This window comes from Hyperoodon ampullatus (assembly GCF_949752795.1).
Source record: "Hyperoodon ampullatus genome assembly, chromosome: 12".
NCBI classification, from domain to species: Eukaryota; Metazoa; Chordata; class Mammalia; order Artiodactyla; family Ziphiidae; genus Hyperoodon; species Hyperoodon ampullatus.
Window position 1 is genome coordinate 61,584,647 of NC_136925.1, and position 288,358 is coordinate 61,873,004.

Consider the following 288,358-nt stretch of genomic DNA (forward strand, 5'->3'; position numbering starts at 1 on the left):
GGGGTGAAGGAAATACCCACGCAAGGGGGAGGTGTGTGTAGGGAGGGGCTTGTTTTGAAGTTTTGCATAAATCTTATAAATTTTTTCCTCCATAGTCCTGGGAATGAAGATTCTGCAGAGGTTTTCATCCTGGGTCTCTTGTTAAGCTGTGCCCCAAGGAAATGGACTTCCTTCTTACTTGATTTACCAATTTATAAAACTGAACTCTAAATAAAAGCATTTTGGTAGAATTAAGAAAACGGGAAATGTTATGTAAGGTGTTCTGAAGCTTTCTTCATTTCTTGGCAGAAAGGAACTCAAGCAAAAATCAAAAGAAGATATCTTTAGTTTTTAAGCCCACCTCACTTTACCCTCCTTTCTGATTCACATCCATTTGTCCACTTAGGAAAGTGTTAAAGCAGTGGGGTTCGAAACAGCTTTGCCACAGTCTATCTGGTTCTCCAGTAAGAAAATAATTAGCTACTACCTAAATACTCACACACATTACCTTCTTGTTAACCACGCCGTGTATCTTTTTCTTCTTGCCAGGATGAAGGCCAGATGATTATTTGGATTGATGCTATTAATCAGTGACAAAGAAAGCTTGTGATGGCAGTTTAGACATGCCTCGAGGTCCACTGGCACTGCAAGGAAATGGGAAGCAGTGACAGGGAGAACTGAGACCCACCAGGCACCCACACTTAGCCTGGAATGGCTGAGCACACTGGTCACCAGAAGGCAGGCTCCCTAGCTCGCCTGCTGCATGCTAGTTCAGGAGAAAAACCAGAGGAAGTTGGATTTTCCCCTTCAGTCCGGAGGAAAATGCTCTTTGGGAAATGGATGGGGACACGTGAGGTCCTCGGGCTGTGACCTCAGTGAAGCACAGGCTGAAGACGTTTTGGAGGATCAGCCTGCCTCTTGCCACTGCACATGCCAGAGGCTGACACCTGATAGGACTCGAGCCACCAGCTCTGCACACCCAGCTCTCGCCTGCCTGGAATCCTTGAGGAAAGGGGAATTACAGGTGGGCTGGGCTTGAAACACTGCTATGGGCCCACCTGAGTTTCAGGTGCCCCAGGGAGTCCTTTCAACCACCTGGAATTGAGGCTGTTTCAAGGTACAGATGCAGTGTGTGTTTGTCTTGCTTTTGTTTGTGCCTGAATACAAGTACCATCTGGAAGTCAGGTGTGGGGCACTGCAAACAATTTTGGCTGTAAATAGAGAGAAAGTAAGAGTTTAAAAGCCAGGATGGGTGTGGAGGGGAGGGTGTGAGAGGGGTAAGGAAATAGATTTACTAGAGGAAATAGAAAAATACACAGAAATTTGGATTGGTGTGATACCGCTGCATAATTTCCATGATCTGTTAATAACCCTACCTACATTTCACGCCCAACTTATCGATATACAGAAAAGCCTTTGGACCTGTGATCTGCCTTGTTGAGTACTGAATGTGCCTATTATGCACCAGGCACTAAAGGTAACATTGGGAATAAATGATGAAAAGATATTGTCTCTCTGCAAACGGCAAGTTAACACTTATGAGATGGTTGCCATGATGATGTACACGGGCCATGATGACATAAAGGCCAGCTATGGCTCCTGAGGGTGGTGAACGGAGACTAAAGAGGAAACACAAGAAGGAAGACCTTACACAACCCTCTTCTTCACCCCAAACGCAACCCTAATAGACACAATTCTTACAGGGATGTGAAATGCATTGGTGAAGGTATTTTATTATTCATTTCTTTTAGACCAGGGTAACGTCTCTGTAGCACATAAAAATTGGAAAGAAAACATTTTTCTTAAATGCTAAAGGTTGGTGTGACTATTTCAATATGAACCTTTGAGATTCATTTCCTTTTTTAATTTTATTTAAAAAAATTTTAGGGCTTCCCTGGTGGCGCAGTGGTTGAGAGTCCGCCTGCCGATGCAGGGGACATGGGTTCGTGCCCCGGTCCGGGAAGATCCCACATGCCATGGGGCGGCTGGGCCCGTGAGCCATGGCCACTGAGCCTGTGCATCTGAAGCCTGTGCTCCGCAGCAGGAGAGGCCACAACAGTGAGAGGCCCGCGTACCCCCCCCCAAAAAAAAATTTTAGTTTTATATTGGAGTACAGTTGATTTACAATGTTGTTAGTTTCCGGTGGACAGCAAACTGAATCAGTTATACATATACATATATCCATTCTTTTTTAGATTCTTTTCCCATAGGTTATTACAGAATATTGAGTAGAGTTCTGTGTGCTATACAGTAGGTCCTTGTTGATTATCTATTTTATATATAGTAGTCTGTGTATGTTAATCCCAAACTCCTTATTCCTCCTCCCACCTTTCCCGTTTGGTAACCATAAGTTTGTTTTCTATGTCTGTGAGTCTGTTTCTGTTTTGTAAATTCATTTGTATCATTTTTTAAGATTCTACAAATAAGTTATATCATATGATATTTGTCTTTGTCTGACTTACTTCACTTAGTATGATAATCTCTAGGTCCATTCATGTTGTTGCAAATGGCATTATTTCATTCTTTATTATGGCTGACTAATATTCCATTGTGTATATATACCACATCTTCTTTATCCATTCATCTGTCAATGGACATTTAGGTTGCTCCATGTCTTGGATATTGTAAATAGTGCTGCAATAAATATTGGGGTGCATGAGATTAATTTTCGATCAAACCATTTTGTTGAAGACTGTTCTGCAAAACACATTAGAAATCTGGAAAATATTAAATATTTAACTTTCTTATGCATTTCTAAAATAACAGAAAGTCACTTTTTGTCAACTGTGAGGGGAAGAAGCATTTTAAAAAGAAGCCATTTCATTTTAAAAGAACATACAGTCTGTAGTTTGGCAAACTCAAGGGCAGTAATTTAGTAATTAAGAGGGGAATTTTGGAGTCAGACAAACCAGAGATATAAATCCTGACATCCCGACTTACAAGCTGTGTGATCTCCGACACACAGCGTTACCTTTCTGAACTTCAGAGTTTTTGCTTTGTTTTTAAATGGGAGTAATGATAATGGTATCTACCTTGTAAGCTTATTTTGAAAAGTTAATGAGATAATTATGCATATAAAGCCCCTGACAAGGAGCCTAGTACCTACCCTGTGCTCAGCAAATGGTAGCTATTATTAAAATTAGTCTATAATCATGAATAATTATAATAATAAATACTTTCCCTTTCCCTGCTAAATTATGACTATGCATAGGACAAAATGAATTGGAATAATGATCATTTTTTGTGAGTGAATTTAATGGCTACAGCCTACTAAAAAGGTTAAATAAGTTTTTGAGGGAATGATCTGAGAGTGCTGAAGAATGATTTATTTAAGAGGATAAATGTCAAAATCACATTTCCCTGGCTGTGTAGATAGCATGAGTGTCACAGCAGGGTTACCCACAATGGCCTGCATTTCTCAAGAAGCTGACCAGACTAACGTTTATATTCAGGAGTAGTTGCACTAATCCTAAGGAGAAATAGAAGATCCAAAGTTGAAAGCACATGAGCAAAAGTTAAGGGTGTTCAATAACATCTGTAACATCAGTCCCATAGAAATCTGAGTTCAAAGTGTCATGACTCTCAGCAGAACCCAAGCCGAGAACTGTCGAGCCTCATCCCTCTACACCAGGCAGCCAGGTCTATGTGTGATTCGTACACCTCTGCCTCGGGGGCTCTGGGGGGCTCCTGAAACTTTCTATGTAAACACTGCTGGGCTGGATATTGGTCTTGCTTAAGACCAAATAAGGTCAAAGAATTGTTGGAAGCTTTTAGATATTCTTTAGGTGATAAAAATATAGGGGATGGGGGCTTCCCTGGTGGCACAGTGGTGGGGAGTCCACCTGCCGATGCAGGGGACGCGGGTTCGTGCCCCGGTCCTGGAGGATCCCACATGCCGCAGAGCGGCTGGGCCCGTGAGCCATGGCTGCTGAGCCTGCACGTCCGGAGCCTGTGCTCCGCAACGGGAGAGGCCACGGCAGTGAGAGGCCCGCGTACCGCAAAAAAAAAAAAAAAAAAAAAATATATATATATATATATATATGGGATGAAAATGACTAGATTCATTTACTGGCATAAACATATATAGCATGAGGTGGTGAATTCTTAAAATGAGATGCTTACACTCAGGCATTGTGATAGCATGGAATTTGTTTATGAATCTAGGAATCTTTTCTCCAGAAAATTATTGAAATTTTAAGAAAAAAGTGGTAAAGGTATCAGATTCACAGGCAATGGGGTTAGATATACAAATTTCAGAAGGCTTTTGGAGGATTTTTACCCTCAGATGAATGGGAATGCAAAATATTACGCAAATCAGACTTACTCTTCTGGATAGTTTGCCTCAATAAAAACAGTTAAAGACATGAAAGGAAGACTACATCCACATTTAAAGATTGTGCTTTTATGTAAATAAAGTGTTGCTCAGAGTGCACTGGGGGCTTGGATAGAGGTAGTCAAAGTCACTGTCAGGATGGATCCTCCATCTTGGATTCCCAGTTTCAGGAGCAGACTGAGATGTGTCAGTGATGGTTTAATGTTGAATTCAGTGAATGCCACTGCTGATGTCAAGCAGGAAAGAAGGAAAAAGGGAGCCAGAAAAGAAGAAGAAAAGGGGAGCATGTGAGAAAGAGAAGAGAATGAAAAAAGACAAAAGACAGTTGTGAAGGTGTGGTAGAATGACTAATGACATTTTCTTAGATTCCTTCCTAAATTCCCTAGTCTTACTGGGCATTTAAGATTTTTAAAAAGATTAAATTCCATTTGAGAACTTCCTTTGATACTGAGCACAAGCACAGCACAGTATATAAGAATATATATAAAACAACTATATATATATATATAACTATACTTCAATTTAAAAAAGCGTTATCTCAGGCACACAAGAAATGTTAAATAATACATTGATCAATGGACTGTCAGTTTCAACGTCATGTGCTAAGTAAGTGTCTTTATAGACATTAGGTATAGGACACTGTGAGAGTACCCACCGTTAGTAATTAGGAAAGGAATCTTAGTGCATGTGTTATTTGAGATGAAACTTGAATGGAAATATATTTGGCAGAGGCTTTGGGAAAAGGGTGTCTTCAAGTCAAGAGAACAAGTCAAGGGCTTGAAGCAGCAATGGTCCCTGGAGGGCAGTAGTATGGTCTCGCTGCAGTGTGAACAGAGGACCTCCACACGCAGTCATGACACGGATGAACAGAGGGGACGGATCAGGGAGGTCTTTGCTGTGCTCAGTGGTTTGCACTTTCAGATATCAACCAAGTTTCTTACTTTTGCTGTCACTTCCAAGGTGACTGAATTTCATTTGAGAGTTTCCTGTGATATCAGAGAGCACAGGACTGAATTTATAGGAATAATTGTTAAGCAAATAGGAAAAACTCACTGGATTTCATAAGAGTGGATGGGAGCACCAGTGAAGAGTTTTAAACGGGGTGTGACGTGGTCAGGTTTGCATTTAATGAAAGGTTCTGTGGTACCTCCAAGTTAGTTGATATAATGAAGTTTTACGTCAAATGGGAATTTATTGCCCTTTAATAGAAAATGTAATTTATTTGGTAACTTGAATAAAAACTATTTGGCTTCAATATACAATGCATGATATGATTTTGTTTTACTTGATTTGTGAAAAGGTTTTGAAAGGGACTCTGGCATTTTCTGCACATCTCCTTCCTCCTCTGTCTAAAAAATACAATAAAAAAATTTTTTTACATGTTTTTATTTGGCCTCTGTTACAACTTTACATTTTAAGTTCTTGTATTTAAAAATATATTTAAATATAGGATGGCAGCAAAAACAAACACTTTATAGCTGACTACAGGAAGAGATCATAAATTGATCCAAAAAGACCCACATCCAAATTAGTGTTATTACATAATGTTGCCTCTTGTACAGGGAACATATATTGGCTTTCCATATAACTTATTTCCACAGTTTTCAGATGTCAGTGATGAGTTTTCCTGGTTGGAAAGAACACAGCACTGGGAGGAGGACAGCTGGATGCTGATCAACAGTTACTGGGCAAGTCACTCAACCTCTTTGCGATTGGTTTGAAAAATGGGGGACTTCTCTGTTTAACAAAGATTGTCATGAGGCTCAAGTTTAGTAATGTGTGTGGAAGTCCTCTGAAAACCACTGTGGGGTGATGGTGGCAGTAAACATGTGACAATTTCAAGGTGAAACACAGAGTAGAAGAGTTGAGGCTCCTGGTTCAACTGTCCACCCAGCTCCTGCCCACTGCTTGACAAACAGGCTTTCAATAATCAGCTGTTGAATAAATTGAAAGCGATCGCACACGCTTTGAAGAAACATGAAAAGTGTTAAAGCTATTGATGATCTTTAACTATAAGGATATATTTAGGCAAGCTGTCAGTAACTCCAGCTATTGATACGTAAATAGAATCAGTCCTTATCTGTATCCAATTGTCAACATAGTAAAAAACCAAAAATCAAAGAAAACGACCTCTTGTGCATGCACTGAAATGTCTCTCTCTGGACTCTCTGCTATCACCTCATACTTTTCCTACTTTCAACTCTCACTCATTCAAATTCACCACTTATAACAACCTAGTGTTAAAGGGGAATTTACCTGAATGTAGACTACGCTCTATACGGGATGTTATTCTTAGTTGTGTAGGAGGTTGAAAAAGTTCAGGATTTTTCAAGGATTAGGATTTAATAATTCAGCTTTAAGGTAACTGAGAATGTTACCTAGTAAACAGCAGTAGGAATAGGAGGTGGGGTCCCGGCCCTGGATTCTGTGACCCTGGACAAGTATGTAAAAGAAGGGTCTTCCTTTTTATGTTTTGATCTCTCTCTTCCATTTCCAGAGTTTTACATAGATGAGCTCTGAAGGGAGCTTTTCCAGTGGAGAGGAGTGGAAGGATACAAAAGCATTCCTACATGGTCTCTTGCTCACTTTTCCCCTTGGGTTATTCAGTTTGGGGTTCTGTGGCTGCTTTTCTCTAAAACTTAAGCCCAGGCAAAAACGTTCTCTGGTCCTCTGAACAGAATACATTTTCAATAGCAAGGATAAAGGGAAAGACAATCACTGGAGAAAATACAAAGAACATCAGGTGTTTACAGTTAGCCTTTGGCAACTGGGCTGAAACCACTGCCCCTTGCCTGCCTGGCTTCTCACCTCTGTTTCTGCTGAGCAAGACCCGTCCTATTCTTTACCACCTGGAACCTTCCCCTTCTCATGAAAACTTCCAGATCCAAGGTTCCCACTCTCCCTTGTGTCCTCTTGTTTGTAGTCCGAGGAACTCCGACCTTCCAAAGGAAATGCATGAGGCTGTGGACATTGATATGCTGATTTTATTTTTAGGGGCAGAATCTCCACTCCCCCAGCAAGAAGGAGGCTTGCTTACTAAGGTCCATCCTTAACACCAACCACTTAACACCTGTACCAAATTACACACATCAGGTAAAGAGAGGATCATTCTTTCACATCGATATGAACTGACAACTCACTGTTATACAGGAAAATCTATTTTGGCAAAAAAAAAAAAATTACATTTCTTTTCTTTCTCTGTGTTGCAGCAGGGATCATTTCTGTATTTATCTGTGCTCTAAGTTTGCAAGATGGCAGGATTATGGGTTCCAGAAGAGAATGACACACAGATGGAGAAGGTGGTCTTGTGAGTCTTGCTTACAGGGAGAGGATGTGTTCGAGAGAGAACTGACCTCAAATCTCCCAGGAGAGAATCCCATCATAGCTACAACAGGCAAGCATGCCAACCTAACGATATCATCCCCTACCCAGGGCAGTCCCTCTTCAGGGAAAGACTGGGCAACACAGAGAATAGATTAAACACTCAGCTCAGGATCTTTTCTATATTCTAGACCTTCTTTATTTTGGAATTAAAAAGTGACAAGTTTGTCCTTGGCTACAGGACACTCTAAACAGAGCTATATTCATGTTTGAAAGAAAAAAACTACCTTCACTTCATGGGACTGTAGGATTTGCAGCAACTCTAGTTTGTCTGTCGCAAGTGTATTGGATGTTTCAGTTTGCCAGACCTGTCATGAGAAATTAATTACAGGATGTTGCAGAAATGGCAAAGCTCCAGCAGCATCTTGCATAGTTTAATATAGCCCCGTTTCCCCATTTCAATGTATTTGTGGTTAGATAAATCCTCAGAAATTTACAGCTGCTATAGACTAGCTTATTATGTACTCTGCCTGCACACATGATAAGTATAAGAATTTGATGTTCTTAAAGTGCATAGATTTCACTGACATTTCTTTACCACGATGGAAATATTTAGTTGCTAAAAGTAGCATGTGCAGATACTTCTGAACATTAACTTCTTCTGTATAACAGGCAGGGATGTTAAAAACATCACTGCGCTTAGCCATCTTCCACTTACTTTAAATCGAAGAACTGCAGCTCTGGAAAAAGTTGTGTGGAGTGTTTATATAAAATGGTCCCATGAACAAATTAAACAGAAAAAAAATTAACTACTGATCCTCAGTTGAAGTCACTGAAAAACTGAACCGTAGCGACCACGTTTTTCTCCAGGGAACCTTCTTCCTTTGGTCTAGCGACTGCTTTTTCACAAGCTTCAGTTGTTCATTTTTGCTCTAGCAACAAGCTAGTTTCCTCGCCTTCCTGCTTTCTCCTCCTTTTGTACTTTTTTTTTCTTAACTATAATTGTTCCCTCTCAACAGTAAATCAGCTCATTCCAAGCAACTTTAAGGATTGGCAATATATGTTGACTTATATAATTGTTGTATAAAAAAAAATCCTACATTTTCCTCTACCAAATTCTTTCACAATTCTTCACAAGGATCCAAGTGATGAGTTAAGAAAAAGTGAACTAGAATGAGTAAAAATCAGGTTGTTTAGTACTTTTAGAGATGAATGACATTGAAGTATATGTAGTTGGACCATTCTGACACAAGTAATAGAACGTGTGTTATGCATGGTTATATATGTACTTACTTATGACAGCCTCCCGCTCTTTAGATTGTGAGTAGATAGTAAAATTGTAGATTCTTAGCAGCTTTATCCTCCCTAACTTTCTGAGACAATCAAAATAACCCATCCATAATCAGAATGAATTTGAGGTGTTAGAACAGCAACTTTTGAAAACGGGGCTCACAACATATGCTTGATGTAGATGTGAAGAGATCATTAGAAAAAAAGCATTCTTTGTGTTTACAAAACAGATGTTTTTATGTTATCCAGTTCCCGCCTTAAGTTAAAGTATTCCCTATTCACTTTAATAATTAGAGCAGAAAGATATGATGAATGAAGTACCTCATTACCAAGTTTGCTTTCCGGGTCTCTGCAGAGAGTAGCTGTCTGCTTTTGCCTAGCTGGTCCATTGTTAACCCTAAATGATGCTGACATTCAATTCGCCTGCAGATAATTGGGTCCATCCACAGACTGAGTTTGCCACTCAACAGAGCCTTTTGATTGATGTGACTCTTGATGTTTTTATTTTCTCTTATGTGACTGGGATACTGTTTCTTGAATAAAATGTTACTGTCCATGTATTAGTTTGAGTCCACAGAATCGATTCCTTAAAAAAATGTAAGAATTAGAGTATGGAGTAAAGACTTTGCAAAACAAATATGGGGTAAAGACATTATCAGTTTTTTAAAAAAAAATTTCACTCAGATATGGTATTTCATTTTATGTAGGTCACGGCTGCATGGAAGACATATGAGATGTTTCTAGTCTCTGAGTGTGGCTGTACATTCATCAGGTTGCTTCCTTACTCCTGTGTGGGCTGGAGGCCAACCCTAGGTGCTACTGGCTCACTCCACCCAGCACCTGAGGCGGGTGGGGACCTTTGAGATGTCCCAGTGGAGTCTGACAAACCTCCATGGACAGCAAGCAACACACTGACTGACCATGTGCACTTGGACAAGTTCTTTAACTTTCAAAGCCCCAGTTTCCTTATTTGCAGGGCAGGGAAGATTTTATCTTCCTCCTGGGTTTGAAGTGAGGACTAAATGAGGTCATGTACATAAGGTGAAGATTTGGGGAATCTCTTCTGTAGTCAAGTCCAATGAGGTAGAAATCAACAAATATAGAGCTTCAAAAGTTGGACTAGTGAAAAATGTTCCCATAATCCACTTAACAGATATGGACCTCAGATGGAAATCACTGAAATATGTATAAAAGTATAAGGTCATGAGTTTTTTATATAGTTTCTAGAACTTTCTAACCCTCTGAAAAATAGTTGTGAGTTAAATATATGACTAAAATAACATGACATATAAAGTTATAAAATGGTAAGTTATTTCCCAGATGGTCCTGCTGAACTTCCTAAAGAGAAAATATCTTTCTTTAATAAAACTTTTCTGTAACTGAAAAATAAAATTAATGTCAAGTATACATTTTTTTTGGAAAGAAACCTTACGAAAAGTTTCAAAAGTATCAAGTGTTAACCATTTAAAACACTGATTTCATATTTAAAAGGTGCATTTTAAACATGAATTTGCATTCATGGTGTAAAATATTTCAAGTTTTAAATCTTTTTAAAACTTGCTTTTTATTCTAGCTTTGCAAATTCTATTCATTGTATAGTTTTGATACTGAAGAAACTCGAACCTTCAAGACAGAGTAGAATCAATAATTGGAAATTAATTTGTAAGAATGACATTATCTATTATCTAGAAAAGATAGTGTCAAATTGATACTTGTTTGGAGAAAAGAGACTATAAAATGGGATAGAATTCAATAATTTTAGAATAAAAATAAAACAAAGTTAATTTATTACTAAGTAAATAGTCTGATTTCTCTGCTTGATTATAATTTGGACTTATTACTTGGAGGGCACTCTTATGATCTCCCCCACGCGATCTCATCTTAGAAGGTGGTGAAGATTATTAATTAATAATAATTAATCTATTCACGAACATAACCCAAGTCTTGCTTTGTCAACAGGACAAAAAAGAAAAGAAATGGGCTTTGCATAGAAACAACTTTTCCTGGTGTTTGCCTCAATTGTTATTTTTGCCTTCAGTAGTTGCAATATAAAAATAACCCTTTACTTTATTTTTCATATGAACATTGGGATTTCAGCAAATGTTTAGCTCCTCTGACATTATTTTATTATTGTCTTGATTTAAAATCATGTTGCAACTTGTTGAAATTCTTTGTAATTAAAACCAAAATCAGAGAATCTACACATATCTCAAAACTATGAGCTGAAACTGCAGAGAGCCACATATTTTTATTTTTTTAATTATCAAGTGCATTCACAAGACAGAAAAAACAAGCTTGTACAAGGGTGACTCAAGCTGGCTGGGTCCAGCTGTACCTGAAGCACAGACGTGTGCATCCAGAACAGGGGAGCTTGGTACTATCAGAACACATTTCTGTGCTAATGGCTGAGGGCTTCAGCAGTCATCAATGCCACTCACCACTTTCAAAAATGCCCCCCTCCCCCCAAGTTCTACACAGCAGGGGCAAGTTTACCAATTTTCATGCCTCTACAACATGTGCAGGGGTAAGAGTAAAATATATTTCTACTAGAAGATTTTTCACATCGGGTATACATCTGGGCAAAATTTACACCTCAATGCCCAACACTGTTTTTCTCACTTCTTACTTTAATGGAATCAATTGTCTAATTTGGTAAATAAGTTTTCTAATTTTATATTAGTTTTGACCTTCTTGAAGTTAAATATTTTATTGACAGACTTAAAATCACAGAGTTTTAAGAAGAGTCAAGTGAAAAACAAAGAGATGAACTTTCCCATTTTATAACATCTCACTTCAAAATATATAGTCACATAGTAATGACACTGTTACTCTGGAACTAAAGAAATAAATAATTCAATGTAAAAATTTAAAAACAAGTATTAAGACTAAAATAAATATTAAACAATGTTAAGCCTACAAATCACTTATATGCTTCAACATGAAATGCTTTTTTTTAAAAGTAAAAAAATTTGGAACACTGTTGCCAGTCTAGCCAAAAACCACTTTCAGTTTATGTGTATCAATTTACACATATGATTCATTCAAAACAAACACATTTATTACCTTTTAATACCTTTCTTACTTGGACCATTTTGAATACACAAAATCCTGAAGCTGCTTATCTTTATTTTAAATAAAGTTAAATTTAAATAGCAGATATTTCATATTCTGAGTATATCATCACACATATAACCACATTACAGATATAATATTAAGTGATTACTTTACGGACATCCTAACAATGCAAACACTTTTTCCTCATATTTGCTGCATGGCAATTATGGTTTTTCTTTATTGATTTTTCCAAGAATGGTAATGTAATTTTGATGCAGTTACTAATAAATACAAGTACCAATACTTTGATCAACAGTAAACACAATGGTTTATAACAATTAAGCTCAAAAGGTCACATTTATTTTTCCACCCATACCTTGCTTCTGATTTTTCTAGATTCTTTCATAAGGATAAGAAATAGTAGAGCCTTCCTTTCTTCCTGGCCATCTGAAATTTCCGAACTCTGAAGAGAAATTCCATTTGGTTTAATTTGTCAGTTCATTTCTGTATATTTGGTTCCTTGCCTCTTCATTCTTCTTCAGCTCTTTTTACTAGGAGAAAATGACACAAAATGTACTAAAATGAACTTAAACAATGTCTTCTAGTTACAACAAATCTTGGCATGCCCAGGCAACAGCACAAGTAATAAAACACACTATGCGGGCTTCCCTGGTGGTGCAGTGGTTGAGAATCCGCCTGCCGATGCAGGGCACATGGGTTCGTGTCCCGGTCCGGGAAGATCCCACATGCCGTGGAGCGGCTGGGCCCGTGAGCCATGGCCGCTGAGCCTGCGCATTCGGAGCCTGTGCTCCGCAACGAGAGAGGCCACAACAGTGAGAGGCCCGCGTACCGCAAAAAAAAGAAACAAAAAACCCCCCAAAAAACACACTATGCAACACACACACACACACACACATACACACGACCAAAATACTAATTTGTCTTCTTGAACATACTTCTAGTTTAACTTCTAGAATTAAGTTCTAGCTTGCCTCTTGAACATACAGTTAAATTAACATCTTTTAGCGTCATCAGCAGTTGCTAAAGGCCTGATCCAGCACTGGCTAGTTAATTTAAGCAAAAAAGAAATACATTTCTCAAATACAGATAATAAGCACTGCAAACCCTCAGTAACTTCCAGAAATTAAGTGCAGGCAATCGGAGTTTATAACATTCTTCATTCACTGGAAAAAAAATTGTCATGGAAGATGCTTCCGGGTTAGTGACTGGAAAGCCTATAGGCCGTTTTATTAAACAGCACTCTTTCATTTAGTCTAGGGTTGTGTCTTCTTTTAGAAGTGAGTAAACTATTATAGCTTTTCAAATAAATCCAAAAAATGGTACGTGGCATTTTTGATTGACAAAGATAGTGATGGTTAACTATGTATCTAGATGCAGCTTTGAAATAAAACAAATTATACCATCAATAAAAATCAAGAACCAATAGGCAGATGAAACAAGATGTTGCTTCTTTAGAGACTATGCAGTTAGTACACCAAAACTAGAGGGTGATAAACTAGGGGTTGAGCCTGAAATTTTCTGATGCAATTATTTACATATCAGTGATGAGTATCTGGACTTACACAAAACTGTTGTTGTCTTTCTTCTGAACAGAAAGGGTTTAACATTTGGTTGCTCTTAGAAAACAAATTTCAACCTAAGGATAATGGCAATCTGATTAGGTGGTGGTCAATTCCATTGATCACTCCTGAGAAAAGTAGAGGCTAGAGCATCATGGCAAAAAAGGATGTGCTAATAACCATTCCCTAACCCTAAACCGGAAGGTTAGGGAACATCTGTGCCTTTAAGGACAGGCCCAATCTTTTACTTTTTAAATTTATTTTACTGAAGTATATTTGATTTACAGTGTTGTGTTAATTTCTGCTGTACAGCGAAGTGATTCAGTTATACATATATTGTGTATGGATATATATATATACACGCACACATTCTGTTTCATATTCTTTTCTGCTATGGTTTATGGCCCAATCTTAAATAAATGGTTGTACTACGTTTCCATACGAGGGAAAAAAAATCCTTTGTCAGTCCTTTTTTTTCTGATTTTAAATTTGTTAAACCAGTATTATATAATATATAGAAGCCCCAAAATGTTTCAAGTGAACACGCTCACAAACGCAACTGAGGTGGACTATAAAATGGTATAGCTATGGTGAGGCAAGGTACAATCTCACCAGGGGCAAAAAAGGGCATCATACTGTCCTGGTGTGTATACAGGTACAGCATATAAAACTTGCCTCAAATTAGGGTCTGATAAAAGTGGGGAAGAAAAGGCTCAAATGGATGCTGAGCACAAGTCACCCAGAGACCCTATAAACGTCTGCAAGGAACAGTGAGGAAGGTAAAGGACCTCAGAGGAGTAACGAGACAAACAGGGTGAGAGGAGGAGTTTATGAGAGTGGTAGGACAAAACCGAGGAAGAAAAACAGAAAAGGGAGGGGGAGGAGGAGAAGAACAGCTGGAAATGAGTGAGATGGATCCTGCACAAGACAGTAGGACAAGTTAAATCAATCAGACTGAGGCTGCATTGTGAGAAGTAAACACAGGAGCCAGGAGGACCCTCAAGAGAGGGAACCTCAAGAGAAACTTAACTGGAAAAAGCTAAAGTAGGCAGTAAAGATAACATATTTAAGGGAAATGACTCAGACTAAGAAGAGGAAGGAACACTGAGTACAGAATGACAAAGACTATCTATGAAAGGGAAAAAGGGGACACAATAAAAGGAAAAGGAGAAGAGACTGCCACGTGCGCACCTTGGACAAGGAACAGCCCCCTTCTGACAACAGGGAGCAAGCAAGAGGGACACAGCAGCACGATGATGGCTGCTGACAGCACAGAGACCGAACACCTAAGAGGCAGCAGAGACTTGCTGAAAAGGGAAGAGATGTCATCTAACCAAGACACCAGTATGAAAACAAATCCAGGCTTTCTCTGTAGTATCTCCTCATAAAGTATCCCTGTAACATAACAGAGGGAGAGAGTAACAGAGTGAGGGCCGATAAAGGCAGATCATATGAAAAGAGAAAGGAAAATCTCATAGCAGGATTTTGAAAATGAGTATGAAACCAGGTTAGTGTTTGTGTGTATGGTATGTGTGAAAAATAAGATTCCTAAAAATATTGGGTCCTACTCCACAAGAAATTCAATCCAATGAGTATTCCCTGAAGTTTTACTACGTGGCCAGACACCAGGCTAAGTACTGGGGAGAGAAAATGTGAGCATGCTATAGCCCCCGCCTGGCAAGTACTTACCATTTAATCAGAGTTAAAAGGCAAAGCATGAGGGACCTTCAAGATGGCGGAAGAGTAAGACGCGGAGATCACCTTCCTCCCCACAGATACATCAGAAATACATCTACACATGGAACAACTCCTACAGAACACCTACTGAACGCTGACAGAAGACCTCAGACCTCCCAAAAGGCAAGAAACTCCCCCACGTACCTGGGTAGGGCAAAAGAAAAAAGAATAAACAGAGACAAAAGGATAGGGACGGGACCCGCACCAGTGGGAGGGAGCCGTGAAGGAGGAAAGGTTTCCACACACTAGGAAGCCCCTTCGCGGGCGGAGACTACGGGTGGCGGAGGGGGAAGCTTCGGAGCCGCGGAGGAGAGCGCAGCAACAGGGGTGCGGAGGGCAAAGCAGAGAGGTTCCCGCACGGAGGATCGGTGCCGATGAGCACTCACCAGGCCGAGAGGCTTGTCGGCTCACCCGCCGGGGCGGGCGGGGCTGGGAGCTGAGGCTCGGGCTTTGGTCGGATCCCAGGGAGAGGACTGGGGTTGGCGGCGTGAACACAGCCTGAGGGGGTTAGTGCACCACGGCTAGCCGGGAGGGAGTCCGGGAAAAGGTCTGGACCTGCTTAAGGGGCAAGAGACCATTGTTTCCTGGTGCGCGAGGAGAGGGGATTCAGAGAACCACCTAAATGAGCTCCAGAGACGGGCACAAGCTGTGGCTATCAGCACAGACACCAGAAACCGGCATGAGATGCTAAGGCTGCTGCTGCCACCACCAAGAAGCCTGTGTGCGAGCGCAGGTCACTATCCACATCTCCCCTCCTGGGAGCCTGTGCAGCCCGCCACTGCCAGGGTCCCGTGATCCAGGGACAACTTTCCCAGGAGAACGCACGGCGTGCCTCAGGCTGGTGCAACGTCACACTGGCCTCTACCGCCGCAGGCTCACCCCGCATCCGTACCTCTCCCTCCCCCCGGCCTGAGTGAGCCAGAGCCCCTGAATCAGCTGCTCCTTTAACCCCGTCCTGTCTGAGCAAAGAACAGACGCCCTCAGGCGACCTACACGCAGAGGCGGAGCCAAACCCAAGGCTGAACCCCGGGAGCTGTGCGAACAAAGACGAGAAAGGGAAATCTCTCCCAGCAGCCTCAGGAGCAGCAGATTAGATCTCCACAATCAACTTGATGTACCCTGCATCTCTGGAATACCTGAATAGACAATGAATCATCCCAAAATTGAGGCAGTGGACCTTGGGAGCAACTGTAGACTTGTGGTTTGCTTTCTGCATCTAACTTGTTTCTGGTTTTATGTTTATATTAGTTTAGTTTTTAGAGCTTATTATCATTGGTAGATATGTTTATTGATTTGGTAGCTCTCTTCCTTTTTTTTATATATATAGACATATATTTTTTTTTCTTTTTCTCTTCTTGTGAGTGTGTATATGTATGCTTCTTTGTGTGATTTTGTCTGTACAGCTTTGCTTTTACCATTTGTCCTACGGTTCTGTCTGTCCGTTTTTTTTTTTTCTTTTTTTTTTTGTATAGTTTTTGGCGCTTGTTATCATTGCTGGATTTGTATTTAGGTTTGGTGGCTCTCTTCTTTCTTTCTTTTCTTTTCTTTTTTTTTTTTTGTGGTACGCGGGCCTCTCTCACTGTTGTGGCCTCTCCCGTTGCGGAGCACAGGCTCTGGACACGCAGGCTCAGCGGCCATAACTCACGGGCCCAGGACCGGGGCACGAACCCGTGTCCCCTGCATTGGCAGGTGGACTCTCAACCACTGCGCCACCAGGGAAGTCCCTCTTTCTTTCATTTTTTTAAATTACATTTTTATTTTTTTATTTTTTATTTTAGTAAATTTATTTTATTTTATTTTATTTTCTTCTTTCTTTCTTTCCCTTCCTTCCTTCCTTCCTCCCTTCCTCCCTCCCTTCCTTCCTTTCATTTTTGGGCTCCCTTTTCTTCTGAGCCGTGTGGCTGACCGAGTCTTGGTGCTCTGGCTGGGAGTCAGGCCTGAGGCTCTGAGGTAGCAGAGCCGAGTTCAGGACACTGGTCCACAACAGACCTCCCGGCTCCACGTAATATCAAACGGCAAAAGCTCTCCCAGAGATCTCCATCTCAATGCTAAGACCCAGCTCTGTTCAATGACCAGCAAGCTACAGTGCTGAACACCCTACGCCAAACAACTAGCAAGACAGGAACACAACCCCACCCATTAGCAGAGAGGCTGCCTAAAATCATAATAAGGCAAAAGACAACCCAAAACACACCACCAGACGTGGACCTGCCCACCAGAAAGACAAGATCCAGCCTCATTCACCAGAACACAGGTATTAGTACCCTCCACCAGGAATTCTACACAACCCACTGAACCAACCTTAGCCACTGGAGCAGACACCAGAAAAAATGGGAATTATGAACCTGCAGCATGCAGAAAGGAGACCCCAAACACAGTAAGTTAAGAAAAATGAGAAGACAGAGAAATACACAGCAGATGAAGGAGCAAGGTAAAAACCCACCAGACCAAACAAAGGAAGAGGAAATACGCAGTCTACCTGAAAAAGAATTCAGAGTAATGATAGTAAAGATGATCCAAAATCTTGAAAATAGAATGGAGAAAATACAAGAAACGTTTAACAAGGACCTAGAAGAACTAAAGAGCAAACAAACAATGATGAACAACATAATAAATGAAGTTAAAAATTCTCTAGAAGGAATCAATAGCAGAAGAACTGAGGCAGAAGAACGGATAAGTGACCTGGAAGATAAAATAGTGGAAATAACTACTGCAGAGCAGAATAGAGAAAAAAGAATGGAAAGAACTGAGGACAGTCTCAGAGACCTCTGGGACATTAAACGCACCAACATTGAAATTATAGGTGTCCCAGAAGAAGAAGAGAAAAAGAAAGGGACTGAGAAAATATTTGAAGAGATTAGAGTTGTAAACTTCCCTAATATGGGAAAGGAAATAGTCAATCAAGTCCAGGAAGTGCGGAGAGTCTCAAAAGGATAAACCCAAGGAGAAACATGCCAAGACACATATTAATCAAACTATGAAAAATTAAATACAAAGAACAACTACTAAAAGCAGCAAGGGAAAAGCAACAAATAACATAGAAGGAAACTCCCATAAGATTAACAGCTGATCTTTGACCAGAAACTCTGCAAGCCAGAAGGGAGTGGCAGGACATATTTAAAGTGATGAAAGGCAAAAACTTATAACCAAGATTACTCTCCCCCGCAAGGATCTCATTCAGATTCGACGGAGAAATTAAAACCTTTACAGGGCCTCCCTGGTGGCGCAGTGGTTGAGAGTCCGCCTGCCGATGCAGGGGATACGGGTTTGTGCCCGGGTCTGGGAGGATCCCATATGCCGCGGAGCGGCTGGGCCCGTGAGCCATGGCCACTGAGCCTGCGCATCCGGAGCCTGTGCTCCGCAACGGGAGAGGCCACAACAGTGAGAGGCCCGCATACCACCGAAAAAAAAAAAAAACAACCTTTACAGACAAGCAAAAGCTAAGAGAATTCAGCACCACCAAACCAGCTTTACAACAAATGCTAAAGGAACTTCTCTAGGCAGGAAACATAAGAGAAGGAAAAGATCTACAATAACAAAGCCAAAACAATTAAGAAAATGGTAATAGGAACATACATATCGATAATTACCTTAAATGTAAATGGTTTAAATGCTCCAACCAAAAGACACAGATTGGCTGATTGGATACAAAAACAAGACCCATATATATGTTGTCTACAAGAGACCCACTTAAGACCTAGGGACAAATACAGACTGAAAGTGAGGGCATGGACAAAGATATTCCTTGCAAATGGAAATCGAAAGAAAGGTGGAGTAGCAATTCTCATATCAGACAAGATAGACTTTAAAATAAAGACTATTAGAAGAGACAAAGAAGGACACTACATAACAATAAAGGGATCGATCCAAGAAGAAGATATAACAATTGTAAATATTTATGCACCCAACATAGGAGCACCTCAATACATAAGGCAAATACTAACAGCCATAAAAGGGGAAATCAACAGTAACACATTCATAGTAGGGGACTTTAACACCCCACTTTCACCAATGGACAGATCATCCAAAATGAAAATAAATAAGGAAACACAAGCTTTAAATGATACATTAAACAAGGTGGACTTAACTGACATTTATAGGACATTCCATGCAAAAACAACAGAATATACTTTCTTCTCAAGTGCTCATGGAACATTTTCCAGGATAGATCATATTTTGGGTCACAAATCAAACCTTGGTAAACTTAAGAAAACTGAAATCGTACCAAGTATCTTTTCTGACCACAACGCTGTGAGACTGGATATCAATTACAGGAAAAAATCTGTAAAAAATACAAACACATGGAGGCTAAACAATACCCTACTGAATAACCCAGAATCACTGAAGAAATCAAAGAGGAAATCAAAAAATACCTAGAAACAAATGACAATGAAAACATGACAACCCAAAACGCATGGGATGCAGCAAAAGCAGTTCTAAGAGGGACGTTAATAGCAATACAATCCTACCTCAAGAAACAAGAAACATCTCAAATAAACAACATAACCTTACACCTAAAGCAGTTAGAGAAAGAAGAAGAAAAAAACCCCAAAGTTAGCAGAAGGAAAGAAATGATAAAAATCAGATCAGAAATAAATGAAAAACAAATGAAGGAAACAATAGCAAAGATCAATAAAACTAAAAGCTGGTTCTTTGAGAAGATAAACAAAATTGATAAACCATTAGCCAGATTCATCAAGAAAAAAAGGGAGGGCCTCCCTGGTGGCGCAGTGGTTGAGAGTCCGCCTGCCGATGCAGGGGATACGGGTTCGTGCCCCGGTCTGGGAGGATCCCATATGCCGCGGAGCGGCTGGGCCCGTGAGCCATGGCTGCTGAGCCTGCGCATCCGGAGCCTGTGCTCCGCAACGGGAGAGGCCACAACAGTGAGAAGCCCGCATACCACAAAAAAAAAAAAAAAAAAAAAGAAAAAAAAAAGGAGAAGATTCAAATCAACAGACTTAGAATTGAAAACAGGAGAAGTAACAACTGACACTGCAGAAATACAAAGGATCATGAAAGATTACTACAAGCAACTATATGCCAATAAAATGGACAACCTGGAAGAAATGCAGAAATTCTTAGAAAAGCACAACCTCCCCAGACTGCACCAGGAAGAAATAGAAAATATAAACAGACCAATCACAAGCACTGAAATTGAGACTGTGATTAAAAAACTTCTAACAAACAAAAGCCCAGGACCAGATGGCTTCACAGGCGAATTCTATCAAACATTTAGAGAAGACCTAACACCCATCCTTCTCAAACTCATCCAAAATATAGCAGGGGAGGAACACTCCCAAACTCCTTCTATGAAGCCACCATCACCCTGATACAAAAACAGACAAAGATGTCACAAAAAATGAAAACTACAGGCCAATATCACTGATGAACATAGACACAAAAATCCTCCACATAGTACTAGCAAACAGAATCCAACAGCACATTAAAAGGATCATACACCATGATCAAGTGGGGTTTATCCCAGGAATGCAAGAATTCTTCAATATATGCAAATCAATCAATATGATGCACCATATTAAAATATTGAAGGAGAAAAACTATATGATCATCTCAATAGATGAAGAAAAAGCTTTGGACAAAATTCAACACCCACTTATGAGAAAAACCTTCCAGAAAGTAGGCACAGAGGGAACTTACCTCAACATAATAAAGGCCATATAAGACAAACCCACAGCCAACATTGTTCTCAATGGTGAAAAACTGAAACCATTTCCACTAAGATCAGGAACAAGACAAGGTTGCCCACTCCCACCACTATTATTCAACATAGTTTTGGAAGTTTTAGCCACAGCAATCAGAGAAGAAAAAGAAATAACAGGAGTCCAAGTCAGAAAAAGATGAAGTAAAACTGTCACTGTTTGCAGATGACATGGTACTATATATAGAGAATCCTAAAGATGCTACCAGAAAACTACTAGAGCTAATCAATGAATTTGGTAAAGTAACAGGATAAAACATTAAGGCACAGAAATCTCTTGCATTCCTATACACTAATAATGAAAAACCTGAAAGAGAAAATAAGGAAACAGTCCCATTTACCACTGCAGCAAAAAGAATAAAATAACTAGGAATAAACCTACCTAAGGAGACAAAACACCTGTATGCAGAAAACTATAAGACAATGATGAAATAAATTAAAGATGATACAAACAGATAGATATACCATGTTCTTGGATTGGAAGAATCAATGCTGTGAAAATGAGTATACTACCCAAAGCAATCTACATATTCATGCAATCTCTATCAAACTGCCAATGGCATTTTTCACAGAACTAGTACAAAAAATTTCACAATTTGTATGGAAACACAAAAGACCCTGAAGAGCAAAAGCCATCTTGAGAAAGAAAAATGGAGCTGGAGGAATCAGGCTCCCAGACTTCAGACTATACTGCAAAGTTACAGTAATCAAGACAGTATGGTACTGGCACGAAAACAGCAATATAGATCAGTGGAACAGAATAGAAAGCCCAGAGATAGTGCCACACACATATGGTCACCTTATCTTTGATAAAGGAGGCAAGAATATACAGTGGAGAAAAGATAGCCTCTTCAATAAGTGGTGCTGGGAAAACTGGACAGCTACATGTAGAAGAATGAAATTAGAACACTTCCTAACACCATACACAAAAGTAAACTCAAAATGGATTAAAGACCTAAATGTAAGGCCAGACACGATAAAACTGTTAGAGGAAAACATAGGCAGAACACTCTATGACATAAATCACAGCAAGATCCTTTTTAACCCACCTCCTAGCGAAATGGAAATAAAAACAAAAATAAACAAATGGGAATTAATAAAACATAAAAGCTTTTGCACAGCAAAGGAAACTATAAAAAAGACGAAAGGACACCCCTCAGAATAGTTGCAAATGAAGAAACTGACAAAGGATTAATCTCCAAAATATACAAGCATCTCACACAGCTCAATATCAAAAAAACAAACAACCCAATCCAAAAATGGGCAGAAGACCTAAACAGACATTTCTCCAAAGAAGATATACAGATCGCCAACAAACACATGAAAGGATGCTCAGTATCACTAATCATTAGAGAAATGCAAATCAAAACTACAGTGGGGTATCAGTTTACACCAGTCAGAATGGCCATCGTCAAAAAATCTACAAACAATAAATGCTGGAGAGGGTGTGGAGAAAAGGGAACTCTCTTGCACTGTTGGTGGGAATGTAAATTGATACAGCCACTATGGAGAACAGTATGGAGGCTCCTTACAAAACTCAAAATAGAACTACCATATGACTCAGCAATCCCACTAGTGGGCATGTACCCTGAGAAGATCATAATTCAAATAATACCAAAATGTTCATTGCAGCTCTATTTACAATAGCCAGGACATGGTAGCAACCTAAGTGTCCATTGACAGATGAATGGATAAAGATAATGTGGCACATATATACAGCGGAATATTACTCAGCCATAAAAAGAAATGAAATTCAGTTATTTATAGTGAGGTGGGTGGACCTAGAGTTTGTCATACAGAGTGAAGTAAGTCAGAAAGAGAAAAACAAATACTGTGTGCTAACACATATATATGGAATCTAAAAAAGAAAAAGAGCTTTGAAAAATCTAGGGGCAGGACAGGATAAAGACGCAGATGTAGAGAATGGACTTGAGGAGATGGGGAGGGGGAAGGGTAAGCTGGGATGAAGTGAGAGAGAGTGGCATGGACAAATATACACTACCAAATGTAAAACAGACAGCTGGTGGGAAGCAGCCACATAGCACAGGGAGATTAGCTTGGTGCTGTGTGACCACCTAGAGGGGTGGGATAGGGAGGCTGGGAGGGAGAAGCAAGAGGGAGGAGATATGGGGATATATGTGCATGTATAGCTGATTCACTTTGTTATAAAGCAGAGACTAACACACCATGGTAAAGCAATCATACTGCAATAAAGATGTTAAAAAAAAAAGGGAAAAAGGCAAAGCATTTGTAACAGAAATAACTCTGAACTTGGAGCCAGAAGATCAAGTCCTAGTTCAGGCATTTTTTACTCTGACTCTCAGACCTTGATTTCTTTAAATGTATAAAGAATGGGCTGTATTAAAAAATTTCTGAAATTACTTTTGTTTTAAAAGAAATGATCAAGTGTAAACAGAGAGATATACCATGTTCTTGGATTGGAAGAATCAATATTGTGAAAATGACTATACTACCCAAAGCAATCTACAGATTCAATGCAATCTGTATCAAATTACCAATAGCATTTTTTACAGAACTAGAACAAAAAATCTTAAAATTTGTAGGGAGACAAAAAAGACCCCTAATTGCCAAAGCAATCTTGAGGGAAAAAAACGGAGCTGGAGAAATCAGACTCCCTGACTTCAGATTATACTACAAAGGTACAGTAATCAAGATAGTATGGTACTGGCAAAAAAGTAGAAATATACATCAATGGAACAGGATAGAAAACCCAGAGATAAACCCACACACCTATGGTCAACTAATCTATGACAAAGGAGCCAAGGATATACAATGGAGAAAAGACAGTCTCTTCAATAAGTGGTGCTGGGAAAACTGGACAGCTACATGTAAAAGAATGAAGTTAGAACAATCCCTAACAGTATATACAAAAATAATCTGAAAATGGATTAAGGACCTAAATGTAAGACCAGACACTATAAAACTTTTAGAGGAAAATACAGGAATAACACTCTTTGACATAAGTCACAGCAAGATCTTTTTTGACCCACCTCCTAGAGTAATGGAAATAAAAACAAAAAGAAACAAATGGGGCCTAATGAAACTTAAAAGCTTTTACACAGCAAAGGAAAGTATAAATAAGACGAAAAGACAACCCTCAGAGTGGGAGAAAATATTTGCAAACGAATCAACAAATGATTAATCTCCAAAATATATAAACAGCTCACGCAGCTCAATATTAAAAAAACAAACAACTCAATCAAAAAACACAGAGAAGACCTAAGACATTTCTCCAAAGAAGACACACAGATGGCCAAGAGGCAAATGAAAAGCTGCTGAACATCGCTTATTATTAGAGAAATGCAAATCAAAACTACAATGAAGTATCACCTCACACCGGTTAGCATGGGCATCATCAGAAAATTTAAACAACAAATGCTGGAGAGGGTGTGGAGAAAAGGGAAGCTTCTTGCACTGTTGATGGGAATGTAAATTGATACAGCCACTATGGAGAACAGTATGCAGGTTCCTTGAAAAACTAAAAATAGAATTACCATAGGACCCAGCAATCCCACTACTGGGCATATACCCAGAGAAAACCATAATTCAAAAAGACACACACACCCCAATGTTCATTGCAGCACTATCTACGATAGCCAGGTCATGAAAGCAACCTAAATGCCCATCGACAGACGAACAGATAAAGAAGATGTGGTACATATATACAAAGGAATATTACTCAGCCATAAAAAGAAACAAAATTGGGTCATTTGTAGAGACGTGGATGGACCTAGAGACTGTCATACAGAGTGAAGTTAGAAAGAGAAAAACAAATACCGTATATTAACGCATATATGTGAAATCTAGAAAAATGGTACAATGAACTGGTTTGCAAGGCAGAAATAGAGACACATATGTAGAGAACAAACGTGTGGACACAAAGGGGGGAACGTGGGGGGCAGTGGTGGGATGAATTGGGAGATTGGGATTGCCATATATACACTAATATGTATAAAATAGATAAGTAATAAGAATGCTGTATTAAAAATAAATAAAATTCAAAAAAACAAAAAGCAAAGAAAAAAAAGAAATGATCAAGTGTGTATATATATCAATATATGCTGAGTAGAAAAATTAGAAAATACACACAGTAAAATGAAGGAAAAAAATCACTACAATTCCACCACTTAGCGATAACTACTGACATTTATTGATGTATATTGTTCCATATTTTATGCATATGTTATATAAAAACTATTTTATAATCATCCTTTTAACTTAGAAATTTTTCATCATTCCTTCCACATCTATGAACATACTCCTATAATATTTTCACTATTTGAAATAGTCACATGGTGTTCTATTATATAAATGTTTCATAATTTAATCAATTCTGAGCTTCCCTCGTGACACAGTGGTTAAGAATCCGCCTGCCAATGCCCGGGACATGGGTTTGAGCCCTGGCTCAGGAAGATCCCACATGCCGCGGAGCAACTAAGCTCGTGCGCCACAACTACTGAGCCTGCGCTCTAGAGCCCGTGAGCCACAACTACTGAGTCCTCATGCCACAACTAACGAAGCCCGGACGCCTAGAGCCCATGCTCCGCAACAAGAGAAGCCACCGCAATGAGAAGCCCACGCACCACAATGGACAGTAGCCCCTGCTCGCCACAACTAGAGAAAGTCTGCACGCAGCAACGAAGACCTAACGCAGCCAAAAAAAATGATAATAAATAAATTAAAAAAAATAATAAGTTAATCAATCCTTTATTCATAGAAATTGAATTTTTTTCCTTCTATTTTTAAAACACTGCTTGAAGGAGTAGCCTTTTAACTGAATCTCTGCATGTATACTTAAACATTTTCCTACAGTAAATTCCTGGAAGTAGAATATTCAGGTCAAAAGACATCAACAATTTGAAAACTTAAAATAAACAAGTATTACCAAGCTATACTCCACAAAGGATTGTTTTAATATATACTATTACTGGCAGCATATGAGGAAACCCACTTCCCCACACTCTCATCAACACAAGGTTGTATCAGTTTGAAGCTTGCTGCTATTTTCTGAGGGGAAAATACCATCTCATTTATTGTTTTAATTTCTATTAATTTGATCACTGTAATTGGACATTTTTCGTATGTTCACTGCCATATATATATATATATATATATATATATATATATATATATATATATATATATATATATATATATATCCCTTTAAGAATATCCTATGCACCCCGTTTGCCAGTTCTCCTACTGATATACTTCTTTTCCCTTTTGACTTTTTAGAGCTTTTTATAAGTTAAGGGTATTAACGCTTCGTCTGTCACATATTTTGTGAAATTCTTCCTGATCCCAGCTTATTGGTTGTTTTTAGATTCTGCTTATGGCATTTTTTTCTCTCTGACATAAATGATTTTAAAGTTTCTATTATTTAGAGCTAAAAACCTGTTTCAAAATATGTTTTCTGATTCTGGTATCAATGATAAAAAGTCATTCCTTAACACCCATGATTATAAAACTATTGATTTATAAACTTTCTGTATAATGAGATTTTATTTTTTGCCATCAAAATCTAAAAATACTTATGGAAAATTTGAATCTAATTCTCATTAAGTATCAATTTCATAAAAGTGTACGTGGTAGAGCTTAACATTTTCACTTTCATCAGACAAACTTCACTTCTAGTAATAGAGAAAACAGAGGCCGCCTTCTTTAGGAAGTCCTTTCCTGTCCTTCTTATACTTTATCTCTCACCAGAAAACATCATCATTCAAACTCATTTTGTCTCACTTGCCTGTCTCAGTGGAAAAAGTAGCCCCACCTTCTTGTTTCAAATACTACTCTTTTAATTATTCTCCTTATCCTGTACCTTGACTGGCTCTTCTCAAGGGGCTCTTTGCTATGGGGTTATAAATATTCTTGTCATTCCCTCCTGTATAAAGATCTTCCTTACATCCTGTGTTTTCCACTAGTTTCTGCAGAACTTTTTCTTTCCTTTGAAGTCCAACTTCTGGGAGAAGCAGCCTCTCCTGACGGGCCTTCTCCCTGCGGGCTGGAGACAATCTGACTCATGCTTCCAGGACCCTCCATTCAAAACCATCTTCTCCCAGGTCACAAACAGCCTCTTGGTTGCAAATCCCCAAGGCATTTTTCAGCCCTTATTTGACTTCTGCTGTCTTTGATATTTGTCCCTGTTGACCATGCCTTTCCTAAACCTTCCTGTTGACTCTGTGACATGACGGTCTCCTGGTTTCCTCTTACCTCTATGAGGGTGACTTTCCGGCCATTTGCTCGTTCTTCTTGCCCTGCATATCCATGATGTGTCTGCGGTCCTCAAGGCTCTGTTCTCTGCCCACCTCAGAACTGCAGGAGGGGAAGATTGGAGACAAGGAGCCAGTGAGAAAGCTGCTGCAACAGCTCAGATGGGGCTCAGATTTAGGGAAGTGGCAGTGGGAATAAAAAGGGGAGATAAATGGGAGGATCTGAGAGAAAAATATTCGACAGATGATATGAGCGATTATATATGTGGGTGGGCAGCGGGGAGTCAGAGATATTTCTCTGACGTAGAGAGAATAAACCTTAGCTGGTTTGGCTCCTTTTTACTGTATGAAGGGACAAGAATAAAATAAATTTTACTTCTTTCAGAAAAATATTAGCTGCCTAGGAAAAACCAGGAAGTTTTTATCAAATTAAATAGAAGTGTGTGTGTGTGTGTGTGTGTGTGTGTGTGTGTGTGTGTGTAAAAGAGCAGGAGATTCCTTACTGACAAAGAAGGAGTGAAGGGGTGAAAGAAGGGGTGAAGTTTATGCATAAGAAAACAGTGATATCCTGACCTGTGGGATGGGGAGTGCAGCTTTTCAAATGGTTCAACAGGAACAGTAACATAGAAAACAAATATTTTGTGGATGAGTGTTTAGTAATTCAAGTTATGTTAGAAAAAAGAAAATACAAAAACAATGAAAAAAGGGAAATTCAAAGAATGGAAGGCAGTGTCCCCTTTCTAGGATGTCTAGGAATAATGGGAGACATCACAACAGAGCTTGAAAAAGGTACAAGAATTTCAAAATCAGGCAGTAAGGAGGACTGAACAGTGACTGCTGTGGACTGAACTGTGTTCTTTCACAGGTTGAAGCCCTAACCCCTAAAGTGAATATATCTGGAGATCGGGCCTTTAAGGCGGTAATTAAAGTTAAAGGAGGTCATAAGGATGAGACCCTAAGCCACAGGACTGGTGGCCTTATAAGAAGAGGAAGAGACACCAGAGAGCTCTTTCTCTCCACACATGCACAGAGGAAAGGCCATGTGAGGACACAGCAAGAAGCTGGCCACCTGCAAGGCAGGAAGAGAGGCCTCACCAGAAACCAGCCCTGTTGGAACCTTGATCTTGAATTTCCAGGCTCCAGAACTATGAAAATAATACATTTACATTGTTAAGGCCACCCAGTCGGTGGTACTGTTACAGCAGCCCGAGAAGACTAATATGGAGATGTCTAAGTAAGTAAAATGAAGTCAGATGACTGAGAAGGAAAAGGGTCAGAAGCCACAAAGATGAAAGAACAAATAAAGTACGTCTAGAAAGGAGGAAAATGATGAGAGAGAAAAGAAAAGTTGAGTTCTGAAGCAAAAAGCATCGATAACTTACTGCCTATCTCCAGGGAACCTACACCTTAGCATTAAAGTAAAAATTCAAATGTCTGTGGATGCCGGGTGACAAGGAGAGCGAGGAAAGCAAGCCAGGAATAATACGGCAGGGACCCTGGTAAACTGGAGAGTGGATGACTCATCTTAGGGAGGCGACCACTAACTCAGCTCCAGTGGATGGAAGCCAGCAAAGAATGTGGAACTGTGGTCCAGAACTTCAAAAGAAATAAGAAATCTACATTTATGTGAAATCTTTGTATTTGGGCAACTGGTAAGATTACAGACACAGTGGACCTGGACTGTATCTTGCTGGGAGGCCCAATTTAAAAAAAAATATATATATATTTTTGGTCTGTGCATTCCCCCACCCTGTAGAGTACCCTGCTAGTCTCAGGGTATTCCAGGCACTTTCATGCAATTGTGCCTTAGCTCCTGCCATCCTTCTGACTTCAGGTCCTTTTCTTTTTGTTCACCCTGTCTCTACATGGTTTTTAAGACTTAAATGCTATCTTACATCTTTGGCTTTCCCTGATCACTGTGGGAAAATCAGACCGTGTGACCCTCTCCACCTTTTCTTTCTCATAATGTACATATGATCCAACAGAAAGCTACCCTGAAAAATACAACATCTGGACTTTTGCTTGCATCCAAGATGAAGTAACAGGGACCAGATTTACTGCTCACCTAAAACAACCAAAAAAATTGGGCAAAACATATGAAATAATTTTCAAGACACTGAATCCTAAGCAACAAAGGATAGTGATACCGAAGAAATGGAAAATAAATGAGATGAGCCCTATGACTCCCCAGCTTACTGCCTTGAGAGCTTCCAGGCCACAGCACAGGGGGATGGAGACTGTGTGGAGCCTGGTGGGCTCCCTGAGTGAGTGCTAGGAGTCTGAGGAGACCAGGTAGGCTATAGTTCACAGACTACCAGAGAGGAGACAGCTTCATAGTGAGAGAACTTGGAGACTTGCAAAGGTTCTCTTCAAGTATTCAGCAGAGTACAGGTGACAATATACAGCGGAGGAAATCTCCCGAGGCCAGGGACAGTACCTATTCCCATCAGCCAGGATGGAAAACCGCACAACTCAGAACGCATTGGGTAGAATACCCAAAAGGGATTTGTGTCAGTAGTGAGGAATAATTAGCCCTAGACTAAACACAGTTCCAGTCCCACCTAACAAATCTAGAAAAAGAAGCACAAATTAAACCCCAAAGAAGCAGAAATAAAGATCAGAGTGGAAATCAATGAAACAAAATAAATAAACAATAAAGAGAAATCAATGAAACAAAGCTGTTCTTTTCAATAAAATTGATAAACCATTTGCCAGGCTGACTGAGGAAAACAGAGTAAAGAAATAAATTATCAATAATAGGAATTAAAGAGGCAACATTATTACAGATTCTTTCAATATTAAAAAGATAATGAGGGAATATTATGAACAACCTTATGTCAATGAATTCAACCACTTGGATGAAATGGACAAGTTCCTTGAAAGATACAAATTATCAATGCCTATATAAGAAGAAATAGATAAACTTAATAGCTCTACTTCTATTAAACAAATTGAACTTGTAGTTAAAAATCTTCCATAAAAGAATACTTCAGGCCCAGAGAGCTTTACTGGTGAGTCTACACAACATCTGAAGAAGAAATAGAGTGACATCAGTGAAAACGGTGGTGTAAGGACTTCTGAAAATTTTCTCCTCCAAATAAGCTATGAGAAAACTGGCAAGCAGGGTTAGAATCAACTTTTTTAGATTCTAGAAATTAGCCAATAGCTTGTAGTAACCCGGAGAATGTTTATTCAAGAAGAATGGTTGACACTTGGTAAGAACAGTGAGCTTTGTGGCATTTTAACTTACCTTATCCCATCCCCACTGTCTGGCTCTGTGGGTACCTTGAAAAAGAAGAGCCTGCGTTTATGGTGAAAGCCAGCAACCTGGCAGCCACTGGAAGGAGCAGAACAGGGCTGGAGCTCTTTCAAGGCCTCATTCCCAAGGAATTGTCATTATCTGACCTGTTTGGTGGTTTCCTGGAAGATACCACTTGTAAGGCTGTCTGCATTTGACTTATCTTAGAGCTTGCCTTTTCCCTGGGAGGCAATTACAATTAACTTCAGGGCTGCCTGAGTGGTGGATAACAGTAGGCAAACAACAGACTAACTAAAAGCTTTAAAGGAAAAGCTGGGGGAATAAGCTGTCCATGAGGGTTTTGAAAAGCTCAGACTTAGTCCTGGGAGTCTAGAAGGTCTTACACATGTGTAGGGTTGTGTGCATGCACAGGAAAGACCTGAGAAGGCCTTAAGCCCTCACCACTGGCTGACCTTAAGACTCTATGCCAACAGGAAGTGAAGGCTAAGACAGAGGTGTCAACTGCCTGGCTGGGTGTTGAAGGTGTGCACAGCACACACAGAGCCCCTACCTGGCAAGACTGGGGGACCTACTGGTTCCAGGTGTTTAAGGAAATCGGTGTCCAATTATTAGCTGATCACTAATATAACTGAGCAAAGACTCCTGTGGACAAACACATTACAATGAAAGAATTAAAGAATTTGTTCAGAGAAGTTAACAAACAACAAACAACTAGAATAAGTAGCAACAATAACAAACCCTGGGGAGGGGGAAGAATCTAATTTCCAGAGTTGTCACATTATATCATTCAAAATATCTAGTTTTCAATAAAAGGTTACAAGGCATGCAAAGAAACAAGAAAGTATGCACCACACAAGGGAAAAAGCAATCAACTGAAATGGTCCCTTAGGAAGCCCAGACATCGGACTTTCTAGACAACGACTTGAAATCCACTATTATAAATACATTCAAAGAATGCAAGAAAACCATACTTAAAGAACTAACGGAAAGTATGGGAACAACATCTCATCAAATAGATAATATCAATAAATAAATAGAAATTACAAAAGGAAAAATTAATATCATATCCTCACAGACTCTTCCAGAAAACTGAAGAGGAGGGAATTCTTCTTAACGCATTCCATGAAGCCAGCTTACTCTGATAGCAAAACCAGACTAAGACAGTACACGAAAATAAAACTATAGACCCATATTTCTCTTGAACAAAATACAAACAACTCTAAATAAAATTTTAGCAAATCAAGTCCACCAATTTATAAAAAGGATAACACACCATGACTAAGTGGGGTTTATTCAAAGAATGAAAAGTTGGTTTAACATTTGAAAACCAATGTAACTTACCATATTAGCACATTTAAAAAGAAAAATCATATGATTATCTTAGTAGGTGCAGAAAAAGCATTTGACAAAAATCCAACATCCATTCCTGATACAAACTCTCAGCAAACTAGGAAATGAAGGAATAAAGGGCATTTATTTAAAAACCTATGATGATGTACTTAGCGGTGAAAGACTGAATGCTTTCTCACTCACTTCCCTTCAGGACAAAAGAAGATAAGAATATATACTCTCATCATTTCTATTCAACATTGTACTGGAGGTTCTAGCCAGTGCAATAAGGAGGGAGGGAGGAAAGGCATCCAGATTGGGAAAGAAGAAGCTAAACTGGCTTTTATATGTGTGACTGTCTATATAGAAAACCTGGTGAAGTCTACCAAAAAGTTATTAAAACTAACAAGATAGTTTAGTAAGGTAGCATGATACAAGATCAACATACAACAATTAGTAGTATTCCCATAAATTAGCAACAAACAATTGCAAATTGAAATTGAAAAATAATACCATTTACCAATGAGATATGCAGGAATAAATGAGCCAAATATGTGCAGGACTTATACGCTGAAAACTAACAATCAGTGTTGAGAGAAATTAAAGAAGGCCTAAATAAATGGAGAAACATTTCATGTTAATGAGTCAGATGACTGAATACTGTCGACATGTCAGTTCTCCCCAAACTTACCTTTGGATTCAAGGTAATACAAGTTGGGATTCCAGAAGCCTATGTTGTAGAAACTGAAAAACTTATTCTAAATTGATGAGGACATACAAAGGACCCTGAGTAGTTAAACCGACTTTAAAAAAGGACAAGGCTGGAGGACCAATAATACCTGATTCCAAGACATATTATAAAACTACAGTAATCAAGACCCTGTGTTACTGGTGTAAAGACAGAAGTAGATCAATGGATTAGAATACGTCCAGAAACAGACCTACCCTTATAATGACAATTGATTTTCAATGAAGGTGTAAAGACCATTCAGTTGAGGCATGGCTGTTTTTTCAAGAAACAATGCTAGAACAACTGGATATCCAAATGCCAACAAAACAAAACAGAATCCTCTGATCCAAACCTCACATCATATACAAAACTTAACACAAAACAGATCATAGACTTAAATATGAAACCAATTTGAATTACAAAACTTTTTCAAGAAAACATAGGAGAAAAGCTTTGTAACTTTGGCAAAGGTTTCTTAGATACTATACTAAAGCATGATATATAAAAGAAAAAAATTGACAAATTGGACTTCATCAAAATAAAAAAAAGTTTGCTTTTCAAAAGCTACTGTTAAAAGAATGAAAAGGCATAACAGAGACCGGGAGAAAATATCCGCATATCATGTATCTGATAAAGAACATATTTAGAATATATAAGGAACTCTGTGATGTCACACACCTGACAATGGATAATTTTGATTTCAGAAAGGGCGGGGAATGGGAGGAGGAGAAAAAGGCTGAAAAGTGAATAATCAAAAGAAGAAATTTAAAAAAAAGTTGCAAGTAGTAGGGTATTTTAGGGGAAAAAGGTAAACTAATTTCTTCTCATGAAAAGAAGAAGAAATTGAAGAAGTCTGGAATAGGATTATTATAAAGATGGAAAAATATATAGTGGAGGAGAGATCGGATACTTGAAGTTAACACTTATGGCTGCACTACATTAAGAATAGATTGCATTCATTCATTCATTCAGTTCACATATGCGTGTTCACAAATAAAGGCCTTTAATATTATTGACCATCTGAATTAACTTCTCTCTGACCAAACCTGCTAATGCAATAAAACATTCTATGTTTAAAAAAAACCCCAACAAACTCTAGATAAAATATATTAGTAACTAGGGAACACTAATACTAATTATGGATTATAACATATTTGTAGAAGCTTCATTACAAACTCTGACTTGGGCAGCAGATCATAACATCATAGGGGCATGAGATATAAAAGGTAAAAGTTTAAGACTTTCAAGAAAATGCCTTTAAATTAACCTATAAAAGTTTCTTCTTGGTATCTTTTTAAGATAAGAGAGTGTAGCTTTATTAAAATGTGTAAAAATTGTTTGCACAGAAGTGATTGACATTTCTGAAAAAAAATTAAAAAGTATAAATGAGACAAGAAATTCAAGTGGAAAGTGGTGAGAGGCAGTCCTATGTGGCTCATTTACAAAGTTTGGTCAACCAACTAATGAGCAGATGTTAGTAACTGAATGGCAAGGCTGCAAAGAAACAAAAAAATTAGCCTCTATCCATTTACTTGGGTACAATGGACTCATTTAAGTAAATTAGAGAAATAAAGAAATGACATACTGGGCTATAGTATTTCCACCTTCAACTTGCCTACAGTTCTTAAGTCATGAGAAATGTATCTTAATTCATCCTTACTTCTAAGAAATTATGAGTATAGGGAAAGCCCAAAGGCTTTAGATGAACTTGAGCATTTAGACATATCTGAACTTCTCATGAAAATTTATTTTCAGAAGCTTCTTAAGTGCTCTATGTTCAAAAAGAGAGGCCAAGCTACCCTGACAGCCTTAGAAACAAGCTGGGATGTTTTTTGAGGCTTTTTAAAATTTTAATCTGGAGAGCATTGTGTGGATCTCTCTGTCACCTGAAAATACGTATCCAAAGTAGTCAAAGTGACTACAGAACCTTTCATTCACATATTAGATAAAAGTTCTAAAAAATTTTATAAAAATGTTCAGAGAGAGGACTGTTCCCATAATGTATTAAAATATGGTCATTTTTGATTGTTGAAACAGAGTTTGTCCTCACTGATCCAGCATATTTTTTACGTGGGTGATCCGTCACTGAGTATACTCCTCAGAGCCAGTTATTATGTGATCAACTATTATGTAAAATTTCAATTGTTCAGAGATTGGAACTGAAAACATACCTGGCAGATATAACAAAAACAAAAAACTGAAAGACCTGGGATGTGTATTTGTGTCGTGTGAAAGGGAGAGAGAAAGCATGGAAAGAACAGCAGATTGGGAAACACAGGATCTGTGTTCTGGTACTGGGTCTGCCTCTTACTACCTCCCTCAGATCATGTTTCTCCACATGCAAGACAGTGGTCAGAGCAATGGTCTGTAGGGAAACGGGGAGACTCAAATGTGATAATGAGTGTGCTCTGATGTAATACAGGGCTATATATAATCATATAATCATCAATATAATTTTATCTCTAAAAAAGAAAGATTTTTTAAACTTACAACAAAATGGCATCTTACCAAGGAGCCTAATAACACTGAATATAGTATAAAAAACAAACACACACACACCCCAGTAGCCTGAGAATCAGGAGACTTAGGTCTTGCTTGGTTCAAGCGCTGACATAAATGTGCCTTGTGACATTTGCACAAGGTCTTTCCTCTTAGTTTTCCTGAATATAAAACAGAGGGAATGTAGAATTCTAAGGGATCTTCTAGGTCATGATTCTGTGACTCTTAAATACCATTAAAAAATTCTGTTTGTCTTTCATCTGTAGAATGAAATATTATAAAATAATGCACGGTTTTATCTGATAATTCCTGAATATTAGAGTGTCATTTAAATCAGAATTTCTGAACTGGAAGAGACATATTCTTCAAAATGTCAAAGTGCATAGCAGGGTTAACGAATAAATATTGGGTTGGCCCAAAAATTCATTTGGGTAAGACGTTATAGAAACCCCCGAACTTTTTGGCCAACCCAATATTTTCCTGAAGGACATTCAGCAGGGCTTCTCTGTATGCACATGTGTGTAGGCATGCACCCAATGTGGGGACAGTGGCGGTGGGATGGGAGGGCACAGCAGACATCTGAGCTGTTCAAGGTTGTTACACTCATGTGATAGTTTGCTAGTGACGTGTGAATATGAAGTCAGGGCTTCAGATTATGTACAAAATCATCTGCAATGATAAAAATTGAGAAGTGCTTTGCAAAGGTTTTCGGTATTTTTTTTTTTGAGGTAAGAGAGATTTTCTATTTATGTTATTAAGTAATATAGCAAGTATCAAAAAAATATAAAAACTTCCTAGAGATCTTTTAAAATAAATACTTGAAAAATTGCTCATCTACCTTAGGCATTTCTAAGACATATACAATGATAATGTTCTGGGTATTAGCTTTTTTTCTTTAATGCCTTGAAATAGGCATTTCATAGTTTTTTTAGTGTGGTATTATGAAGAGGGAAATGGAGAAACTGTCCTTAAAAAAAAGAAAAAAACAACTATTTATCACTGCAAATTATTTAGGAGGAAAAGCTGCTTACTGTGTCATAGACTCCGAGCCTGGTCTGAAATCCTGGGACTTGAATGACTGCTGTAAAAAAAAGAAGAACAAAGAGTAAATCACAAATCACAGAAGACAACACAGGCAATATTCACATGCTGAAAACCCACCAACTGGATGAATGAGGAAAGAGCATGCCTGTTCTGAACACAAGTGTCTATCAGCATGTCTATCACAAGTGTGTATTCACTCCCATGGAAAACCAAGGAAACAGCTCTCCAGATTGGTTAAGCACTCTTCGTAAATAAAGTGAGCTTTCAGGTGTGTGGCAAAAAGAGTCAGTTGTGAGTCAGCCTAAATTATATCAGTAATACTATATTATATTACTTAAGTTCTAAATTTACCTTTCAACACTGCATCTTTCCTTTGTAATCTTGTCAGTACACTGTATTTTCATGGTGTTACTCACTGAACTATGTGTAAAATTTTGAATCTGCAAGCTCTTTAAATCTTCTACAAAATTTGCTTAGTATATCTGTTTTATTAATGGCACCTCCATGAGAAAATCAAATAAGCACTTTCAGTGGTGCCAGATTATACTCTGAGTGTTAGACGGTTCCTCTAGAGTTTGAACATTAATCCCAAATGAAAGGATACTGTGGAAAATGGTGGTTGATATGAGACAGTAGTTTAGAAATCAACTTAATCTTGCTATAAGACAGACTTGCAAATTTTTTTTTACAGATAATTACATGTTATGGAAAGGATCTACTTAAAATTCACATAGAAAATATAAATCACTACTATGTTAAAGTTTTGAATTACATACAAATGAAAGAGATATACCATATCTACCTAATTAAAATTTTAAAACCCCAGAAAACAAAAAGCCAAAATGAAATGAAAGACAAGGAGTACAACTGTCTCTTTCAGTCTTAACTTCTTTGAGTAACTACTGCTTTCCCAGTCTTATCTCTACTGAAACTTGTTTTGCCTTTTTGGATTTCCTCCTTCACAATCAGATTTCAGCAAGATTTGGCACTGAGTCCCTTTAAACAAGTATTACTTTTCTTATCATAAAGATTTCAAGAGGATTTTGTACTTTTCTGGACCATAATTATGTAATATTATTGCTGGCTATATAGCTTTAAATCAAGCATGTAATGAAAACAAGAGTTAAAGGGCAAGGAGACTTAGTGGCAAAACCTGAATGTTGTAGTAAGTGAGCCTATTTCAAAGAACAAAAGAACCAATCTTGGATTTTTCTCAACTATTTGAAGATAATCTGACTCAGTTAAAATGTGTTTGGGGAAAAAAGTAAAAACACATAGAAAATTTAAATTCAAGGACTAATGCAGACTGCAGAATAGTCTACCTGCCCTCAAGCCCACAGAGCAGAAGAAAACCATCAAAACCTCTCAGAAAGCATCAACTGTAACTGAATTTCTTCAGTTTTTTTCCCCAGACTTATGAAATAAATTCCAAACACAGCCATCAGATTAAAGGTCAGACGCTTCTTTTACATGGTCTAAGTATTACTTCTCTCTCTTTGCCCAAGGCAAGAGCAACATCTTACCTTAAATACATGTATATACAGTCGGCCCTCAGTATCCAAGGGGGATTGGTTCCAGGACACTCCCACCTGCACAGATACCCAAATATGCAGATGCTACAGTGCCTCATATAATGGTGTAGTATTTGTATATAACCTAACAACCTCCTGTATACTTTAAATCATCTCTAGATTACGTATAATACCTAATACGATGTAAATGCTATGCTAATAGTTGTAAATACAATGTAAATGCTATGTAAATAGTTGCCAGCATGGCAAATTCAAGTTTTGCTTTTTGAAACTTTCTGGAATTTTTTTTCCAAATAATTTCGATCCATGTTTGGTTGACTCTTTAGATGTGTAGCCCGTGGATAAGGAAGGCCAACTGTATATGAAATGTTGTAAAACTACTAGATTAAAAAAAACCAACATAATGGCTCTAATCAGAACATAAGTCTACTCCAGAGGTTGAGGGAAGGGAAGTCAGACTGAATTATACATCACTGTTACGTCAGTGTTACTTTCCGTTGCTTGTTGTGACCCTGACAAATGAGTAACAACATATTACTACATGAAGGTCTTACCAAACCTGCTTCTAATAGTCTTTTCATATGAAATGGGTGCTGTGATGTCCTCAGAAAGTCTGTCTTAAGCAGGTTAAACATGGTTCCTGCCCTGTTTCCTACTGTATTACTGCATTACTGTAGCGGGCATATCCAAGTCCTTTTTCATGATGCAAAGGTTGGCTTAACCTATGTTCAAATGCTATGAATCACAAATTAGTAGGCGATCCACATTACAAAGTCTTGACACTGATTTATAAGAGGACACTTATTTCTTTAGGACCAATACTTCACTTCTCAACACCTTTACTCACTCATTCCTCGGTCTCAGCAGCAGCGCGCCATATGGGTATGGAGGCAGAAGGAGGGGGAAGAAGGAGGTGTCTCTGTGAGCTGTTTTGTTTCACTTTATCTTTAAACAAAAAAGGCCCAAGGCTGTGAGACAATCAGCCCATAAGCACCCTCACCCCCCATCAAGGCCAAGGAGCATGATTGCCCTTCTTTCCCTCTTGTCCACACACACCTCTCAGCTGTTTTGTGACTTCATTTCCTCTTCATGGATACCCTTGATTTGGAGAGGAGGGGATGAAGAGAGGAAGATGAGTAAAGCAAAGGAGATGAATGAAAGGATCAGGATCTGGAGACTCTTGCTTCCCAAACCCTCACAACTTCGTAGTGATGCTTTTAAGTTTAGATGCAGTGAGACAAACATGAAAGGAATGATTAATGGAATGATTTTCAGTGCCTCCAGTGATTACATGGAGATTTACCAAGAAGAAACAACTCATAAATAACTTTGTGAAAGAGAAATGGGCCATGCAAACAACTTCCCCAAATATTTCTATAAGCTTGAAGAATGAATGTAAAATTAAGTAAATGTTCAATCTATGTTTGTTGCAGTAGCACACCAGCTTTAAATAAGGCAAATTTATGATATAGTAGAGCTCTATTTTTAAAAGCTATTTATATACCTCCTGATATCTACCTTTTCCAAAGAATTAATAGCTGCAATTTTTTTATACCTACTTTGTAGGAATTTTTATTGAAAAGAAAAAAACCCCAACAACGAGGGCTGCTGGTTAAATTCTAATCTTGGTTCTGTCATTAACTCTCTATGTGGCCTCAGTAAGCCACTTAACTTCTCTTGATGTCTTTTTTTTCTTATTTGAAAATGTACAGGAGGTGCTCAGAATAAAAGCATGAACTATCATAGCACCATTCTTATATTTTACAGATGAGGAAATGGAGGCCCAGAGTCACCAAGATTACAGAAGTAGCCTGAAGGCTACAATCTTGTTTTTCAAACTGATTTAAAAGCAAAACTCATTTTCAATACAATTTTGTTTGAAAGCCTCACATACAAACCTGAAAAGTAGAATTTCTCTAGGTGAAGCTAGGTTTGGTGGTCTGGCAAACCTGGCCTCCCCAGACCTACCCCACAGAGCCCTGAGGAACAGGGCTCTACAGAGGAGAGAGTTTACAAACCACTCGACTAGATAAGCTCTTTCAGGTTTTCTCTGTTGTTAAAATTATGTTTCTGGGAGCATAATTTTATGACTTTAAATATTCATACAAGTTTGCTGTTGATTCTTTGATTTTAGAATTTATTGTTGATTATTTGAGTTGTATTTGACACTAAATCCTCCAATTATGCTTTTCCTTAAGGACAAAATATTCCTCTGCATTAAGATGCAGTTTCTATAAGTATATTAAAACAAAAAGTAAAGGCCTTCATCTTGATTCATGATTTGTAGTTTGGGATACTAATTATGCCAATTAAAAATGACAACAACAATAAATACTTATCGGAAAGCCACTCTAGGGGTAAGGCACCGTGCTACATGCCCTGGAGATACAAAGCTAAGTATGCTCCAAGAGCTTATACTCTAACAGGGGAAGGCATGGAGACAACCAACAAGGCAGAGGGAGATCCACATTATGATAAAGGGGAAAAAAATGTGCAGATATAAAGGAACAGAAGTCTTGTATTTCAACTGGAGGCTTTTGAGAAGGATTCTCAGAAGAGGGAGCATTTAGTTGTCTCCTAAGGGATAAACTGAATTTCTGATAGTTGGCGTAGCACAAAAATTATACAGCTGGAGAAAACGGGGTAAGCAGAGGTTTGAGGTTTCGCCTCTGCAGGGCAGCCTACTTGGGGGGGTGATTTGGGAGATGAGAAAAAGTAGGTCAGAACTTCTGTTCAATCTCTGAGGGATGAGAGCTAGATTAAAACCTAAGAGATTTGGACTTCAAAGACAAATACAGCATCAGCTAAGATGTCTGAGCTGGTAAATCACGACTTGATTTCTATTTTAGGAAGGTACCTCTGGTAGGCAGGTAAACGGTGCAGTAAAGCCTGGAGAATGGGAGTGTGGAGACCTCCACAGGTAGGGGCTGGGGGGCTGGTTCCAGCAATCTCCTTCCCAGGCTCCTCCCTCTCAGTGCACTCTTTAAAAAAACTGGCGCTCCTTAATGCCTTCTACCCTTTAGTTCTGTACTCTCCTCTGTTCCCATGGATTCGACAGGTATGTTTATGCTAAAGACTTCCAAATCAATACCCAGAACCTGGATCTCCAGTTTTCTTCAAAATGATTTGGCAATCGTTAGTTTTCAGCAAATCTTGTAAATACGGCAGTTTTTCTGAAAATACACTTGGAACCATCCATCTTCATCAGAACTATCTCGCAAGCCTGAGTTCTCAGCAAATCTCTCCCGAGCCCCCTGGCTGCCGCACAGGCACTACACACAGCGCATCTTACGCTGAAGTGCCCTTCTGCTTTTACACACTGATGGTCACATTAGAAACCTAGGTTGCTCCTTTTCCTTCACATGGATTTCCTCACCAAACCCTACTTTCTCATTATGGCTGGCTCGGATTGCTGCAACCACCTCTCCTGGTCTTATTTCACTGCTTCCCCCCACCCCCTTCTCAGAGCTTACAGAATGAGCTTTTGAAACAACTGATTTGATCATGCCATCCTCCATGTTTTAAATCCTCCAATGGCTCCTCAGTATCTTCAGGATCAAATCCAGCTCCTTAACATGCCACACAAGGATCTTCTTGATCCCATCTCCTCGTTCAGGTTCAGCTTTCTCCCTTTTTAACTTTGCAGCCCAGGCTCCAGCCATGATGAAATATTTGTGGTGGCCTGTGTGCCATGCCTTCATATTTGTTCAGTCTGCCTGGAATGCTCTTCCTCCCATAAAACTCAATTTAGAAATCAAACCCTCTGGAAAGCCTTTCCTGACCTCATTAAGCTTGGGTCAGGGGCCACTTCTATTTGCCCCCCTGCATTTCATATAGAACTCTACCAAAACAGACTTTTATGCTGTAAAACCCCCGATATTTGACTGTTCTTTCAAGAGAGAACTCCTTAAAGGTGAAAGTAGATGATGATTCCATAACACACTGGAGTAGAGAAAGAAAAAAATCGGGTTTTTAAAAATTGATTTGGTTTTGGGCACACTGGACCAGAGATTCCAGAATGACACCTTCGTGAACGTGGAAATTTCCAGTAGGCGGTTAGAAATACACTTGGGGAATTCAGAACAGGAGCCGAAGTTACGGATGTAGAATTTGATACATCTGAAATATCAAAGTAATATTTGAAATGATAGGGGTAGAGGATAATCCAGAAAAAAAGTGCTAGAGAAAAATAAAAGACATACAGCATGTAGCTTGTAGAAGGCTTGTATTACAGTGGCAGGCAAAGCCAGAGAATGAGAGAGAAACAGGAGAGGTAAGCACACTGTTACAAACATTAAGGAAACAGAAAAAAGCAGAGGTGTTAATGACCCAGAAAGCTGGCATATGGAGGATTTTTTAACATTGGTCTGTAAACTGCTGGAAACAGTCCCTCCCTCCATCGTGTGCTTTATCCCTTATCCCTTCCCCTGTGACCAGCTGGTTTTTCAGTTTCTCTGATGAGCACTTCTAGCTACTTGAGGGCTTCTGCACAAGCTGTTTCTAATGCCTCAAATGTATCCTCCTGCCCCCCCCACCCCCTTACAAAATCTAACCCATCCACTTCTCACCACAAGGACTCACAGCTTCCCTTCCCTGTCCTTTCACTGCTTATGTTTTAGTTTTAGGACTCATTAATTACAGTTACTTTCACTCATTAGGCTGTAAGTTCTGTAAGTAGAGAGACTATTTCTGTTTAATTCACCATTACACCATCCAGACAACATTCGACCACAGTGCCTGGAAAAACAGCAGGCATTCCATATATATGTGTTAAATGAATAAACTATAAAGACACCAAAGGGGTGGAGGAGTGAGGATGCAGATCATTGGTTGAGTGAGGCTAGAAGAATGTGGGAGGGGAAAATGACCAAAAATACAAGTGGGGAGGTTGGCCATAGAGAGGAGGGCACTTCTGTCTATGATCTGAAAGCAGCTGGAGAAGGAAGGGGAAATAACGGAAATGCAGAGGAAGCAGGGAGACAAAGTCAGCCTGGAGTAAGAGGTTAGGTGGACCTTACTGTGACCAGGCACTGTAAAGTATGGGGTAGGGAGTCAGTCAGGAAGAACAAAAAGATGATCAAGACCACGGGTCTCACTGAGGCTGGGAACCACAAGTATGACACAGAGACAACCACCACAATTCTGTGCTTTTCTTTAGCAATGATGAAATTCCAGAGTAGAAGTGAGAGAAATGGACAACTGGTTTACCCCCAGGCCTGGGGACTGGTCAGACCTGTATGCCAAGTCACACCAAGTGCCATATGTATATGACAGCAAATTGCTAAACAAGTGCTGCTTCCATGCATTTATTTCCTGGGGATCTAGGTGAGCTGGTTTGGGGAGAGTGAAAACTGATGGCAGGTAACCAAGAAGGCAGGAAACGTCAGAAGGCCACCCCTCCCTCTTTTTAAAAAAAATTTCTGCAAACTAAGAAACATTTGGGTCACCCACTGCCTCTTTTGGGACTGGACTATTCCCTAGTGATGGGCGATAAGGGAAGGAAACTGGAGAGACTGAAGGAGACGTGGCAATGTTACCAAGCCCACTGCAGCCCTCTGAGCACTGCTGACCATCTACCCGTGAGCAACACCATCACTGCTGACGCTCGACAGGGTCAGGACTGATCTGGAAGGTTAATACATCCTCAGTACAGCTGCTCCTATCTGTTTGCCTTATCCTTCCTTCATTCAATAAACATGTACTGAATACCTGCTTTATGCCAGATGCTGGGAATTCAATTTTAAATGAGACACAGTCTCTGCCTTAAAGAAGTTATGGCCCTTTTATTCCATCCAAAGACAAAGAAAAGAACTGAAGAAAAAAGTCGTATGCATGAGCCATGCTAGGAATAGTAGGTTACACTTTTGATCCAATTTCCTATGCCTGACCTTTTCCTTGTTCATCTTTACTATAAAGACTTACAGGTTTTATAAAATGACTGTGTACTTTTAATACAGTTTCAAAATACAGCTAATCCTCATTATTTGTGGATTTCCTATTTGCAAATTTGCCTACTCACTAAAATTTACTTGTAACCCCCAAATCAACGCGTGTGGTGCTGTCACAGTTGAATACGTGCACTGGCGCAGAGTGGTGACACATCTGAGCTGCCCAATGCACACGTTCCCAGCTGAGGGAGGAACGCTAGCACCTCCTGATGCCTTGCAATGTTTCTCATGCTCTGTCTTATTGTCTCAGCTCTCATACAGTAAACAAGTGTCCTTTTTATGATCTATTTAGTGCCATGTTTTTCACATTTTTGTGCTCTTTGTTGGTGATTTTACTGTTTAAAATGGTCTCTAAGCATAGTGTTGCAGTGTTGTCTAGTGTGACTAAGTACAAGAGGGCTGAGGTGCCCCACAGATAAAGTATGTGTACTAGTTAAGCTTTGTTTAGGTGCAAGTGACAGTGCATGAGTTCAATTTTAATGACTCAACTGTATTAAATTAAGTGTCTTTAGACAGACATACACATAAAACAAGGTTACATATTGATTGGTTGATGAAAATCTTGTGACCAGAGGCTCTCAAGAACCTAATCCTGCATTTCCTCTAGGAGCATTGGTTTAGAATTCACTAATTCAGTGTTCATGGTGAATTTATAGAACATAATTACTGTAAATGACTAAGATTGACTGTGTATTTTTAGGCATGGCTTCTGTGCATCCACCAAATTACTATTTTACTGTTCTTACTTGCTACCTTTCCTAATCTTATTCCTTGACAAATCTATGAAGTTTTGGGGGGCTCTGTCTCAATCAAATTGTTATCATTCATAGAGAATATCCTACACGTCCAGTACTAAGGTGGGAACTTTGGGGGGAATATGAATGTTGGAAAGTTGATTCTTGTTGGTTTCACATGGCTGTATGTAATGGCTTATAGACTCATATTTAGACAGGTCAATTGGAAGTTTATAGCCTGAGATCAAAGGGCCTGAAGTAGATACGTTATTCCTTTGATGAGGCTGGAAGAACATTCTCTAGCAAAATTCCATAACTCTGTGTCTACAAAAGAGCTTTCATAAGTATAAAGGAGTATCTCCCAAAGAGTAGCACGTTTAGGGTAGAGTCTGGGCACTGATATTTTCACACAAGTGCCCAAGGTGATTCTAAGGCCTAGTTGTTTGAGAACTCCTACACTGGCATATAACAAACCAATAAGCTGTGGGGGTTGGAGAGCTCAGGACTGATTCCTGATCTGTGTGTGTGAAGTTGACTTCGCTTAGTAGCCTAGCTGTTTGAGAACTCCTACTCTGGCATATAACAAGCCAATAAGCTGTGGGGGTTGGAGAGCTCAGGACTGATTCCTGATCTGTGTGTGTGAAGCTGACTTCGCTTAGTAGCCGGTAAGCATGGATTAGTGTGATCCCTGTCAACTCCTCCCATTCCTGCCTTCTCCCCTTCTTCTGGATTGAATCTCAATTCTTACCAGCACTATCCATCAAGGATTTCAAATTCCCTCCTAACAAACAACATCAAACAGACAGAGTAACTCTCAGGCTCATAATTTATTGAGGGCAAATATATGTATAGGAGAGGTTCAAGACGGCGGAGGAGTAAGGCGTGGAGATCACCTTCCTCTCTACAAATACATTAAAAATACATCTACATGTGGAACAGCTCCTACAGAACACCTACTGAACATTGTCAGAAGACCTCAGACTTCCCAAAAGGCAAGAAACTCCCAACGTGCCTGGCCATGTGGCTGACAGAGTCTTGGTGCTCCAGCCAGGTGTCAGGCCTGAACCTCTGAGGTAGGAGAGCCGAGCTCGGGACATTGGTCTACCAGAGACCACCCGGCCCCACATAATATCACATGGCGAAAGCTCTCTCAGAGATCTCCACCTCAATGCTAACACCCAGCTCCACTCAACGACCAGCAAGCTACAGTGCTGGACACATTATGCCAAACAACTAGCAAGACAGGAACACAATGCCATGCATTAGCAGAGAGGCTGCCTAAAATCATAATAAGGTCACAGCAACCCCCAAACACACCACCGGACACGGTCCTGCCCACCAGAAAGACAAGATCCAGCCTCACCCACCAGAACACAGGCACTAGTCCCCTCCACCAGGTAGCCTACACAACCTGCTGAACCAACCTTAGCCACTGGGAACAGACACCAAAAACAACGGGAACTACGAACATTCAGCCTGCAGAAAGGAGACCCCAAACACAGTAAGTTAAGCAAAATGAGAAGACAAAGAAATACACAGCAGGTGAAGGAGCAAGGTAAAAACCCATCAAACCAAACAAATGAAGAGGAAATAGGCAGTCCACCGGAAAAAGATTTCAGAGTAATGATAGTAAAGATGATCTAAAATCTTGCAAATAGAATGGAGAAAATACATGAAATGTTTAACAGGGACCTAGAAGAACTAAAGAGCAAATAAACAATGATGAACAACACAAAAAATGAAATTAAAAATTCTCTAGAAGGAATCCATAGCAGAATAACTGAGGCAGAAGAACGGATAAATGGCCAGGTAGATAAAATAGTGGAAATAACTACCGCAGAGCAGAAAAAAGAAAAAAGAATGAAAAGAATTCAGGACAGTCTCAGAGACCTCTGGGACAACATTAAACGTGCCAACATTTGAATTATAGGGGTCCCAGAAGAAGAAGAGAAAAAGAAAGGGACTGAGAAAATATTTGAAGAGACACAATGAAAACACAACAACCCAAAACTTATGGGATGCAGCAAAAGCAGTTCTAAGAAGGAAGTTTATAGCAATACAATCCTACCTTAAGAAACAAGAAAAATCTCAAATAAACAACCTAACCTTACACCTAAAGCAATTAGAGAAAGAAGAACAAAAACCCCACAAAGTTACCAGAAGGAAAGAAATCATAAAGATCAGATCAGAAATAAATGAAAAAGAAATGAAGGAAACGATAGCAAAGATCAATAAAACTAAAAGCTGGTTCTTTGAGAAGATAAACAAAATTGATAAGCCATTAGCCAGACTCATCAAGAAAAAAAGGGAGAGGAGTCAAATCAACAGAATTAGAAGTGAGAAAGGAGGAGTAACAACTGACACTGCAGAAATACAAAAGATCATGAGAGATTACTACAAGCAACTATATGCCAATAAAATGGACAACCTGGAAGAAATGGAAAAACTCTTAGAAATGCACAAAAAAAAAAGCTTCTGAGACTGAACCAGGAAGAAATAGAAAATATGAACAGACAAATCACAAGCACTGAAATTGAAACTGTGATTAAAAATCTTCCAACAAACAAAAGCCCAGGACCAGATGGCTTCACAGGCAAATTCTATCAAACATTTAGAAAAGACCTAACACCTATCCTTTTCAAACTCTTCCAAAATAAAGCAGAGAGAGGAACACTTCCAAACTCATTCTACGAGGCCACCATCACTCTGATACCAAAACCAAAGATGTCACAAAGAAAGAAAACTACAGACCAATATCACTGATGAACATAGATACAAAAATCCTCAACAAAATACTAGCAAACAGAATCCAGCAGCACATTAAAAGGATCATACATTATGATCAAGTGGGGTTTATCCCAGGAATGCAAGAATTCTTCAATATATGCAAATCAATCAACGTGATACACCATATTAACAAATTGGAGAAAAAACATATGATTATCTCAATAGATGCAGAGAAAGCTTTTAACAAAATTCAACACCCATTTCTGATAAAAACCCTCCAGAAAGTAGGCATAGAGGGAACTTTCCTCAACATAATAAAGGCCATATATGACAAACCCACAGCCAACATCATTCTCAATGGTGAAAAACTGAAACCATTTCCACTAAGACCAGGAAGAAGACAAGGTTGCCCACTCTCACCACTATAATTCAACATAGTTTTGGAAGTTTTAGCCACAGCAATCAGGGAAGAAAAGGAAATAAAAGGAATCCAAATTGGAAAAGAAGAAATAAAGCTGTCACTGTTTACAGATGGCATGATACTATATGTAGAGAATCCTAAAGATGCTACCAGAAAACTACTAGAGCTAATCAATGAATTTGGTAAAGTAGCAGGATACAGAAGTAATGCACAGAAATCTCTTGCATTCCTATACAATAATGATGAAAAATCTGAAAGTGAAATTAAGAAAACACTCCCATTTACCATTGCAACAATAAGAATAAAATATCTAGGAATAAACCTACCTAAGGAGACAAAAGACCTGTATGCAGAAAATTATAAGACACCGATGAAAGAAATTAAAGATGATATAAATAGATGGAGAGATATACCATGTTCTTGAATTGGAAGAATCAACATTGTGAAAATGACTATACTACCCAAAGCAATCTACAGATTCATGCAATCCCTATCAAACTACCACTGGCATTTTTCACAGAAATAGAACAAAAAATTTCACAATTTGTATGGAAACACAAAAGACCCCGAATAGCCAAAGAAATCTTGAGAAAGAAAAACGGAGCTGGAGGAATCAGGCTCCCTGACTTCAGACTATACTACAAAGCTACAGTAATCAAGACAGTATGGTACTGGAACAAAAACAGAAATATAGATCAATGGAACAGGATAGAAAGCACAGAGATAAACCCACGCACATATGGTCACCTTATCATTGATAAAGGAAGCAAGAATATATAGTGGAGAAAAAACAGCCTCTTCAATAAGTCATGCTGGGAAAACTAGACAGCTACATGTCAAAGAATGAAATTAGAACACTCCCTAACACCATACACAAAAATAAACTCGAAACAGAATGTAAGGCCAGACACCATCAAACTCTTAGAGGAAAACATACGCAGAACACTCTATGACATAAATCACAGCAATATCCTTTTTGACCCATCTCCTAGAGAAATGAAAATAAAAACAAAAATAAACAATGGAACCTAAGGAAACTTAAAAGCTTTTGCACAGCAAAGGAAATCATAAACAAGACCAAAAGACAACCCTCAGAATGGGAGAAAATATTTGCAAATGAAGCAACTGACAAAGGATTACTCTCCAAAATTTACAAGCACCTCAATATCAAAAAACCAAAGAACCCAGTCCAAAAATGGGCAGAAGACCTAAATAGACATTTCTCCAAAGAAGATATACAGACTGCCAGCAAACCCATGAAAGAATGCTCAACAGCATTAATCATTAGAGAAATGCAAATCAAAACTACAATGAGGTACCATCTCACACCAGTCAGAATGGCCATCATCAAAAAAATCTACAAACAGTAAATGCTGGAGAGGGTGTGAAGAAAAGGGAACCCTCTTGCACTGTTGGTGGGAATGTAAATTGATACAGCCACTGTGGAGAACAGTATGGAGGTTCCTTAAAAAATTCAAAATAGAACTACCATACGACCCAGCAATCCCACTCCTGGGCATATACCCTGAGAAAACCATAATTCAAAAAGAGTCATGTACCAAAATGTTCATTGCAGTTCTATCTACAATAGCTAGGACATGGAAGCAACCTAAGCGTCCATCAACAGATGAATGGATAAAGAAAATGTGGCACATATATACAATGGAATATTACTCAGCCATAAAAAGGAATGAAACTGAGTTATTTGTAGTGAGGTAGATGGACCTAGAGACTGTCATACAGAGTGAAGTAAGTCAGAATGAGAAAAACAAATACTGTATGCTAACACACATATATGGAATCTAAAAGAAAAAAAAAAAGGTCATGAAGAACCTAGGGGCAAGATGGGAATAAAGATGCAGACCTACTAGAGAATGGACTTGAGGATACGGGTAGGGGGAAGGGTACGCTGGGACAAAGTGAGAGAGTGGCATGGACATATATACACTACCAAACGTAAAATAGCTAGCTAGGGGGAAGCAGCTGCATAGCACCGGGAGATCAGCTTGGTGCTTTGTGACCACCTAGAGGGGTGGGATAGGGAGGGTGAGCAGGAGGGAGATGCAAGAGGGAAGAGATACTGGGACATATGTATATGTATAACTGATTCACTTTGTTATAAAGCAGAAACTAACACACCATTGTAAAGCAATTATACTCCAATAAAGATGTTAAAAAAAAAGAAAAGCAAACAAAATACAATAAAACATGAAATTTTATTTCATAACTTAGATATTTGGGCATATAATTACTTTCATGACCAGTTTAAGTCATATAGTCTTCCATGTTTTATGTCTCTACAGTAAAAAAACAAATCAAACTAAATCAACCAAAAAAAAATGTGACCCATATACTAAGATTGTTCATATGGAAAAATTCAATTTGAAATGTAATTTAGACCTATGCCTGCCAGTGAGTTTAAGGACAGGGCAGTATGCAGCCTTCATGGTCCTGGCCCAGGCATGTTTTCTCCTGTGATCTTGCGAACGATATTGCTTTTCCAGTCAGTGACTCTGCAAGCAGGCAGGCATGGTCAAAACATTGTCTCACAAGGGAGAGGCTAACCTTTGGAGGTTGATCAAACATTCTCTCTCCTTCATGTGAGATACAGCAGTGGGTAAGAGGCTGCTGCTTAAACACACACACAGTAACAGGGAAGCAGAAATAGGGGTAAAAGAAAGAAAAGACTCATCAAGTACAAAAAAGTTTAGTAAAAGAGTGATAAAAACAAACCTGTTCCAGTATGTTCAGAGATCTTGCATTGTGCACATGGTTTATGAGGATAAAAGAGACATTCAAATAAAAAAAGATTCTTCCTTTTTTATGTCAACTGATGGAGAACCATGTTAAAATCAGGACCATTATGACCACATTATTGGGATTGCTAAGTAATAATAATAATAACGTTAGCATACCATTAATTTTCCATGGTCTATGTGAAGATTAGCATACAGTTAAGTTTCTTAAGCAAAGGAAATAAATGGTAGTCAGGAGATATCTAAATCTGATTAAGAGACATTTTAATCATATTCACACTGAGCCTCGCATAGCTGGATACATCTTTATGTGAAGCTGTTGTTTTTAGGTAGGGTATTCTGTAGCTCCAACATCACTACTTATATATGTGCAAGTAATGGGAAAATGAAAGCAAAGTTTCCTTAACAAGATCTTAAAATAAGAAGAATTGTAATTTAAGGAAAAACATACATATTCATATGGGTATAAAATATTATATATTATATATATTTCTATTAAAATAGTGCAGTAGTTCTCAACTGTGGGGTGTGGGTGGGGTCCTTTTGACCCCCAGGGGAAATTTGGCAATGTCTGGAAGACATTTTTGATTGTCACAACTTGAGAGGGTTAGTGCTTCTGGCATCTAGTGGGTAGAGGCCTGGGAGGCTGCTAAACATCCTACAATACACAACATACTCCCCCTCAACAAAGAATTATCAAGCCCCAAATGTTAATAGTGCCAAGGCTGAGAAACCCTGGAGTGCCTGACAAAACAAGAGGACAGCAGAGTTAGGGTATCAGAGAACTTATGAAAAAAGGTCATGCTGATTGTCAAGTCAGAAGACAGGGGGACTGATAACAATCAATTCTGCCACTATCTAAAGGGCAATTTATGACTAGGAATGACTGGTGGGAAGCTTTCCCAATAACATGTTTCACATTTTAGATTTGTAATAGATTATAAGAGGGATGTTACTGATATTTAGGTTAACTTGCAAATATCATCATGGAGAGCAAACACTGCATTATTCTATCAAACAGCCCTTAAAGTCACTGTTGGAGAGAGTATGGGCCAAGGGGAACATTGGTTTGACCCAGTACAGCATCACTTATTTTATACTTTCACGTATCTCATCGTTCAAAGATTAGAATCCAAACTTGCCTTCTCAGAGTCATGAAGGAGTCCTACAAATACTTATCAATGGTTTATTGAAACAATTCTCAAGTCTCTACTGAGAATTTATATTATTCTCTAAACTGAGTTTTCATGGAAGATTTGTGTAAGAAAATGAGATGTGATGGAGGATGGGCTCAGAGACTCAAACCAGCTGAATAATCAGTGGGTTGCTAAACTGGAAAACAACTTTGCCCTTATGTTATTCTGTACAAATCTTAAGTAATGCGAGTTAGGAAGACATCAAGAAAATGAAACATACCCCAAACCTAGTTTTGGGGTAGAGACTATGGGGGGATTATCTCACAGTCCCTTTATTTCAGAACCACTGGCAATGATCTAGGTCCTGCTCCCAGGAGAGATAAAGTGAGAAGACAAGCAGTTTGTGGGGTCTCACTCTGTTGAGGGTGAGAGGGTCCTGGAAACATGGAGGGGCATTGCCCAAAGTAGCAAGAAACATAGCTGCAGGGGAAGAGACAAAGCACAGGCTGAGGTACACTTGGCATGGACAATGGCTGAGGCAATGGTGTAAGAGGAGAATGAATAGTAAAACTCGTTACCAGACCTTTGATAGAGTCAAAACCTTATGGGTTCCTTGCGGGGCAGGAGAGATTCTGGAGGCTTTTAGAGTTCCTCTGTGTAGAACGTTTAGGGACTTTATTGTTGGGAGTGGAATCTGTGCATGTGAGGTGACTCACACTGGCTTTGCTGTCGTATCATCGGGGTCCCACTCTCTCTCTAGACTAAAAGATAGTTTTCAAACGTAAATAACGTTTTTTTTTTTGAAATTAACATTTTCCCTCAAAATATTTATAAATTACTGAGCCAAATTATGAAGAACAAAGAAATATGTATCAGTGTCATCTGCACTGAAGGACACCAATAAGCACTTTAGCTTTAATTTCCTTGTAAGTTAAAATATTGCCTTAGTTCTCTTCAGAAAAAGAGAGAAAACTTCACATATTCCTGGAATTTTAAAGTGAATCCAAGCATATATTAATTTTTATCTATTTAATATAACAAACTAGAGATTAAATCAACTGTATTTTCTTTGATAAATGAATTACTAAAGTAAAAAATATATAAATTGATTTTATTCTTTAGCATTAGGAAGCAGGCAATAATAATTATGATTGTATTCAATGATTTAGTGCACATGAACTTTTAGGTAGTTGGAAAATCTGCTACCACTGTCTATTATAAATTTGCTGTTGGACTTTAACACAGTAATGAAATCATATAATTCCTATGGTTAGGAATACTTCAGATGCACTCCTGGTACATGGAGAAGTAAATGGGAAAAATTTTTTTCTATATGAAGCGATTTTTAAAAATAGTGATATATAGCACAATTAATCCAGGCTTCAATAAAGTGTCTACTTTTGGGATGAAGAGGGTAAATAAAAATTAGATGTTTTTTAGAATAAGGCAGACACATGCACACTGAAGGCAACTTATTCATTGCCTACTGTCTTCCTGATGGGTTGACAGAATTATCAATGTAAAATTTTGTGTGCATGTGTTTGGCTGGAAGAGGAACTACAATGGAGTTATCTGATGCTTTGGGGTTCTCTGTTCTTGTTTTGGACTAGACAAGAAAACAGCTGTTTCTGAATACAACTGGAGTACGCAGTTAGTTAGGAAGCCAGCTCTTTTGAATTAACCCAGCCTGTTCTTACTGACTTTATATGCTAAGCAAAATACTGAAAATAACTAAAACACTTTTCTCAAATGAAGAGATGAGCTATAATGGCTATTTTAATAATTATCTTGGAATAGAGAAACTAATAACTATTATTCATTTAATGAGTTTTTAGAGAAAGACAAATAAAACATCACAGGTAATTTCTTCACATTCACAGAAATAATCTAACATTCTTGTGTGTAATTATTACTATACACCTGGCATTTATACAAAAACATAATTGGTTGTGTTAACACTGAAAATTTTATTGAAGGTAGAAAGTACTCTTCTACCTTGGGTTTCATTTTTTAGAAATTAAAAAAAGAAGAAAACCAAGCATTATCAGAAATTTAAAAAAACCCTGGGCATTTTAGGTATTAAGAAACAGACAACAGGGCATCTCGGTACCTTGAAACTGTGAAAAGAATAGAATTGTCTGTGCTAATAAGAACAGATATCCAACATATACAAAAATAAACTCATAATGAATTAAAGACTTAAAGGTAAGCCTTGAAACCATAAAACGCCTGGAAGAGAACACAGGCAGTAAACACTTTGACATGGGTCTTAGCAATATTTTTTGGATCTGTCTTCTCAGGCAACAAAAACAATAATTAACAAATGGTACTACATCTCACTAAAAAGCTTTTGCACAGTGAAGGAAACCATTAACAAAATGAAAAGGCAACCTACTGAAAGGGAGTAGATAATTTGCAAGTGATATATCTGACAGGGGTTAATATTCAAAATAATGTATGCAACTTAATATCTAACAAACAATCCAACTGAAAAATGGGCAGAGGATCTGAACAGACATATTTCCAAAGAAAACATACAGATGGCCAACAGGTACATGAAAAGATACTCAACATCAGTAATCATCAGGAAAATGCAAATCAAAATCATAATGAGATATCACCTCACACCTGTCAGAATGGCTATTCTCAAAAAGACCAAAAATAACAAGCATTGGCAAGGATGTGGAAAAAAGGGAACCTTTATGCACTGTTGGTGGGAATGTAAATTTGTATAGCCACTGTGGAAAACCAGTATGGAGGTTCCTTAAAAAATTAAAAATAGAACTACCATATAATGCAGCAATTCCACTTTTGGGTATTTACCCGAAGAAAACACAAATTCGAAAAGACGTATGCACCCCTATGTTCACTGCAGCATTATTTACAATAGGTAAGATATGAAGCAAGCTAAGTGTCCATTGATAGATGAATGGTTAAAGATGATGTGGTATATATACAATGGACCATTACCCAGCCATAAAAAGAAAATGTTGTCATTTGTGAAAACATGGATGGATCTAGAGGGTATTATGCTAAGTGAAATAAGTCAGACAGAGAAAGAGAAATATCCTATGATTTCACTTACATGTGGAATCTAAAAAACAAATGAACAAACAAAACAAACCAAAAACAGACTCATAGATAGAGAACAAACTGGTGATTGCCAGTGGGGAGGGGAATGAGGCATTGGGCGAAATAGGTGAAGGGGATTAAGAGGTACAAACTTCCAGTTATGAAATAAATAAGTTACAGGGATGTAATATACAGCATAAGAAATACAGTCAATAACACTGTAATAATTTTGTATAGTGACAGATAGTTACTAGATTTACTATGGTGATCATAATGTATTTAAATGCTGAATCACTATGTTGCACACCTGAAACTAATATTGTATGTCAACTATACTTCAAAAGATTAAAAAAAGATGTCCAAGATATATTGGCAAAATAAAAATATTAAGTATGATCATAGTTTCATCAAAACAAACATGAATAAACATGTATGTATACATATGCAGACAACATTTTTAACAGGATATGCAAGAAACAGAGTAAACATGAATATTAGCAGGACAGAGGAGTTTTATTTTTCATTTACACTATTCTTTATTGTTTGGATTTTTAAAACTATGAGTTTTAAAATATATAAAAGTATATAAAATATAAAAAAGTATAATATATAAAAGTAATATAAAAGTATATTACTTTTACCTAGAGAAATGGAAATAAAAACAAAAATAAACAAATGGGACCTAATGAAACTTAAAAGCTTTTGCACAGCAAAGGACATCATAAACAAGATGAAAAGACAACCCTCAGAATGGGAGAAAATACTTGCAAATGAAGCCCCTGACAAAGGATTAATCTTCAAAATTTACAAGCAGCTCATGCAGCTCAATATCAAAAAAACAAACAACCCAATCCAAAAATGGGCAGAAGACCTAAATACACATTTCTCCAAAGAAGATATACAGACTGCCAACAAACAAATGAAAGAATGCTCAACATCATTAATCATTAGAGAAATGCAAATCAAAACTACAATGAGATATCATCTCACACCGGTCAGAATGGCCATCATCAAAAAATCTACAAACACTAAATGCTGGAGAGGGTGTGGAGAAAAGGGAACCCTCTTGCACTGTTGGTGGGAATGTAAACTGATAAAGCCACTATGGAGAACAGTATGGAGGTTCCTTAAAAAACTCAAAATAGAACTACCATACGACCCAGCAATCCCACTCCTGGGCATATACCCTGAGAAAACCATAATTCAAAAAGAGTCATGTACCACAACGTTCATTGCAGCTCTATTTACAATAGCCAGGACATGGAAGCAACCTAAGTGTCCATCAACAGATGAATGGATAAAGAAGTGGCACATATATACAATGGAATATTACTCAGCCATAAAAAGAAACGAAATTGAGTGATTTGTAGTGAGGTGGATGGACCTAGAGACTGTCATACAGAGTGAAGTAAGTCAGAAAGAGAAAAACAAATACCGTATGCTAATGCATATATATGGAATCTAAAAAAAAAAAAAAAAAGGTTCTGAAGAACCTAGGGGCAGGACAGGAATAAAGACGCAGATGTAGAGAATGGACTTGAGGACACGGGGAGGGAGAAGGGTAAGTTGGGACGAAGTGAGAGAGTGGCATGGACGTATATACAGTACCAAACGTAAAATAGATAGCTAGTGGGAAGCAGCTGCATCACATGGGGAGATCAGCTCGGTGCTTTGTGACCACCTAGAGGGGTGGGATAGGGAGGGTGGGAGGGAGGGAGACGCAAGAGGGAGGAGATATGGGGATATGTGTATATGTATAGCTGATTCATTTTGTTACAAAGCAGAAACTAACACACCATTGTAAAGCAATTATACTCCAATGAAGGAAAAAAAAGTATATTACTTTTATAGTATAAATCCTCAAATTAATTAAAATTTTTATACAAGGAACTTTAACGACAAATTTCCTCCCCAAATAAATGAATGCTACAGATTAATGCTTAGGCTATCAAAAATAAAGAGCCTAAAAAAGAAATGGTCCATGATACAAACACAAATAAACTAAGACTGTCAGCACTTCTTTTTTTCCAAACCTTCTGAGTTTCTTTCCGCCCTGATAGCAGCAATATTCTTCCTTTTATGAGATGCAAATTTACAGCACACTGTGATAAAAATGTTCTGGATTGAGCTTGAGGAAAACGTTCTCCTATATCCCTGTGGAACAGGTTCATTTGTCTGGGCATTCTCTAGCCAATTGTGGAGAGTAACGAACAAGGCCCGTCCCCTCATCTTGCAGTGGAGAAGCCAAATGCTGCCACCACCCGCTAACACTTCAGTGACCCAGACGAAATGTTAGAAGGTACCTGGTACATTTAGCGACAGAACAGGTGAGTTCCACTTGGAGGGACTTAGAAGATTCAGCAGCTGCCAAAAGGTATAATTTTACTTCTTATTCTATAGTTTGAATAGAAATAATTTTAAAAAGAAAAAAAAACTACTTGAGGAGGTTTCTTTCCTTTTTTCCTTAAGAAGTATAGACAATACAATTCTAAAAACTTCCACATGAAGAAAGGGTACAATGAAACAAACATAAAACAGGGACGTAAAAAAGCAAAACGTGGCTGGCTGTGCAGGTAACAGCTGTCTACCTGTGTTACTGACGAGGTGGTAGAGGAAAAAGGGCACCGGCCTGAAGCATGGAGGCCGAGCTCCAACCAGGAGGGTCATTCTGAACAAACCCCTTATAACCTTCCTGGATCTACCCTGATTTCCTCATCTACAACGTGAAGGAGTTGACTAGAATCACCAGGGTTGATCTCTAAGGTTCCTTCCATGTCATCAATTCTATAATTCTACGAACTTAGGACCCACCCCTCCCACGCCCCAATTCTAGTCACTTATCACAGATCACTTTTCATGCCCTGCTTTTCTAAAAAAAAAAAAAACTTATATATGAAAATAAAAATAAAACTTGCACATGAAATTAAACATCTGATAGAATTTGTGGTAGGTTTATAAGGCAGGATCTTGATAAAAATCAAACCATAACATACTCTGATAAAGAAACTAAACTGAAGAAATACAACTATGCCAGGTGCTAAGGAAGCCCAGTTACACATTTCTCAAGGGCTGGCTGTTTGTGTCATGACTCAGTGTACCCAAGGCATTTTGGTTACCTGGGATGCCATTAACGTTTCCCAAGGACTTCTTACGTACGTGTAGGTCATTCTTTACACTTTCTCCCACAGGGAAGTAAAACACTGTCTAACTATACATGTGGTACATTCCACATGTAAAGTTAAATACATATATGTAAGATTCTGTTTTAACACATGGATTCAGATAAAGCAGATCAAATCATGTTCTTCAACAAAAGAAATCCTTGCACCTTAAAACTTAAAGCCTTATTCGAGCTCCATCTTCTCCATGAGAACTTTTCTACTTCCTTCCCTAAATGTATTCTTATCCTCTGCAACTTCCTTGCTTTACCTATTTTATGTTTTTAAATGTTTTACTTCCATACCTACAAGTTCTTTGAGATCTATTAGAATTAGGGTTTGGGCAGCAGTGGGATAGCCTGAAGCAGACCTCAAGGGTCAAGTTGGATATCTGAAGAATTGTCTGTTGGGATATGAATATGAAGGTCTATTTCAAGCATGGAGATCAGTCTGTGAGAAGAAAAGGTACAGAGAATTAAAAAATCGATTACAGTCTAAACTAAGACTGTGACGCAGTGAGTTCTGCTAAGTAGAGCAGTGGCGCAGGCAGTGAGAACTGGGGAGTCTTAGAAGCAGGTAAGAGGTTTCCATCCATAGGGACACAGGCGTGTCAGGAAGAGGCAGCCAGAAAGACACTGACAGAGTTTCTTATATCTCCTCTGGCTGAGGCAGAATGAGCTCAAGGCTGTTGGACAGGAACGTACAAAGGTGGGGGGTAGGTAACCCTAATTTCAAAGGTCAGCATGATGCTGAGTTGGGAATACCAGTAAGCCTCTACAAGTAAAGGTTGTGTCTTTCATAGCATCTCACACAGCTCCTGACATAGACTACAAATCTTGTTAGCGGTCACAATGGCTCTATGCGGATGTTATAAACGCTTTCATTGCATTATATGTCTTTAGGTTACATTTATATTAGCATCTTCCTAAATTCTTAAATCTGGTGAATTCCAAACAATGGATACTAATACACACGTGACATTTGCCCACAGCCAAATTTCATGCCAGTCCTTTCAAGTGTATCCCTTGTAGTCCCATACTGTTATAGGCAACCATCACCATGAATCCTTGCTGGATTTGAAACTGGAGTTTTACCAAGAATTGTTTCTGTTTCAGTTCTTTGCAGCATAAGCTGTTCATTCACACATAACCCAACCGTGAACCACGGGGGCTGGAATTAATACTGGCCTCCTCTTAGCTCTCTGCTGCTGATTTTAGGCCATTATATTTTAAGAGCGCTCCTCCTTGGGTGCCTTGACATTGGCTATAACACCCTCTATTTATCTTTGCAGCTGTTACCTTTGGACCTTGTGGTCACGCTAACACAATGGTTCTCAATGCTGGCTGTACATTACAATCACCTGGAAAGCTTCTGCAATCTACCCATGCCAAGGTCCCATGCCAACTCACCTAAATCAATTTGTGGGTGTGGAGACAGGCATTTATTTATTTATTTTAAAAAATTTCTCATGTGACTTCAGTGTGAAGCCAAGGTTGACACATCTGCTCTAACACAAGAATTAAGAACTTCAGCTCCTGGTTCACCTGTGTCCTCTTCATCCCAACTCTTGCAACCATCCTCGAATTTTAATGTCCAAGAGAGCAACCTGCCCTATACTCTGGGTCCTAATTCCTTGACCAGCTCAATTCTAATAACACGTCCTTTGATTTCACTCCAGCTCTTAGACACAACTCTGTGGATTGACCATAACTTTGGGTTGCTTGACATCTGATACATAATATTAAATAAGCAAAAGAATTTCTGGCTTTACAGAATTTTTTTTTTTGGAACCAAGCAAATAAACCACTTTATTTTCAGCTAGTGGGAGAAAAACCTGGAATTACAGGCGAGCCCCCATTGCAGCAGTTCACACCATTGTGAAAAGTTGGCTTACAAAGTCCTTTAATGGATTCCTGCCTTCTTGATCTGCACAGGACATCGGTATCTTCTCCATAGATGGGAAGGTGATCATGGCTCCTCTCCTCCAAACAATTAGGTTTAAGTTAATGGTATGACTTAAGGAGCTCAAGCCCGTCTAGCTTTATCTGGCTTTACAGGCCGTAGCTGAAGTTTGTTAACTGCTTTCCTGTTTGACAATTTCCTGCTGCCACTGGGGCATGGGTGGCTTGCTGCAAGCTTGCAGAGAACCCTGCTTTCTAAGTCTGCCAGTCTTCTCCCAATTGCATGTCCTTTCTGGTCCGGGTGACCCTCCATGGTGTGTCACTCCAGTGACTTGTCTGACCAGTGTTACTGAGCCTCTTATCCTCTTCTTCCCCCACCCCCCCACAACAGCTCCAGTTATGCATCCGACTAAATCTGCCTTCTCCACTGCTAGGCCCTAGATGCTAAGCGCTACTGAGGAAAAACTCAACTGCACATTCAATCCAGAATGACGTCACCTGGATTTTTATGGCATCCAAATAGCAGCTCCCAGAACGACGAAGGAATCTCCTTATATGTCCCCCATGAGCCCCTGCTCCTGCTGTCCTTACAGGTATTCTAACAGTCACTACTCTTCTTCCTATCTCACTCCTATGACCCTGATATTTGAAGTGGACCTTCCTTTCAGTTTTGGAGAACATGAAGATATCCTCAATTTCGAGACTTCCACGCTATCAACTTAACTGCATCCTCTTCCACATTTACCTGTCTCAGTGTGTGTGGGGGGGTGATGCTCTATGCTCAACACAGCCAGACAATCCAATCCTTCACTGAGGGGGCTGTCCTGGGCATTCTAGGATGTTTAGCAACACCTGTGACCTCTACCCATTAGATGCCAGTAGTACCCCTCTCCTTGCAGATATTTGCAAAAATTTCTCCAGGCATTGTCAAATGTCTCCTGCGTGACAAAATCACCCTCAGTGGAGAACCACTGCTCTAAGCCAAGACTAATCTATCAACCTGTCTTCCCAATAAAAACCTCCTGCTTTCTCTAAGATCCATGTGTGCTTTCTTTATCTACCTTCAACCTGAACCTGTCCTACTGGCTTTGACTCCTTAGGGTATCATTTTATGTCATTCCAATATTTAAAAAGTCATTCCTGGAACCAGGTCCCCCTCCAGCAACTGCTTGACTTTTTTTTTTTTTTTTCCCTTCAAGTGAAGAGGCTCTGGGAATGACTTCCACGAGTTCACTTGCTGAGGCCCATTCTACTCTTCGATCCTCCTCATACTAGTATGAATCCATGACACTAGCGCAAAGGTGTCATCAGGATCCTCCTGATGTCCACATGACGAGACCCTAACTCACTGCCTGTTCCTGACACTCCTGTCTGTACCCTCCGTGAACCTCTATTTTCCCCTGGCTTCCAGGCCACTTCTTTCCCTCCCCTTTGATTACTCTTTCTTAATCTTCTTCCCTTCACCTGAGTGTCCCTTAGATACTGAATACCAGTAAGTGTTCAACTGGGATTCTGTCCTTGGCCGCCTCCTCTCAGAACTCTTTCTCCTGTGCTATCTCCTTCATTACAAGCTTCAACTTTCCTGATATAATACAATGGATACGTTAACTCCTCCCATTTTATTCTGAAGCCCTATGTTCTCTCAAATTCCAATCCTGAATTTCTGGCCCCCTAGTGAATATTTCTACCTGGGAGCCCTACAGACACCACTAACAAATCAAGATATCTAAAACAACTCATCACATCCTACTCCCACCATTCCCTGTCTCTATCTCCCCAAATCTTCCTTGCTCTTTTATTATTTCTGTGGTACCATATCCATGCAGTTGTATAACAAAGTCAGGGCCCTTAGCACAAGCCTAGATTCCAGCTTCACTAATCGCACCCAATCAATCACAAAATCCTGTCCGTTTTACCTTATGACCCCTATCCTCCACATCTGCACTAGTTCAGGCTTTTGTATTCTATTTCAATGGATTCCTAACCAATTTCCCTGCCTCAGGTCTCAGCTACCTCTAACTCAACCACCGTGCTACCACTAGAATGGTATTTTCATCCTGTAAATCTGTACATGTCACTCCCCGGATTACCTTCTCCGGGGATCCCCTCTCTCTGAAGGCTACAGTCTAAGCATCTGAGCAGAGCACACTAGGCCTGGCTCCTGTATTTCTCTTATCCTTCTTTCCATCAGACCCCATGGTCCCCAAACACAACCATCCTATACCACACCTTACTCAAGTTATTCCCTTTGCTAGAATGTTTTTTCCTATGATCATCTACCTAACACGTACTTTTTCATCCTATAAGCCTCAGCTCAAGTCTGACCTCCTCTGGGAACTCTTCCTGGACTCCCCGGTGAAGATTTAGAGTGTTTCTTCCTGTGTGTGTCCAAAGCATCATGCACAGATCTTCATGACAGTTCCTACCATAGTCTGCTGGAATCACCTGCTTGTAGGAGTCTCACCTACCAGCCTGTAGGCTACTCAAGGGCAGGTGCATTGACTACTCAGTCTTGTTTCGGTGAGGACTAATAGTGTGCTTAGCATGGAAGTAAGCACTCAACAAATATAGAATGAATAGCAGGATGATACATGACAGGTTCAACTGTCAAAAAACTCTATCACGACATTGAATTTGTTAAATATATATATATATATATATATATACCTGCTAGTTCATGGAGTCAAAAAGAACTGAAGTTATTCAGTCTAAGGCAAGAGCTAATGTCACATAATAAAATAAGTTAAATAAGGTAATATATATGGTGGTACAGTGCTTATAAACTTTACTACCAAAGCACTACCAACATCAGAATTCTGCCTGATATCCTTGAGGGAGCTGATGGCACAGGGTGAAAAAACATGACATTTCTCTGGCTAATAATAGATCCGTATTTATTTTAACCTGAAAGCATTTAAAATTCCTAGCAAGAGGAATGATCCAGGAAGATAGGACATCTTTAGTCTATGAGCCCCAGTCATTGTTAGCATAAATGTGGACCCCTCAGGTGGGGCTGAGGACAGTGTCAGTATCAGAGTTACAGAAACGTGGAGAGTGGAAATAGCGTCACACTTAAAGTCACAAGTTCTACTTCGGGTTCTCGTCCCATCACTTGGGCTGTGACTTGGGGTTTATTTTAATCTCTCTGAGCCTCCTCAGTTTCCTTATCTGGAAAATGGCTATAATAATATTTGCCTTATATATTTCAAAGTGTTGGTGTCAATATTAGAAGAAATAATAATGTAAACAATGAAGGATATAAACATGAAAAATAAAGTAATATTTCATCCAGAGAGAGTGAAAATCAAAGTACATGGAATACATAGTCTTGCAAACATTTACCTTTTGTGGAGCTGAAAAAGCTTTTTCCATTTTGGCTTTTTCCTTAGGGGTTAAAGGAGGGGATCGCTCCTTTACCTCTGGAGGCTGTTCTCGATAGAGTGCTGGAATTGAACAAAGAATTCATGCAATCAAATCGAGGAGCACCGTTCCACGGGGCAAAACAACAATGGGGGGCAGACAGAAAACTAAACACACTGATATTCACACTTCCTTGGTGTAACAATAAGCTACCCAGAGCTTATTGTTAAGGTGATTTGTAGTCTTACACATTCCTTATCCAAAGAACACAACTTATGATTGGCAAGTTTTGATCAGCAGGATTTCAGAAATGCAGAAAGTGTCATTTTCACTTACTATGTATGTGGTCATGCAGATGCTTATTTTATCTTAATACACATTTACCAAGAACCTGCTATATGCAGGGTCATCAGCTAGGTACCGCTGGAGGAGATTCGAAGATGACCAAAGACAGTCTTTGCTCTCAAGGAGCTTACAATCTGGTCAGAGACAGATATGTTCACAATTAACTGTAATATAAAACAGACTGTGACATTATTCTGAAGAGAGATAATAACAAAGACAAGTTCTGATGTGGGGATAGCAAATGCTTAACGGAAAAAGTGGTAGGTGTGTCAGACTGAAAAACAGGGAGGATTTTGCCAGGCGGAGGGGTGGATAAAGGATAATTTGTGAAGATGGTATGAAACAAGTAAGCACAGGGCTGGGACTATACATGACACAGGATCCACTCAGTGTTGGATCTAAGATTCTTATGAGATTATAATCTGTATAATCTACTTAATCTACACTGGTGTTGAATCTAAAAAGTTATGTGGGAATTTTAAAGGGCTAAAAAGGAAATCTGTTTTGGTTAAATGACTTAGGCAACTCTGAATTAAGAGAAAGTGATAAAATACACCTGATCAAAATTCTAAAATTATGAGCTACATTAATGGGCTTTGTGTGTGGGCAGATTTTATCATTGGGTTTCTTTACCTATTACTGGAAATGTTAGATGTGATTAAGGAAATTGATCAAGTTTTCCTTTCCAGTGGCTTAAGATACAAAGGGAACATCCTTTGTGATAACAGGGTACCAATGTCTTCTATTGTGTCATTCTCTTAAAGGACATGGCTTTCAACTGAACAGTTGATAGAGATTATGTATGTATGTATGTATAGTGTGTACACACACACACACACATACACACACATATACACACACACAGTCCCTTAGATCATTTGCTTTGCATATCTGGCTTCAGATAAAGATAAAGGACAATTTCTCCTACCATTTTCAGAGTGGAATGTGCTGCTGACAGTCATTTTTTTCTCTAATGTTAAAACTGGGAAGGTGAGTTTTTGTTAAATTCAGGTAAAAAGTAGGATAAAAGGAGAGGAAAAGAAACCCTGATGAACTGAGAATTCGATCGTATTCTCAGGTTTTCTGAAAAATTTTTGTTTGTTTTGCAAAAGCTTTTTCAACAAGCAGTGACTGATGCCAAAAGAAACCATCAATTATTCGGGGGTACAATAAGGAGTTACGGCAACTGAAGGATGGCCACCGCCTGAGACACGGAATTGATTTCTGTACTCAGCCACCAACGATGGTCACTGCAGTATGCTTCAGAAGTCCCACTTTGGCTCTTATGGAAGAAAACCAAATTTTATGGAATCTTTAATCCCCTGCGGATCAAACATCTACAGCCTCTCAATATTTGCAAGCCTAAGAGGTAATTTCTGCAAACTAACTAGATTCTAAAGTTAGCACATAACACCATGTTGCCTGGAAATACACAATCTTTTTATACTGTCAAGTTTCCACTTGTATCTGAAAGAAACAACAGATTGTAATATCTAGTTAAAATGACAGATAAACTCCAGAGTGACTAAGACTGTGCAGGCAGCTCTTGATTTAAAAACAGAAGCTACCGCTGCAGAACTCCAGCTGCTGGTCCTGAGAGAAGCCGTCACTGGCGGGGGGAGGGAAGCAGCCTGGATATCTGAGGCGACCTGGAAGTGAGAAGTGCTGAGTTTACGGGACATGACTGGGAATTAACCTGTCCCCAAATTCCTTCCTTCCGCACTGCCTTAACTTTTCTCCAGTCTGCACCCTCCTTTAAACATAAAACTATACCTCAGATAGAGTTTAAGAGCTATTAGTCATTTACTGCTCAAAGAATAAAACCATGGCACAGAGGAAATTAAGAATTCTGTTATGAGAGAGAAAGAAGTGGGTAATTTTCGAGACACTTAGGGCTTTGGAGGGGAGGAGTCTGCTGAAAGCGGCAGATACTCTGGGGAAGGAGCTGCAGTGAGATCTAGAGCTCTTGGGGAGGGAACCCTGGGAAGGGCCGGGTGCAGACCTGGAAGGTGGCCCAAGAGAAATAATTTTATCTGGGCCTGGCCCAGCACCCAGGATTCATGGAAGAAATTCTTTCTCCTTTTCTTCATCTCTTTTCCCTTCAAAGTTCAGAACTTAGGTTAGAAACCAATCGTATTTTTGTTCAACCATAGTTTGGGTTGAATGGGGTGTCAGAGACTAGCCTGAAAACCAATTACTACTTATAACAATTACTTTGCAGAAACAAAAGACGTAACAATAAACATTCAAAACGTAGTGTGTTCTCAAGGCTGCCTCTACTATATTTTTAAATTGGAACTATACGATTTTAGTGTTTCTGGAAGAAAGCTTAGAGATGATGGAGCTCAGCTCCCTCGTCCCATGGGAGGAAACGGAGGCATATCAGTATTAGTTGTCAAGCTAGGATTGGCAGTCAGTTCTCCTGACGGCTGGGCATCGTGCTTTTCTTACCACACACCAAGTTAACGGCTGATGGGAAGCGTTCTTCGGAAGAACTCCTCCCCTTTCTTCAGTCTTTGAACTCTTTTATTTTCAAACCCTCTGTGTTCGTTCTATTTTCTCCTCTCAAGGCCTGGAAGCAAATCTACAGCTTTCAGAAACTCAGATTTAGAATTTCTTCTCGACCTCCTTTCTTTTTCCTTTCACAAATGAGGGCTTAATTTACTTGAGAATGGAACAATCTATTGCAGTTTTCTTTGAGCAGGTACCAGCTAGGCCTGGGGATACAAGGTAGAAAGAATGGGAGTTGGGAGCTAGAGGTTCTTAGGTGCCTGTCAACTGAGGAGTCTCTGTGGCAAGAGGAGAGGTGACGTCAGTGTGTGAGCATCGGGTGGCGGGGAAAAGGGGCTGAAGAAGGGTGGTAGCTAGATGGGCAGGTCCCCTGGGATGGGAAGTCCATGAAGCAGATATTCCAATCTCAGAATGTAATAGCTTTTGAGTGTACTAGTGCCCCCCCTCCCCTTTTATGTTTTTGCAACATGAGAATGAAGAGCAATACCCATCGGTAAATGTATGCAAAAGTAACAAGACAGCAAGTTAAAGCGTAGAAGATGATAAAATCTTGGACTATCAGTTATACCATATTAGTAAACCAGGAAGGGAGCATAAAACTTACTTTCACTAGCCACATGATTAGCTGGAAAATAACCTTCCTGTCCCTTTCCTCTGCTGCCATACCACCAGTCTTCATTATCTTTGAAAAACACTCGGATAATGTCTCCGCGATGGATGGTTAGTTCATCTGATCGATTCGCTGTGTAGTCATAAAGGGCCACTACCTAAGAGAGAGATAAGACCACCACAGCTTTATCACAACTGTACCACAGAGAAAACCCCCAACATTCACTTCCTCTTGCAGAAGAGCAGCTGAAACCAAAGCAGTACTTTGGTGAGTCTCAGGCTGTCTCAAGGTTTGCTAATGGGATCAGGGGTGGTGGGAACACAGCAGGAGAAGCAAGATAAAAGACTGTGGGATTGAGAAATGGTTAAGATCATTCAATACACTAAGATTAGCTTCAAAATAGCAGATGTTAATTTTTTTTTAAGTAAATTACTTGTGAGGCAAATAAAAAAAAAGTTCACACATCATTCACTTTCTTAAAATTGTTTCATTCTACCTTTGGTCCCATGCCCTGTGCGAAGCAGACACATCTGAAAAAACAAAAAAATTCTCCAGAACGTCGACACTTTTACAAAAAGGAAAAATTCAATGGAACAACCAGTTCACATAATTTCATTGTGATCACTTGGGTTTATTGTTAATGTCTCTTTTTGAGATGTATTTCTATACAAATACCATTTTTGGGGTGTTTTATATGAATAATCTAAATCTTCCCCTACCTTTAAAAATACCTTCATAAGCTTATACAAATTGAAGAGGAAAAACCCTTCTATGAGAATCCTCTTTCTCTCTTTTGTTACAGTAGTCACTATATATTTTTCTTCTTTTGAAAAACCAAATTCAAAATGAATGGCTGCACAGGAATCTACAAATCCCTTACAGCAGTTACAAGAAGGAAGCAGACCTCAACCCATTTTAGACGTGATGCAGTGTATAAAGTAGGACATAATACATACACTAAAGAATAAACTACTTCTACTTTTTTTGCTATGTAAATGGAATTTGAAAATTTACAGGTTATACAACTACATACGTAATGGAAAATTATCATTGCAGACCTCTGCATTTAGGCTGAGTACTGATTTATTCACTTAACAAGTATTTACTGAAATCCTAATGTACCTGGTGCTGTGTTAGGGACTGAACATACAGTGATAAACAGGCTAATTTCTAGAAGGGGTACCTTGCTTAGGCTTTGCAGGTGAATGAAGGATAATCAGGAAATAGCCAGCTGAAGAGATGGAAAGTGTGTCTCAGGCAGACTGCACCCCATGTGTGAGAGTCCAGGGAAGAGAAATCCCAAATAGCTCAATATGGTGGGAGCCTGGCATTAGAGGTAAGAGTCTAGATAGAAGGTGGGAGAGGCTGAGGCTTCAAGAGTCAGTAGGAGCCAGATCACACACGCTGAAAGGTTCAGACTCAGAATATGGGTAACGGGAAACAAGGAATTCCATAACAGTTCTCAAAACTCTTTGTGGCGCCTTGAAATTAATTTAAAATCTTTATTAACACATTAACCAGAAGACTTTAATGGATAAATATGGAATTAACTGCTGTCACTATACAATGTAAGGGCAGTAATGATAATTTAAGTGGTAAAAATACAATTCTTATTGCACTGCTTAGCACAGTCCCTAGTTTACAACATGCTATGCAGGACGTTGTTTAAAATTTACAAATCTTTTGTAACTCTCAGTATATTGATGCCAACTCACTTATGTAAAAGTGGAACTTTTAACTCTCCCCCTGCATTCTTCCTTCTCCAAACCTCTTCCCCTGTATTCTCCTGCATGGCACTAACACAGAACAGGAAAGCCAATAAAAATGTTCTGAGTGCCTGCCATGTTCTGGGTCCCTGGCTAGTTGCTTATGTGAGTTATCTTACTCAACCTTTGTGACAATCCTGTGAGGGCAAAAATTCTTATTTCAATTTTACAAATGAGAAACATGATACACAGAGAAATCTAGTAACTCCTCTAAAGTAAACTACTAAGTGGTAGAATCAGGATTGAAACTCGTGTTTCTTTTCCTTCATTTTTTTTTTTTAATGAAATACATTTATAGGCCATCTTTACCTAGGATCAAACATGGGAAAGAAGCAGCAGAGAGGAAGGGAGGAGGGACGGGAGATCCTAATCACTCATGAAAGATAAGACACATTTTTGGACAGCAGACCTCGGGCAGCTGGCTGTGCTGAGAAGATTAGCTCCCCTGGGTCACCTGCAGGCCCCACTGCGCCCCTTTCCCGACACCTGAAACCCAGTCCGAGAACCTGCGTGGGGATTTGTTCCCACTGTTCTTCATCCTGGTGTCCCTATAAAAAGAGGAAGAGATACCAGGAGCATACGTGCACAGAGAAAAAGGCCGCTTGAGGACACAGCGGGAAGGTGACTGTCTGCATGGCAAGGAGAGAGGCCTCAGAAGGAACCAACCTGGCCGGATACTTGATCTTGGACTTCCAGCCTCCAGAACTGTGAGCAAATAAACTTCTGTTTTTAAGTCACCCGGTCTATGGTATTGTGTTACAGCAGACCTGTCAGACCAATACATAATACAGCCTCACAACCTGATGGTGTCAGGTGAATCACGTGTTACCAGCCTCTTATGGTATTGCAAATGGGCAATGCCTCATTTGCATCCATCTTAGGTCCTTCCCGGGTTACAGTACTGTGTTCTACACTCTCCTAATGCTATCTCCTGATGTAGAAATAATGTCCTTGTCACCAAACTCCACAACTACCATCCTTAGGAGGGAGACTACACCCCCCAAAGCAGTCTTGCTTTGTCACCATCACACCATTACTGACATTTAGGCACAAAACAGCTTCACAATGAGCAGTCGGCGTGTTTCACGTGCCAAGAGCCCACAGGTTGGCGGCAGTGGAGCTGTGACCATTCTCTCATCATACTGAAGGCACATGACAAAATCCACACAGCTCATGAGAATCTGCTGGTATTCCAGTGTGTGTTTTTATCAAAATGTTCTCATCATTTGAAGACCATTACTCTCTTCTGAGCATCACAGTACACACAGTAAACTCTGCTTGTTTTATTTTGGTAGTGGATTTTGCATAACTCACGTCTTCCCTGTCTCCAATTAGATTTCATTGTCATCTCGCTGTTTCAGGATAAAGTAAAGCTCCATTGGGAGCTTTATTCTGCAAGTGTTGGAAGACACAGTCCCATGCGGAGGTTTGTTTTGAATTAATACCATCTCTATTTTCCCCTTATTTTGGTAGGTGTTGTCACATAAAATCTGTTTTGATCATTCTCTTGAGAAGTATCTTCTACAATGTACCCTTCTGTGCACACGGTGGTCTGGCATGTGGGTATAACATGCTCAGTGCTATGATCCAGATCTTGAGCTGACAGGGCGGTTATGAAATCTTTCAGTAATCTTTCTTTTTAGACGTAAGTTTAAAAATATGTGTTTATGTGCCCATGTGCCCATGTTGGTAATGATAGGTCTGGGAAATAAAATGTTCCACAAAATCCACTTGGTCACATTTGATCACTATTCACATATTTGAAACGGAGTTCCTTCCTTTTGTCAAAGCTTGCCGAGTTGCTTGGGCACAATCGTTCACAATGGAAGTGCCACTGGCAAGCTTTGTTTTTTTTTTAACATAGTTTTCGGTCTTCATAGCATTGCTTGCCAGATACTATTTCTTGGTTTAAGCAGAGTCTGCCAGGCTGTTATAAGACATTTAGGGGAATTCCTTTTTGCATTATCTTCTGAGAGATTTTTCATTATTACAGTTGTCTCTCTAGAATTCTCAGTGGTTCTTGAAACTATTGTACCTAAGGAACATTAACCACTGTACGGCTCAGCAGCAGATGTTCCTTGCAATGTTATCTGTGATGCAATCCAAAAATCAATATTCGTAATGACCCCAAGTCATTCAACAAGCTGTGCTGAATAAGTCATGCACTTGAGCACTTTCTCCTCCAACACGGCTTCTGCTGGCTCCATAATTGTCGGGGAACTTCTTTGCGCCGGCCTGCAGCCAATGAAGCATCTGGATCCCACCCCCTTCCCTCTGCTTCCTACTTGCTTAACTTGATTTCAGAATTCTGCCCTCCAGAAAAGTGAAAGAATACATTTCTGTTGTTTTAAGCCACACCATGTTTGTGGTAATTTGATATGACAGCCCCAGAAAACTAATACATATGAAGTTTACTTTCGTGAGTACTAGATTTTTTGTATTCCTTTAAAGAGTACTGGATGTTTTTCTGCCATGTAGTTACTTGAGATCAGTTTGACCCCTTCCAGGTTTGCTTTTAAGTCGTGTTAGAGCAGATTCAGGAAGACTTTAGGACTCAATAAACTCCACTACTAAGATATGATTCTCCTGATAATTCCCCCTGATGCCCCACATTATTAGGTTTTTCCATTCTGGCTGGCAGGACTGTGAATTATTCCCATTCTGTTGTGTAGGCTACTAATTTCTGATGGTTCTTTCCTTATGGAGTTTAACACCATGTAGGTGCAGATCAGTACTCAGCCAAAGAGTTATTAAGGGTACTTCTTATGGTTATTGGCAGGATTATTACCAATTAATATAAGGTGAAACAAAAAGAAACGTCTTAGTAATTATTTTATTTTATTTTTTGTGAGAACTCTTGTTACAGGTATTTAATGCACATTAACTAAAAGGTATACATTTTCAGTTTTCATAATAAATGCAATTATGACTTTATTACACTTCTGGTATTCTTAAAGAAAGCACATCAAGCTTTAATATAGAAATATTTAGGTTACACTTAACTTCTGGCTCAAGTGATAATAAAGCTTCTTTTCTTTTTTGATCTTATACATGTTCCCCTCAGGGATGGCCCATCTCTTGTGGGCTTGGAGTGACCTTTGGTTATATGGTTGGCCTTGTTGTTTCAACACTCTGGATATATTAAAAGATAAAGCAACTTACATAAAAGAACAATTAATTGGAGCCAAGGGAGAAGATGCTTCTTTGTGCAGATTCCATAAGGACTATGCAGAAGTATGGATGGTCTAAGCCAGGCAGTTATATTTATAGCACTGTTTTTCACATAGTTAACAACATGGTGTGATTGTAGCTTTAAAAATTATGAAACCCGACAGAGATTGTACTTTCTAGTTGAAATAAAGTTATTTAGAATAGATTGTGGCTTCAGATGCATTTGCTGCTTTTTCGACCTTGGGGAAACATCCTTAATGAATTTTATAGAATTGATGGCAGGGTTTTTAAAAAATCTCTTTCAAGTTTTAAACTGCTTCATTATTTATAAGAGGTCTGGGTATAGCTGTAGCATTTCATATGCTTTCTGAGAGAAATGGACTGTTTTCTTGGCCACTGGAGATGTTTCCATGTAATCAAACAACAGTTTATACATCTTGATCCTATTTTTTTTTTTAACTGTGTGTTTCTTTGGAGTTAAAATGGCTGTGATAGCCTCACCAAACACTTCAATCCCTGATGGACTAAAGGTGAACATTCCACATAGTAGCATGCTCCCATTTCTTTTTTTAAAAATAAATAAATTTATTTATTTATTTATTTATTTATTTATTTTTGGCTGTATTGGGTCTTCATTGCTGTGCGCAGGTTTTCTCTAGTTGTGGTGAGCGGGGGCTACTCTTCGTTGTGGTGAGCGGGCTTCTCATTGTGGTGGCTTCTCTTGCTGTGGAGCATGGGCTCTAGGTGTGTGGATTTCAGTAGTTGTGGCACGTGGCCTCAGTACTTGTGGCGCGCGGGCTGTAGAGCGCAGGCCCAGTAGTTGTGGTGCTTGGGCTTAGTTGCTCTGAGGCATGTGGGGTCTTCCCGGACCAGGGCCTGAACCCGTCTCCTGCATTGGCAGGTGGATTCTTAACCACTGCACCACCAGGGAAGTCCTTGCTCTCATTTCTTTTGCTAGTTTCCACCCTTGTTCCAGACATAGGTTCTTCTTTCATATCTTTCAGTCTTGCTATAGTTTTGGGGTCACCTCGGAGATCTGAGTTCCTATTAATACAACAGGTATATTTAGTGTGTATTCCTTAAGTTCTGTTACCCACTCCTCTTTCACATTTTGAAACGAGGCTACATTTACCGCAGAGAAGCACACAGGGAGGACATCAGTCATCGGATAAGACAAAAGCCTCAGATAATCACAGTCTTCTTGTCTGCTCTTAGTCTTTCTGTTTGGCCGTGTCATAGAGAACCCGGAGGTACTAGTTGTCCCCTAAGGTGACACTGACTGTGTAGCAGTTGAAGATGGCAGGCATGTAATCCTCCAGGAAGGTGTCGTTGGCATAATTCATGGGCAGACACATCTTGCCCGCCTCCCAGTTGCAAACCACCATGTACCTGAGCATCACTGCACTGGCCCACGAGCTATGCTGGGCATGGTCCGCCCACCTCCACCAGTCCCTTCCCTGGCTGTGCCTGCCTGCTGTCTCCCAGTAATATTTAACAAGTGAAATAAAATAAGCTTTAGTAAAGTCTCATTTCTCAATTATGTCGCGCAATGTTGGGTCTTTATTACTAAAATAGAAAAAAAACATAAAAAAGGTAGTAGAAAATCAAATTTAACAACAAATCCTGAATTGTACAGAAGTACATTACTAAACATTCAAATGACTCCTTTACTAATAGTGACACTGGGACTATATTTTATTTCATAAGAAGAATGGAAAAACATATAATCCTACTTCTAGCACCATGTGGTAGAAATATATACAGTCTCTTATGATTATTTCCATGAACACTAAGAAAGACAACTCTAAAGATATTCATAAAAAAGAAACTAAGGTCCTGTTATTTTTAACTGATCTTATCTGGATAATAATAGATTAAGAAAACAGAGATAAAGTAACTAAATAATTGCACAAAGTTTATTGTCTCTGTACCAGGCAAACTATCTGTTCTATCCTGCTACATAATGCTAGTATATATGACCTTAAACACTTCATCAAACAAATATTTGAAAATATTTAATTCCAAATACCTTCTGGTAAAGTAACTACTAAGGGTAATAGAAAAAAATACGAAACTAGGTATCAAGACAGTGAGTTTCCAGTTCTGCCTGGGTCTCCAAGGCTAAAACATATCATAAAACACTCAAGCTGGATGTCTGTAAACTAAGGGGTTTGGACCAGATGCTAGGTGGTATCCCTTCCAGCTTAAAAATTCTAGCATATCAGATATTCAAATAACTATTCCAAAAGAATGGCATTCACAAATTTTAACATAAGTTCAAAATATTAATTTGTTGGATAAGAGTGTGCCTGATTATTTGTGATCATACATGAATTAGAAAAGCTTGTTTGTTTGCTGCAGTACTACACAGGAAAAGCCTCTTAGTCATAATTAAAGAAGAATAGTGATAAAGCATTTCTTTGGAATTTACTGGTTGGAAATACTGCTTTCTTCTTTGACGAATAGGAATGATTGAACTTTTGGACTTCACAAATAAAGCTACTCATTTTATATGATGATTGGTATTAATTAAACCTCTTCTTACTGGAAATCACAATTCACATACTTTGTTACAGTGAATCATTAGTGCTTCATTGAAAAAGGCTCTAAAATGTATCTTTGTATTGGTTATTTCCTGAAAAAAAAAAAAAACCAAGATAATGATGCAGACCTTTATAGACTGGACTACAGATTTTTGTTTTGTTTTGTTTTTTTGTTACTGAAGAAAGATGATAGTGTACTTTAATTATTTTTCTTGGGAGGGATAGCAAAAGGAGAATTATGAATCATTGGTTTAGACATGGGTGCTTAAAGTGTGTTCTCTAGATTAGCAGTGGCAACATTACCTGGAAACTGGTTAGAAATGCAAATTCTTGGGCCCCATTCCAGACCAACTGAAATATTCTGGGGATGGACCCAGTAATCTGTTTTAACAAGGCTGCCAGGTGATTCTGATGTACCTTAAGGTTTAATTAACTTTATTTCGATGACCTACTTTATAAAACATGTACATTTATTTTCTGCACATATCAAGTATGTGACTGAATGGTTAAGAAACATAATTTAAAATATAAAACCAAATCTTATAACAAATTGTTAACGGGCAAAACTTAAAAATGTAAACCTGTTCCTCCTTTCCTATTTTACTTATGTTTCTTAGTTTCTCTCGTAGCACTGAAATGCTGACTACGTCCAGATTTGAGTAATATAACATCTACTTCGCCGTTTTTTTCAACAAGCTCATGCTCAAACTGCAACTAGGAGTCATAGTAAACATTTCTTAGGTTCCCCTACCATCTCTTAAGGATTAGCAAAATGTTTAAAGTAGAAAAACAAGCAAAAATTGAAAGACTAAATCTATCAATAATTATTAGATACATATTGTGTCTGAGGTACTCTTATAGGCTGAGGAGACAGAAGTGAACACAGTTCCTGTCCTTGGGATATTCCGTTTCATGTTTCATTGTTTTTGGTATGGTGGCCCTTTTTAAAAACGGGATACCTTTAGTATTTGTACAAGTTACTCTGCTGTTTCTCTACTTTTAAGTTGCCAATAAAGAGTACTAGGGTGCATGCTGATATTGAATATTAAAATAATAATTTATGAATTACTTCAGAAGAGTATAACAAATTTCTTTAAATTCTCTTAGCAAACCATGAGCTATGAGTAAATGTAAAATCAGTAAAAAAAAAAAAAAAAAAAAAAGAATCAGTTGAAGATAATATTTTTAAACAAAAATAAATTCAAGTATCTGCAAACAACGTATTATTTAGTTTATACACAGTTTTAGTAATTATAAATTTTATACTTCACAGTTCAAAGCAGTGGTTTATAGAGATTATATACAGAAATGTATCCCTTATGATAAATGGAATATTCTTTTTTTTACCCTGTTGCATTTATAACTTGTTTCTATTTTCCTTAGATGCTACTTTCCTGGCCAGGTCCTTTCTGTTGCCATATTGTTATGAGAGGTAGTACAAATTTTTAAAAAAATACATAAACATACAAATTTATAAATACTAAAATAAAAATTATTGATTCAAGTTTGTTAAGGACATAAACACATGAATATATAAATGATAAAAAACTTAAAAATAAACATATAGGGACTTCCCTGGTGGTGCAGTGGTTAAGAATCTGCCTGCCAGTACAGGGGACACGGGTTTGGTCCCTGGTCCGGGAAGATCCCACAGGCCACGGAGCAACTAAGCCTGTGAGCCACAACTACTGAGCCCGCGTGCCTAGAGCCCATGCTCCTCAACAAAAGAAGCCACTGCAATGAGAAGCCAGCACACTGCAATGAAGAGTAGCCCCTGCTCGCTGCAACTAGAGAAAGCCCATGCGCAGCAACAAAGACCCAATGCAGCCAAAAATAAATAAATAAATATATTTTAAAAAATAAACATATAGATAGATAAGTAAGTTATACAAGGGTCTTCAAATAGACTTGTATTGTTGCAAAACTAGTTTGGAAAAGCCTATTCTAAAACTGAATAGGCACCTACAGGAACTAAAAAATGTCTGTATGAGCTACATTTCCATTTTTCTTTGAGAGTGAGGTATGGGTGCATTTCTCTGTGCTTAAATACACATAATAGAGATAACAGACTTATCACTTAAAAATAACGTAAGGTCTGGGGCTTCCCTGGTGGCGCAGTGGTTGAGAGTCCGCCTGCCGATGCAGGGGACACGGGTTCGTGCCCCGGTCTGGGAGGATCCCACATGCCGCGGAGCGGCTGGGCCCGTGAGCCATGGTCGCTGAGCCTACGCGTTTGGAGCCTGTGCTCTGCAACGGGAGAGGCCACAACAGTAAGAGGCCTGCGTACCGCAAAAATAACGTAAGGTCTGGGGACAAATCTTTTGAGAATGAAATTAAATCATTTTAATGCTTAATGGCATCTTCAGGATTTCCTGGGCACCAACTATAAGTGCAAAGAGTTACAGTACTTGATATTTTTGAGAACTACTTAAGAGCACCCCTAAGGACATTTATTAACAGAATTCATTAAATTTATAAATAATTTATTTTCTTTCTTTTTTTTTTCCTCAATGAGCCATGTAGCCTGTGGGATCTTAGTTCCCTGAACAGGGATTGAACACGCACCCTTGGCAGTGAAAGCACAGAGTCCTTACCACTGGACTGCCAGGGAATTCCCATAATTTATAAACAATTTCTGAAAGATGAATTAACTAGTAACTCATTTATATAATAAATGAAGTGTGTGCTATATATATAGCACTGTACATAGTATGGGAAATATAAAGAAATGCAGCATAAAGTTCTTGACTTGAAGCTGCTTAAGACAGTTAAGAAAAACATACTATTTCAAATATTATATACTTAAAAATTCTTATCCTGAAAGTTTAATTCACTCATTCTAAAACAAGTATATAAATCTCAGTTTATTTTTTTCTCAGCAACGTATATCTACTGTTATTATTTAATAATCTGCTATGCTATAGATATGTGTTTATCTCTCTAGATGTATCGAGAAATATATGTATCTACCAATTATTTAATGCTTGTTATGTGTCAGGCATGCGCTAAGCATTTTACACTATAAACGTATGCATGTGTGCATGTGTACATACATACAAATATACACACACATATATATATTTGTGTACATACACATGTTCACACATATGTTCATAAACACCCTATTTAGTATTTATCATGCCTTTGTTTCTTTAATTATGAACCAAAAGAATTATTACTTGTCTGAATCACACAGTTTGGCAGATTCTAGATGTTAGAAGGTTTGCTTTTCTCTTAAATCTATGCTCTTAATCACTAAACCTACACAATTAAATTTGAAGTTAGAGGCCTTCGTGGAACCAATTAAACATAAGTCTGCTTGGTTCACTGCTTATAACTTTTGCTAAGATTTATGCTAAAAGAAGGATCTTTAAGACTTGGTATTTCTATTACAGAAGGCACCTGAAGAGTACCATCAAAGCACTTTTCTTCATATTATCTTCTCAGTCACAATTTGTTGAGGCCATCAAACTGGGAAGTTATATGGTAAACTGAAATAAGGCCAAAGTGATGGCAGATGTATGTATACTAACAGGTGTGTCCATCTGATCACTACAGTTTATATTTACACTTATACTGAAATGACTAGGCATTGTTAATTTGGAAAGGCTTTGTGAAGGAATCTTGAGTAATAAATTTAAATGGAAAGAGAAAAGCTTTTTAGGCTGCTAAGAGTAGGACATCAAAAATTAACTGCTCATCTTATTTAAACACTGAGGCTTGTCTATTTCTAATTCTAATGTCAATCCAAATATTCTGGGAAAAGCTCATGTACACACATGTGAGTATTTGGTTTAGTGAGGAAGAAGACAAGAATATAATAGAAGGATAATGAAGAAGCTTGATGGAAAACGTCTCTATTTTAGCATATAAATATAATTATGACACATACAGAGATGTAGACGGTCAAGTAAGGGGCTCTAAAACCTACCAAACAGTATTTCAAATGGCAAAAGAGAAACCAGCAAATAGAATTTTAAAGAAGCAACTAGAAAACACTGAGCTTAAGAACAAATGAGTAGAGAGGAAGCACTTCTGGAATGGGAGAGTAATGAAAATTGGCTCTTCCAAAAAATCAAGAAAACTGGCAAAACTGTCAAAATCAACTTTTAAGAACTTGAAAAATTAGCCGAAGGACTGCAATAATCCAAAGATCATGTATTCAAGAAAAACAGTTGGATCTTGGTAAAAAACATCAAGTTTTATGGAATTTTAACCTGCCCTATTCCCATTACTCTCTTGCCAGCCCTATGGTAGCTTTAAAAACAGACTGACAACCATGGTTAACTGTGAAAACTATCAGGTCAGCAGTCACTGGAGAGGGCAGAACAGGTTCAGAGTGCCTATAAATCCCCATCTCCAGAGAAGTGCCACTATATGACCTAGGTGGCAGGCCCTGAAAAGCTCCATTCTCAGGGCTTGTCTTTATTTGATGTGACTCAGAGTCAGCTGTTGAACAGCCATATCCCTCAAGCATTTGTCAAAAAAATCAGTGGCAACTTAGGTGGTGATACATGTTATGACAAGTAAGGAACTGACCAAAAAATTAAAAGGAAAAACTGGGAAATAACATGTCTATCTATAGGGTTTGCTGAAAAGCATCAACAGATTCCTAGAAATCTAGAAGGCCATGGGTATGTGCAAAACTCTGTCTATGCCCAGGAAAGACCAGAGAAGGCTCAAATCTTTCATCTCTGCTGACCTTAACAGTCAATGCAAGCAGAAAGTGAAGTCTAAGTATGGTAGAGTTATGAACTGCATGTTGAAGCACTAAAAACATGTCTTAACACACACATAGAGCCCTTTGGAAAAGGTCCTCGGCATTTAAGAAAATCTTAATACAATCATTAGCTGACCACTAAGCTAACCAAGCAGACACTTTATTGGTTGCACAACACAAAAAGAACAGTCTTTAAAGAATTACTCCAGGAAAGTCCCTAATTAAACAAATAGTAAAAGTAATAATAACAAAAATGACAAATCATAGGGAAGTGGGGGTAGAAAATCTGATTTTTAAGTTTGCCACATTATATTATCTCAAATATCCAATTACAAGACATGTAAAGAAAGAGTAAAGTATAACCCTCATAGGAGTCAAAGAAGTCAATAGAAATTGTCCCTGAGAAAGTCCAGATGTTGGAATTACTAGACAAAAACTTTAAATTGGTATATATATGTTCAAAGATCGAAGGGAAGCCATGTCTAAAGAATTAAGAGACTGGATATATGTATATGTATAACTGATTCACTTTGCTGTACAGCAGAAACTAACAAAACATTGTAAATCAACTATAGTCCAACAAAAATTTAAAAAAAGAATTAAGAGAAAATGAGAATGCTATCTCAGCAAATTGAAAACATCAATAAAAAGAAAGAAAAAACAAACAGAAATTCCAGAGTTGAAAAGTACAATATTCACTAGAGGGGCTCAAAAGTAGATTTGAACTGGCAGAGGAAAGAATCAGTGAACTTTTTCACTGATTAGTCTGAGGAACAGAAAGAAACAAGAATGAAGAAAAATGACAGAGCCTCAGACACCTATGGGCTGATATCAAGTGTACCAAAATATGAATAATGGGAGACCCAAAAAGAGAAAAAACAGAAGAAGGGAAGAAAGAATAGCTGAAGAAATAATGGCCCAAACTTCCCAAATTTGATCAAAAATATTAATCTGCACATCCAAGAGCCTAGACAAACACCACGTAGGATAAACTCAAAAAGATCCACACCTAGACATATCATAGCCAAACTACTGAAGCCCAAGAATCTTGAAAGCAGCAAGAGAAAAACAACTCACCATAGAAGGATTCTCAATAAGATTAACAATAAATTTCTCATCAGAAACCTTGGAGTTCAGAAGTTAGTAAGATGATGCTTTCAACAATAAGTGTGGAAAGAAGACTCAACCTACGATTCAATATCCAGCAAAACTACCATGTAAAAAAGAAGAAATTAATACATTCCCAGATAAATGATAACAGAGAGTTTGTTGCTAGTAGACCTGCCCTTCAAGAAAAACTAATGGGAGTCCTTCAGGCTGCAACAAAAGGGCACTTAACAGTAACTCAAATTCACATAAAGAAATAAAGAGCACTGATAAAGGTAATTACATAAGTAAATACAAAGGACAGCATAAATGTACTTTTTGGGAAACTCCTCATGTAAATTAAAAGACAACTTTGTAAAGAATTATAAAAATGTGTTGATGGGCTTACAACGTATAAATAAGAGAGTGTCACGGACTTACGTATACTACCAAATATAAAATAGCTAGCTAGTGGGAAGCAGCTGCATAGCACAGGGAGATCAGCTTGGTGCTTTGTGACCACCTAGAGGGGTGGGATAGGGAGGGTAGGAGGGAGACGCAAGAGGGAGAAGATATGGGGATATATGTATATGTACAGCTGATTCACTTTGTTATAAAGCAGAAACTAACACACCATTGTAAAGCAATTATACTCCAATAAAGATGGTAAAAAAAAAAAGATGTAATTTGTACAACCACAATAGCACAAAGGAGGCAGAAGGGAAAATAACTGTATTAAAGTTTTTACATACTATTAAAATTAAGTTGGTGTTAATCCAAACTATATTGTTTTAAGTTAAGATGTTAATTGTAATTCTCAGGGTAACTACTAAGAAAACAACTCAAGTAAATACACAAAAAGAAAAATGGATTTAAATTGGTATATTAAAAATATTACTTTAATCAAAAAAAGTGAGTAATGAAAGAGGAAAGCAGCAAAAAAATACATCAGACATAAAGAAAACAAAACAAAACTCTAGACTTAATTCTATCTTATCAGTAATTAAATTAAATGTAAATGGATTAAGCACTCCAAATGGAAAGCAGAGATTATCAGAATGGAAAAAAGACATGATCAAATCATCTGCTGTCTACAAGAGGAACATTTTAGATTAAAGGCACAATAAAGTTGAAAAGGATGAAAAAGATATGCCATATAAACAGAAACCAAAAGAGAGCTGGAGAGGCTATTCTGATGCCAGGTAAAATATAATTAAAGACAAAAACTGTCAGTAAAGATAAAGAAGGACATTTTAAATGATAAAAGGGTCAATCAATCAGGAAGCCATAAATAAGTATGAATATATATGCACCTAAGAAGCCTCAAGATACATAAGGCAAAATGGACAGAATTGAAAGATGAAATAGATGATTCAACAATAGTTGTTGAGACTTCAATACTCCACTTTTTATAATGACTAGAACTAGGCAGATCAACATGGAAACAGAAGACTTGATCAACACTAAAAACCAGCTAGATCTAATAGACATCTATAGAACACTCCACCTAATAAAAGCAGAATGCATATTCTTCTTAAGTGCATGTAGAACATTCTCTAGTATAGACAATACGCTAGGCTATAAAATAAGCCTTTAAAAAAAAAAAACCCCTGAATGACAGAAAGTATGTTCTCCAACCACAATGAAATGAAAATAGAAATCAGTAACAGAAAGACAACTGCGAAATTGTGTCGAAATTAAACAACACACTCCTAAATACCAATGGGTCAAAGAAGAGAATACCAGGGAAATTTTAAAAAGATAAATGAAAAGATAAACACAACATACCAAAATGTATGGGAAGCAGCAAAAGCAATGATCTGAGGAAATTTTATAGCTGTAAATGCTTTAACTGAGAAAAATCAGTCAAATCAATAAGCTAACCTTATACTTTAAAACTAGAAAAATAAAACTAAACCCAAAGCAAGTAGAAGGAAGGAAATGATAAATATTAGGATGGGAATAAAAGATAACAAATAGAAGAAGAATAGAGAAAATTAACAAAACCAATAATTGGTTCTTTGAAAGATCAAGAAAATTAACAAAACTTTAGCTAGACTGACCAAGGGTGGTGGAGTGGAAGGTAACACCCAAATTAATAAAATCATGAATGAGAGAGAAGATATCACTATTGGCCTTAGAGAAACATAAAGGATTATAATGGAGTGCTATTATCAACTGTATGTTAACAAATTAAATAGCCCAGATGAAAGGGACAAATTCCTAGAAAGAGACAACTTAAATGTGACTGAAGAAGAAGATGAACATCTGAATAGACCTTAAGAGTAAAGAGACTGAATTAACAATTTAAAAAATTTCCACAAAGAAAAGCCCAGGTACAGAATGCAGCATTGGCAAACTGTACCAAATGTTTAAAGAAGAAATAATGTCAATCTTTTACAAAACTCTTCCAAAAAATAAAAGAGAAATGAACACTTTCCAACTCATTCTATGAAGTCAGTATTATCATGATCCCAAAGCTGGACAAGAAAACTACACACTTCTTATGAATACTGATGTAAAAACATCAACAAAATATTAGTAAACAGAATCTACAACATATAAAAAGGATTATACGCCATGACAAGTGGGATTTATCCCAGAAATGATAGTGTGGTTTAACATATGACAATCAGTCTATTTAATAGACCATATTAATAGCATTAAGGATAAACCCCACATAATCATCTCAATAAATACAGAAAAAGCATTTAACAAAATCCAACATCCTTTCCTGATAAAAACTCTCAACAAAGTAAGAATATAAGGGAACTGCTTCAACCTGATAAAGGTTATTCACAAAAGCGCACAGCTAACAACATACATAATGGTCAAAGACTGATAGCTTTTCCCCTAAGATTAGGAGCAAGAGAAGACACAGACACTCACCCTTGCTATTTCAACACTGTACTGGAGATTCCAGCAAGTAAATTAGGCAAGAAAAAGAAAGGCATCAAGATGGAAAGAAAGAAGCAGAACTATATTCACAGATGAAATGACCTTGTGTATAGACAATCTGAAGGAATCTACAAAAAATCCTCCAAAACATCTTATAGAAGTAGTAAACAAATTCAGTAAGGTTGCAGAATACAGGTGAATATAAAAAAATCAATTATATTTTTATACCTGAGGAATGAACAATCTGAATATAAAACCAATTCCATTTACAATATCAAAAAGAATAAAATACTTGAAATAAAAGTCTAAGACTTACATACTAAAAACAAAATGTCATTGAAAGAAATTAAAGTAGACCTATATAATTTGAAAGACCCATGTTACTAGATTGGAAGACTTAATATACTGTTAAGATGAAAATCCTCCATTTTGATCTACAGATTCAACATAATCCCTATTAAAAATTTTGCAGAAACTGAGAAGGTGATTTTAAGATTCATATGGAAATGCAAGGTACCTAGAATAGAAAAATAATCTGGAAAGACAATAAAGCTGGAGGACAAGCTCTGCTTTTAAAACTTACTACAAAGATACAGCAATTAAAAAGTGGATTACTGACATAAAGATAGGCAAATGAATCAACGCAATAGAATTGAGAGTCCAGATATAAGCCCTTACATTCATGGTCAACTGATTTTTGAAAAGGGTACCAAGACCATTAAATGGGGAAATAATAGTCTTTTCAATAAATGGTGCTGGGAAAACTGGATAGACACATGCAAAAAAAATAAAGTTACATCCCTAACTCACACCATATATAAAAATTAACTCTAAATGGATTATAGACCTAGAGGTAAGAGCTAAATGTATAAAGCTCTCTGAGAACACATAGAAGTAAATCTTTGTGACCTTAGATCAGACAATGGTTTCTTAGATATGGTAACAAAAGCACAAGTAACAAAAGAAAAGAGTAGAGAAATTGAACTTCATAAAAATTAAAAAAAAATTTTGTGCTTCAAAGGCCATGATCAAGAAAGAGAAAAAGACAATCTACAGAACAGGAGAAAAATATCTGCAAATCACGTATCTGATAAGAGACTTGTATCCAGAATATATAAAGAACTCTTACAAGTCAATACTAAGACAAACCCAATTAGATATAAATAATATGAATATATCTATATTATATCTATATTTATGTATGAGTTACCTAATTTATACAGTTGATTTTATATAATATATATTTATATGCTATATTCCTGGCACGTGGTAGGTATACAATATGTGTCAGGTATAATTATTATTATTCAACTCCTAGAGTTCTTTGAGTTATCACAGAGGAATGGTGTTTTAAAATAAAAATATTTCTATAGGACACCCGCAACTATAAATGTGATCCTATTTTCCAAATTAAATGTAGATGTGCTAACTTCAACTCCATGTCTAAAAACAAAACTGTATTGCTACCCTTAGTATAATAAGATCTGATTCTCATATATACATACATACATAAATACATAACACAGTCATTAAAATATATCCTATTTATACAATTATATAGTAAAACATAATTTGCCCAACTAGAAAATGGGCAAAGGATTTGAATAAATTATCCAAAGAAGATATACAAATAGCACTGCAAAAGATGTTCACATCATTAGTCATTAAGGAAATGCAAATCAAAATCAGGAGATACAACTTTTCACTCAATAAATTGGCTATAATAAAAAAGACAGCAACAAGTGTTGGTGAGGATGTGGAGAAATTGAAACTCTCATACTTGGCTGGTGGGATTGTAAAATGGTTCAGGCACTTTAGAGAACGTTTTGGCAGTTCCTCAAAATGTTAAATACAGAGTTACTATGTGACACAGCAATTTCACTACTAAATATACACCCAAGAGAATTGAAAACCTATGTCTACACAAAAACCTGTATGTAAATGTTCACACAGCATTATTCATAATAGCTAAAAATGGAAGCAACTCAAATGCTCATCAATGAATTAAAGGATAAATAAAATGTGGCATATCCATATAATAGACTATTATCCAGCCATAAAGAGGAATGAAATTCTGATGCATGCTATGACATGGATGAACTTTGAAAGCATGCTAAGTGAAAGAAGCCAGATACAAAAGGTCACGTATGATATGACTGCATTTATATAAAATGTCCAGAATAGGCAAATCCACAGAGATAGGAAGTAGATTAGTATTTGCCAGGGGCTAGGGAGAGAAGGCAATGTAGGCGGGTGGGTGGCTACTACTGAGTATGGGATTTCTTTTTGGGGTGAGGAATATGTTTTAAAATTAGACACTGATGATGTGTACAAAACTATGAATATACTAAAACCCAATGAATTGTAGACTTTAAAAGAGTCTACACTTGCTATGTGAATTATATCCAAATAAAGCTGTTATAAAAAAAGAACATCATAGAAATTATGGTTATGGAAGGTGAAGTTAGTCAGAATAAAGGAACAAATACAAGCAAAAACACAGAGCTGGAGACCATAACGATTCATGTCAGAGAGGGGAGTCTTGATTCTGGCTATAGAAATGGACAAAAGAGGTGAGACTGTGGAAATATAACAGAAGAGGAAAGCAATACATGTGGTACATAAGAGAAATAGATAAGCTTAATATATTACCAAGGTTTTGTCAGTAAGAACTAAGCAGTTGGTAGTACCAGTGACAGAAGATTAAAGTGGAAAGGCCCAATGTAAGTCCCAGGAAAGACAGGAATTTTATTGAGCTGTACTCATTTTCAGGTTCTTTAGTTCCCAAGTGGTTAACAGCCTAAGTATTTATTATGAAGATTTTTCTAGTAGAATGGAGAAATAAAAGAATAATTAAGATTAGAAACATCAACTGAGGAGTCATTCATGCTTAGGTACCAGCTGACACTTGGGTGTGTACAATGAGTTTTACAAGTAGGTCTCAAGGAGGAAGGGACAAAGCCCAATCACCTCATTCTTGGGTGATACAATTACCTTTTCATTCCTGTTCTTTTTAGTCCTGTTCTTCAAACAGCTGTCTGTGGCATGTGGGTAGCATAGTTTGAAGTGTAACAGGTGCTTGTAATTTCCTTTCTCAAGGTCACAGGTGACTGCCAGTGCACTAGAAAAACCACAGCTTCTGGGCCCCTTTCTTCCCACCAAACCCCAAGATCCCCTTCTCACATCCAGATTACTCTCTGTTACTTATGTGTCTTTAACCCACCCCACAGCTTTGAGAAGTGAAGTGCCACTATTCTGAGGAAATCTAAGACTCTATCCACTAACCCCAAACCATATCTGATTAAAACTCCTTGGTGTGTGGATGGGATGTTTTCCAAGAAAAAAATTCTGCAACTGGCTTTCTTAGATAACACCCATGGTAGATGGTGAAGAGGGAGGAATCTGTATTTGGCTGTCCTGCCCTCAAGGTCTTCATGACCCTTCTTGGCTGTCATTCTGGTCAGCCCTACCAGTATTGCTCAGTTGTCTACTCTCTTCATTACCACCCCTGCCTAATGCCATTACAAGATACAGTGATGATACAAAGATCAGATGAGATAATACACACTATGAAGCAGGGTTTTTAAAACTAAAAATTGTTTTTTTAAGTGTTAATTGCTGTTAATATTATCTGAACTGCTCCCAGTTTCCACAGAATCTGCCTTGTGCCACTGAGTGACATTTGCGTTTAATGGTTTAATCATGTAAACTTATTCTGCTCTTAATATTTTTGGCTCATCTACCATAATGCATTAACACATACAATTTAAATGTTTCTAAAAGACTCTTAAAGACCTTTTATGTTTCAGTTTCCCTACTGGCGAATGATGATGATGATGGTGGTGGTGATGATAATAATGATGATGATACTTTTATCATATAGAATTATGACATTCATGAGATATCCTACATAAAACACTTTGCACAGTGCCTGGTACATAGTGAGTGCCCAATAAATGTTAGAGGTATGATTGTTATTACTCAACTCCTAATGTTCTTTATCAAAGAGGAATGGCGTTTTGTAGTAAAGTATTTCTGTAGTACTATAAACGTAACCATATTTTCCAAACAAAATATAGATCTCCTAACTCCAACTCCATTCTGAAAAGAAAATTTATTTCTAGGTTTGGCAAGATAAGCTTTGAATCCATAAAGTGCCCTCAGAAAAGTCTGCTCATGTTGCCATATTACCAGGCAGAGATATGGTGACAAGAAAACTTTATGAAGTTTAATTAAAAACACAGGAGCTTCATTCCCTCTAGGGATTCATCTTACTTACTCTTTATGCATTAAACTAATCTGTGACCCAATAGTGTGGTTATACCAAGAGGTGTCTGCATGACTGGCTGCTGCACTACGACCTCTGCCGAAGACTGATCTCTGGGGACGCTGAGAAGATGGCAGGATAAAGGGCATCACAGGAAGAAGAGACCTGGTAAACTCGTGCAGATTTATCAAGGTAAGAAAAGAATCTATGGAACATCTGGAGTGGCAGATGGTAAATGCCCATCCAGGCAGGAAGAACAGAGGACTAGTTTGATAACTTTTGATTAAATTTTCCCAAAATGGAAAATAATATTCCATAAAATGATGAGTCTGAAAAGTTTTTCTAAATAATTGCTTCATTTTATGGCATGATCAACTCAAGTTTTGGTTTCTGCTATGTACTATATTCAGTGCTTCCTTACAGGGATCAAATTTTATATTGATTAAGCGGAAAATTTCAAGGAATCACTAAATCTTATTTTAAAAGACAGGTAAGTAAATGCTTTGCTAAAGGACAATGCAATGTAACGTTGAAATTGCTTTTAAACATTAACATCCCCCCCAAAAATGACTTTTATTTATAAGGCATTTTGTTGATAAATAAAAACTTAAATTGACCACATGTAAAGAAATTGTCACCTTTTTGATTTTGTTCATTGTTCACTATTTTCCTCATGTTGTGAATAAAGACAATAAATAAGGGGCATTATAAAATTTGTTCATGTTACAGAGTTCATGAGTGAGTGACCGTGGCTGAAAAAAATCAGCATTCAAAAGAAAAATGAGTCAAAAATAAACTGATGAAATTCAACAAGGATAAATGGACCACTGCACTTAGGGTTAAACGGTAATAGTGGAAAGCTGAGAGATTACTGTGTGCTAGACACTGTACTCAGTACTGGAAACAGCACTAATGAGGTGGGTACTATTATTATCTCCATTCTAGAGATGGGGATACTGAGGCACAAGTAGGTAAATAATGGGAAGACAGGTCTTGACAGTAAATCTTTAAAATATCAAGAAGTTATGGTAGGTCATAATTCAATATCAAACACAGTATGCAGATTATAGAAACCAATAATATCACTATTTTTCATATCACAATTAGAATATTAAATCTAGTTCTGGATGTCACCTTTCCAAAGAATATGAACAAACTGGACGGAATCAGTATAGATTAAGTAGAAGAAAATGGATAGAATTAGTCTAAAAAAGAGAATGTCAAGATGAAACAGACACTCTCAAGCATCTCAAGAGCTGTGTTTATAGCAGAGGAATTGATTTGTTCTATAATGATGTAGAAGCAGAGTAAAACCAAGGTACTAATCATTTGTAGGTAAAGCAAAAAACTTGAGTAATTAATGAAAACACAGTGTTTCTAAGGTAGAAGTAGTTTTTTCTTTTCCAGGAAAGAACGTATCCACAAGCAAGGGGACTTCTTTTTGTAACCAGTGACACATCCTTCTCATATGTTGAAGCTAAATGACTAAAAATGTGTAGAGATTAGAAGTGTCTCAATACGCTTATCAAAATATCCCATTATTAGCAGATAATGTAGTCCTTGGCAAATGTCAAGAACTCCAGAGGCTCTTAGGTAACATGTTAATTAAAAAGAAAAGAATTTCCTGGCTCTATATTTACCATCTGTGTGACCCTAGTGAAGACTCTTCACTTTTCAGTGCCTCAGTTTCATAATTTATAAAATGGGGATAATAATACCTATCTAAGATTATACAGATGAAAAGAAAGTAGATATAAAGATACACTGGCAACATGGTAGGTATTCAATACATGTGTATCATTGATGCTCACAACCAAGTTAAATAATAGTTTGATATAATTATGATTAACTTAGAAATTCAGGATCATTATGAATATTAGTAATATAATAGCTAGTAATATTATGTGTAAGGTATTGGACAGTTCTCAGACTGCAGTGCTGAACAAGAACATGGAAAACCCCTCTTTTAGTGGTGTTTACATTTTCCGAGGGGAGACAAAATTCTATACTTTTTTATAGGCCTTTCTGCTATAAAGTCTTGCATTCTGTAGAATGAGGCTTATGAAAAAAAAATGCAGTTGTTGCAGACTACTTAAAATCTATGGAACTTGTAACTAGGGTGCTGAAAGTAACTAACAATCCTAATCAAAGTACTAATGTGGTATTAAATCTTTGCTGGCATCTGTACCCAGCATTATGGTTAAGTCAGGTCCATGAAAGAATTTCCTTTCAATAGAGACCAGTTTATCAAAATTAAAAACCCCATCAGGTTTTAGATTTCATCAAACAAAACAATTCTTCATTTGTATTAGCAGTTCTTGAAGCTACTAAATTAGACATTAGCAAAAGGCATTTCAGCTTTTTTCTAAAATGACTCAGTCTTTCCATTTGATTATGGGAAAGCCTGCCTCTGATGGGTTTAAACTTGTAACATACATAGATAAACCTTCTGCAATCTTATTGACATCATTCATCTATTTATTAACTGCGCATTGGCTAATTTGCATTACAGAAACACAGACTGTACTTACAATGACAGTAAGTACTACTCCAAAGAAACAGGTTAGGGGGTGAAGTAAATGTTTTGGGCGGGGCATATCACCACCTCCCCTTATGGCACTTAACAGAGCTCCTGCTTTCTGCCTCCTGTCTTCCCAGTTTAAGTTCCTGAGGAAACAGACTCCCTTCCAGCACTTGCTCTTTTTGCTGCTCTCAGGGGAAAAAATGACCAAAATAATTCCTCTGGAGTCAGGTCTCATGGGAACCACATGTTCATACATTTCACTAGAGCTTGACTAAGGAAGTACTTCAGCTAGAGTCTAAAATGGAATGATTTTAATTTCTTTAGTTTTTTAATGCTTTAGATGTACTGTTTTAGAATATTTATGCACTTTTGAATTGTTCTTGATTCATAGTTTTGATTAGCCGATTCCTCAAGTTCCACCAGTTTGTGTAACTGAACATGACTTTATTTGTGTTGGGAAAGATAGTGAAAGAGATTGAAATGGGCAAAAAAGATTACTGGTTGCTCTTTCAATAGAACCTAGGCAGCCAGACCAGTGCCCTTCCTTTTCCCCACTGTACTGCACATGCTCTCTAACCCCTGCTGGCTAAATTACACAGTTATCTGAACATCATAACCTACTGCTTGGCATCATTTCACCAAGCCCTGGGCTTATGAAGGTGGAAGAGATTTGGTCTGTAGTGAAAGGACTTAGTTTTTGATCTACTGAAGACAACTAACCCATGTCTACTAATTAAGCAACATGAAATTTCCAATAGCAATGGTGGTGATGGGCATTTGTTAGTCGACCCGGTGGACACAACTGCCATGTGTATAATATATGGGTGAATTCTAACTGAATCCTGAGAATAGGAAGAATGAGAGAAATGATGAGTGAGCATTCAAGCGATGACTACCAGAAATTTGCTTAGTTTTTCTTCTTTAATATGTTGTCCTGGAACAGTAAGAGCAGATGAAAAAGACCCAAAGTAGACCTAAAAGATCAACTTCTTCAACTTTCCTAATTTTACCAACTAGAAAAGTTTTTTCAATACTTAGTAAGGAATCTTGCTACAACTGCCTTTCTCTACTCCTTTGTCTAATGCTAAAATACGGTGTGCATCCTTCTCCCCATTTATGTTCCTGAATTTCTCCTTCCTTCTGAGAAATTTTTTGAAAGTAATAATGTAGCATAAATACTAAAGCTTAATTTTTCACTTTTGAAGAGCACGGAAAAAGAAACATTTACTTCACTTTCTATATAGAGTCCTTTCATGGCAGCCCTTTTGGCCAAACATTACTTTCTTTTGTGAAATGAGTCAGCAATATACACACAAGGCTAAGTTAACTGCTATTCTATTTTCCATCCTCCTCTCATGACAGGTTTCCCGAATTGCTTCCAGTTCATCATGTCTCCTAATGTTACTATCTAGCTTCCTTTCTCCCAAACTTTTCTGACTACCTATGATGGCACAAAACCTCCAGTTAGACTCCCTTGGCTTCCAAGATGCTACACTATTCCTGACTTCCTATGTCTCTCTTTTCTGTCTGTCTTCTGTGAGGGCTCTTTTTCCAACCTTCTGAATATGGACATCCCTGAAGTCCAGTCTAGCTCTTTGTGCTTATTTCTTTCTAGAGTTTCAGCCTATATTCACTGATTAATTTAAGCTGTATCTACTGACAGTCTATAAGCAATGGTGACTAAAGCAGACATGGTCCCTACTTTCATGAAATTTACATCCATTCTATCGAGGAAGACAAGAGATAAACATGAAAATAACTGAACAAAAAAAATTACAAATTGGGTTAAGTATTAAGAAGGAAAAAAAAGGTGCAATAAAAAGACTAAGTGGGGGGCTTCCCTGGTGGCGCAGTGGTTGGGAGTCCGCCTGCCGATGCAGGGGACGCGGGTTCGTGCCCCGGTCCGGGAGGATCCCACATGCCGCGGAGCGGCTGGGCCCGTGAGCCATGGATGCTGAGCCTGCGCGTCCGGAGCCTGTGCTCCGCAACGGGAGAGGCCACAACAGTGAGAGGCCCGTGTACCGCAAAAAAAAAAACTAAGTGGGGAGTATCTACTTCAGATAGAATGGTGAAGGAATATCATCCGAAAAGCTGACAGTCCCTGGGATCTAAAGAAAAAGCCCATTATGAAAAAGGGGGTGTATATTCCTGGCAGAGAGACCAAATGTTCAAAGCTGATAGGTGAGTAGGAGAAAGGCTGGCTGTGTTCCAGAAACTCAGAGCAAAGAGTATCATAAGGTGATGCTGAAGAGGTAGGCAGAGACCAGATCAGGCAAGGCTGGCCTGGTAGGCCCCAGGAAAGGGTTTGGGTTTTATTCTACAAGTAAGGAGAAGTTATTGAAGAGTGTTAATGAGGAGAGGGATAACCCATTCTGACTTATATTTTAAAAAGATCACTCTGCCTGCCATGACTTACAGAATCGATGAATAAAGGGATCACACATTTAGGACTGCCCAAGACAATCCCAGTTTATATGCCTGTTGTCTTGGTGTAACTGGATTTCTGCATCGACAGTAGGAGACAGTCACAATATGCAATAAATAAATACATAAACACACTTTAAAAAATGAAAAGAGAGGGGCTTCCCTGGTGGCGCAGTGGTTGAGAGTCCGCCTGCCGATGCAGGGGACACGGGTTCGTGCCCCGGTCCGGGAAGATCCCACATGCCGTGGAACGGCTGGGCCCATGAGCCATGGCCACTGAGCCTGCGCGTCCGGAGCCTGTGCTCCGCAACGGCAGAGGCCACAACAGTGAGAGGCCCGTGTACCGCAAAAAAACAAAAACAAAACAAAAAAACAAAAAAACAAAAAACAAAATGAAAAGAGAAAAAGAAAGAAGGTTGGTCAAGAGGCACACAGGTCATTGTGGCAACCTTCATCAGATTCCCTTGTTCCTGGTGTCCTTGCCCTAGCTGGGACCCTGGGGTCCTCCCTTTGATTCTTGACCTCAGGCTTGGGATATGTTCTTGTCCATATTATCTGGCCATCTCTTGTGGTGAAATAATATTCAATATCTGGTATACAGAAAAATATTGAGTGGAATGTGTCTCAACTCATTTATCCCTCACAACAATCCTTGAGGTAGGTATTACTCTCACTTGCAGACAAAGAGGTAAAGAATCCTGCCTGAAGTCATATGGAGTAAAAGTGGCCAAAGCAGGACTTGAAGCCAGGACATCTGGTCTGGACTCAGTGTTCTTAAGCCCTCTTCTAAAATTACTCCTCAATGCGAGAGACCTAGACATGTTTAGGGAACTACAAGTAGCTCAGAGTGGCCAGCCTCGAGTATTGGGGAAAAGTTGGAAATAAGTCTACAAAGGTAGCAGAAGGCTTCCGACCACATGCTAAATAGCTTAGCTTTCAACTGGTAGGAGATGGGGTGCACCACAAGACCTTTAACATATGATCATATTTATGCCTTGGATAAATAACTCTGTGGAGAACGAATTTGGGAGGTGAGTTGGAGGAGACTGGCTCCTGACTGAGCTTCTTCTAAAGACTGGATATCTGCCCCCTTCCTGGACGGGGCCTTTGGACACCTGTTGTGAAGAGTCTGCTTGCCTTCCACTTATAATGATACACAGGACTTCCCACAACCGAGGTCTGAGGCTTCTGACCACTGGATCTCCTTTCAGGACACCAGAGCTGTTCAGTGTGGCTCTATCAAGCACAACAAATTTAGATCTTCAAACTCATCCTCTTTTCTGAGGTTCAAGCCTATATTCTCAGTTCTCTACTGAACATTTCTACTTGTTCATGGCTTCTGGTTACCTGAAATTTAACATGTCTAAAATTGAATCTATTATTCTCTAAAAATCATCCTTCATCCCTATTTTTTTAAAAATCTGTTAACAGAGTCATCATTCTCTCAGTAACCTATGTCTCCAGCCATCATTTACCTCTTTTTCTTTTGCGTTTCTATCATCAGTTCCAATTTCCAAATCTTTCTCATAAGCATACCTCTATTTCCATTTCCATTGCCCCTTCCTTATTCAGACCGTTAGCACCTTGAATGTGGATTATAGTAGCTTCACAGGTCATTTACTTTCTTCTAATCTCCACCTACCTGCAATTCCATGAGCTGCTTTTATTTTAATTTTTTAAAAACATTACCCCTTGATCATCTTATTCTTATGCTCAAATGCCTTACTGTTGCTTATATTGATAAAGTCTTAATTTTTTACCTAACATCCAATGATCTTTATAAATCATGCCCAAATTACCTTTTCTTAATCTATCTCATGTTCTGAAATGCTCTGCTTCAGGCAAACTGTCTCCATCTATAAACTCTGTGTACTTTCCTTCTACGGTCTTCGGTCACACTGTTACTCTGGTTTAGAACATCCTATTCCTTTTAAAATCCCATCTGTCCTTTATGATCCAGTTTAGCACCTTCCTACTCTAAACAGCCTTCCCAAATCACTACAGCCCTGGGAATTCCTAAAGCACTCACGGCCCATCCCACATTCCTATACTTGATTACAAGCTGCCTTGTTGACATGACATCTGTACTATATTGCTCTGAACTTTTATCCATTTCATGTATTGAGATTTAACTATTTACAGTTCACTTTTCTAACTAGACCAAGAGCTGCTCAAAGACATAAAGCATGTTTTATACTTTTTTGTATTTCTGCTTTCCCCCATACCACTCCCACACCTACCCAGCACTTGATACTGTACTGTCCTATGGGCACCGTACACCTAATGTTTGCTGATAATTTAGAAAATAAATTCCTATTATGCCACTCTTATGTTATAGTCCTCCAGTAATATGACACTTTCAGAATTTTAAAACTTTCTCAGGTAGAGAAATTTAGCAAAGTCAGAAGAGAACTGGGGGAAAAAAGTCTGAGAAAAACAAATGTCAGCAGAGTATGCTAATGGGAAAAATCAACATAAGCTTCATAATTTACAGTATCTGGAGAAAAATTATGTGCAAATGCTTAAGAAAATGTTATATTATGGATAACTCACAAGTGGTCTTAAAAAAGAACCAATTTTGCATTTACATTTGAATTTCAATAGAATTGCTCTGAATTGCTACTTTATTGATAAGTGAAAACAGATTCTTTTATGACAAGTTATAAAAGCTTATAGTTTATCAGTTCCCTCTCCACCCTGCAATTGCCTTCAGGAAGAGATTGGCCATAGGTTCTATTTTATGAGTTTTATAGGGGCACATTCACCCTAGTTTACATACTATGAATTCCCGGAAAATTCTATAGATTGGCTGTCCCCCAACAGTATGTTAAAATGTGAAAGACATATTTTATGTAAACATATGTATAAATTTATTAAACTAATGTGAAATAATGCAATATGTAGCAATCTTGTGAACCTAGAGTGGGCTAAACAATGATAATAATCTAACAACAGAAACAACTCAAAATGTTGTAGAATGAATATCATATAATCCATAATCATATAATCCCAAAGAGGCTCAGAATAAAGTTTAATTTGTATGTACATTTATGAATATGTTTACTGTTAAGGGCAAACAATACCCCAAACATCTCAGATATATTTTCATAATAATAAAACACTCTAAAACACAGTAAAGTTTACCACTGACGAAAAATCATGTGACAAAAATTTATCAATCAAGCCCTTAGAAAACCTAGAAGGAGTGTAACCGCAGAATGAATGAACAGCTTGTTAAACTGGTCTTATAACAATGAAGAATAATGAACCAACATTTAAATTTCCAATCAAGCTAGGATATTTTAATTCTTAATAATTTATGCAACACTTTAACAGATGGCAAAAGTGTTCCATAACTGGTATAATTCTGATGAGACAGGCAGGAGTTTGTTTCAACCTGCTGTGGTAGATGTGTAGACCTCTACGAAAACATAAGCTATAATCTTATAAACTGACAAAAAATCTCTTTGTTAAAAGAAAATTTGTTCTCACTAGTGGGGGTTGTGGGATCACTGAATAAAATAAGAAGAAAGAAATAGTATTAGTTAGGGTTACAGGTTTGGAATGCAGAAGCTTTACAAAAATGATTGACTACAATAGGCTATGTTGATGTTATTTGAATTTTATCGTACCAGTTTTCACTGGAAGAGATTCAAAAACAGTTCTCCTCAAATCACTAAAAATACTTTATATATTCAACATGGCTTACCATGTTTTAATTCCACCAGAAAATAGGAAAAGCTATGGGAACTGCTGTGCATATGACTGTACATTAAAAGGCAGGTATGTTTTAACTAAGTCCTTCGTGTAATAACCTAAAGTAAGAAAAGACCAGACATGTGGGTGGAAGACTTCCTTATGCTAGTTGCTATTTCTCTTTGGTTTGCAAATAAGTCCTCCATTTAAAGTAACTATGGGACTCAAGCCTATGCTGATTTAACTATTAACTTACTTTTACACCTGCCTTTCAGGGTTCAGACAATGACCTCCAATTAATCTGAGTCTGATATTATCCTTAACTTGCTGGAGGTTATAAGCAGGTGCAGCAACCAGCTCTTAAAGTGGCATGATCTAATTATCTTCATGTAATCTAATATTATGATTGTATAATGTCTTATTTGCTTTTCCTATAATAGTAACACGACTGAGTGAATACCATTCAGCCCAAAAATCAGTGAAAAGAAAGCCACATATTTATGCATCAAATCTGAGCTAAGACATTAGGTATAAAGAAAATGAAAGAAAATCTGTAATACATGAACAGGCAAAAAATGCTACCTATACAAAGGAATAACTATCAGACTGATTTGAATGTCTCTCCTGAAATACTCAATGACAGAAGGCAAAAAGATGATCAATTTCCACTATGTTTTGAAGGGAAAAGGTTATATTCAAATAATTAAAAGCCCTGGCAAGCTGTTTTATGCAAAGACAAATGAGAGATATTTTAAAATATGCAGATTCAGGTAATATAATTCTCAATTTATACTTCTTGAAAAAATAACTTGAAAATATACTCTTAGATATGAACAAAATTAAGAGCTCTGAATGCAAAAAAAAAGTGATTATAGCCAGTTAAAAGGAAGGTTTGATTCTTTTTGGTGAAGGGGGTCATGCCATGTGGGGATATTCTGTTTTGCTTTCTATTGAAGGAAAATCAAAGATATGGTATTATTTATGTCAAAAAGAAAAAAAATTCCAAACAAAAAATTAAAATTCATGTAATAAATGACAAAAAAGGGAAACAAGTAAATTAAAAAGAGAGTGGGAAAGAACACAGAACCAAGGGACAAAAGGGGTTTTGTTCTCAGGCTAACCTATATTCACTTAAATAACACTACTGCATCCCACTATAATGCTATAGGATCAAACTATCCTCTGTAACCATATATTTACAGAAAAGTTCATTCCAACCTGAAACGTCAAGAAACACATCTTTCCCTGTCATAGAAGCCTAAGAAAGTCTTGCTTCCCTCCCCTGCTGAATAGTCGTAAGTAGCATCTAGCACTCTCCTAGACCCCAGCCATTCATGGTAGCACTTAGAGCCAAAGGAATTGTAGAGAGGTAGGCTGGAAACTGGTGGCTAAGTATGAGGACAAGAGTCATTCAGAGCCTCAGCCATTCTGAAATCCTGGCCCACTCCCCTTCTATTTTTTTTCTCAGGCCCAAAGAGTCTCTCTCCTTTTTAGCCAGTATAGTACAAAGTTTGAACTCACAAATATCCCACTTTGTAAAACTTTTAGACTTTTTCTTATTTCTTTTCTCTCTAAATATTTTCTTCTCTTAAACCCTTTAGGGAAAATAAGGGCACACTGACACAAAGGATGAAAATTAGGTAAAATTATATTTCTGTGAAAATCAGACTTTATCTGTCCTGGGGCCCAGCAGAGATTGGGTAATGAACAGACTTGTGATTCTATTTAGAGGTTACGGAGAAAGGGCCAAGGTTAACTGTCAGCAAGCTGGGGAACTATGGGGGAGAGGAGAAAGGTTGTTGAATATGCTTAAGTCGTAGTAAAGAGACAGAAGGAGAAGAGCTCAGAAAAAGACATCAGAAAGGAAGACTGGCTCAAGTCAAACCTGGGGATCTAATGAGTGTTAGGGCAGTGTCTGTATACACCAAGTATTTTAAAACTTATCAACTATACAGAGTAGAAATGTTATTAATATATTAGGAGCCACCATTTAATAATCCAACTGGGAGAACATAACCAAAAAACAACAACACCTAAACTATTATGCATTAAATTTTGTCCCTAATTCACAGGAGTAATTTCGAGATCAGGGCTCTACTGTAAATTTTGTTCATGCCATTATTTCTCATGATTTCATGAATATTTGGTTCTATTATTTTATGATTTAATTCACATGGGAATCTGACATCAGCCTACAGGGTGAAACAAAAAAACCTGGCAGGTTACACTTTTCTGAGTTCCAAAATGTACAAAACACTCAGAATGTAAACAAGGCGCTGCAGGAAAGCCTACAGGAATAAAATAAATTTCAAAAGTATATAAAATAGTCAAATGAGTAGATTATTCAAATACCTTTAAATAATTAATTTTCCATAATTGCTAGCCTTCCATTTTAATATTAATGAATAAAATTTACATAATGTTACGGCCATTCTTTTAGCATACTTACTAAAGGATAACTGGAACACACACACTATGTCCATGTACCTTTTTATGACTATGCTAATGATTAATTCCTTAAACACCAGTCATTTCTGAAGCCCCAGGTATTAAGTTAAAACACGCTGAATCAATTATATGGATTTATAACAAATAGAAAAAATGGAGTCAGTTTGTCCGTGAGGAAAATATTAATTATCAATAAAATTCAAATATAGTTTAATACTTTTTTATTTTCTTAAAAAAGGTATTACTAAATCTTTCTCACAATAGGAAATGCTGAATTGTACAGAGTACTTGAAAGATTTATTATATAGAAAGGATAAGAAACAAGAATATGCTTAGTGAAGAGATATACTCTAGTTTATTTCTTGTGAATTTTTCAAGTGGGAACCAGCAACTGAAGTGTATTTCATACATACAAATACTATATACAGAGATTAAAAGGGAAATTTATTTGTCTTCATTCTATATTATTTTCTATAATTATATTTAATATAGTAAATATATACTATAATTATTAAATGCCTTTCGTTGTCTGGTAGTAATAGTAGTGGGGTGAAAGATTAGATTTCACTTTTATAATAATAAGGCATAGTAATCTACAAGAGAAATGAAGCATAATGGCCTACTTTCACTATTACAAAACATTCACTGTAAATAATGATGCTAGTGCAGAAAATAACACTCATTTTTACAAGGGTGTAAATCAATTTGCATAAAGATTTACAGTACTTTATCAAAAGTATAAAGTATTTTAAAATTAAATACCATTCTATTCGTAACATTAATATAAACAAGTACCTGTAAAAATGATACAGCATCTTATTTTCCTATATCTTAGTAAAAATTCATAGGTTATCTTGATTAATTAGAAAACATAAGGTTAATTTTCTTAAAGGGATATAACTCTTGGCAAAAGGTAGGTTACAAGAGTTTTCTACAATGGCATTTTGTGTCACTATAACCAGTCTTATATTGTGCCTTCTTAACAGTTTTAACAATGTAGAAATAGATTGCCTTACCGTTGGTGCTGTATCTACATGGTGGTTACAAGGCTTTCTTTCTATACTGATAATCCCTGTGAAATGAAAAGATTGTGAATATTTGCTTATTATACCTATACATTTTATTTTGAAAACATTTATGTCAGCAAGACATGACTCCTACAGCCTACAAGAGAAAAGCCTCACTTGGATGGCAGAATCCTTTAAAGTGGTATCATGAATTCTTTGGTCAGAAACAGTTGGAGAGTTTGGCTAACTAAGAGACCTGACTCAAGGTGAGCTAAGCCAATTTCCTCATTCAAGTGGCATCCAGCAATAGCAGAAGATGTGCTCTTATTCTGTTCTCAGCTCAAAAATTATACCATTATCTCCCTCTGCTACATTTCTTCAATGAAAGTTTTGCTTCTGTCTTGAGGTCATCAAGTTTTCATAAAGAAATATCACAAAGTCTATGAAAAGAATCGCTTCCTTATTTTCTCAAAAACAAAAAATAAATCTATTTGAATTTCTCTTTGATCATCTGATTTCCTACTATGATACAATCGGCTATCTATTCAATCACCACAGAGTACTGAAGAAAAAAAAGTTCCCTTGATTCTCTGGTTTAAAATGACAATATAGACTGCTAACCTTGAGAAAAATCATTTTATCATGTATAGATTTATCTTTTTGATCCCCATGTCCTCTACTGCATTTCTTTGTAATAAACAGCTTCTGAGGATGTAACACATTGCACCTCATCTGTAAAGATACTGGTTCAAAATCAAGCTCAAGTTTAAAATGAACACAGGTGTGGCTCTCATTTACTTTTCAATCTCTGTCAATCAGCAGACCAACATGTGAATAGTTAACATGTGAGTAGTTTAACAGTTTGTTAAATAACGCTAAAAGCTAACCACGCAGGGGTGGTTAGAAGTGAGAATTGCAATGCACTGTTAAGAGCAAACAGTACAATTCCTAGTTGAAACAAAACACTAGTTTCTCTCATTTATAGGCATTTAACTCATTTTTTCTTAAAGTATAATAAATGAGATCAACACAACACAATCACTTTTTATCACTTTTGTAAGAGTATATTCAAAATGAACTAAGTACTGTGAAACAAGATTAAAAAAATAGTTTTTGTTTCATTTAAAAATACTCTCCATATGTATTGTTAGCCAGTGAAGTGTAAAGCACTATACTACCTGTATTCAATCAGCTAATATTTAGTTGTAAGTGGCTATTTGGCACTCAGTGATAAAAGATAAATTATAAAGGATAAATTATGATTTCTGACCTTAAGAGTCTAGTAAAACAGATGTCCTTTTTTGGAGAAATACTATACACCAAATGAACAGTTCTGTCTTAAATGTAATAACAAAGTCTTTAAAGTAATTTTGATGGAAAGACATTTTTATTCTTAGATAACACTGGCCTTGAAAAGTTTTTTTTAAAACCCAAGTAACACATATTTGAAAATATTCAAATAATGCTGATCCTTATTGTTAAGACTTTACACTGAAGTATACAGAACTAATGGTGAAATCCTCACCTCCTCAGCCCTCATGCTCTCACAACCCTCTCTAGCTGCAACCGCTAAAGTATACAGAACTAATGGTGAAATCCTCACCTCCTCAGCCCTCATGCTCTCACAACCCTCTCTAGCTGCAACCGCTAAGAATAGTCTGGCACGACAGACACACTGGCTTTAAAATGAGAGTGGTCATACCACGGGGTTCAGGAATTAGCAACAGCTTACATATGTGTTCTCACTACTATAATCTGACTGCCATAAAATAGGCCTAGGCTGACTACTGTTTTTAAAATTCTTATCCAATTAGAAAGTAATTTCAAAATGATGAAAATTAAAAAAACTAAAAAACCCCCAAATCTACATTCTTAGCTTATGAAAGTACAAAGAAAAAAATTACATGTTTTACAGTTTCAACTTCAGGATAAGAATGTGGTGAAAACTAGAATTTTAAAATGAATTTTCTAAAGATATTGGGTTGGCCAAAAAAAGTTTGTTTGGGTTTTCCCATAACATCTTATGGAAAAACCTGAACGAACTTTTTTTGGCCAACCCAATATAAGCTTAGTTTTAAATTTAGATTGCCTACTGAAATAATATCATTTAGAAATACAATCATACATGTTTGTTTAAGCTTTCAATAGAGAATATACAGAAAGGAATAAACTTAAGGAAAAGCATCCCCAAATATTTTGCTATTTTAAGTAAATTTTACCAAAAAAAATCTATATTTTATTTCCCTTGTATCTGATCAAACATTCCAGATGTTTCTGTGAAAAGTTATTTCTTGGATGGGATTGACATTTAAGTTAGCAGACCTTGAGTAAAGTAGATTGCCTTCCATAATGTGAGTGGGCTTCATCCAACCAGATGAAGGCCTGAAAAAAGACTGACCTCCCCTGAAAGAGGGAATTGTGCCAACAGACTGCTTTCACCAGGGTATGTCCAAGTGTGTCTTTGTTATTATTAATCTTTCTTGGGACTTGATAGCCCTTTAATCTGCAGAATCTTATCATTCTTCTGCTCAGGGAAGTTTTATTCTGCTATTTGTTTAATTCTGCAGCCCATTTTATTTTTACCTTTATAATTTTTATCTTTTGATAATGCCACTTAATCTTCTAGGTGAGTATCTTCTTTTTCACTTTGTCTAATGATTTTAAAATCTGAAATCATGTTTATTTCCTTTCCAGAGGCCTACGAAGACTAAGGCAAGAGGGATGGCAAACGCTGGACAGTATCTCAGAAGATGAAGTTTTTTTTTTTCCTGGGATCTCAGAGGCAGTGTGTCAGGCAACGTGTGGGAATGGGAGGGCTGTGTCTTCCTTGGTGCTGAGCAAGGAGCTGTGCATGGAAAACAGGCCTCTTCTCAAGGTGTGGGCAGAAAATGGGTTTTCCAGAGCTCACTGAGGGCTCTCAGCCAGCAGAAGCTATAAATCCTCTGGGTAACTGGCTATTATCTGTCAGTTTAATGTTTGTAGTACATCAAGGGCCTGGCAGATCCTATGGACCACAATGGTCCTTAAACAGAGGCCTATACGCCCATCCACCTGGAGGAGTTTGCTTCCAGGACTGGTTACTGGGAGATGGCTGTAAACTGCAACTGATGAGACTTGAGAGGAGAAGCTTAATCCTGTGCCTTAGCACAGGGGTAACAGTTGCACAGGTTTGTTTTCATTTTTTTGCTATAGTTCGGACCTCCAGCAGAATAGTTGGGACCACAACCATGAGCATGCGAAGAAAATAAACTCTGGTAAGGAGTTTCAGTAACTTGAAGATCAGCAAATAACCTTATACGACTGGTAGTGCCACTGATAACAATGGAAAAATTAGAGAATCTCTTAAATTAAAATAAAACAAAACAAACAAAACTTGACAACTATTAAGAATTTTAAGATAGCTAATTAATAAACAACAAAGATAACACCACTTTAAAGGGAGGAAATAGCAGCTTTCAGAAAGTAAGTCAGAAGATGGGTCACACAACCAAGGAGCAGCAGTACCATTACTGAAACCCATGCATCTAAGTCACAAACCTCCAGACCCATTTGTGTGCTTGTCTAGCCCCTGTGGTCAGGATCTGATTTAATTCACTTTTGTATCCATAGTGCCTGGTCCAAATGCTCGAAACACAGAAGGTCCTCAAGAGTTAACTCAAATATTAACTGAATGAATTAATCTATGCCATATCCACCGGGTTCATATTCTACAATGCAGTGTTAACTGTGTGTATTAGTCATCAGAATGTTTGAATTAATGTTCTAGGACTCTTTTTAAAAACATTAATTAACTACTTCCTTTGGTAATGTTTCTAAACCTACTATAAAATTGAAATGTATTATTTTAAAATTTTCCTAATTTTCCAGACATTAATACACTCTGGAGAAGATAATGAAGAAATTTTATGCTTCTTGGGAGATGCTTTGGGTATTTTACTTTGTGGAAAATCAGAACATGACATTATACCCCACTTGTACCTGACTGATTGGAACAGCAGAATTATATATTTTTTAGTTTCCTTAAACTCTACCAACCTTCAAGTCAGGACCATGATCAAAGGAAAGAAAGAAAAAAGATGATCAGATTTATTGCAAAAACAAAGCAGGCCAAACAAAGTGCCAAATTCTGAAGCCAGAACATATATCCAGCAATCTTATGTATCATCACCAAATGATTATGGGCAACTCACAAAGCACAAGGCATTGTGCTAAGGACAGGAGAACCTCTCTCCTTCCTTCTATGAAACTTTCTAAAGAGTTATTTGTTTTAGGCAATACTATAACTATGCATCCTAATTGAGTTTTGGAAATTGCCATTAATCTCTATATGGGGCACAGGGAGAATTATGCTTTGATTATCTACAGCTAGGACAAATGAAATACAATTTATTATATTCCAGTAAAACACAGAATTTTAGAAGGCAAAGATCTTTCCTTCCAAATTCAATATAAAGATGTCTGTACGAAAACTGCAAGCCCTTCTCAAGAATTGGAAAAGAAGTAAAACTGTTACTCAGATAATATAATTTATACCCAGAAAGTCCAAAAGAATCAATGCTAAAACTAACACAACCAATAAGAGAACTAATAAATCAGAAAGTCAGCATAATATAAAATTTAATATATAAAAATCAATACCCTTTACATATTCAAACAACCAGTTAGAAGATATAATGAAAAAGCATACCTCATTTATAAGATTATCATAAAAGAGAAAATACTTGAATAAATACAAAAAATACATAAAACAGTATGAAGAAAATGTAAAAATATTTCTGAAAGACTTAAAAGTAGTCTTGAACAAATGGAAAGACATCCCTTGTTCTAAGACAATGTAACAGCACATAAAGGCCAATATTCTCTGAGATAATATATGAATTTAATGTGATTTCAATAAAATAGTTTTTGCCCCAGCACTAGACAAGTTGATTCTAAAATTCATATAGAAGACTATGCAAGAATAGCTAGAAAAATCCTGGGGAAAAAAAGAGTGATGACTGAAAATAAATACTAAGTATCAATATATATTGTAAAAAGTCTCTGTAATTAAAACAATGTGGGGATGACACATGAGTAGACATGTAGATCAACAGAATGTATTAAAATGCTCAGAAAAAGATCCAGGACTAAATATAGCAACACCAATAGCGGGGCAACCTGACATTATATACCACCTGATGTGATGCAAAAAAGCACAAATCACTTACTGTATTCTTGCCAAAAAAAGTCTGGCTTGGATCTAATCATGATAAAATAGACAAAATCAAAACAGTGGATATTCTACAGGACAACTGGCTCAGGCAGACTCTTTAAAAAAGTTAATGTCATGAAAAACAAACAAAAAAGATTCGAGATTAACTGAGATTAAATGAAATTAAAATGACATAATGACCAATATAAGTGCTAATCTGGACTGGATGCTGTACAAAATAGGTAAGCAAATAAAAAAATTACTTAAGACATCTTAGGCACAATTAGGAAAACCTGAATATGAACTGTTTATTAAATGGTATTATAGTATCATTAGTTTTCCTAGATGTGATAATGGAACTATGGTTATTTAAGACAATGCCCTTCTTGTTGGCAGATATATGAGTGAAATTTTAAAAGCTAAGAAGCAAATGTTGTGAATTTAGAAGTTTCATTTTACCTCCTTTTTTCAACGTTTTTGTGGTTTTAAAATATTTCAGAATAAAGTTTGGGAAAGGAGTGTAGGCCCTTAATAGACTTTTAGTGACCATATAGTAGGCAAGCAAATTTTCAGTGGTTTTGAAAATTGAAAAATCTTCCATATAAGCAGAGTAAACAGGTTTAAAATTCTCACTGAAAAAACTTCTCAGCATTATTTAAAACAAAGAGCCAACAGAAAATCAAAACACTCACTCTGGATTGATTAGAACACCTTCCTAAAAATGAGAGAAAACTCCACAATTAATGCATGAATGTATTTATATTTGACATGCTGATAGCACCACTCAATAAATCTACTGTTTATTAAAAACAATAATTTTAATTATAATAATAATTATATTATATATAATATTAATATTATTATATATAATAATAAAATTACCACCCTGTTCAGAGATATGAGTTGTTTATAATCTCTACTATTAGACTTTGTTCCTTTATAATCAGGGAAAAAATACATTCCAAAGAACAATTTATTTGTATAATATATCCTGACTCTGGAGCTACTCTGTAATGTAGTCAAAGACTGACTCTGGCAATTATTAGATATGTGACTTGGGCAAGTTATTTATCCACTCTATGCCTTCATTTCCTTATTCAGTACAGGGGAAGCAATATGTATCTCACTGGCTGACGGGAGGGTTAAATTAGTTAATTAATATAAAAAATACTTCAAATTATACCTGGCCTACTGAACGCTGAACATAATTGATATATATTCAGAATGTTTATTTTGATTTTAATGTTTAAAATATCTGATCCAGAAGGAGATCAAGATGGCAGAATAGAAGGATGCTGAGCTCACCTCTGCCAATGAACACATAAAAAAAAACCATCTACACGTGGAGCAATTCTCACTGAAAACAAACGGGAGACTGGCAGAAAGACTCTCCTACAACCAAGCTTGTAAAGAAAGATCAGAGTCGAGTAGGAAGGGAGGGGAAGTGATCAGGTTGGGACCTGTGCTCCAAGGAGGGGACACAGAAGAGGAGGGGGATATCAGGGGCTCAAAGATCCTCCCTGAAGAGTGAGGGGTTTGAACCACATCTTGGGCACCCCAGCCCTAAGGTTCAAAACAAGGAAGATGGGTACCCTTAGTGGGTTTGAAAACCAGTGGGACCTAAAGGAGGACTGTAAGAAATCGAGACTTCACTCATGCAGAGTGTGCACGTGCTTGCGTACTCCCTGAAAAAGGCAGAGGAAGTAGATTAAAACTGCCCGGGGCTGTGGCCAGTTTCCCACAACTGGCTCAGTGCATGACCCATCCTGCACCAGGTGCCTGCTCCAGCCCCTCTTGCTCTGGTGCAGCTCCTTCTAGGGCAGAGGTGCTGATGCTGAGGAGAGTGGGCTCTTGTAGGGGTTGGAGCCGGCTTGGACCTGGCACTGCATGTGAACAGGGTGAGGGCAGCCATGGCTGACACTCATGGAGGCAGCAGATCAGGAGTGGTCTGCAACTCTGACTGGTGTGCCATGACCATCCCAGCATGTGCCCAAGGCTGGGTGTCTGCTCTGGCTCCTCTTGCTCCAGCACTGTTCTCCTCTGGGGAGGAGGTGCCATTGCCAGGAGTGGGGAGAACACATACTTAAAGGGAATGGAATAAGCTCGGATCTGACCCTCAGGGCTTCTGTTCCACCTCCTTGGGACCCACCCCCACCCCGATATGGTGGTGATGCCTAATGAGCACAGGAAAAGTCCGGGCTCACACCTGGCTCTAGCTCTAGCCCCTCCATCTCTAGCCCCTCCATCTCTAGCCCCACCTCCCACCAAGGTGATAGCTGCCAGCACACCCTCGGGGAAGGCATGACCCTTGCTCATTTCAGATCCAGCTCTAACATCAAAGCCACTGGGCACATGCAGACTACATAGGATGCTCCCACACAAGAACACCTCTTCAAGAACACAATAGTTAACTGTTTCACCTAATTTCATAGAGACATAGAAAGTTAAACAAAATAAGAAGACAGAAGTTTTTGTTTCAAATGAAAGAAGAAGAAAAAAAATCCTGAAAGAACAACCAATGAAACAGATAATTTACCAGATAAAGAGTTCAAGGTATTAGTAATAAGAATACTAACTGGGGCTTCCCTGGTGGCGCAGTGGTTGAGAGTCCGCCTGCCGATGCAGGAGACACGGGTTCGTGCCCCGGTCCGGGAGGATCCCACATGCCGCGGAGCGGCTGAGCCCGTGAGCCATGGGCGCTGAGCCTGCGCATCCGGAGCCTGTGCTCTGCAACGGGAGAGGCCACAACAGTGAGAGGCCTGCGTACCGAAAAAAAAAAAAAAAAAAAAAGAATACTAACTGAACTTGGGAAAAGAATAGATGAACAGGTGAGAATTTTAGCAAAGGACTAGAAATCATAAAAAGGAACCAGTCAGAGCTAAGGACTACAATAATTGAAATGAAAAACATACTAGAAAGAATTAACAGCAGACTATGTAATACAGAAGAATGCATAAATGATCCAAAAGATAGAACAATGGAAATCATCCAATCAGAACAGCAAAAAGAAAAACAAATTTTAGAAAATGAGGACAGTTAAGGGACCTCCAGGACAATATCAAGCATATTAACCTGCACATGGTAGGGGTCCCAGAAGGAGAAAAGAGAAAGGGGTTAAAAATATATTTGATGAAATTACAGCTGAAAACTTCCCAAAGCTGAAGAAACAGATTTCCAGGTACAGGAAGCACAGAGTCCCAAACAAGATGAACCCAAAGAGGCCAACACCAAGACATATCATAATTAAAATGACAAGAGTTAAAGATAAAGAGAGAATTTTAAAGGCAGCAAGAGAAAAACAGTCATATACAAGGTATCAAGCTTTCAGCTGACTTTTCTGCAGAAACTTTGCAGGCTGGAAGGCAGTGGTATGATATATTTAAAGTGCTGAAAGGGAAAGACCTACAGTCTAGGATACTCTACCCAGTAAGGTTATCACTCAGAATTGAAGGAGAAATAACTTCTCAGACAAGCAAAAACTAAAAGAGTTCATCAATACTAAACTGATCCTACAAAAAGGGTTAAAAGGTCTTCTCTAAGTGGAAAAGAAAAGGCTACAACAAGAAAAGAAGTAAGAATTTATAGGAAAGGAAAAATCCCACTAGTAAAGGCAAATATATAAGAAATGGTATGGATCAACCACTTAAGCTAGTATGAAGATTAAAAGACAAAAATTGTAAAATCAACTATAACTACATTAAACAGTTAAGAGATAGACATGAAAATGTAAAATATGATATCAAAAACGCAGAACATGGGGGAGGGGAGTAAAAAAGGAAGATCTTGTAGAACGTGTTAGAACTTTAAAACAAGTAGATATAGTTATAGGTCAACATATATGAACTCCATGGTAACCACAAATCAAAAACCTACAACACATACACAAAAATCAGACAGAAAGGAACATAAGAATAACACTAAAGAAAACCATCAAACCACAAGAGAAGAAACTAAAAGAAGAAAAGAAGAGAGAACTACAAAAACAACCAGGAAACAACAAAAAGGCAATAAGTACATACTTACCAATAATCACTTTAAATTATCAGTGGACTAAATGCTCCAATCAAAAGACATAGGGTGGCTGACTGGATATAAAAAGGTGTATTTATATGTTGCTTATAAGAGACTCACTTCACAGCTAAAGACACACACAGACTGAAAGTGAGAGGATGGAAAAAAATATATATCACGCAAATGAAACAAAAAGAAAGCTGGGGTGGCAATAGTCATATCAGGCAAAATAGACATTAAAACAGTGTCTAAAACAAAGACAAAAAAGGGCATTATATAATGATAAAGGGATCAATACAAGAAGAGAATATAACATTCATTAATATATATGCACCTAATATAGGAGTATCTAAATATATAAAGCAAATACTAACAGACTTAAAGGGAGAAACTGACAATAATACAATAATAGTAGGGGCTTCAACACCCTAATGACATCAATGGACAGGTCATGCACACAGAAAATCAATAAGGGAACAGTGGTCTTAAACTCCACTTAGACCAGTTGGACTTAGTAGATATCTTCAGGGTATTCCACCGAAAAAGATGAATACACATTCTTTTCAGGTGCACATGGAACATTCTCCAGAACAGATCACATGCTAGACCATAAAACAAGTCTCAATAAATTTAAGAGGATAGAAATTATATCAAGTATTTTTTCTGACCACAACGGCATGGAACTAGAAATTAGAAAGAAAAATGGAAAAAACATAAAAACATGGAGACTAAACAACTTATTACTAAAAAACCTATGGGTTAACAAAGCACATGCAGACTACATAGGATGCTCCCACACAAGAACACCTCTTCAAGGCCACAATAGTTAACTGTTTCACCTAATTTCACAGAGACATAGAAAGAGACATAGAAAGCAATCAAAGAGGAAATCAGAAAGTATTTTGATATAAATGAAAATAAAAACACAACTTTCCAAAATCCATGGGATGCAGCCAAAGCAGGTCTGAGAGAGAAGTTTACCACAATACAGGCCTACCTCAAGAACCAAGAAAAATTTCAAATAAACAACAAAACCTACTATCTAAAGGAATTAGGAAAAGAACAAAAACAAAGTCCAAATTCAGCACAAGGAAGGAAATAATAAAGATCAGAGAGCAAATAAATGAAATAGAGACCAAAAAACAATGGAAAAGATCAGTGAAAACAAAAGCTGGCTTTTTGAAAAGATAAAATTGGTAAGCCTTTAGCCAGGTCCATCAAGAATAAAAAGAGAGGACCTAAATAAACAAAATAAGAAATGAAAGAGGAGAAATTATAACCAATATCACGGAGACACAAAAAAATCATAAGAGAATACTACAAGCAGTTATATGCCAATAAATTGGACAACCTAGAAGAAATGGATACATTCCTAGAAACATACAATCTTCCAAAACTGAATCAGGGAGAAAGAGATAATCTAACAACTAGTAGTGAAATTGAATCAGTAGTGAATTGAATCAGCAAACAAGTTCAGGACCAGATGACTTCACAGGGGAATTCTACCAAACATACAAAGAATATATGCATTATCTTTCTCAAACTATTTCAAGAAACTGAAGAGAGAGGAACATCCCAAATTAATTCTATAAGGTCATCACTACTCTGATACCAAAATAAGACAAAGATACTAAAAAAGAAAATACAGGCTTAATCTATACTTATGCTCCAAGCCTGTATTTCAAAGTATGTAGTCTAGTTCCTAGCACAGGGCTTGACTCATAGTAGGACCTTTAATAAATAAGTTTCAAATAGATGTGCAAGTTATTTGATGTCTTGCTCTAGATGTCTGCCAGGCATCTCAAACTCAATATATCCAAAACACTGTATACAATTCATTATCATTTTCCCAATATTCCTATATTCCCCTATTTTTGTTAATGGATTGCCATCCACTCCTTCACCGAAATTAGAATCCTTAGTTATCCTCAAATTCTACTTCTCTATCTCTTACCGTTCACATTCCAAATTTCTAATACCTTAATAACTTAACATCTCTAGTTTCTTACTTCAGTCCTGTTCTCCCACCTCAATTATTAAAATAATATTTTAACTGGCCTTCCTAGCTGGGATGCCTTAATACTTTTTATAATTGACAGTCTTCTCATCTTGCAACAATTACTTTAAATATTGCTTTCTCTACAAGGAATTATTCGTCATTACGTCGTATCTGCTCTCCTGTATACTTTGTTCATATTTTTATTTACAGCAAGTATTAAACTGTACAATCCCATCCACCTCCCCCTTTTAAAAATACATCTCTAGTGAATAATGCCAGTGTTGGGGATAGGGCGGTGCTTTGCACTCATTTATATAAGGTTCTGTATGATCTGGCCTCTCGCTACCCCTCTGACTTCTACTCTCCCCCTCATTCCTCCACACCAGACATTTTAGCCTTTTTGCTGTGCAAAATGCACACTAAGCAAATTTCTGACTTGGGATCTTGGTTGGGTTTGCTATTCTTCTTGACAACATGGCTTTCTTTCTTCTTCAAAATTTTGCTCAAGTGTCACCTTCTTTGTGAAGCTTTCCTTTACCACCCATTAAAAATAGCAACCTTGGGCTTCCCTGGTGGCGCAGTGGTTGAGAGTCCGCCTGCCGATGCAGGGGACACGGGTTCGTGCCCCGGTCTGGGAAGATCCCACATGCCGCAGAGCGGCTAGGCCCGTGAGCCATGGCTGCTGGGCCTGCATGTCCAGAGCCTGTGCTCCGCAACGGGAGAGGCCACAGCAGTGAGAAGCCCACGTAATGCAAAAAAAAAAAAAAAAAAAAAAAAAAAAAATAGCAACCTAACCCCATTCCCCAGTTCACCCTATCCCCTTTCCTTGTTTTGTTATTTATTCTGTATTTATTTGCTTATTGTCTGTATCTCTCCACTGGAAGTAAGCTTAAACAAGGACATGGATTATTATCTGTTCTGTTCACTGATACATTCACATAACACTTATAACAGTGCCTGGGACAAAGTAAGTACTCACTGGGTACTTACTGAATGTATGAATGAATCTTGCATTCCCAGAATCTGTATATGCAGGAATTAAACATCCTTTAGAATTAAAAACAAAAAAAGAAGAAAGTTAACATGAGAAAGGATTGAATAAGGGAAAACTATTTTCATCTACTACAGTGGTACAGTATTGAGAATATAAGAAAGTGAGAATTCATTTTCCTGGGTCCACCCATAAAAGATCCAATTTAAATTCTAGACAGAGACAATAAATTTAAATTCTGAAAATAAGCATGATAATTTAGAAGACGTTTTCCACAACTCAAAGCAATGAGAAGTCATTTTAAAAATATGATTATGCTATATCAACTTTTTCCCTGTTAAAGTTCACTGAATATTAAGTACATTAATTTGCCTAACTGCTATACTTTGCATTTACACTGCCTTTAACATTAGTTTTTAAAGTGTTTTGCTTTCAACTGTTTATTAAATCTTCGCTTGAAAATATACAGATTGAAAAGACTGAGGAGACATTAAGTATCAAGCCTCATAATATTCCTACAAAAATAAAGAAAAAAGAAGAAAGAGAAGAAAATGAGACTATCCTCTCCCCAAAAAACCTCAAACTTTGTTGACTCTGTATTGGCCAAAATAAAAAACCTGCTCACTGCCTACTTTGCTCAGACAAATTTAATAGCTGTGAGATGTGAAAGACTGGATTCCTTTCAAAAGAAGGGCAGGTATACACAACACACAACACACACACACACACACAGTGTCACTCACACACATTAATATAAAGGAAACTGGAGTGCTTTTTATGTATTAACTCACTTATTCCCAGAATACCACTGGGAGGCACATTTGAAAGATGTAACATAGTAATTAAGGCTCTCACATGACTTGAGACATATTAGTCTCCTAAAAGGCCAGCAACAAAATCCAGATTCCTCGTTCTAAACTGCCATTTAGAGGAGTCTTAAATGGACAATATTGTTCTATATTGTAAAGACAACACAGAATTAATACATTTAATCGAACAGATTCCTTTCTCTGAGCTCTCTTAGTGTTTTATGCTTATCTCCTGTTGAACTCATCCCCAACATATTATACCTCTTTCTTTGCCTGCTGGATTCCCCAACTAGACTGGGAGGACTTTGAGGGCAGTCTTTCAGCTTCCATTTCCCCAGGGCTTAGCACAGTCCCTAGTGCATAGTAAGCTCGCCATAAACATTGGTTGATAACCTGTATGAATTAATTTTTGATCAAGTATAAAAAGGTTTTTATTTTTTAAACTAACAGTTTTGTAGGGTGCTTCTACTAAAATACAGTATTTCTGGTTTGATAAAAAAGAAAAAGATGGACACTAGTCAAAAATCATTCTCAATTTTACTCCTTATGAAATTATAGTTGAATGTTTTTTCAGAGAAAGTTGAGGAAAAAAGTAAACTGACTGAAATTAGAACATTAAAATAATGTTCTACTTTTTACTTATCAAACATTTATACTGCAAAAACCACTTAAATTATTTTTTAAAAAATGACCAGTCATTCCACTTAGTCATTTCTTAGTTTCCATATTTGTCATCAACTTTGCTCTCAAGACTTGCAGAAAAACATGGAGTTATTCTTTACATTTTCATTCACTTTTCACTAAGGAAAAATTTTCCTGAAAATACATGTTTAAAATTCTGGAAAATACAAATCAGCATTATCTAGACATCTCTATCATTACCAGAAGGTCTGGTTCCTCAACCTAATTTCCACTGTTAGTTGGCATTTCAATAAGTGATGGATATTCATTTCCAGAAAACATTACCAGTAAATTCTATGATATCATAGTCTCTTCACTATCTAGACCAAACTGACTAAACCACAAAATGCAAAAAGTATGCAGTTAGCTACTCTACACGAAACCTTAGGGCTATTCTGAGTACAGTATTAGAAAAGTATAATCTAACTGAGTAAGAGTAAATGAAAACTTAATTTAGATAGCCCTCCTACTCTGAATTTCCAGGGCCTTCAGTAGACACAAACCAAAATGTTTAAAAACTAAAGTATTTCTTATCATAGACTTAATTCACAAAAAAGTTAATTTGGGACACAGAAATTTACAAAGGAAATAAAAATTATTTTTAGGATATAAATAGGATTTCATTTTTTTCCCCATGACCAGGGGAGGGGAAACATAAGGAGCTGCTTCCTTGGTTCTAAGCAGTGCCTACCCTAAGCAAGATTAGTAAATAAAAAATAATTACTGATTTTTTAAACTCATAACTTTTCAAAGAATAATAGAACATAAAGACTGAAATGAGAGCCGGAGGAAGATGGCGGAAGAGTAAGACGCGGAGATCACCTTCCTCCCCACAGATACATCAGAAATTCATCTACACGTGGAACAACTCCAACAGAACACCTACTGAACGCTGACAGAAGACCTCAGACCCCCCAAAAGGCAAGAAACTCCCCACATACCTGGGTAGGTCAAAAGAAAAAAAAGAATAAACAGAGACAATAGGATATGGACGGGACCTGCACCAGTGGGAGGGAGCCGTGAAGGAGGGAAGGTTTCTACACACTACAAGCCCCTTCGCGGGCGGAGACTGCAGGTGGCGGAGGGGGAAAGCTTCGGAGTAGCAGAGGAGAGCACAGCAACAGGGGTGCGGAGGGCAAAGCGGAGAGATTCTGGCACAGAGGATCGGTGCCCTCAGGCACACACCAGCCCGAGAGGCTTGTCTGCTCGGCCGCCGGGGCGGGCGGGGCTGGGAGCTGAGGCTCGGGTATCGGCTTTCAGTCGGAGCGCAGGGAGAGGACTGGGGCTGGCGGCAGGAAGAGAGCCTGAAGGGGTTAGTGCACCACGGCTAGCCCGGAGGGAGTCCGGGGAAAGGGTCTGGAGCTACCGGAGAGGCAAGAGACTTTTTTCCCTTTTGTTGCCTGGTGCGCGAGGAGAGGGCATTAAGAGGGCTGCTTGGGGAGGCGCCGGAGAGAGGCGCGAGCCGCGGGTAAGGCGCGGACCTCGGAGACGGGCGTGGGACGCTGGGGCTGCCGCCGCCGCCGCCGCCGCCGCCGGCCGCCGCCGCGGGGCCTGTGTGCGAGCGCGGGTCACTGTCCGCCCCGCCTTCCGGGGGGCCTGTGCACCCCGCCACTGCCGGGGTCCCGGGACCCGGGGACGGCTTTCCCGGGAGGGCGCACGGAGCGCCACGGGCTGCTGCAACGTCACGCCGGCCTCTGCCGCCGCAGGCCCGCCCCACACTGCGCGCCCCTCCCTCCCCTCTGCCTGAGTGAGCCAGAGCCCCCGAATCAGCGGCTCCTTTAAACCCGTCCTGTCTGAGTGAAGAACGGACGCCCTCCGGCGACCTACGCGCAGAGGCGGGGCCAGGTCCAAGGCTGAGACCCGGGAGTTGTGAGAGCAGAGACAGGGAAATCTCTCTGTGCAGCCTCGGAGGCAGCGGATTAAAGCTCCACGGTCCATTTGATGTGCCCTGCGTCTGTGGAGTGTATGAATGGACAGCGAATCATCCCAAATTGAGGAGGTGGACTTTGAGGACAAGATTTAATACTTTCCCCCCTTTTTCCTCTTTTTACAACGAATTATCCCAAATTAAGAAGGTGGACTTAGCAAGATTTCAGACTTCTCGCCCTTTTCCTCTTTTTACAATGAATTATCCCAAATTGAGGAGGTGGACTTGGAGAGCAAGATTTTTGATTTTTCCCCCTGCTCTCTTTTTGTGAATGTGTATGTGTAATCTTCTGTGTAAGATTCTCTCTGTATAGCTTTGCTTCCACCATATGTCCCAGGGTTCTATCGGTCCGTGTTTTTTTTCAATAATTACTATTTAATTTTAATAATGCTACTATATTTCATACTTTATTCTATTTTACTTTACCTGCTCTTTCTTTTTTTCCTCCCTTCCCTTCCTCCCTCCCTCCCTCCGCTCCTCCTTTCCTTCTTTCTTTTTCTTTCCTCCCTCCCTCCCTCCCACCCTTCTTCTTTCCACTTTCTTTTTCTTTCCTTCCTCCCTCCCTCCCTCCTGTCTTTCTTTCTTTCTTTCCTTCCTCCCTCCGTCCCTTCTTCCATTCACTCTTCCTTTTGCTTTCATTCCTCCCTCCCTCCCTCCTTTCTTTCCTTCTTTCTTTCCATCCTTCCTCCCTCCCTCCCTCCTTTCTTTCTTCATTCCTTCCTTCCTTTCTTCCCTTCTTCCTTTCTTTCCCTCTCTCTTTCTTTCTTCTACTAATTCTTTCTTTCTACTTTTTCTCACTGTTATTCTGAGCCGGGGGGATGAAAGGCTCTTGGTGCTGCAGCCAGGAGTCAGTGCTGTGCCTCTGAAGTGGGAGAGCCAACTTCAGGACACGGGTCCACAAGAGACCTCCCAGCTCCACATAATATCAAGGAGCGAAAATCTCCCAGGGATCTCCATCTCAACACCAGCACCCAGGTTCAGTCAACGACCAGCAAGCTACAGTGCTGGTCACCCTATGCCAAGCAACTAGCAAGGCAGGAACACAACCCCACCCATTAGCAGAGAGGCTACCTAAAAACATAATAAGGCCACAGGCACCCCAAAACACACCACCAGACGTGGACCTGTCCACCAGAAAGACAAGATCGAGCCTCAACCACCAGAACACAGGCATTAGTCCCCCCCACCAGGAAGCCTACACAACCTACTGAAACAACCTTAGCCACGGGGGACAGACACCAAAAACAACGGGAACTACGAGTCTGCAGCCTGCAAAAAGGAAACCCCAAACACAGTAACATAAGCAAAATGAGAAAGCAGAGAAACACACAGCAGGTGAAGGAGCAAGATAAAAACCTACCAGACCTAACAAATGAAGAGGTAATAGGCAGTCTACCTGAAAAAGAATTCAGAATAATGATAGTAAAGCTGATCCAAGATTCTATTTCCAAGATCCAAAATCTTGGAAGTAGAATAGACAATATGCAAGAAACAGTTAACAAGGACCTAGAAGAACTAAAGATGAATCAAGCATCGATTAAAAACACAATAAATGAAATGAAAAATACTCTAGATGGGATCAATAGCAGAATAACTGAGGCAGAAGAACGGATAAGTGAGGTGGAAGATAAAATAGTGGAAATAACTGATGCAGAGCAAAATAAAGAAAAAAGAATGAAAAGAACAGAGGACAGTCTCACAGACCTCTGGGACAACATTAAACGCACCAACATTCGAATTATAGGGGTTCCAGAAGAAGAAGAGAAAAAGAAAGGGACTGAGAAAATATTTGAAGAGATTATAGTTGAAAACTTCCGTAATATGGGAAAGGAAATAGTTAATCAAGTCCAGGAGGCACAGAGAGTCCCATACAGAATAAATCCAAGGAGAAATACGCCAAGACACATATTAATCAAACTGTCAAAAATTAAACACAAAGAAATCATATTAAAAGCAGCAAGGGAAAAACAACAAATAACACACAAGGGAATCCCCATCAGGTTAACAGCTGATCTCTCAGCAGAAACTCTACAAGCCAGAAGGGAGTGGCAGGACATAATTAAAGTGATGAAGGAGAGAAACCTGCAACCAAGATTACTCTACCCAGCAAGGATCTCATTCAGATTTGATGGAGAAATTAAAACGTTTACAGACAAGCAAAAGCTGAGAGAGTTCAGCACCACCAAACCAGCTTTACAACAAATGCTAAAGGAACTTCTCTAGGCAAGAAACACAACAGAACGAATATACCTACAATAACGAACCCAAAGCAATTAAGGAAATGGGAATAGGAACATACATATCAATAATTACCTTAAATGTAAATGGACTAACTGCTCCCACCAAAAGACACAGAGTGGCTGAATGGATACAAAAACAAGACCCATATATATGCTGTCTACAAGAGACCCACTTCAGACCTAGAGACACATACAGATTGAAAGTAAGGGGATGGAAAAAGATATTCCATGCAAATGGAAATCAAAAGAAAGCTGGAGTAGCAATTCTTATATCAGACAAAATAGACTTTAAAATAAAGACTATTAGAAGAGACAAAGAAGGACACTACATAACAATAAAGGGATCGATCCAAGAAGAAGATATAACAATTGTAAATATTTATGCACCCAACATAGGAGCACCTCAATACATAAGGCAAATACTAACAGCCATAAAAGGGGAAATCGACAGTAACACAATCATAGTAGGGGACTTTAACACCCCACTTTCACCAATGGACAGATCATCCAAAATGAAAATAAATAAGGAAACACAAGCTTTAAATGATACATTAAACAAGATGGACTTAGTTGATATTTATAGGACATTCCATCCAAAAACAACAGAATACACATTTTTCTCAAGTGCTCATGGAACATTCTCCAGGATAGATCATATCTTGGGTCACAAATCAAGCCTTGGTAAATTTAAGAAAATTGAAATTGTATCAAGTATCTTTTCCGACCACAATGCTATGAGACTAGACATCAATTACAGGAAAAGAGCTGTAAAAAATACAAACACATGGAGGCTAAACAATACACTACTCAATAACGAAGTGATCACTGAAGAAATCAAAGAGGAAATTAAAAAATACCTAGAAACAAGTGACAATGGAGACACGACGACCCAAAACCTATGGGACGCAGCAAAAGCAGTTCTAAGGGGGAAGTTTATAGCAATACAATCCCACCTTAAGAAACAGGAAACATTTCGAGTAAACAACCTGACCCTGCACCTAAAGCAATTAGAGAAAGAAGAACAAAAAACCACCAAAGTTAGCAGAAGGAAAGAAATCATAAAGATCAGATCAGAAATAAATGAAAAAGAAATGAAGGAAACGATAGCAAAGATCAACCAAACTAAAAGCTGGTTCTTTGAGAAGATAAACAAAATTGACAAACCATTAGGCAGACTCATCAAGAAAAGAAGGGAGAAGACTCAAATCAATAGAATTAGAAATGAAAAAGGAGAAGTAACAACTGACACTGCAGAAATACAAAAGATCATGAGAGATTACTATAAGCAACTCTATGCCAATAAAATGGACAACCTGGAAGAAATGGACAAATTCTTAGAAATGCACAACCTACCAAGACTGACTCAGGAAGAAATAGAAAATATGAATAGACCAATCACAAGCACTGAAATTGAAACTGTGATTAAAAATCTTCCATCAAACAAAAGCCCAGGACCAGATGGCTTCACAGGCGAATTCAATCAAACATTTAGAGAAAAGCTAACACCCATCCTTCTCAAACTCTTCCAAACAATATCAGAGGAAGGAACACTCCCAAACTCATTCTACGAGGCCACCATCACCTTGATACCAAAACCAGGCAAGGATGTCACAAAGAAAGAAAACTACAGGCCAATATCACTGATGAACATAGATGCAAAAATCCTCAACAAAATACTAGCAAACAGAATCCAACAGCACATTAAAAGGATCATACACCATGATCAAGTGGGGTTTATTCCAGGAATGCAAGGATTCTTCAATATACGCAAATCAATCAATGTGATACACCATATTAACAAGTTGAAGGAGAAAAACCATATGATCATCTCAATAGATGCAGAGAAAGCTTTCGACAAAATTCAACACGCATTTATGATAAAAACCCTGCAGAAAGTAGGCATAGAGGGAACTTTCCTCAACATAATAAAGGCCATATATGACAAACCCACAGCCAACATCGTCCTCAATGGTGAAAAACTGAAACCATTTCCACTAAGATCAGGAACAAGAGAAGGCTGCCCACTCTCACCACTCTTATTCAACATAGTTTTGGAAGTTTTAGCCACAGCAATCAGAGAAGAAAAGGAAATAAAAGGAATCCAAATTGGAAAAGAAGAAGTAAAGCTGTCACTGTTTGCAGATGACATGATACTATACACAGAGAATCCTAAAGATGCTACCGAAAAACTACTAGAGCTAATCCATGAATTTGGTAAAGTAGCAGGATACAAAATTAATGCACAGAAATCTCTGGCATTCCTGTACACTAATGATGAAAAATCTGAAAATGAAATCAAGAAAACACTCCCATTTACCATTGCAACAAAAAGAATAAAATATCTAGGAATAAACCTACCTAAGGAGACAAGAGACCTGCAGAAAATTATAAGACACTGATGAAAGAAATTAAAGATGATACAAATAGATGGAGAGATATACCATGCTCCTGGATTGGAAGAATCAATATTGTGAAAATGACTCTACTACCCAAAGCAATCTACAGATTCAATGCAATCCCTATCAAACTACCACTGGCATTTTTCACAGAACTAGAACAAAAAATTTCAAAATTTGTTTGGAAAAACAAAAGACCCCGAATAGCCAAAGCAATCTTGAGAACGAAAAACGGAGCTGGAGGAATCAGGCTCCCTGACTTCAGACTATACTACAAAGCTACAGTAATTAAGACAGTGTGGTACTGGCATAAAAACAGAAAGATAGATCAGTGGATCAGGATAGAAAGCCCAGAGATAAACCCACGCACATATGGCCAACTTATCTTTGATAAAGGAGGCAGGAATGTACAGTGGAGAAAGGACAGCCTCTTCAATAAGTGGTGCCTGGAAAACTGGACAGGGACATGTAAAAGTTTGAGATTAGATCATTCCCTAACACCATACACAAAAATAAGCTCAAAATGGATTAAAGAACTAAATGTAAGGCCAGAAACTATCAAACTCTTAGAGGAAAACATAGGCAGAACACTCTATGACATAAATCACAGCAAGATCCTTTTGGACCCACCTCCTAGAGAAATGGAAATAAAGACAAAGATAAACAAATGGGACCTAATGAAACTTCAAAGCTTTTGCACAGCAAAGGAAACCATAAACAAGACCAAAAGACAACCCTCAGAATGGGAGAAAATATTTGCAAATGAAGCAACTGACAAAGGATTAATCTCCAAAATTTATAAACAGCTCATGCAGCTCAATAGCAAAAAAACAAACAACCCAATCCAAAAATGGGCAGAAGACTTAAATAGGCATTTCTCCACAGAAGATATACAGACTGCCAACAAACACATGAAAGAATGCTCAACATCATTAATCATTAGAGAAATGCAAATCAAAACTACAATGAGATATCATCTCACACAAGTCAGAATGGCCATCATCAAGAAATCTAGAAACAATAAATGCTGGAGAGGGTGTGGAGAAAAGGGAACACTCTTGCACTGCTGGTGGGAATGTGAATTGGTACAGCCACTATGGAGAACAGTATGGAGGTTCCTTAAAAAACTACAAATAGAACTACCATATGACCCAGCAATCCCACTACTGGGCATATACCCTGAGAAAACCATAATTCAAAAAGAGACATGTACCAAAATGTTCATTGCAGCTCTATTCACAATAGCCCGGAGCTGGAAACAACCTAAGTGTCCATCATCGGATGAATGGATAAAGAAGATGTGGCACATATATACAATGGAATATTACTCAGCCATAAAAAGAAACGAAACTGAGCTATTGGTAATGAGGTGGATAGACCCAGAGTCTGTCATACAGAGTGAAGTAAGTCAGAAAGAGAAAGACAAATACCGTATGCTAACATATATATATGGAATTAAAAAAAAAAATGTCATGAAGAACCTAGGGGTAAAACGGGAATAAAGACACAGACCTACTTGAGAATGGACTTGAGGACATGGGGAGGGGGAAGGGTAAGCTGTGACAAAGCGAAAGAGAGGCATGGACATATATACACTACCAAACGTAAGGTAGATAGATAGTGGGAAGCAGCCGCAGAGCACAGGGAGATCAGCTCGGTGCTTTGTGACCGCCTGGAGGGGTGGGACGGGGAGGGTGGGAGGGAGGGAGATGCATGAGGGAAGGGATGTGGGAACAGATGTATATGTATGACTGATTCACTTTGTTATAAAGCAGAAACTAGTAAAATAAAAAAAAATAAAAAAAAAAATGGTAAAAAAAAAAAAAAAAGACTGAAATGGATTGTGATGTGAAAGCTGTGAAAATGCTAATGTGTAGGTATATAAAGGGAAGGAATGGGTATATGTGATTAATAATATGGAATAAAGTTTATTCTACTTTAAACATGAATTAAACTATTTTTCATTATCATAGATGTGGTCAACATTTTGGTATACAATGTGTTCACTATAATACTGGAAAACTAAAAATATTCGTAAGCTCTAGCAATTGAAGAAAGGCTTCAAAATTATGGAATACTTTTCTTTAAGACCAGGCATTAAGTTTATTATCAGAAAAAGTTACAGAAAACCATAGAAGTACATATTTGGGAATACATTCCACAACATCTTTTTGTATGCCTAACTGCCTTAAAAATGGAAAAACTGTCATTTCAGTTTGAAGTTATAAAATAGTAAAATGTGTCTTCTGGTTGATATTAAACAATGTTAAACATAGTCTTTCTCAAACTATAAAAAACAAACAATAAAGTTATGCCTGGTAAGAAATAATTTTGCCATTTTATAACCTGTCCTCTCACCTTGCCTGTTGCAGTCAATATAAAGTTGTTGTAATTCTTCCTCTAATCCTCACTTTGAGTGGATTGGTTACTTTATACTATCAATTTTCCCTGGAGGCACAGCAGTAAATTATAAAACATTCACTATTTTCACCATGATATAAATTATGTTCTGGATAAAGAAGCTGAAACCTTCAAAGTCTCCTACTTCAGGATTATATAATGAAAACTACTTTTGTCTTGGAAGTGTTTTAATCAGTATGCCTAGAAGTTGTATTTTGAAAAAATATGTACTGAAAGAATATGGATTTTAACGTAAGACATACACTAAATTTATTTCTAAGAGCATAGTGATTTCTCTTTCTAAAATTTAGTGGGAAGTTAAGTAAATTTAAAATCAAAAGGTTCAATGATTAAAATAGTTCTGGATATAGTCATAAAGATACTATCTATAACTCTTACTGCATTATAAGTCAAACACAGGTTGGTATTTAAAAACTTTCACTTGCAGTAAACACTTTCCTATCCTCTATTTTCAAATGACAAGTCACTAAGATGAAATTACTTGCTCCAGGTCACAGCATAAGAAACAGAATCTGAATCTAAATTCAGGTGTCTCTGACCTCTTGGCTACGTGCTACCAGAATATGTGGTACTAATTTAAATATGAAAAATAAGAAACTTCTGGAGTCTCTATTAAAGTTAATCAATGCACAATCGTGATGATGAAATATCATGAAATCTTCAGGATAATACTTTCAGGAAAGTTTTAATACTAAAGGCATTATTTGTATTTAATTTAAAAAATGGGTAATCCATTCTTTATATTCTAACACCCGATTTGTCTGGTGTCAGATAATGAAGATTTACATTGAAGTAGATTTTGTAGATCTGTACTGTCCAATATGATAGCTACTGGCCACATGTGGCTATTTAAATTTAAATTAAAATGAAGTAAAATTAAAAATTTAGTTCCTCAGTCACACAAGACACATTTCAAGTATTCAACTGCCACATGAGGCTGAAGGTTCCCATATTGGACTGTGCTGGTCTAGAATTCAGCAAAGAGGTCTGGGCTGAAGATAGACATTTGAGAATCACTGGTGTGTGGGCTTTACTTAAAGTCATGAGTTCATCAAGGAAGTGAAGTATAGGGAATAAAAGAGGATCAGATTGCAGTGGAACAGTCTAAAAAGAAATGGAAGAAAAGAGGAAGAATCAGCAAAGGAGAATGAAGAGCAGTAGCTAATGAGATAAGAGAAAAAACCAAGAATGTGGTGGCCCCCCAGACACCAATGTATTAAGAAGCCATCGAATGTGTCAAATGCTGCTGATAGGTCAAGCGAGATAAGGACAAAGAATTGACCACTGGAATTAGCAATGTGTATAGGTCACTGGTGAGCCTGAAAGAACAGATTAGAAATTTCAACAAATTTACAGAAGATGAAAAGTGATTAGAAACATCTGTCTGAAAACATTATGGTGGGCTGCTGTAGATACAAAATCTGACAATGAAACTCAGAGGAGCTGTGAACACAGAATCAACATATTTGGTGGGGGGCAAAACAAAACATAATCCAGGAGAAATAATGGAAGGTTCATATGTAAAACACTTGGGCCAGATAGGCTGCAGATCCCACATAAAATGGATGCTGCTGAGCATTAACCACAAGCAAAAAAAAAAAAAAAGTCAGTGGCACTGTCTCTAAAAATAATATTGAACAAACCATCTGGACAGAGTGAAGACTTCTAGAGTGGATACTGCTGTCCTGCTTATTCTCTTTCTGGAAATTAGACCGACAGCCTGACAGGTGGACTCATTTATCTTACCTGTTTACTACCCTAAATATAAGCCTGCCAGTTAATATGTTTTAGCCATATATACAAAGTTCTCAATAGACTTTCTGCTCAGGTGACAAAATAGTTAGATTATAGAGTTATTTACACAACAGAAGAGGGAGGGACACCATATTTGTATCCAGTCATTCATTTAAAAAAAAAAAACAGATACCAATGTTCATCAGATATAAAGGAAAAATCATTGGCATAAAAGAAAAACACAGGATACATTAACAGATGAAAAAACTGAACATAGAGGAAATATCAATTCAGAGAAGAGAACTTAGAGATCTAGGAAGATATAATGGCATCCACAGAACTTTGATACTAGGAAAAAGGAACAAAGAGGACAAGAAAGAAACCATAAAGATCAAATGGATGATTGGTGAACTAAGAAAGACTTAGAATAAAGGAATGAGAGGGCTCTGCAACTGACTAGTTAGAAAAAGGAAAGGAGAAGGAGTCCATAGTTTCCACCTGAAAAACAGTAATGCTAACATCAAGAGTAAAATTCAGAAACTCCTTTCAGGAAACTCAACCTCACTCATGGCATGGCAATGATTACATTTCTGTCACATACATGACAAAAAGTGGTTAGCTTATATACCTTGCTACACAAGTTTGAGGCTGAAAATCTTTTCTGAGATTAGATTTCATATTTCAGAGCCACATATACTACAACAGCTCTGGTTAACTTTGCCTAAACTCTCAGAAATTTCATACTTGATCTTTTAAAAAAAGATGCCATATGCAAATAACTTCTATAAATCTTTAAAATATAAAAAGACAAATTAAGAAGTTATTATTACATCAGTTGGAAAGCTTTGGAAAAGGTAAACATCAGAATACCTGTAAAATATAAATTCAGTGATCTGGCATGTATTCTGGCTATGTTAGAATGAAATTATGTATTTTTCATATTCATTAAATCAGTAAGACTCATTTTAATTTCTCATAGTTTATGGTTTTCAGTTGCTTTCTTGTTATTTTTCACTGTTAATTATTTTACTTTAAAAATTAATACACTGGGCAAATGTCACAGTATAATTTGACAACTAAATTTAGTAGGTTCTTAAACAAAACACACACAGAAATGTGACTGAAAAAGAAAAACTTAAAGTAAGTTTTTTACTGTTAACAGATAGAGGGAAAAGGTTTAAAATTGTAAGGTTAGAACCATATATACCATATAAATATTCTATAAAATAGCTTCTTACAAAAAAAATGGCTAGGAAATAGTGCACAAATTTAAGTTTATTCAAATCATCAGATTCATATGAGGAGAAATGCTTGCATTTATATTCTCCCCTCAGAGGGTGTTAGGAGAAATTTCCTATCTCAATGGGGACCATGATAAGAAATTTCTTATCTCAATGGGGACCGAGTGCATACCCTTGTGCATGAAGACCATTCATTAAGTATATTAACATTTACTAGAGTTAATAAAAATGATGTTTAAATTAGGAAATGATAAATATGTAGAATATACTTTAAGTTATCGACATGGTTAGAAACACTTTACTCATTCAAGTGACATTTATTATTCAGGAAATATAGGCACTTTTATTACAATTAAGGATAAATTTCAACCGTCAACAAGTAGATTAACTCAGATCACTGGAGAATTACTTAGTAAAATCCTGATATTGGTTACTAAAATAGCTCCTTATATCTTTAATGTACTAATCAAACAACAATTTTAGAGATTGATAACAAAAAATATCTAACAAATAAACTCTCTTCTTTGTGGAAGGGAATATAAAATAGTGATGTGTTAAAGAAAAAAATCCATGTGATTAAGGTCTTTTTCTCAGTGTCCAGAAAAATCCAAATATTAAAACATTCCCACCTCCAGGGGTTTTGTGTTGGCTAGTACTTATGTGGAAAGCCAAAGTTTCAAACGTTAAGTGGGTTCTGGTGGATTATTTATATTTGAGATATTTGTTTGAAAACCTGTCTTCTAACTACTTCATCTTAATGTCTTTTTTGGCATGCTTCTCAAAATTCTCTTTTGAGAATCCATGTTTGCCTCTCTGACATGTTCTTTTTTCTGTCATCATCACTTCACACATTTATTAAATCATGTCTTAAAATAAGATTTCCTCCATTCCTTTGGCCACAGTGCAAACTGCATGATTTCAAACTTGAAAAAAAAATAATATAAAAAGAATCTCCAAAAATTTTCATGTTGTTTATTCTCACAGTATTTATGGATTTCAAAGTATCTCACCCTCACAATTCTATGAAGTAGAAAATTCATCTTAAGTAGAAAGTAGAGACACTGTACTGGCAGAGAGAAACTACCCAAGATAACAGCTGGGAAGTGGCAGAATTAGAGCTCAGCCCCAACACTTCTGGCCTTCTGACCCCAGGTTTAGGACTTTTTTCACCAAAACACACAAGTGCTGAATTCAGAAGAGTGGTTGGTTAGCATCATTAAGCTCATTTAAGGACATGTGTCTACAGATAATCAGTTAATTCTGTAGATTATCTTTGGTAGTGAATTAATTCCTTTCATCCCACACCTGAACTGAAGTCTTGTAATTCTGGAGGTTTGAAATCAGAATTCAATGAAACATTCTTTTTCAATTAATAGTTTAAAGTTCATTAAGTAATACTAACAGAAAACTCTGCCAATTCTGATAGTATGAGAAAGTCTTTGAACTCATTTTGCCTTCCTTAAAACGGAAACCCCCTTTTACCATCACCTGTGTTTGAGTTATTCTAACCTAATTTTTGCCTAAATGTTTTCTTTTTCTCCCTTTGAAATATAAGAACCATCATATTTCCAGCTTACATGTAATCTACCTTCTACAATGGGTTTATATAAGGATATCACAGAATCTCTGGTGAAATTATGACACATAAATAATAGATTTCAGTTACATTATTTAAAAAGTTTTGCACTTCTCCATAAAAGGTTGAAACCTTAAGAAATACTGACATTGTAAAAACAATAAAACTAAAATTTGACTGGAAAAATAGCTCCTAATTTTAAGAACTGGTCAAGGGATAAGTGTATACTTGGCAAAGATATGCAAAAGAAACGGAAAGATACAGTTTTTCAAATATTATCCAACATGTAGAAGCACAAAAATTAACTTGACAGACCTCTCAACCAATACTGAAGTCATCTGAATTATTTTATGATTTTGTTTAAGTCAAATATCTTGACTGTTTAGGATATGGAAAAAACATTAGTATATGTTTACATGATCTAATGGAGAGTGCAAACAAAATATGGAGAAGACGGAAGCTATTGATCATTTTTAAAAACCAAGTCACACTCTGCCACCCCGTCAAACTCCAAGTCTACAATTTAAAAAAGAGGATATAGGACTTCCCTGGTGGCGCAGTGGTTAAGAATCCACCTGCCAGTGCAGGGGACACGGTTTTGTCCAGGAAGATCCCACATGCCGCGGAGCAACTAAGTCTGTCCGCCACAACTACTGAGCCTGCACTCTAGACCCTGCACGCCACAACTACTGAGCCCACGTGCCACAAGTACTGAGCCCACGTGCCTAAAGCCCGAGCTCCACCACAACAGAAGCCACCTCAATGAGAAGCCCGCGCATTGCAACGAAGAGTAGCCCTTGCTCGCCATAACTAGAGAAAGCCCATGCACAGCAATGAAGACCCAACGCAGACAAAAATAAATAAATAAATAAATTTAAAAAGAGGATATAAAGATTACATTAATAGTCATATTAATAAAAATGAATCATTTTATTTTTCACGCCTCTACTTACCTATTAATATGAATTAAATTCAGTGCAATGCTGTGAAAAGATATACTAAGTACATAAAAATGAACGATGCTGTCCTTCAAATATAGTCATGCAAAGATGATAAGCACTTCCTCTAACTTCCACCCTCATAACTGTGATTGATTTTATTACTGAATAATCCACATGTTAAAATTTACTACTATTGATATAATAAGGACTCTCAAGATAGTTGAATGGGATCTGGGATTCAGACCAACTATCTCAGAACAAAATTTCTCTGCAGAGAATCTCTTGATTTGACTGGTGACTAAATACCACAATTTCACTGGAACTAGGCTTTAAGAAATCTAATAACTGGTGAACACAGAATTATATTTAAAGGTCAGATAAAAAGATAACTTCATTAATTCTTAGAAAATACCTTCGTGACACCTCAGTTTTAACAACTACACCTATTCCAAATAGTACTGTCCAGGTTATTACTTTGCAATATATCACACACCTCCAATGCTAGTAAGAAAAGTACACGCCTGTGGCCAGAGGGACCTCTGGGCAGAGTGGGAGGACAACGGGCCAGGAATGAAGGAGTGGCTCTAGGCATAGCCTCACTGAGGGTCCACTTCACTTCTGAACTAGTGCCCCCCTCCAGCCAAAGGCAGAGGCAGCGTGGGATGGTGAGGGTGAGAAGTACTGAGCTAGGAGCGATGAGATCTTGCTCTAGATAAAAATGCCACTAGCTATGTGAACTCTGACACGTCAGCCCTTCTGCTTCTCAGTTTCACGGTAAAGGGATTGACAGTCAAAGATTTAAGGTCCTAGCAGCTCTCAAAAGAGTTTACACTCTATGATTTTAATGTTTACCCTACTTCTCAGAGGGTTTTGTTGAGGATCAAATGAAGATGTATATAAATAAATTTTGATACAAATAGGAGTTACTGTTGTTGTTTTATAGATTTTCTTCATTATACTAAGGAAGTGTGGAAACAGTTTTGAGATGCAGTACAACATGTTCACCATATGGTGAGACATTTATGAACTATAACCTACAATTTAACCTAAAATGTTAAAATTAAAATGTCCTTTTTCCCCAGCTTTATAAAGGTATAATTGACAAATATAATTTTATAACTTTCTTTCTTATACAAATTACTCAGAAAAGATTTATGGTTTTAATTTTAATAAATTTAGCTGATTTATTATTTTGTTCATTAAGAACCTAGAGCAAAAGCCTAATGAACAGTTCCTAAAATAAGTATCTAATAAAAGTTGTACCCAGCTCTTTTCCTCTCTAACCCATCTCTCACTAAGACACGAGCTGTATTTTTTAGAAACATACTTTATCATTTCTCTTTCATCCTCATACCTTTGGATAGCTCTATTTTATCTAGAGAATAAAATGTGCATTCCTCAGTAGGGCACAGTTTGACCCCAATCTACTTTGCAACTCAGTTCTTCCTAAACACATCCATCTCACCATTTCCTCCAGCTAACCTAAGATTCAAACCACTGCCTAGCCAAGTCAAGCTCGCTTCCAATTGTTTGTTTAATTGCCTGTCTCTCGGCTCAGCGTGCCCTCCTGCAGCCCCATCTGCTGATGAGGCCGATGACAAAGACAGAGGCGAGACCTCGGAAGGTATTATAAGGACTCTGGAACTCATTCTGACCGCCACAGAAACCCATTTAAGAGTTTTAAGCAGGGAAGTAACAGGACCTAATTTATTTTTCAGAGAATCCCATTGTCTGCTGTGGGGAGAATAAGCTAAGGGACAGGAGTAAAAGCAGGGAAGTGGAGGGAGAAGAGGGATCCCGAATGGCTTCTGGTTCAACCTAAATGACTGGGTACATGTGCCGGAGTGCTGAGTGGGAAGACCTGGTGTGGGGCAGGGGGAGTGGAAGTGGAGGAACTGTTTGGGGGCAAGAGTTCTGCGTGGACGTGTAAAGTGTGAGAAATCGCTCAGCTGCTTTATCCTTCTATATTTCAGTGACACTTGGTTTATACTGTGATTTTAGAATTTATCACACTCTGACATAATTTGTTGCATACTCATTTGTCTTCCCAACCAGACAGTAAGTTCCTTGAGGGCAGAGACTGCCATATTTAGTCCATATCCTTAAGAAAGGGACTTAAACAAAGTAGCCACTTAAAATGATTTAAGAATGAATAAAGATAGTATTCTAGAAACTCTGAAGAATACAAACCAAGGAAGAAAGAAAGTCTTACTTTTCTAGCAGTCTCCATTACCCAGAACTCACCTTGAATAAGGTCAATAGAAGTCACAGCAGACCGTAAATGCACTTCTGGGTCTTGTCTTCCAGCATATAAACTCACTTATATATAATATATATCAAATCAACCCCTCCTCTTAAGCCTCTTGCATGAAGGCCAGTGGGCCCATATTGACTAGTTCTGTGTAAATGGTCTTTCTTTATACTGTACAAAGCCAAAAGCTGATAGCTTTTCAGTAAGATTTTTACTTTTAAACATCCTACTACATTGTTTCCATAGTCCTTCATTTCAGATTCTAATAGATTAGTTGTACAGTCAAGAACACTTAACTATTTTTCCCTTTTTAAAACTGGTTTGAATATTGAATAGACTCACAGAATTTTTAAGACAGAAACTCACCAAATCCAGAGCCCTCATTTACCTGCAGGGATGAGAAAACTGAGGCCTGAAGAAATTACTAAAGATTCTATAGTCATTCAGAAGTGAAGTCAGGTGTAGAAACTAGTTCACCTGTTTCCTACTGCAGGATTTTTTTCCACAAAGATTGGCTTCTTAATAAATAAGATGGATTTGGCCATTTTGCAAAGGACTACATAGTCTGCTTTTATAACTTTTCTATACAGCAATATCTCAATAAATTTTATAGGAAGGATATGCCTTAAAATGAGGTCAAGCATATTAATAACTAAAAATCAAGCAAAGCATTCTTACCATGTATTACATGGCTTAGTGGTAATGCTCCTGGGATAGTGCACACACCAAGGGACATGCATGATTTAAAAGGCCCACTCAAGGCCTATATGGCCATGGAAAGCTGAAGGTAAATGGAGCCAATCCTACGTATAATTGTGAAGTTTGCAAGACTTGCCTTTATCATATTGGGCTTTCCTTTTATTCTTTATCTTTAGTCTTTATCTGTCACAGTGGTAATCTCGCTTCCATTTCAAAGGCCTTCCTATCTATCCTCTCTGCTCTTTCCATTTACAGAAAAACAATTTTATATCCATTATCTACACCTTGTTGGTTGATAAACTTAAGACACTACTTGAATGAACTTTAATCAATCTGGTAAATCAATCAGACATTTATGTTCTATCCCCTTAATCCTGAAATGTGGAAGGAAAGATTTGTTCCTGGAAGAATTTTAGACCTCAGCAGAAAGATAGGGATCAAGTGGTGGAGACAGGTTCCCTCCCTCCTAGTCATCGGTCTGAAGGCAAACCAAGTATCGAGTTAGGGTGCAGAGAATGTGTCTACAGGAGCAGCCACGGTGGGCCCCCCACTGTACACAAGAACAAACAAAGCTATTGCTCTAACTTCTAGCGGTATCTGCAACACTAGAAATCTAAAATTTCTAAGGTTTGGGATAATTGTTAATTATTTTAGTGATTTAAAATTAGAACTCAAAGTATTTTCAAAGCTAATGTACACACTCACCCTGTTTACAATATAAGTATGTTACACTCATATAGTATCTTATGCTTATAGAGTGCTTTCATACATGCTTTGTGATTTGAACTTCAACAATATATAATGCAAACATCATTTCTAGTTTTAAAATGAAGATTCTAACATTTGCAGGTAATAAGGATAATAAAAGGCACAGCCAGACTGAACATAAGAGTTCCTGAACCAAGTATTTTCCCACTGTAATACGTAACTCAGTGATATTAAAGTGTAGCAATATTAAAATAACTTGCATATGTAAACTCCAAATACCTTCAAAGTAGAAAAGTAATATTGTTCCTAAATTTCTAAATAAAGTATGTTGATCTTTTCAAGCTCAAGTTTCTTCCTCTTCTTATAACTCTCTGTCAAAGACAACTGTTTTGTTATTCTGAGCTGTCTCATCTTTCTAAAAGACTTCAATAGCAGAAAAAATACCATAAAAAACCTAAAGCTAATGAATAGAAATAGTCATCTTTCAATACCAAAAATACACATTTCTCACCTAGATGCTTTTTCTTCGATATCCTCTGAAAACCTTATACAAATTAATTTAAAACATTAGCCTAAAAATTTGCAATTGTATAGTTCATTTCAACTCTGTGATTGATATACATTTTAATAACTAGCTTCTTTGCATATTTTCTTAATTTTCTAATTTTGAAGAAACACGATAGTACTGGCAGGATGTATTCTGTTTCTGCCAAAATGCATTTTATCTGGGCTTTCCTTGAAATGAATTACAAAATGTGATTATCCATAAACTATGGTTCCTTTACCCCAGGGAAATTGAATCAGATTTCATATTATACATGTTTAAAACTCACACGTTTTGCTACCTTTAAGTTATTATCTGCTCAATAGAATAGAGGTTGGGAGTGTCTACTATTAAAGTTACCAAATTCTGCTTTGTGACTGCCTGGAGGGGTGGGATAGGGAGGGTGGGAGGGAGGGAGACGCAAGAGGGAAGGGATATGGGAACAGATGTATATGTATAACTGATTCACTTTGTTATAAAGCAGAAACTAACACACCATTGTGAAGCAATTATACTCCAATAAAGTTGTAAAAAAATAATAATAAAGTTACCAAATTCAAATTTGCTTTTGAAATAATTTAGAAAGAAAAAATGCTGGAATATAATTCATCATGTGTGAAAACTGACCATTACAATGCTACGAGATAGATTTCTGAAGTGAAATAAATGATATCCATTAAAAAATAGAATCTGAACATTGAAAGAACAGTTAAAGCAAGAAAGGGGCTCACCAGTTTGAGTGAAACCAAATTGACGCAGAATCTGATGAGCGTCCAGCATGTTTGATTGTTTTGACTTCGACTGTTGTGCGGAGGCTGATACTGAAGTAAATGAGAGATTTTTGTTAACCTGTAATAGGAAAGGCAAATCAGAAACGAAAGCGTAATTTCCTGGGTTACTGATGCAAAAACTGGATGAGAAATAGTTCCTTACAATGCAAACCAGGACACGTGTTGAAAGGAGTGGCAATGATTTATACGCTTAGTTTTTAAGAGTTTACAAAACTTTAAAGTTTTTACAGAATAGCTTTTATCAAAGAAGGAATACAGTGGTAGTGAAAGTGTAACTATATTAAAGTCAATCTGCCTTACTTTGAAAACACATTTGCTTATCATGGAATTGACTTTATTAGTAACTCAGAGTGGTCTTAAAAGTTATGGCAAAAAAAAAATGTGAAAAATAAAACTGACTCCTTGACTGCTTTCAATTAAGAAAAGGTTAAAATGTTTCACACCCACATTTCTTTAGCATTTTTGAAATAGCAGGTACTTCCTTTTCAGAGACTGCACAGAAAACACCTGTAATATTCATGTTTATATACATCATGGTGACATAGATAACACAGCTGCAACCTAACTTGCCAAGTGAAATAGTTTCCACTGCATCAAAAAATCTCATTCTTAAGACAATGTCAAAGAACAACTAAAATAATGAACAAGCAAAATTTCTGCAAGTAAACACAATGTTTTACAACACAAAAATCCTACTATAGTTGTCTGAGTACAATGCTTTCACAGAAATGAAATGCATAACAAGTGCAACATTATAACTACAGCTACTGTAGAAAAATACATGTCACAAAAAAGTTTTAAATGTTTAGTAAATTAATAAATTCACTTTGTAACTCAAACAATTTCAGCAGTGATCTAGTCACTCATTATTAATAAACCATTCATTTATCTTATTCTTTTTATCATTTTCAAAAAGCACGATAAAATGTGATCTAATTTTGAAAAAATTTGAAACAGTTTCAAAAGTAATCTGTGAATTAACTGTTAAATGATAGTTTATGGTATGTAAATATTAGTAGATGAAAATAGCTCCTTTCTCTTTTTTTGCAATAATCAAAACTACACAGAGGACTTCTACTGTACTAGTATTTAAAAATTCCCTTTTGGTGTTCTGTATACAATAGTACTGGGTTGTGGTTACATACCCTTTATCTGACTCATTATTTACATAATGTTTGTAAATACTTCCCTTCTTTCAAACAGTGATAGTAAATGGTATATCTTAGATTAAGTTTTTCTCTTGAAGGAAAGATAATTTGGTGAAAAAGTCAATTAAGACCAGATGATAATATAGTTCTAAGGTTCCTAAACTGTTGTGGTATCATCTTATAAAAAAATAAAAATATTTTTCAAAGTAGTTAGATGGGGTCAAATACTACATCAATACTAAGAAAAATTATCCAGCTAGAAAAATTCTGTAAGGAGCCATTATTAAACACTGACCAAAATTAAAGTTGACTATATTGATACAACAGCTAAAGTAACAATGCAATCACCTAACATCATCGAACTTCATTTTCCATCTTTAAATGAGATAATAAAAATAGTACGTATGCTTCAAAGGAAATGTGCCTGAAGAGCAGTAACAATGAACTGGTATTATAAAGTGCTATTCACATAGGCTAACCATAAGGCACTAAATAACATATTAAATATGAAATAGATTAAACAAAGTACGTTGGTAAAGGGAACCTAAAGTGCTATACAAATAAAGTGCTATATAAATATTAGTTATCATTAAAATCACTACAAGTAAGGGTAATTAAAAATACGTAATGCAGTAAGAAGATGCAGTAAATTTTTCAGAATGCTATGCTTTTAAATGGAAGTACTCTATACAAAATGACATATTTATCACTTAACTATTTAATCCACTTCTCTTTTTAGAATCATTTTTCAGTTTTACTTCTGTGTTCTTAAAATTTTTTATCCTATGTGTCAAACAAAGCATTTTGAAATCTGGTGCAAAAGAACAGGTGTATGCTGGACACCACACACACACACACACACACACACACACACACCACACATACACACACAATCTGCCTTAATTTACTTGTGTTAAAACAAAAATGGATACCAAGAAAGCTAGAAGAGGATACTTAAATGCCTCCACTCAAACAGAAAGACTTGTCACTCTTTTTAAGTAAAATGCTGTTAAAAAAAACCCAACTATAATCTACTATCACATGTTTTTCCTAAGCATTTTTATAATTTGCTCTTTCTGGACACATTTCTTAGAGACTATTTCGAATGTCCATGAAGGGATAAGTGGCAACCTAACAGAGCAGATAAGTCAGTTTCTAAGGCTGGGGTAATTGTTAATTATTATAGTGATTTGAAATTAGAACTCCAAGTATTTTCATAGCTAGCTTACACATATTCACTACTTCATTTAAAGGAAGAAAAATAATAACAACCATTAAATACAGTGAAGCAATATCTATTTTTGAAATGTATGCTGTGGAAAAGAATTGCTTAATAATTTTACAACAACAGAAAGGTTGGCTAAGATAGTCTACCCTACAACAATCTATCCCCTTTTTACAACACACTTTTCTGCTTGCTTCATGCAAAAACCACAGTCGGCCAAAGTCAGTTTAATACCTCCATACTGTGTAAAAAGAAAAGCATAAAAATTTAATGAAATTCATAATAGAGAAAAAGAAAAAAAAAAAACACCTAGAACTGCCAAGTTAATCACAAAACTGTTTTGCCTACTCTTTCTGGGTATAAACAGTTTTGTGTAAAATATGCAAATACTAATTCTCTAGGAGGGGGTTAATTTTCATGTTAAAAAAGTCATTGCTCTAACCTAAAATTGAATGCACAAAACTAAACAGGCCAGCAATAGTTTACCTTTTAGCGACTAAATTGTAAAACCACTGGGAGATATATAACACTGATTTCCGTATACACTTACAAGTCTAATCATTTCAGCTGACTTTATATGCTATATTCACCTGAAGAACTGTTTTTAACGTTTCAACTTGTGAAGACACTCCAAATGGTTTTAAATGATAACAGAAAAGATATTAATACTGTCTATATGCTTATGTTAACAAATTTGTCCCACGTCCTCCAGACAACTGTCTAGTTTTTGAATTAAATTTGAACAACGCAGATAATACTTTAATTTGAAGACAGTTCAAAAACCTAGGCAGTACGTAGGAAATGTTTTGTTGCAAGTTATATGTGTGTTGTAAAAATTAAAATCCCAATATTACAAAACAAGTTAAACAGAAAACTTGAGCCAAAGTGAGATTCAAGTTATCTAAAGTAGGTCTCTTAATATCTCATAATATAAGTTTTAAAAGCAGCTTACATTTCTGTGATATCTACGTTAGTAAAACCTAAGAAATGAGTTGGCTATGGTGTCATAAAGAGAAATACAACATGATCTCTAGGCCCCAGATATTTTCCTTGCAAATTGGGACAGTGAAGTGAGGGATTAGAAAGAAACACTGTTAATTAAAGAGAAATTTTTACAGTGAGGTAACGTGCTAGAAAATCTCCCCCAAATCAGCTCACCAATGCTGTATTAACTAAACTAGAATTCTAATTGGGATCAGTCATAACAAAGTTTTACTTTGTAATATTTAATCAAGATTTTTTGAGCCCTTGATACATATACCAAGGACTGGTGGTTCAAAGATTACTGATATATTCCTCTGTGAGAAGCTCAAAATTAAGATCTAGTCCTGGTTCAGACCACTTATCCAGTAGTAATATGCCTTAGGGAAAGCCAATTTACCTCGATGCATCTTGCAGTAGCAAACCTTTACCTCCTTTCTCTCTTAGTGTATTTCCTGACTCCAGAGAGAAAATTTGGTGCTGGACCCCCCGAAATCCTCACTTCTAAGAACATACCTCTTGCACCTACCTTTCTGTTTCTCCTAATGTCAGAGAAAGAGGTACCCTTCCATTCAAGATTAATCCCTCCAGCTGTCCCCTTGGGGATATCCTTAAAACTCTTCCAAATTCTACTTCCAAATTCTCTACTGGCTGTTTGTCTAAAGGCTATAAGCATAAATCTTTCTACTTTAGTACAAAAATAGAAAATGTTCATTGCAGCTCTATTTACAATAGCCCAGAGATGGAAACAACCTAAGTGTTCCTCATCGGATGAATGGATAAAGAAGATGTGGCACATATATACAATGGAATATTACTCAGCCATAAAAAGAAATGAAATTGAGCTATTTGTAATGAGGTGGATAGACCTAGAGTCTGTCATACAGAGTGAAGTAAGTCAGAAAGAGAAAGACAAATACCGTATGCTAACACATATATATGGAATTTAAGAAAAAAAAAATGTCATGAAGGACCTAGGGGTAAAACAGGAATAAAGACACAGACCTACTAGAGAATGGACTTGAGGATATGGGGAGGGGAAAGGGTAAGCTGTGACAAAGCGAGAGAGTGGCATGGACATATATACACTACCAAATGTAAAACAGATAGCTAGTGGGAAGCAGTCGCATAGCACAGGGAGATCAGCTCGGTGCTTTGTGACCACCTGGAGGGGTGGGATAGGGAGGGTGGGAGGGAGGGAGACGCAAGAGGGAAGGGATATGGGAACAGATGTATATGTGTAACTGATTCACTTTGTTATAAAGCAGAAACTAACACACCATTGTGAAGCAATTATACTCCAATAAAGTTGTAAAAAAATAATAATAATAAATAAAAAGAAAACAAATTCTCACTGTGATTCCATAATTTCCTTATGCTTCACTGAAAGTTAAATTTCTTGAAAAATAGCACATAACTGCTATCCATATACCTCAACCATTCACTTTCAAGCAGCTACAACAAAGCTTTTATCCATCAGAACACTAAAACCAAAGTTAAAGTCATCGTGGACTTCAAATGATCAAATTTAGCAGATTCATTTAGGCCTCTGAGATAGCTGACATTGTCAGTAACTCTCCTGTTTCTGGGAAACCATTTTTCTGTTGGTGATCCTGCCACTGCCTATCAGTGTTGTTTGCTAGACCCACTGGGCCCTCTTATTCCCTCACAACACACGGTAATCCCGGGCAGTAATGTTTGTTTTCACTGCTTCATCTACCTTTTATGCTGATGATTCTTCAATATATTGGGTTGGCCAAAAAGTTCGTTCGGGGTTTTCCACAAGATCTTTTGCAAAAACGCGAACTTTTGGCCAACCCAATAAAACTCTTCTGATTGGTAAGTTCAAAACCAAACTAACCTTTCCCCTGCTGTTCACTTCCTCAGGGAAAGATATCACCATCCCCCCAGCTGCCCCAGCCAGACAGATGGGCATCACCTTGGACTGCTTCCTCATGCTTCACACAGAGTCACTCATTAAGTCAATCGGGTGCTCTGGCATCTGACCCCACTCCTCCTCCACAGTTAGTGTTACTGCTGCAATAGTCTCCTGATTTGTTTTTGTATCTCTTGTCTATTCTCTAATTCTTCTTCTATACTGCTACCAGGATGATTTTTCTAAAATGCTAATTTTATTGAGCAACACTTCTGTTTAAAACCCATCATCAACTGTTCCACTGGATAAAATCCATACTTTTTAGTATGGCATACAAAGTTTTCTATATTATAACAACTACCTAGCTTTCCCACCTTACTGCTCCATCTTCTATGTTCCAGCTACAACAAATTGCATACAGCTTCCCAGACATGCCAGGTTGTTGCATGTCTCTGTGACTTAGTTCATGCTGTTCCTGTTTCCTGGAATGGGCTTCCTTCCTGGCTCCATCTTTCTTGTGGATACCAACTCCTTCTCCAAGCTTTCGCTCAAGTATTATATCATGTACGAAAAGCCTTTCAGACTCTCCCAATAGAACTTACCTCCCCCTCCTTTGTCTCTCCACTATCCCCACATCTTCTAGTACTATGGCACTGGTAACACTTTAGTACGATTACTTATACTGTTAGTTATCATCCATCAGACTGTAATCTTCTTGAGGGTAAGGAACAGGTTTCGTCTACCTTTCTTTAGTAAGTGGCTGGTATAGCACTAATAAGAACTACACAGAAGTCAAATGCATTAATACATATGAAAACAGTGCATGTTTTAAAACCTTACCCAAAATTAAGGTGGTATTTGTATTTAAGACTTCTCAAATATAATTTTTTTTTTTTTTTTTTTCAGTACGTGGGCCTCTCACTGTTGTGGCCTCTCCCGTTGCGGAGCACAGCTCACGGGCCCAGCCGCTGTGCGGCATGTGGGATCTTCCCGGACCGGGGCACGAACCCGTGTCCCCTGCATTGGCAGGCGGACTCTCAACCACTGCGCCACCAGGGAAGCCCGTAAGTAACTTTTTGATGGTAAGAATTACAGAATAATGGGCTTAAAAGTAAGAAACTCATTAATTTACATGGTTTAATACTCCTATTTAACTCTAGAAACAGGAGTGTGAAATAATAGAAAAGAATATATACATATAGGTCTCTGCCCCTGGTTCCTGGCACAGAGCTCCTGAAACCCTTGTGGTTTCCTAAGTGGTAAGAGCACTGGGAGCATCTCTTGTCCTCGTATTTTATCTTTGACTCTGGTTCCTGAAGCTGAGCTCCAAAATCTCTTGGAATTTCCTAGGTGATAGGAATGTCTTTTGTTCTAGGGAAGGGACTCTTGGTGGGCTTCTAGATTGGAGATGAAGAAATGATGAGAAGCTTAGAATTTTCAGGCCCACTCTCCATTTTCCAGGGAGGAGAGAGGGGCTGGAAATGGAGTTAATAACTGACCATGCCTACCTGAAGTCACCGTAAAAATCCCGATGATATGGGGTTCGCAGAGCTTCCAGGATGATGAGCACAGGGACGTGCTGGGAGAATGTCACACCCAGAGGAGGGCAAGGAAGGTCCACGCCCCCTCCCACATGCCTTGCTCTATGCATTTCTTCCACCTGCACGTCCATCCTTTATCATATCATTTTATAACAACCTGATAGGTAACAAGTAAACTGTTTTCTTGAGTCCTGTGAGCTGCTTCAGCAAATCAATCAAACCCAAGGAGCGGGGTGGGTGCAATCTCGATGTCTAGTTGATTGGTCAGAAGCACAAGTAACCTGGACTCGCAACTGGTGCCTGAAGGGGGGTGAGGGGGAAAGGCTTGTGCGACTGAGCCTTTGATTTGTAGGATCTGATGCTATATCTTCAGGTAGACAGTGTCAGCATTAAGTTGCAGTTCACCCAGCTGGTGTCTCAGAACTGCCTGATGAGGGAAACCCCGCCGCCTCTGGTGTCAGCAATGTCGGAGTGTGAGAGTGAGGGAGACAGGAGGAAAACTGGGTTTTCCTAAAACAAGGGTTCTTCCTGTTTTCTAAGATATCCAGTAACAAAAGTCCATAATTTCGTTTCGTGGCCTATTGTAGCCTGTACCACTCCTACAGCCAAGCCAGTCTTCCAAATACTGTCAAAATACTTTTTTTAAAAGGAGTTTTAAAAATTTATTTTCATTGGAGTCTCTATTTTTTTTTAAACTTTTTATTTTTCAGTGAATAATATGTTCCAAGATAGTTTAAACTATACTACAGATCATTACTTCACCTTTACGGCATTCCTGAATAAACTTTAGCTTGGTTACATTTATATTCATTTAGGGTAGATGATATCAATAATTGAAAAAAAAAAAAAAAGATAAAGTCCCCTGGCTCCCAGAAGCTTACAGAGGCGTGTGGAAATTCAGACGTGCAAAGATTAGAGGTGGAAGCAATACCATGTAAAATTTAAAAAGAAGGAAAGATGGAAGGGAGAGAGGGGAGGAGGGGGAGGGAGAGGGAAGAAAGAAAAGCGTTGTTCCTCCCTGAGGGAAGTCATAATTTAATTCTGGAAAAGACAGGCAAAATTTATTACAATTTAAGGCAGAATAAGCCCAATTATATAACATGCCAGGTATGAATAAATATGTCTGAGAACATGAGAAAAACAGACTAATTCCACTTGTGAGGAATCATACAAAGCTTAACGGAAATAGACTCATACCATTTCTGGTATGCTTCAGTCCACTCCTAAACAAAGGAAAGTGCAAGGAAATTTGTAAATTATAAATTTATGTGTAAATCGTCCAGGGCTACTGCAATTCAGAGCAATGTAACAGACGTCTAATACCAATTACTATCTCAGAAGTAATCAGATGAGAGAACTCTTTTACCTTCCCATCATCAAATCTGTATCTGAGCATCTACCCATACTTTCTACCTATTTGCCTATCAGAAAGGATGAAAACGCCCTTCTCTTAAGGCTAGTTTCTCCACTGGTATTCAGGATTACATCCCCTTTCACATTTTCTAGGACTTGAGTCCAGCAATTACCACCTCCACGGGACATTATCAACTTCTCCATCACCATTGAATTATTCCCATCAACAAATAAATATGCTTTAATATTGTCCATCTAATGTTCCCCTCCAGTTGCTGCTTCTCTGCTCCCCAGTTAAAATGTCTTAAAAGAATGGCCTACACACTCTCTGCTTTATATTCTCCCAATCTGTCTTCAACTCACTTCAATTGTGCTTTTGTCTCAGCCACTTACTGAAACAGCACTCATCTAGGTAACCAAAGGACACCACCGTGCCTACTTTCTGTCCTCATTTTACTCTTTCTCTCAGTAGCATGTGACTGTTTATCACTCCTCTTTCTTAAAATACTTCCTCTGGGATTTTCTGACATACCCTCTCCTGGACCAGGGCCTCAGGTATTTAGCTATAATCTCTCCCCAGGTGATCTTATCATATCTGACAGTTTAGAACAAAAAGGACTTTAGCCCTGACTTCTCCCCTGAGCTTAAGACTCATATATCCAATTGCTTACTTCTCAGCTATAGTCATATTGAAAACTCCACTCCAGTATTCCTCACCTCATTAAAAAGCACTGCTACCATCTACACAGCTGCTGAAAGCAGCAATATAGAAGTTATTTCTAATTTCTTTCTCTTACACCACATCTAATCCATCACCAAGTTTTGTTGAATCTACTTCCGAAATATATCCCAAATCTGTCCACTGCTTGCATTTCCATTATTACCATTGTTAAGCTAATTAATCTAGGGGACCATTAGACTGAGGTGGCACTAATGCCAGGGTAGCCTATGACCACAAAATCTAAGCCTGTAAATACTTCAAGGTTGCAAAATTGAAACCTAAGGACAACTAATCACAACAGCCAACTAGGCTTTAAACTATAGCCTATCAATAATTTCCTTGTTTTGCTTCTTCCTTTTCTCTATAGAAGTCTTTCCCCAGCTCCTGTTGGTGAAATGCTTCTAATGATTTCTGGCTAGGCCCTGCCCAATTCGAATCATTTTTTGCTCCAAAAAACCCTCTTAAAATGTTTAATATGCCTCAGTTTATCTTCTAATACCGTCCTAGTCCAGGCCACAATCTCCTCTTTCTTGAACTGAGACCCTTACTCTCCTTTTAAAATCTGTTCTCACATTCTCTCTAGCTTAACATCTTAATCACTTATTTCTCTAATTAAATCAACATCCTAAACTCCTTACAGAAGGACAGCAGAATATACCACCCCAAAATATGTCTCTTTGGCATAAGGATTACTTTGAGAAACTTCAGACACAGGAGTTCTGAAAACAGAGTGGAAGTTACCCTTTTGTAAGGGAAACATATAGGGTTGGCCAAAAAGTTCGTTCGGGGGACTTCCCTGGTGGCGCAGTGGTTAAGAATCCGTCTGCAATGCAGGGGACACCGGTTCGAGCCCTGGTCTGGGAAGACCCCCACATGCCACGGAGCAACTAAGCCCATGTGCCACAGCTACTGAGGCTGTGCTCTAGAGCCCACGAGCCACAACTACTGAGCCCGAATGCCACAACTACTAAAACCCGCACACCTAGAGCCCGTGCTCCGCAGGAAAAGAAGCCACTACAGAAGTCCACGTACCGCAACAAAGAGTAGCCCCCGCTCGACGCAACTAGAGAAAGCCTGTGCACAGCAACAAAGACCCAACGCAGCCAAAAATAAATACAGTTAGTTGTGCTAAAAAAAAAAAAAAAAAAAAAGGTTCACTGGCCTTTCTCAAAAAAAGAAAAGTCTGTTCGGGTTTTTCCTAAGATGTTATGGAAAAATCTGAACGAACTTTTTGACCAACCCAATACATTAGAAAGGGGATCGACTATACCAGGAAAAGAGCTATCATCAGGGACAACTTTTTCACCTGAGAGACTTATCTGCATGGCAGGGTAACCTTGTCTACTAACCAGTTCCTCCTCTCACCTTCCCTTGAATTGCATTCTGCCTCTGAAGCCCCAGATCTCTCCATCCCTTTTCTAGGCTCAGGATGGTATATAAGCCTCAGTTACCTGGCAGCCTTTGGAATATCTTAACTTCGTGGAGCTCATGTATGTATGTAATTAAAATTGTATCTTTTCTCCTGTTAATCTGTCTATGCCAATTTAATCCTTAGACCAGCCACAGAAACTAGAAGGGTGGAAGGTAAAGTTTTTCCTCCCCTACATTACCATGCTTGCAAGGCCCTTTAAAAGGCATGCCTGATCTCCTGATTTTCTCTCCAACTTGTCAGGAAACACTGTTCCTCCTTGCTCGCTCACTATCCCACTTAAGCTTAGTGGTGTTCTTTCTGCTCCTCCAGCATGCCAGTTTTATTCCTAGATGAGGACTTTTGCAGGACAGGACTAGCTCCTTGTCAAGTATTTCTCTCAGAGATGCCTTCCATGATCATCCTTTAGAGTATAACTTCCCCCACTCATTCTTTGTCCCAAGGGCTTATTTTATTTTCTTCACATCACTTCTTGCTGAAATCATCTTATTTCCTTTTTTGTTATTTGTCTCCCTACAATAGGATGTTCTTATTCACTGTTGTATTCTCCATGTGCGCACATGGTCTCTCTCTCTCTCACACACAGACGCACAGACGCACACACACTTGGTATGCATTCAATAAATATTTGTTTAAAGACTGTTAATGGAAAAAAAAGGAATAAATCTTCAACAATATAAAAATCTAGATGGGATTTAGGGAAGAAAAAACTTAGGTACCTGGTAAAAATTTATTATCCTGGACGTAACAGATGAGAAATGACATAAATATATTCCGCTTTTAAGAGTAAAGTCTTTTGACAATGGTAAAGACCATTCAATGGGGAAAGAATACTCTTTTCAATAAATGGTGCTGGGACAACTAGACAGCCATATGCAAATGGAATAAAATTAGACCTCTACATCACATCACATTAAAAAAAAATTAACTCAAAATAATCACAGACCTAAATATGAGTTAAAAATATAAAGATCCTAGAAAACAGAGAAGTAAATCTCTGGAACATTGGGTTAGGCAATGGTTTCTTATATATGACATCAAAAGCACAAGTGACAAAAGAAAAAAATAGATTAACTTAATTTCATAAAAATTAAAGCCTTTTGTTTTAAAGAATACCGTCAAGAAATTAAAAGGACAACCCACAAAATGGGATAAAACATTTGCAGATCATCTATGTGACAAGAGACTTGTATCCAGAATATATAAAGAACTCTTAAAGTGAACAATAAAAATAAATAATTCTTTTTTTAAAGAACAGGTAAAGGAGTTGAATAGACACTTCTCCAAGGAAGATATAAAAACGGCACAACAAAAATACTCAACACCTTTAGTCATTAAGAAAATGCAAGTCAAAATCACAATGAGATGCCACTTCCCACCCACTAGGATGGCTATAAAAAAAAGACAGAAAATAGCAAGTGTTGACAAGGATGAGGAGGAACTGGAACCATTGCTAGTGGGATTCTAAAATGGTGCAGCCACTTTGGAAAACAGTTTGGTAGTTTCCCAAAATGTTTTACATAGAGTTACCATATGACCCAACAATTCCACTCTTAGATATATACCCCAGAGAAATAAAAACATATGCCCACACAAAAAACTTGTACACACATGTTCATAGTAGCATTCTTCTTAATTGCTAAAAGGTATAAACAACACAAATGTCCGTAAACTGATGAATGGATAAACAAAATGCAATATATTTATACAATGGAATCTTATTTGACAATAAAAAGTAGTACTCATACATGCTACAAATGGAGGACCCATGAAAACATTATTCTAATCTACAGAAGCCAGTAACAAATGATCACATATTCTATGATTCCATTTATATAAAATGTCCAGAATAGGCAAATCTATAGAGACAGAGAGTATATTAGTGGTTAGCAGGAGTTTGAGTGGTGTGTGTGTGTGTGTGTGTGTGTGTGTGTGTGCATGTCCCTACCCAGAAATGGAGAATGATTGCTAAGAGATACGGGGTTTCTTTTTGGAGGGAATGAAAGAACTCCAGATAGTAGTGATGGTTGCACAACTCTGTGTATATAATAAAAACCAATAAACTGTACACTTTAAAAGGGTGAATCTTATGGTATGTGTATTATATCTCAATAAAACTGTCATAAAAAATAACTAAAGACACTAGTAGGTTAATCTTTCTAGACCTTGATTAATTTCCAAAAATGTCATATTTTCAATGACTAGTCTACTTTTGTTAAGTACTAGGAATACAAAGATGAATGACATGAACCTCCACCCTCAGGAAGTTTCCAGAATAGCAGAGGACGTTCTCCATAAAGTCTTTTGCCAAATATGTGCAGAACACTTTACTCTTTGGACATTCAGACAGCATTACAAAAGATGGGTACATAATACATGTGTTAAAATAAAGAGAAATAGCTCTGAACTGCTAATCAAGAGGATAAACTACTTTTTTGACTCCAGTTTTATATTCTATACATACTTAAGAAGATTTAGTAATTTTAGAGCTACAATCATTACACCAATCATTGCTATCAGGAACAAGTTTCCTGAACATCTGCAGCCTAAGTCAGAATATAGCTTGTTCTCCTTTTTCCCCATCTTCCTTCCCCTTGTCTATATTCTATTTCCTGTTGACTTCTGATAATTAGGTAAAAAAGTGATGGGTCCTGACTGATACTGGACAGCTCAGTGATGGGATAAGCCCAGTGTTTTCTGACACATTTCCTCCATAAGATGCCCCATGTGGAACGAGACAATAGGCTACTTACTTCTGTATTCCAAGCACCTGCCACATGGTAGGAGGTGTCTACTGAGTAAAAACAGTATTTCCACTGCACTGACATTATATAAAGCAGTCTTTGAATATACTAATACCACTTTAATTCTTTCCCTTCTGGAGGTCTCTCCTTTCGCTTTGTGACATATATAATCATATTTGATAAATATACGGATGTCTAATTATTCTGAACAGACAGAAGAAAATAAGAGGGAAGGACGAACATGTGGTGTTATTCCAACTCTTTTAAATAAAACTTATTTTCTTGACAACTGAGTTAAAGGCTGTACATAAAATAACCTTGCTTGTAGAAGGAAGAAAGCTGTTGTGTTGATAACATCCCAGATACAATTTAGTTGAAATTGATTAGTAATCAAGGGCCTTTTTGTATACCTCCATTTTTCAGACCATGGGAAAGGAAGTATGAAACACAGTATAAATGATCTAGAGCATTATCAGCACAATATATCATTGCCGTTTATGTGTGGCTTTACATTCATTTCAAGGCTTATACACTTTACTCAGCATTCACCCATTGGAACTGTATTGCTGTCTCTTACCTATAAAGTATCATATAATATTTTTCTCAGAGAAGGAAATGATCTTGCTGGCCCTTTACTGAAAGTATATGCCAATCACTTAATATTTTTAAATCTTCAAAAATATGAAGCTACTTGCTGAATTCTCAAGTGCCAGTATTACGATTCCTTGATAAATCCGAGCTCAGATGCAGAAGATATGTATCAGATGAACTTTGTAAAAGTTCTATTACAACTATGAATGGCACATTTCAATTCTTTGGTGCATCACAATGAAAACTTAAGTTATCTTCCTGGTAGTAAAAACCACTCACTCTAGAGACTGTCATACCCAGTGAAGTAAGTCAGAAAGAGAAAAACAAGAATCGTATATTAATGCATATATGTGGAACCTAGAAAAATGGTACAGATGAACGGGTTTGCAGGACAGAAATAGAGACGCAGATGTAGAGAACAAACGTATGGACACCAAGGGGGAAAGTGGGGGAGGGGTGTGGGATGAATTGGGAGATTGGGATTCAAATGTATACGCTAATATGAATTAAATGGATGACTAATAAGAACTTGCTGTATAAAAAAAAAATAAAATAAAATTCAAAAACAACAACAACAACAAAAACCACTCACCTTTGCAGCACAGGCTCGTATCACCTCCTAAAAGAAATAGGATAAAATAAGTAAAGAAATACTCATAATTTCATTTAATAAAATATCAACTCTTTTTTAACACATTCAGATATTAATCTCTTAATAACCAAAATCAACATTTGGGAGAGTGTTTTTTTTTGTTTTTTTGTTTTTTTGTTTTGCGGTACACAGGCCTCTCACTGCTGTGGCCTCTCCCATTGCGGAGCACAGGCTCCGGACACGCAGGCTCAGCGGCCATGGCTCACGGGCCCAGCCGCTCCGCGGCATGTGGGATCTTCCCGGACCGGGGCACGAATCCGTGTCCCCTGCATGGGCAGGCGGACTCTCAACCACTGCACCACCAGGGAAGCCCGGGAGAGTGTTTTTTAATCTAACACCTGCAGGTGTCACTCTGCACTGTTCCAATGAGCTGGAAAGAATATAAATTAAAGAGACTCAATGACATGATTTTGGTTTGCCAAAGCAAAACGCACTGACAAACAAGACTCTGGAGGGCCCACATGTAACTGCCTCAAGAAAAATTTGTCTCCTCAGTAACTTAGCATAAACACTAAAATTCTGTACTGGGACACTAACATATCTAAAAGACACACTCTGAACTGCAGTATATAATTATCTCTATAAATAAGAATACCCATACATATAATTCTCAAATTAATAATTTACTTCAGAGGAAATCTAATAGTAAACACTTTTGAGGAGTAAAGGATATGACTGGAGGAGCTACAGAAGGGGACTGCCTACAACTCATGGGAAAAGGCCAAGAAAAAGTCACTTTTGAAAAAGAAATTAGTCAAAGGCAACACAAAACAGATGACTTGTAAATTTGCTGCTAGGGAGACACAAATAATATTCTAGTCCAATTAAGGTTAACCAGCATATATCATCAGCCTAGTACAGCACTAGGAAAAAATGGTAACGATCAATGTGGAGTTTAGAAAAAAAGAACTGAAAAAGAAGAGTGTCCTTTTGTTTTTAATCCAGAAATTTCTAAGGGACATAGACTACGTCTAAAGGATATTAGTAATTTCAATCACTAAAAGGAGACAGTAAAACTGACTGTGGGCATGAGATTCTGATTGCCTGCACTGAATCTCAGCTCCAATGTTTCCATCTGTGTGACCTTGGCAATATTGCTTGATCTCTGTAAGCCTCAACCTCATCTTCTGTAAAATGGGGATAATACTAGCATTCACATTATAGGATGGTTTTGAGGATTAAATATAATGAACACGTAAAACACTTAGCACAGTACCAGGAATTCATTATGTCAGTTTCTACTCATAATTAAACAGATGTTAATAATCACCAATTATTAAATGGTGAAATCTCCTGTGGGGTAGAGAAAATTAATCTTTTTTTTTTCAAAATTGGCATAAAACATTTAAAAACCCATTCAATCCCTATTCCTATGACTCTGCTTAGCAATCAGCTCTGTGATCACTGACCCAGATATCAGGTTAATTTTTAAAAGGGTGAGTGGTCTTGAGTGCTCAAGCAGCTGGAGAGGTATACCTTCCATTATAAGATGTTTAAGTTTATAAATCAACTTTTTGTGGAACTGTTTACTATTACCAGGTACCCCAGATTCTGAGCAGCTCTGGATACACTAATAAGACCAAATTTCTGGGTTTGAAACCTTAGAAAGACATGTGTCACTGCTCTCAAGATACTGTCTACCTGTGAGGTCTTATCTGGATTGCAGAGCCTTTTAGGTATTGCTGCAGCAGCAGTACAAAGTCGGCTCTGTTAAGTATGAAACAGTTAAATGAGTTTTATTATGAGTAAATGATAAAGCTACCAAGAACAGAAAATTATCTATTTTTGGCATCCTTTTCTCGTTCATGAGTAAACACCTATGATAAATACCTGAGGAACTGAATTTATTATGCAATTCGCACACACACAAATCACACCCTAAACTTGAACTGTATTTTATCAGAAAAACATTCCTTTTGTGGTTACAAAGAAAGGAGTATCTCCAGGGATACAGTCTTCTACAATATAGAAGTAATATAGTCGTCTCTATTAGACTTCTACATAGAAGACCAGTGACAGAGCCTTTTAGACTAAGTAACAAACCTAACTGGAAAAGGAATTTAGGGTCTACCAAAACACAGCTCAGGAAACAAGAGAAAAGGCATTGTGACAAAAGGTGAGAATCCAGTCAACCTAAATGCTTGCAAAACATAAAAAGAATGGAGCTTCCGTGGGAACAAAGATGACATTTTGTTTTGATTCCCATGTATACTACATACATTCTCAGAGAAAATACACCGCAGATAGCATTTGAAAAAACAGTTCAGAGAATTCTCTTAATACAGGAAATATATGGTTTTTCAAAAACCACAGCAAATAGACAAAGCTTTCATTTCCAAAGGCAGCCTCAATCTACCTCAATCCCAAAGCGTAATTTTTAAAAGGAAAAGTTTAGTAAAAGCTAAATAAATCAATGATTCTATGAGAAACTAGTTTTTCTCTTATAATAAATTATCAATTTACTTTCCCCTTGCCTTTATCTTAAAAAATATTTTTCTGATTTTATATTTCTTTTACATCTACTTTCATTTATCTGAGGATGACAGCTATAAAAGATGATGCAGGAGAAAAGCTACAAGCCCAAGGTGATTCCAGGATGTTAAGTTTTACAGTGTAAAGACTGACAGATTGTAGGAAACTGGTTTTTATATATCTATCTGTGAGTCGCTCTTAAGTCTGTAGATGAAATCATTTTGCCATGCAAGATTTTAGACAAGGGCCATTTTTTTTTCCTAGTGAATAAATATTTTTCTCTAATTTTTAGAACTCCATTTATCTATTCATACTTCCTTTTAAAATATGGAACACATTCACTATTCAATTATTTTAAAATGTTAAAATATAAAGTCTTACAACACTGAAATATTAATTTATAGTAATATTATTCTAAAATTTATACTGATAAATATAAAAAAATTTCCCCCATATTCCAACTAAAGCTGAACCCATTGTCTGAGTAATCTGCACTCTGGTATACCCCACAGTCTCTAACTTTCTAAAGAAAGGAAAGGAGAGAGGAAGAAAGTACAGTCAGAACTAAAAGATGTCTCAATGTAGTTCCTCCCACGTTGGGTTTAAAACTGGTCAATATCCCTATCAAAGGAGGAGGGGAAAGGATGGTATTTATTAAGTGCCAGGCACTGTGCCACAAGGGGGAACACAACAAGCCCGCAAAGTCCCTGTCTTCAAGGAGCTCAGGCTAATTCTCACTAAAAGAACTATTAGGGTCAAAGAGCCCAAGTATTTTTAGGGATGTTCAAGCTTCTCAATACATTTTACCACTTATCTTTGAGAAACACTGTATAGTAATTTACCACCAACAGAATACCACGCGACTTTTAACCAAGCATCCTCCTCCTGATTTTCATCATCTATTTTCCAGTTTTACAGGCAATATTTGGTTTCTGTGGCACTACTTTTCTCTGAAGTGAGATAGAACTTTAAAATGCATTTATGAGACATTTGTACCTACTCTTTTTGAAAGTACATGTTTATTTCATTTATCCATTTCTTTGTTGAAGTCTATTTTCTTTATTATTTAGTTCTTCCATATTAAGAAGGCTGTTCCATTTATATATTTTATGTAGACATCTTCCCAGGTTGGTATTTGCTGTGTGTGCGTGTCTGCATGTTGTATATATGCGTATACACACATATACACACATATATTTTAAAATAGAGAAACAAGTCCGGGCTGATCTTTACAGAGATATCAAGTCAGGAAAGCCTAATAGATTATCTTAAGTTCAGTTTGTTTACTGCAGTTAGTGATTTTAGAACAAGTACCAGAAAGGAGCTATAAAAGTATAAGAAAGCCTAGTTTTAAGTAACTACTTCGTTCAGTGAATATTTATTGGCATGGCAATGTAAAACAGAACTGAAATGGTTTTAAAGTTTCCAACTTCTCAACTGCATAAAATAAGTAAACTTACTGTGACAGAATCAATCCTCTGTTTCACTTGCTGCATCTTCATTGAAGAATTTTCAGTGAGGACATACTCATCAATCTGAAAAGAGCTCTGATGAGGAAGTCTAGGGAAGGTGCATAAAGCGTCTTGACTTTGGTGTATTCCAGGTAATGGAAATGTTCCATTGTAGCGTTTGAACATTTCAGCCTCCTGCTGGGCAACTGGAAAAATTAGTCCATAATTAGTTCAAATCGTCACAGCAAAAGCATAATGAAATAATTAAGCCATGAAACTGTAGCATTAAAGGAATGATCAGAAAGTACATAATACATTTTAAATACTGGGTAATAATAATACAACATGATGAACAAAATGTGAAATTATTAAATACTGTAAACCATAAAGAAGGAAATATAATAATTTCATAGGTAACTTCATGTCAGGTAGTATAATTGAGCCTTGAAGGCCATGCAGTATCTTGGTCTGGTAAACATAACAGATTGGAAGGGGACTCTAACTTTGAAGAGATGCATACAGAAAACACAATATAAAAAATCAAAGGCATAATATAATAGAATTAAAGAAAACACAAAAACAATCAAAATAATTATTCACAAACCCATTTCCTTAAAACAACTGTTTTCATATCTTCATACCTCTATCTTTATTCATATATACATTTTATGTAAAATATCATAGTGTAAACACAATTGAACAGTTTTTCAATTTAAATGTAAGTTTTTGCCTATTTCTACAACTATGTAATTACCATTCATAAATGCTTTACAATGTCTCATCTAAGGAAGCGCCACAGTTTATGTATTCTCCCATTGCTAAATATTTACAATATTTTCTGTTTTCCCTCATTATAGGCTATGCATAGGTACTTTCATAATTTATCTTTTAAAAGAATCCTTTCTTTGGAGTTAATATCCCAGAGTGGAATAGATGGCTCAAAGGGTGAATGTTTTTGATGATGATGATGATGATGACGACGACGACAAGGGTATTAGCACCTGTATTGTACTTTATGATTTTTAGGATGCTTTCACATACATTATCTCATTTGATCATTTAAATAAATGAATTTGAAAATTTTTAAATGCCTGTAAGTACAAAGGAGAAAAAGTAAAAAGTAGTCATTTAAAATAGTATTTTCTTGATTACACAATTATATAATTTAAAAATCCATAAAAGAAAAAATTGACAATTTTGGACTTCATAAAAATTTCAAACGTCTGTTCTTTCAAACTCTTAAGACAATTAGAAGAAAAGCCAAAGGCTGGGAGAAATATTTGCAGATCATATATCTGATAGAGCATCACTTGTATATAAGAAACCTAACTCTGAAAATTCAATAATCAGAAAGCAAACAAGCCAGTTTTACAAATGGGCAAAAGATCTGAACAGATGGTTCAGTGAAGAAGATACATGGATGGTAAATAAGCACATGAAAAGGTGCTTAACATCATTCGTCATTAAGGATAAGCAAATTAAAACCACAATGAAACAGCACAGCATACCTATTACAAGGGCTAAAATTTAAAAGATTGGCCATTTCAAATTTAGCAAGGATACGGAGATACTGAAATACAGACTAGTGGTGGGAAGGTTAAGCAGCACAGCCACTTTAGAGAACAGTCTGGAAGCTTCTTAAACATATGTCTGTGCTGGGATCCAGCTCTTCTATTTTTAGGTATTTATTCAAGAGAAATAAAAGCATATGTTTATACAAACACTTGTAAACGAATATTCACAGCATCTTTATTTGTAATAGCTAAAAACTGGATAAAACCCAAACATCAACAGGTGAATGGAAAAACAAACTGTGATATATCAATACAATAAAATAATACTCAGAAATAAAAAGGAACTATTTATAAACTCAAAAACACAGATTAACTTCAAAGTAATTATGAGTGAAAGAAGACAGATCAAAAAAAAGTACGTGGTATATACTGTTGCACTCATATACAATTCTAGAAAATGCAAATTAATTCAGTGTTTGTTTGGCAGGAGGGGGAGGTAGGGAGAGATGACCAAGGAGCACAAAGTAACTCTGGGGGATGATGGATGTGTTCATTATCTTGACTGAGGTGATAGTCTCACAAGTATATAAATATGTCTTGACTTATCAGGGTGTACATTTAAAATATATGCAGTTTATTATATGTCAATTATACCTCAATAAAACTGCTCACAAAAAAGTGATAGGAGTTAATATTCAAAGAGTCCCCATAAAATCAATTAAAAATGAATAATCCAACAGAAAAATGGGCAAATGACCATTACAGAAAATTCACAAAAAGGAGAACTATATATTCAACTTCACTACTAATTAAGGAAGAAATAAGAGGAAAAAGGCAAATTAGAAAGTGATGTTTCTTTTATTGCTTGTTTAACTATCCCACTGTACCTCAAGATATTTGTTCCCACGGAACAAACTGAGTAAGGGTAGCCAGGTGTGTACTGAAGTGTTCCTTAAAATACTGAAAAACATATAATAGTGGAATTATGCAACAATAGTTGTTTAAATAAATTATGGTGTATTCATTTAAAGAAAGGGAATTCAGCCACTAAAATTATGTACAGATGTATAATTATCATGATAGAAAATTGTCCATAATATATTATTAATTGGAAGAAAAACATTTATAAAGCAATAAAATGAATATACAAAAGGATGATCAACTGGTTTTTTTAGTTATCAACCTTGGTTTCACGAAGCATGAATTTGAAATAGCACCTACTAAAAAATTTAGGTCTCTGACCTTTATATTCATGTACTACTTCATTCACGTGTTCTAAGTGAAGAACAGCTCAATGATAACTGGGGCTCTCTACCTGCAGACCTTGATGGTGGTAAGAACCAGGGGACGTAATTGAGGGAGAAGACCTGCTTACAGCCCACCCTTGCAGTGATACACGTTTCTCAGTACCAATGACTGTTTTCAGATGGAAGTGTAGCCGTGTCTACACTTAGATTTTTGTGGGTTTGACTACTATTTTTCAGTATATAGTTTGGACTTCTTTTCATAGCACTCAGAACATTTACTTACCTCAAATAAAAGATTGTTTAAAGAACAAAGAGAAACTTTGAACCTGTAAAAGAAGAGTGCTCAATGGACTGGAGGTTTAACTTTAGTAGATGGGTCAGGGATGAATGAATCAACACGTACAAATCACGTTCCATGATCTTTGCCTGATTTGCTTTTCAAAATTGTCCTCTTAACATTTCATTGGTTTTGGCTACTATGAATGGAAAGTGAAACTGGGTTTAACTATTTAATGGCATTTTCTGACTCCCTATGTTTTTGTACTCGACAGATACACAACTACAATTTCACCTCAAGCCCTAAGTGGGTGAGTATGCGTTAGAAGCACAGAGGCTGATATAAGCGACAGTTACGAGGGACAGTAGGATTTGGGTATTAACCTTACTCTTTTTGCCAAACTGTATTTTCTAAGTATTATGCTATGATAACATGTATTATTTTCCTTTTTTAAAAAAGGAATTTATTTAACTAGTAAAAAAATAACCAAAGGCAATTGCCTGAATATTTATCTGTTTATTTTTCCAGGCATTAAGGATGCCTTTCAGAAAAGATTAAAATGGCCTAAACGGATGCAGATGACAAAAATAAACCCCAAACAAGAATGAATACTTGTTTCTGTTGTCTAAAGGGAATTTTCTATACAAAAGCCATCTGACTGAATTTCAAGGAGGCAAATTAACACCCTACTTTATCTTTAGCACCTCTAGTTCTGTGAAGACAGCCATAAAAAAAAATCTGCAGAAATATTCATAAAGACCTAGTTTCTCAGATACTACAAACTACAAACAAGCTGCGATCAGTTCTTGCATTCTTTCCCCTCCCCAGCCCTCCACAAATACCTATTTGTGTAAGACTATACAGATTATTTCCCTGTAAAAGAGGTTATAATAGATGATTTCTGAAATTCCTTCAAGCTCTATGCTTCTAACAGTTCAAAGCTTTCTAAATCATTTTCATAGAGGCCATGGTTAGAGAATGATGTTGCAATTAGGTAACTGTATTTCTTCACTTAGTCATTTTCTCTTCCTTGTACTAATTTAACTTTGTATGTTTAAAACTTAGCTCTAACCTAACTAATACGTTTAAAACTCACAATTTTAAGTCTCATCCCTATCCTTTCATGACTCTTAGAGGAGTGCACTAGAGCAGCCTCTGGGAATACAAAAACACTGCCCCACTCTTGGGGGTCTGAATTTTTGGAGGTCAATAAGAAATTACTGCTATGTGCTAAGTGGTACAGCACAGCAATAGACATGGTGCTGAGAACACAGAGGTGGCAACTACATTTGCTTAAAGGAAATGTAATTTCCTTTCCTTCCTATATCCATCAAAATACTTCTAAATTTACCTACTATCACCTGTAATTTGGGATTCTAGACTTTACACAATTTAAAAAATTCTTTAAATGTTTTCATAACTGACCCTCTTTCTTGATTTATATAGTAAGTTCAGTGCTTCTCTGTATGTTCTGGCCTTAAACAATTATAAAAAAATAATGTGGTTTTCCTCAGGAGATCTTTATCTTTATAGGAGGAAGAATGGAGGAAATAAGATATTTCAATTCTGTGCCCTTTGCATTTGAAAATAATACAAGGTTTGTTATTATTAAAACCTATGTGTACTTATGTTATTGACTTTATAATAAAGTACAACTAAAAAATAGCATGGTCTTTTTCTTACACTATATTAACAGTAATATTTCTTTGTGGTTCAACATTTAATACCTTTGGTCAAGATCTGCTATTACACATACCCATGTTACTGTGTATAGTCATCTTACTGGATACCTAATTTACTTATCAATATTTCTATTTCTAATTATAATATGATTACTGTAAGCTGGTAGGTCTACTGCTCTAGTTTCCTGGCATTCAGCAGTTATGCAGCATCCTCCTTCTCTTCCTCTCACACTTGCGGTGTGAAGAGAACCTCTGTGGTCTGAATGTTGTGTTCCCCTAAAATTCCTATGTTGGAATCCTAACCCCCAAGGTGATGGTATTAAGAGGTGGGGCCTTTGGGAGATGATTAGGTCATGAGAGCAGAGCCCTCATGAAAGCGATTAGTGCTCTTATAAAAAAGACCCCAATAATGTCTTTAGCTGTACCATGTGAGGGTACAGCTAAAGGTGCTGGTTATGAACCAGAAAGTGAGTTTCCATTGGACAAAGAGTCAGTGCTTTGATTTTGGACTTCCCAGACTTCAAAACTGTGAGAAAGAAATTTCTGTTGTTTATGAGCCATCTAGTCTCTGCTATTCTGTTATAGCAGTCCAAATTGACTAAGACAAGAATGTTCAAGGGCTTATAATTTTTTATTGTATTTCACTGGGCCTGACTTGTTCCTGCTTCAGCGAATCTTAAGAAACTGCGTCAATGGATCAAAGAAGTTCTACTGAGTAATACTTCAATTCTAGTAGCCTGAGTGTATTTCAGGGCCTGTTCATAATATTGTATTTCTTGAAATATTTTGTATGTCATGTAGAACTTATAAAGTGTCACTAATAAAACTTCAAAAAGCTATACAAGAAAGTGTAAAAGACTCATGTCTCATAGCCAACCATATGGGAGATGGTCTACCATCATTCAGCAAATCTGTTAGTTGAACATCAAAAATATAATAAACTATCTCCAAATCCCCTGAAGTACATGCATTGTAGTTTTGTTGATTTCCTATTCCATTATCAATCATCACACATCACGCTATTCAACTGAAAGTGTGGGACATGTATACTGCTACAGAAAATAGCTAGGATTTCCCTACTGCAGCCTGCTTCATATATCTATGCTCCACGCCTTGCTTTCTAGTTTCATTTTATCCTTTGATAAAACACTGAGATAAAATAAAACAGGTATTATTTTAATTTTTCAGGTGAAAAAACAGATACAGAAATGATAAATTTTTTGACCAGGGTCAAATAGAAGGTGATGGCATTTTGTCTAGGACCAAAATGCTCTTATTCCTACTTCAGTCTTTCCCTCCACACTGTTGTCTATTTTGAACTGTACCATTTTTTCTTTTGGGGGGCAGTGTATTTATTTTTAATTAATTAATTAATTAATTAATTTTGGGCTGTGTTGGGTCTTTGTTGCTGCGTGCAGGCTTTCCCCAGTTGCAGTGTTGCGGTGCACGGGCTCCAGGTGTGTGGGCTTCAGCAGCTGTGGCACGTAGGCTCAGCAGTTGTGGCTCATGGGCTTCAGAGAGCAGCCTCAGTAGTTGTGGCGCACGGGCTTAGTTGCTCCACTGCATGTGGGATCCTCCCGGATCAGGGCTTGAACCCGTGTCCCCTGCATTGGCAGGCGGATTCCCAACCACTGTGCCACCAGGTAAGTCCCCTGGAGGCACTTTAGAAAGCACCAATGTAAGCATAAGAAAATGCCTGGATGAGGAATTCAGGGCTCTGGTTTGTGCTCAAAGCCATTAAGTTGACTATGTTTTCCATACGCCCTGAATCCTTGAATGACATAAGCTTTCAATGAGAGTATCCCTCATGTGTAGAATATTAAAACAGATGCTTCAGGATATAACCAAGAAATAAGTAGCTTCAGTACGTCTTAAAATTTGGCATTTCTATCTCAATTTCTCCTACTAAGCTAATAATAGATAGCTAAAACTCTAACCTACAATCAGTTATATATGTTACTGCTTAGTCTTATCCAAGTATGAGGATTACAACATCTGAGTTTGCTTTTGAATCATTCATAATTAGTACTTCAAGAACACCATTAAATTATACATACAACTACAGATGTTAAATTTATTTCAACTAGACATTACCTTATTGCAAAAATATTGTAAAAGTAGTTACATTAAAATTTGACATTACACAATAAAGAAAAATCGTATTTTGGACTATATTGAGAATATAATGGCTTAATGCATTATAATTACCGCCAACATTTGTAAAGGAGTGAACAATTAATGATACTAGACAACCAAAGCTCCTTTTACTCTTAAGGGGTCTTCCTAAATATTAAAATTGAAAACAAACACTACATTTCACCACAGGCATATCTGGCTACCTTCTTAAGTTACTTCATGAAATAGGAAATGCAAAGACTAAATAAGTAGCTGTGGCACATAGCTTAATGTTTTAAGAGCATAGGCTCTGGAGTCAGACAGCCTGGCAAGAATTGTCATTTTACCAATTGTGTGACCTCAGGCAAATTACTTCATGTTCCCTGTGCCTCAGTTTCATCTGCAAAATGGGGATAATATTGGCAACTATCTTGTGGGGATTTGGGAGAACTGTATGAGATAATGCATGTAAAATGCTCATGAGAGTAGGGGATACTTACTAAATAAATAAATAAATGCTTGATAGCATAAATACTTGATAAATATTAGTTACTACTACTACCACTATCATTATTAGCCCCAAATTTACTAACTGATCACGCCTTTCATTCTATATTTTTATAAAATGTAAGGGGAAAATGCTATTCTATGGGATTTTAAATTCTTATTTCAAGTATTTATTGCACATCAGTATTATAACAGGTAGGATGTTAGACACAGGGCCTTGTAAACACCATGGGTTTTTTGTTATTGAGCAAGTTGTATAGGAATGTAAAGGTATATATTGCCCTGAATTCTGGTAAAACATGTCACAATGTGAAAAATAAACCTATCAACAATGACGATGCAGGTGATCATTAATAAATATGAGTTCTATAAATAAAATCATGTTTAGTGTCAATGGTAGACTGCTTTTCAGTTTAACTAAAATTCTCCCAGAGGTTTAATTAACTACTTAGGAAGCACAGAAGATTGGAAAAGAGCATGGTTCTGATTCCTGGGTTTCACAGCGCTGTTCAACTTGGCACACAATAAATGCTCAATGAAGATTTGTTTTACCTGAAACACTATGACTGAAAAGCACTCCAGAGTTAATACTGATTCACAGGAGATACTGCCACCTAGTGAAAAATTAGGCTCATTACCTGGGATTACCGTATAATGCTGAGAACTTCCCAAATTAAGACTTGATCCTGCTTAAAATACTACATGTATATTCAATATGTGCCAGTATTCAGACTAGGTACCAGTAATAAAAAGACAGATAAGCCTCCAACTCTGCTTCCCACAAAGTACAGACAATATAAAGAAATCACATACTCCACGGAGAGGCATAGAATAAATGGTTTTGTAGAAAAAAAAAGTTTGCATATTAGACAATCAAAAGCTAATATTTCAGGAAATCTGCTAAAAAGGCAGTTTAGTGTAGCAAATGAGAGCATGGACTCCAAGTCCAGCCTGTATGGATCCAAGTCCTGGCTCCCATAATGGGAATAATTATAATACCTATCTCATAAAATTATTGTGAAAACTTTAAAAAATATGGGTAAAGTGCTTAAAATAGCACCAGGAACATGGAAAATGCTTTGTAAGTATTAGACATAATTATCATTAAATGTAGAACAGGATCCTAGAGATTGAGGTAGACAAGTATTGATTAATAACAGAACATTAATTGCTGAAGTCTAGCTTCATAAATTTAATTCATTAGAAGCCGTTTCTCTGACTAGTACTCTGTTATTATGGGAATCCTAAAAGTACATTATTTGTGGTACACTGTGACTAAATTTTGTATTACTAGATGATTAACCCTTTCAACATCAGGCAAATAAAACTGCCTTCTGAAAGTAAAAATCATATTTCTTACCAAAAAAAGCAAAAAGTCAGTAGAATGAAAGACCCAAAAGACCACAACCTGAACACATGCTTAACAGGGAAAGATGCTTGCTGACTCTTCACAGATTTTGCTAGAACTGAAAGATGGATGATACATTTAGCTACCACTGTGGTCTCATTCACAGCTTATTTAACTGATAAAAAAAAAAATGAGCTTACTCCATTTTCCTTAAAAATTGCCTAAATGTATCAGCTGCTCTGATAAATACTATCTAAAAAATCATGTAACTGTTTTGTATCTTTCAAATTTTTTACCATTAAAACATTTATGTAAAACTACTCGTAAACTTTATTTTCAGACAAGAAAGTGTGAGCAAAATAGTCCTGTGTTAAAAGATAAATAAAATATAAGGCAAAGTATAATAGGTCAGTAATAAATGTTATAATTTTCATTGAAAAAATTTTAAGACTTCATGATTCTGGCCTGTATTTAATGAGCAAAATATCTTAGAGTCTGAAACAACTTTCCATTTTTTCATGGTTATATACCATTCACAAGAACTGTGCTAAATCCTGGATTGCTTGAGATCACATTAACTTTTTCCTAAACTGCTTCTTTTTAAAAATAGGCAGCAAAGATTTGGGAAAATGTATTGAAGCATTTTGAGTTTTGTTTGTAAAGGTGTGTTAGTATATCAAAAATTGTGTTCTAAATACACTGCACAAAATATTTTTATTTAATATGTGTATTAACTGAACATTTAAATTTCTAAAACACTCATGGAAATCCCTCATTTACATTAAGATACTGTGGACATAATGTTCTTAACTTTATGCATTTATTTTCTAATACAACTGACCTAGAAAGGTACACACTCTAAAAAATAAAAGAAAAAGGCTGACCAACAGAAAGAGTGAAAGAAAGGGAAAAAAACCTTTTTTTCCATTTCATTCCACACAGAGAGGCTTATCAGCATATTAAAATATACGTTCCCATAGAGTCAAGTGTATACAGGTTGGATGAGCACGGTAACAACCCACTTTATCTTTTTTGTTTGTTTTTAGTATAGTGCTTATCAACTTACAAAGTACTTTCACAGTCCCTGTCTCATAGCACCCTCGCAAAAAAATCTCTTAGGTAGGACAGATATTAGTAGTTGTAGGACCATTTACTAGATAGGGAAGTGGAGCTTCAGGAAGGCAAGAGGCTTGTGCAAGGCCACTAAAGAAACAGAACTGAGCCTAAAAGTAAATGTTTTTGAACTCCTAAGCACTTGGCTCTTTCTACTTATGCTTCTAGAATGGACTTCTTAGTCTAAATGTCTATTGTCACAAAACCAAATGGACAAACCTAACTGGGCTAAGCTACTGATGAACTTCTATCAAAGACAAAAAAATAAACTAAAGAAAAAAGATGAGACTGGAGCTTTAAATTGCATTTTGTAGTGAAAATTTCAAAAGCCTAAAAAGCAAAATAGAAATTCAATGAAAACTGTGGTGAAACTTTTGAAGAGTTTGAGGAAATTAATTGAGTGCCTATTTCCTATATAACAGTTCCCATTACAAAGTAAATAGGTATAACTCTTCTCCTTTCTGTGAAGATTTAAAACGTATAAAAGAAAGACCTGTTTCAGGACATATGTTTGAACTAGACAACAAACTTGGGCACTGGATGATTTGAGAAATCCACTTGTCTTTTCCCATAGTCAGGCAGTGTTTACTTTTGCTAAATTTGTTTGTAATAGTAAGTGGTATTGTGTTGTTTAACAATTCCACCATCAGTAATACTGTTCTGTAAGTCTGAATATGTGTCAGAGAAATTTATTATTTCTTCTTTGTAAAATTCTTTAAAACAGGATAAATCTCAATTTTACACATTTTCTAATATAATTCACCTGTAAAGGCATAATAAAATCCATACTATGATCAAGAACTTCAGGTTTAGAGCTTAACTCAATTGTCTAACACTTAGCACTTATCACAAACATTAACCAATTCACACTGTATTAATGCAGTAAGCTTAACCACTTGCATTTCATTAATTTAAAACACTCCGTCTAGATAGTTCCACAGCAATGTTACCTGTATACATATTTGCATATTTATGCATTTATGATGTTGTGTGGAAGCCATCTTAGCTTAGCAAAAACAGTGAATGATATCCTAAACAAAGCAAAGAAATAAAAAGCATTCTGGAACTGCAATTTTGAGAGTGTCAGCACTATCAATACCATGCAGAACAATGAAATCCTAATTTCAGGACAAAAATTAAAGAAATATATGAAAAATAGCATAAATCCAGATAATTCTAATAATGCCATACTATTTCTGAAAAATGTGTCTGAAGTCTTTATTTCCTTATTATTTTCCAAAATTATAGAAGAGTGTAATTTTAGTGTAGAAAAAGACGTTAGATTTCTAATTCCAGATCTCATTTTCATTGACGCTTGATTTTTTTGCCTTCTTTTTATGTTAAGAAACTCTCAAAATTACAACTTATTTAAACTATGTGCTTTAGTAAAAAAGAAAAACAAAGAATAGGAAATTAACTCAATATTCAAGTAAATACATTACAGATCCATATTTCCTAAATGTTATTTATCTTTTAAATTTAGACATATTCCCAAATAATTTTTAGGTGAATTTTATTTATTTAAATTGATTTACAAAGGAAGTGATGACTACCTTTCTGTGATTACAACGTAAGAGCACAACCATTATGTGTACTTTTGATGATATTTAAACTCCATAATAATAGTGCTCATGGAAAAATAAAATGTTATAATAATAATATGATCTTTTTAAGTCACTTGGCTTTCATAGTATATTCAAGAGAGCTTTGTTAATACAAAGGATGACAGTTTTCACAGAGCTCATAATTTCTGGTTCAGTCTAAATGTAAAGGTTACTCTAAATATTCTCCTCTTACCAAGTGGTAGACTTACCATGGAAATCATAAATATATAGAAGAATTGGCTCATTCTGCCCAAATGCACAAAATGCCACCATATTTTCAAGTGGATGATAAGCAATATCTCGAATGGGTGACTTGAATGGCAGGTCAGAATACATTGCTACTTGTTCTCCTAAATAAGAAAAGACATTCAATAATTTGTACCATCTCAGATACTTCTCATTAGAAGATTATTCTGTAGCTTATTTAAAAAGATTTATAGTAAGTAATGATAAAGCTCACGTTATGTACATGAACACCTTAAAAACTTATAAATATTTGAGTACCACTATATTAAATAATTATCTTTATTTTTCATTCTGTTGGCCCTCCTTTTTCTACTTCTCAGTCCAACCTCTTCACGGAGGTATTCAAGGCACAAAATAAAGACAAAGAGCTTGGAAGTAGAGAGACCTGACTCTGAGATCTGTCAGAGCTGAGCAAATGCCAACTAACAAAAAACTCCAGGGAGAACTAGGGGAGGAATGTCAGGATTAAAACTAAAGAAACTCTGGTTGGGAGAGGTTTAGTGAGGAATTAATTTTTTCTATTTTTCTTCCAGAGGCAGTTTGACGTACCATCTGCTTTAAAGATGCATATGATTATTAATGACTAAAAGAGGCCCACAGCAGAAGTTTAAGTTTGAAAATCAGAACTCAAAAAGCAAAGAATCCAGTTCCATGGATTAGGGAAAAGAGATTTATGAACACTTATGAACTGATGCTGAAGTATCAAAATACAGTAAGAAAAAAAAAAAAACTATAAGTGAACTGACTAGTCAAAAATGCCTAAAGGGAAAGGTGAAGAAAATAAAAAGCTGAAGTCAAATACTGCTCATTAAAGAAATTTTAAAGTAACTTCTATAAAATTCTTTCTACTGCTAAAAAAAATGTTTATGTAGTTTTGGCTTTTCTTTTAAAAAGCAAGGTGAAGCACAAATGAACTGCCCAATATAATAGCTTATGTTATTGAAAAAAACTGAATTACAGGGCTTCCCTGGTGACGCAGTGGTTGAGAGTCCGCCTGCCCATGCAGGGGACGCAGGTTCGTGCCCCGGTCCAGGAGGATCCCACATGCCACGGAGCGGATGGGCCCGTGAGCCATGGCCGCTAAGCCTGCGTGTCCGGAGCCTGTGCTCCGCAAAGGGAGAGGCCACAACAGTGAGAGGCCCGCGTACCGCAAAAAAAACAAAAACAAAAACAACAAAAAACTGAATTACAGTAAAATTGCTATTAAGTTTCAGACATCCAAAATTGATAGGAGTATGTTTGTTTCTAATAAAAATGTAGATGGTTAACCATTTGTATACCTAGCTGTACTCTAAATTCAATTTATAATACTGTGTTTTGTATTACAGTCCTCATTAAATACTTCTCTAAGTTCAACAGTATCTCATTATCAGCAAGGAAAGAATAAACCTTGAATTACAACGTGAAATTCTAAATCCATGAAGATATCAAAACCATAAAGAACAGAATTTAATATAAATTTAGACTGCAGCTGAATTCCATTATCAGCTTTCCAATTTTGAAAAACATAACTGAGAACCTGAAATCAGAATTTCCTTGAAAATTACTCCATAAAATTATAGGGTTTTTTTTTTTTTTTTTTTTTTTTGCGGTACGCGGGCCTCTCACTCTTGTGGCCTCTCCCGTTGCGGAGCACAGGCTCCGGACGCGTAGGCTCAGCGGCCATGGCTCACGGGCCCAGCCGCTCCGCGGCATGTGGGATCCTCCCGGACCGGGGCACGAACCCGCGTCCCCTGCATCGGCAGGTGGACTCTCAACCACTGCGCCACCAGGGAAGCCCCCAAAAATTGTAGTTTTTATACTTCATCAAAAACAAAACAAAAAAATTTTTAAGTTCAATGAAATATAATTTACCTGTTTCTGGGTTCCAAACATATACTATACCATCCTCACTTCCAGCAAAGAGAAAAGTCCCACATGGTGTCAAAGTACTGTGAATCTTCTCTCGATAATTTGCTGCACCTACAAATTTCCTTGCTGCTAATCTAGAAACCAAAAAGATTTTACAAATGTAACCTGTCTTACCCATTTAAAAGACTGGTGGTAGGAAAACTTTTAAATACTTCATTTGCATTTAACAAACAACTTGTGAGAATCTGTTATGCAGGATACATTCTATGATGGATGCAGAATAAAGAAGAGATAGTCCCAGAGCTCAGGGAGCTTATAATTTAGCAGGAGAGAGAAGAAATGCATTAAAGTAAAATAGAAAGTGGATGTAGAAAGTGCCACAAAAGAAGAACAGAAAGAGTACTTTTCAGATTTGGATAGGAGAGATGATTTCTAGCTATGGAGCAAAAGACTACTTTGGAAGTAGCATTTGTATTGGTTACTAAGAAATGAACAGAATTTTTATATTCTTATATTTTCTCCATGTGATAAATTTTTAAAATCAAACAATGAATACTTGATCATTGCAGAAGTATCAGACAAAACATTATTGAATCATCTATTAAATATGGTATATAACCTTCCAGGCTTTTTAACTTATGAATAATAACAACTAACACTGTTTTAGTGCTTATTATGCGCCAGGTAGGTACTATTATCATCCCTGGTTTACAGAGAAGATATTACATATACTGCTCTGTTATCTGCTTTTTTCAGTCAACAATGAGTCATGAATAATGGCCACCAAGTCAGAAAATAAAGATTACGCATTATCATTTTAATAGGCATATATTATATCATTGTCTAAATGTATCTTAAGAAATTTTCTATTGTTGGATAACACTTAGGATGTTTCCAGCTTTCCCCTACCATGAATATGATTTCTGTGAACAACCTTGTGTATATACATATTTTTTGCACTGCCTCATAATTCTTTTCTTAACATTAATAACTAAACCTAAGGTTACTGGGTCAAACACTTCTGCTATGTTTGTTAATGTTTTAAGCACGTTACATGTATAAACTAGTTTATTCCTCACAAAACATTTATGAGGATGGTATATTATTTCTTCCATTTGAGTGATGAGGAAAGAGAGACACAGGGAGATTAATCAGCTAGTAAGGGGTGGAACAGGCAGTATTTTGACTGTAAGCAGTTTTCTTCTAGAGCCCAAGCATGATCATAGGCTGAATACTATACTGCTTAAAAAGAGAACAACCAAACTCTGCAGGCCTGGTCTTCTGAAGTCTGGCTCTAATTTCTATTGGATTCTCTCTCGGCATTCCTTAGCAAGAAACCCATGCTCATACAAACTCACTCTGCCCTGAATACAGCTTCTATTATGCTACCTCCAAACTTTATTCCAGGCTTTTCAGGTTTTCCACCCCAGTGAGGACACTGCCATCTTGTCTAAATTCTACCCATCCTTCAAGATTGAGCTCAAAGACCAGTCTTGCCACAGAGCCTTTAACAGAAGACTATATTATAGCTATCAGCTTTACCATTGTCATGAAAAATACAATCCTTTTATTATGTATTTATACTCATTAAAAATACTTATTGAGTACTTGCTGTCTGTTAGGTATGATGTGGGTACGATGTATAGAAAAAAAGAATAAGCAGATTCCAGTCCTTGAAGATCTCACAATGTAGCCTAAGCGTTTCGTATGTTATTTTGGAGGTAGTACAACTAGATTATAAATTCCTGATGAACAAATTCTGCTTATCATTCTCCTACAGCACCCATGCCAGTGTCTCAAACAGTTCTACATAAATGCTGAAGGGCTTAATGGTTAGCCCTAAAGTGATGATTGCAGAATAAACGAACCTGGATTACCACATTTGCCTTTCTAAACACAATAATGAAATTTAATAAAATAGCTTTCTCTCATTTGTTTTACAGGAACTTTTAACGTCAAAACCAAAGCACACCAGAAGTCCATGTTGCTTTTCCTAGAACTCTGCTTCTGCCTTTTACATTAAGAATATCTCTTTTCATTTGCCTCTTTTAGAAATAAAACAAAAAGGAAAAACAAGGATGTATGAATCAAAAGCCCTCTCATTCAGGCATGATAGCAGATCATAATACTATGTTAAACCAATATCATAGAGATAAAAGATATTTGATGGCAGTAGTTTCTTTTTTTTTATTGTGAAAATAAAAAACAATAGACTACATCTCAGCCTAAGAACTATTCACATTTTGGGTCAGATAATTGTTGCAGAGGCCTGTCTCATGCACTGCAGGATGCTTAGTGATATCTCTGGTCTCTATGCACCAGATACTGGAATAAACATTCAAAAGTGTTTCTAGACACTGCCAGAGGTCCCCTGAGGGACAAAATTCTCTAGTTGAGAACCACAGCTGCACTTTATAAATATGAATTAAATCATTACTTAATCTATGAGCACTTAACCTGCAAATACTGAAATATACTTACATTCGGAGATCCAAAATTCTCAAAGTACTGTCTTTGGTATGAATTAACAAACGTTTTCCATTGGGATGAACCTCCAAGTAACTTATTGGAATCCCCTTAAACTCACTCTCTTTAATTTCCTAAAATGATTTTTAAAAAGATTATAAAATATTACCACTGTAAAGTTTGTCTAAAGTTAAGCCCTTTTAAGTGTACAAATTTAATTTTAAGATGTCATTTTCAGTTGCACAATACAGGATGTTTTAAAATTGTTAGCAAAATTATTCCAAGTAACTTCAGGTTAAGGATGAAAATAAAGCTGCTAAAATCTATTTTTTGGTTGTTATGTAACACCATATTTAATTAGTGTTTTTGTAGTATATTCCCAAACAAGAAGCACTTTCTACCAACACATCTTCTAACACTACACTGTCTATCATCAGATAAGAAACTTTCCAATTTTTATAAATTCAAAATTAAGTATAGAATTAGCTCTCAAGTTCTATTTCAGTCTCAGATTATTTCTTCATACATCTATTTCCACTTGTCCTGAAAAAGGTAAATTATCAGCATCTTATTCTGAAATAATTTAGTTTAGATTGTAATATTTTTTTTTGGATACTTAAGGCAGCTAAATCTTCTACTTATAGAAGAAGACTATAAGTAGACCTGATTAATGATGTCAAGAAAGACACAAACACTGAAAGAGAATCTGCCTGAACAAGCCGTGTATAAGGACAATTTCCAAAGGTTCTTGTTTCGATTACCAGGAGAAAGAAAAAAACTGCAAATGCGAAACTGCTTAAACTAAAGTCTAAAGAGTCAAGAGAGGGTCTGCTTTAACCTGTGGGCAGAATTCTGAATTAGCCTTCTTCTCCCTCGAGGACCCCTTATTATTCTTGCCCGCTTCTCTTAGAGGGTCTCCTCTTCAGAGGTAGGTTGGCACCAGCTGAGGTGGGGTACAAACTGCTATAATCCTAGTATCAGCAGCTGAGCCCCTCCTACTGCTATTTGGTGCTAAAACCTGCTGTCAGCTTTTTACAAGTTACAGAATAAAGTCAAATACTGATACCACAGATGGGGGATTTTACTGAGCCCAACTACGATTTGGAGGTGGAGATGCACTGCTGAAGGTGTGAGCAATTGGAGCAACACTTACACAGATGCAAATGTGCAAAATCAAAACCAAGGCTGCATAACAAGTTAAGTGTTAGGTACAGGTTTGAGAAAGCTGCTGGTAGATTCAGTGTTTGTAGTATCTGTTAATGAGTTCCTTCATATTTTTATCATATTCATGCTCAAGCCCTAGTTCTAAAGACCACGCCCTATACCAAGGAGTGTGTGCAACAGCACATGGACACCTCATCTTAAGGGACAGATGTGTATAACCCAGCATCCTTCCCCCCACTGCTGGTTGAAGAGAACCAAGTAAGAAATCGCAGTCTCCCATCTGTCCTAGGACATAAGCTACTAAAAAGACATCCCAGCTCATTTCCTAACTTTCTATTTTCGACTGTCTCAAGTAACCACCAGGAGGCAGATTTCCAAGGTATATTTGCCTTTTGGTTACTATATTGAGGTAAAGAAACACATGATTTTTAATACAAATAATACACTCTGCACTGTAGACTCAAATGATTAGAAATGGTGCCTTTGGAGCCTTGCCAATCCTTTAGGTATCAATATGTAAGTAATTAGAAAGTCCTTTGCAAAGTTTGTGAAATTAGGCTACAACATGAATCCCAAGCCATCATTCATTAATCTGACAGACTAGATGAGAATGACTAAAAATAGAATAGACTGGTTTTTAAACAGATCTGACAGACTCAACAGATTTAACTAAAGTTCCTGGAAATTCTTTTTCATGTAGAATGTCTTTTTTTTTAACAGGGACAATTATAATCTATTATGAAGAACACAGGTATAGCATGTAAGACAAAAACTATATCAATACATATAAAAACAACTCAGGTTTAATAATTCATTTTGTATTTTTAACTTAAACATACTAAATATGCACCAACAAACTTGCTTGGTATACAAGCCATCTTTAAAACACTCTCCTTCAAAAATGAGATCATTCATTTGTTTCTGCCAATTTAGTATATTTCAAATGAAACAATTACTGTGATTAAATGATAGGCCCTCTCATATTTATATAATCTTGATCACATAACTTTGAGGGATAGCACTGTTAACAAAACCTTGAGCACAGTGTTTTTAGTGATGTTATTAGACCAAGAAAAAAAGAATATGAATAGCAGAAAATGTTATTATGTATAGATGGTGATATAACATATACCTCATTTTGCATAAATTTCTGTAATGGATCCCTGAATACCATAGGGCAAATTAGGGCTCAAAAAAAAAAAACAAAAGCCTGGCCAAAATGAAGAAAATTTCACTACGTCACTATTATCAATTAGCCATCAGGAAGACATGATAATTGACTTCTCAGGGACTGAGAAAAACTTAATTTCTTTGAAAAGAATGAACGGAATGTCCTGACATCCTTTTTTTTTTTTTAACATCTTTATTGGAGTATAATTGCTTTACAATGGTGTGTTAGTTTCTGCTTTATAACAAAGTGAATCCGTCCTGACATCTTAAAGTCATGTGGTTCAATTTCTTTTTCCGCATTTCTTTAATTAAATCCCCAAATATGAAATGGCTCTATACCTTATTTACACTCCAGTGACGCACTGAGTGTTGCACATCATTAACTTTGACATACGTATTCCAAACAACAATCACCCCTGTGCAGTCTCCTGAATACATGTGATGACCTATTTAAAAAAATAAAATTACTTACGTATAAATGTCACACAGAGGTTGAAACAAATATTATGAAATTGGGAAAACACATCCCAATAAAACAAAGAATTGAAGGGCTAGTAAAAGGCATTACAGTTTTTAAAAAGTCCAAAAGGCAAACAATCAGATCCTAACTATCTTTAAATGAATTCTTCACCCTTTTGAATTATTTTTGATGATTTATTTCCCTTTGTCACCTACCTGAATCTGAATACAAAAAGAAATGAGCATCTCAGTTTATGTGTACGTGGCTCGAATTCCAAAGCTAAACAAATTATTTGAAATATCCAATATGATCTGTATTGCTCACCTTTATTAACCTATATAATCTATTTTATATTCCTGGAAAAACATCTATACTCTAATATATACTGTTAGCATAATGCCTGAGACCTGGTTGGAACTCAGTAAATGACCAGGGAATGAATAAAATAATAAATAACAGGTGCTTCAGTTCAGCATCATTTCTTAGAGTCAAACCATCTTACAGTTGAATGGGACCTCAGAGATCATCAGATTCAACATCATAACCCGTCAGGAATATCTTACAAACCATTATGAACAGATGGTTGTTCAGCAACTGTGAATGTAATATTTTACACAAAAGTAGCTTATTCAACTGATGAAATGCTCTATATATTAGAATGTTCTTTCTAATTCTGAGCAAAGAAAATCTGTTCCTTGCAGCTTTGGCCCTACTTCTACCTACAGAGCGACGTAGAAGGACTTCTCTTTTTTCCACATCTTAACCAAATATTTGAAGAAATTCTTCATCTCTCTTTTATAATCTGAGCTACTTCTATTATGAAAGAATTTTCAGATGCCTTTCTATCCTTGGTTGACCTTTCCTGAATGGGTTCCTACTTATAAACATCCTTATGGTTGAACTGAGTACATTAGCAGTATTATCATTTTGATCTGGATCCCATATTAATTTATTACAGCTATACACACCTATTGTCTGAAATAATAGAAAAGGTGACTATTTAATAATGAATTTCTTTATTCTTCCAGCTGACAAAATAATCTACATTTTATGTCCTTAAAACACTATCCATAATACTCATATTCTAAGATTAAACCTTTAAATAATTGCAAATCTCCCTTCTATATATTTCTGTACTAAAAAAAAATCCTGTTGCTACATTTAAAATATATATTTTCAATATTCCTCTGGGATTCCGCCCCCATCTTCCTCATTTTTACCCTTTACATAAAACGGCCCTTTAAAAAACCTACTAAGGGAATAATCACCAATCCAATGAAATATATTTTGCAATTTGGAACAGGACTGGTTGTTACAGCAAAGATTAGTTGAATCAAAATGTTTAGAAATTTATTGACTTCAAAATTAACTAACAATTCCCTCAGTGCCAAATTTATGCCAAGGTCTATCATATGATCTGCAAACTATGCATAAATCTAAATATACACAAACATATTTAATTTTATCTGATACATAAAGTCACCCTCAAGCTTAAATAATTATTATCCTAGTGAAACAGAAAATTTTTCAAAATTCTTCATGTAACGAGCCTTCAACTGGCATATATTCTTGGACATACCTTCAATATCAAAACAGAGAGAGTTGATGAAACTCTTGTGAGCGTCAAACTGTCGGATTAATATGGCAGGATCCTCTCTCATATCAACTTTCCATATACGTATCACAGAATCATAGCATCCTGTAACCACCAGCTCTTTTACAGCTGGGTGGAATTTAGCCGTGTAAACAAAAGAAGGATGAGGTAAAACTCTGAAAGTATTTGTATTGTTTATTTCATTTTTCCATATCCTGGAAAAGGATAAAAAAGTTATGTATTGCTTCTGAAAGGCAGACATTTCTCTAAGAACCAATATGGGCAATGGACTTTATAAAAGTAAGCAAGTGACAACAACCAATGGTAAATTTTATAACAATAAAAATAATGTGATGACATTATTTGACAGCCAGAGTTCTTTCAGTTTGACAAAGCTATTTCTTATAGTTAGTTTCAAGCATAATGTTTTATTCCTCTACTAATTGTAATCTATACTGTAAAATGACAAACGAATTGTAATCTATACTGTGAAATGTACTTGTATATGTCTGTACTTTTTAAACCTACCTATTTTTGGCATTGAGTAAACACAATGGATAGTTGGTAAAATACTGCATTTAATGCAATATAAGTAAAAAACAAAACAGAGGGAGAAATTTCAATGATTTCCCATTTAGGCTGTGTATATTGTTTTTCCAAAGTGCTTACAGTTGAGGGTTTAGAGAATAGGGTACTCTATTAACTTTATATTTGTAATTTCGAAGCATAGATAATGAACATAAAGATCTCAAAGACTTAGAAGGCACGTTGAAATTACTATATAAATACTTGAGTAAAATAACATTAAAATCATTACAATATTTTATAGAAAACAGGCTATCTAACATCGAGCACTCACTTTATGTTTAATACTCTTGTTATCTCTTCCTTTATATAATAGGTGATTTAAAAGAAATTAATATTGTTATTGCTACAGTCTTGACAAGAGTAAACTCTAAGAGTTAAACTATCATGTTAGATACTCTGCAAGTCAATATGCAGGCAAAATCTAGGAACAAACAGGTGCTTTGTGAGTGTGAAGCACTTGATTTTTTAAAATTTAATTTATCAGAATTAGAAGAATTTATTAATTTTTTAATATGGGGATTTATAGTTCATCCTTTTAATTACTGTCTAAGAACTGAAGCAAATTAAGTCTTTTTCAAAATTATCTATAAAAAAATAGTTGCTATTCAAGAATAACATTCTATAAGTTTTCTCAGCAGCTGCTTAAAATACAGGATATGATCTTTAATTACTAAGAATCCAAACTCATAAATGAAGGAAGTGAAAGAACATGTTTTCAAGTAAAAGTAAAGCATGTGTGTCACTGCATAAACATTTTTACCACAGTAATATTTTCAATGAACATATGTAACATGAAATATAGTACCTATAGAAAGAACAAAATCACTAATTTGGAGGGAATATTAAGGAGAATGCTAAAAGATAAAACTTCAGTGGCCTGCTAATAAATCTTAGCAGCATTATCTGAAATACTATACAACAAGAAGAAATGAAGCAACTGTACCTTAAAAACAGCTCAATATAATTAGGACAGACACAATACCTTAAAATAAAAATGAAGCTTTTTACATAAAAGTGGAATGGGAATGATGGCTTTCATCACCCAAGCAATGGTAAAATCCAAGATCAAAAGAAATGTATTAATGGGTTTGTGAAAAAAAATCAGACTGACCGTAGACAGAGAAGAACAGTGATACACAAATCTGTAAAGACCAGATGAACACACACAAAAATTATCAGAATTAGGAAAGAAAAAAAAATTCCAAAGTTAAAACAGTATGTGTGAAGAGAGGGCAGAGTGGGGCTTTATGGGTCTATTTGGGAGCCATTACACATGGACAAGTCTTTCTGATTATATTAGGAGCTGCTGATCTGTAGTGTTCTCAAATTATACTGAAGATAACTAAAGACGGAGATTTAGGTTAAGCCCATCTGGCAGAGAGCTAACCAGTGGAAAACAGTTACTCAGGAGACACGAACAATAACAGGTGACAGTGACCCCAGGGGATAACAGAAGACCTGGGCAGAAACCCGACCTCCTGCCACTTCTGAGCATTAGCAACTCTGGTTCTCTTCCTTTTGACTTTAGCTCATTCAGTGTAAGTATTCTTCACCTCTTTCAAAAACCCCACTGTCTTTTTCGTTCTAGCCACACTGTTTCTCTCTTCACTCAGTTAATCCTTCACAACACTATTTTTAGGATGTAAAGAGTCCTAAATTAGTATCAACTTCCAAACTACATAAAGAAAAAAATATCCTTTACTACAATATATGCTGTGCGAGGAAACCCAAGTTGACTTCAAGAAATGGTAAAATCTGAGCTGGGTTTTAAATGATGACTATGAGCCCACCCTGGCTTACAAAAGGCATTTAGATGTGTGTTGAGTGGATGAGTTGGGCAGGAAGGGGAGAAGAAGGGCATGTCAGCATAGGAAGAGTCCACAGGTAACATGGAGATGCCAAAGAAGATAAGATGCTAAAGGTATTTCCAAAGATTGTGTGGATGAGGCGGAGGGTACATGGGAAGTGCACAAGGGACGACAGAAGGTCAATGAGGGTCATGCCTGTCATGCCATGCTAAGGAACTGGAATATTTTCCAAAGCACAAAGATTTTTAAAGTCAAGACATTATGAAAGATGGTTTTGGAAAGAATTCTAGCATAGCAGGGATGGAGGAGCTAGAGGGTGAATACTGGGAAAGCTTAGCAGCAACAGTTTAAGCAAAAGATAACAAGGACTTGAAATAAAGCAACAGCAGTGAGGATAGAATGTGACAGAATGTGAGACTTTTAGGAGGAAGAATTAATATACTTTAGAACTACCTGTATGTAGAAAAGAAACATGAGTACTACTCTGAGTTCCCAGCTTGGGAGACAGGGTGGATAAGGATGCCATTAAAAACTATATGAGGGCTACAAAAGGAAAACAAAATTTGGTGATTTCCGTTATGGATTTGAGGTGCCATTGGGCAATCCAGACAGAAGTGTTTACAAAGTTGAATTTGGAAAAAGAGAAGGAGCTCCAAGTCATTAGCATGTGAGATTCAAGGCCAAGGAGATGAGAGAGACCAGGATAAGCACACCAAACCACAGAAGACATCGAATAAAGGATCTTGGGGATAAGCATTTACAGAGAACAGGCGGAAGAAAAGGAACAAGAGAATGAGAATTGGTCAGAGTGATAAAAAGAAAACAGAAGAGGTTGTCAATGAAAACCATGACTTGAAAATATTTCAAGACTGGTGAATAATGAACTATTGCAGTGAAGGCAAACAGGGTAATGACTAAAACTAGCCAGTGGATCCGAAAATTAGTAAGAAACTGCAGATCTCTCAAAGAAAATTTATATAGCACGGTGGAAGTGAAAGCCAGACTAACTGGGGGAAGGTAAAGACAGTGTGTGTAGAATGCTTCTTGATGGTGTAGAAAGAAAAATAATGTGGTAGCCTGAAAGGCAGGAGGACTTTAGAAAAAGATTTCCTTAAGATAAGGAAATTTGAACATACTTCTGAGAGGAAAAAATCAATAGAGATAGATACTAAAGAGACAATAGAGATAGGAAATAAATGTAACAGATTAAAAAAGTAACTTTTAAAATATTTTATTGTGATACTTATTAAATTGGAAGGGGCTAAATTATTTTCAAACTGACATTTTGAAAAATGCAAATAGTTGACAATCTATTAAGCTCTTAAAACATAAGGTCCATATTCATTTACTGACCCTATACTGTGCATTGAGCAGCACCATGTCCTGGCCTCTGCATCCAGCTAACAGTGGAGACGGAATCCCTGCCATCAAGAGTTTATATTCCAGGAAAAATCTCTGTTGTTTAAGAACTTCATCTCAAAATATTAATTAAAGAGTGTACAAAATGATCATTTAAAGACAGTGAGGACTAGAAACATTATATATTACATAAACGAAATATATTTAACAGAATGTCTTTAGGAAAAACGTTTTCATTACTTCTTATTTAATCAGTGAGTCTGTATGATGCATGTTTATGATGGTTCCTTGATAAGCAAAATATAACTGAAGCATAAGAGTAGTTATATCACTTTATATTCATTCTCTCTGCTTTCTTTGAGGGCAAGCAGCATACACAGCATACATACTTCTCAAGTATACTAACCTGGCAGTGCCATCAGATGATGCAGTAAGGATATAGCGATCATCTTTTGACCAGCAAAGATCATAAATGATATTGAGGTGGCCACACAATTCTCTCAGGAAACGTCCAGAAGGAATTTCATATACTAATGAAAATATTCAAAAATTAGTCTGTATCCAGACAGAGGATTCTTAACCGAATAACATAAAAATTCATAATTTATAATAATTTGTATACCAGGTAAGCACTGTCTATAAGAATATTATCACCAAAGACATTTTCAGTATTAAAAAATGTCAAAATCGACTTAAAAGTAAGTTTTCACTTGCTTTAGACACAAGAATTTACATACCTAAAATTTTATAATGGGCTACAATTAACAATTATTCTTATCTCTTCAAAGCAATCCTAATAATCTTTGATAATCAATTTATTAATCAAATAACTTTAAAAAATATTTATTTATTTAGGCTGCGCCGGGTCTTAGCTGCGGCATGCGAACTCTTAGTTGTGGCATGCATGCGGGATCTAGCTCCCCGACCAGGGATCGAGCCCGGGGCCCCTGCATTCGGAGTGTGGAGTCTTACCCACTGGACCACCAGGGAAGTCCCTCAAATAACTTTTAAATTGCAATTCACTTCAAAGATTCTGTAATTTGGTCTTTCATGAATAAGGTATTATTTTATCTGAAAATCAATCCAATTCCAACCAAAATTTAACTATTCGAAGCAATGAGAAATTTAAACTGTGCTTAGGTGAGAAAAAAATTCTAATACTAAAAATGATAGACACTACTGTGAGAGAATGAACAGAGATTTAATCTACTAAACAAGGCACTGTGGTATGGCTATGTTACGTATATATACAATGAAATCTAAGATAACAACTTAACACAGAAAATACTTTCCAAGTCTCTACTTCCACCTAGTGGTGAAACCAACTGCTCTTTAAAATATCAAGCAGTACACAAGAACTTCTGTCATAGCAAAATAGAGACCTCGGAAAATCTGCTTCCCCATAAAAGCAACGAGAACACTGGCAAAAACTGTCAAAATTAACTTTTTCAGAACTCTGGAAAAAAAGGCTTGCATAAATCTGAGGAGCATTTATTAAAGAAAACAGCTGAGTCTTGGTAAGAACACTGAGCTCTGTGGTGTTTTAACGTGCCCTGTTCCCATTCCCCTCTCCCAAGCTCCAAAGGAGACTTAAAAACCAACAGCCTTGAAACTACGAAGAAAACCAGCAGCCTAGCAGCTACGGGATGGGGCAGAAGAGGCCTGAAGATCTCCAAAGCCCCACCTCCAAGATTTACCACTGCTGGACAGCTGGGCAGCTCCCGGAAAGGCTCCATTTTCAGGGCTTGGCTTTATCTGACCTGGCTCTGAACATGATCTGTGTGAAGAGCCGTAACTCTAGGGTGCATGAAGTAATCAGTGGTGTGGCTATCTGACACACTGATACCAGGTGGGCCTAAGAAGAGGCTGACCAAAAAATTCAAAAGGAAAAACTGGGAATGAGATGTCCATAGGGGACTTTGAAAAGCTCCAATATATTCTGGGGAATCTAGAAGGACACATACACATGAAAGGCTGTGTACATACTTGTGCAAGAAAGACCTGAAAGGCCCTATCTCTTACTGTGACTGCCCTGAGGACTGTGCAAGTAAAGGCTAAGGCAAAGTTGTAAACTCCCTACTTTAGAATTGAAAACATATACACACACACACACACACACACACACACACACACACACACACACGGCACTTCGGCATAGGCTGGGAGACCTGTTCACTCAGGCATTTAAAAATCCCTCTCTAACCACTAGTGGACCACTAAGCTAACCAAGCAATGACTCCAGGGGTAAAACCTGACAAAGGATAAAGACCACAGAATTATCCAGGAACATCACTAAACAAACAACAACAACAAATCCCAGGTGGACACATGGAGTGGGGGTAAAGAGAGGAATGTGATTTCCAGAGTTGCTACATTGTAATATTTAAAATTTCTAATTTTCTAGGGAGACACACCCCTAAAAAAACCCCAAAATAGTAAAGTATGGCCACACACAGGAAAAAAAAGCAGTCAACAGAAACTGTCTATGACACTGGTTTCCTAGATAAAGACTTTAAATTCACTTGTATAAATATGTTCAAAGATATAAAGAAAACCACATCTAAAGAACGAAGGTGTGAGAATTATTTCTTACCACTTAATAGAGAATATAAAAAAAGACCAAGCAGAAATTCTAGAGTTGAAAAGTACAGTAACTGAAATAAACAATTCACTAGAGGGGCTCAACAGCAGATATGAACTGTCAGAATAATCAGTAAACTTGAAGACAGGTCAATTGAGATTATGCAGTCAGAGGGGCAGAAAGAAAAAAAATGAAGGAAAATGAATAAAGGTGCAGAGACCTGTAGGACGCCATCAAGTGTACCAATATAGAAATGATGGGAGTCCCAGAAGAAGAGAAGAAATAGAAAGGGGTAGAAAGAACATTCGAAGAAATAAAGATGAAAAACTTCCCAAACTTGTGAAAAACATCAATCTGCACATCCTATAAGCTAAATGAATTCCTAGTAGACACACCATAGTCAAAAAACAACGACAGATTCTTCTTTTGTTTTTTGAGATTTAAGCAGTAAGTATATCTAAATCCAAGTTTTTCTTTCTTTCTTTTTAAAAAGTATTTATTTATTTATTTGGCTGTGCCAGGTCTTAGTTGCACATAACAAATTTGAGGGCTTTCATAATCAAATTATCACTACTATCAACTGACTAAAATTGGATTAAAATTCGTCAAGAGATTTATTAATCCTTCATGTTGCAAAATTTCTATATTTAAAGTAGAAAATGCTTAAAAAATACCTCCTGAAAGTTTAAAAAATAAATTTATCTTCCTTCATTTGATCATTTTCATTCTATTTCTGGACCTACATTGTATAGCAAAGTGCAAAATTATTATAAAAGAATCGTTACTTTACTTGAGGAAATCTATTTTAATTTAGTAGTACTGGTGGATGACTCAAATTAAGATTTCAATGAATTTTAAGAACCAAAAACCATCCTCCGTATAGACTACAATCAGCTTAAACAGAAGGATTATTACTCACAAATAATTGGATACCCATCCCGGCTGGCACAGGCTGCTGCTAATATTCTTCCATTGTGGGAGAAAGCAAGACAAAAACATCCTCGCTCTCCTGCATTTAGTGAGAAGAGGTGCTTGTTTGGGATACGGAAAGCCTGAAAAACATACATTTTTCCAATATAGATGAAGAAACATTAAAATATGAAAGCCAGCTGTTAACTTCAATTATTGTAGCTGTTGCAGTTTCTGGTTTTTTAAAAAGTCCCTTTACTGTGATGCAGAGGAAGAAGAAAGCAAGTAAGCAGAATGATGGAAAACCATAGTAAATTACTTTCAAAGCAGAGAATCAGTTTCAATTCTCCAGAAAATTAAGTGAATTTATACTCCATGCCTAACTAGCACTATTCACCCAAAATATGAATAGAAAACTTCAATATCTGATACTCTAAAGCTGTCACTACCACGTTATTTTTATACAGCCACAAAAATGAATGTATGTCACACCACCCTTATTTCATGACAGCAACTAATAAGTGATTTTTGCTGAACCATAAACTTGTTCTGAGTCTATAAATGCCATGTAGGCCTAGCTGAAGTCCATGATGTATGAATATTCATTCTTTCTTTTTTTCTCTCTTAAAATAACCATTATTTGTACTGTCTTCCAAAATGTACTTTCAAAGTAAATCAATCACCTCCTATTGATTTCTCATTCACTAATTTTATTAAAATTCCTTCATAATATTTATGTTTCATTCCTTATTACCAGATGAAACCAAAACTTTCTGTGCATTATTATCTGCTGTAGGAAATACTACTTTTATTTGTCCTAATTCTCTCTTTCAAACTTTTGTGAGCCTTAGTTCCTGTGTTTCTTTCTTAGTATTCAAAAAGTTCAACTGAACATATAATGGCCCCTTACTATATGCTAAGAATGTGGCACTTTATTACAAATGTCTTTTTATATATTCATCACAGTAAACCTGTAATTATTATTACTATATATAGCTAATAAGGATTATTCAGAGGTTTAAGCCCAGCTTAACGGGCCTAGGCAAAGACTATTGGTTCAACGGCCCGCTTTCTAGATTGGTACCAGGTTTTTCACAAGTAGCATCAAGATTTAGCAGCATTATGAAGAGGCAACATTATGAGCAGCTACTAGAAAGGCGAAAAATCCAACAGACATTTATTAGGTGCCAATAATGTACCAGACACCATTTTCCCTCCATTCTCTATTGGGATGATACAGAAAACGGAAAGGGGGATAAAAAGAGGACAAAAATTGAAGGAAAAGTTAGGAAGTTTCATAACCACTTGCTGCTGCTCTTAGAGGAGGAGATGTAGTTAAGGAAAACTCTGTGCCTCATCACTTAAGCCAAAATACTAACGACACCGTCATTTTCTTTGTATTCCCAGAGTTTGACACTGTACTCAGAAGAGGCACTTGATGAACGTTTAATAACAGCAATAAAGATCCTCAACATTTTCAACTCTTTTCCCCCCTTCTTTACTACCTTGTCAGTCACTAACTCACACTAGGTCTTTTCTTTTGTAGTTACCTCTTACTTCTCACTTTTGCCACCAATACCCCAAGGTTGGACCCTTCTCACCTCACACATCAATGACTGCAACGGCTACCTTTCTCTCATTCTGATGTATCCTACCTCAAGATCTACCTGCCATCGCCAGCGTTAACCTGTCCTAAAATACAATTGTTATCATGCTTCCTCCCTACCTGAAACCTCCCATTATGTCTCAATCCCACACAATCAAATATTAGGCTACCTACCATTTGAGCCGCTCCACAATGTGGGCCTAATCTATCACACCACTTTTACCTCTTACACAAACTTGGGTTTCCAGCCAGCCAAGTTTTGAGTGCCTGAGGAATACAACAGGTGCATTCCCATTTATTTACAACATTGCCACAATATGAAATATTCCTCCCTGTCCTCTTCACCCACTCCTAACTTGGCCATGCTTTAAAGTCTATCTCAAGCTCCACCAACCTGTTGAATGAACCCTTCTTCCACCACTCCAGCTCACCTTCTACATAACTGCAATTCTCAAACTGTTTTAGTTTCAGGGTGCTTTACAGTCTTAAAATATTTTGAGGACTCCAAAAAGCTTTTGTTTATGTGGTTATATAAACAGATATTTATTATATTAGAAATTAAAATTGAGAAATTTAAAAAATATTTGTTAATCATTTAAAAAACAACAGAACAAACCCATTAAATGTTAACATAAATAATTTCTTTTTATGAAAAATAACTATATAAAATGGGATTGTTCTGTATTTTTGAAAATCTTTTTAACATCTGGCTTAATAAAAGATAGCTGGAATTTCATAACTGCTTCTGCATTCACCCTCTTGTGATACCATGTATCATTTAGTCTCTGGAAAACTCCAGTGTATACTTGTGAGAGAATGAAAGTCAAAAAGAAAAACTAAATCATTATGGAATCATTAGAATCATTATGATCTTATTATGAAAATAGACCGACTTCAACAGACCCCTTGAAAGTATCTCAGGACTCCCAGCAGTCCCCAAATTACACTTTGAGAACTGCTGATCTAAACAATTATTTTTATAGTTTTATTTCCTCAAGACTTCTTTGCAGCATACCTGACAGTGAACAACATTGTAACCACTTCCCATGTCCCCAACTGACGTGAAAGGTACCCAAGGCCACAGTCTAAGTATTATTCTCTCCATATTATTATGTCTGAAGTATTTAAAATTGATTTTAAGATGTATCTGTAAAATTAGCCTCAAAAAGTCAGATATCATGCAAAACAAAATGTGAAAAGGTCTAGGAAAATAGTCATTCTTTGTATATACTGAGTATATAAAATGAACCACTCCACTCTTTATGGAAACAAGAGATTTGCAAAACTTTATCAGTAATGCTTCTTGCCACTACAAAATATGCTAACCAAGTAAGAGAACTTCAGAAAAAGCTTAAATACAGCTCAACTTGTGGTAAAGGTATATACATATACCTATCTCTATCAAAAGGTGACTCAGGAAGAAGCCAGGAGCTGAAAAAAAGTCCACGAATCCATAAATTGTGGATTTACAGGCTGAACTGTGTCCCTCCAAATTCATATGTTGAAACCCTAACCCCAGTACCTCAGAATGTAACAGTATTTGGATATAAGGTCTATAAAGAGCTGATTAAGTTAAAATCAGGTTGCTAGGGTACAGCCCTAATCTGATAATAAGAAGAAGAGACACCAGTGATGCACACACACAGAGAAAAGACCATGAAGAAGCAGCAAGATGGCAGCTATCTGCCAGCCAATGAGAAAGGCCTCAGAGTAAATCAATGCTGCCAACACTTAATCTTGGGACTTCCAGCCTCCAGAATTATGAGAAAGTAAATTTCTGTTGTTTAAGAGGCCCAGTCTGTGACATATTTTTATGGCAGCTCTGACAAACTAATAAAACTCCCCAGGTCACTAAAGAACTTAAGATAGTGCCTTTATGCACATGATAGGCACTCTATTACTATTTACCAAATGAATTAATAGAAAGACAAGATCATGGTTAAAAACAAGGATAATCTGAGAGTTTTAAGTAGGAAGCCAGTTACCATAGGAGCTGCTGGCGTTTTTAAGGTAAATGAGTAAATATCTAAATGAATCCAGTGCCAGAGACCACTTCACCTGCCCAGGCAGTCGTGTCCACTTCACCACTTCCTTTGAATCTTCTAATCCAGGTTCTGTGTCTACTGAACGTGCCTCATGGTGTTGTTCACAATACAATGGTTTACCCTTTTCTTCCTGAAGAGCCATCATAGAACGGTAAGATGGCTTTATCTAAATATGTATAGAAAATGAGAAAATGCATATGTCACGTTAATCTTTTTATCTTTTCTAGCAAATATGGTTTTTAAAATATTGAAACAAACATTATAATATGAAAATGTTTTCAAAATGTAATCCAGAAAAAAATTCTACTTTTATTTGTACACTATTCTAAATAAAATAAAGCTTGCTTGAAATTACAGTCCTAAACCCCAAAGCCTTAAAGTGGGAAGGAATAAAACAGAACTCCAATAGTTACATAAAATAGTTTTAGTAACTCTGTCCCTTTGTTTCCACCTCTTCACCAGTACCTACCAGATGTTACATTATGGCTGTGACATTGTACTATGGTATCTCTGGCTTTAGGATCACGAAACTGATAACATAAAGATCTAAAGTTTTTTAAATCCTCCATTTCTTAAAATAGTTTTAACTACACTCAAACCAATGAAACCAACCCTATGGTCACATTTTATAAAATCAACTACAGAATATGCAACTGGCCTGAAATGTCTTATAGCAATGAGACAAAAGCAAAAGTTTCACCTCATTTTAGGACAAATGCTTTGCTAAGATATTCATAATTTTAACCTATATAAAACAGAAGTAGAAATATTACTTATTGATTATTTAAATAATATTGTAAAAAAATGTGCCTGTAATTCATGGGTCTGCAAGCTATGGTCTGGGTCAAATGTAGCCTGATGATGTTTTTGTAAATAAAGTTTTATTTGAACACATCCAAACCCATTTGTTTAGTTATCACCCACAAATGTCTATGCAGCTACTTTCACGTTACAAAGGCAAGGTTGAGTGGCTGCAACAGAGAGTGTATAGCCTGCAAAGCCTAAACTATTTACTGTCTGGTCCTTTATGGAAAATATTTGTCAACTCCCACTTTAAATCATTCTCTTATCTTTAATTTTTAAGGATCAGTATTATTTTAAAAATATATTTTTTCCTAAAACTGAAATCTATACTTAGTACTTAAAATTCATTTAAGTATCTTGTAAGTATCAGCTATTACAGGCTTAATATATAATCTCTGAAGGTCCCTTTCTATTTCAGAAGTCTATTAAAATAATTCTAAAGACTTTACTTTTTTAGAAATAGAAACATGTCACCATTTAATCTCAACAATGGAAGATATATTTTTTGCATGTGCTATTAACTTACACTTTCTGGAACTTTTAATCCTCTTACTGTTACATACAACGTTGATGGATAAGGATTTCTTGGACATTTTAACCACCACTCAAAAACCTCGATGACATTTGATTGGGATCGAGGCTTTGTGGGTGGGTAATACAGCTGCAAGCGAAGTTTTGAATTGATGTTTACATTTCCATTGGCTCCTAGAAGCTTAAAATAAGAATTCAAATAAAATGTTACCTTCATTGAAAATACATCCAATAAAGCAATAGTATATAGTCAAAAACTCATTTTATAAAGATTAACATGGCATGCTGAAATTCTTTAGATTTGTAAAGCAGAGGAAAGAACACTGACACAGTTGGTCAAGCACAGTTCCAGGTCATTTTGACAAGATAGCCCAAATGACTTAAAATATCTTCCCAAAGGCTGTCTTTTCCCCTATCCAACTTCAGACTGTTGGTAAAGCATTTACATTACTGTGCTGGGTGCTGCTTTGTTCAAAGGAGGTGATCAATACACATTTGTTTGTAATAATATTGTTTGTAATAAAGATTAAAATGCATATTATTTAAACACAGAAACAAATTTCCCATTTGTTCAGCATCAGTATTTTTAGTGGTAAAGTTTCATGACGTGTAAATTTTTAAAAAGTCAAAATTATTTTTAAAAAGTAATTAAGATACTTAAACTTGTTTGAGCCCCTTATTACATTTTTAAAATATTTTAGTCTACCTTCTTAAAAAGGTCTATTTAATTAAGAAAAACTATTAAACAAGACAACGTATGTTTCAGCTACATATATGGAGATTCTTATGAGAAAAATAATCTCACCAACTCAAAATAGGTCCTCTTTCACTAGACTATGACTCAAGTAGAAAATACCTTTGCTAACTTTTGTGTCCTTTACAAATTAGTAGAGACAGTTGGGAGCTTTTGCAGCAGTTTAGGCAGGTGGAGCTGACAAACTCCAAGAGTAGGAAGGGACCGAGTACAGGGAATATTTAATAACTGTTACTGGCTCAAGCAACTTGGAAAGTAAAAACGAGAAGAATCAAGAAAGACTCTAAGGTAGTGCTATCCAACAGAACTTTCTGTGGTGATGGGCATGATCTCTATTTGTGCCATGCAAAACAGTATCCATTAGTCACACATGGCTATCGAGCACTTGAAGTGTGGCTAGTGCAACTGTGGAAATTAATTTTTAATTATATTTAATTTTAGCTAATTAATCTGAATTCAAATGGCCACATATGACCTGTGGCTACCAAAATAGATAGGGCAGTTCTAAGGCTGTAAATCTGGGAGACTGGACAGATGGTGGTGCTACCAACTGAAGCAGCAGATGTGGAAAAGGTAAGAGATCTAGGGAAGATGTTCAGTTTGGGGGAGTCAGATATCTATGGGTCACCCAAGTTGAAATGTCTGAATTCTGAGGCACACACAAGAAAAGTGGGTCTAAGAAAAGTGGATTAAAGATGGAATCATGAGTAGGATTGATATTAAAGAGATAGGTGGTAGACCAGGAAGGAAACTGAAGGAACTGAAGGAATGGGATAAGGAAAATCAGGAAAGGATGGTGTCAAGAAAACCAAGGTAACAAGAGTTTCAAGAGAGTGATAACATGCAGATAGGTGTGATAAAAGAAGAACTAGAAAATGTTCAATAATTTGGTAAATAGAAGTCATAGTGATATGTTTGGAGAAGCTTTAGTAGCTGAGACAAAAGCCAGATTGCAGTGTGTTCAGGAATGAGGCATCAATAAAGAAAGAGAGTTGGCAAAAAATATAGCTCATCTTTTCCCTACCCCTCTTAGGGGAAGATGTAAAGTCAGTGGAGGTTGTAAGCTGAGAGGTGATGTTATGATACAGAGGGGTAAAAAAACAAGTTTCAAACTGAGCAATTGAGATGTTCAGTCATTAAATATTAAGCAGTCGAGATTCCCTTCATAAACTGTACTACTATCTGCCTGAAGCTTATCATAAGGGAATAATATCATTTTCAGAAGATATTTATTCCCCAGATTCTAAATCATACTCTCCATATATTGTATTCATATTCACCAGGCAATTTAGTTTATACTAGTATGCTGCTTAGTATGAGTAAACCACTAAGATTCAGCCAAGATCCTGCCATTATGATTACAAAACATACAAAGTGGAACTTGAATAAATAAGGCTTTATTATTTTTTAGTTTAAAAGATTAGTCATATATATGTGCTAAAAGAATCAAAAGTGCCTCTACCTGAGAATTAGGATAAAGTCTCATTTAAATCTGGACGAAGGTCCTTTGGGGTTCATTTGGACCACTCTGATAACTTTACAGTTATCTAGGACAGTCCTGGAACCAATGGTATAGGTTCTAAAACATTCGCATTTTAATTTGATTCATGCCACTTTCTCGATAGATATTCACGGAGCACCTTCTATGTGCCATTAATATGCGGAGAGTGATGATATTATAAAATAGAGAGTTTGAAGAGTGATATATTAAATGCAAAGAGATCTGGTAAAATAAGGACTAAAATATGTCCAACAAATTGGCCAAAAAGAATCACCAGTGACTTGAAAAGCTTACAGTCTAATGAAAGGGATATGTGTTCTAATAGAGGATACACATAGAATAATGTACTCTTTATTCCTGACTGCCATTTATATCAATGGCATAAAGTGGATAAATAAAAATTAATATGACACAAAGGTTAAAATGCTGTGAAATACGTTGTTTCCCAAGTGCAGTTTTCAGTAAATACTGCAGTTATGCACAAACCATAGCATAAAAGGAATGAAAAGTTTCTAATAAGACCACAAGATGGCAATGTTTACTATGTGAAAGTGACCTTTTTTGCGTTTTTTTTTTGTTTGTTTGTTTTTATTTTTGCCTTTTTCTTTTTTATTTAGTATGAGAGGGGGTCTAGAAAAAGATATAACAGGTTATAGAAGGGAGATTTTAGAAGGTACAATGGACTAAGTGATTGTTCAGCCTATCGGACTGCCATTCAGCAAGCAGGCTGCACCTCTCCTAAAGCCTCTAACCCCCAACGTGGATTAAGTGCCCCATTTGGGTTTTCACAGCATCTACTCCATAGCACATAATCATATAGGTAATACGTTTACACAGAAACTGAACTGGAGGGCAATAACAATGTCTAATTTATCTATGAATGCCCTATATTTAGCAGAGTGCCTGGCATTTCATAGACTATTTTCAGAGACTATTTACCATTTACATTTCAAATAGTAAATATCTGTTGAATGGATGGATGCACAAATGGAAAAGTTTTATAAGATAATACAAAACAGGTTAATTACTCAAGACATTTTAAAACTCAAATTTAGGTTTAAAGTCAGAAATAAAAGAATTATGTAAGTAAAGTGTCCCCCTTTTTAAACATTAATCTATCCACGTCTTTCATCTCTGCTGAAACATCCTAGTCAAGACACCATCATTTTATGCCTAGACTACAGCAAGAATTTTCTACCTTGATTTCCAGTACATACATTTGTACCCTCTCTAATCCGTTCTCCACTCAGCAAAATAATCTTTCTAACAAATAAATCAGATTGTTTCATCCTTTTGTTTAAAATCCTTAAATGTCTTCCCATTACTCTTTAAAGTTTATAATGGTGCCCTGTTGCTATAATGGCTCAAAGACCTTGTATTATCAAGGTCCTGTCTACCTCAGCAAGCTCTTCAGGCACCATTTCCCCTTCAGTCTCTGTCCTCCAATCTTAGTGGCCTTCTTGTGGTTATCTAGGTATTCCTTGCTCCTTCCAACATCAGGGTCTTTGCATAGCCTATAGCCTCTAACTAGAACCCTCTCTTCCCCACTACTGCCATCCAGCTCATGCTCAGGTTCAATGTCTCTTCTATAGGAGACCTTTTCCTGACCCTGCAGGATGTTTTCATCATCTACCCCATCCAACTTGAGAGTACTTATAAAAATTGTAATAAATGCTAAGTTGTATAATCAATTGTTTTATGTCTGTTTTTCTTGCTAAAATATGAAGGCCATGAGGTCAAGGAGTTTATCTTCTTTGTTCACTGACTAGAACAGTGGCTGGCACATAAATAATAAATAATTTGTTGAGTTGAATAAATGAGGTCAGGGCTGTGTGTGTCTTTCTCTGTGCTGGATCCTTAGAGCCAAATAGTGTACCTGGCACACACTAAGCACTCAATAAATATTTAAGAATCTCAATGAGCATCACCTGAGCTTGAATTAATAACTCTTTACCATGGCAATCTTACCTCCTTATCATAACTCCTTATATGAAACCAAACTGACTTGGAAAAAAGTAGCGCATCAGATTTGAAGATTATTTTAAACATTGTTTAAAATGGATGAAAAACATACCTTGAGAAATGCCCAGGCGATTTTCCGGAAGCCACATTCTTGGTGTCGAATTTCAAAGTTGTTCTTAATTTCTTCCATGCTTAAGAAATCAAGAATCTGTAAATAAGCATAAAAAATTACTTCACAGTATACTAGGCTACCTAAAATTTAATATTTCCTAATAATATATTATTAAAATTTGAAAAATCCTCCCTTAGAGGGAAGAAAAACATTTTTATCTCATCTCACTCACTTTTGAGTTAACTCATCCAGTTAGTAAGGTCTATTTTTTTACCACTTTATCTTTTATCAATAAATCTTTAAGATTTATTTAAAATTCAAGACAAAGCATTAATTACCTCAAATATAGTCCTGGCAAAAATATACCAGGCACAAAATTCTTAAGCTTTGCTCTTTTTTTAATGTATGAGCGCAGACTTCAAAGAATTGTTTGTTTAAAAAACTCATGGCCTTAATCTGTGGGTTTTTCCTTGGATCAGCTTCCTGAAATTGGGTATTTTCTCTTTGGATATATGCTGTCATTAGGCTTCTCAAGAGAACTTCTTTCATATCTCTATCCTGACTGGATATTAAAGCTCATGGATTTGCAACAACCTGCCACAGAGACTACATATATTCTAGGTACATGTCAGAGACTACCACTTACTGGTGCTTATCAAAAGCTCAGCTGAGATAACAAATCTTTATAGAGGACTGCTTAAAAAATAATATGCACTCTATTTATTCCTCTTCTTTATATACTTAAACTTGTCTTCAATGTAATACATTCTCAGTGAAAAATATGATGACAGTATAAGAAAAATATATAACAAAGTAAAAACTTATAATCCAGACCCATAGCTGATCAACATTAACATCTAGTTTATAGGTATCTAAACCTTTTTGTGTGTTCCAATGCTATTTGCAAACTATTTTCACATAATATGTAGTGGATAGCTTGAGTCAATACATACATATGTAGACCATCATGTTAATGGCTGCCTAGTATTCTTCTGTATTAGAAATATCATAAATTTAATAAAAACCATAATTTATTTAACCAAACCTCTTGCTAACTGAGGAGATGTTTCCTTAAAATTTCTGCTATTATAAACAGTGCTTAAATAAATATCCTTACACACACATCTTTGTTCATTTGTCATTTTTCCCTTAGGTGAAATACCTGAAAATGGAATAATAGCTTTAAGAACTTCTGATAGATATTATTGAGTTGTCCTCAATACACCGTTAAAAAGTTGAAATCAAAAATTAGTTTTGTAGACAATAACATTTTATGTCAAACCTTAAGAGTCAACCAAAAGTGTTTATAATCCAACAACCTATCTTTCTTAAATCTCATATTATTAAAATGAGTATAAAAGAATATTACGATAACAGAGGACAAATTTCTATGACAAAGAAACAGTACCTTTATATACAAATTATATCATTTTTTTAAAAAGCGTGGCTTTGGGGCCTCCCTGGTGGCGCAGTGGTTGAGAGTCCGCCTGCCGATGCAGGGGATACGGGTTCGTGCCCCGGTCCGGGAGGATCCCATATGCTGCGGAGCGGCTGGGCCCGTGAGCCATGGCCGCTGAGCCTGCGCATCCGGAGCCTGTGCTCCGCAACGGGAGAGGCCACAACAGTGACAGGCCCGCGTACCGCAAAAAAAAAAAAAAAAAAGCGTGGCTTTGTACAAATCATACAACATAATCACAATTGTAAATGGTGGAGTATTCATACCATAAACACACTAGATCGTCTGAAAGTTAAGGATCATAAAAACAAGTGACTCTACAAAATAAGTTATTGGCTCTGGTCATGCCTTGCCTTTCCCATGCTAAAATTCCCCATCTTGCTTAAACTGGAGGAGAGGCTTTCTCTCCTTTCCTTTGCTTATGGAGAGATAACATGAAGAAGGGAAAAGAAACGTGGTATTTTAGATTCAAATTATCTTTAAATACTAATTACCTTCACCTAAAACTGGAGTAACCCTGGGATAATCACTTTATACTTCAAGCCTTCATTTCCTTTGCAGTAAAAAATTAGAAATAATAAGTCAGCTAATATCCAAACTATGTAAAAAACTCTTACAACTCAATAGTAAAAAAATAATCGGATTAAAAAGTGGGCTGAAGATATGAAGAGACTTTTTTCTAAAGAAGACATCTGGCCAACAGGTATGTGAAAAGATGCTCTACATCAAACATCATCAGAAAGATGCAAGTCAAAACCACAATGGGATGTCACCTCACTCCTGTTAGAATGGCTATCATCAAAAAGATTAGAACGAGTGTTGGCAAGGATGTGAAGAAAAGAGAACCCTCATGCACTGCTGGTAGGCATGTAAACTGGTGAGGCCACTGTGGAAAACAATATGGAGGTTCCTCAAAAAATCAAAAATAGAACTACCACATGATCCAGCAATTTCACTTCTAGGCATTTATCCAAAAAACCCACAAAAACCCTAATGCAAAATTGTTCATTGCAGCATTATTTACAATACAGATGTGGAAACAACTTACATGTCCACTGATGAATGAATGCATAAAGAAATTGTGGTATACACACACACACACACACAAACACACAAAATGGAATATTATTAAGCCATAAAAAATAATGATATTTTGCCATTTGTGACAACATGGATGGATCCCAAGGGCATTATGCTGAGTAAAATACGTCAGAGAAAGACAAATACTGTATGATCTCTCTAATATGTGGAATCTAAACAAACAAATAAACTAACCAAGATCATAAATACAAGAATAGATTATGGTTGCTGGGGGTGGGGGTGGGGGTTAAGAGAAATACATGAACTGGTTTTGGGTTTTTTTAGTTTAAATAAATTTAATTCTTCAAAAAAAGTCAGCTCACAGGCGCTGTACTCCATAAAGCTTTCCCTGACTGCTATGACCCTCCACTAACCCTTGACATCTAAGAAGTTCTACTTCATTTTGGTTATATAATACATTGTATTAGTCAAGCAATCTGTGTATTTTCTTCTTTATTTCTCCTAGTAGTATACAAAATCTTAGGAAGTCTGATACAGCTAAATGAGTTTACTCTTTGTGAAAAGGGTTAAAAATGGAAGACCGCTTAGACATAGACTAGATTCATCAATTCAGTGAATAGTCATAGCATTGTTGTAGGATTAAATAATACAGAGTAAATCAAATGGCTAACTACTTGTACTAGTAAAGGCTCAGCAAAGACACGATTACTTGTATCTCCATAGCACATTACAAATACTTTATTCCTAGAGGTCAAATTCTCACACTACTTTGTTGTATTATTGATCTACTAAAATAATAGCTTATATTTGTGCTATTAAAATATTAACTAAAATTTAGTTTAAATTGCTCTATTCAATTCATACCTCAAAGAACAGGATGACTTTAGGACTCTCATCAAAATCTCGAAGCAAATAGGGAAAGTTTTCATTAAATATAATTTGTTCTTCCCACTCTGGAAGTCTTGATTTTAACTGTTTAAAGTCATATGGCTGGGTCATAATAGGAAGAATATAATCCACATTCTCTTTTTCATAGTAAGATGAAACAGGCCGTTCACTGTTCAAAAAAGATACTTCCATTAACACAGTTCTTTATAATTTTAAAGCAAGAAAAAAATAAAAATAGAGTGTTCAAGGTGAGGTGACCAAAAATAATAAATAGCCATGATACATAAGGAAAAAAATTATATCTATCTAGAAAACTACAAATTTTATGTGACATAAAAGTAGTAGTATCTTAGTTTCATCTTGTATTTACATACTATCAGTCAGTTTCATAGAATTATTTTATTATTTACACATAAAGTGAGAGGTGTGATTACACCTTTGGCATACAAAGCTGGAATTAAGTAACACCTTCAGAATCTTAAATGAGTTTGTGATAAATTAGTACATTAGATTTAAATAACAAAATGATCACAACAGTATTGTAAGTAGTTTGAGGTGTGTCATATTTTCTTTGTATGCTCCAAGACAAATGAATAAGTGAATAACCTTTCTGATAATTTTCAAGTTTCCCAGGCATGCCATTTTTCCAAACAAATAATTTTTTTTTGAATTCTAGTACTGTCATTTCTTTTATCAATATTATACTTTCAATTTGGGCCTTCAAACACGTATTAGCTATAGAATTAATATTAGGAAAAATTAAATTCAAGACATTTGTCTTATCTGAGGCACAGATAACATATTAACTTCAAAAGAAAAAAATGAGGTTAGAGACAATTAAAGCAGCGCCACATAAGATGATTTACAATGCAAGTTAAATGCCATACAATGAAAGTTAAGCTTGGGAGAAACTCTCTCAACTCCCCTTCACTTAAAATGAATTACTGGGGCTTCCCTGGTGGCGCAGTGGTTGAGAGTCCGCCTGCCGATGAAGGGCACACGGGTTCATGCCCCAGTCCGGGAAGATCCCACATGCCGCGGAGTGGCTGGGCCCGTGAGCCATGGCCACTGAGCCTGCACGTCCGGAGCCTGTGCTCCGCAACAGGAGAGGCCACAACAGTGAGAGGCCCGCGTACCGCAAAAATAAATAAATAAATAAATAAATTACTGAATTAACACATGTTCTCCATTTCTTCTATAAAACATACTGATCGATATCAATGGTTGATGAACACCTACAATTAGTATACCATTCTCTAATACAAATCTATAGCTCTATTCCCATTGACTGTCAATGGCAGAAAAGAAACTTCTACGGTAGACAGTTTCAATTTCAAGGGTTGGCTGTGTAATTAAAAAAATTACCTGTCATCTTTCTTGACATATTGACCAGTATTCTCATCAACCACATGAATTTTTACCATCGGGTGAGAAATCATAAAATCTGACTTAAGTCGATCAGTTCGGTGAATGTAAACTCCCAGGACAAGGTCATCATCAAGCAAACATTTGGGATAAACTGGACTATCTCGGCTTGTTATTTCATGAACACCAACACCATCAGTGTCTTCATTATCATCTGAAACTACATGCATGGAAGAAAATCAATGTTATAATTAATTGTTCCCATAACAATATACTCAACAATAAACATTGAATTTACAGATTAGCTAATCCTAGTGATCCATGATTATTTGTCTTTGTTAACAAAGGCACTTCAAGGAAAAAGAAAAAGCCAGATAATAGCAGACTACACTCTGAGAGTAAATACTGCATTTACTAATGCACTAAAATAGGGTGAGGTATCTTTCTTTTTTTCCCTAACAAGGACTAAAAACACAGAAAGAAAAAAATGAGAGCCAAAGACAAAAAAGTAATTTCATTTAGAAATTTTCTAAGTGGAATATGTTATCACTCAAATTTCTGCTTCTGGGTAGGATGCAGTAGGATGTTGCAGGTCAATGTTTCTGGTAACAACAACTTGAAAAAGCCAAATAAATTTTGAAAACCTTATTTTTAAAGGCATCAGAAAAGTACAGAAACAATGTATAGTAGATCGACTAAAATTCCAGAGAGAGAGAATCAATCAGGGGTAAGCTGATGGAATGGCAACTGTTTCAGTGTCTGGGGACATTTGCTGATTAGCATATGAGCAGAGGACCCAAGAAGAAGGTAGGTCACTACTGGGAGAAAGAGTAACCAGCAAAATTTTTAGTGGGTGCATGGGGTTAAGTGATAAAATCAGCCTCAAACACAAGGCCAATGTGAGAGCCTAAAGAGGTAGTAAAATCTCCCAGTCTTGTGGTACTAGGAAACAATGGCCCACCAGAGGGAGGGGCCTGAAACAAAATAGGCAAGGAGGAAGCCCTGGAGGGCATGGTCATTTTATGCCTACAGCCACTTTTCACCTGGGGTCACTTACCAATTCTTGGCACATCTAGAGGTTGAGAATCCAGGCGTGCCCCCTGGCAGAAGGCCCCTACTGGGGGACAGAGAAACCAGCAGAGATTTTGGCATTCACGCGGGGCTGGAGTGACAAAATTGGAGACTTGAGGGGCCTCAAACACATGGCCAGTCTCTCCCTCAAGACGTCTGCCAAAATTTGAAGTTGCATGGGGCAGAAGGCTAAAGGGCTAAGCTGAAACCTCTGAAAGGCAAAACTGAATCTCCCAAAGTCTTTTAGGGTAGACAAGACAAATACCTGCCAGGCTCTCAATCTGAAACACCTGGAAGGGCACATCCTAGGAACAGGGCAAATCAGAGATAGAGTCTTACCAAAACTGCAACCCAGATCTGACTTAGCTCAGATTAGGTGAAATCAGTTGCCCACCCTGTCTGCCTAAAAGTGGAAAGAGGAAATCCTCTCTAGTGGAAGATAAAATCATCTGGAGCCTCTGGGATTCTATACACGATGTCTAGCATATAATAAAAAAGTTACTAGACATAAAAGATGCAAGACTGTAGGGGCTTCCCTGGTGGCGCAGTGGTTGAGAGTCCGCCTGCCGATGCAGGGGACGCGGGTTCGTGCCCCGGTCTGGGAGGATCCCACATGCCGCGGAGCGGCTGGGCCCGTGAGCCGTGGCCGCTGAGCCTGTGCTCCGGAGCCTGTGCTCCGCAAGGGGAGAGGCCACAACAGTGAGAGGCCCGCCTACCGCAAAAAAAAAAAAAAAAAAAAAAAAAAAAAAAAAAAAAAAAGATGCAAGACTGTATGACCAATAACCAAGAGAAAACACAGAAAACAGAAGCAGACCCACAGATGATTCAGCCTGGAGTTAGCACAGGAAAGACAGACAAAATTATTTTAAAAAATAGAGACTTTCTATGGAGAATTGAAACTCATAAAAATAACAGGCATTGTGGAACTGAAAAATATAATGTCTGAAATTAAGAATTCAATGGATGTGTCTAAAAGCATACTGGACACAAAGGAAGACATTATTAGTGAACTAGAAGAAAAATCAATATAAATATCCAAACCAAAGCATAATGGAAAAAAAACAGAAGAATACGGGGGGAAAAAAACATAAGAAACATGTGGACAAACTCAAAAGAGTTTGTGAAATTATAATCTAGAAAAACAGGAGAGGATGATGAAGAAGCCATATTTAAAGAAATAATGACTAAGAATTTTCCACAACTGATAAATGATATCAATCAGTAAACTCTAAGCAGGGTGAATTCCATCAAAGCTATATTTAGGCACAGCATGATAAAACGTTGAAACCAAAGACAAAAGGAAAATCTAAAGAGCAGCCAGAGGGAAAAAAAAGACAACAGTCCCCTCAAAGGGACAGAAATAAGACTGCAGTTGGGAACAAAAATGATGGAAGCCAGAAGACAACTGTATGATTTCCTGTAACCTAAAATTATATATTAGTAAATATGCTTCAAAAATGAAGGTAAAGTAAAGGCATTTTAACACAACAAAATCTGACTGAATTAGCAGGCCGGCACTAAGAGAGAGAATAAACTGAATTCTTCAAGCAGATGAAAAATGGAAAAATGGAAATAAAGGAAAAAAGTAAATTTGGGGGTGAATATAAATTAATATCAACTGTACAAAATGGTAACTGTAACATCTGTGAAGTTTAAAATATATGTAGGCCTAAAATACAGGATAAGAACCTAGAAGGCAGGATGGGGGGATAGATGCAGAGAAAGCAAGCACCTGACAAAATCCAAATGGAGTCAAACTATTCTCATGTTTTAGCAGTGTTGGAGAAGTGTATTTTGTTAGGGAGTTAGTTTGTACTAGACTATAATAAGTCAAGAATAAGCTTAACGTTCTTCAGGGTATCAGCTAAAAGACAGTAGAAATATGTGTAATTAATAAGTTAATAAGTTAACAGAGGGAACAAAATTTTTTCAAAAGAAGGCAAGGAGAATAAGGAACATAAAACACTTAGGTCATATGGAAAAACTAACAGTGAGGTGATAAATCTAAGGACACAGAAAGGTCACAAACAAGAGGATATTGGGGGAGGCACAAGAGCATCCACATTTATTGGGCACCTGTCCTCAAGGAGTTCACAGCCTGGGGGCTGAGACCCCACATGTGCTGGAGTAGGAGAAGAAAAGAGGTGAAGGCAAAAAGGAAAGGAATACAGACATACTGTGGCCCAAACAAAGGAGGTACAAAGCAGGCACACACAGGGAACCTAGGGGCTAGTAGAGGAATGAAGTACTGGCAAGCCCTGCCTAGACCTGGAGACCATGAACCAAGCACAGGTTTGAAGGCTGTCTTTTCTCAACCAGGTTGGGACCACCTAGGGGTACACTGTGGATGATGCTGGAGAAATGAGGAAGGGAAAAAATGTACTATGCAAACTCAAACCATAAGTAGACTTTAAGGGAGAATGGTTACCAGAGATAAAGAAAGACACTGCATAATGATTGCTATAGACTGAATGCCTGTGACTCCCCAAAATTCGTATGTTGAAATCCTAACCTTCAATGAAATAGTATTAAGAGGTTGGGCCTTCAGAAGGTGATTAGGTCATGAGGGTAGAGCCTTCATGAATGGGATTAGTGTCCTTATAAAAGAGAACCCAGAGAGCTCTCTTGCCCCTTCCACATTGAATCTGCAGGCACCTTGATCTTGGATTTCACAGCCTCCAGAACCATGAATAATAAATGTTTACAGTTTAAGCCATTCAGTCATGGTATTTTGTTATAGCAGCCTGAATGAACTAAGACAGTAATAAAAGTGTCTATTTGACAGGAAGATATAACAATCCTAAGCATATATATATATTCAATAACATAGTTCCAAAATATATAAAGAAAAAAATGACAGAAATAAAAACAGAAATGCAAAATAATAGTGGGAATTTTAATACTCGTCTCAGTAGCTAATACAATAAGCAGACAAAAACAAAAAATCAGTAAGATGAGAACACAATAAACTTGATGTGATATACATAGGACACCACCGCACCCAATGACATTAGAATTCACGTTCTTTTCAAGTGCACGTGGCATATTTACCAAATCGATCATAAGGTGGTCATAAAGAAAGCCGTGATAAATTCAAAAGATTGAAATCATTCACAATATGTTCTTTAACAATGGAAGATAAAAAAAAAAAAAAAAAAACATAAGTAGAAAATCACCTGCTGCCTGAAACTAAACAATATGCTTCTAAATAATGAATGATCAAAGGAGAAATTTAAATGGAAATTAGGAAATATTTTTATGGAATGATAATGAATATAGAACATATCAAAAATTTGTGGGATGCAGATAAAGTAGTGCTTAGATGGTAACTTAATGTGTTAGATGCAAAGAAAGGAAGACTGAAATCTTAAAAAATCTACCTGTAAAGCTAGAAATCAACAGCAACTCAAACCCAAAGAAAGTAGGAAAAAGGAAATAATATAGATAGAAGAAATCACCAAAATCATACACAAATGTATAACAGAAATAAAAGCTAGAGGTTGGTCCTTTAAAAATACTTATAAATTGAAAATCCTGAGACTAATGAAGAAATAGAGAGAATCTAATTACCAATATCAAGGGGTACGCTTTCAGATACTATAGACATACAAAATTTGAAAATCCATATTAAATGGACAAATTCCTCAAAAAATACAGTCTATCAAAGCTGATAAAAGAAACATAAAATATGAAGAGTCTGGTATTTATGAAAGAAACTAAATCTGATTTAAAATTCTTTCCACAAAGAAAACCTTGGCCTAAGAGGCTTTATTAGTAAATTCTTCAAACATTCAAGGAAGACGTAACACCAATTTATACAAATACTTACAGAGAATTGAAAAGGGAAGTATTTCCCAATTCCTTTTGAGACCACCAAAACCTTGATATTAAAAACTCTGTGTATTTTAAGAAAGAGTAGTACAAACCAATCTCTCTCATGACTACAGTTACAAAAATCCTTAACAAAGTATCTGCAAATCAAATCCAGTAATAGATTTTAAAAAAGAGAGCTAATACACCACAACAAAGTGGGTGCCCCCCACCTCTGCCAGAAACATAAAGATGGCTTAATAATCAAATAACGATTAACCACAGTAATAGAAAAAAGGGTGAAAATTAATATGATTATGTTGATAGATGCAGAAAAAGCACCTAATAAAATTCAGTATCTAGTCATAATAATAATAAAAAAAACTATTAGCCAATTAGGAATAGCCAGTAATTAATCCAATAAAAGGTATTTACAAAAAAACCTATAGCAAACATCACAGTCAGTGGTGAAATAATGTAAGCTTTCCCCAAGGCTGAGAGCTAGAGAAGGATACTTGTTATTGTCACTTCTATTTAACACTGTAATCAAAGTCCTAGCCAGTGTTATCAGGGTAAGAATAAGGAGTAAGACATAAGAACTAAAAAAGAAACAATAAAACTATCATTATTAACAGAAAGACCTATTATAAAGCTATAGAACTAAGACATGGTGGTGGTGTTGGTGCAAACCATCTAAGGATAGAGATTAGTGAAACTGACCCACTTACACAGTCATGTTATTTATGATAAAAGTGACACTGAAATGCAGAGGAAAAGCTCTCTTCAGTAAATGGTACTAGGTCAATTATATATTCATACGAGAAAAAAATGGGTCTGGACCACTACCACTATTAAAGATCAATACCAGATAAACTGGAAATCTAAATGTGAAAAGTGAAACAAAAAAACTTTTAGAAAATAATATACAGAGAAACATCTTCAGGACTTGGGAAAGATCTCTTAAATCACAGAAAGCACTTAACATTGAAGGGAAAAATGGATACATTGAGCTATATAAAATTGTTAAATTCTGTTTTTCAAAAGATACCAGTAGGAGAAAAATTATAAAACCCAGAGTGGGAAAATATTTGCAATATATATATGTATTTATATCTGAGAAAAGGCTGCTATCTAGTTATATAAAATATTCTTACAACTTAATTAGAAAAAGGCAGACAATTCCATTTCTTTAAAAAAATACACAGAAGATGTGAACAAATTTACAATGAAGGAATCCAAGTAGTCAATTAACATGAATAAGATGCTCAACTTCACTAGTTACCATGGAAATCAAAGTCAAAAGGGAATAATCATTAAACACTCCTAAGAATCACTAAAATTTTAAAACACTGACAATATAAATATTGGTGAAGATGTAGAGTAATGGAAGCTCTCAAATGCTGCTAGTATCAATTGGTAACCCAAGTTTGGAAAGGGAGAAGTACCTGTTAAAGTGAAAAATATACATACTCCATGGCATAGCAAGAATGCCAAGAATGTGCCCAAGAAAAATGTATACCCGTGCTCACCAAAGATGTGATCAGAATGTTCATTATAGCTTTAGTTATAATCGCTTAATACTAGAAACACCTCAAATGTCCATCAACAGAATAGGTAATTAATTGTGGTATATTCACACAATGGGTATCTATACAGTACAAAAACAGGACTGATGATGCATAAGCTCAAGTGCATGCAACAACAGTATAAATCTCACAAAAATAATTTTGAGCAAAAAAAGCCAGACACAAAGAGCATAGTATTTATTGTTCTATTTATATTAAAGCAGAAAAATACGGGAAAAATTGGCTATGTGTTAGATGAAAAGGCAGCGTTTACTCCTGTAGGATAATGAACAGGAAGGGAACTTGTGGGGGCTTCTGGGTGCTAATGATGCTCTGGCTCTTAATTTGGATGATGACTTTACAGACACGCTCAGTTTGTGAAAATTCACTAAGTAGTATACTTGTAACATGTACATTTTACTTCTTAAAAAATTAATTATGGAACCACAAAACACGATAAATTGCATCATCCAATGAATAAGTACCATAAAGTCTAAAATTGCCTATTTTAGTCCCCATTTTTGGCCAGTTAAATGGAAACTGAAAAGAAAAGAAAAAAAAAGAAATGTAACAAGCAGAAAAAAGGCAAGAATAAGTAAAGAAAAATAAGAAAAATGAAATGAGTAAAGAGGAAGGTAGAAAGCAAGAGGTAAAATGAAAAGTGGGCAGGAAGGAGAGAAGCTGAATTAGGAGAAATTGTGAAGATACCATGTTTGAGAGAGGCATGCAGATTTAACATCTGAAATGTTTATCGGCTGTTGACCATTTTATAGCTTTCAGTGCTATAAGTCTTAATTATTTAGGGGCAATAACATAAAGAAGAAATCTTCTATGCCACAATAGCAACAAAGTCAATGTCATTCTAGAGGTGAATCAAGTCGTTAATTAGAGGTGACTCAAGTAAGACTAACTCATCACAGAGGTCCACAGTTATAAATAAATGAATGTTATAATCTGGATGAATCCAAGAATAAGTACCAAATATTCTATATTGGATTTTTTTCAATTATATCCTTTGGAAATAGATTTTCTTTAGTTTTAAGGACTAACGGTCCTAGAATCAAGTTATTCTTACCAAGGCACACATTTTTCATTTAATTTGGATAACAAACCTGTTTTAGCCTTCTTCTTCTTTTTTTTCGGTTTGGATTTTGCGTCATCTTGCACATTGTCTTCTACATTTTGTTCCTTTGAGCTTATTTCATCATCTTGATGAGAATCTGAAGTAACTGCTCCAACTGGAGATTCCTTCTTTTGTTCACCTTCAACTGGGTCATCAGAGATGATCAATGTACTGAAAATATAATCCATGTTCAAGCCATTGGAAATGTACCATTATTATTATTACTGTGCAGCAAAGTAAACAGTGAGTAGAGGCAAAGATAATCCTAAAATCAATATTATTTCCTGCTGGGAGATACATATATTTTCTTACACACTAAAATGGTTGGCTGCCAAACTAGGTATTATGTGTACTCAGTTACGCTTGGTGATACATTATATACCCCATGAGCCACATTAAACTCACCTCTAAACTCCAGAGAAAAGTGAAATTGTATTTTATAATCGATGGATCTGTTTTTACATAGGGTTGTCAAATCATCCTCACTCTACTGCCAAGTAAATAAATAATGAACAAATTTCTAAATTACTTTATTTAAAAGCAAAAAGTGTTCTAATTTTGTTTGTTCTGTTTTCAAGAGGCTTCAGATAGTCAACTTTTGATTTCTATGTAAAATTAATTTCTTGTGTTTTCCAATGTTTGGTGTGTCACTACATTTTCAGAAGGCTATTATTAAAATTAATAATCATGCATCACATGAAATACTAAATGGCAAGGGGTGGCAGCTTAGAAGCATACTGAGTTGTAAAGAGAAACCAGCCTATTAAAGTTTGTGATTTATCAAGTAAAAAAGAAATCTGCATTTAATAATCAAAAATTGACTTGCAATATATTTAGTCATATTTCAAAAAGAGGTTGAGAAATAAAAAGAGTAAAGAAATGTTTCAAACTAGTCATTCCAGAAAGCCATGTTATTTTATCACAACATCAAATACTATTAAAGAGAACAATTACCCTTTGTATACTGTTGTCGTGTAAAGCATGGTTTTATTTAAAACTCATGAACTGATCTTACTGAGTATGACTTACACTTCATAATAGATATGGTAGTTACGAGAAGAAATAGGATTTATGGTATACTGTAGTAAGCAGCCTTTAAGATGGTCCCCAATGATCCCTGCCTCTTGATATTCATATCTTTGTGTAATCCCCTTCCTTGATTGTGGGCTGGACCCAGCGACTTACTTCTAATAGACAGAATATAGGAAAAGTAATTGGTGCTACTTCTAAGATTAGGTTCCAAAAAGACTGTGACTTTGGTCTTGCTTTTTCCCTCTCAGAGCCCTTGCTTGGGGGAAGCAAGTAGCCCTGTTGTGAGTAGCCCACATGAAAAGGTCCATGTGGCAAGGACCTGATGTCTCTGGTCAAAAGCCAGTCAGGACCTGAGACCTGCTAATGGCCACATGAGTGAGTTTAGCAGTGGATCATCCAAGTCTTCCAATAGCTGCATCATTTGGCAGATCTTCCCCCAGCCAAGCCTTGAGATGACTGCAGCCCCAGCTGACATCCTGACTGTAGCCTGTGAGAGACCCTGAGTCAGAGGCACCCAGCTAAGCCATGCGCAGATTTCTGAGCCACAGAAACTGTGAGACAATATATGTTTGTTGTTTTGAGCTGTTAAATTCTGGGGTAACTTTTTAATGCAGCAACCAATAACTAATTCATATACTAACGTGTCCCTGTTAGCAACTCTATTTGCCCTCTCTTTGCTACAACTGATTGTCTAGCTTTTGATAAGAAGGGAATTATTTTTAGATGAGGACATTAAGGGAAACTGACCCTGAATGCCAGAGAATAGTCAAATACAGACTGTTCCCACCTCAAGTTGTTTATCCAGATGTAGATTATGAAAAACAAATTTAATCACAGTAGTTAAAACATTCTTTTGTCTTGTTTTCCCCAAGGAGAGACATATAAATATGAATATTCGCACAGATGCTCACATTGTATAAGTAAGCATATATGTATAAGTATTGTATATAAAAAAAGACTAAAAGAATACAAAATTGCTAATAGTGATTATCTTTGTATGGTTGGATTACTTTTGTTTTCCTCTCTGTGCCTGTGTGTTCTACAATGAGTAAATGTTACTTGTAAAATAAGGGGAAAATGTTATTTTCATATATCCAAACAGGCATTTGTAGCTCAATAAAGGGGCTACTTAGGTTTTAATTATTTAATAAGCAGATGTGAATAGTTAGGGTAAAGACTCTTAAGGCAAAACTGCCAAGGTTCTGGCTCAGCTTCTTACTGGTTCTGTGACTTAAACCCTTCAGTTTCCTCACCTGCAAAACAGGATGATAATATTACTATTCCTTATAGGGTTGTTATAAGGGAAAAAGCATGTATTCCTTGTAAAGCATTAAGCACACAGGAAGGGGCCACATAAAGGTTAGCCGTTAGTATTGTACTGGCTATGTGTCCAAAAGGAGGACTAAACATTTTCTTTGTGAAAATGTAATAGGGAAGAACCTTTTGTATTCTATTACAAGTTAATCACTAAAGGGATGTTGCCTATAAGCTTAAATTATACATAATGGCCCATCTCTGGGAGCCCTGCTTCCCAGGTAATGAGCATTAAGCTAAAATACCTTTGTTTAGCTCACAGGAAACATCCTGACCAGGCCCACCTGTGAATGACTGCAGGGAGGAAGAAATTAACACATCCCCTCTGGAGGCTGATGGGAACCAGGAAGTGTTTGACTTTACTCCTTCCCCTTCTAGTATGAAAGGAGCCTGAATTCTAACTCAGGCAAGATGGTTCTTTGGGGGCACGATGCCACCACCTTCTCGGTTTGCCAGCTTTCCAAATAAAGCCGTCATTCCTGCCCCCAGCAACTCATCTCTCGATTATTGGCCTGTCATGCGGCGAGCAGTATGATCTTAGACTCAGTAACAAAACTACAGGTATCACTCAAAAGCTGAAAATAATAGTGTTTTTTTAAGAGGACATTTTATATTTATCAATGTAACATACCTTGTTTCAGATTTAGACAGGATTGGAACTTTCTTTTTTTTCTTTTTTCTTTTTTCACTGTTCAATTTATCATCATACAATGAAGTATCTGAAGGAAAGGAAGTCTCTGAGGGAAAGTAAGCCAACTGCTCCTTGAGTTTCTTTTGGATTTTCTTCTTAATCTCCTTTGCCATTTCTTCAGCTACTTGGAGCTGGTATACTTGCATCAGTTCTTCCTCATCTAAACTATTTTCTCCTTCCTTGGCCTTCTCACTTTTCTCACGAGTAACACCCGGCAGTGGCTTGGTCCGTGCTTTCTGGGGTGTTGCATCTGCCTTCTTCTCAGGAGTTTCCGGCTCCACTTCTTGTGTTGTCACCTGGAGTGCTGTTTTTATAACCTTTTTATTTGCCTTTTCTTGCTTGTCGTCCTCCACATTAACATCATTATCTGGATCTTCATTTGCTGGCTGTGGATCTCTTGGTTTGTTTTTAGTGACTCGCATGTTCTTCCCTGGGTTCTTAGTGTTAGCAGCACTTATATCATCACTTTTAGTTTCTCTGATTTTCTGAAGATTGCTTCTAACTGCATCAAGCTAGGAGAAGACGATACAATAACAAAGTTTCAGCTAAGCACAGTTTAGTTACGTGAAGATAAAATAATGACAAGTGTCCACAATGTGTAATACTGGGAGGATTATGTCACTTTTTACTTGAGCACTGTGACACCATTCTACAGCATATGATGAGCGTTTTCCTAGTTATTCTCCCAGCATTAGATCAGCAATCTTGAGAGTAACTTCAGATCAAATGAATTAACTAGTTAACAAAGGAAAAAGTACTTAATGACTTTTCAGAAGTGAATTAACTGCTCAAATCTCAAATGCTAGTTTCCTCTTTGGCAGAATGATCCATACTCTAATAGATATTTGTGAAAATGCTAAAAGAGCCATGGTTAAACCATTTCATGTTTCCAAATAGAAAACACACATGGGTCATTTATCTTGCTTCATAATTACATTAAAAAACCAAAGGTTTATAGCTCTAGGATTACTCTGCAATTAGTCCAAATGTATCACTGAAAATGCTGCTAAGTATTAAATATTATCAAGTTAGATCAAATGACAGACTAAGCACACACTTGTACCTCTTTCTCCAAATAAAATTATTTAAAATGAGAGATATTTTTAATAGACAATCAGGCTAGAAATCAAAACCAAATGTTACTAGTAATGAAATAAACATTTTGAGAATTTTCCCAAGGATAAAAAAAAACAGGCAGGATTAGATTTAGTAAACTACCAGAGAAAACCACAGCACATAGGAAAAGACTTCTCCAGAGAAAAGGTTGGTTCTGGAGAAGCCAAATCAAGTAATTCAAGAAGGAGGGACAAGCCTGAGGATGACCAGTTGAGGAGTTGGGAGGGACAGCTCTGTCTCCCTCCTCCATTCGTGTTACATGGTGACTTTCACCCAGAGACCAAAGCAGCTGAATACAGAGATATGGCTTCATGTTTTAGGTAGGTACAACCCTCACCAACAGCAGAAGCAGACTATGTTGAAAACAACCAACAGGCAGGAGAAAAATTCTCAAATACAAAGATGACTAACAACTAAAAACTAACAAACACTGAAGGAAAGCAGCACAATGAAGGAAAAGCCACCAAATCTAATAAAACAGAAAAATTAAGGAAGAAAAATAAATAGCATAAATAAAATAATTTAAAAGAAGTGAACTTAATATAATGAAGAAATTCAAAAGCATGAGATAAAAAAAAACGTAGATGTTAGAATTAAAATTTCGAATGACAGAAATAAAAGCTTAAGAGATGTGTTCAAAAACAGAAAGGGCAAAACCGAAGTGCTATAAGATGCCAATACCAAAATGAAGAAGTCTTCCAGAAATGGATGAGCTTACCAGTGAGACTGAAGTTCAATTTTCGAAAATCCTCATGTTTAAAAGTGGTTAGAAAATATGTAATATATGTGAAAAGATGGGAAAATGCTAGAAGAACTAGTAACCCATTATATACCCAATATTTTACCATCTCCAAGACTCTTCTGCTTACCTAAAATATATTTCCAAATCTATCTATTCTTCTAGGATAAATTCTGAATCCATATCCTAAAAAAAATCTTTCCTAATCAAATCTAATAAAAATATTTTCTCTCTTAAAAAAAGTTTATTTTCACATGTTCTGTTTCTAGAAGCAATATATGCTTAACTTAAAACAGTAAGAAAACAAAAAATTAAAAATAGTAAAAAAAATTCAGAAATTACTTAGAAAAAGAAGACCCAAAGTTCAATCCTGGGTTGCCTCACACAAGGAGAGTCATTGCTAATCTCTTCAGAAACTTATTTTTGTTGTTTTTCTATGAACATAGTCATACGTAATAACCTTGAATTTCCATTATGTCAAAATGGGGCAAATGCAAATTTTTGTTTTCTCAGAACCAGAAACGTAGTGGCAATCAATAAAAACTGTGAGGACACTCCAATAACTGGAATAACCAAGAATTAGAAATAGAAAAAAGAATTATGGTCTAGAAGAAAGGATGTTGAAAACAAAACCCTGGGGAAGCTAAATAGATGAGGCTCAGTTTATTTATTTATTTACTCTCTTCCACTGATCTGTCAACCTTTGTACTAATAACGTCATTTTAAATACAATTCCCAGAGCATCTGTGGTAGCATCCCAAAATTCCATTGCACTGAATTGATAGTTTCATTACTTTTTAAATTCCTGTTTTTGTGGTTTGGATTTCCTTTGTCTCGCTAACAACTTCATGAGATAGTGTTTACATTTTCGAGTAGTTTATAAATTTTAAACTTTTGTTACTGATTTCTAGTTTTGTCATACTATAATTTAAAAAGGTCTACTTCATGGTATTTCATAATTCATGGATTATCACTGAATTCTGAAGTGTCCGAAATACGTTTGTTCATGTTCTATTATATCTTTGCCCATCCTTTTATCTTTACCATCCGTGCCTCATTTAGGTTTTTTGCTTTAGTTTGTTTTTTAAATCAGCTTTATTGAGACATAACAATAAATTATGTGAAGTACAGTAATATTCACCAGTTTTACGTGTATACTTAAATGAATTTTGGCAATGTATACAGCTGTGACACCACCACAATCATGATGTTAAACATCCATCACCCCACATGTTCTTTTACAAAGTCAACTCCTACCCCTCCATGTCCTGGCCCCACTCAACCATTGATCTGTTTTCTATCACTGTAATTTTGTCTTGCCTGGAATTTCATATAAATGGAATCATATAGTATACAGCTTTTAGTGTCTGGTTTCCTTCACTCAGCCTAAAGCTTTGGGATTTATACATGTTGTTGCGATTATAGTAATTTATTCCCTTTCATTGCTGAGCAGTATTCCATTGTGTGGAGAGATACTACATTTTATTTCTCCATATACCAATTAATGGACATTTGAGTTATTTCCAGTTTTGCATATTATATGTCTTCCTTTCTCTTGAGTGAATACCCACTAGTGGAACTGATATACTATATGGTCAGTACACATTAAGTTCTTAAACAACTACCAAACTGCTTCCTAAAGTGGCTGTACCAGTTCACACTCCCAAATGTATGAGTTCTAGTTACTTAACACCCTTGTCAGCACTCCACATTGTTAATTTTCATCTTTTTGTGTTGTAACAGGTGTATAATGGTATCTCATTTTTTTAAATTGCATTTTCCTAAATACTAATGACACTGAGAATCTTTACATGTGCTTATTTGCTATCTGTATCTCTTCTTTAGTTAAATGTTCAAATCTTTTGCCCATTTTTGTAAGGTTGTTTCACATCACTGAGTTCTGACAGTTCTTAAAATGTCCTAAATACACTTTATCAGACAGTGTGTTGCAAATATTTTCTCTCAATTTATAATTTACTTTTTCATTTTCTTGGCAATGTTTTGAATTTTCACAGAACCCAGTTTATCCCTTTTTTCTTTTCTGGTTCATGCTTTTGTATCCTGGGAAACCTATTTATAACTCAAGGTTACCAAGGTTTTATTCTGTTTCTTCTATAAGTTATATAGTTTTAGCTCTTATGTTTTTTAGGTCGTTGATCCATTTCTATTTAATTTCTGAACATGATATAGTCAGTTTGTAATATTGTATATGTATATCTGATTGTCCCAGCACCATTTGTTGAAAAGATTGTCCCTTTCCTTATTTTGAGGTACCTTGGCAATTTTGTCAACAATCGACCATACACATTTGGGTCGATTTCTAGAGTCTCTTCTGATCTATGACTTACATATCCACCTTTATGACTTACATATCCACCTTTATGACAATACCAGGTTGTCTTGGTTACTAAAACTTTACAATGAGTTTTGAATCAGATGACAAAATTCCTTTGACTTTGTTCTTCCTTTGCAAAATTGTTTTGGCTATTCTAGGTCTGTTGTTTAAATTTTCAAATAAATTTTATAATTATATTTTCAATTCTTAAAAGTCTGCTGGCATTTTGAATTGAGTCAATAGATCAACTTTCAGAGAATGGATAATAATAATCTGTCAATAATTATTTGACAATAATGATTCTTTCAATCCATGAATATGGATATCTCTTTATTTGGTTTTTACTTTCAGCAGTTTGGGGATTTTCAGTATACAGGTCTCACATATTTTTTGATAAATTCTTCCTTGATTGCTACATATTTTTGTTACTACTATAAATGATATTTTAAATTTTAATTAAGTTAATCATTACTGGTATAGAAATACAATTGGTTTATACTTGGACCTTATATTCTGCTAAACTCATTTAATAGTTCTAACAGCACTTTTTAGAGAGTCTGTCAGCTGCAAATGAGATTCTTTTACTTCTTCACTTATGATCTTTATGCTCTTTTAAAAATATTGCATTATTGCATTAGGGTCACCTGCGCAATTATGAATATGCATGGTGATGTGCTCAAGCTTAGGGCAAAAGCTTTCAGTTTTTTACTTTTAAGTACAATCTTACCTGTAGGTTTTTGTAGATGTCCTTTATCAAGTTGAGGAAGTTTCCTTCTATTCTTTTTGTTTGTTTAAGAGTTATCAGAATGGGTGATGAATTTTGTCATCTTTTTATTGCATTTGTTGAGATGATCATATGGTTTTATTTAATCTTATGATATGGCAAATTACACTGACTACTTTTTTCAAATGTTGTGATATATTCCTGAGATAAACCCCACTGGTCACAGCGTATTATCCTTTTTATATAATGTAAGACTGATTTCCTAACATTTTGTGGAAGATATTTGCTCTAGATTCAAAAGGGATACTGGGGTCGGTTTCCTGTAATGTCTTCATCTGGTTTTTGTTTTAGGGTACTTAATAATTGCCCCCAAAAAGAGTGGAGAAGTAGTCACTCTTTTTGCATAGTCTGAAATAGTTTATATAGAATTATTATGATTTCTTAAATAATTTGGTAAAATTTATCAGTGAAGCCAGCTGAGAAAACTAGCCACCTGGTTTTCTTTGTGGGCAGGTTTTTAACCACAGACACATTTTTTTAAAAGATATACAATATTCAAGTTATCTGTCTCTTTTTGAGTGAGCTTTGGTAGTCTGTGTCCTTCAAGTAATTTATGCATTTCATCTAAGCTGCTAAATTTATTGAAATGAAGTTATTTCATACTACTCCCTTATTATCTTTTTAAGCTCTTTAACACATCTGCAGTGAACCCCTCTTATATTCCTAATATTGGTAATTTGTGCTCATTTCCTATTTTTTCTAATCAGTCTGGTTAAAGGTTGTGCAGAAAAGGGTTAACTCAGCAGCCCTGGTTGCTCAAATCATTCAGATCCCAAAACAGGCCTGTTTTCAGAACCAGCCCGTGGCCGGCTCCTAGGAACTGAGCTCTGAGCCCTTGGAATGTTGTGCTTGATAAAGGTGAATGAATACATAAATCAACTAAAGGATGTTATTAACAGCTAGAGAATCTACAATATTTTCCACCCTTTAAAATTAATTTAACACAAACATTTTCACAAGCTGTCATTCATAAAGAAGTTATCGCCTCTATGAAATACCAGTTATTAGGATAAAATGAGATAGGAGAAAATAAAGGAATGAAATCAAGGTGATATAAAACTGACAATGATAATAAACAGAACATGATTTAGATTTCCCCCTTTAAAAGGCAAAAATTCAGATGCATCTTCAAAATTAATAATAGCTACAGTTTGAGTATTTATTCTCTACTTAGCAATTTATATTTACAGTAAGTCCCCTACATAAGAACGAGTTCCATTCTGAGAGCGCGTTCATAAGTCCAATTTGTATGTAAGTCCAACAAAGTTAGCCTAGGTACCCAACTAACACAATCGGCTATATACCACTGCTTTTACACTTACTTCTAGACATCCTGGGCTTGAAATAAAGACACTGTACTACTGTACCCTATACAGTACTGTAAAGTACACAAAAGCACAACTATTTGTAGAGGATGTATGACGATGTATGACACGTGACAATGTATGCCAGACACGTGAATTAACTAATGTGACTGGACATGAACGCACATTTGCATCTCTGAAAGTTTGCAACTTGAAGGTTCGTATGTCAGGAACTTACTGTATTTGTTCTACCTATTACTGCTGAGTATCAAACCACTCCGGACTTAGTGGTATAAAATAATAAATCATTCATTATGCTCTGAACCCAATATATTCTCCTTATTCATCATGCCTCTCATCTTTAGTTCCTGATGCTTTGATTCTATAATCCATCACTTCATTCATCACTCACCATTATCATGTACTTTCCATCCATCACACCTGTCTGGAAAAACTCCAGGTACTATTCAAATTAAGTGACTTTCATCTCTATAACTATAACTAGGCTGTTGAATACTGCTGGAAGAGCCACTTCAAAACTTGGCACTATTATAAACATTTGGTCTACAAATTCAACTGAGACCTCAAAGCTATGGACAATTCTTCTATGCTGCATAATCTGTTCATATGCACTCTTCTGTGGCTATTTCAAACTTTCTTCACTCATCTCTGATGTCCAGTGCTGTCACTTCCTGACTCACTTTCACAGATAAAAGCCATTAAAAGGGAAGCTGCGGGCTTCCCTGGTGGTGCAGTGGTTGAGAATCTGCCTGCTAATGCAGGGGCCACGGTTTCGAGCCCTGGTCTGGGAAGATCCCACATGCCGCAGAGCAACTGGGCCCGTGAGCCACAACTACTGAGCCTGCGCGTCTGGAGCCTGTGCTCCACAACAAGAGAGGCCACGATAGTGAGAGGCCCGCGCATCGCGATGAAGAGTGGCCCCCGCTTGCCACAACTAGAGAAAGCCCACACACAGAAACAAAGACCCAACACAGCCAAAAATTAAAAAAAAAGTAAATAAATAAATAATATTTTTTTTTTAAAAAAAGGGAAGCTGCTTGGTAGCAACTTTCTGCTACCAAGTCCACAAATTTTCATGCACCCCAAATGACCTTTTTCTTTTCCTTCTCATTATAAAGAGGTGGGTTGAATTATGGTTTTCTCCAGATATATAAACCATAATTTGAAAAGATAAATGCGCTCCAATGTTCATTGCAGCACTATTTACAATAGCCAGGACATGGAAGCAACCTAAATGTCCATCAACAGAGGAATGGATAAAGATGTGATACATATATACAATGGAATATTACTCAGCCATAAAAACGAATGAAATAATGCCACTTGCAGCAACATGGATAGACCTAGAGATTGTCACAGTGAGTGAAGTAAGTCAGACAGAGAAAGACAAATATCATGATATTGCTTATATGTGGAATGTAAAAAAAGGCTACAAATGAACGTATCTACAAAACAGAAATAGAATTACAGATGTAGAAAATAAACTTATGGTTACCAGGGGGTAAGGGGAAGGGGGAAGGATAAATTGGAAGATAGGGACTGACATATACACACGACTATATATAAAATAGATAACTAATAAGGACCAACTGTATAGCACAGGGAACTATAATGGCCTATAGTAATGGCCTATATGGGAAAAGAATCTAAAAATGAGTGGATATATGTATATGTATAACAGATTCACTTTGCTGTACACCTGAAACTAACACAACATTGTAAATCAACTATACCCCAATAAAAATAAAAATAAATAAAGAGGTGGGTCTTCTTGTGTTCTAGAAAACTTTCCTCTCCCATATCATCAATTTCTCCATTATCTTCCAGCTATCAGTGTTTAAATACCTGAATGCAATCAATATCATCTTCACAATATCCCTTTTTACAGCCAAACTTCCTGAAAAGGTTGTCTATATTTGTTGTACTGCTTCACCTTTCTATGAACCTTATATTAAAAAGCTTTGCTCTCTACCCTGCTAATAAACTTTCATTTGGTAAGCAAAAACACCATCTCTGGTTTCCAATCTGAATAGCTTTTAAAGTGTTTCTATATTTTATTAGTCAATGTTATTTTGTCTTGTAATTAGTTTTATTTTTCATGCCTTTTGCTCACTTAGAGATTTAGTATCTTACTATTTATGGCATCTATTTGTGGTATTTCTTTACATGTTAACAATATGGAATGGAACTTACTCATAAGGTTGCTCTGAAGATTGATAGGGTAATAACTATAAAACACTGAAAAGATCCTTCTAATTCCAGAATATAGGTGTTCAATAAATGTTAACAATTATTATATATTATTGGCTATATAAAAGAGTATTAGATCTGTGGCTATTAAAAAAATCACATATTTTCCTCAGTGAATTGGCTTTTAGTTGCATTTGTTTCTGACTCAAAAAAGTATCTTCTACATCAGATTTATTCATTCAACAAATATTTAGTGAGTCTTCTGTGTGCAGACAGAGAATATTCTCATTACTTGGGATGTCTCTCATTCCTTTTAAGATCAGAGTATCTTTCTACACTGGAAAACTGAACCAGCCCATTTCTATTTTCTTATTTAGGTATTTGTCTACTAATTTAGATTTTTACATTTACCTTTTTAAGATGTCTGAAGTGTAATTTAATGTGAGATAAAATGAGACTGTAACTGACCTCTTCCCCCAGAAGCTAAAGCAACTCTATCACTACTAGTTCTTGTGTCATAGCTTCTTGAAACACCTGGCATAAGAAACTTCTACTTATTTAACTGGTTTCAAGGCTCAACCAGATATATATTTTTTCAGATCATAAATTCTCTATTCTTAAATCCTTCATTTTGATTCATGTCTCTGGAAATGGTACTATACATTCAACTAATCCATCTTCAATAGTTTTCTTGTTTTTTTCAGGGAGGGAACACTAGCAGCAATTCTTTGCTAATTCACATGCTCACTGTTGCCCTCACAACTGACTGACAATTTAGGCAAGTAGATTCCTTGGAGCACAATTTTCCCCTAAATATTGTAGAGATATTGCTCCATTGTCTTTGGCCTTAGTGTTTTTTGAGAGAAGTCTGAAATGCACTAGATGTTTCTTCTTCTGTTTAGATATTCGCAAAATTTATCTTTTTCTTTATTACAGTTTTCAGATATAGTTCTCATCTCATAAAATTTATCTGAAATGCAAGATGGATTCATCTCTTCTTAGATGTTTTTTTAACCTCAGAAGGTTTCCTCCTAGTGCCCTTTTTACTGTTTCTGCTCCACTAGTGCTGTCTGGGAACACTTACTTGTAGGTCAAGTATTTCTATATGTCCTTGTTATTTCTTATAGCTTTCATTTTAGTTTCAGCCATTTCTTCTCATGAACAATGCTTCATATTTGTCTGCCACATTACTAATTAAATTTTTCCATGGTATCAATTCTATTACTTAGGCCTGAGATATAGTTTTAAGGAAGCAATGAAGAGAGAATGTGGAGACTGTGGTTTTAAATCCTTATTCTACAATTCTTACAGGATATTAAAAAATATGGCACAAAATTTGTATATGTAGGTTATACCTGAACAGAAGGACTGCAGGTTGTTTTGATTTTACTCCAGTGTAAGAAAGTCTTTGAAATCTAATGGGTGAAAATTAGCTCATCCATTCTGGTTATTTCTGCTTCACTGTCTTTGACTATTTTACAACTCAGTAGAGAAAAAGGGTTAACATGTAGAAAACTGATAATAATACAAATGTTTCCTGTCCATAGCTATGTAAATGATTTATATTAATACAATGCAACTGAATTTTGTCTGTTAGATAAATCTCTGTAAATTAAATCCATCTGAACTGGTTATAACATCTTACTGGTTCCCTCATTAATTAATGATTTAAATAAAATCTTTGTTATGTGTTAAAAAAACATATATATATATATATATATATATATATATATAAAATAACTCCTACTTATTCTATTTCTGCCTCTACAGCCCTGGCAAAGATGGTAAGTCGTTTTCTGTTCAGATGTTCATAAAATTTCTCATATGCAAAATAAGAGCTCTAATATCTATTTTCATGATTAACATAAAAATCAGAAATAATATTTGTAAAACTCTTATCAAAGTGCCTGATAGGCAGGTTGAAAAACAGTAACATGAATCTGCCATTATTACGAATTTTATTATGTCTTTCTCTTTGCCTAATTTTCTTATTTCAGCCTGCTTCCTTTTCAGTGTCAGCCTGTTCTGCACATGGGAGTCCTTGTTCTTGTACTGAAGAGATCCCATCACTTCATGCCTTCTTAAAAGGGGTCCTATTGGGTTGTGGTTAAGAGAGTGGATTCTGCAGTCAGACTGTCAGAGTTTGAATCCTGGCTCTACTAACTATGCCACTAACTTTGGGTAAGTTATTCAACCTCTCTGTGATCTAGTTTCCCCATCTATAAATGGATATAAGACTTCATAATTTTATTGTTTGTATTGAAAATGAGTGAATATAAATAAAATGTTTAGAAGAGTGCTTGAAAGATAGAGAGCACCATTATCTAGTAAATAAAAGCAGGTATTCCTCCTCTGTTTGCTAAAGTAAATCATTTCAAAAATAGTTTGTTTTCCAAGAATAATCCGCTTCCGTTGAGCTGAAAAATCTCTTCCTAAATATTTTTTTTAAGAATACTTATCTCTGAATTAAGAGAGACCTTGAATGGCCTCGTGTGTGCTAAAAGAGACTGAGTAGATTACATTTAATCACCTCCCACTTGTGTGTCCGCAACATCTAAACTGGACCTTGGATAAATGAACATATCTTCTGCCTATTTTCTAGTTATCCATTTAATTTAGCATTCTTGGCCTAAACTGCACCTTGTTCATGCACACAAAGCCCAGTTCTGACAGTGAGAGAAAGTATGAGTTTCTACTTTGACTGAGTCCATAAAAATAGTCTGCAGACAGTTGTGTCCAGGGTTCTTTCTGCTTTTGCCAAATGTACACCACCTTACTCAAGGGGAGGGCATATCCCAGTAAGCAATGCTGCACCGTCCGTATGCCACTCTTCCCTACCATGCTGCACACTGGTACACCAGAAGTGGCATATTCTATTTTAGAGCAGCATCCACTATGGGAGACCTAATCTGATCCATTCTGTCAGCAGTTCTGAATTAGTATGCAGTAGTACACTGGTATACTATGAACCCCTCGCATGTATGCAGCTGCATTCTAGCCAATGCTATAACTTTTTTTTTTTTTTTGCCTCACTTGAGAATATAACTATTACACTGATGGCTGCCAGACAGTGTTAAAATGAATAGGTCTCATGACAAAATACAGACTAGGGTAAAATATGCTACAAGTAAAATGTAGGATGCATATAACTCATAAAACCCCTGCCAAAGAAATGTATGTATTCTTTGTATCAATTAACAGGACATGCATGTACCAATTACCAGAACATGCATGAAGTTATTTATTTGTGTGGAGATTATGGTCAAAGAGGTAAAAGGTGCAATGGAAATAGCGAGGTAGGTTTGAAGAGTGAATAGTGCATTAACTGGGATACTATTACAGACTCTATAATACCTTGGGAATCAGGTTGTAGTTAATTGCTGATTTGTTTAGTATTGCTTTGAGTTCTGTATTTTCAGTCCCTTCAAGGGTGCTACCAAAAATTCTATCATTTGAAAGTATACCTCAAGTACAAAAGGATAATTATTTCTTTAAGGTTCCACTGATTTCTCCTGGCTCTGCTGGGTAGAATCAGATGAAGTCTAAATAAAGATAAGCCATTAAATATCCGAAGTAAGATATTATTTCCTAAGTTCTTCACAATTCTGGGTTAAAAATCTTGGTTTTCTTCAAGAACGTGTAATATGGCTAGTTTTGCGTTTCCCTGTTATCCCTAATCACTTTAAGCAGTTGGTCTGTTATTCTGTAGGTCAGCACTCAAGAACTCAATACTCAAAGAGTGAAGAGTGAGGCTGATTCTAATGCAAGCTTTACTTTACCATGTTATTGACCACAACACAGATTTACTGTTTTCAATTTCCAAAGTTCCTTGGAGTTTTCATATGAAAGTCATAATTTTATGCAGATATACAAGTCACCATTACCAAATGATCAGTTACTCACTGAGATTTTTTCTCCAGATTTGCCAGTATTTTTCTTCAGTTTTTTTCTTTCACATATTAGATCACTGTGGGCCTTAAGCAATTCCTCAAAGCGAACTTTGGTCTTCACCTTTGCTTCACTCTCAACTACAAATGATAATGACTCATGTCATTTTCTATGCAACTCTATTATCACACATATTATGTTAAAAAATAAACCCCCCACAGCCTTGTAAATACCTGCATGAGTTAAAAGGATTAGTCCTTCTTTCTTAAAAACTTTTCTTTTGGCTTTGGTGACACCACACTCACCTATATCCATCTTACCTTTTGGGCTACTTCCTCTAAAAGTTTCCTTTGCTAAGTTAACTCTTTACTTATGATGCACAGTAGCGCCTACGACTATTACGTGGCCTTAAACAAGTCACTTAACATCTCTAAACTTCATTTTCCTTATGTGTAAAATCGGAATAATCCTATGTCAAAGATCATTTTTTCATGAAAAATGACTAGTGCTTGCCTGGCCAACAATCAGCCTTCAACAAATATTAAAAGCTGAAAGTTGTTTTCCCCTTTAAAACATAAATCAGATCATGCTAGTACCTTGCTTAAGACCCTGTAAGTTTCCCAGTTCACTTGGGACAAAGTAAAGCAAGTCCTTCACATGCCCTACATGGTTCTTACTTCCTGGTCTGTCTACCTCTACAGCTTCAATTAAAACAAATATCCCTATAGGGAGGATGGGAGGGAGGCTCAAGAGGGAGGGGATATGGGGACATATGTATGCATATGGCTGATTCGCTTTGGTGTACAACAGAAACTAACACAGTATTATGAAGCAACTATACTCCAATAAAGATCTATTTAAAAAAAACAAAAAAACAAATATCCCCTTAGATCCCTACATTATAGCCAGACATCCCTGTTTTCAGCTCTTCTGCCAGAACAAGCAATCTCCCATGTGAAGCTGCTTCCACCTGGTGCAAACTTCCTCTAACTCCTCACAGCTGGCTGGTGTTAAGATACCTGTTTAAATGTTGCCTCTAAAGCGGAACATTTCCTGACAACCTCATCTAAATTTCTGTTTCTCACAAGGCAGACTGTTCTTTTCCTTCACAGCACTTAACCCAGCTTGAATTTGTGTAATTATTTGTATATCTATATACATAAATATACTGTGTCTCTCCCACTATATGAGGTAGTTAATAACTACATCCCTAGCTACTATCATGGGGTCTAGCACAGAGTAAGTACTCAATAAACATGTTTCAAATAAATAAATGCTGAATGAATGAATGCCCAAGAGCAGGTATTGGCAAATACCACCTGCAGGCCAGTCACCTGTTTTACTAAATAAAGTTTTATTGAAACACAGCCATGCCCATTCTGTTAAGAAGTGTTATGGCTGCTTTTGCGCCTCAATGGAAGAGCTGAGGAGTTGTAGCAGAGACCAAACCTAAAATATTTACTAGCTTGCCTTTTAGGAAAAAGTTTGCCAAAGTCTACTCTAAAGTGAAAAACCCATTTTGACAATAAAAAATAAAAACTAACCATATGTTGTTATTATTTACCTTGCCCAGCTGAGCCCCAAATTGCCAGCCAATGAATACATACTAACCTTAATCACCAACATTACATAGAAAGCTAAATATCAAACTATGAAATATCTCTAAATGTAATTTTTGGTTGATGACATCTACTTCATTCCTTAATTGAAGAACCCCTTAAAATAATCCAAACTTTAAAATAAATATGTACTGCATATATAAATTTCATAGAAATCCTACCAGTGGGCATATCTCAGCTTCATGGAGAGCATTGAGTTATAGTGTAAGGCACTGATTCAATCAGGATCCTATTAAAACAAAGAGGATTTATTTGTAATATGGAATTTCCAAATAAAAATTATAAGATACTCTTCATACAAGATTGTGTGATTGTCTACTACCTCATCAGGTTTATACCAATAAAACTAAGTTCTCTTATTCCAACCTTATGTAAATGACTTAAATACATCTGAATCAGTTTAGAGTCTTTAAAGCAAACTGGATCATAATTGAGTAAAATATTTATATATTTGAAACAAAAAATTTTAAAAATTTTTGAAAGGCAATAAACATCTAACTTAGTATATTAATACACCTTTTAAAGTATTTTAAGTAAAAAAAAATGAACACTTCTATGTACTTTTGAGAAACCAAACTCCATATCAGGACTGACTTTCCCAAGCACATACACTATTACACTAGTAAAGTATGCTTCTGGGTAGCACATTCACAGATAATGAATTTAAATATTTCTGTACCTGCCACTGAAAATGCTGCAAAAGAGAAGGTTAAGCACAAGCATTCATTCCATCTTCTCAAATAAATACCTGGGTGTGTTTCATTGTGTATCAAAACCATGGGTAAACTCAGTATATATATTCTTAAATTTCCAGTTTTTGTAAAAGATGAGGGTGTGTGTCCAAAACAGACATTAATTCTCACATTAGAACACAATATGCATATATTTTTAAGAATAAAAATGAAGACTGTTAAAAAAAATGGATTTGACTCAACAATTATCAGTTAAGGTTGCAGATCCCTGGGGATCCACATTCGTGTTCCTTTAGTATTAGGGGTACTTTGGACAGAAAAGTCTGATAACAAATGCTAAAAAGCAAATAATGATTATACAAATACACTAAGTATGTGAGTTAACTTCTGTAACAACTCTCCGGTATACAGACAAAATAGACATCATTAAACACACAGAGTAAAACCTCCTATTCTTTATTGATAGGAAACAGCATTAACTCTTTCTAGAAGATAATAGATCCAAAAAGCCTGATCATCTTTCCAATCTACTCCAAATTAGAAGAGAGGCTGCAAAGCCAACTGCATCAGTAATTGAAACCTGACAGCACATAAATAGAAAAAAAAAAAGCAAATAAGGATTTAATATTTATAGTATTCCATGGTGATTCAATATATAGGAAAATAGCTGAACTATATTATGACTGAGTCATCAAGAAAAGGTTTATTTATATTCTTTTGTTTTATCTTGAGCAGAAAATGTATGACATTTTAGACAGATTAAATAAAAACTACTGAAGAGATAGAACAAAGAGACAAGGATGATTCTCATGTTTTTCAAAAGGAAATAATTAGACCAGTAGTATCATTAATTGGAATATAGTGCAGTACAGCACAAGTGTAGTGAAGTAGTTTAAAACACAAGTCCTGGAATTACTGTAATCTCCCATGGTTACTTGTATGGGCTGGGCAATGTTTCCTCATCTGTAAAATCAGTCTAACAGTGACTATTCAAAGGGCTGTTGTAAGAGTTAAATGATTAAAAGGTTAAAACAGTGCCTTAGAACAAGCATCAATAACATTAGCTACAATTATAATAGATACTTCTTATGGGGACACTCAGTGAGCTTTAGCAGGGCATGTTGAGCTGGATATCTGAGGCGTATTAAGCAGCTATAAGCATTGGCTCTATTGTCAGATTCCTGGATTCAAATCTCAGTTCTACCTGTCAAGAGATTAATCTCAATTTCCTACTCTTTCAAAAGAGAATGATAACAGTATATCACTTACAGGGTTTTTGTAAAGATGAAATAAGAATATGCAGGTAAAACACTAGGCACAATGCCTAGAGCACGGCAAGCTCTTCAAAAATGATAGCTATTATTACTGTATGCACATATAGAGTGTGTGTGTGTGTGTGTATGGAGATTCATATAAATATATATATATATATAAAATCAGTTTATGTTTGGTAGGTGATATAGTAATCCAGCAAGGAGGTAAGAGTCTGAAGATTTGGGCATCATTTATTTATATTTGTGATGGTTGCAAGAAAAAAAAGGGCCAAACACAGAATTCTGGGAGCCCACAAAATAAACTAAAAAGACATCAGGGAGATAGATGAAAAACTGGGAGAAGTAACCAAAGGAAAAAGGGTTTCAAGAAAGAAGTGGTCTACACTGTGTGGTACCAAGAGTTCTTGCAAGATTTGAAGAGTGTCCACTGGATCTGCAGTCAGGAAGTCACGTGTGCTAAGCTTTTTGTGGAGGGACAGAAACCTGGCAGCCACAGGTGGAGGAATGAATGGAAGGTAAGACCTGTAGAAGAAATGTGTGGATAATTCTTTCTACAATTCTGCTTCCAACCGTCTCCCTCCACCCTGCACAGGCAGTGACATGAGGCAGTAGCTTTGAGGTACAGAAAGACTAGGGAAGGATTTTGCTGTTTGTTTTAAGACTGTTTCCATGCCTCCATCACACTACCCTTAAAAAATAAACCACCAGAGGAATTTTCTAAAATACAAATGTGATGGAATCATTTCTTTGTTTAGAACTCTTCAGTAGCTTCCAATACTGGAAAACATGAGGTCCTTCCCATTGGGGTCCAAAGCTACTAGTGAAATGACCCCTTGCCTTTCTCCACCTCCCCTTCTCTAGGCACACTTCCACACTGCGGGCTCCAGCCCTGTGAAACCACTTGCAGGCCCTCAAATGTGCCAAACTCTTTCTTGCCTTTGTACCATTACACATACACCCCTCTCTCCTAAAAAATGCCCTTCCTCTCTTGTCTCTCTAACTCCTAACTATCCTTTGACACTAAACGCAAATAGTATTGAGACAGGCTAAGACCTGGGACCTGGGTCCCTTTACTGGAGTGTCTGCACCCGGACAAACATAAACTATAAGGGACTAAAAACAACTGCATGCATGCACAGTTGGGGCAAAATCATGAACAGTAAGATACAAAAGGGCCAAAACCCAACTTCTGAGGTGCTGGGAACAAAAGCAGTAGCATACTGTGCAGGATCCCTGCCCACAGCACCACCAAGGGGGCGGGCAGAACACCTAAGCCACGCCTCCAGCCACGCCCACAAATCTGGCCCCAACCTCTCCCCCTTTAAGGAACGAGCTCTGCCCCACACCCCGACCCACCACCCCGTTTCCCGTTTTCACTCCCTCGTGAAACAACAGAAGTCCCAATAAAGCCTCGCCTAAACTTCTTGTCTGCCCTCGTATCAATTTCTATTGATTAAAGAGTCCAAGGACCCAGGTCAGTATCAGTATCTTCTCTAAGGAGCTCGCTAACTTTGAGGGGTTAGAGACAGTCTCCATAAATAAATAAGATTCTGAAGATGGTTTTAAAAACTTTTGGTATTTGAATTTCTTTCAAATGTATATTTTTAAAATTTCCCAGAGTCCTCATAACAAGCAATTTGCTTCCTGAAAGCCCAAGCAGTAACAGCAATCGTTAAATATGTCTCCTCTGTGCTCCGACAGTGCCTTGATCTTCATACCTCCCACCTAGGCCTTGAATTTTCACTCTGGTAAAATCTTCTGTGACCGCCCCCCACCAAACTGCTAGCTTGTGGAGGGCTAGGCCTGTGCTCTCTTCATCTATGTATCCCATTTTAAAAGGGGGGAGGGGGCAGTAATAATGGTTCTAGGGTCAAAATGAGTCAGGCTTAAGCTTTCTTTTTTTTTTTTTTTTTTGCCTGGGAAGTTAAAATGGCACCTACTTTATTGTAAGGAGAAAAGGAAATACTGAAAAGCAAAGTTATCAGCACAGTGGCTGGCCCATTACTTTACATCCATTATTATAGTATTAAAAATAAACAATCATGCGATAGACAAAAAATATTAAATAAATTATGTGTTTACATTATTTACTACTATTTAGTAGTCTAATGTACAATCCAATTAGTAAACACTAATATTAATTTAATGATAAACATAGCAAATACATTACAGAAATGGTCATCTCTAAATGGTAATGTGTACTATAGCAAATACATTATAGAATGACTAATATTTGATAAGTAAGATCATCAGCAAAAATTAAGGTCAAACTTAAAATGACATCTGTGAATCTCATATATGTCATTATATTTAAAAGCTTCTCCCTCACAAACCCTTTTACAGGACCTGCTAAGAGATACAAAATAGGGAAATTAACTGCATTACATTTCATCTCATTTTATGTTTTCTCTAAACGCCTGATTATCAGCCAATAAATGACTAAAGATCAAGGGAAGAAAAAGCAGAGGCTTGGATGATTCGCTCCTTGACCGAATTTTACAGCACGGGATAAAAGGAAACAAACAAAACCCGTATACATAATTCAATTAATATATCAGAATAGTCTCCATAAATATATAAGGTTCTAAATACGATTTAAAAAACTTTTGGTATTTGAACTTCTTTCAAATGTATATATTTTTAATTTCTCAGAGTGCTCATAATAAGCAATCTTCTTCCGGAACGCCCAAGCAGTAACAGCAATCGTAAACGCAACAGGTGGAAAAACTGTTAGCATCCTTTTCTCAAAAGAAGGAGAAGCCATATGCTCCAGTCAGTAGATGTTTTCACAGTAATGCGGAAATGTAGCACAGCATTTGGCAGGGATCCCTAACTAGTATACGTTTTTTTCTATTTGTATACATATCGAAACGACCCTGTTAATGTAACTATACTCTTAGAAACGTAACACATCGATCACCTTTTCTCAGATGTAATTAAGAAGGTATTTCACGGGTTCAAGATTCAGCACCAGGTTGACACCCTAAAAGGAAATAAACGTATGTACTTAGTACGCATCTGATTTAAACGCTGTTAAACCAGAACCAGGAATAGGAAAGGCAAAGATTGCATTCACTCTTTCACGATACCACGCTCAGCGTTCCGGAGAAAAGGAGCCCAGGAATGGGAGATGAAAAGTAAGTACGAAGAGGTAACTCTCCGAAACCCCAACCCTCCACTCTGCCGCGCTGGGCGGGTCAAACTGCAGTGGTGCAGGGCAGCCCCCGCCCGGCCTCCCCGGCCCGCCGCCCCCGCGCCTTAGGACTCGAGCAGCCCTCCACACCACTGTCCCCGAAGAGGGCCAGGGCAGGCCGAGCGCCCGAGCCCGGACTCCCGCCACCAGCAGGCCTGCAGGGTACTCACGGAGAAGAGGGCGCAGACCTGCCCACAGAGGGTCCCGCCGGAGCCGACGCCGGGACCGTGCGGGGTGGCCTGAAAGCTACGCGGCCGCACTGCTCCCCCCCAGCGGCCAGCCACCCGGGTTCTGAGCACCCGCTGGGCGCCGCAGGGCGGGCAGCGCGCCGCCAGCTGACGTCAGCCCCTGCCTACGCCGCCGTTCCCATGACAACCGATGTGGCGCCAACTCACCGCCTGGACCTCTGCCGGGCCTCGGCGCCCCTCCGCGGCCCCGCCCCCTCCCACGGCCCCGCCCCCGCGCCACCTAAGCCTGGGCCTGGAGGCGCTGCAGTGCGGCGTCTGCGGAGCGTAGGCCGCGCGCGCGCGCGCGCGCGCCCTCAGGCTGCGGCCGGGCCCGCGCTCAGGAGCCGAGCGTGGGACTTCTCGCGCCCGCGCGGGAAGCTCCAGGCCGCCGCCCTCCAAGGAGAAAGAATACGTTCCCTCTGGAGCGGGAAGGGACCATGGAAATGCTCAGGTGCTTCTCGGAGCCTGCTCGTGTCCCCACTGTCGCCCCGAAGAAGTGCTCTGCTCCTCAGAACTATAGCCAGCGCTGGGAAAAACGGGAGGTGGCAAAGCGAGATGGAGGCTGTTATGGAACCCGCCAAGGCTAGGAAATATGAATGAGGCAAAGAAACACTCTCGTCACCCCCCAGGCGATCGCGCCCACGAAATGAAACCTCCTTTTAAGCGTGGAGAATGCAGAGTTGTACTACACACCAAATCTTAAGGAAAAAATTATCCACGATTCATCTGGTGCTGAGTTATCTCACTATGTGTTTAAAGCAGAACAGCAACCCCCCAAAAGTCATCTTTTGCTACACCCAGTGCCCCCTCCCACCTTCTAATTTTTGCCACAGCGCCATCTTTAGCTCTGAGTCACCAGGGATGGAAAAATACTAGTCAAGTCACTCCCGGACTCTTGAATTTTCTGCAGTTGTAGTCACACACTAAAACCTGTTGCTTCGTTTGTACGGTAAGAGCATTATGCATATTTCTTTGGAGGCCTGCTTTTCCATTCCTATTAGCATCACCACACCCTACAAAGCATATCTCATTTGTTTCTCCAAATCCTGTGAGAAATTTCTCAAGTCAGTGAGAAATATTACCAATCCAATGGATGTTCATCTTTCCACTTAAACTCTAATTCTCTTTCTGGGTGTCTGTCTTGGTTTTATCCTCCCAGTGTTCTAGTTAAATGCCTGTAGACCAACCTAAATGCCTCTTAACATCAAATCAGGTCCATTCTACCTTTTTAACACCCTCCAGGGTATAGTCTGTCCATCTTAACTCTACTGCCTCCTGCCAAGTTTCATCACTTCTCACAGGGATTATTGTGAGATGGCCTCCTTACCAGTCTCTTGACTCCAGTTTTGATCACTGAATTCCATTCTGCACACTGCTACCAGAATGACCTCACTAAAAATGTAAATCTGATAATACCACTCTCCTAAAAATTATTCAAAGATGATCTGTAGGAGAAAGTTGAGTTACTTTGCCTAGGATACAAGACACTCCATCTCCCTGACTAGTTTCGTCTCTCATTGCATTGTTTCAATTTTATGCTTTAGCAATATTGAATTACGTTTACCATGCAAAACAACCCATACCCTTTCATGACCCAGTTCTTGCATATTGTTCCCTCTCCCTGAAGAATCCTTCCTTGTAAACTCCTACTTCTCCATGTCTCAGCCCAAATATTGTCCATCCTTTGAATCTTAACCAGGTTGACTTATTTCACCAAACATTCCTGCTATATATCTTGTTATGCTTTGGATACTGATTCTATAAGTTATATTTTAATTGTTTGCATTATACCTTAACTTTCCAAGCCCCAGTGTCTACCACAGTACATATCAAGTAGTTGGTACTTCATAAACATTTGTTGAATGAATAATAGATGACATATATTGGCTTTGCATTGTAGGTGTTTTATGTACTTTTCATCTGTCCTCACAACTGTGATGTAAGGACCCACTTTACAAAGAGAGGTTATAACTCTAGCTGCTCGTTATTAGGCATTTTAATAACACATTCCCTAGTCTATCAGACTGGCTGAGATGTACACCTGCTATCATTTCTTGCCTGGACCTTACAATAGCTTACAGAGGTATGCGTGTATATGTGTGGGGGGGAGTGTGGGGTCAGGGAATGTTTCATAGCAGAAGTGACATTTAAGTAAAGACCTAAACAATGTGTAGAGTTGTCCAGGTTGGGAAGAGTTTCTGGGTAGAAAAAAACGGAGTATAATCCTCACTAAAAGAAAGCTTGGCATAATCCAAGAACCGGCATGGCTTACTGAAATGTTGAGAATGAGACTGGGGGCTTTTGGAGGAAATAAGACAAGAGAGATAAGCAAGTTATGAAGAGACCCAGACAATATGTTGTGAGGTCAATGGGGTACCATCGAAGGGTTTTAACCATGGAGTAAATGGTCAACTTTTCATTTCAGAAAGATAACTCTGACTGTAGCGTAGAAACATGGATGGGAAGAAAGCAAATATAGATCCAGGAATATCAGTTAGGATGCTGTTGTTTTAGACCAGACCATGTAAGAGATGATGGTGGTATGGGCAAGGCTAGGAGCGGTCAGAACGGACAGAAGTGTATCAGTTCAAGAGATTTGGGGAGGTAGAAAATGTTAGGACTTGGTGATTGATTGGATGGAGGAATGAGTGATAGGAAAGAATAGAAAATGATAGACAGCTTCTTCCCTTGCCAGGTGAGGAGGTGGCAAGCATGTCAGGGCCACAGTGGTTACATGAAATGGGAGTGAGGAAATAAGTATATATATTGAGGCTAATGGGAGCCAGGTGTCTCTGACAGAGAAGGGAGTTACAAATAGGAAAAAAAGGAATTCCAGAATGACTTTTGTGGTAGTAGTGGATTGGAATTGGTTAAGTCAGTGTGAACTCACAGTTTTCAATATATATATAAACACATACAGAAATAAGTGTAGATAAAATTATTTGCATACTTGTGTGTATGTGTGTCTCTATCTATCTATCTATTTTTCTATCTCTCCCCTCGCTCTGTGTTCAAAAGGTCTAGGAGCATGATATCCTAGAAGCAGTGAGCACACAGAACCTAGATCTTGGTTTCTAAACACCATTCTCCACTGAAAGGGACTAGAGATGCTGGAGAAATGGCTGATTCAGAGCAGGAGTATGGCAAGTATAACATGACCCTGGAAAACCTTTTGGCACCAGAAGTTAAAGAAGCTCTCACAGAATGATGGAACATATCAAGGGGACAAAGAATTCAGCTTGAAGGGGCCCCCATTAGCCACATCTGGGTCAATCTGGACATCACTATAATAATGTTAATAAATTATGATCCGCTGAAGAAAATAAGAATACTTGAGTCCATGCTGACATAAATACAGGAATTTTAAAAAATGGGGATAAAGAAAAGCTCTCCCTTACCTTAGACTGCCAACTAATAAATGTAGAGAGAATGATATAGGTAGAAACATCACCATTTGGCAACCATTATAGTAAAAACTGATTCAGGCAAGAATCACCAATGTATGCTAAAACTAGAGGGTGAGAGTTTTAAGAGATTATACACACACATATATATGTATATGTGTATGGTAAGAAACCTTAGAACACACTTTTCTGATATTCCTGCCAAAAAATGCATAGCCTGAATCTAATCATGAAGAAAGATAAGACAACCCCGAATTGAGGGACATTCTACAAAATCATAGACCTGTACTCTTCAAAAGTGTCAAGGTCATGAAAGACAAAGGAACGTTTAAAGAACATTTTCAGTTTGTAACAGACTAAAGAGACATGACAATTAAATGGACCATATGATTCTGAATTAGATCTTTTTGCTATAAAGGATATTACTGGGACAGTTGACAAAGTTTGTGTGGGGGTCTGTGGACTAGATGGTAGTAATTTAACAATATCAGTTTCCTGATTTTGATGACTATATTCTGGTAATGTAGGAGATACCTTCATTTCTAGAAAATACACACTGAAGAGTTTAAAGGTCATGAAGCTTCATGTTTACAGTTTACTTAAATGGTTCAGAAAAAAAGCATACATAAAAATATAAGTAAATAAAAATATAAATAATATACATACAGAGAGAGAACAATGAAGCAAACGTAATATATCAACAATTGGAGAATTTGGGCAAAAGTGTTCTTTATACTATTCTTGCAATCTTTTTTTTCTGTAAGTTTAACAGTATTTTAAAATTATAGAAAATGGTTTTAATGTACTGAGGTTTCTGGCTTAGGTACCTGGATGGAGAATGGCTAATTAATTAACAATGAAAGGCAGGAAGAGCAGGTATGGAGGAAAAGATGTTTGTTTTCAGTAGGATATATCCAGTAGGCATTTGAGTATGTAATTAACATATTCATGAGCCCCATTCACACTGGAGAAAGCTAATATGCTGCTTTCACTTCCATTAACCAAGAGTGCAAGACTGAGGACACTCTACTAGTACTAGGAGAGGCAAACAATTGAATAGTAGTGGTGGTAATTGTCATAAAATTGGCTAATTATTCATGAAAATAGATTTAGGGTATTCAAAACATTAAATAAATATAAATAGTGAAGTTTTTGAATAAAACAAAAATATGGTTGATATACAAAACATTTATCCCCAGTACAGGATTGCATTAAACCAGTCAGAACAGATGTTGGCCTTACTGCTTGTATTAGCTTGCTAGGGCTGTCATGCAAAGTACCACAAACGGGGTGGCTTAAACAACAGAAATTTATTTTCTCACAGTTCTGGAGGTTAGAAGTCCAAGATTAAGGTGTTAGCAAGGTGTTGGTTTCTTCTGAGGCCTCTCTCCTTGGCGTGTAGATGGCTGCCTTCTCCCTGAGGCTTCACATAGTCTTCCCTCTGTACCTGTGTGTGTCCTAATCTCCTCTTCTTAGGACATCAGTCATACTGGATTAGGGCCCACCCTGATGACCTAATTTTAACTTACTTATTTCTTTAAAGACTTTATCTCCCAAAATAGTCACATTCTGAGGTTCTAGAGGTTGGGATTTTAACATATGAATTTTGGAGGGTTAACTTAGCCCATAACACTGCTGGAGAAGGATTCTGGAAGCTTAACAGAATGCAGTGATGGGACCTTGTTTGGATTCTCATTCACAACTAACTTTACAAAGACATGTCTTAGGCAATCCCAGATTTTTCAGTATGGGCTAAGTATTATACAATATTAAGGAATTTTTGTTTTAGATGAAAAAATGGTATTGTGATAATATAAGAATGTGATCATTTTAAGTCTATACAGTAAAATGACAAGATGTTTGAGATTTGCTTTAAAATATTCCAGGAAAAAAAAAAAAAAAACAAACAGGTGGGGGAAAGATGACACATATCTATCTAAATTTTGATAGCTGTTGAAGCTGGCTGATAAGTACCTGGTATTTTATTATACTTTTTCTTTGTGTGTTTGGAAATTTTCATAGTAAACAGGAAAACAAAAGTAAGAAAACTCACGTTACAGAGAGTTTAAAAGACATAGAATCAAGGAAAAAGGAAAAAATAAGCAGTACCATTCCCAAAGAGACTCTCAGTTAACTTTTTTGGATTTTTTTTTTCAGTCTGTTTTCCATGTATATTCTAATTTTGGTCATATCTTATGTAAGCTGTTTGTTTCTGCTTTCTTGAATTAACATTATGTTATACCTTTCCATGCAATTATACATGCCATATAAACATCATTAAAATTCTAACTTTGTTAATAATGTTCATATGTGCTTACAGTAAAAATTCAAACAATCATCCAGATGTTTATAATGTGGAAACTGAAAGTCTGCCATATGTAAATCACTGGCAATAGTCTTTTATACATTCTTCCAGACTTTCTTTCACATATATACTAAATATACTAAACTATAAAGACAACTTCATACTATAGATTTTGTCCTGCCACATCGTTTTTGTGTTTGTCATGAATTATTATTCCAGAGGGCTTTTTATGTCAGTAATATACATCTATTTCATTCATTTTAATGATTCATACTATGTTATTTTGACTCCAAAGTTTCTTTATCAATTATAATAAAAGTGCCAAATATGGTGGGTTTTTAAAATTAAGAGAACTTTCATTTAAGTCTTTCACATTACTATTAGGTTTATTCCTCAGTATTTTGTATAATTTTAGTGCTATTTTTAATTCAGTAAATTCTCTTAGTATATTTTCTGACTGGTGATTGCACAGTTTCCTGCTTTTCCTTCTCCTAAGTTACCTTTGCTAGTTTTTGCTTATCTTCTTTACCTCTTGATATTGGAACATCCCAGAGCTAACCTCTTGGACCTCTTCTCTATACTTTCTCCTTTGGTGATTTCTTCTAGTTTGTAAAACCCCATGGTCATACAGACTACTCCGAAAGATGTCTCCCCAGCCCATGCTTCTCTCCTGAACTTCAGACTCATTTATCCAAATTCATGCTAGATATCGCTATTTAGATGTCTAATAGTATCTGAAACTTATCTTTTCTGACACTGAACTCCTAATCTTCTGCCTCCTCAGACAAACCCCACTTGAAGCTTTCTCCATCTCACATAATGGCAACTCCATTTTTTTCCAGTTACTCAAGCCATACAGCAAGCACCTTGGAGTAATCTTTGACCTTTCTCCTTTTCTTATAACCCATATGCAACCTATCAGGTTAGTATAGATTTAAATCCGAATCCCATGTAAGAAAGGCCACATTTATAATTCAAAGGGGAGATTTTTTTTTTTCTCTACCCAAATTTTAGCCTAGACGTTCAAGGCTCCTTGTCTCCCTTTGCTAGTGTAGTCTTTTGAGGATTCCAGTTTTATGCAAAGATGAAATTTTGCATATGCTGAGCAAGGCCTCATCTCCTGTGTCTTGGGAGGCCATTACATTCTCAGACTACATTCAGGGTATCAGCAACTGCCTCGAGGTTAGACACATCTTCAGTGCCTGCTTACCACACTTGTTTCAGTTCTCTCTTCTCTTTGGCCCTTGAGAATTTCATTTGCTTTTCAATGAGTTCAATGATGCAATTTAGTCAGCATTTCTAGCTGATTTTCAGAAGGTTTTTTTTTTTTCACAGAATATCTCTTTGACATATTGGGTAAAAAGGAATTCCTTCTCTCTCAACTCTTAATACATGTTGCAGGGAATTTTATGAGTTAATAGTAATTACCTTGTAATAGTGATTGTCATTCAAGCTTAGCCGATGACTTGCTGAAGGAATTGAGCCTCCTTTATAAACTTTCTGTAGGGTGGCGTGCTAAGAAAACTTGATGAACCTGTAGATATGGGTTAGGTCAGAATTCACTGAGCTTCCCACAGTGTATAAAGCTATTTATAGATTTGTTGTCTACATATGAATACCAGTTTATTAGGAGAATGTTTCGATTTGGGTCTCAGGGGGGCCCATGTAAAACAAACTGCTGCAGAGACTAAGGAAAGAAAAAGAAAAAAAATAATTCAGCATAAACTGAATCCAGGTCTCTACAGCGGTGAGCACTAGATGGCAACAAATCAATATGTATCATTACTTGTGCCTAAAAGATCCCAGTTTAAAGATATGTAAGGCCTTGGGCACCCATTTCTTATCCAAACCACTTAATTTACTAATATTTAATCTACTACTAGTTTGAATTTGTAAGAGTTGGTGAGATGCATTTAACACTAGGGCTGAAAATATAGTCTCTAGATTAATGAATACAGTAGAGAATGGTGCTTATACTACCAGAGTCTTTTTATCAACACTTACATAAGTCCAGAGCTCTTTCCTGTCATTAAAGATCACTCTCTAAGCTTATCTTTCATCTATGACTGGAGACCCTCTGCTTGGACAAAAGGCACTTTTTGGACACTTATTCCTCTTCCTGAGTTATAAGACCTCTTGTGATTGCTAATGCTTAAAATTTCATCTTATTGTTCAAATGGTATCTATTTAGTAGATTGAAAACTAGCTTCATTTCTCTTATGAAGTGTGAAAAGAGGGGCTTCCCAAGCCCTGCTATGACTAATTACCAGGCCTCCTCTGAGGGACCCAGGTCAGATATCTCTACCACAAGTGAGAAGGGACTTTCCTTGTTTTCAGATGTAAGATCATCTTGGTATACTTAGTATGTAAAATTTTTAAATACATAATTTAGCTTCATGATCCTATTCTTCTCTCCTTATCTAAGATAATTTATAATTTTATGTGTAGGGGAGCAAAATTTGCCATCCCAAAATGTCTTTTTGGCTTGGGGATTATTTCAAGCTGAAAATAATCAAGGCCCTAAAGACTCAGGAGGAACCCTTAACTTTCCCCCAACAGCCTAAAAAAATTTAGATGGAGGGCGTGTCCCAGCGTTCACCAGACACATCTGCCAAGAGTGTGGACTAGGCGTGGTGAGGGAGACTCAGGCTGGGCTTAGAGATCAGAGTTCACTCTGGGTCCCATGTTTGCCAAACATTTGCTTTTCCATCTCCATGTCAATTGCATTCCTCCCCTTTGAAGTCCCAAGACACTATCCCCAACATCCTGTTTTGTCTTAAGCAGAAGATGGTATTTAAAGTGAGGGCTTTAGCCATTTTGGTAAGTTACTCAGTTCTCCTGGGTCTCTCCCGTGTATACATGTTATTAAACTTTTGTTTGATTTCATCCTGGCAATCTATGTGAATTTAATTCTTGGACCAGCCAGCAGAACCTAGAAGGGTAGAGGAAAATTTCTTCCTCCCCAACATATGTCTTTTAAAATGCTTAGAACAAATTATTATTAATGTGTTAATAGTACAGAAAGACTTGTGAGGCAAAATGACAAACGCCTGGTTCACCACTTCCTTCCCAAAGTGCTGCCCTTGAGAGTGAACTGCTTTAAACATTTTCTGTATTTTTTTTCTTCCAGTGATTACCTCTCTCATCACCATTTCTTAATTTGTGAGTTTTAAATATTACCTTAATCTACTGCTAAGAGACAATTTAACTCATTTGCTTCACCTTCTACCTTCCTTAACCATCTCTTCCCAATAAGTCATATAAGGAGACAGTAGAGTATAATAGGTAAGAGCACAGACTCTGGAATCCCACTTCTGCCATTTACCAGCTGTGTGACCTTAGGCAAGTTACTCAATCTCTCTGCACCTTTTTCCACTTCTGTAAAATGGGGAAAATAATAGTCCATTCCTCAGAATAACTATTTATTATGAGAATAAATGGATCAATACATCTAAAGCAGTAAGCAAGTGTTACTGTTATTATATTTAATTTCTTTTTTGGTTATCTTTGTAAATTTAAATAGTATACATATTCCTTTTTGGTCACGCCGCAGCTTGTGGGATCTTAGTTCCCTGACCAGGGATCGAATCCGGGTGAAAGCACAGAGTCCTAACCCCTGGACCTCCAGGGAATTCCCCATATCCCTTTATTTTTGATCAACTGTGTATTGTATCTCGTTACCACATCTTTCAAGATGAAGATACCGGCAGCCTTACACTTCCTTTTCACCGCCTCCCCCCTTCCACACCTCAGTCTCACCTCCCATATTTTCCATCTTTTAACTGGATGTTCTGTTTTCTGGGACATTTACTCAGTTTTATTTTCTAACCATCTATTGAAAATTTTACTTTACTCTAATTTTACTCTAAAATCTGAGAGTTTTACCTGATCTCTAGTGTTTATTTTTATTTGATTTTAAATATTAAAAACCTTACTGACTATTGTGTTAGTTAGGGTCTGGTCAGGGGACAAAAATTACCACACCAGTCATTTGAATTGAGAAACTAATTGTGAAGTAAGTAAATTGTGAACTAAGTAAAAGTTGTATTCACCACTAAAATGGGTAAAAGAGAACTCGAAGGTATACAGAGGTAGTACCTGCAGAGAGCCACTACTACTCCCAAAGTTGAGGGAATAGTGAATAAGGAAGGAACTTGAACCTCCAGAGGAGGAGGTCCAGAGGTGGAGATTCAACTTCTGAGGAGGGGGCGTGGTTGCCACAAGGGCACACAGCAGGACCCCTGCAGGACCTTAAGAGAAAAAGAACATCAGAACAGAAAGCACCTTCCCTTCCGTCCTTACAGTGCCCTCACAGAGCCCTCTATCGACAGAGCCTACATCTAGCAGCGAGCCAAGCCCAAACGTTGACAGCAGAGTCCACTCTGAGTATCACAAGCAGGGAAAAGAAGGATGAGTTTGGAGTGAGAGGCGATAAATTAGTAACTGGCATAATTATCTCTGAATATATTCGATAAACAGACTGCCTTCCTTTTTTTCGTTCTCTCCTGTTCCTTGAATTATTTCAGCTTTCTTTGTGGACTTTTTTCCCATGTTTATTTCTGGCCTCTCTTTAATTCCAGAACCTTTAAAAACGGCTACGGTACATTCATTCTTTGTTATCTGTTAAAATAAGGCAGTGAGTGCTCTATGGTTGTGGGCTGGGCTTACCAACTGATCAACCTTGCTTTAGGGTGTTTGGCTGGGGAACGGCCCCATCAGCTGCCCTGCTTCTCTCGACAGTGCAATCTCTATAGAGAAGAATGCCTGGCTGCTGGGCATTCCCCCTGTTGGAATGAAGGAGTGGTGGGAGGGACAATTATAATTTATACTCACTTTATATTAATTCCCCCGTTTTAACTCCACATTCCACTCCTTGCTTCCAATTGCTGTTTTCTAATCTTCTCTGTATTTCTGCAAGGCCAGTTTTCTCGGCTTCCTTAGAAACCACTTGCACTGATTTCTTGTGGCTGCCATGATAAATTAACACCAACTTGGTAGTTTAAAACAACAGACCTTTATTTACTTCTGGAGGCCAGAAGTCCAAAATCAAGGTGTCAGCAGGGCCCCACTCCCTCAGAGACTCTGAGGAGAATATGTTCCTGGCCTTATGCAGTTTCTGGTGGCTGTTGGCATTCCTTGGCTTGTAGCCGCATCACTGCAGTCTCTGCTCCTGTCTTCCCATGGCCTTCTTCTGTCTGTTTGTGTAATCTCCCTTTGCTGCATGCTTATAAGGATGCTTGTCCTTGGATTTAGGGCCCACCAAGAACATCCAGGACGATCTCCTCATCACAAGATCATTAACTTAATTACATCTCAAAGACCCCTATTCCAAATAAGGTAACATTCTCAAGTTCTGGAGATTAGGACATGGACATATCTTTTGAGGGATCACTGTTCAACTCACTATACCACTCTTCTACCTGGTACTCTCTTTAAGAAATTTGACGACATTTCTTGTCTGCTGATGACCTACTTTCTGTCTTCTTTATTGATTTTGTGTACATATTCATATATAGTACATATCAATATACATGTTTGTGTGGTATGGGTGTTTTCTTTGTTACCACGTCCTGGATTATTAGGAAGAAGAGATGATAAATGTGTGTGGTCCGTTCATAATGTTGAGTTTGGCATATATAATTTATTTCAGAAAAAATTTTATTAGGTATTCTCTGTATAAAATCAGATTAAGCTAAAGTCTGGGACATACTGAACAAATAAGCCTGTTTATGTAAAAAAGTTCAATCAATAGTTTGTTTCTCTCTCTCTGTCTCAATCTTTTTCAGCCTCTTCCATCATGACTCCCCAAATATTCAAATCCTTCATGTTTCCAATAAGCATTCAGCAGTTTATCCAACACCTCCCATTTAAGATAGGAACCAAATAATAAAAAGGAAATGTTATTACCTTATGCAAAGCTAATCATTATTAACTAGATATTTTTCTAGCTGTTTTTTTGGGGGGTGGGGCACGCTGTGCGGCATATGGGATCCTAATTCCCCGACCAGGGATCAAACCCATGCCTGCCTGCAGTGCAAGCACAGAGTCTTAACCACTGGACCGCCAGGGAAGTCCTTAGCTGTTATTTTTTTTAAATATTTTCAGTTCTTTCTCATGATTATGACTGCAGTTTTCTTTCTGACTACTGATAGCAATAGGTGGCATATATGCTGCCCACATCAACTTTGCTGTTGGCCAGGATCACTAATAGTCATATCATTTGTTCTCAATAAGCCTGGACACAGATTCAGAATTGTTTTCAATGAAGTATTCCTGCAGTCATTACTTATTTATTGGAGCTGGCATGTAAGTTGAAAATTGTTTGCCATCTCTGCTCTAAACTCTCTACAGATCTCATGACTTTTATAATTTATCACTGTAGATCACTCCCACTGTTATAATTTTGATATACCTTCTGCTCTCACCAATCAGCTAGAGAAGGCAGTGCAATGTAGTCAGAGGAGCACTGGATTGGGAGTCAGAGGCTTGGGTTCTAGTTCTGCTTCTATATTAATTACTTGTGGTGTATCGGATAAATTATCCTTCTAGATCTCAGTTTTCTCATTTGAGTGATAAAGCAATTGGACTATGATAATTTCTAAGATACTTTCCAGCCCTGAAATCTTTTAATGTCAAGCACCCCACTAGATATTTGCACTTAACTGTTCTATCATTACTGGAAACTCAACCTGTCAAAAAACCCAGTGCCCTAAAAGCATGTTTGCTTCTTAGATTCTGTATTTCTAGTAGTTTGCATTCTAAACTTAAATCTTTCAGTTACTCTGTTCCTTTTTAAAATTATCTTTAATATTTTATCTATCACCAAGTCCTGTAAATTCTCCCTTGGAAAGGCTTTTGCAGCTGTCTCTCTTATTTTGCATATCAGATCACTGTTTTGATCCAGGAATTTATGTTCCCAATAAACTTGACCTCTTTGGCCTTCAATTCACCTTACGACCTCATAAATTCAATATCCTTATTTATGTTCACAGTGTGACTTTCCTACTCAGGATATTTGGTGACTTTTCCTTTGCTAATATAAAATCAGAGCTTTTAGTCTCCAATTCAAAGCCTTCCATAGTCTGCCTATGATTTAATCTTGTTAACCTCAAACAGAATATTGCTTCCCCTGAATGGTCTGTTCTATCCACTGTCAATCTCGTCATCTACTCACTTTCTCAGTGCAAATATTCAAATAAGAGAATTTGTCTGGTCCAGCCCAGCCTCTAGGTCTGTTGTCCACCCCCAGTTTAATTAGTGGTAACTGGGGACAGCAAACACTATTAGAGAAGAGGGACCTTTCTCTTGGAAGAGAGTGTGGTAGGAGGGTAAAATCAGTATCTTAACAAATTCTTACAATTAAAGATTATGTAAGGCCCAAACCTGAAACTATAGGAAATCCAAAGTGTAAATAAAACTTTTAAATCATATACAGATCATCAATCATCTGAAATATTTTCTCCTTTCTCTCAAGCTTCTATCACTGAGCACAGTCTTTTAGATGACTTGGGGTCATGCTAGAAGCTACATGCTCATGCTCTAGAGTTAAGCAAACATGAGTGTGAAAAACATTTAATATATTTAGTATCTATCCTTGGGAATAGATTTAATCTAAGTGTATTAAAGTTTACTCATCTGTAAAATGAGATAACCATAACTGCTAACTTTTTAAGGCACTATTCTAAATGTCTTTCATATAGTGACCAGTTAATCCTCACGGTCCTGTGAAGTAGGTCCTAGTTTACAAATAAGGAAACTAAGGTGAAGGGAAGCTGAGCAATTTTCTATGGTGGCAAATACTGGATGGAGAATGTTTGAACTTAGGAAGTCAGATTCCAGGACCTGGAATTGCACTGAGTCAGTGCCCAACAAATAGAGTTTTATAAATGTTAAGTGTTATTAAGTGTTATTATATTAATTGCTGTCCATTTTACCTACTAAACATCTATTCCATTTTCTCTATATCTACTCATTATGTCTTACCTGGATGGTAAGAAGCCCCTGGGAGCAGAAGGTCTCATTCTTTAATCAACATCCTCCTTATGATTTTCCAAGGCACTTTTTTTTTTCTTTTGGCCACACCGTGCGGCATGCGGGATCTTAGTTCTCTGACCAGGGATTGAACCCGTGCCCCCTGCAGTGGAAGCTCAGAGTCTTAACCACTGGACCACCAGGGAAGTCCCTCCAAGGCACTTTAATGTGTCACTTGCCTGTTCAGAATTTTCCAGTGGCATGCCTACAACGAGCCTTCCCAGCCACATTTCTCTCTCATACCCTTCCCAGAAACACTATATGTAGTTCCTGGATGATGTCAGTTTCTCTTATATTTAAAAGAGGAACATACAGTATGCTTCCATAATTTTGCATACTATTTTCTCTGGCTGGAATGCTATCACCTACCTTGTCCATCTGTCAAAAGGGAGTCAAAAGGTACAAAATTCCAGTTATAAAATAAGTAAGTCCCAGGGATGTAATGTACAGCATAGTGACTATAGTTAATAATAATATATTGCATATTTGAAAGTTCCTAAGAGAGTAGATCTTTTTATTAATTTTTATTGTAGTATAGTTGCTTTACAGTGTTGTGTTAGTTTCTGCTGTACGGCAAAGTGAATCAGTTATACATATACATATATCCACTCCTTTTTAGATTTCCTTCCCATTTCAGTCACCACAGATCATTGAGTAGGGTTCCCTGTGCTAAACAGTAGGTTCTCATTAGTTACCTATTTTATACATAGGAGTATATATATGTCAATCCCAATCTCCCAGTTTGTCCCACCTCCCCTTCCCCCCTTGGTAACCATAAGTTTGTTCTCTACATCTGTGACTCTATTCCTGCTTTGCCAGTAAGTTCATCTGTACATATTTCTAGATTCCACATATAATCGATATTATATGATATTTGTTTTTCTCTTTCTGACTTATTTCACTCTGTATGACAATATCTAGGTCCATACACATCTCTGCAAATGGCACTATTTCGTTCCTCTTTATGGCTGAGTAATAGTCCATTGTATATATGTACCACATCTTTTTTTGGGGGGGGTGGTACACGGGCCTCTCACTGTTGTGGCCTCTCCCATTGCGGAGCACAGGCTCCAGACGCACAGGCTCAGCGGCCATGGCTCACGGGCCCAGCCGCTCCGCAGCATGTGGGATCTTCCTGGAGCAGGGCATGAACCCATGTCCCCTGCATCGGCAGGCGGACTCTCAACCACTGCACCACCAGGGAAGCCCCCACATCTTCTTTATCCATTCCCCTGTAGATGGACACTTAGGTTGCTTCCATGTCCTGGCTATTGTAAAGAGTGCTGCAATGAATACTGGAGTGCACACATCCTTTCGAATTATGGTTTTCTCTACGAGTGGGATTGCTGGGTCATATGGTAGCTCTATTTTTAGTTTTTTAAGGAACCTCCATACTGTTCTCCATAGTGGCTGTACCAATTCACATTCCCACCAACAGTGTAGGAGGGTTCCCTTTTCTCTACACCTTCCCCAGCATTTATTGTTTATAGATTTTTTTTGATGATGGCCATTCTGACCAGTATGAGGTAGTAGTCGTTTTGATTTGCATTTCTCTAATAATTAGTGATGTTGAGCATCTTTTCATGTGTTTGGTGGCCATCTGTATGCCTTCTGTGGCGAAATGTCTATTTAGATCTTCCTCCCCCCCCATTTTTTGATTGGGTTATTTGTTTTTTGATATTGAGCTTCATGAGCTGTTTGTATAGTTTGGAGATTAATCCTTTGTCAGTTGTTTCGTTTGCAATTATTTTCTCCCACTCTGAGGGTTGTCTTTTTGTTTTGTTTATGGTTTCCTTTGCTGTGCAAAAGCTTTTAAGTTTAATTAGATCCCATTTGTTTATTTTTGTTTTTATTTTCATTACTCTAGGAGGTGGATCAAAAAAAACCTTGCTGCAATTCATGTCAAAGTGTGTTCTGCCTATGTTTTTCTCTAAAGGTTTTATAGTGTCTGGCCTTACATTTAGGTCTTTAATCCATTTTGAGTTTATTTTTGTGTATGGTGTTAGGAAGTGTTCTAATTTCATTATTTTATGCTGGTCCAATTTTCCCAGCACCACTTATTGAAGAGGCTGTCTTTTCTCCATTGTATATTCTTGCCTTATATGTCATAGATTAAGTGACCATAGGAGAGTAGATCTTAAAAAGTCCTCATCACAAGAAAAAAAATTTTTTTTCTTGTAACTACGTATGGTTACAGACGTTAACTAGACTTATTGTGGTGATCATTTTGCATATACATAAATATCTAATCATTATATATCAAATGTGTTATATATATGTGTATGTGCATATGTATAATATATATGTAATATGTATATGTATAAAAATATCAAATCATTATCACCTAAAACTAATATAATGTTAGATGTCAATTTTACCTCAGTAAAAAAAGTCCTGTTTCTCTTTCACATCTCCCTGTCAACTCTTCTTTGACATGGTCCCCAATTCCCCAGAGCAGACTTGAGTATTTATTCTATGCTCTAATGCCTTTGAGCACTCATACCACATTACATTTATATATACAATGAGTGCTGGTATTTCTATACCCTTACTGCATAATTACTGTCTTATTAGTCTGTTTGGGCTGCTATAACAAAAATACCCAGAGACTGAGCAGTTTATAAACAAAAAAAATTATGTTTCACAATTTTGGAGGCTGGAAAGTCCAAGATCAAGGTGCTGGCAGATTTGATGTCTGGTGAGGTTCCACTTCCTGGTTGCCATCTTCCTGTTGTGTCCACATATGACAGAGGGGGCAAGGGAGCTCTCTGGAGCCTCCATAAAAAGGGCACTAACCCGTTCATCACTGCGCCACCCTCATGATCTAATCACCTCTCAAAGGCCCAACCTCCAAATACTGTCACCTTGGGCATTAGGATTTAACACATGAATTTTGGAGGGGGACACAGACATTCAGTCTATAGCAAGTACCTTGAGGGTAATGATGATGGCTGTTCATCTTTCTATTTCCAGTATCTATCGCAGTGCTCTATAGACAACAGGCACTAATTCTATCTTGACTAAATTTCGTTCTCTCCATATCACTCAGAAAACGTCAAAGACTGTAAAAATTCACAAAACTCAAAACCTCCTTCCCACTAGTTTTTATTTTAATCTGTACTTCTTGGAAATTCAAGAACTTTAATTTCTTGAACACATTGAAAATATCTTGGAAAAAACACAACTGTATTTACTAATAAATGCTGATCCCTAATTACTGAGCTAATTCTAACTAAGAAAGACTTGATTACACTGAGTGAAACCCACTGAGGACTTGGCTGGGAGTAACAGGGGAGGACAGATGAGGGGGCTCCAGGCTGACTACTGGTCTAATGTGAGCTGGGCGCTCTTGCTGCCCCGGAATGATCACCACCTTCTGTCTTTGCTCTCTGAGTCGTAGCTACTCCTTTCTTTTCTCTTGGGAGAAAGCTACTCCTTTCTCTTTTCTCCTGCATCTGAATCTTCCTCAGCCTGTTGATAAAGCTAAACTGCTTTATCCCCAATCTCTAGTTTTTCTTGTAGTAACTCCGGTACATTTACAGAATTGAGTCCCTGTTGTGTTCTTTCTAGCCTCTTTTCTGAGAAACTACAGCAATTTTTCTAATCTCATACTAGTTGCAAAGGCCCTGCCTTTAATGGTCAGACTATCTAGAAAAGAGACTTCTAATTTCATGCGTTCATAAATCTTAGCATAGTGGATACACGCGTGCGTGTGTTTGTGTTTGTGTGTGTGTTTTCTGCCCAGCACCTCTTCCTTCTTGTTTTGGTGAAAATACATTGATTTTCATATGGAAAATAATGCCTCTCCCATTGCATGTGGTCTTGGAGGAGATATCAATGAATGAACCTTACCCTTTTAAGGCCAAGACATGGACACTTGAACTAAGCAAGGACAGTCAGATCTCTCTCTGGAAATTAAATCTTGAATAAAGTAACACAGTTGCTGATGATTAGTCTGATGGCTGCATTCCAAAGAGACAATTCATTAATTCTGACTACTGGTTTATTGGAATTGTCCTGGTTCCTGTAGTGTTCTACCCAGTGCTTGATTGTTCAGATTTTTATTCCACTCTATGAGTGACTTCATACCTTTGCAATAAATCATTTTTTTGTGTCCTTAAACTAGACAGAGTTGGTTTATATCCCAAAGCTCAAACTGACAGATGCAAATTCTTGTTGCAATGTTCTTCCCAGCAACTGGGACCTAGTGTTGGAATCCCAATTTCAACTATACTGAATGAGCAACACCAAAAATAATTGAGTTTTTAATAGTTTCCCAACCTTCCCATGACTGGGAACTGATGTAACTAACACATCCCATGCTTTGCTCCAATGAGCTAGATTTCTGTGTGGTCAGCTCTTGTCATGATGATAGACACCCCCTAAATTGACTTATTCTTCAGATGAATTCAGTATCAGTCCAATCTTGTCCCACCTACTTCTATTATCTGGCCGAACTTTTTCTTCTAAGCTTTACTGAGGTATAATTTATGAATCATAAGATTCACCCCTTCTAAGTATATGGTTCAGTGGTTTTTAATAAATTTATACACTGTGTAACCATCACTACAATCCAGTTTTAGATCGTATGCCAAGTTTTGATGTGAGTATTTTCCATGGCTCACTCATGGATCCTAACATCGTGTACTGCACAGACCATAGCAACATCAGACCTGGGCACACAGCAGTCAGTCCTGGCAATCTGCTGGTGCCCTCAAATTTAATGTAAGGAGAAAGTGGCTGTGTGGTAGATTCAGAGGCAATTATTCTGTTATTGAGGTATGCCAAGAGTCAAATAGAAAAAACACTAGAAACCCAAAATGAGATCCAAATAATAGGAATCAGCAAGAAAGATAAGGCACTAGGAAATAGGGCATATGGAAGAAATGCCATGTGCTTGGTCCAATTTACTGCTGCTGGACAGATCTGTCTGCTTTTAATGGATGTGGCCTACATCTGCTTGATGATGCCACCTGATGCCTTATACCCCCGATGTTTCAACCTCACTTAACATGAATTTTTAATAAATGGGATTGAAACTATTAACATATATAAGATTAGCCTTGGGACTAAGGTTGAAGAGTCTTTATTCTTCCTCCTTCCCCATTCATTTTAATGTGAACCTGTTTGTGAGAAAAGTCAGTAATTTATATGAATAAAGTAATGATGATACTTTTTTCTAGCTCATAGTATGTCATTTAAAAAATCACTGTCTCCTGGCCCCATCCCGAACTTATTGATCAATGGCCCTATGTAGGAGTATCAATAAATTAAGTTTGCAGATTTCTGAAATTGGCTATAGAGGACTGATATCGATCATGAGATCTAATACTGGAACAGAACAACTGAAGTGAACTTGGGAGAGAATACAACTTTTAATTTTTCCCTTCCCCAGTTGTCTTTGCTATCAGAGATCATCACTTCAAGGTGGCATAACGTTGGGTGTCCAGCCTCCCTTCTTGTTGCTTTTGTATATCCCAGCCTGCCATTCTTAGGGACATTATTAAGGTCTGTAAGTATCTCTGTTTCGGTCCAACTCCAGCTTCCTTTGAAGGAGAATATAGATTGGGAAAGGTACAGAAAAAAATTTTCCCCGTTGGTAATATTTAGTTAACATGCTATTTCTTCAGAATAAGTTAAATTTGGTGCTAAGGACCAAAGAATGAAGCAAGAGCCCTGAAAATATAAACTCCAGAAACTTTTCTTTCTTTTGCCTTGATTACGTGGGTTACCATGGAAATGGAAGGACTTGCCACTGGTAGGAAACCAGAGAAGACATGGTACGATTGGGGATTATAATAACCTTGTGAAAGTTTCCATTTCGGAGACAGTCTCAACTAGGACAACTGACTAACTCACACTGTATGGTGGACACAAAATGGCCAATAAAATTCCTAAGATTTTTCAAAGCAAATGGTGTCCATCTCTCACCAAGGACCCACACCCAAAAGATTCTTCCCAAGTCTTGTTCATAGTACTTCATAAATATCTCCATAATTCATTGATCTTTATTATTTCCCCATTTCTGCTTTCTTTTCTCAAACCCTCATTATTTCTTGCCTGGATTACTGTGATGGCCTCCTTACTAGACTCCTTGCCTTCAGTTGTGCCTCTAAATCTATTCTGTGCATAACTGTCAGCAACTCTGATCATGGCATCATGCTTAGATTTTTTAAATTTCCCGTATCTTTCAGAATAAATTTCGAAATCTTTATCTTAACATATTAGGAAGACTCTTCATGAACTGACACCTGTGTGCCTTTCCAACAACATATCTTACCACTTTCCTTCCCTATACTTGATGTGTCAACTGAGTGCAACTACTTCATTCATTCATTCATCGGCTTAGCAAATATTGATTGAGCATTCAGTGTTTATCAGGCACTGTTCCAGTGTTGGGAATATAGTGGTAATACTTTCAGTTTCTAGAATGATTCCTGTTTGCTCTTCTTTGGGCCTATGCATATGTTCCTCTCTCCCATTCATTGGGAATGGAGAGGTTTCTCCCACTGGCAAAGAAGACTCATCAGAATTTTGGAGCTCGGTGTCCCCAACATCATCAGAGTCTTCCCATGTATCCTCACTGCAACTTTTAGGGTCACATCCCTTCCCAATCAATGCCCCTCTTAAACATTAGACACCCTGCAAGGCTGGGAGTTTAGCTTGCATCATAATTCAGCCAGTTGTAGAATGGAATTCTGAGTTTGATTTTCAGCAATTTCAGCCCTGTGGCTATAGGAGGTAAGGGTCGCCTTCAGGGCACACCTAGAAGCTTTCATGTCATTTGTGTGGCACTTAATATTTGTCTAATTTATTCTTTAACTTGACAAATACCTGTTGATTGCTAACCGTGTTCCATCTAGGCACATGGCATCCTTTAGTGAACAAAAAGACAAAGGTACCTCTTGTGGAGCTGACATTCTAGTATATAAGTGAGTTGCCAATTTTAATATAGCTGTGGATTTATTTAAGTTCATTCCAAACTAAAAAAATTAATGACAGCCCTTGCATGGCTATGCCCAACAAGCAGATACTGCATGAAATCAACCTATAGACACAACACCATCAAGTTGTTACTCAAATGAGACTCAAGCTTGGCAGGATGTCAGGAGTTCCATTCCTGTCAGTAAACAGTGTCTGGAGCTCATCTATTGCCCTAAGCCTGCTGTTGAGTGAGCCTGTGTAAATATCTCTGTGGCCACCAATATTAAGCTCCTTGGTCCTGACTCCAGCCCTACTGTGTACCTAGACTCTTGCCTCTGTTCTGCATTTGCACTTCATTTTTTGCTGCTAATGAATTACAGCCCTGAACCCCAGCCAAATTGTCTGGGCCTAGGAACCTCACTAGTCTTGCCAGCCCCTTCTCTCTGGGGGATCTGGATCATATCCCAATGTTCTCCTCTCTGCAGCCCACTGGCTGAGGCCCTCTTACGACCCAGACATCCCCTTCCACTCCACAAAGAAAACTGTCATCCATCGGATAGTAACATTTCCCACATAACTAATTTCTGGTGCCGTGCTCCCACCTGACACATTTGAGATGATGGCTATCAACGTTAAGCTGGACTGGACTGAAGTTTGGTGGGTCCCCTTAGAAGCTGATATTGGGGGATTTCTATCCATCAGGCCGGCCCTGTCCCACAGTCTTGGCTTACTTCCCTCTCTCCTACAGGTCTACAGCTGGGGTTCTCTTCTGGATCTGCTGCTAAGGCCAATCAGATCACAACACAAAAGAGTAAGAATTCTCAGCATTCTGTAGAGTCTGCTTTTCTAAACAGTTCTTTGTATTTTATTGCATCTTAATTATAGTTATCAGTAACATTTTATCCTTTCTGTAGCATATTAGGCCTCCTGCAAAATAATGATTTTAAAACAATTGTCTAAGACTCAGATGCTGCACCAACTGTTTATACTTTTGTGCAAGCAATATGGTCCTATTCCAACATAATCAAGCAGAGTGCAGATCAGTGTTTCTTCTAACTTCAACAGTGATAAATATTTATTAATCCTCCACTATGTTTATGGCACCATACCAGGTACTGCTATAACTATTTTTCCTTCCCAGGAAAAATAAGTTCACATATGGAATGAGAAGCCCAAACTCATGAAACTGGACTGATTTTGCTTCTTAAAAATTCAACATGCTACAGCTGTGTGCTTAAATCTGATGATGAAATAAAACATTTATTTCAGGGAGTATATTACTATCTGAATAAATAGCTGAAGTGAAAACTGTCTCTAAAAACCATAGCATATGTATGTGAAGACTGTAATTGAGTTACACATTCCTCTGCTATTTTGTGACAAGGTCAATTCAGAGTGTCTTACCATTAATCTTGAAGACATTTAAAGATGCTCACTTTTCCTATTCTTTTCCTTTAAAAGTATATGTGAGCCCTACTTGCAACAAAAATCTCATAATATTTTACTTCTTTTTGATGTACCATTTCTGTTAAATGATGTCAGATAAATCAGCTCTGACTTTTTAGATTAAAAATGTCGTTCCAGAGTTTTAACACATATTTACATTTTCTAACACTCTTGCTGTAATAAAGATAAATGGAGAGACAAAATTTTCCTGTGCGTATAGGATGAAAAACAGGCTAATTATGTCACTATCAAACTTCTTTCAGAAAGCCTCTAATGTTGAATTTAATTGCTCGAATAATTAGGACTTTTTGGTTTTTGTTTCTCAAATATTTATTAGTGGAAAACAGATTGAAATATGGGATGCACCAGGTAAGTCTCTTTAATGATTTTACATATCTATGTGATAATACCTGAATTAGAAATATCAAACTTTTGATTTTGTACTTGAAATGTTATATCTGTGAACATAAAAACCTACATGACTGTTACTTTCCAGGAAAAAAATCTTGCTCAAGTACTAATAAATGATCCAAGTCTTATATAATTCTTACACTATTCCAACATATTTCCTACAGTATTTTTCTCTGTAAGGCTTTCTGACTTAGACATTTATGGTTAAAGACAATATTTTATAGATCGAAGCATAGTTACCTTGCAGAGGAAGGCATTCGGTCTTGAATAGTACCAGAAGCAAGTAAATGGAAAATAGTATTACAAAATAGACATTTATGCAGATTAGTGAGCTAAATCTGATGGTTAAAGATAATTTCCACAGACTAGCAAAGGTTCCTAGTTTTATGAACAATTCTCCATTTTTAATAAAAGCCTTGCTTTCCCCATAATTCAGTGGATGAGAAGTTACTTGAGAAAGCTACCCATTCCCACATAATCACTTTTTACTCAATAATGTTAATTAATGAGTAATAATTTTCTTCTTTGTTGAGGCATACCGTGAAGTTCAGATGCAGGTTACATTTGGTCCAATCAAAGTAATTAGTTAAATAAGAATACATTGTAATTATCAATTATCAGAAGTAATACCAGCAAATGTTTTATCAACTTTACATAAAATAAACTTCATAAAAGTTAATTAAGTCAAAGAATACTTTGGTAGGAACTGAAGCACTAACAATTGGCATTTAGTGAGTCCTTGCTATATGTTTGGTATTTTGCTAAAAAGCACATTATATACCTTATTTCATTTAATTCGCACAAGAGCCCTATGAAGTATGTGCTATTGTTATCCTTATTTCAATGTTGCTGAAGCTGTTGCTGCAAAGAAGAGTAGCATGCCTAAGGACAAACAGCTCACATGTGGAGAGCTGGGGATCCTGAGCTGGGTAATCTCACTCAGCTTCCTCTGTTCCAATAGCATCTTGCTTGTGTCTCTCTTACACAAGTATGTCTCATCTTTGTTAACTCATAAGCTCATTGAAGGGAAAGACCATCTCTTGTTAAACCTTTATGTTCATCACTTGCCTTGGGCACAGTAGGGATCTACACATGTTTGGTAGAAGGAATGTCAATAAAAATGTAGTGAGAATAATACTCATATATAGTAATAGTTATTATTTTTTTACTTTTTAAGGGTTAAACAGGGTCACCAATGTGATTGGTTCATTCGGTTATTGACTAATGTATTTTATTTTATTTTATTTATTTTTTTAACATCTTTATTAGAGTATAATTGCTTTACAATGGTGTGTTAGTTTCTGCTTTATAACAAAGTGAATCAGTTATACATATACAGATGTCCCCATATCTCTTCCCTCTTGCATCTCCCTCCCTCCCACCCTCCCTATCCCACCCCTTTTGGTGGTCACAAAGCACCTAGCTGATCTCCCTATGCTATGCAGCTGCTTCCCACTAGCTATCTATTTTATGTTTGGTAGTGTATATATGTCCATGCCACGCTCTCACTTTGTTCAATATATTAGACTGACTATATTATTATTGATTTAATCACAAAGTCATTTGCTATTCTGATATAAACAAAATGGCCTATAAATTCCCTGGTATAGTTTTGCTGCCAAGGAGTGCAAACTTTCATCAAACAAACAGTTATTGAGCACCAACCGTGTGCCATGTGCTATGGAAGCAGCTGGTGATACAAAGGTGAACAAGAAAGATAAGGTCTCCGTTTTTATGGAACTTAAATTCTAGTTTCTGGGGCTGAGGTGGAGGTGAGGGTGAAATGCGAAACACATTAGTTAATATCAGCCGGCCACAATTTGTATGTGATGCTTCTGCTACAGTGTTTGGCACATAGTAGGGACTGGATATGCATTAAACATCTGCTTTACGCTGGGACCATTAGTCTCTCAAAACTTTAACCTTAAATGAAGAACACAGGTAAACAGAAGATCTAAGCTTACACAGAAAAGCAATAGCATTAAAAATGTGATTCATGTGTCTAATTTTCAGTTCAGAGATATGCCATTCTATAGGACAATCAACTCACATAAAGTATTTATTTATTTTAATATTAATTCTTTTTGGCATTACATTATATTAATGGCATTAGTTTTAAATACGAAAGCACTCTGTTCATTTTACTAATGCATATTAGTAAATATGCATTGTTAGAAATATTTTTACATGTTGTTTTAAATTTGAGTGCATTTATTTATTGTGAATATTATAGAATATTTGAAAAGGGCTTAAATACAAGGGATTTACTTAGAAAAAACCATATTATAACTTTTAAACATTCAGAGTGAGTCTTTTACTTTTACAGTTATCTATATTTTTAAAGAATCCTATATGAAGACTTCTTCTTCGCTTCACTAGGCATCCTTAATATACTCATTCATTCAAATACATATTAAGGTCACAGCAGTGGAGAAAAAACAAAATTCTGCCTTCAAAGAGCTTACTTTCTTATGAGAGAGTTAGAAAAATAAAAGTAATACATTATAAAATATGTTAAAGCATGACAAGTGCTATGGAGTAGAGAGTTAGAAAAAAAAGTAATACATTATAAAATATGTTAAAGCATGACAAGTGCTATGGAGTAAAATAAAGCAGAAAAAGGGGCAGAAGGTGCTGAGAAACTTTTGAAATTTTAAATATGTAGATATTGTTCTGATTCAATTTTTGAATTAATAAAATATAGGTCTTCTGTACTAGTGTTTTCTGTCTATCATCCCACCTCCTCATGCAGATACATTCTCTGTGCCCCAGAAAGCTGACCTCTATAGGCTGCATCACCAGGCACCCTCTCTTCCCAACCCCCCCACCTTCCTGGGTTTTAGTTGAGTTCATCTGGTAGGTGGCAAGGCAGGAGGTGGGAAAGCAGAAGGAGAGAGAGGGAGCAGTGTTTATCCCTCCTTTCCCACCTTCACCACAGTTCTAATAATGGCTGTGTTCCATAGCTGTCTTTGGGCATCCCTTTGTCTACAGTTCCACCTCTTACCAGACTCCCTATCTTTGCACTTCAGTTTCAATGGGTTTGTAATGGTGTCTCGCTTTTGCTGGCTTCTATGTACTTCACCGTCTCTTGTTGGTACACTTAATCCTGCCCACACGCTGGTAAATAGTCCTTTCATTAAACTCTCTTGATTAAAAACCTTTGGAGTATGCCATCACCTTTTTGCTATGACCCTGACAGCTCCTAAACAATTTCAGAAGAGATATAGCACGAACAATTGGTAATAGTAAAGCCCTCCAAAAACTATAAAGACGCTCATAGCAGCCTTGTATTCAATAGAAAATAAATTACAAGCAGCTTATATAACCATAAAGCAAATGAGTAATAAATGATGTTATATCTACATGATAAAATATTATTTGTCTCTACAGTGAGACTTAAGACTGTAGAAAATATGGAAATAAAAATAAATTATTTGAAGTGGGATGTGTCTATGCTAGCATTGCAAGTATGGAGGAGGACAGTCTTTGGATAAGAACTAAAAGGTAATATGCAAGTATGAAGATAATTATATTTAGGTGGTGGAATCTGCTGATTATTTTTTTAATTTTGGAAGTTTAGATCATTAAAAATTAAAATTATTTTAAATGGTTTATGAATATTAATATTAGGATATCAAAATTATTATGCTTATGTAAACCAAGATAAGTGCTCCAAGCAAAGGAAAAGCAATTACTAACTTCTTAAATTATTCTTCTTACATCTTAATTATAAAATCTAGCTATAAATTATAAACATACCCTTACTTCCAAGGTTGAAATAAGTTTTTTCTAAATAGAAAATATTATTTTATGGGTAGTTTCTAATGGCTTGTGTTCAAGGCACAATCTCTTAAACAAACAGCTTTAGAATTAAGTATAAACAGAGGAAAACTTGTTAATATACTTTAGGTATATTTTAGATTTCTCAATCAAGAATTTACAAAAGAATCTGATTCTTAAGGAAACACTCTTGAGAGAGAAATCTGAAAAGTGATATTCCAGAGTATATGGCAAATTGAGATATTCTGATGAAATGCCAGTGATAAAAGTCCAAGTGGCCCTGCTTAAGCCATCACAACCCTAGATCTGGTTGCTTGATATTTTAATTTAATTCACTTTTAATTATTTTACTTTTCAGGTAATATTCTAATATTTTTCTAAGTGTAGGACAATGACTTAATCTTCTCCATCAGTTGTCACACTTGAGGTGTCCAGAATCATCAGATAACAAATTGTCATACCCTTGACATAGAAGGAATACTGATTTACTTTAGTAGGGATTGGGTCAGATGATGTAATCAATATTTTCCAACTCTAATTTCAATGAACCACAGAAATCTATTTTTGCTTCTGACAATGGTCTCTATGAATGAAGTAATTTATCATACAGGTGATGAAGAGGAATGAAAGGACCAAAAGGTACTAAAAGAGATATAATATACATGTTTCATTTTACTGCTACAGTACTAAACAGGGAGTTATTTTTCTTACTTACTATTTGTAGATTTTTTAGCAAGCTTACTTGTTCTCCTGTCCACTCTTTATATGGGTACAAATTCTCTTATTTAAAAAACTCTTACCAAACAATCAAGACACATTTTTTTCACCACAACTATATTTTCTGCCAAAATGACCAATTGAGATTGAGACAAATTTCTCTTAGTGCAATTCCAGTTAAATTTTTAAAATATAAAATTATTAATTCATACTGTCAATATTTACCATGTATTTCTCTGTATTTTTTACCAGGTACCATATTACAACATGTAAATCTATACAAATGATGCAGAATATGTAGAATAGGACTACAAAATAACAATAATGCTTCTTGCTCCTAGCATGTGGTTATATTACATTAAAATCTCTAAGTATGAAAACAAGAAAAAGACTTTAATAATAGGAAACTGAAAAATAAACTCAGAAGAGAAGCAGAATTTTGAAATTCTGAAAACCAATTTCTTTATTAACAGTAATTGTTTTTCTAACTTACCAACCTCAAAAAGTTAACAAATAGGTTAAATATTAATTGGAATTAATAAACCAAATTTGAAAAACCAAATTAAGAAAAACCAAATTTGACTCATTCTTCAAATTTTGCATGTATTTGCTAATCACAAAAGGCAGAAGAATTACCATAGTGATTATGTTTCTGGTTAGGACCCTGGTTCATTGAGCCTAGAATCCTGTCCTCATATATGATACCAATGGATAATTTGTTCTACTTTGCAACAACCATAAATATATCAGGAATCTAGCCAGAAGATGTCCCAAGTCATTTTCATTGTAGACCTAATGATATTAATGTTAACTATTAAGTATGAAGCTGATTCGTTTTATTTATTTTTTTATGAATTCATTTATTGAGCACTTATACTATGCCTGATAGTTTAGCTTTAATTTATTCATAATCTCTTCCCAAACTCCCTTGTGATTGGATCTCTTGCAGAAGAATGTCAAATATTTTATAGGTGGTTGGAAGGTTCCTTCCTATTCTATGGATAGAAGTTTCAAAGATGTCTTAATACATTTAATACTTTTAAAAAATCACCCCCGATGTGTATATACAGATAAGCTCTCTTGAACATATAACCTAATGCAATTATTAACACTTTATTGATAATTTTATGTATGTATAGGCAGTTCTAGGTTGTAACAGGCCCACTGGGTCTCAGCAGGCCCATCAGTGTACTAGACCTACAGAGAAAACTTGTCTCAGATTCCATTCTGGAACTGTTTTATTATAGACTACTAATAAATTATCCCACAAGAGGTCACCAAAGCTCCAGTTTTTTTTGGAGTGTGATTTTATTTTTTTTTCTACTTTTTGTCTTTCCTGCAAAGGAATTGAAAAATATTTTGTTTCCTGGCTTTCTGCCTACTCAGTAGGCAGATCTTCCAGTCTGCTCCAGCTATACATGAAGGTAAGTAACTGAGAAGCAGGGTTTGGTCGGGGGCAAGGCACCTAACGGAGGTTTGTAGCCAGCTGTTGCCATTGCACGGGCTGTCCATTGTGTGGAGATCCACAGGAGGGACTAACATGAAAAGAAAGGGAAACACAACCATGCGCCTTCTGACCTCAACAACTAAGCTCCCTTACCGTAAATTAGACCCTTTTAAAGTCCCTGGGTTGACATTCCAGATTCTTGCTCATACCAGAATGATAGAACGGAGATCTAACAGAAGCCTGAACTCAAGAAATATTTGCTTGGGGAAGATTGAATAAAGACATACTAAAATTACTCTCAGTGATGGAAAGTTGCTGCTAGATCTAACTACTTCTTGGGAGAATTTTTAGACAAGCAGTCAGATTCCCGTAAAGAAATTGGTTTAAAACAAAGCGTTCTTTTAGGAACAACCTCTATTTTCTTCATAGCAAACATGAATATTAAAAAAGACACTTAAGGGCTTCCCTGATGGCGCAGTGGTTGAGAGTCCGCCTGCCGATGCAGGGGACGCGGGTTCGTGCCCCAGTCCGGGAGGATCCCACATCCCGCGGAGCGGGTGGGCCCGTGAGCCATGGCCGCTGGACCTGCGCGTCCGGAGCCTGTGCTCCGCAACGGTAGGGGTCACAGCAGTGAGAGGCCCGCGTACCGGAAAAAAAAAAAAAGACACTTAAAATTATGTTTTAGAGAAAAGTAACCTTAACTTTTGAGGCTATTTCCCCCCATCCTTACAAGCATATAACCCTAATATAAAAACGAGATCTTTCTTTGATTTCCCCGTTCCCCAGATCTTAGAAGAAATAATGTTTGTCTTAGGACTTTCGAATAGTAACATTATTGGCTGTATATCTTCCTAGCTAGGGTCACTGGTTGCATTTTTTTTTTTTTTTTTCTTTTGTTGGTACGTGGGCCTCTAACTGTTGTGGCCTCTCCCGTTGCGGAGCACAGGCTCCAGACACGCAGGCTCAGCAGCCATGGCTCACGGGCCCAGCCTCTCTGCGGCATGTGGGATCTTCCCGGACTGGGGCATGAACCCATGTCCCCTGCATCGGCAGGCGGACTCTCAACCACTGCGCCACCAGGGAGGCCCACTGGTTGCATTTTTTAATGGGTTATATTGTACAGGTGTTATATTATACCAGGCTGGGGATACAGGCAGAACCCTCTCTAACAATCTTTTCAGTTCCCTTCTCTAATGGGGAATATTTAACTTAAAGTAATGTGATTTAAATGTATATGAAAAGAAAAGTTTTATTGTTGTGAATCAAGTGTTTGAACACTCTCATGTTTTCAAATGAATAAAGAGTGTTAAAATTATAAAGAAAATTAGAATTGTAAGGATGAATGGACCTGTAAAGATCCCAACCCTATGAACATAAAGGGATTTAGACAAGATGATTTCTCTGGTCCTTTCCAGCTGGGAAATATAATGACTCTATTTAAATTCCGTATTTTGGAATATAATATGTCCATTTCCATTTCAGTGAGATTGCTTTGGGTGAAGGGCTTTTCTTATTTGAATAGCTGTCTTGTTACGCAACCTGGCTTGGGAGTTACAATTCAGATCATGAAATTCTTCACTTACTGGGATTTTTTAAATGATTTCCTTGGCAGGTTTTGTTTAATGCATGTTTCAAACTTCTGTGTTAATGAACACACTGTTTCATGAAATGCTTTTGTAATATGCTTAACATAAATTCTTCCCTCATTTCCTTTTGGAATATGCAAAGCTCATATACTTGTATCAAGATGCTCATGAACTAAAAGTCTCCAAGTAAATAATAATACAGGGATATGAATTTCTATTTGACTTGAGCCATCACCTAGAAAAAAAGGATAGATGAAACACAGGCTAGGCAGGAGAGTGAGAGTGAACCAGTCATAATGTACAGAAAAGCAAATCATAGTTCTAATATCTCAAAGAATCACACAGTGAGTCTTTTTACATACCACTCCCATCTACTCCACCATCCTGGGCTAGTCTTAGCTCACAAGGCACATTAATTGTCCCAGTTTACTCACAGTAAGCCCTGGGTAGGCACAGCCAGACAAGATTTCAAATATGTGTGTTACAAATAAGTACGAATCACTGACTCTTAGCCCAGACAAACATTGTTAGGAGAGTATTAGGACTGCATGAATGCCTCATGCACTTATCTCCTGCCTGGCACTGAGTTCTGTGCCTTAGGACAAAGGTTTTCCTAGTCCTTGCATTCAAGTAGCTCACAGTATAGTTGGAGAAAGGAGGCAAGAGAAAACTTTGTCACAGCTGTTCACATTGTCTTTCCTTCATTGATATGTACCTTGTTGATACTGCATGAACTGAGCTAATTGCCATTTAAAGTGCTTTAAAAGATTATATTATAATGCAGCATTGGAACGAAAAGTTATTGTGTGTGTAGAAAGGCTAGAAACCATGCAGCGAATGTCTATTTGATACCAGTGAGGTAATTATCATTGGAGCGATGATCCCCATTTCTTATTTCCTTGCAAATTAATGAAATGCTTGATGGATCCTAAAACTGGAAAATACAAGTTAAATTAGTTGTGTAAGGTGTTGCGAATGAGATATGTGCAAAGAATTGCCTATCAGCTTCCTACCTCACCAAGAGCATCAGCATTACCAGGGAACTTAAGAAAAATGCAGAATCTCAGGCTGCATCCCAGACTTACAAAATCAGAAACTGCATTTTAAGAAGATTCCCAGGTGATTCATATGCACATTAAATTCTGAGAAATACTGGTATTACATGCCAAGCCCTTCAACTAAAGGCAGGAAGAATTGCCTAATCCATTTGAAGAGATGGAATAAATTTCAGAACAAGGAGTTGATGTGATCAATTCATTCATCATGCAGGACTATCATTCAGGGGTCAAACGCCAATATCAGAAGCTTCCTGCTCAGTTTGAACAGCAACTGTTTAACTTTCTATGACATGTGATTCTACTAAAGAAAAACTGAGACCATGAGTTGGTTAAATAAGAAAGACTAACAAACCCCGGGCTATTTGATATATCTCAAAATTGCACTAAAAGAATTCTTTCAATATGTACCAAATGAAAATTCTAAGTTATAAGAAAACATTGTCGTAATTTTATTGACAGTTTTTTTGGTTCCTTAGCATTCCTTAAAATCATAGTGTATCTCATAATTGATGGTGTCTTAGACTTGATGAAAAGCAGCCCAACACAGTGTGCTAAGTACTATATCACAAGAAGCAGGGACTGCTGTGGAGCAAATAAGAGACCGTCTGTCATCATTGGGAAAGGTTTATTGCCTTGAGCAGAAGTTAGGCAGCTGAAGAAGGGAGTGGAGTGAAGTGAGGCGCAGAGAGGGGAGCATTCCGAGAAGACGGAATTACAAGTGTGAAGGCAACGAGACTGCTGGTCAAGAAGCAGATGGAGGTCTTCCCTGGTGGCGCAGTGGTTGAGAGTCCACCTGCCAATGCAGCGGACACGGGTTCGTGCCCCGGTCTGGGAGGATCCCACATGCCGCGGAGTGGCTGGGCCCGTGAGCCATGGCCGCTGAGCCTGCGTGTCCGGAACCTGTGCTCCGCAACGGGAGAGGCCACAACAGTGAGAGGCCCGTGTATCGCAAAATAATAATAATAATAGTAATAATAATAATAAATAAAAACACAGGCTTAGGGTCAGAGTGAGTTAGGGTAGATGAGCAGCTGGTCAGCCGTAAATGTGAACTTCAGTGCCCATGAGGCCACAGAGGAAGTAAAGCATCATTCAAACCTTTGCCCTTTTAGATGAAGGCAGTTATTATTTGGGCAGATATTGTGGGGATATGGGGGACGAATTTCTGCCATTATCTTGTGAGCCTTAGAATTCACCAAACATCTTTGATCATCTTGAAACCCTCTCACACTAAGATAACAAATCTGTTTTGGGGGGGTGTTTTGGACGTAAAAAACTTTCCCATTCAGGCCCTTAGATATGCACTTCCTATGGCAGCCCCAAGGTGGTGCTGCTGAGCTGGTTGTCATGTCGTGGTTTGGAAATGGTAGAGGCAGTGGCGCTATTTCCTCCTTTTCACAGAGTAAGGGGCTCTTCAAGGGGAGGGAAGTAGCCTAAGGTTAGTGTCGGGGTATTTGTGCAGAGTCCTTAAGCTCAAAGAGAGCATATGCATGCTGGGTAAGAAAGTGGACTCTCATCCGTAATGAGATGAGTGGTGGCATCTCTGCTACCTCTTGACACAAATATGATTCCGGTTGGTTAACCTTGCTCAGTCCCAGCAGTGAGAAACACAGCTCAGTGAGGGACTTGAGTGAGTGTACACAATGCTGGCCATAGACATTCGAGCCAAAGTGTGAGGTGGACATATTCTAGAATGAAAAGAGGAGTGGATTTGCAAAGGCTGAGGATAATAGTAGACAACAGGTTCTCTAGCACTGTTCTCTCAGCTCCTTGTGTGCAGTGCCAGGGGTGTCAAGTGGGGCTCCTCTGATAATGTCTGCTCGCATGGGATCCAGCTTGGGGTAGTGGATATCTGGGTAACTGTGCTTGCATCTGTTCTTCAAAGCTATGTTATGCCTTAGTCTATTATAGGTTGCACATGGAGGCTTATTATTTCGAAGACAGATTTGTAGTTCAACTGGTGGAATATTCTCTCCTTGAGAGTGGGGCACTTAGGTTATTACAGTAGTCTCCTAGCTGGTCTCCCTGCTTCCAACCCTTCCCCCCATAACTCTATACTCTCAACACAGCGCTCAAAATGATCTCTTAAGAGAGTGAGTCAGCTCATGTCTTCTCTACTCAAAATCCTTCCATGCCACCTCTACTCAGAGTAAAAATCAAAGTTGGTACAGTGGCCTCCAAGGCTCTCTGCGACTTGTGGCCCCTCCCCTTCTACTGCTCTGACTTCATCTTCTCTTGCTTATCCCCTCACTCACTCTGCTCCCGCCATCCTTGCCTCCTTAAACGCCAGTCATATTCCTGCTCCAGGGCCTTTGCACTTGCTAGTCTTGTTACTTAAAATACTCTGCCCCCAGATATTTGGGAAGCTCTTCTCCTTCGGTTCTTTGCTTGAATGTTGTCTTTGCAGTAAGGCTTTCCTTGGCCACCTATTTAAAATGACACCCAACATTCCCGAGCTCCTTTTCTTGCTTTATTTTTCTGTTTTCCCCCATTTACTTTTAATTAATTAATAAACTCAAGGAAAGCAGGGATTTTTCCTCTTTTGTTCTCTGGTGTATCCCCGGAACCTAGAACAATGGGTGGCGATCAGTAACTAGCTCTTTGTTGAATAAAATGAAAGGATACACGGATTAGCTCCAAACCATATGATTTCCTGGTGTCAGAACCGGGCACTGACCACGTGGTCCACATCCAGAAAGTGCAGAGCTATCCTGATTGGTGGCTTGCTTGTTTTGCTGATGCCACAGAAAATAGACAATTAGATGGGCTCTGCTTCCTGGACAACTCTAGTGGTGAGTGATGGGGGTTTAGGAGCAGCAGTGAGGAACTGGAGGTGGGCCATTCATTACGCTTCCAGCTTTTGGATGAATTCTAAGAGTTCACTGGGCAACAACTTCTCAAGCTCTCCTGGCTTAAAATTGTGAAACATAATGCTGCTCTGGTGAAGGTATATTGTGTTTGTTGCTCAACACTCATTACTCTAATTTGCTCAGAGGGACCCAGTTTTTCATTCTCAGTCTGCACGCTTCAAGTGAAGTGGGTTCCCCGGAGCAGAAGTTGGCAAACTACTGCCCATGGGCCAAGTTCTGCATGCTGCCTGTTTTATAAAAACCTGTGAGCAAAGAATTGTTTTTACATCACTAAATGGTTGCAAAACAAAAATCAAAAGAAGAATAGTATCTCCAGATATGTGAAAATTATATAAAATTCTCATTTCGCTGTCTGTAAATAAAGTTGTGTGGTAACACAGCCATGATCATTCATTTATGCATGGACGAGGGCAGAGTTGAGTGGTTGTGACAGAGACCATATGACCTGCTGAGTCAAAAATATTTACTCTCTGGCTCTTGACAGAAAACATTTGCTATCCCCTACCCTAGACTATCAGTGTATGATTGTAGTCCCATGATTCAGTGTGTGGGTTAACATAAGACCCAGGATTACACATCTAGACCTTTGTATGGGCTATTGAGGAAGCTGGCTGTCTCCTCTGCTGCCTCACGTGAGCAGCTGTGGGTGTCAAGAGCCATCAGGCGGCCACTAAGGATGGGGTCCTAATCAAGTTTGTCTGAAACCATTCCAGCTCTGGAATTTTCAGCTATGCGAGTCAATACCTTCTTTTAAATCTTAAATTAGCTAGAATTGGTTTTTGTTGCTTGTAACCAAAGAAACTTAAGTGATAAATTCGCTTGGAAGAAATCTTACCTTAGGTGTGTAGGGAACAGGGTAAATGAATTCCCAGGATCTTTGCCTTATTTTGAAAATAGCAGACACCTGGCAGAAGATGGGAACTCTGTCTTAATAGCTCCCTCTATGACCTGAATTTGTCCTGTTGTAGGAGAAATCCTAGAAGCTTGAGAAAGGCAATTAGAGTCTAAAACTTTCACTTTGCAGCAGGTCTGTGTCTTCCCTAGGTATAAATACCAGGGGACTTCAGGACTTAGGATTTTTATATCCTCTTATTGGAATTACCCACATAATATATGACTTATCTCATGTAAGCTCTTCAATTTTTATTTACACAGTAGCAGCACCACTGTACTTTTTAATTCAAATGAAATGCATGAAGGTGTTCAAGAGAGAAAACCTTTGTAATATGTTCCATTATTCTGTTTGAGTTGAATGTTCAAAATATCAGACATTATCAAATACAGACTCATAATCAAATAAAAATATAAATACATGTAATATTTTGACTTTCTAATATTTTTAGAAATGTAAATAGATTTTTCCCTCTTATTAATCCCACACCCTGCCATTTAAACTGCAAAGTTGCTTTCCTCTCTCTATCTTAGGGAAAGGTTGAACACAGTAGAAAATAAAACAAAAAACAAAACAGAGAAACCAAAAAACCCCACAAATCCAGGAAACTTCTGGCAAAAAGATCACATCTTTAAGATGATGGTGGGTCTCTGGGTATAGACAAATTATTTGAGTGAAATATCGTGGATAAGTGTTGCTTTTTCTTTCTGGAGAGGAAAAGATTCTCCAAGCTATATATAGTAAAGGAAGGGAAAACGCAAACAGAGAGGATGTGATAGCAATACATATGGGTGGGCTCCAGACAGAGGGCTTCTGAACCCCTGAAGGCCTGGCTAGGGCATCTCTCTTGGTTTCTGTGGCTGGGCCCAAGAAGCTTCCTGCACCTGCCCTGGCCTGGGATGTGCAGGATGTGATGTATGGGCTGCACAGCCATGTGATGTATGGGCTGCAGGCCTGGGTGGATCCCAGGGAAGCTGGCAAGAGTGTCTGGTATGGGGGTGCTGGGAGGGGAGACCAACTGAAGCCCTCGGGCCTCCATTTGTACTCCTCCTTCTCTCCCTCCATGGTACAGGCAGGTCCACGAGCTCTGCTTTGGCAGAAACCCAGGGAAGTGGCCAAGTTCCAGGGTAGAGTTGTGAGATAGGAGAGTCCTAAATTCATTGAATAGAATTTTCACAACCTTCAACCCCTGCTGCAGCATCAGAGTTTGACGTCGAAATTAGGTTGAGTCAAATACAACAATTTCTCATGCACCTGAGTTTATGGATGAAGATCGATGACCTTCTAGGTCAGATATATTCGTCTCCATTAGTGTGGAAAATCCAGAGCTGACTTCACTTCTCAGTCATCCCAAGTATGACAGTTACATTTTGCCAATGGCAGGCAAGCGTTATAACGGGTTATTTGTATTCCGTATTGTAGATTTTGCTTCATTGCAATGTACTGTTGTTCATTTTGAAGAACTGCTTTTTCTTCATTTGGTTATGGAGTCTATTCTTAATTGAGAAAGGGTGAATCACTGGGTTTCATTAGGAAGCTCTTGAGAGAGATTTTCATTTTCTTTAACATAGAACCAGTGAAATAATAGAGCAATAACACATTTATCTTATATAATTGTATCCCTCCTCTAATACATAGCAGGTTTTGTGGAAATATTAACATAACAACTGTGCTGAATAATTCTCCTTCAACCAAACAAGAACAATGCAATGATTCTATTTCTAAAATCTCTTCCATTTTCTAATATTGTTCTTCTCATCCTTCACCTGAGAAAAAAGCAAGGTGAGAAAATAGATAAAGTGAGCTATGGTAAAAGCTTTTCCCTGGCAAAGCAGAAGGAGGCCCTTGATGTTATCCTGACCCAAGGGAAAGTGTGTGTGTTATGGGTTAGCAGTTCTCAACCAGGGGCTATTTTGCACACGACGGTATTTGACAGTTTCCAGAGACATTCTTGGCTGTCTCTACTGGTGGGGTGGAGAAAGGGGGAAGGGGTGCTATTAGAGTCCAGTGGGAAGAGGCTAGAGATGCTGCTGAGCATCCTACAATGCAGAGGAGTGTCCTGCCTCCAACAGAGAATTCCCTAGCCCCAAATGTCAACAATAATGCCAAAGTTGAGAAACCCTACTATTGAGGTAATCAGGAAAGGACCTAAGATTTGAGCAAGTTAGTGGGATGGCAGGGTGTTTACAGATTGAGAGGAAGCACTTGGACATTTTGAAAAAGGAGGAAATAAGAGGGGAGTACCTGAAGAGTTGGATAATTCTTTTCTATTTGAGGCAAATTTTAAAGGGAGTGTGTAACAGAGTGTGTAACTTAACAGAGTGTGTCATTACTGACTTTTTAAGGAAAGAATAAAATTCCATGAAATCAATATTATGGTTGTTAAAAGCACAAAATCAAGACCACGATTATATTTCACAATTTGTCATGCTCATTTCACATACTATCATTTTTTTGTACTGAGTGGAAGTAATGTGCAAACAAAAATATGGAAGTGGGAAAGCAGGGGCTATTTCTACCTGGCTAGATTGTATAGAACAATGAATGCCTGGGGAAAGGTGTTCAATGGCGATTATGGAGTTTGAGTCCACTCAACAGAAGTGGGGTGATGGGAAGAGGCTGTACTAGGGTTCTCCAGAGAAACAGAAAGACTAAGATATGTATTTTATCTATGTATCTATGTATCTATCATCTATCTATATCTATCTATCGAGAGAGGGAGAGAGTTTAAGGAATTGGGTCATATGATTTTGGGGGCTGGCAAATCCCAAATCTGTAGAGTAAATTGTCAAGCTGGAGATTCAGTAAGAATTACTTCTTTGACATATATACAATGGAATATTACTCAGCCATAAAAAGAAACAAAATTGAGTTATTTGTGGTGAGGTGGATGGACCTAGAGTCTGTCATACAGAGTGAAGTAAGTCAGAAAGAGAAAAACAAATACCATATGCTAACACATATATATGGAATCTAAAAAAAAAATGATTCTGAAGAACCTAGGGGCAAGACAGGAATAAAGACGCAGACGTAGAGAATGGACTTGTGGACACGGGGAGTGGGAAGGGTAAGCTGGGATGAAGTGAGAGAGTGGCATGGACATATATACACTACCAAACGTAAAATAGATAGCTAGTGGGAAGCAGATGCATAGCACAGGGAGAACAGCTTGGTGCTTTGTGACCACCTACAGAGGTGGGATAGGGAGGGTGGGAGAGAGACACAAGAGGGAGGAGATATGGGGATATATATATATATATATATATATATATATATATATATATGTATAGCTGATTCGCTTTGTTATAAAGCAGAAACTAACACACCATTGTAAAGCAATTATACTCCAATAAAGATGTTAAAAAAAAGAAGAATTAATGCTTTGGTCTTGAGTCCAAAGTCTTGAAACTCACACAGAGTTTCTACATCTGGAGGCAGAATTTCTTCTGAGGCCTTTGACAGACAATCTGTTCCAAGCATCCCACCCAGGTCCTGGTGGTTTGTTGGCAATCTTTGGCATTCCTTGGCTTGTAGAAACATCAACCTAATCTCTTTCTTCATCTTCACATTACATTCTCCCTGTGCATGTGTCTTTGTCCAAATTTCCCCTTTTTATAGAGACACCAATCGTATTGGATTGGGTCCCAGCTTAATGATCTCATATTAACTTAACTAATTAACTTAATTACACTTGCAATGACCCTATTTCTGAATCAGTTCACATTCCGAGGTACTAGGGGTTAAGACTTCAACATATGAAGTTTTGGAGGACACAATTCAACCCATAACAGGGTGTTTGAATAGAGGAGTGACATTTTCTGAATTGTTCTTGCATTGGCAGCATCTCACAGGTGTCTTCTTTTTCAGGGACCTCAGTTATAAGAAAATGCTACAGTAAAGGCATGTGGAACAGACTCTTAAAATACTTATGAATCTTCTTTTTAATTGTTGTGATAATATAATGTAAAAACCTACATTATAAAACACAGGAAACAAAATTATTATTATATCGCTCCACAGAAAGAACCAGCTTTAGCAGTAATAGATAAATATCTAAATATCTATATAGGAATATGTATTTTTAATAAAAATGGGAATCAGACTGTACATACTCTTCTGCAGGTAGCCATCCTTTTCTTTTACTTTGAAGTGCATTTTGGACATCTTTTTATATTAGTACATAAAGAGCTACTAATTCTCTTTTACTGACTGCCTAGTATTCATTGAATGAGTGTACCATACTTGTTTAACCAATCCCTTACTGAGGACCATTTGGGTTTTTTCCAAATTTTTGTTTTATAAGAAATGCTACAGTGAATGTCATTGAACATACATCTTTGTACACTTACTCAAGTATTTTCTGCTGGATATATCTCTAGAGATAGAATTATCGAGTCAAAAGGTGTGGCCATTTAAAATTGTAATAGACATTTATAAATATCATGCAAAAAATTGAATCAAATTTTTTCCCATTAAAAATGTAGAAATCATATTGGCAATCCCTACATAGAAAAAAGTAAATAGGTCATATTGATACTGTTTTTAATGATTCCTATATTAATCAAACAATAGTTACCATTGCTTTATTAACATATGCTTATTAGCCTTTATAGAGCTCTTGTCAGCAAATCTTAGCTTACTGCTAAGGTTTGGGCCTCCTTCCAGGATGAAGTTTGTTTGTGATTAATCGCTGATCATATTGCTACCAAAGTGTTCAATTTTATTCATCCATTTATTTGTTTGCCATCAAAATTACAGATCCTGTAGCCCACTATTTTAGTTTCAACTTCTCAAAATGAATAAAAATGTATATTAAAACCATAACATTTGATTACTATTTAAAATACTCAAAATATGGACCCTAAGTACCAGTGTATAGCCCTAGAAAAATCGAATCGTTTTAATACCTTTTTTCTGGGCCTTCGTCTCAGCCCCCTGATGTGTGGGTGTCATGCCAAGTGTGAACTCCTTTCTACTGTCTTGTTTGGCTGGAGCCAAGAGTCACGTCTTGCCAAAGGATTTCTAGAGAATTGGGTCTTGTGTAATATGGAGGAGTTCAGATCATGGAGGAGGTTTGGCTAGGACTGGTACTCCAAGGATACCATCATCTCCAGTCATAATTCTAGAAAACAGCTTGATATATTGACATCAAATTCGCATCGGGCTATTCCACCAGCAGAATGGAATTCAGCCTTGGAGACACAGGACTGGTGTGACTTGGAAATCCTGAGATCTGGCATTCGGTTTCAAGGGTCCATTCAGAGGATACAGAGAGCCAGGCACAGGGACGATTCTTAGAGCTTGGCTGTAGAATTGGGGTCAGAGGAATGGAAGAGACAGTTTGGGTTCTTGTCCTAGGAGGCATGTTATGTTACCATATCAGGAACTTTACAACAGGGATCAAACAAACTGGAGATGGAATGGACTTAGGTTCTAGAGACAGTTACTGAAACTTCATATCCAATGTCTGACTTTTTCTGATTTACTTTTTGAGGCAAAGTCACTGATGTCATGTTTTTCCCCACAACACTGTATTCTGTGCCAACTGAGAGATGAAGATACAACACCTCCTAAAACAAAACTCTACTGTTGCCTCTGGGAGTTTCTTCCAAGTTGTATCTGGTACCCATGCTGCACGTTTTGATGATGGTACTGTATTTATCTTACTAGAAGGTGACCGTTGAAGGTGCTCAGCCAATGAGTAGAACTTGTATTTCTTCCAAAGTGGTTCTGAAATGGTTGTTGTTGAGGGAGATTTGTAGGGATTGTAGTTATCCCATCGTGCCACCAGAAATAACAACCAAATTCACCCACAGCTCTTGTGAGATATCATCACAGCAAGTAAATTCTCAACTTCAAAGATGTTTAAATGTGCATCTGAGAACTGAATGAAATACAATAATTAAAAAATGTTTGCCTGAGGTAGTTTCAGTAGTTGATTCCTTTAATCATTCAGCAAATGTTTACTCAGCACTTTTATGTGCAAGACCCTATGCTAAACACTGCCATCCATTTTATTTGTTGTTTATGTATTTGCACCTTCTCTCAGATTTCTTTATTAGCTTAGCTAATAATTTATGAAATTTATTGTTTCTTCCAAAGACTGACCTCTTCTATTTATTTGTTAATTCTATTTTCCATTTCATTATTTTCTGTTTTCATTCTTATTGTTTCCTTTTGCTTATTTTATTTTCCCCAACTTTCTTATTTGAATACCTTATGAACTTATTTCAACTCTTAATAATTTAGATGTATGTTTTTAAGTACATAAATTTATTTCTGCTCATGCTGTATCCTACTGTCTCTGATATGTGGCATTTAAACTATTGCTGTTTCTTAGTTGGTGATTTCAATTTAAAATTTTTTCTTTGGTAAAAAAATTATATTAGAAAAAAATTTTAATTTGCATGTAGTAGGTTAGTTAATGTTTCTAATTTTGTGATTAATTTCCATGCTTATTGTAGTAGAAAACATCGTCTATATTATTTTTACTTTTAGGAACTTAGTTTTTTGTTGCCTAATATATAGTCAATTTTTTTAAGAAGTGTTTTTTGTGTACTTGAGAAGTGCATTGAGTTTGATTTAAATTAACGTGTCTACCTTATTGGTTAGGTCATTTGGTTCATCATTATTTTTTCTTTCAGCTGATTTGTTATCACTGAGAGAGATGAATTAGTCTCCCATATCTATTTGTGTCTCTGTGTGTTTCTTTTTGTATTTTTTGCTTTTGTTTTAAGGATATTTTGTTATTATTTGGTGCATAAATACTCATGAATATCAGATCTATATTGTGGGTTGCCCCACAATATAGATTGTGGGGGCAATCTATAAAGTGCCCCTCTTTGTCATATCTGGTGCCTTTTGACTTGTGTTCAACATCATCTGATACTACTATCATGATCCTGCTTTCTTTCGGTTTGTTTTTCTGATAGGTCTTTGCTGGTTTTTTAATTTACAATTTTACTGTGTCACTTTGTTTTAAACTTAGCTTTTCAGTACATCATTATGTTTTATTATGTAACCCATCTGCTTACTTTTATTACCTTTTAATTTATTTTTTCTAAAGGATGTATATTCTTAGGTTTCTAATGGGTCTTTTTATATCATAAAATAGTATTCACAGATTATTATTTAGACTATACATAAATTGTTTACTGTAAACAACATTTATCAGTTTGTCCCCCTGACTCCTCACCCTCTCTCACAGTAACCTTCCTACTTGGATGGATCGTGGTTCCTTGTATATCGCATGGTCAATAAAGTCCACAGGCTGGCCTTGACTATCATTGCCATAGCAGTTCAATCTCTGTTCTACATTCAAATGGATTCACTGCTCACTGCTGTCACTTTTGCCACAACGTTTTCCTTTTATTGATTGGCTAAAGTTTGTTTCTTTAAGAAGTTTTCATGGGACTATATTTCCTAAGTTCATCCATGTTTGAAATGTCTGATGTTGGTCTATTTGTGCCTAGACAATACTTTGACTAAAAATCTCTGGAGTCCATGATCTTTTCCCTGAAGACTTGACATTTGTCCATCATCTTTCAACATTATATCATGTCTGTGGGAAAGTCGAAGCTTACCTGACTTTTACCTCTCATAGACGACTAGATTCTTTCTTTATCTTTGAAGTCTAGTATCATTACCAGGAAAGAGACTGTACCATTTTGATCAGTTGCATGCATTTTTTACTGAAACATAATGTAAACTTCAAATTGATAGATTCAAATATTTATTTTAAAAATGACTTTTGAATTATATTTTTGAATACTTTTTTGTGCCTTATTGTTTTCTTTTTCAGAAATACCAAATAAGTGTAAATTTGATTTCCTTTGTCTTCTATAGCTTTTATTTGCTCCCTAGTCTTTTTAAACTCTTTTGGTCTGGCTCAGTGTTCTCAGGCTTGCCCTTCATGACTTTGTTTTACTTATTCTCCTTTCTGTTGCTTCTCAAATGTGACTTCATTTTTATGATGCTCTTATTTACCCCACCCCCCAAGTTCTTCCAGCATTTATAGATGCCACTATTTCATTAAGTTCTCTGATTTCCAGGAGGACTGTTCAAAGCCTTCACCAGCTTCATGGCAATATATTTGAGATGTGCGTTGTGGGTTTTTGTCTATTTTTTTTTATCATATGTCTTTGCTGTCTTAAAGTGTTTTTGCTTCAACCCCATTTTTGTTCCTTTTTTAAAAATTATGACTGATTTATGAGTGAGGGAGGTTCTTCTCAGTCTTGGTTGAACTATAGAGCGGTTCTACTTTTATCCCGATCTGTCTCTAACGTGAAGATTATTTATAATGGTTCAAATCTATTCTCAGCAAGAATATCCTTTTGTTGAGTAAGTTCTAAGCTTGCTTTCCTCATTAAGGGAAGAAGCTGGGTGAAACTTGGGTCTATGTTTTTAGTTTTTGGTTTAATTTCTTTTTTCAGAATGGAGCTTTATTGTCTTCACTGGTTATAAAATAGAACTTCATAGGAAGTATAAAACAACATTGAAAGCATAAAGAAAAAGGTAAGAATCACCTAGAGATAAACATCAACACTTAGAGATAAACATCATCATTTTGATATATATTAGTCCATAATTTTTAAAGCACATATATGTTGGTGTATATATAGTATATACACAGACATACACAGAAAAAATGGCATACATTTGTGTCTGTGTGCATTTATATGTGTGTATGTGTATATACATACACATTATGTGTATATTTAGTGTGTATATATATATATGTATATACACATATTACGTGTATGTCTAGTGTCTATACACACAAAGAAAAAATGTATTCATACTATACACGCACACTAAAAGGCACCCAACTTAATTTTTTCCCTATCAGCTAGCCCAGAGGTTCCCAAGCCATACACTGACACACCCCAGGGCACTACAGCAAACTCACAGGGTGTCACTGTAATTTTTAAAACCTTGAAGGAAATGCAGTGATAATGATATCTCTTGGATACCCTGTGAACTACTAGACTGAGGTGGTTCACAGTCGACTTTGGATTTCAGTGATGTCAACTTTACAAAGCTGCGTTGATGCAATTAAAAGCAGTACTCTGTGAAAGTCAACGCAGGACAGGAAATGAGGGTGATGGTGTCCACTCTGATTCCAGGGTTTGAGAGGTATGCAGTGACCAATACCAAACATATCCCATTAATAAGTAATTGTGGCTAGTCAAGAATGAAATAAAAATATTCATTTCAATTTATGTGTATTATTTTTCAAGCATAGAGATCTATGCATCAGTCAATTGTATGGTAGAATATTTTCAGACCTTCACAGTCTCAAAATATTTACCTCTCTTGCAACCTTCCTCAGGAAGCTCTTGGAGGATACACTCCTTGAAAATGAGGGAATAGATCAAGAAAAAGGATACAGGAAATAGGAGATTTATCACAGCAGAGTAACAAAGGGAATTCCCTGTATGATGACAAGTTGCTACATTAAATCTTTTGCCAATTTTTCTACTAGGCTGTTGGTCTTTTCCTCATTGACTTGAAGAACTATTTTTTAAGGACATAAGCCTTTGTCATGTTGCAAATTATTTCTCTAAGTTTCTTTTTCCTTTTGATCTTGTCTATGTTTTTTTTCTTTGCTACATAGTAATTTTAAAATTGTATATGATCAGATTTTTTAATCTAAAGATAATTTTAACTCTCAAATCCTGTGATTCTACTCAGTTCAGAAAGGAACTAAAATGGAGTGAGAATAGGGTACTGGTGGCCAAGAAGAAAGAATACTCTATTGCAGGCCAGAACACATGGATTGCAGTTACAGTAATGTTATAGTTACAGAAACTAAGCCAGTTGCTTGATTTCTTTGGATTTTACATTTGTTAGCTATAAAATGGTGAGGCTGTTACTAGATACCTGCTAAGCTCTTTCCAACCCTGTGTGTTGATCCATTTTTCAGTTGATGTAATGGGAGCCTTTTGACAACAAATTTAAATTGACTCTTGGAAAAATGCTAGATATCATTAACAACAAAAATTTAAGAGAAAACCGTGAGACTAAGTACCACAAAACCATAAAAAATACAGATTTAAGTAGTACAAAAATTCAAATTGACTGCTGCTCAGAAGACATTGAAGAGGGAAAGGACATGTCCTTTGTGGCGGTGGTCTGGTTTTCCAGTGATTGTGTGAATGGTATCTAGGACATCAAGAAGCCTGGAAAGGTCAAACTGATTTCAACTGAGCTTTTCATTGGCAAAAAGGAAACAGATGGCAACTTGCTGAAACTCCACCTACAATGTGCTTTGAACACAAACAGTTGAACACAAACATTTTCTTCTTCTTCTTCTTCTTCTTTTTTTCTTGAGAGTGACAACTCATTTACAAAACATGGAAGAGAGGGGAGAGCTCTGAAACTCACTAACAGTCTGTGAAGGACTTTCCTCATTCTTTAGCTCAGGCAGGAGATGGGGAAGGAGTGGTTGATAAAAGGTAGTTTATATATTCCCTTGCTTTTGCAACTCTTTCTCCTTCTCCCCAAATTGCCACCTTGGATAACTTATTCATCTTTATCTATGTGGCCTCTATGTTATGCTATCATCTGCATGCATCTTTCATTAGCATTGCATGCAAACAGGATGAGATGTTGCATGATTTGTTCTGATATGATACTAACATTTTTATTATCTTTAAATAAACAAAAGTGTTTCTCAGCCAGTTTGCATCTTTCCCATTTCTTTGTCCAGAATATAATCAGCGGAACAAAATCTCTCACCTCTGCTCCTTTTACTTTTTTATATTTTCTACTGTTACTTGATACTTATGTTCACATATGCATAGTGATAAAAGCATCACAGCTGTATAATTTGTGCAGATTTCACTTGGTCTTGTTGAAAATTACACAGTCAGAACCATTTTATTAGTATCTGAGATAAAATAATAATAACTTCAAGCCTCAGTCAGGCTATATAGTTAGGAATTGAATAAGCTTGAAAACCCATTGTATTTGCACATATTTGAGACATCCATTTGGTCAATAGACTATAAAATAGCTTGTTTAGCAGACTAAATGGAGTAAATGCATTAGGTTTTTAGATTGTTGGAATCATCTTAAATGAATTCCAAATGAGAAAAATAATCCATATACATTAAAAAGAAACTAAAATTACTCCGTATTAGAGAATATGTGTTCATAATCATTGTAAAGCTGTTTTAATAATGATTTTATACAGCCATATAATGCTAACCATTTAAAAATGCCAGATGCTTGTTATTATAAAAAATAATGCAAAAATGTTACAAACTATTCCAACACAGGGAAGAGCACAGTGCCACTACCTTAACACACTGTGTGTAAATTTTGCTATCCGTTTTCACAAGCTTTTGTCTTATGCAGATTTTTACATAGTAGTAGTTGTATTTATCTGTATTCAGTAGCCTATAAAATGCATTTTTGCATTTACTATATTTTTCAACCTTATTTGAAAAAATGGTAAACATAGCAATAGTCCAAGTTTTTGTTCTATAACTTGCTTAAACATTGCTAATTTGTTGAGTAGTCTGCCATTTTTCTACTGAAAGATCACTACAATAAATATGTATTAATTTACATGTAGATGTACATAATCATTTTTACCCATTTTGGATTATATTATTAGGAAGCATAATTACTAAGTTAAAGGGTGTAATATTTTTTATGGTTTTTGACACATGCAGCCAAATTGCTTTAGAAAACTATTAAACAATTTTAGAGTGCAATTAGCAATGTATGAATCTGCCAGTTTCACTGTACCACCATCAAAATATAATTTATTAAAGAAACTAATTGAATAGGCTCAATATACTTTTCTGAATTTTGTTTTAAATTCTTGGCAGAATAGGTCCAGTGCTGCTGTGGAAGTACAGTTGTGGTTAGAGATGATGGAGCAATAGACTCAATGTATTTTTGGTGGAGTTTATCAGTAAGGCAAGGTGAGAGTGAGAAATTGTGGATGGAGTATAGAAGGGTCTCCGTTCAAAATCCCAGGGTTTACCTCCTACTTTTCGGATTTGGGCTTTAAAATTTGTCCTCTTCTCCTATTCTCTTATGAATTTGTTGGAAGTAAAGAAACAATCTCTACCACCTGCCACTTTAATAAGAGATTTATTACTTTCATCCCCTCAAACATTGTGTTGTGTGTGTTAGCTGAAGATAGGGTCTCATTTGAAATTTAACCTGGACCCTCCTGTACATTCCCACTGTCACAGCTCTACTGTCATGGAGTTCTGAAGATGCTTTCTGAGTCCTGGCTGATGAGGAGGCAACTTTTGAATGGAAAGTCTGACTTTGGAGACTCCAGTAGATTTTTTTTTGAAGTATGTTTTATGATTTCTGGTACTTGGAAGGCCTGAGACTTCAAACAGCCTTAGGCCATTTGGCCATTGGTCAATTAGAGCAAGTGATTCAATTGCTTTTGCAACTGGCAGCAAGCAGGACAAAGGGACCTGGCAGGGACTTACTGGATCTCAGGCATGAGGGAAGGTCTGTGAGAGGCTGCCACCTTGACAAGTATGTGTGTGTGTGCGTGCGTGTGCCCACACACGCATTTGAAATAGGTGTCGTAACCCACTAAACTGAACATGACTTGAGTGTTTTTGCTTTTAAAGAAAGAAAAGGAATTTCTATTTTTAAGTAGAGTTATATAGCCTATGGGAAAAACAGAGAACAAGAGAGTTTGAAGATCCAGGAGAGAGAAGGAATGGCTAATAGAACAATGCTCCTGGGAGAGAGCTTATTCATTCACAAAAGTATGGCTGGTTGGACAACAGAAACTGGAGGAGACAGTCCAGGGCTTGATGGTGAATCTGGAAACTATGAGCGAGAGAAAATAACTGAAGTCATGGGAGTGGTGAACTTGTCATGGGAGATCATACTGAAGATGGAAAAACTAAAAATAAACTTAGATGTGGAGACCTGAAAAGAAGGAGCAAGTGGAGAGAAAACTTATGATGTGAGTTCAGTCTTTTGTCTACATGGTTGCTTTAGTCTACAAAAGTCTACATTGGCCACTTTAGAAAATCAGAATTAAATTATGTACTAAGAACTTTAGGATAAAATACATGCTAGAATTCCTCTATCTTATTAAGAGTATTATAAGAATTAAAGCAATTCCACTTCTGGGTTTATATTCAGAAAAATTGAAAGCAAGGATTTGAGTAGATATTTATATACTCACATTCATAGCAGCATTATTCATAAGAGCCAAAAGGTGGATGCAACCTAAGGGTCCTTCAGGAATGGATAAACAAAATGTGATATATACATGCAATGGAATATTATCCAACTTTAAAAAAGAAGGAAATCCTGACACATGCTACAACATGGATAAACCTTGAAGACATTATGCTAAATGAAATAGGCCAGTCACAGAAGGACAAATACCGTTATGATTCCACTTATATGAGGTACCTCGAATAGTCAAATTTATAGAGACAAAGTAGAATGGTGGTTGCCAGGGGTTGCGGGGCTGGGGAATGGGGAGTTAGTGTCTAATGGATACTGAGTTTTAGTTGGGGAAGATGCGAAGTTCTGGAGATGGATGGTGGTGATGGCTGCATAACTATGTGAATGTACTTAATGTCACTGAACTGTATACTTTTAAAGTGCTTAAAATGGTAAATTTTATGTTATGTATATTTTGTCACAATAATAAAAAGCAGAGGGCCATATATATGAAGTTGTATCTCACAAAATTATAGTAAACTCTTGCCAAATACAGTTTTTGGAACTCTAGGGTCCATTTACAGTGATTTAAATTTTCATAAGAAATTTTTGAAGTCTGAGATCTTTTACATATATAAGGTTTAGTTCAGTCCTTTAGATGTGTTTCTAAATCTGGCTATCAAAATCACTTACTAAACTTTATAAATAAACAAAATACAAATTTCTGGGCCTTGCCCCAGACCTTTTAAACATAATCTCCAGGCATGGCAGCCAAAAATTAGTCTTTTAACAGTTTTTTCAATGATCCTTATTCAGAAAAGAATACTAAAGCCTCAGATTTATTTTTGCTCTTTCAGATCTGGGTGTAGGTCTTTGGCGGGGGGTGGGTCATACAAAGAAAAAAGATCCTTTATATTTTATCCTTTTAACAAATGTGTAGTAGACTAATTTGGGGAAATAATACTTCTTAATCTTCTTGATTACTTATAAAAGGCGTAAGCCTTTTGTGAAAGGGAATAGGGAAACACCAATAATAACTAATATAGAATTTATTGCCATCCTTGGTGAGTGGAGGTTCATACTCAGGTATTAGTTGATATAGAAAAATAAAGAAATTTGACAGTTTTACAGTTCTAATGCCTCATATGTTGTGGAGCACTATATATAGTGCTTTTTTTCATGAGGATTTTGTAGGGCAGGGCTTTTGAGATTTATATACAGGAAGAATGCAAATGCAAGATATTAAATTTCAAGCTAGTAGGTGATGATTCTTGTTTTTTTTAACTGGATGGTCAGGCTTATGAGTACATATACATCAACAGATCACAGGAAAGCAGCAGTGGTTCTAGAACAATTGAAGGAGGAACTCATGGACGATTTCGTACCAGGCCAGGTTTTTAACAACAAATATGATTTGTTTTGGACAAGATGTCTTCCAGACTTTTACTTACTCTGCTTTAAAATATTATATATATTTAGCTATTTAAACTTTTCCCCCTGTTCAACCTTTTATTTTCTATGAAAAAATACTGCTATCCATTTTGCCAGCCCCAGAAATTTTCAAGAGCAGTGTTGGCAAATGATTACTGTGATTATTTCAGGAATGAAAATAAGCATTTATACACTCACTCTTCATTACCTTAAGGAAAATTGGACAAGTAACTGAAAACATTTTAATATGGGTGGCAGGACAAGGCATTAATAATTTAATGGAGCAATTTCCCCTAGGCCCTACCTCTTCCCTGCCCTATTGGAGCATACTTACAAGAAAAAAGAAAGGAAAAAAGAAAAAAAAAAAAGGAGCTGACAGCTCCCAGGGAGGATTGTCATGAAAGCATTTGTGAAAGTGAAATCCTAGAAGCTACAGCCCTTGGGCAGCCATCAGAGCCTCTGTGGTTAAAATGATGCCCATTGCGGGGATAGGTAAGATACATCTTTGTAATCTCGGCAGGCTACTCCGTCAGCAGTCGTTGATGATGGGGAAGGATAAGTGTGCCATGGCAGATCACTGTGCTCAAAAGAGGAACAGTAAGATGGCAATCAAAATGGAAAAAGAACCTGGGCCCTCCCCATTTCCTCTGGACCTTATCAACAGTCCCTTGAGCAGAATGGGAGTAAATATCAAAGGCTGATTTTGATCACCTAGGTGGTTGGGGACTTAGATCTAGGTATAATTTGATATAGAAGATAAAAAATTCTCGTACCTCACGTTGTGGAGCAAATTATGAATGGTACATATGATGATGGATGATGTTGTATATTGCTTACCATTTGTTTGCAAAATTGATTTTCACAAGACCTATTTTGATTTTTCCTGATAGCAGAAAAAGCTTTCCCTGAATCAGATGTGAGAGAAAGAGGGGAAGATTGGGGAAACGTCTCTGAGCACAAGTATAAGTGACAATACTGGGGAGAAGGTCAGTGCAAATCTGGGGACTAGAAGGTTTCCCAGAATTATTGACTTTATACAAAATTTTTTTAAGACTGAATTAGCAGCTATCAGAATTCGTATACAGTTTATACAGTTTTTTGTTTTGCATTTCTAAAATTGCTGTAATGCAATAGACTTGCTGTTGAAAGTACGTGTGAGAATACCAGTGGGGGAGCAGATTTTTTTTTTTTAACTGATTAAAATGTGTGGAGCTGCTGTGATGATTTCCTCTGTGTTTCCTTTGGCTGCAGATAATACCACAAAGCGAACTCAGTGACGCACACAGGCAGCTGATAACAGCTGACACATGTGGATCTTAAGCCAAGTGTGTATTATCAGAAAACGAGCTAAAAACCCCATAAAACTCCCCGCTGCCTGACTTGAAAACATTCCTTTTAAAATCGCTTAATGACTGATGATATTTTATTTTATTTTATTTTTTAACATCTTTATTGGAGTATAATTGTTTACAATGGTGTGTTAGTTTCTGCTATATAACAAAGTGAATCAGCTATATGTATACATATATCCCCATATCCACTCCCTCTTGCGTCTCTCTCCCACCCTCCCTATCCCACCCCTCTAGGTGGTCACAAAGCACCGAGCTGATCTCACTGTGCTATGCGGCTGCTTCCCACTAGCTATCTATTTTACATTTGGTAGTATATATAAGTCCATGCCACTCTCTCATGATATTTTAAATTTTGCATGCTAAAACACTTCCAGTGAAATATGAAATGAGAGTAAAATAATGTCCCTTAATGAATATGAGCTAGGTATACAATGATGTATATCAATAGCAGAATATCTGAAAATTGCATAAATCATTCAATAGAATTTACAACAAAGTACTGGACAGTCTTTATTTGCCTTTTAAATTTTAATTTTAATATTTTAATCAAAGTTAAACATTGATAAGAATTTTAAAAGTCAAATAATACCACAGGCTTCAAAAGGAAAACAGGAGTTCTCTGCTAAACCTCTTTCCACCACAGATTCCTCCTCCTGAGAGACACCACTTTCAATCATTTCAGTCGTAGCTTTTATTATTTACTTTAATATTTTAAAAATAAACTGCTTACATTGCTATTTCTTAATTCTTCACTGTTAGAAATTATCTAGTGACTTCCTATTATACAAGATATGAATTTTGGTCTCTTCTACCCCAGTTTCTCTGTTTACTCTTTCCTTTTCCCATCCTTCCAATAATAGTTTTGTTTTGTATTTGTTTTTGTTTTTTTGTCGTACGCGGGCCTCTCACTGTTGTGGCCTCTCCCATTGCAGAGCACAGGCTCTGGACGCAGTCTCAGCGGCCATGGCCCACGGGCCCAGCCGTTCCGCGGCATGTGGGATCTTCCCGGACCGGGGCACGAACCCGTGTCCCCTGCATCGGCAGGCGGACTCTCAACCACTGTGCCACCAGGGAAGCCCCCCAGTAATAGTTTTTGATTAAATCATTTGGTACATTTTTCCTGGTCAAATTCCATGCCTATTATGATTAGTCAAATACAATTCACCACTGAACCATAGGGAATTATATTTCTTTCTTGTACAACTTTTCATTTTCCCTATTAATTGACTTTTGTCAATTTAGTTTTCTATGCATTCGTCATTCATTTATTCCCAAGCTCCACAACAGGACTGCAGATCTCCTCTCACCACTCAGTATGTTCAAACACACCAAGTGCAGTGGCCACAGACAGGCACTGCTCAGATCTCTTTTGAGAGGGCCAGCTACAGGGCGCGCATGGGGAGCACCTTTAGTTACTGCTTCCATGAACGATTAGGCTACTCTTTCCCTGACCTGCTCCCAGCCAATGACCGAGCATGGCAGGGGTATTAGGGCCCCTTTCTGCCCTAATAGCAATGAGCAGTCTTTGCCTGGGGACTCCCATCCCCACTGGCTTAGCTGAAGCTTTCTCACGACTGTGCTGTTGTTTGGGGATTTCTTACCAAATCCTTCCTTCCCTTTCACCCTTCACAGGTGTCAAATCAGCATCCCAGTCTGAAGGTCTCCATGCCTAATCCTGCTCCATCCCCCTTTATGCATCACAGACATTTCTCCCAATAAATATCTTGCATGTCTAATCTCATCTTGACACCTGCTTCCTAGAGGTGGTAAATTGGCACAGGGGTGCTGGGAGGGGTCTGAGAAAACAGGCACTAAAGATGGGATCTGGAGACGGGCTTGCTCTTTGCCAGGTGAGGAAGACCTCATCCTGAGAGGGATGTGAGGCCTGGTACAGTTGGAGGCACAGTTAAGATTTCACTTGTGATTTGGGAAACCAGACAGCCAGAGGGCTGATTATTGCAAAATTGTATTGATGTCCTACAAGGGGTAATGAGAAACTGAGGGGTGATTAGCACATAGTTAAGAGATAACTGTGAACATCAGAGGGACTTTTTCACAGGTTACAAATAAGTCCTTGTCTTCTACAGTGGAGGAATATACCCAACGGATGTGTAGACATAAGGCTTTGTAGTTAAAGTTACAGAGCCTCAGACAAATGTGTCTGGCAAAATGCTAGGCCAAAGCAGGTCCTAAGACCCTGACACATGGGATGGAGACATCTGGGAGAATGTCCCCAGGGACTTTTGACTCTACAGATCCCATAAAGCCTCAGAAATTATAGATGCTGCCCCCTTTCTCCCTAGCAAGGACTATTACTTCTCCTTGTTGGAAGATGCTACGAAAACCTCTCCTCAACAAGGCAACAAGTGTCCCTTTTAGGAATGCCCCTACCCTTTCTCCTGGTTGTCAAGCTGGTAACTAAGGTTAAATCCTAACACACCTGCATTAGGAATGTGGTGAGCCTGATAAGAGAGGAAAGAAATAGCACAGCAAAGGAGTGGCCAGAATTAGTTAGCATGTAGTGGCAGGAGCCAGGGGAGTGCACTTGTGTTGGGAGTTGGATGGGTTGATCAAGGGTCCCAGAAGTAAGACTGTCTAAACAAAATTTTATTGACTTGGGGGTACTTTCTCGGGACATAGAATTTAACACTCTGGCAAGGACCCCAGGCAATGGAACAAACTTGCTGCTCGGGTGGTTCTTAGAAACCTGAAGAAAGCAATTGTCTTGAGTGAAGTGGAAATAACAGACAGTAGAGGAAAGAATACAAAAGCTAAGGGAAGTGGCAAAGAGTGAAGATATTTATCAGAGGTAAATGTCTGCCAGAAAGCACACACCACAGAAGAGATCCTAAATCAAAAAGAAGACAAAATGACTTGGCCACTTGACTTTAGTCAGTCTTCATGATTAGTTACCCTGGGTCTGACAGGATGGGGACATGAACAGAGTGGCCATGGTGGCAGAGATAGGCCTCACAGCAGGGACTCCATTTACCAAGGCTGATCTATCGACTGCTGCCTCTGAACACCAAATTTGTCAGCAATCAAGACCAATGTTGAGCCCTTGATATGGCATTATTTCTCTAGGAGACCAAATAGCCACTTGGTGGCGAGTCAACAGTTTTGGGCCTCTTGCCTCCTAGAGAGGCCAGATAGATGCCTATTATGAGTGTCAGTTTGTTTTTCCTGTCTACAGAGGCTCAGCCAACACTGCTTTCCAGGGGCTTATAGAACATTTGATCTATGGGCATGGCATCTTATACAGCATAGCATCAGTTAGGGGACCCATTTCACAGTGATGGAATTGTGGAGGTGAGACTATGACCATGGGATCCACTGATTATATCACTTCCTGCACCATCTAGAAGCATAGAGTGTTGGAATGGCCTTCTTAAGGTACAGTTGTAGTGCCAGTTTGAAAATACTCTGTGAGAATGGGGTGCCATCCTTCTTGATGTAGTATATGCATTAATTCAGAGACCTCCTTATGGCGCTGTGACCCTAATAGGGAGAATACATGGTCCTGGGTACCAAAGGTCGAACCAGGTATAGCCCCTCTCCTAGTGATCCACTGGGGCCTTTGTGCTTTCCATTCCGCAACCTTGGGGTCTTCAGGGTTGTAAACTTGTATTGGTGTTGTTCTCCAGAGAAACAGAAACAAATATATATATATATTTGCCAACCTGTAGTTGTCAAGCTGGAGACCCAGGTGAGCAATGGTAGTTTCAGTCTAAGTCTGAAGGCCTGAAACCAGGAGAGCCGATGGAGTAAGTTCCAATCTGCATTCAAATCTGAAGACAGAAGAAGACTGATGTCCCAGCTTGAAGACAGTCAGGCAGAGAGAGCAGATTCTCCTATACTCTGCCTTTTTGTTCTATTCAGGCCTTAATGGATTGGATGAGGCTCACCCACACTGGGGAAGGGCAGTCTGCTTTACTCAGTCTTCCAATTCAAATGTTCATCTCATCCAAAAACACTCACAGATACACACAGATTAATGTTTAACCAAATATCTGGACACCCTATAGCCCAGTCAAGTTGACATAAAATTAATCACTGCAAAGTCTGAGTTCCCAAAGAGGGTAGACCAGTAAAGTTCCCACTGAATTATAAACTTTGGCTACTGTCAGAATACTTTGAAGTCTCTGTATCCAGGGAGCAGACAGTAAGCAGAGGAGTCACCACCTTGGCAGGGGCAATCAGCAGGAGAAGGTAGGGCTGCTCTTCCACAGTAGGAGCAGAGAGGGACACATATGGAACAAGGAGATCCTCTGGGCAATCCATTACCCAACTGTAACTCTGAATGGACATGTTCAGCAACCATAAACTGAGGATGCTATAATTAGAAAGAGCTCAGGATCCTCTAGAATGAAAAGTTGGGTCAATTTACCAGATTAGCCTCAACGCTTTCTGAGGTGACAGCTGAAGATGAATGGAATCTTGAATGGAGAATAAAGAAGGGAGAGATGGGTGCCCATAGCACCTCTGAGGCCAAGGACAGGAACTGGGGTTCATCCCACAGATCTGTCTCTTCTAAGATTCCTTTCAGGAAGAGAGGCCCATGGGAACCATTGAAGAATTGCTTCCAGAACATGCATGGAGAAGTGGATCTTTCAAGAAGTGTAGCTATACTGGAGACAAGAGAGAAGAGAGCGACCAAAGAGGAAAGTCGTGTCAAGGAACAGTTGTTTCTTATTTCACAGGCGAGAGTCCATTTGAAAGAACATAGAGTGGAAGTGAAGTGTTGAAGACATGGAAAAGAGGAAGGAGGTAAGGGATTGACAGAATAAGACCCTTGAGAAGATAGGAGGAAATGGGAATGCACTGGAGGAATGGTCAGGAGAAAGGAGAGACATTTCTCTTGAGACTGGAGGGAAGAGTCAAAGGATGGATGCACCTGTACTTAACGTTTATCGTTTCGGATGCAGATGGTGAGAGCATTCCATAATGACCCCTATTTTCTATTTGAAGTTTGAAGCAAGTCTGTCTTCTTAGAATGAGGGGACTTGGTAACGAGAGTGGTGAGAAAAGAGAAAGGTAATTATGGGATGATAGTAAGTGCTAGTTAGATATTTGTTCAAGAGTAAGTGTGTTTTAAAAACCATTTTTTGAGTACTAATAGTGTCAGGCATTGTATTGAAGTCTTTTCAGGAATTTTTTCTAATATTTATAACCTACTATATTTACCTTGAGAATAACTTAATATTGCCTCCATTTTATGGGAAAGAGATGGTATGTTAATTGCCCAGTTCATTCCTTTACTCATTTTACATATATTTACCGATCCCTAACTATGTGCCAAGCATCATTCTTGGCATAGGAAGTAAATGTATCTGTAATCAGTAATGCAAACCAAGGATTGTCTGATTTCTCTCTTTTTCTTTTTTTTTTTTTTTTGGCCGTGCCATGCAGCTTGTGGGATCTTAGTTCCCCAACCAGGGATTGAACCCGGACCTTTGGTAGTGAAAGTGTGGAGCCCTAACCACTGGACTGCCAGGGAATTCCCAAGACTATCTGATTTCAAAATCCAGTCACTTTGAAGTAGGTTGATAAAAATGGCCCAACAGTGCAAGCATGCTTGCCCTTTGAGCCCTCTACTGGATTCACCTATGCAGATGAGACAGAGGGCTTCTGCTTTATACAACGCTCGCAAATAAATTAGTATTTCACAGCCATTTAAATTATTTCAAGTGCGTTCAAGTTATCAAGGATAAGTCTGGAAATTGAACTCCAACATAATTTCTCTGTTGTTATTAGGAAGATGGATTAATAGCTTGTCTTTTTATGTAACTTCCTTCTTGTATATTTAAAAAGCAACATCTTCGGGGGCTTCCCTTGTGGTGCAGTGGTTGAGAGTCCGCCTGCCGATGCAGGAAACACGGGTTCATGCCCCGGTCCGAGAAGATCCCACGTGCCGCGGAGTGGCTGGGCTCGTGAGCCATGGTCGCTGAGCCTGCACGTCCGGAGCCTGTGCTCCACAACGGGAGAGGCCACAACAGTGAGAGGCCTGCGTACCGCAAAAAAAATAAATAAATAAAATAAATATAAAGTAACATTTTCAAAGATTTTAAAACTCATAGTAAGATTACCACTACTTCATAATTTAGGATATCTCACTTCAGTCAAAGTTTACATTGGTACTCACTTGGAAGAAATAATTTTATAATCAGTGTAATAATTACACAACATTGCAGGCAAGCTTGTGAGTTTGAGAGTGATGGTGGTTGTATTTAACTCATCTTTTAAAACAAGCTATTTTATTGATGGCAAATTTGTTAATAATTCAGTCATTTACTGAAGCACACTCAAATGATGTTTGTACAAACCGATTAGGGTTACAGTACTCAATTACTTTTTAAAAAATTCTGTGATTTAGGATTTTCATTATGCTGGGCTTTTTTTAATTCCTAGGATCTTTCTGTGTTCACATGTTCACATTTACTTTTTATTTTTGAGAGGCAAGATTCCTTTTGTTTTTATTTTTCTACTGGTTCCCACTGGAGAGGAACAAACATTATTGGCCACCTTGTGCATGTGGGACTTTTGTGGGAAAAGTGAAATGCTATGGCACATTTAAAACCATACTAAAAAGCAACAGCACGGTCATGAGGGTAAGTGCCATCCCACATTGCTTACTACTACGACATCAGTCGTGGCACTATTTTGGTGAACAGACTTAGAAGGCTGAGCACCTCTCAAAGTAATTTTTATCTTTGAACAATATAGAGATGGATCAGCAGGGTGAATTACTCATCAAGAGCTTGGCAAGAGGGAGTTACTATGAACAAATGCTGGTGAGTTTAATGACTCTTTAGGAACATGTAGGCACTTAAGAGTCTCTGGGGTCTACATTTGGGTAATTCATAAGTGTGAAATTGCCAGTCTAGTTAAAAGAGGCAGAAATTATGCAATGCTTTTAGGAAGCAATTTTAATATGAAAGGAGCACTGGAAACCAGACAGGACATAACAATATTATGTTACTAACTTTCAGTTTGTCATCATGAAACAGTTAGTTGATTCCATGAGGAAGATGGAACAAAAGTGACTTCCTAGAAATCTCTTTCTCCTTCTATGAGTACAAGAGATAATCAGAGCAAGATTTTTTATTTTCAATCTCTTTGAATTAGTTGTTATTACTGATTCAAAAAGAATTTTCCCTAATAAGTAGGCATTCAGAGTTTGGAAAAATGTCATATGACTGAAGAGAAAAGCAATACTGTAAAATATCCTCATTCCCTTGAACAACTAAAATTAAATTGAACACACCCATGAATGTTTTTGTAGATGCTGGGATGTTTGAAGAGATGATTTACCAAGTATAACATGTTCTCTTGTAGTAAAAAGGACTTCCCAATTGAATAAATAGAAAACTAGGCAATATATTTATAAAGACATAGAATAAAAGATAACACAAGATTGTGATTCCTCAAAGAAAAGAAACAAAGTGAGATCTACAATTGTGTCAGTTTACTGCTTAGCTTACTTAGGGAGGGTGCAATCAGAGACCACGGGGCTTGCTAAGTTGAGGAGAAAGAGGTTTGAGTCCACAAAGGCCAAGTCAGCTAGAATTTGCAGGACAGTGTACCAGTGAGAAGGGAGAACAGGGAAAGAGCTCTGGAGATCTGCACAGACCTCCCATAAGTCTTTGGTTGAATACTGATCCTCTTAATGCATGGGAAGAAACTACCTGAGATGGGAATGGAGGGGTGGGAACACATCACAAAGAGAGTAGGCAGAACAATTCCCAGAGCTCAAACTGGCTTGTAATAGTTCATGCTTCCACTATCCAAGTGGAGATAATTTGTCATACAAAGGGCAGTGGGTAGAATACTCAGAAGAGTTTCACCTTAGTTGTGGGAATAAATTGGCTTTATGCTAAAGGCTGCTCTTGACACACCCATTAAAACTTAAAATGAAGCTTAAAATTAAAGCTTCAAAATGATTTACTTGATTCCAAGGAACTTAACTGCATGCCAGAACAAAATCCAATGTTTTTTAAAGGAATATAACAAAACCTAGCAAAGAACCACATAAAATTCACAATGGATGGCATCAAACATAAAATAACCAGGCATCAAAGAAGCAAAAAATGTGATTATAATCAGATGAAAATCGAAACAGTTTGGGAAAATAGACCCAGAATTTTAAAAGATGATGAAACTAACATACAAGGATGTTAAAACAGTAATTATAAATGTGCTCCATATGTTTAAGTAGGTAGAGGAAAACATGAGCATGATAAGAGAGAAATAACCCAAATGGAACTTCTAAAGCTGGAAAATACAATATCTGAAATGGAAAATATTTTATCGGGTCAACAGCTGATTAAGCAGTGTAGAAGAAAAGATCAGCTAACTTTTGGACATAGAAACTGTCCAAAATGAAGTACACAGAGAAAAAAAAGACTGAGGCAACATCAAGCAGTACAACATATGTGTAATTAGAGTCCTAGATGAAGGTGGGTGGGGTAGCAGAAAAATATACAACAGAAAGGGCCAAATATGTTTCCAAATTTGATTATAAACAGAAATTTAAAAAAGTAACCAGAGGAAAAAGGACTCATTATGTAGAGTGACAAAGAGAAGAATTATCACAGATTTCTTAACAGAAATCATGCAAACTAACTATATGCCAAGCATCATTCTCGGCATAGGAAGTAAATGTATCAGTAATCAGTAATGCAAACCAAGGATTGTCTGATTTCTTTCTTTTTTTGGCTGTGCCATGCAGCATGTGGGATCTTAGTTCCCTGACCAGGGTTTGAACTTGGGCCTTTGGCGGTGAAATGAGAATATGTTTCAAAACTAGGGCAGATGAAGACTTTTCAAATACACACACACACACACACACACACACACACACACACACAGCTGAGAAAATCTGTCACCAGTAGACCTAACAAGAAATGTTTTAAGAAAATTCTTCAGGCTGAAGATTCATAAATGTTCTATTTTTCTTATTGATTATAACTCTTTATAAATGTTGACATTCTTCCTTTAATCTAATGTGTTTTACCATGAAGTTTACTTTATCTGAAATCAATATTGCCATTTTTACTTATTTTACTTTATTTTTGCCAAAATTAGCTGCTTCTCATCTTTTCAGTGGTAATATTTCCAATAGATTTGTTTAGGCATACATTTTCCAAGGAGGATAGTTTGAATGCTGCTTTATAAATTATTCTAGAGTGTTTGCCTTTTTTTGAGTTGAATTTCAGGCAATTTGAATTTATTGTTGCAATAAATATATTGAGTTTTCCTCCTGTCATTTTGTTTTATAGTTTCTGAAGCTCCATTTTCTATGCCAGTACTTTTGTATTCTGAGTTTTAGGGAATATCACTTGGTTTATGTACATGCATGTGTGTTGCTGTTGCTAAGTGGACCACATTTTTTTGCTTTTGTATTGTCTATGGAATTGGAAGGCATCTGTAGCTCTATGTCTAATTCTAGTAGTGATCTCTTTCATACTCAAAAATACATTTGAATCTTTTTTCTATTTCTCTACCTCTCAATTTCAAGAATGAAAAAAGAAAAAAAAAAGAATTTGCTACCTCTAATGTAATGTGGGGAATTCAGTGTATTTTACTATTTTTTTAGAGAGTATACTTATAGTTGCTATTTCATTATGCTATTAACTTTTTAGGAGACTACCAAATTGTAAGATACACTTGCTATTGCCACTTTTTAAAAATTTTAGCCATTTAAAAAGTCTTATAGTTTTCACATTTATGGTAATATCTGTGATCCATTTTGAGTTAATTCTGTAAAAGGTGCAAGGATTAAACTCCGTTTTTTTCCCATATGAATATCCAATTGTTCTAGCATATCTTTTGACCCTATTGAATACTCTTGACATTTTCGTTCAAAATCAATTGACTGTGTATATGGATGTTATTTCTGGATTCTCAGTTTGGTTCCATTGAGCTATGTATCCATTCTTGTGATATTTTATATCACACTTGCTTGATTACTGTAGCTTTATAATAGTAAGTCTTGAGATCAGCTAGTGTAAGTCCTCCATTTTTTTTCTGGCATTCTCCATATTTCTTGCATTTCTTCATAAATTTTAGAATCAGCTTGAAAATTTATACCAAAAAAGCCAGTTAGAATATCGATTGAAATTGTACTGAATCTATAGACCAATTTGGGTAGGATTGAAATTTAAACAATTTAAATTTGGGGAGTCATAAACGTGTATATCTTATCCATTTATGTATATCATTTTTTTCAAGGATGTTTTTCATTTTTAGTGTACTTCTTACACAAAATTTGTTGTTTATCCTTCTCAAAACAGAAAGTAATTAATAATCACAGAAACTGGTGCCATCATGAAAGATATAAGAATAGAGATTCTTTTCATATGTCCATTTAACTCTGTAGTTTGGCCAGAATCAAAGATGACAATTTTGAAGAATGATGTTGGATTAATCAAGTAGTCACTCTACAGCAACGGTTCCATTTATGGTCTCCATTTCAGGATCTCACAAATATTCTCTTTTTTCTATGTCAAAATACAGAAGATACCCAAAGAATTAGTTTTTCACTACCTGAGTCAATTAGTTCCTGGGCATTGACCATTTTTTACGACATCATACTCATTTGTTCCATTGATGATATGCCGACAGGACAAGAAAATTTGCTTGTACGCTTGGTGTGTTGGAGTACATAGGACTGTTTAAATTTTGGGAGCAGTTTATTCTACATATTGAAGTACTGCCTAATTTATTAACTGGATGACCTAAAAAGCTGCCAGCTTTGAGTAATGCCCAGAGCAAGAGAAGGCTCTCCAACCTGCCCAGGCTGCAGTGTAAGCAGCCCAACCACTTGGCTCTTGTGTCCAAGGGAATCACATGTTATTTAAAGTGTCTGTAGAAGATCAGAATGCTATGGTAAGAGCTGAGAAGAGAACTGTAGAGGAGACTCATACCTCTGACTCAAGAGGTAGCTGGGATTGAAATTTGGCTTTTCACTTTCTGCCTCATGGCTCCTCCATGACCAAGGAAGCTGGCAGGAACTGGCTTGGCTGGAGTCCATGCACGCTACTTTTGCCTCCTTCTTTCATGGGCAAAGTCTGGGAGGCATTCTGTAAACTCATCAGGCGGTCTCAGCAGCACAGCATGTCGATACCCTACAGCCAAAGACCACCAGGAACACATCTGTAGTTGAACAAGTTGGGTTTCATACTTGTTGCAGACAGAGAGAATATACCACACGGGGAACTGTGAGACAGCTCTGTAAGAGGCAATTAGGAAGGACTTAGAGAATTTTTAGTTGTGTTAGGTATTTTGAGGAGAGTTCAAGACAGGAGCTTGGCTCTGCATCCAGTGCTGTCAGGAAGTGAGGAAAATTCTATGATTAGGTATCTTAAATCTTCTCTATAAGGTGGGAGGAATAAAATGAGGCTATATCAATAACTGGTAAAGAAGTTGCAGTCACTTATATTAGCGAGGTTAGAGAGATGCTTTGTGATTTTTATGGCTTGGACAATGTTCGTGTTTTGTCTGTTTTCAGATATAATTATGAAGTAGTTTTTTTTGTCCTAATCTATTATAATTGCAGAGTAGCCTTTTCTGATGTTGATGCTCTGTGAAATTTTTTGTGTCTAGGAGGAGAACAGCAAGACCTAGCTGTGAGTGCCAAGCCAGGTATCAGTCTAGCTGATAGTTCTAGGCCAATCCTGTCAGAGGCTGTTTTTCTCTCTCTTTAAAACCACTGTTAATAGCACTGATCTCAGTAACAACCCTTTATATTGGCTTTTTATCCTTCCCTGTCTCAATCTTCACTTGTACTTCTTGGGATGGAAATTTGGCTCACTTCACTTTATCCCAGTCCGCACCCTCATCCTTCTTCAGGCCTGGTAATTCAAGCTAAGATAGTCTTTTAGGGAAAAAATAATATTCTAAATAGTATGGTTCTTTTGGATGGGGGCAGTTTAGGGTTGGTTCCTGGCAGAGTTTTCTGTGGTGGCCCTGAGCATGGTGCCATGGTGACATCAGCAATAACATCATTCAGACTTGGCCTGGGGCATGGTGACTAAGGACCAGATACCCACCACATTCACATCCTTCCAGATGCCTCGTTCCTACATAAGCCTCTGAAATGAAACTATAATCCTGAAAAAAAAACGAAGGTAGGTAGGGAAATTCTTATTTTACTTTGGGAAAAATTAGAGTGAACTACGTGTATTGGCAAATGATGTTTTTACCACCAAAAAGGCCTGAAACAGAAAATAGTTTCAGTGATCAAGAAAAGAAAGAAAATGTCTGCTTCCAAATGTATGGCTTGAAAATTCAGCCTTATAATTAGAAGTATTGACAATGGCCAGATCGGAGCATGGTCTGAGAGAAAGCAAAGAGGAAGACCAGGTTATTTAAATTTTCTTATCTGTACATCTTTGTATGTTAAAAAATATACAACAAATATGTATTACTTTTGTAATCAGTAAAATATAGGCATTACTTTAGAGGAATGTCATCAAGGCAAATACAGTACTGAGAGGTCAATACTGAGTACCAATGACTGGCATTAACTTGTACCAGTTATTATTATTAAATGAATCCTAATAGAAATGGTAACTGATTAACATACTTAAATTAGTCTTGTTAATATTTTCTCAGCTAATATCAATTTATACTATAAAACTGACAACTCTTTTTTTTTTAACAAACTCCTGAAAATTAAAAACAAAATTCCTGCTTCTTGGCATATATATATCACTAGTAAGTAGTTGGAGAATGAGCTCCTACTAAGGAGCTTATGCTTATTTGTTAGCAAATCTATGATCAGATGACATTAACAAGTAGAAATTCGGTGGTAATATCCTAAGTTATTGGAGGCAGGTAGATAGATACTTAAATAAGTCATACAGGAAATGTCATGACATTCACTTTTGTGAGCAGTGGAGGCAGGAAGAATCTGTTTTCAGCTCTAACTTCAACAAGGAAACATCTCTTTCTACCAAAAGAAGGCTTATTCTACCAAACCCCCTTCCTTTCTTCTCTTTTCTTTCAATTAATGTTAGCATGGTATATTTTTCTCCATTCACTGACTTTTAAAAAAAATTTTATTGGAGTGTAGTTGATTTACAATGTTAATTTCAGGCGTACAGCAAAGTGATTCAGTTATACATGTACATATATTCATTCTTTTTCAGATTCTTTTCTCATATAGGTTATCACAGAATACTGAGTAGTATACTATACAGTAGGTCCTTGTTGGTTTTCTATCTTATATATAGTAGTGTGTGTATGTTAATCCCAAACCCCCTTTCCATATGGAAAACATACGGAAAGCCAGGTTCCTGCCACAGAGAGAATGCAGTGGCTGGAGGAGAGGGACCTGTCCACTGTGAGAAGACAGACTGATCACAGGGAGATATTGAGTGTGACTGTTGGACAGAGATCATTTAGGCAGCATTCAGAGCCTTCCACAGTAATCAGCCAATACTATCTAATGATTCAGAAAGTGCACAATCAAGGAATAAAATGGAAAGAAAAAACACGAAGATGCTGAAACAATGCATCAGAGTGAGACAAGATTAAGAAAGTGTAGTACACAATGAAAAGACCCAAATGACATCACCCTCAGCTGGTACTAATAGTTAGCTGGAAGCCATCTGCAACTGAGAAATTGTGAAGTACATGTATAGTACAGTATATTACTAATATAATCAATATGATTAAAAGATACACTACAAATTGGGGAAATAGTGGCCACAAAACTGCTAACATTTCTGTCTTTCTGAATTTGCATTCAGTATTGTGCTGAGCAGTTTATATGCCTTGGTACATTTAATTTCTCACAACACTTCAAGGTAGGTACTATTATTTCCCTCTTTTGGAAAGCTGATGTTCAGAAAGACCAAGCATCTTTCTTAAGGTCCCACAGCAGACCATTGGCAGGACTGGGTCAGACCCAGTTGTCTGACTCCAGAGTCAGCATTCTTAATCATGACATAGACTGCCTTTCCAAACGGACTGTACGTCATCATTAAATCTTATGTGAGGAGCAATTGTAAATTCATCAGAACCTATTGCATATTCCTTAGAGTTTGGAAAGTATAGGTAGAGAAAACTTTAGAGTGTGGATTCAGCATCTTGCAACAGATTTTATGTGAGTGTCATTTGCAAGTAATCCAGGTATAGTACAGCTTCAGGTGCTGATATTTGTGGATACCTGGATCATATGAACCACACCAAGTATTAAATAAGAGTTTCTGGTGCCTCGGCCCAGCAGGAAAGGTAATTGATTCAGAATTCTGTCTTGGCAAAGTTCATTTCTCCCTGCGGAGGCTACATTTCAAAACTTACCTAGCATAAAATGCTACCACAGAAATTCCTGAGAGTTGACAGTTGTAAACCTCCTAGATTGAAAGGTTGTGCAGTGAATAAATTTGTTTGAGAATCAAATAAATATCACTTAAATTTGGAAATAGATGCATTTGTAGAGGGTTACAAGCAATAAAGTAAGCACCCAAAATATGACAATTCTTTTAAAATTTCAGTTGAAAACCCATTTGTTTGGAAGTGCTTTGCAAGAATAGGAACATCTCCAGCATTTTAAAATAAGTATATTCCTCCCTGGTTTGGCCTAAGCCATAAGAACCACAGGGTCAAGTTTTAATGGTTGGGGCCAAGGCAATTCCTTCTTTCTGTGAGGAACAAATGAAAAGGAGCAATTCAAGTTAAATAAACCTGTTCTAACCTAAATAGATCTAACGTGGCAGATTTTATAAATGCCCAGGTTTTCATTTTAAGCAAATTATTCTAACTGACCACAGCTTTCTCATTGCAGATTAATATTGATTTTGACACATCAGATTATTAGATATTCCTAACAGTTGATTCATTTGGCTATCATGGCTCATTCTTTTATTCAGTGACTATTCATTGAAAGACTTTGATGGGCCAAGCTCTCTTCTGGTTCTGGGGATATAGTTGGTCATTAGACAGACAAGCCACTGCCCTTTTAGAGCAAACACTCTGATGGGGAAAGCTAGACAGTATTCAAAAGTTAAAATAGGGCTTCCCTGGTGGCGCAGTGGTTGAGAGTCCACCTGCCGATGCAGGGGACACGGGTTCGTGCCCCGGTTCGGGAAGATCCCACATGCCACGGAGCGGCTGGGCCCGTGAGCCATGGCCGCTGAGCCTGCGCGTTCGGAGCCTGTGCTCCGCAACGGGAGAGGCCACAATAGTGAGAGGCCCACATACCACACACACACAAAAAAGTTAAAATATATGTATATATCAGATAGTGATGAGTGCTTTGAAGGCTATAAGGCAGAGTCCTATGATATGGAGGGAGCTGGGGCTGCTTTGGAGGAGGCGGTCAGGGAAGCCCTGAAGGGCCACAGGAACCACTTGTTCAGAATCAATGAAAAAGCATTCCAGGCAGGGGAACTGATAGAGCTGCCAGCCAAGAATAAAGAACCAGGCTGTTCATGAAAGAGATTGTACAAGTCACAGATTGCTTTATCAAAACAAAATAATCATGAGACTACCTAGCATTCCCCCATCTGTTGGTTAGGCCCCAATTCCATTGTCACAAATGGGTCAACTACACACTGTTTGGTAACACTGGTTTTTATTCACGACTCACAATGATGGCAGAAACAGCAGAATTGGCATTCTTGCATAGTAAACAGGAGACTGGTCTGTGGGTTACCTGGAGAAGCTTAGTAAAAT

At 37.1% G+C, this 288,358-nt stretch overlaps 1 protein-coding gene across 1 annotated transcript; it reads right to left on the bottom strand.

The window, feature by feature from the left end:
- Positions 1-7,417: 7,417 nt before the first annotated feature.
- Positions 7,418-221,935, bottom strand: AHI1 (Abelson helper integration site 1; the record flags this gene model as incomplete). Its single annotated transcript, XM_079716741.1, is given in 31 exon segments — positions 7,418-7,468; positions 7,921-8,001; positions 27,245-27,270; positions 27,273-27,346; positions 36,092-36,138; positions 62,832-62,932; positions 66,310-66,472; positions 98,875-98,930; positions 111,057-111,113; positions 131,957-132,074; positions 146,218-146,244; positions 150,210-150,406; positions 161,817-161,957; positions 163,708-163,838; positions 166,186-166,304; positions 168,844-168,950; positions 170,544-170,773; positions 174,720-174,843; positions 177,814-177,946; positions 181,468-181,620; positions 182,785-182,970; positions 187,119-187,214; positions 190,480-190,672; positions 191,869-192,088; positions 192,926-193,030; positions 199,427-199,608; positions 202,415-202,986; positions 214,867-214,991; positions 216,632-216,699; positions 221,357-221,419; positions 221,800-221,935. Coding segments are annotated over 29 exon segments (3,825 nt in total). The 5' UTR covers positions 216,642-216,699; positions 221,357-221,419; positions 221,800-221,935.
- Between the last annotated feature and the right edge of the window lie 66,423 nt (positions 221,936-288,358).